Genomic DNA, 205441 nt, shown 5'->3' with positions numbered 1-205441 from the left:
TATACCCCTTCCCTTTCCTGACAGTCACCCAGCTACCTGTCTCCTGACTTTTAGTGGTGACTATCTCCCTGAAACTCCTGTAGATTGGTTTAGTCAAGTTGGAAAGAGTAGCTGCAGGAACAAATTCATTGCATGTTTTTGAGATAGTTTCCTCCAGCAATAGGTTCTATTCCTTGAGCCAAGCAGACAAAATTCTATCTTGAATCTGGTAATGGGTAATGAGGCAAGTTTAATAAATGACCTCTGAATTAAAGCTCCCTCCTGGGATGGGTTCATAGTGTCATAGAGTTTTAGATTCTGTTTGAGATGGAGAAACTATTTCACTTAAATAAAGGGAATTACGATGGAATGAGGATAGAATTGTCAGAAGTGGACCCGGCTGAGAGTTTGGTAGAAAGACAGGAGGCAAGCAGCGGCCAACGTTTTACTAGGTAATTCATGTCACTCAACAAAAAAAGTATCCCAGTAAAGCCGAAAGGTTTTAAGGGAGGGATGAACCAACCATACTGAACCAAGGAAGCTAAGGAGGTTTTAAAAACTGAAAGATAATCCATTGAAAGAGAGGCAAAAGTCAGCAGCAGACCCAAAGACTAGGATAAATTCAAATCTGGAAAAGGAGGACAAAAAAATATAATGAAGAGAAGGAAAATAAAATATGAGGGCAATCTATCAAGGAATATAAAAATAATGAACAGTAATTTCTTTAACTACATCAAAAGGAAGAGAGATCTCCAAGTGTATATGAGGCTGGGGAAATACTTACGGGGAACAAGGAAATGGCAGAGCAGGTAAACAGACATTTTGCATTGAGCATCCTGCTAATACTGAATAACGATAGGGAGGAATTAAATAACATTATGATCACTTGAGAGTTTGGATTAGGCAAACTTATGGGGCTCAAGGCTGATAAGTCCCGAAGCCTGGATGCTGGCATCCTAGAATCCTGCAAGAAGTGGCTGCTGAAATAGTGGATGTGTTAGTTATAAACTTCCAAAGATCTTTATGTTCTGAAGAAGTGCCAGAGGACTGAAAAACAGCCAAAGTCCCTGTTCAAAAAGGGAGGGAAGCAAAGCGTGGGTAACTATTGACAGTTTCGCCAAACAGGTATTGTTGGGAAAATGTTGGAACCAATTTTCAGAATTAGAGTCAGGTTTATTATCACTGACTTATATGACATGAAATTTGTTGTTTTGTGACAGCAGTACAGTGTAAAAACATAAACATTACTATAAATTATAAAATAAATAAGTAGTGCAAAAAAAAGAATAATGAGGTCATGTTCATAGGTTCATGGACTGTTCAGAAATGATGGTGAAGGGGAAGAAGGGGATTTCCAGAAGGGGTTTGACGTGCCTCACAAAAAGTGGTAACTCATGAAAAGAGGATTGGTGAACAGGCAGGAAGTAACATGTAGGGATGGGGGGGGGGGGTGGGTTCATTTTCAGACTGGCAACCTGTGGCCAGTTATGGAGCAACTCTGGTTACAATACGTATATACTAATGCCTTGGAGGAAGGAGGCAAATGTGCAGAGGATTAATAGATGCCACGGCAAGTAGTAGATGGCACGGCAAGTTGCGAGAAGGATACAAGTGGTTTACAGTGAGATATTGGTTGGTTAGGTGAGTGGGCAAAAAGTTGGCAAGGAGTTAATGTGGGAAATATGAAATTGTTTGCTTTGGAAGGAAGAACGAAAGAAGTATATAAATGGAGAAAAGTCACAGAAGCGATTTGTGCATCAAATACAGAAAGCAAGCAGAGTGCACCGGGTAATTGGGAGGCTGATGGAATGTTGGCCCTTATTTCATGGTGGTTGGAGGATAAAAATAAGGAAGGCACTGGTGAGACCACACCTTGAGTACTTTTGGTCCGTAATCTTAGGAAAGATATTATTTAATTGGATGTGGTCCAGAGAAAGTTCACTAGGTTGATGTGGTGTATGGAAGGAGTTGCCCTAATAAGATGAGATCTTTATTAGTCACATGTACATCGAAACACACAGTGAAATACATCTTTTGCTTAGTGATTTTGGGGAGCAGCCCACAAGTGTCGCCACGCTTCTGGCGCCAGCATAGCATGCCCATAACTTCCTAACCTGTACGTCTTTGGAATGTGGGAGGAAACCGGAGCACCCGGAGGAAACCCACGCAGACACGGGGAGAACGTACAAACTCCTTACAGGCAGTGGCCAGATTTGAACCTGGGTCGCTGGCGCTGTAAAGCATTGTGCTAACCACTACGCTATGTAGGGAATGGGCTGGATGGGACTCCAGTCGTTGGAGTTTAGAAGTACGAAAGGTGATCTTATTGAAACAAGAGGCTGGTGCTGAAATAGTGAAAGGGTGTTTTCTCTCCTGGGATTAATTCAGAACCAGAGGGCAAGGTCTCAATAAGGGGGCAGTCATTTATGAGAGAACTTCTTCTCAGAAAGTCTTAGGAACTTCTTGCAACAAAGCGCTGTGGGGCCACAGTTACTATGTGTATTTATGGCCGAGATATGTGAGGGAATCAAGGGTTACAGGGAGAGAATGAGGTAGACGAGGAATTGGAGATCAGCCATCATCCCACTGAATGGAGGAACCGGCTCTGAGGGCTCAACACTCCTGCTCACACTTCTTATGGTCTCATTTCCAGCATTTTGTTGGATTTTGCTTTGATGTTGATAAGCCAATTACAAAAGGAAGCTGAGAGGTTCATTATATCCCACTGTTGGATCTTGCTGTGCAGAGATTGCTGCCACCAGCTCACTGGTTTCCGGGGCAACGAATCCGCCCGTCGCCATCTTCCTTCCTGCCAGCCGGCGGCGCTCTGGAGCCGCGCCTGCGTAGTGGACGCGCGGCCTCGCAGAAGGCGGCGAGCGGCGGAGGTGCAGGTCCGGTGCGTTGTGAATCGGCGCCCATTTCACCCGCGGATTGTGCGGCGGATGCGTGCGCAGCCCGAGGGGTGGGAAGTAGTTCCGGCAGCCGCCATCTTGTGGCGAGGGGCAGCGGCGCCGCAGCGACCGGACAGTCCGCACCGAGCCGGCGGCCTGGGGAGCCGAGCGGCACCGGCGGCAGCCACAGCCACAGTCCGCACCGACCCCGCGGGCTGGGGGAGCCCAGCAGCTGCGGCACCGGCGGCAGCCACAGCCGCCCTGATTCCTACCCCACAGCCCCGACCGAGAGCGGGAGCAGCCGGCCCGCGGGATGGCAATGAAGCGGATTAACAAGGTCGGGGGGCCGGGGCGAGGGGACAGGCCTGGGGTGGGGGGGGGGCCGGGGCGAGGGGACAGGCCTGGGGTGGGGGGGGGCCGGGGCGAGGGGACAGGCCTGGGGTGGGGGGGGGGCCGGGGCGAGGGGACAGGCCTGGGGTGGGGGGGGGCCGGGGCGAGGGGACAGGCCTGGGGTGGGGGGTGGGGGGGGCGAGGGGACAGGCCTGGGGTGGGGGGTGGGGGGGGGGCCGGGGCGAGGGGACAGGCCTGGGGTGGGGGGTGGGGGGGGGGCCGGGGCGAGGGGACAGGCCTGGGGTGGGGGGGGGGCCGGGGCGAGGGGACAGGCCGGTGGGGGCCGGGGCGAGGGGACAGGCCTGGGGGGGGGGGGGGGGCCGGGGCGAGGGGACAGGGGGGGGGTGGGGGGGGGGCCGGGGCGAGGGGACAGGCCTGGGGTGGGGGGGGGGCCGGGGCGAGGGGACAGGCCTGGGGTGGGGGGGGGGGCCGGGGCGAGGGGACAGGCCTGGGGTGGGGGGGGGCCGGGGCGAGGGCACAGGCCTGGGGTGGGGGGTGGGGGGGGGCCGGGGCGAGGGGACAGACCTGGGGTGGTGGGGGGGGCCGGGGCGAGGGGACAGGCCTGGGGGGGCCGGGGCGAGGGCACAGGCCTGGGGGGGCCGGGATCGGGATGGTGGGGGGATGGGGAGCGGTGTCCTCTTTCTCCAGCCTCCCGTCCTCCTATCTCCTACCCCCACCCCACCCGTTCCCAAACCCTCTGCTCTCCCCCCCCTTCACCGCCCCGCTCCTAAACCCTCCACCCCCTTCCTAGTGTCTCCTTTCCAGTCCACATCATCATTCTGTTCTTCCTTTCTTTCCTCCTTGTGCCTGGTTCACATCTACACGTTCATTTTTTCTACCTCTCTTCTGCACCCCCCCCCCCACCCCCCCCGTTTTGTAAAATACTCTTTAAAAGTGGTAAGATTTCAAACATCTCCAGTGAACGTGCAGTTCCCTGAAAGGTCATGAAGCTGTGATACTTAACTTTGTCTCTCTGTCCACAGATGCTGCCTGAGTTGCAGTGTATTTCCAGCTTTTTCTCTTTCTTCCATATTTCTGATATCTGCAGCATTTTGTTCTTGGGAAAACCATATGTATGGCCAGCTTAAGGCAACATGTTATTACATTGGAGCCAATCAAAAAAAATCATTAAACTTCCTCTTGCATCAGAGCTGAAGTATAGGGTTCAGATGATATCTTGGTTTCAGGAACTTGCTCCTGTTTTTTTTTGTTGCTCAGTGTGAAGGATTAGATCAGGTGTTGAAACTGTATGTGTGTAAGGAGGGACCGGTGGAATGTGAAGATGGGTTCAGAACATTGACCATAACTTCACCCATGCTTCAGTTTGAGTGCTTGTACGTTTTGAGGTGGACAAGGTTGCTTACAATTTGGGTTGAAGATCTTGATATAGTCTGTCTTTTAGGTTTTCTAAAGATTGTATGCGATCTTAGTTTAAAATCTAATTTGTTTAAACTTGGAAATTTGAATTTTCTTCAGATTCTTGTGTATAAACCTTTGCAAACTGGTCACAGTTTGAAATTGTGTTTGATAATTGTGGAAGAGCAAGTTAAATAGTTTAATAATCAGTAATATGGAAATTAATTTTTGGATTATTTTGAAATTATGGCATTTTTATGATGCGAAAATATTCACAGTAAATTAGAAATAGAATCAATTTGTTTTCCCTTAATGAATTTTTCCTGTTTGATAAAATAGTTGAATAAAAACGTAGCAGAACCTATACGCCCAGTTTAATGTTGCAGAAGAACATGGCTGATATTTTACTACTTTGCCACTTTCTTGAACTAATCCCATGTCTCTGATCTCCCCTTAAATTTAAAAGAAATCATTTGAACTCTGGCTTGAGTATGCTCGGCAACTGAGCCACCACAGGCTTGGGGAGAGAATTCTGAAGGTATACTAACCTCTGGGTAAAGGAATTTCTTCTGATTTCAGTACTAAATAACCATCCTCTTTATTTTTAACGTGATCCTAACTATTGATCCCAATTAGAGGAAGTGTTATCGCTATGTATTCTAAGGTTGGTAGGGATTGTGTATGTTCCTCCGAGATCATCTAACGTTTACAAGGTATAGATTTTTTTTAGCTTCTCTGTGGTTTTCTGAACTTTTCTATCATCCCTTTAAGTATTTATAAGTAAAGAGCTATTATGGAATTTAAATAAACCTGCCTGGCTTTTCTAGAAGTATTCTAACTAAACAATTGAAGAGAATGAGGAAGTTGCATTTGTACAGTACAACAGGTGGCTTAAAAAAGGTGTAATAGTTGTTCAATACCACTGAAGCATAAGTATGTGGTCCTTTGAGGCTGCTGTGTTTTCCCAATATCCCTCAATTTTTTGAGACTTTCTTGTCTGTGCTCATGGCTGAGCATGCACAGACTTGTGGGATAGAGAATCCCCCTCTGGAGAAAGAAATCTGCCATCATTGCATGGTTAGGCCTGTGTGAACTGAGATTGGCAGCAATGGGCAGCATTTTGGCACAGCAGTTAGCAATGCTGCCTTGCTTTGATCCTGACAGGTGAATGCTGTCTGTGTAGAGTTTGTACGTGCTTCTCATTACTGTGTGCTGTAGGCTGCTCCAGTTTCCCCTCTCATCTCAAAGATATCTCAAAGATTAATTGGCTGTTGTAAATGAAGGCAGAAAAAATGAATCAAAGGAAGTTGATGGGCTTGCAAGAGAGAATAAGTAGCAGAGCTAAAAAGAGATAAATAAGGACGGGGGAATGGGGCGTGATTTGGATGAAAAAGTCAATGGGCTAATTAATAAGTTTCTAGAAGACGTACATTGGAGTTGTGAATAGTGAAGAAGGTTGTCAAAAGATACAGCAGGATGCAGATCAGTTGGAGATATGAGTGGAGAAATGGCAGATGGAGTTTAATCCAGACAAGTGAAGTATTGACCTTTAGAAGGTCAAATGTAAGGGGAAAATGTACAGTAAGTGGCAGGATCCTTGGGAGCATTGATGTACAGAGGGATTTTGGTCTACAAGTCATGGGGCAGAAGTGAGTGTAGTCGCTATTACTAAGGAGAAAGTGCTTGGGAAGCTGAAAGGTCTGAACGTGGATAAGTCACCTGGACTGGATGGACTACACCCCAGGGTTCTGAAAGAGGTAGCTGAAGAGATTATGGAGACATTCTTAGTGATCTTTCAAGAATCACTAGAGTCAGGAATGGTTCCGGGGACGGGTTACACCCGAACTTGAGGGGGGCCAATATCCTTGCGGCCAGGTTTGCTAGGCTGGTTCAGGAGGGTTTAAACTAGATTGCAAGAGGGAAGGGAACCAGAGGAGTAGATCAGAGAAAGATGGGGAAAAGTCAGATCTGACAGGTAGAGAGGCTTTGAGGAAGGAGAAGCAGAGTACAGGCTACAAAAGTAGTAAGGTGGATGGGCTAAAGTGCATTTACTTGAATGCGAGAAGCATCAGGAATAAGGGAGATGAACTGAGAGCTTGGATAAGTACATGGGACTATAATATTGTGGCTATTACAGAGACATGGCTGACATCTGGGCAGGAATGGATATTGAATATTCCTGGTTTTCAGTGTTTTAAAAGCGAATAGGGAGGGGGGGTGGTGATACTGGTCAGGGGCACAGTTACAGGTGCAGAAAGGGTAGATAATGTAGAAAGATCCTCTCTGGAGTCAATATGGGTGGAAGTTAGGAAGAAGAAAGGGGCAGTTACGCTCCTGGGAGTATTCTATAGGCCCCCCGGTAGCAGTAGGGATACTGAGGAGCAGATTGGGAGGCAGTTTTTGGAGAGATGCGAAAATATTATAATGGGAGATTTCAACTATCCAAATGTTGATTGGCACCTACTTAGTGCCAAGGTTTTGGGCGGGGCGCAGTTTAAGTGTGTCCAGGACGGATTCCGATGCAGTATGTTGACAGGCCGACTAGAGGGAATGCCATATTAGATCTAGTTTTAGATTATGAACTGGGTCAGGTGACAGATCTATTGGTGGGGAGCATTTGGGGGACAGTGACCATTGCTCCATAACCTTTAACATTGTCATGGGCAGGGATAGGAGCAAAGAGGACGGGAAGATATTTAATTGGGGGAAGGCGAATTATGAGGCTATAAGGTGAGAATTTGGGAGTGTAAATTGGGGTGACATTTTTGAAGGGAAATGTACTATGGAGATGTGGTCGCTGTTCAGGGATCTTTTGCAGGATGTTAGGGATAAATTTGTCCCAGTGAGGCAGAGAAGGAATAGTAGGGTGAAGGAACCGTGGGTGACGAAAGAGGTGGAACAACTAGTTAGGAAGAAGAGGGCAGCATACATAAGGTGTAAGCAGCAAGGATTGGACAGGGCTCGTGAGGAATATAGAGTAGCAAGGAAGGAACTTAAAGGGCTGAGGAGAGTGAGAAGGGGACATGAAAAGGCTTTGGCGAGTAGGGTTAAGGAGAATCCCAAGGCTTTTTTCTCGTACGTGAAGAGCAGAAGGATGGCTAGAGTAAAGGTAGGTCCAATTAAAGACAGAGGATGTGCCTGGAAGCTGTGGAAGTGGGTGAGGTTCTCAATACTTTTCCAGTATTCACCAAAGAGAGGGGTCTTGATGATGCTGAGGACAGTGAGGGTAATGTTCTAGAGTATGTAGATATTAGGAGAAAGGATGTGTTGGAGTTGTTAGAAAATATTAGGACAGATAAGTCCCCGGGGCCTGACGGAATATTCCCCAGGCTGCTTCGTGAAGCAAGGGAGGAGATTACTGAACTGTTGGTTAGGATCTTTGAGTCCTCGTCAATGGGGGTGGTACCAGAGGATTGGAGGGTGGCAAATGTTGTCCCCTTATTCAAAAAAGGTAGTAGGGATAGTCCAGGGAATTACAGACTGGTGAGCCTTACGTTTGTGGTGGGTAAGCTGTTGGAAAGGATTCTAAAAGATAGGATCTATGAGCATTTGGAGAAACATGGACTGATTAGGGACAGCTAGCATGGCTTTGTGAAGGGAAGATCTTGCCTCACGAGCCTGATAGGGTTCTTTGAGGAGGTGACCAGGAAGATTGATGAGGGTAGTGCAGTAGATGTGGTCTACATGGATTTTAGTAAGGTGTTTGATAAGGTTCCGCATGGTAGACTTCTTCAGAAGGTCAGAGGCCAGGGGATCTGGGGAAGCTTGGCCGTGTGGATTCAAAATTGGCTTGCCTGTAGAAAGCAGAGGGTTGTGGTGGAGGGAGTGCATTCGGATTGGAAGGCTGTGACTAGTGGTGTCCCGCAGGGATCGGTTCTGGGACCTCTACCTTTTGTAATATTTATTAATGACTTGGATGAGGGGGTGGAAGGCTGGGTTAGCAAGTTTGCAGATGACACAAAGATCGGTGGTGTTATGGATAGGATGCAGAGCTGGGCTGTCAAGTGGCAGATGGAGTTCAATCCAGAGAAGTGTGAGGTAGTACACTTTGGAAGGACAAACTCCAAGGCAAACTTTGGAAGGACAAGGTAAATGGCAGGATTCTGGGCAGTGTAGAGGAGCAGAGGGATCTGGGGGTTCATATTCACAGATCACTGAAAGTTGCCTCGCAGGTGGATAGGGTAGTTAAGAAAGCTTATGGGATGTTAGCTTTCATAAGTGGGGGAATCGAGTTGAAGAGCCGCCTAAGTGAGGATGCAGCTTTACAAAACTCTGGTTAGGCCACACTTAGAGTACTGTGTCCAGTTCTGGTCGCCTCATTATAGGAAGGATGTGGAGGCGTTGGAAAGGGTGCAGAGCAGATTTACCAGGATGCTGCCTGGATTAGACAGTATGGATTATGAGGAGAGACTAAGGGAGCTAGGGCTATTCTCATTGGAGAGGAGGAGGATGAGGGGAGACTTGATAGAGGTATACAGGATATGAAGAGGAATAGATAGTGGACAGCCAGTGCCTCTTTTCCAGGGTGCCAATGCTCAAAACAAGAGGACATGGCTTATTACCTTATTGGGTAGGAAGTTCAAGGGAGATGTCAGAGAGGTTTTTCAGAGAGTGGTTGGTGCATGGAATGCGCTGCCTGGGGTGGTGGTGGAGGCTGATACATTGGGCAAGTTCAAGAGATTGTTAGATAAGCATATGGAGGAATTTAAGATAGAGGGATATGTGGGAGGAAGGGGTTAGATAGTCTTAGGTATGGTTTGAAGGGTGGCACAACATGGTGGGCCGAAGGGCCTGTATTGTGCCGTATTCTATGGACTGCAAAATCGCAAATGTCACTCCACTCTTAAAGAAAGAAGGGAGGCAGAAGACAGGAAATTATAGGCCAGTTATCCTGACTTCACTGGTTGGTAAGAAATTAAGAATCCATTTATTAAGGATGAGGTTTTGGTGTACTTGGAAGCACATGATAAAATAGGCGAAAGTCAGCATGGTTTCCTTAAGGAGAGGTCTTGCCTGACAAATCTGTTGGAATTTTTTGAGGAAGTAACAGGCAAGATAGACAAAGGAGAGGCAGTGGATGTTGTCGTCTTGGATTTTAAGAGGGCCCTTGACAAGGTGCCGCACGTGAGGGTGCTATACAGGATAGGAGCCCATGGTGTTACAGGAAAGGTACTAGCGTGGATAGAAAATTGGCTGACTGGCAGAAGGCAAAGAATGGGAATAAAGGGGGCCTTTCTGATGAAGGGTCTCGGCCCAAAATGTCGACTGTTTATTTCCCTTCATAGATGCTGCCTGACCTGCTGAGTTTCTCTAGCACTTTTTGTGTATTGCCAGTGACTAGTGGTGTTCCCCAGAGGTCGGTGTTGGGTCTGCTACTTTTCGCGTTATGTTAATGATCTGGATGACAGAATTAATGGCTTTGTGGCCAAGTTTATGGATGATACAAAGATAGGTGGAGGGGCAGGTAGTGTTCAGGAAGCAGAGAGTCTGCAGAAGGACTTGGACAGGTTGGGAGAATGGGCAAAGAAGTGACAAGGAATACAGTGTAGAGAAGTGTATGGTCATGCACTTGGGTAGAAGGAATAAAAATGTAGACTATTTTTCTAAATGGGGAGAGAATTCAGAAATTGGAGGTGCAAAGGGACTTGGGAGTCCTAGTGCAGGATTCTCTAAAGGTTAACTTGCAGGTTGAATCGGTAGTAAGGAAGGCAAATGCAATGTTAGTATTCTTTTCAAGAGGACTAGAATATAAAAGCAAGGATGTAATGCTGAGGATTTGTAAGGCATTGGTCAGACCACATTTGGAGCATTGTGAGCAGTTTTGGGCCCCATATCTAAGGAAGGATGTGTTGGCATTGGAGAGGGTCCAGAGGCGGCTTATGAGAATGATCTTGGGGTAAAAGGGTTAACGTATGAGGAGCGTTTGATGGCTCTGGGCCTGTACTCGAGTTTAGAATGATGAGGAAGGATCTCATTGAAACATACAAAATATTGAAAAGCCTGGATAGAGTGGACGTGGCGGGAGTGTTTAGGACCAGAGGGCACAGCTTCAGAATAAAAGGACGTCCCTTTAGAACAGAGATGAGGAATTTCTTCAGCCAGAGGGAGGTGAATCTGTGGAATTCATTGCCACAGACAGCTGTGGAGGCCAAGTCATTGGGTATATATAAAGCGGAGGTTGATAGGTTCTTGATTAGTAAGGGTGTCAAAGGTTATGGGGAGAGGCAGGAGAATGGGGTTGAGAGGGAAAAATGAATCAGCCATGATCAAATGGTGGGGCAGACTCAATGGGCCAAATGGCCTGATTCTGCTCCTGTGTCTTGTGGTCAACTCCATTGCTCCCTGAAAGTGGCAACACAAGTAGGTAGGATGGTAACTGGCATACTTGCCTTCATTGGTTGGGGTGTTGAGTGTAAAAGTCAAGAAGTCATGTTGCGGCTGTATAAAACTTTGGTGAGGCCATGCAAGTATTTGACATTTCTGCCCTGGGAGAAAGATTCTATCTACCCTATCTATGTGCCTCATAATTTTATATACTTTATCAGGCTGTCCCTCGGCCTCTGACGCTCCAGAGAAAACAATCCAATTTGTTCAATCTCTTTGTAGCTAATATACTTCAATCCAGGCAGCATCCTGGTGAACCTCTTTGCACCCTATCCAAAGCTTCCACATCCTTCCTGTAATGTGGTGACCAGAACTGCACACAGTGCTACAAATGTGGCCTCACCAAGGTTTCATACAACTGCAACATGTGAGGATATGAAATGGAAGCTGAACTGGATTGGATTGGATTGGACTCCGAGGTGCAACCTATCACTGGTTATGTCTCAAAAGGAAGTTCAGGAGAGGGAGGGAGTTAGTGGCTGGAATCTACAATTTGTGTTACATACCACTGATGTTTAAGTAGTCCTCTGTTGAACCAACAGTATGAATACTTAGGCAGTGGGGAGGCTGAGAATAATAGAGCATTGCAATTGTACTTGTGCATGGTGATGGATTTGCATGTTTTTGTCCTCTTTGACTGTGGTTAGGACACTTCTGTGGTTATGACCTTGAAACTTGTAATCCAGAAGTTGACTTCAGACGACACGATAGAAGTATCAGAATTTCTGCAAAGTTGTAGAATCTGTTGCTGTTGCCCTTTCAGGTAGTGGTTTCCACATTGTAGAACTTTGAAATAAAAACCCCCCTGTCCCGAGGTGTGTGCAGCAAGATTAGACTTGTGTATATGTAGTTCCAGATCTCTTGGTTTTTGGAATTCCTTTAAACTTATGCCACTTCCAACTGCATCACCTCATGTTTCCACTGCAATACACTTTGATCTTCCTCATTTGCTCCCTTCCTTTTAGCTCTGCTACCATCCTATATTACTTACCAAGCATGATGACATACTTGTAGTATAACCAGGTGTGCATCTTTGATGTATATCAGAAAGAGTAGTAGTAAATGATGCCTGGGGGACAGCACTGACTACTTCCAATTTCAAAAACAACTTCACAAAATAACAATCTGCCAGTGAAGAGTTGGTTATCAATTTTTTAAAAAAACCATGAAACTGGCAGAACGTGTGTTCCATTAACTGCTTTGTACTGAGTAATTAATATCACCAGTTTGCAAGATGAATTTTTAATATTCTATCTTTGAAACTTTTGACAAGTAACATTGTCATGTTCAACTACTTTCACAGACTGCTTTTTAATTACTGAACTGTAACTGTTTTCATTCTTAAATCTAGGAGCTAAGTGATTTGGCTCGTGATCCTCCAGCACAGTGTTCTGCAGGCCCAGTTGGAGATGATAGTGAGTATTTTGAATGAACTGTATTTTAATTAAAAAAAATGGTTCTGACAATAGTGTTATTTGAAGTCAATTAAAAAAAAATTAGAAACTGCTGAATGGAAACATCTAGTGCTTCAGAGTGTGCCATGATTGTGTCAGGTATTTTTACACCTTTCATACGTGGCCTCGCTGTGAATCCCCACCATGTCCACCAGTGACAGGTGTGTGTAGTTCACATGAAGATGGCTACCAATCTTCACTGAAGAATAAAAAGCTTTTGCTCTTGGAGGTCTGCAGCATGTTTAGAAACTTTTCTGGTCTGGGTTTGCTGTTCAGTCAACACTTGGTGGAAAAGCCTTAGTCTGGATAGAATTTGGTTTGGTGATTTGATTGGTCAATGCTGACAGATGTACTTTCAAATCACTGGCTATTGTTCAGTGGTTTGGTCCCCAGCAATTACTAATCTAAAAGTATTTGCTTCAGTTTTCATCATTCAGAACAATTAGTGATGTATTGTTTGATTCTTTGTTAGATATAGGTCTTCCCCAGGTTACCAATGGTTTGCAGATTGGAAATGTGGTTGCCCAGCAATGTATTTAAATAAGTACACAAAATCCATCCATTCTGCTGGTCTCCCAAACACTTGTTCGTGTGTACAGGGAGTACACAAATTGGGCATTTGTAACTTGGGGAGGACCTGTAATGCTTTGGATTGTTGCAGATAAGATACCAATTAATGCCTTGGTTATCATCTTCCAAAATTCTACAGTTTCTCAGGTGGTTCCTGCAGATTGGAGTGTAACAAATATAACCACACTATTTAAGAAATGCAGGACAGAGAAAAGATGGTATACCTAACTTATCAGCTTAATATCAGTAGTTGGGAGAATGCAGGAATCAATGAAAGATGTAAGAATACCCAGAAAAGAATATTAGGATTGGACAACTGCTCTGTTGGAGTACTTTGAGGATGCCTCTACTGGAATAAAAAGAGGGAACTAATGGGTGTGGTATATTTAGGTTTTAAGAAGAGTTTTAATAAGATCCCATTGCAGGAGATTGGTCAACAAGATTAAAGTACAGTGAACTGGGGGGTGATGTACTGGCACGGATTGAGAATTGGTTGAAAGACAGAAAGCAAAGAACAGGAATAACTGTCTGTCGTAGGTTGGAGGATGTGACTGATGATGTACCACAGGAACCTGGCACGGCTCTGGAAAATGATGTTGAGGTAGAAGATCAGCCCTGATCCAGTCTTCACTTTCAGCACTGCTTTTGGGTTTCTGGATCTACCATTGAACTTGGCATCTAACACTGGAGTCTCCGTGCTCCCATTTAACAGAGCAGCTAATCAAGATGTGCAATTATTCCTAAGGTTACATATAACAGATTGTGTTTGGAATTTATAAGTGAGTTGTGGAAGAATTTTAATGCTGGACTTTTGAGGGTTGTTGTTGATTTAAGGTTGACAATCTCCCGAAGGCAAATTGATTTCAATCTTTGTGCTGATTTATACCTGAACTCCTGGCATTCAGTGTGATTGCAAAGTTAAACTAGTTTTCAGTTTAAGAAGGTGTCACACAGAGCAGGCCCTTTGAACCACTGTCTGTGCTGATCATGATGCCAATCCAAACTGATCCCATCTGGTCTATTTCCTTCCACTTCCTGCCTGTTCATGTGTGTGTCTAGATGCCTCTTAAACATTGCTGTATTATCTGCTTCCACTACTTCCCCTGGCAGTGCGTTCTCGGCACCCAGCACTCTTGTGTAACAAAAAATACTGGCCTCAAATCTCCCTCCTCCTCACCTTAAAGCTACGTCCTTTATAATTTGATGTTTCCACCCTATCTGTGCCCCTCATAAAATCATATACTTCTGTCAGCTCTCTTCGAGGGCCACGTCAATAGATGGTGGGTATTGGGTGGAACAGCCTCTGGAGCTGCTGCCTCGGTTCCGGAGACCCAAGTTCAGTCCTGACCTTGAGTGTTGTCTGTGTGGAGTTTGTACTGTCTCCCTGTTAATTTAGTGTTCAATGTGTGGGGAAATTGGAGCTCGATGTGATAGTGGAAACTAAATGCTCTGGGAAATGGCTGCAAAACTCCTCATCTGAAGAGAGCTTACAAAACTTCTGAAAGAGCTTGGCATTCTGTGAATACATTGGGCCTATGAAATGGCAGGTTTTGAACTTCTAAATTTGTGTTTTTGGAGAATGTGTTCTCAGGCAATTTGAGCGACATAATGGGAAGTATGGCTTTCTGAAAGTGGTTTATTATTTGAGTTACTGTACAGTTCTTTTTAACCATGCTGAAAATAGCCAAGTCCACCATACTTTCACCTGAAAATCTGAAAATGCTCAGGTCAGGGCAGCATCTATGGAGAGGGAAACTGAGTTAACATTTCAGGTTAAAGTATGCATTAGAATAATACATTGTTCTTTTAAGTGCTTTTTTTTGGGATTGATATGGGGTAGTCCCTGTTCCATCATTGAGTTTAAATGCTATTGTTTATAGAGGACTTCACCTTTCCAAATGTATGGAACAAATTCTACATGAGTAGAGTGTCTTAAACAATTGTCGATTTGATAAGGCAGGAAGTGCAAGTTTACTGTGGGTGGATGGCAATACAAATCCGATCAGCCCTGGCTTTACTAAATGGCAGAGCTCGAGGGGCTTGCTCCTAACTGATACGTTTTGTGTTATTGTAGATTGTTCAACATGTTGATGCACAGAAATCTCGTGTCTTGCTGCAGAATTATTTGCATGGCTCCTCAGAATTTCTTGGGTTACTTTAATATCATATCCGATAGAAGCTTTAGACGTGGTATATTTTTCCTTATTCTGTACCTGTGCTTCAGACCTTCAACAAAAATGCTCTCTCCTTTTCTAACATAATGCTTCTTGGTACATAAGATTACATCAAATTATTAAGGAAAGCAAAGGTATCTTGATGCTAGTGGTTCAGAACAAGTTACAGTTCATAAGTTCAGACTTGGGAAAGACTACCTGATGTACTTATGACACAGATCTTAGTTGATGATAGCTTCCTCTTTTTATACATGGATTTCACAGAACTATCACTTTGCATCAATGGTACATTGAGTTACATTTTGGAGATTTATTTGGATAATTGCAGCTTTAAAAATACGCAACTAGCATCACAGCTCTTTGTATTATTTTTGTTGAGCCAGCCTGGGCACTCAGTTCTGTTCTTTGTAATGCACTTACTACATTTTGCTCATTGGCATGAGTTTGCTGGATTGGGCTTGAAATTTGTTCCATTTTAAGGTTTCAGTCAAAGTTATCTGTCCAAATTCTAAATGGATTCCTGAATATTCCTGCATTCTAGCAATTGACTTTGTTAAACTTACTGATTCTTTTTTGTTGAGAGGTTATAAACCTGGTTCTTGTTGAGTTATCGGCCACCTTCCATTTGGAGAAGAATGAAAGCTTGGGTGCCCGGTTCCATGCACCTTGCAGTAATGTGTGGGATGCAGCTTGTCAGCATGATGTCAGATCAAAATAAAAGCAGAAAATCTGGAAGTGCTCAGTGGGTCAGGCAGCACTGTGGAAAGAGAAACTGTTCTAACATTTCAGGTCAAAGACTCTTGATCTCTTTCCACAAATGCTGCCTGATCTTCTGGGTGTTTCCAATGTTTTCTGCTTCTCAGTTTTCCATCGTTTGCAGATTTATTTTTGTCTGCCTTTGGGCTAAGCTTTGAATGTAGAATGTAATTGTATAAATGTATTAATTTGTTTTAGTTTATCTGTTTTGGATATGGAGCTATCAGCAGTCCATACTTTGTGTTCCATACTAATGATCAGTATTTCTTTCTTCTTAGCGTTTCACTGGCAAGCAACAATCATGGGACCTGTAAGTATTTGTTCAAACTCTGATATACAAATGTTTATTGTTTAAAGGATTGTAAAATTAATTTTATTTTGTTCTCTGTAGAATGACAGTCCATATCAGGGTGGAGTTTTTTTCTTGACAATTCACTTTCCTACAGACTATCCTTTTAAACCACCTAAGGTAAGTATAGCTGTTGTCATCTATTATGATTGATGGTCAAAGTGTTGTCATTCTTCTGTACTATTTGAGCATTCAGATTTAATTACTAAATAAAGATTTGGATGATTAATGGTTCTCCCAGTCACACTGCCAGGCAATAGGACATGGGATTTCCCCCTCCTGCTAGCTATCGACTCTCACCTGAATATCTCCCTTGTGCAGTTTGATATATTAGAATTAGTTGATGTGTTACTGTTTCCTTTAGAGAAGCTCTTGAGCTATAAAATTTAACTTTGAAGGTAGTATACCATCAAGTGATTTACATTTACCTTTTCAATTTATCCTACAGCGTTTCCTAGGTATAGTAAAACTCTGATAATCCAGCAGTCTTGGGACCTTGGTGGTGCTGGACTCAGTTTTTTCTGTCTATTGGATGTTATACCTATTACTACCCCAGTGCACTTTTAATATATGTTACATGGTACTATAATTTTTCCAGTGAACCTGTTGAGTTTAAGGAGGTGTGGGAAATATGGCCCTGCTGAGATTCTGGACAATTGGATATTGAATTATAGGAGTTTACTATTGTTAGGGTTGTAATCACTTTTTTAATGTGGGCAAAAACAGTCACTCTCAACAAAAGTAGTGATTGACTTATCTGTTGTGGAGCTGAGGCAAGTGTTTGTTTGGACACCAGAACCTCCCTCTGTTTTTCACTTAATTAGTAGTTAATTGCAGTTGATGGTTACTTGTTCAATTCTTCAGAACCATCTGATTAGCTCATATTTAAGAATTAACATTTTTAATTATATAGCAATTAAAATTTTCATGGAGAGCTGAATTAGTTTGTTTGGTGTTTGACCCTGACTAAAATACTTCAATTTTCACTTTTATAGTGAATCATTGTACACTTGGTTATTCCAAAAATTGTATGGGGTGAGATTAGCTTGTGTGCATTGTGGTGTACCTTAGTACCAGTTGAAAAATGTTCTGTGATTTTTGCTTTCAGGTTGCATTTACAACAAGAATTTATCACCCAAATATTAACAGTAATGGCAGCATCTGCCTTGATATTCTAAGATCACAGTGGTCCCCTGCATTAACTATTTCTAAAGGTACAGTGACATTTTAAGTTTTTTTTTGAAGTTCTTCATCTATTTTGCACATTCCAGACCAAATGAGTGTCTTCTCCTGATCCTAATGGATGTCAGGATTTAAAGTTGACCAATCAGCCAAGCCATTGGTTACATTTTATGCTTGAGTTCTTCGGATGTGGGTGTTCCTGCAAGGCCAGATTTTGTCAATCACTAATTTTCCTTGAAAGAACAGTGATGACCCTATGCCTTGAACTGTTCCAGTCCAATACTGTGGTTTTGATAGAAATCTATGCCTTATGGTTTTTGCTAAGCGAAATAGTGGCATGCAAAAGTTTGGGCACCCCGGTCAAAATTTCTGTTACTCTGAATAGCTAAACGAGTAAAAGGTGACCTGATTTCCAAAAGGCATAAAGTTAAAGATGACACATTTCTTTAATATTTTAAGCAAGATTACTTTTTTATTTCCATCTTTTACAGTTTCAAAATAACAAAAAGGAAACGGGCCCAAAGCAAAAGTTTTTTGATCTTTTGCAGTCAAACGGGGGTTTTGATTTGCCTTTCTAGCAATCCTATGAGCAGTTCTCTAGGAAAGGTTTCTTGGTCTTCCAGACCTCAACTTGACCTCCACTGTTCTTGTTAACTGCCATTTCTTAAGTGCATTACGAACTGAGGAAATGGCTACCTGAAAACGCTTTGCTATCTTCTTATAGCCTTCTCCTGCTTTGTGGGCATCATTTATTTTAATTTTCAGAGTGCTAGGCAGCTGCTTAGAGAAGCCCATGGCTGCTGATTGTTGGAACAAGGTTTGAGGAGTCAGGGTATTTATAAAGCTTTGAAATTTGCATCACCTGGCCTTTCCTAACGATGACTGTGAACAAGCCCTATCCTTAATAAGCTAATGAAGGTCTGAGACCTTGGTAAATGTTATCTGAGAGCTCAAATCTCTTGGGGTGCCCAAACTTTTGCATGCTGCTCCTTTATTCACTCTAAAATTGTACAAAACAAAAATAATATACTAATCTTGCTTAAAACATTGAAAAGAATGTTTCATCTTTAACTTTGATTTTTGGAGATCAGTTCCTCTTCTACTTACTTAACTATTCACAGTAACAGAAATTTTGACCAGGGGTGCCCAAACTTTTGCATGCCACTGTAAGTGCTTCCCAACTATTGTCTCAGCCTACCGTAATTTTATACAGCTCACCTAAGCCTTCCTTCAGCCTCTTCTGCTCCAGTGAAAACACGAGCTCATCTGATCTTTCCTCGCAGGGTGCTTGGCAATATTATCCTATATCTCCTCTGCCACCTCTGTTCTCCTGTAGTGTGGTGACCACAGTATGCTGCTGTGGTCTCATTGGTGTAGTGCCAGGCTCTTGCATAATCTCCCTGCTCCTGTGCTCCATGCCTCGGATGATAAAAGGACAGCACTCTATATGCCTTTTTAACCACCTTATTGATTTGTTCTGTTACCTTTAAAGATTTGTATATTTCAAAATCCCTTTGTTCCTCCATATCACTTTCTTTTTCAATCTTTTTATTAATTTCCAAATTAATACAGATTAATATATAACATCGATGATTGTACATGTAATACAAAGAGATCAAGAGAACAATCATGGCATAGATAATCATAAAGAATAATAAAATATAAAAACTTTAGATCTCACAATCTCTTAGTAGATGAATATAATATAAAAGAAAGGAAAGAAAAAGATTTATTGTGTATATAAAAGAAAGGAAAAAGAATCCCCAAATCAATAAAAAAAACCTGTAAATATAACACTCAATAAATTCCCTGTAATTATTCCCTTGCTTTGTTGCTTCAATCCCCTTATCTACCTTTCATGGAGTTGTGTTCTATGTGTAAAAGAAATAACACTTGCCCCTCAGATCCCCTTTAACTCAACTTAAATATATGCCCTCTTGGTTTAGAGACCTTTTGAAGGGGAAATGTTTCTCACTATATACCTCTCCCAGCCTTCTCTGCAGTAAAGGAAAGAAACCACGCACCTCCACCCTCTCCTCACAGGTGAAATGCTCCATTCCATAGAACATGTTACATTCCAGGCAACATTTGCTCTGCATCGCATCCAGTACAATAGCATCCTTCCTCTTAGTTTGGCGACCAGAACGGCGCACAGGACTCCAGCCATGGCCCAATTAATATTTTGTATAGATATACAATAACCTCCCCACTGTTATATTCTATGCCCTGGCTAATGAAGGCAAATTTCCTGTATGCTGCTTTAACCACCTTATCTCCCTGTGCTGTTGCCTTCGAGTCTTTTGACATTTGCACAGAGGTCCCTCAGTTCATCAATAATCCATGGAGCCGTATCATTTGTGATGTATATACCAGCCTTATTAGTGCTTCCAAAACTTAATCCTGAAAAATGAGAGGTGTAACGTACCATCTGTCATTTCTCTGCCCATCTCATCAAATCAGTATCATTCTATAGCCAAAGATTACCCTTCCCTCTATCCATAATACCTACATGTCAACTGTAGGAGATATGATTAGTAAGTTCACAATCCCATCCAGATATTTAACGTATATAACAAACAGCAAGGGTCCCAGCATCAACCCCTGTGATACGCCACTGATCATAGGATTCCAATCGCAAAAACAGCCTTTAACCATTGGCAAGCTAATTTCGGATCAAATTTGTTAAATTGCTTTGGATCCTATTGGCTTTTACCTTTTTGGGACCTTGTCAAGGGCCTTGCTAAAATCTATTTGGACCACACCAAACATACTACCCTCATTGAACCATTTAGTCACCTCCTCAAAACATTCAACCAAATTGGTCAGGCTCATCTGACCAAAGCCCTGCTGACCATCACTGAACAATTCCTGCTGCTCCAAGTACAGATTGATCCTGTCCCTTGGCATTTTGTCCATTAATTTCCCTACCTTTGTTTTCTGACTGGCCTGTAACTACCTGGCCTATACCTACTTCTCATCTTAATAAAGGTACCTTTGCTGCCCTATAGTTATCTGATACCAGTTCTGTGACTCGAGATGTGAAAATTTTTGTCAGTACCAGGAATCTGCTCCCTTGCCGATAATGTCACCCTGGAATACATCGGGCTCTAGGGATTTATCCATCTGATGCCTCCTTTTGGATAGTAATAGAATTTCATTGTCCTTCTTCCCGAGTTCTCCAACTACAAGGTCCTACTCCATAGTAAATCTATCATGATCAAAAGTCACAACAATAGCTCTCAGTCAGCACTAGAGTGTCATTGTAAATTTTTGTGCTCAATTCTACTTGGTAAGAATCTTACAGGAGATACTCAAGTAGTAATTTTAAATTTAGAGCTGTCAAGTTTGAGCACATTTTAATGTACAAAGTTCAAACAACCAATTAGCCAAGGAACATGTAATGTGGACAAATGATATCACTGGGCATTACAAAAATATACAGATGATAGGTTAATTGGCCACTGTAAATTGTCTGTAATGTGTACATGAATAGTAGAACCTGAAGGGGAATTCATGGGAATGTGAGGAGGATAAAATGGGTTAGGGTAGGAATAGTGTAAAAGTGTGTGGTGTTGCAGACCTCGGCTGAAGGGCCCATTTCTGTGCTGCGTGGTGTGTTTTCACCTGGTTTACTATGCCACAATCACGCAATGTTTACTTGTTCATTTGTAGCTATGGTGCCATTAATATATTTGATTTTCATGTAATTCAGTGCTGTCTCTTGTTTGTGAGGGGGTTTATATAAATATAACAAGTACTATGGCTGCTATAGCATTTGTCTTATTTCACTGATTTAGTGAAAAACACTAAATTTTCTTCAAGTTTTAACATGTTTGTAAGTGTTCGTCTCAGTTATCTTTAGTTTATTCTAATCTACACTAGCCTTCTGAATAATATCATGCAACTCTGTAGAGATTTTTCTTGCAAAACTGGTTAGATTTCATTGAGTAAGATAACTTCAAATCAGAACAAAATGAATCTTTGAGGAGTAAGATAAAGGATACTGGTTGAAGAACAAAACCTGAATTTCTTATTATATCTTTTTCAGTTCTATTGTCCATTTGTTCACTGTTATGTGATCCAAACCCCGATGATCCACTAGTGCCAGAGATTGCACGTATCTACAAAACAGATAGAGAAAAGTGAGTATCTTTAAATGGATAGTTGAATTTGTTTAAAAAATAAATTATTCATCGGATCCCATTTTTGGTGTTAAACTGTGTTACACAGAATCATAATATCCTTGAGATAGAGGAGGCAATTCAGTCCATTAAATCTGTTTAATGTTTTTGATGCTGAATATGTTAACTTCCATGGAATTTGATTGCATTAAATATTTTCTGTACTTGTAACCTCTAGGGATACATAATAATAAAAAACAATTTGTTGTGTATCACTAATTTGGGACTAAGATGCATTGAGTAATGATTTGTGTATATTATCTCTAAGATTGGTTTCAGTCAATTTCCTTAATCTCCAGTGAAGTATCCCAGTCTTGCAAAGCTTAGGGCTCTGATTAGCTTGGGTTCTGTAGCATTTTTTCCAGTTTATTCAGAAAACTGTGGTTTGGAGTTGTATACAAGTTGGACTGAGCAAGGGTGGCAGATTTCCTCCTTGGATGGTCTCGTTGTTACTAGATTTTTTAAAAACTCCAGATGTTTTTAATTATTTGAAATCTCCAGTGGGAACTTGGGTCACTGGAACAATGATCCAGAACTTACTTAGGCTATAGGAGCATGGTGGTTAGAAGCCAGAGGGACGGTGCTACTGAATAAGAAACGGGATTTTTTTTACTGTAGGGGAGTAGAACATTTTGCAGAACAGGCATGAAAGTGGAGTTGAGGCTAAGATCATATCAGCTTGATTTTTTTAAAAAATGACAGAACTGGCTTGACAGGCCACAGGTGCTGCTTCTAATATGCAGAGAATGGAGGGGTATGGACCATGTGCAGGCAGAAGGAATTGGGTGTCATTAGCTTAATCAGTTCGGCACAACATTGTGGTCTGAAGGGCTTGTTCCTGTGCTGTAATATTCTATGTTCTAATATGTGCTTGTGCTCTTGAGAGGTATATGATTGTAAGTACTGGTCAGTATAACTGGGGGAGTAAGATCTGTAAAATCGGATGCCATTAAATTACTTTGGTGCTACAGTACTTACTTTGATTAAATATCGACTAAATATTGTCAATACTTGTTCCATAATGCACCCAGAGTCCTACCATTCACTGTATAGGTCCTACCCTGGTTTGATCTCCCAAAATGCAATACATCACACTTATCTGGATTGAAAGCCATTTGCCAATCCTCAGCTCTCACACCTAGCTGATCAAGATTCCTCTCTAATTTTTCATAACCTTCTACACTGTCTACAACACCTATTTTTAGTATCATCTGCAAATGTAGTACATTCACGTACAAATTGTTTATATAAATTACAAACAATAAAAGTCCCAGCACTCACCCCTGTGGCACACCACTAGACATAGGCCAGTCTGAAAAACAACCCTTGACCATTGCCCTCTGCTTTCTGCCACTGAGCCAACTATGAATCCAATCTGCTGTCTCTCCCTGAAATCTGTTGATCTGTTTAAATGAATTCAATGATCGAGCCTCCACAGCTCTTCAACAATTGACCATCCCCCGTGACTTTGTCTTAGTCCTAAATTGCGTACACTTCTACTGAGACTTGAAGTCATAGGAAGCAGGCCCTTCAGCCCAACTGGTGCATGCTGAACAAGGTGCCTACCTAAGCTAGTCCCATTTGCATTTGGCCATATCCCTCTAAACTTTGCTATCTTTGTACCTGTGCAAATATCCTTTAAATGTTGTAATTTTATCTGCATCTGCTACATCATGTGGGAGCTGGTTTCATTTAACAATCACCCTCTGTATGGAGGTTGCCTTTCAGATTCCCTTTAAATCTTTTCCCTCTCACTTTAAACCTATGCCCCCTAGTTTTAGACTACCCTACCTTGTGACCTTTGTTTCTAGATCTCCCAGCTAGGAGAAAAGTCCTCCCTCCATCCAGCTTGCAGAGTCCTTTAATAATTAACAATCAAGGATTCACCTGTTACTTGGGGCTTGCTGTTGGAGAACTATGTCCGGCCTGGGAGTTGTGTATCTCTAATGTCAACTCTTCCCACCAAACCACCATCCCAAAATTACTGAGGTACGCAGATTGCCATTGAGTACAGGTACTTTGGAGATCATCCCCTCTGTTATATACCTTCCAGTTTTGGGTTGTACCTGTGAGCAGAGGATACTTTGCTTTTGTTGACTGTACAAGGGAAAGCACCTATTTTTAGTATCATCTACAAACTTAGTACATTCACATCCAAATTGCTTCGATTAATCAACATTTAGGATATAGCTCAATACTGAAGGCTTCCAGCTGTTGTTGATTGACACTACATGATCTTGATGTTGAGGTGTAAACAATTGATTCAGAGAATATTGGCTAAATCGAAGGACAAGTGTGCCCCTCAGGCAATCAGTGGTTAGCATTCTTAGTTGCAGCTGCACACAGGAACAAGACAAGGCTCCTGAGCCCCCTATTTCCCTATTTGGTGCACATGGCTTATCGCACTGAATAATGCAGACTTTGATAAATCTTGTGCTTAAGTTTTAATTTCAACTATAATTTGCTTTGGGTTGGGGAATGTAGATTTGAAAGGAGAGTTTGGCTACCAAGATAAATATCCATGCCAAAGCTTAGCTTAGCTGAGGTTCTCTTAAGAACCACGACATATTGAGAAATTGTTTTGAACTGTGAAGCTGGTTCTGGGTCAAGCCCCTTTATACTTCAGGGAATTAACGTAAACACTGCCTCTGGCTTCAGAATACTTTTAACGATAGTTCTTTGTGATATTCCCTCCAGAAAGTAGCTTGGTGCCAGACTCGTGCAGGTACATGTTTAGATGAGGTAGTTCAGATATGAATCTGCTTCCGCAGACTGTATTGGTTTAAATGGATGATATTGCATCATAAGATCCCAGTATCTTATAGTGAAGGTTTAATTTGAAATGACACACTGATCAAAAAAATACAAACTGCTGGAGGAACTCAGTGGGTCAGGCAGCGCCTGTAAAGGGAAATAGGCAATTTGGTGTCGACCCAAAACATTGACCATTCCTCTCCACAGATGCTGCCTGACCTCCTTAGTTTCTCCAGCGGTCTGTTTTTGCTGCTGATTCCAGCATCTGTAGTCTATTGTGTCTCCATAACACCAATCATTTCTGTTTGTGTGTATACTGAATGGCAAAAGAAACATTCAGCCTGGGAAATGATGCAGAGAAAAAGAACAGGACTGAGTCCTGGTACTGGAGAACCAGCTCGTGAGAAAAGATGAAAATTTTTCAGTCCCTTATTTTTAAACTTTTGAGCATCAAAGGGTATTTTGTCTGTTTTATTTTAAATCCAGCTGAACATGCAGATGGATGCTGTGTTTTATGGATGCTGCATTGGCTTACCTAGGCAAATTCTGTAGTGACTCATGGGGAAGCTATAAAACCAGCTAAGCCAAATGGAGTTTTGAGTTGATTGAATGCCTGATCAGATTAGATGGCTGTGAGTGGATTTTCTCAATTCATTGCTTAACTTTTTTAAGACAGAACAGATAAAGTGGCTTTAAGTTCAAAAAATGGTTTCATTTCTGGTGGTGAGATGGAAATGTTGACTCATTACTGAGATAATGTACTCGAACACATGCTGGAAACGCTCAGCAGGTCAGGCAGCATCTGTGGATGGAGAAACAGTTAACATTTCAGGTTGAAGAGGAAAAACAACTTATTTTTAAGTTGCAAAGGTGAGTGGAGAGATAGATAGACCAAAAGGAATATCTGTAAGGGTGGGGCCAGTGTTGGGAACAAGTCATGGTTGAGGGTTTGAGTGATAACAGAGACGTGTGTAAAATGTTGGACATGCCTAGTAGGTCAGGCTGTGCTAATGGAGAGAGAAAAACTAAGCTAGTTTCAAGATGATAGTGGAAATGACTAGTGACTAGTTCTGGTAAGGTGGAATTAGTGAAGCATCTGTGCAGTTATTGTGGGATAATGCTGGCAAATGGTTCCTGTTTAAAAAGGGATCCCTTTGTATTTTTGGCTGGTTTCTTGAATCTAGAGGTTCTCAAGCTCAAGTTAGACATTTAACTTTGTGAAAAGTCAGAACAAAATTTTACATTCAGTTGCATTGTTCAGAATCAGGTTTATTATCACTGACATATGTCATGGCATCAAGTAAATCTACTCCAGTTCATGTTAATGAGGCTCCTGCAACAGAGTTGGAATTTGTCATACTATGAAATAGTTGAAATGGGCTTTGCTAAGTTGCCTGATCATTTTTCAATGCAGTCAAAAACTTGTATTTGGCCCATCAAATCTGTGTGCCTTGTTATTTATAGTAATAGAAAACTAACCCCTTTGCCATACTCCTTTCCTGGGCACGTAAAATATGCCACAGTCTGCCTCTAATTTGTTATGGAAAGCAGGATATCCCTGTATACAATTTCCCCAGCATTTGTGTTTAGGCTTGCCTGGATACCCAACAGAAGGTCTAGTTATTGCTTCACAATTTAGTGGTCCACATGAAATTTGTTGTTACAAAAGCAAAAGACATATAGATTTTTGACTTCACCTCTTCTTCCCCCCCACCCCGACTTTTTACTCTTTTTATATATATCTTTTGTCTTTTCTCTGCCTTCTTGCACACGGGCAGCCAGAGGCAGTAGATCTGCCATTCAGTATTAATGGGTGTTTGGTTGCCTTATTGTTGTGGACAGCTTGGATGGTCATGGATGCATTCACAAGGAATGTTATCAAGGCTTAGGGTTGTATATGATGTTGTAGTTGTTACAGATCTGTATGTTGGTACTGAATTTGGATCTTGCACATCTTCTGAAGTAATGGATTACTGAAACATTTTTTGCACTAAGGGCTTTGGAATTTAAAGTACTTGTGGTAGATTTTGGATGTTGACATTACTGCCTTCCCAAGAATGATATAAAGCAACAGGGCTTTGGGGTGGAGGGTAATTCCTAGCCAGCTTACTGAAGATAAGTACTTGGGCATTCTGTACAGATCTGGTTAAATCCTTTTTATTTTTACATTAAATACTCCAGGTCTTAGAGTTATACAGCATAGAAACAGGCCCTTTGGCCCAACTCATCTAGGCCGACCAAGGTGTCTCTCTGAGCTAGTCCTATTTGCCTGCAATTGGCCCATATCCCTCTGAACCTTTCCTATCCATGTACCTGTCCAAATGTCTTTTAAACATTATAATTTTACCTTCCTCTACCATTTCCTCTGGCAGCTCATTCCACATACGTACCATCCTGTGTGTGCACGTTGGGGGATCACTCAGAATCTGCTTTATTATCACTGACATATGTTGTGAAATTTGTTGTTTTGTGGCAGCAGTACAGTGCAAGACACAAAAACATAATACTTGCTATAAGTTACAAAAATAAATAGTGCAAAAGAGGAATAATGAGGTAGTGTTCATGGACTGTTCAGAAACCTGATGGCGGAGGGGAAGAGGCTGTTCCTGAAACGTTGAGTGTGGGTCTTCGGGCTCCTGTATCTCCTCCCTGATGGTAATAGCGTAAAGAGGGCATGTCCCAGATGGTGAGGGTACTGAATGACGGATGCTGCTGCCTTGAGGCGCCGTCTCTTGAAGATGTCCTTGATGGTGGGGAGGCGTTGTGCCCATGATGGAGCTGGCTGAGTCTACAACCCTCTGCAGCCTTTTTCGATCCTGCACATTGGAGCCTCCATACCAGGTGGTGATGCAACCAATTTGCAAGAGTCTTTGGTGACACGCCAAATCTCCTCAAGCTCCTAATGAAGTAGAGCCGCTGGCGTGTCTTCTTCGTGATTGCATCAATGTGTTGGGCCCAAGATAGATCCTCTTGAGATTTTGATGCCCAGGAATTTGAAGCTGCTCACCCTTTCCACCGCTGACCCCTCAATGAGGACTGGTGTGTGTTCTCCTGACTTTCCCTTCCTGGTCCACGATCAATTCCTTGGTCTTGCTGACGTTGAGTGCAATGATGTTGTTGCAACACCACTCAACCAGCCGATCTATCCTCTCTTGTATGCCTCCTCATCGCTATCTTAGATTCAGCCAACAACAGTGGTGTCATCAGCAAATTTATAAATGGCGTTTGAGCTGTGCCTAGCCACACAGTCATGAGTGTAGAGAGAGCAGAGCAGTGGGCTAAGCACACATCCTTGAGGTGTGCCTGTGTTGATTGTCAGTGAGGAAGAGATGTTACTACCGATCCACACTGACTGTGGTCTCCCGATAAGGAAGTCAAGGATCCATTTGCAGAGGGAAGAACTTGCCTCTTAGGTCCTCTTTAAATCTTTCCACTCTCACAAACCTATGTCCTCTAATTTTAGACTCCCCTACCCTGGGGGAAATAGTCCCAGCCTATCCAGTCTGTCTTTATAATTCAATCCCTCCAGTCCTGACAGCATCTTTGTGAATCTTTTCTGCACGCTATCTGGCTTAATCACATCCATCTATGGTGACCAGAACTACACAATATTCCAGGTGTGCTCTCACCAACGTCTTGTACAGCTGCTTTATGACATCTTGACTCTTGTACTCAGTGCCCCATCCGATGAAGGCAAGCATGCCGTACACCTTCACTATCTTGTCTACCTGTGTTGCCACCTTCAAGGACTTATGTAATTGTAGAACACTTAGGGGTACAACACTCTCCAAGGCCCTGTCGTTCACTGTGTATGTCCTGCCCTAGTTTAACTTCCCAAAATGTATCACTTTGCACGTATGAGTTAAGTTCCAACTGCCATTCCTTTATCCATTTTCCTAGTTGACCTAGGTCCTGATGTAATGTTGGGTAACCTCCATTGTCCACTGTACCACCAATTTTGATGCCACCTGCAAAGTTACTATGCCATGTACATATTCATCTAAGTCTTTAATATGACGAATAACAGTGGACCTAGCGTTAACCATAGAACAATACAGACCCTTTGGCCCACCATGTTGTGCTGACCTTTAAACCACACCTAAGACTATCTAACCCCTTCCTCCCACATATCCCCCTATTTTAAATTCCTCCATATGCTTATCTAACAATCTCTTGAACTTGGCCAACGTATCAGCCTCCACCACCACCCCAGGCAGCGCATTCCATGCACCAACCACTCTCTGGGTGAAAACCTCCTTCTGATATCTCCCTTGAACTTCCCACCCATTACCTTAAAGCCACGTCCTCTTGTATTGGTGCCCTGGGAAAGAGGCGCTGGCTGTCCACTATCTATTCCTCTTAATATTGTCACGTACCAGCAACAAAAGAAACACACTGAGTCATGTATAAGTGTTTAAAAACTATTGATAATAAGAAAGAATAAAAGTTAGAATGTTAGAAGTAAAAATGTTAGATCTTAAACATTAACCCCAAAAACTAAACTCGAAGTGCGTGTGTGGCAAATTCCCAAACTCCGTCCAGGAATAGTTCTCAAAGTTCAGTTCAGCAAGCCATAAGGTGAAGTGTGAGCAAAGGCTTCTGCAAAACCACCGTTGACTGAAGAGGAAATGTAGAGAGAGAATAGAGAGGAATTACGAAATCCAAATGTTCCACAATGGAACCCATACGACACCTCAATCACTGATTATCTCCATCCCTTTGTTCTGATGAAGTATCTGCCACCCCGAAAGGCATTCGAGACGTGGCCGTCCACACAAATACCTGTTTCCTTCTACAGGTTAACGACAAAGTGGACTCCACTGGATTATTCCAAAAATCCATCTGTGGATTGTAGTCACAGACACAGTTATTGTTTTTCATCCATTGATACAGAGACCAGCAGGCTGGTATCTCTCTCCTCTCTCTCTTTTCTCTGACTGACTGCTCCAAAAACGTCATTGTGTCCTTATCTACTGTTGTCGTCATTACGCCCCACACACACACACACTACTGTGTTGTGTTTTAAAGGGACATTCACCAATAGTAACTTAATCCGTAACAATATTTCATATACCTCTATCATGTCTCCCCTCATCCTCCTTTTCTCCAATGAGTAAAGCCTTAGCTCCCTTAGTCTCTCCTCATAATCCATACTCTCCAATCCAGGCAGCATCCTGGTAAATCCTTCACCTTCCTATAATGAGGCAACCAGAACTGAACAGTACTCTAAGTGTGGTCTAACCAGAGTTTTGTAAAGCTGCATCATTACTTCGTGGCTCTTAAATTCGATCCCACGACTTATGAAAGCTAACATCCCATAAGCTTTCTTAACTACCCTATCCACCTGTGAGGCAACTTTCAGGGATCTGTGGATATGAACCCCCAGATCCCTCTGCTCCTCCACACTACTCAGAATCCTGCTATTAAACTTGTACTCCACCTTGGAGTTTATCCTTTCAAAGTGTACCACCTCACACTTCTCTGGATTGAACTCCATCTGCCACTTCTCAGCCCAGCTCTGCATCCTATCAATATCCCTCTGCAATCTTCGACAGCCCTCCACACTATCCACAGCACCACTGACCTTTGTGTCGTCTGCAAACTTGCTAACCCACCCTTCCACCCCCTCATCCGTCATTAATAAATATCACAAAAAGTAGAGGTCCCAGAACCGATCCTTGTGGGACACCACTGGTCACAGCCCTCCAATCTGAATGCACTCTCTCCACCACAACCCTCTGCTTTCTACAGGCAAACCAATTCTGAATCCACACGGCCAAGCCTCCCTGGATCCCTTGCCCTCTGACCTTCTGAAGAAACCTACCATGTGTAACCTTGTTAAACGCTTTAGTAAAATCCATGTAGACCACATCTACTGCACTACCCTCATCAATCTTCCTGGTCACCTTCTCAAAGAACCCTATCAGGCTTGTGAGACAAGATCTTCCCTTCACAAAGCCATGCTGGCTGTCCCTGATCAGACTATGATTCTCTAAATGCTCATAGATCCTATCTCTTAGAATCCTTTCCAACAGCTTGCCCACCACAAACGTAAGGCTCACCAGTCTGTAATTCCCTGGACTATCCCTACTACCTTGCGGCACACCACTAGTAACGGCCTCCGATCTGATAAACAACCCTCCGTCTCCTTCCACCAAACCAATTTCGTATTCAATTGGCTAGCTCACCTTGGATCCCACATGATCTAATCTTCCAGACCAGACTACCATGCAAGATCTTGTCAAGAAACTCGTTAAAGTCAGTGTAGACAATGTCTCTCTCACTGCCCTCATCACCTCTTCAAAACAAGATTCAAATTCGTGAGACACTATTTCACAAAGCCATGCTGACTATCCCTAATCCCTTACCTTTACAAATGCCGATAGGTCCTGTCTCTCAGAATCCCCTTGTAACAGGTGTCAAGGTACTCGGAGTTTTCAAGGGATGCTACTGTAAAATCTCTAGTAGAGTCTCTTGATTAGAAATTTCATCACAACCCTCCCATTATAATTGCAGATAAAAGAATTTGTATGGGATTTGTGCAGAAATAACACTAGAATCTGACCACAGGATGCACCCTCAATTTTCAGTGCTGCTTGAAAATGCTCCATTTTGCCTTTCTAAGCACACCACCATTTAAAAATAAGAACTTAAAACAATTATTCTTAATCAGCTTCGCAATTTCACTAACTTAAATTTTTGTAATATCTTCATTAGTGTTTTGTTTTAAAAGCCCTAATTTCAACAGTTTGTTCCTACAGATCTAAGAGGCTTGTGTTCTGTATATAGTGAATATGTGTGTTGGTGTGAACTATAGGGTGGACCTCCTCGTCCTGTGAGGGTTTGAGGTTTCTTTTATTTAAGAATGTTAGTTTCTCTAAGTGCTTAGGAAAATGGAATGTTTTATTTAGTAAAAACTACCTTTGTTAAATTTTAAATCTTGGGTTTGAGAAAGAACGTGATCATTGGGATGCTTGTGAATTGATGATCTTGCCCAAATCCTGATTATGTGGATATCTTGCCAGAAAGTTGTAAGTTTGAAAAGGTGGAGTGCTAAAATCTTGATGGGCAAAATGAAGGTGCTTCTGCAAGTTATTCCTGTACCCCTTGGTTGTCGAAAGAAACTCCAGACTTGAGAAATCAGAAAATTAAAACACAAAATGCTGGGAATGCTCAGCAGATTAGGCAGCATCTATGGAAAGAGAAGCACAGTTAATGTTTTAGGTCAAGGACCCTTTATGGATGTTCCTTTGTTCTATTTGGTTCTCCCACCATCTTCCCTGCAACTTAAAATTACCATTTTTATCTGTTTCCCAGTTCTAATGAAGGGTCTTAGACCTGAAATGTTAAATCTGTGTCTCTCTCCACAGATGCTACCTGACCTGCTGAGTCCAGCACTTCTTATCTCTCAGTCCATGAACACTAATTTATAGTAACATTAGTCTTTGCACTGTACTGCTACTGTAAAACAAATTTCACATCAGACAAGTCAGTGGTAATAAACCTGATTCTGATTATCGTCCTTTGCTCACCTTGCATGGTCATCCTAATTATTGGGTGAGAGAAGAGATTCTTGCTTTTAGCCGGAGGATCAGAATGTATTTGTGAAGAATGAGACTCTTATTCAACTTCTGATATTCACACATTCTGTATATTTTCTTGATCTATTATGTATAGGAGGCTTTACTGGGAAGTTCATAGTTTGACTTTGAATTTAACATCACCTTTCATACAGCAGAATGAGAGGGGAACTAAAAGGACTTATCACTTCTTTATAAAGACATTTGTATTCTGATTGCACATGAAACTGTTTAGATAAAATACTGCAAATTTACAAAATCTGAAATAAAACCAGTCAACTTTGGTAAAGCCTGGCAAGACAGGCAGCTTCAATACAGGGACAGACAGCTGTAATTTGTATTTTTATTTGTCTGAACTGTTGTATTGCCTGTTGTAGCTAGGTCGTGTAGCTTAGTATGAGCTAGTAGCTTCACACCTTAGTTTTTCATATTTCCTTTGGGGAAAATTGAAATCCCATAGTTCCAAAACCTTGAAACTTTGTAGGTTAATTTTTATATTTGTTGATCTTAATTGGTCTAACAAACTAGCAATGGAGTGTACAGAATGGTATGCAAAGCTCTGGGGTAAGGTGCTTGCAGCCATTCAAACTTGAGGCCCATGAATGGAAGACTTTCTGTGCTAAATTTTGCTGCATGATGTTGAGCTGACTGGAGAAGCGGAGAAAAGGGAGCAAGGACTGATTAGGCTTCCCTTGTTTTCTCCGCGTGTGTGTGTGTATATGTGAGAGAGATTTTTAGAGGCTTGTTGGTAAGGTGCATAATGAAGGTTAAATAGCATATACAGCACAGAAATAGGCCAACGTAGTTCAGTTAGTCCATACAATCATCTGTATGCAATTTGAGCCTCTCCCTATTGCTTCTTGTCTAATTCTTTCAGTGTTATCCTTCTGTTCCTTCCTCTGTCACGTTTCTCCTTAAATGTATTTCTGCTGTTCAACTACTCGCTGTAGGAGCCATTTCTACAATCTCTACCACTCTGAGTAAAGGTTTTTTGAATTCCTCATTTGATTCCTTGGTTACTGTCTCATTTTTATGGCTTTTTTTTTTGCTCTTCTACCAAGTGGAAACAACTTTTAGTATCAGCTCTATTGAAAGCTTGTGTAATATTAAGAGGAAGGAGACTTGGTCTATTCATCCATTTCAAACAGATATGCAGTCACAATCCTGGTACCATTCTTGTAAATCTCATTTGCACCTTACATTGGCCTAACAAATTTGATACTTCTAGAGCAATTGAATTAAAAATGAACCTTGATACCTGGTTTTCTTTTATTGCCTTACTAACCTTTCCCGCTACTATATATATATATATATTTGTTCTTTGGGACCCTGTTTAGATTCTTGCTTTCGAACTAACATGTGACCTTCCTGTTTTCCTACTAAAATGGAATACCTCACACTTGGCAGATAAAATTTATCCTGACAAATGTGAGTTAATTCACTTTGGGAGGTCAAATTCTGGTAGGACATAGAATAAATAGACGGGACCTTGGAATGTTGATGTACAGAGAGACCTTGGGGTTACACACACACCCTTACTTCCTGAAAGTGGCAACACGGGTGGATAGAGCAGTGTAAATGGTATTTGGTATGCTTGCTTTCATAGGCTGAGGCATTGAGTATAAGAGTTGGGACGTCATGTTGCATTTGTACAAAACACTGGTTAGACTGTGCGCTTAAGAGTACTGTGTACAGTTGTCCTCACACTACAGGAAGGATGTGGTAACAATAGAGTGCAAGAGATTTAGCGGAACAAAGACTGTTGCCTGGAATGGAGGGCTGTAGTTATAAGGAGAGATTGGATAGGCTGGGTTTGTTCTCACTGGAACGTAGAAGGCTGAGGGGTGACTTGCCAGAAGTTTATAAAATTATAAGGGGCTTAGATAAAAAGATAGGATAAAAAGCTGATTCTTTTTATCAGGGTAGGGGAGCCCAGAGCTGGAGATCATGGGCTTAAGGTGAGAGGGGAGAAATTTAAGAGACCTGAGGGGTAAGTTTTTCCCCACACAGAAGGTGGTGAATATCTGGAAGTGGTAGAGGTAGATACTATTGTGTTTAGAGGGCATTTGGTTGGGTACATGGATAAGAAAGGTTTATAGGGATATGAGCCCAATGCAGGCAAATGGGATCAGTGTAGATAGGCGTTATGGTTGCATGGACAAAGTGGTTTCTCTGCTGTATGGTTCTATGATTCTGTTGAAATTCATTTGCCGAAGTTTGATAAATGTGATAGAAATCGGCATCTGAGTGCCCAGATTTGCAAAAGTTGATTATGCAAAGCAAATTGATTTCCAGCGGTAGAGAGATCATTGAAACTAAAGGATCTGTACATGGGGTACTACAGTTAGGGAAGAGTTAGTTTGGTGATTGAAATGGAATTGTTGGGGCAATGATCATATTTTTTGAAATAAATTTGGGTAAACGTTCAAATGAGTAAGATGTCGTGGGTGAAGGGCATAGAGTTGTACGGAAAAAGGCCTTTGGCCCAGGCTGACCAAGATGCCTTGTCCAAGCTAGTCCCATTTGTCAGTGTTTGGCAGTGGAACGTTTGGAATTTTTTACCTTGTTTCCTAGCTGTGACGCTGCTGTTCTACAGATTACCCTGCTGACACAGGACATGGCTTTGAAGACATCTCGAATGTGTGGTAGATCAAAATTCTGTCATGAACTGAAATGTGAGATTACAACGTTGCAAATGAAAGCAGTGGGTGTGAGTTTTGAAATGGGATGGTGTATGGAATCTAATTGGTTCCCTCTGTTTGAGAGAGTAATTGTATGAATGGCAAAGTTAGTTTGTTTATCTATTTTGCTAACTTAAGTGAGGATCTGCTTTGAGTGAGTTAGGCACTCAGTTCAGTTTGGTTTCTGTGTGAATATTCCAAGTTAACTGTACAGTGTAGGCTGAGGGGTGACTTGCCAGAAGTTTATAAAATTATAAGGGGCCTAGATAAGAGCTTTAGGATTTTCTGTAATCTAGTGTTTTTTTTTGTGTGTGCTCCAGGGCTTGGAACAGTTAGGTGCAATACATTTGTCATTGGGATTTACTGTGGTTTACTTTGAAATGTAACATTTGCCTTTTGAACACTAGAATTTAACTCGCTGGTCTAAGTTGGTTGAAATTAGAGTGTTTTATACACTACAAAAAAGGCCTGGACTAAATTAGTTGCAGTTAGGGAAACATCCTCTCTATGTTCACCTTGTCAAGACCCCTCAGGATCCTTTGTTACAGTCAAGTCACTCGTCACTTCTAAACGCCAATAAATACAAGCCTGGCCTCGTCATCTCCATTACAGGAATAGTCTATAAATCTCTGAACTGCTTCCATTGAATTTGCACCATTAAGTCAGGAGACCACTATACACTACTTCAGGTATGCTCTCATCATTACCTTGTATAACTGTGGTATCATCTCTCTGCTTTTGTATATTAATAGACAGAGTTTGTTACTGGACAGAAAACGGGTAATAAACTGACCCTTCTTGTGTTGGCAGACTAGTGGGATATTGGAGGGAGTGATACTTCCCCATTTCACCATCAGTATCAATGTTTGTCAGAGGGGGCAACCACAGGTCACATTTTCAGGAGGAGCATGTAAAAAGGAAGCAAGGGGATACGAAAGAACTGAGTGGATGAGACCATGGCAGAATATAATGTGGGGGAAAATGTGAGATCATCCACCTTGCTTCACATAACAGAAAAGCAAAGCTTTTTTTAAAAATAATGACAGATTGTGTTGATATTGAGAGCTAGCTGTACCTGCATAAAGTCACTGAAAATCAACATGGATTTTCACCAAGTGATTAGGAAAGGCAACTGGTATTTTAGCTTTTATTACGAGAGGATTTGAGTACAGGAATAAGAAAGTCTTATTTCAATTATATATGACCTGGGTAAGCCCACACCTAGACTATTATATACAGGTTTCCTTTCCTTATCCAAGAAAGGATGAACTTGGCAGCGAGAGAGTTCAGTGAAGAATTAGTTAGAACCATAGAACACCACAGCACAGTAAACAGGCCATTCGGCCCTCTAGTCTGTGCCGAAACGGTATCCCGCTAGTCCCATTTACCTGCACCCAGTCCATAACCCTCCAGACCTCTCCTGTCCATGTATCTATCCAATTTATTCTTAACTCAAGAGTGAGCCCACATTTACTACCTCAGATGGCAGCTCATTCCACACTCCCACCACTGAGTGAAGAAGTTCCCCCTAAACCTTTCCCCTTTCACCCTAAAGCCATGTCCTCTCATACTTATCTCTCCTAATCTGTGGAAAGAGCCTACTCGCATTTACTGTCTATACCCCTCAATTTTGTAAACCTCTATCAAATCGCCCCTCGTTCTTCTGTGCTCCAAGGAATAAAGTCTTTCCCTGTAACTCAAGTCCTGAAGACCCGGCCACATTCTAGTAAATCTCCTCTGCACTCTTTCAATCTTACTGATATCCTTCCTATGGTTAGGTGACCAGAACTGCACACAATACTCCAAATTTGGCCTCACTAATGTCTTATACAACCTCACCATAACATCCTGACTCTTATACTCAATGTATTGATTTAAGAATGCCAGGATGCCAAATGCCTTCTTTACAACCCTGTCTACTTGTGATGCCACTTTCAGAGAATTATGTATCTGAACTCCCAGATCCCTTTGTTCCTCTGCACTCCTCAGTACCCTACCATTTACTGTGTATGTCCTACCTTGATTTGTCCTTCCACAATGCAACACCTCACACTTGTCTGCATTAAATTCCATCTGCAGTTTTCTGGCCCATTCTTCGTTGGTTCAGACCCCTCTGCAGGCTTTGAAAGCCTTCCTCACTGTCCACTACACCTCCAATCTTAGTATCATCAGCTAACTTGCTGATCCAATTTACCACATTATCATGTAGATCATTGATATAGACAACAATGGCCCCAGCACAGATCCCTGAGGCACACCACTAGTCACAGGCCTCCAGTCTGAGAAACAATCGTCCACTACCTCTGTCTTCTCCCACACAGCCAATTTCAAATCCAGTTTACAACCTTTCCATGGATACCTAGTGTCTGAACCTTCTGAACTAACCTCCCATGTGGGACCTTGTCAAAGGCCTTACTAAAGTTCATGTAGACAACCTCCACAACCTTCATCTACTTTCTTGGTAACCTCCTCAAAACACTACAAGATTCGTTAAACACGATTTACCATGCACAAAGCCATGCTGACTATCCCTAATCAGCCCTTGGCTATCCAAATACTTGTATATCTGATCTCTCAGAACACCTTCCAATAATATACCCACTACTGATGTCAGGCTCACTGGCCTGTAATTACCTGGTTTACTTTTAGATCCTTTTTTAAACAATGGAACTGCATGAGCTACACTCCAGTCCTCTAGCACTGCACCCGTGGCAAAAGACATTTTAAATATATCTGCCAGGGTCCCTGCAATTTCTACACTAGTCTCTCTCAAGGTCCGAGGAAATATCTTATCAGGCCCAGGGGATTTATCTACCTTTATTTGCTGTAAGGCAGCAAGCATCACCTCCTCTTTAATCTCTATATGTTCCATGACACTATTGCCTATTTCCCTTCCTTCCATATCCAGTATGCCAGTTTCCTGAGTAAATACTGATGCAAAAAAAAGCTATTTAAGATCTCCCCCATCTCCTGAGGCTCCACACATAGATGACCACTCTGATCTTCTAGGGGACCAATTTTGTCCCTTACTATCCTTTTACTCTTCATATACTTGTAGAAACCCTTCGGGTTTACCTTCACGTTATCTGCCAAAACAACCTCATGTCTTTGTCTTCCTTTTTTAGTATTTCCTTACTTTTTCTATACTCTTCAAGTACCTCATTTGTTCCTAGTTGCCTATACCTGCTATGTACCTCTTTTTCTTAACCAGATCACCAATATCCCTTAAACCAAGGTTCCCTTTGCTTGTTAACTTTGCCTTTAATCCTGGCAGGAACATGCAAACTATGCATTCTCAAAATTTCGCCTTTGAAGGCCTTCCACTTACTGAACGCATCCTTGCCAGAAAACAACTTATCCCGATCCTTTCTCATTTCCACAAAATTGGCCTTTCTCCAATTTAGAACCTCAACTTGAGGACCAGACCTGTCCTTATCCATAATTAACTTGAAACTAATGACATTATGGTCATTGGACCCAAAATGCTCACCTGCACATACTTCTGTCACCTGACCTGTCTGGTTCCCTAATAGGAGATCAAGTATTGCATTCTCTCTCGTTGGTACCTCTATATATTGATTTAGAATTCTTTCCTGAACACATTTGACAAATTCCAAGCCATCCAGCCCTTTCACAATGGGGGAGTCCCAGTCAATATGTGGAAAGTTAAAATCCCCTACTATTTCAACTTTGTTTCTTACATCAGTCTGCTATCTCACTCCAGATTTGTTCCTCCAATTCTCTGACTATTGGGCGGTCTATAATACAACCCTATTAGTGTGGCCATACCTTTCCTGTTCCTCAGCTCCATCCATATGGCCTCAGTAGACGAGCCCTCTGGGCTGTCCTGTCTACACACAGCTGTAATATTTTCCCTGACTAGTAATGCCACTTCTCCCCCTTTCATCCCTCCCCCCTCTATCATGTCTGAAACAACAGAACCCCGGAACATTAAGCTGCCAGTCCTGCCCTTCCTGCATCCAAGTCTCACTAATAACAATAATGTCATAATCCCACGTGCCAATCCACACCCGAAGCTCATCTGCCTTACCTACAATACTACTTGCATTGAAATAGATGCACCTGAGAACATTTCTATCACATACAAACCTTAGATTTCTGTCGATACCTGCAGTCCTCGCATGACCTTTTTCCTCCATCTCACTATCTGCTCTAACACTCTGGTTCCCCTCCCCCTCAAATCTAGTTTAAACCCCCCGGAGCAGCACTAGCAAACCTACCCGCAAGTATGTTAGTCCCCCTCCAGTTCAAGTGCAAACCGTCCTGTCGGAACAGGACCCACCTTCCCTGGGACAAAGCCCAATTGTCTAGAAACGTGAAGCCCTCCCTCCTGCACCAGTTCCTTAGCCACGTATTTAGCTACATGATCCTCCTATTTCTAGCCTCACTAGCTCGTGGCATGGGTAGCAATCCTGAGATTGCAACCTTGGAGGTCCTGTCCTTCAACTTTGCACCTAATTCTCTAAACTCTCTTTGCAGGACCTCCTCCTCTTTCCAATCCACATCATTGGTCCCTACATGGACCACAACATCTGGCTGCTCACCCTCCATTCCTGAGAATAGAGAACTTGATCCGAGATATCGTGGACCCTGGCCCCAGGGAGGCAACAGACCATCTGGGATTCTCGATCTCTCCCACAGAACCTCCTATCTGTCCCCCTAACTATCGAATCCCCTATCACTACTGCTCTCTTCTTTTCCCTCCTTCCTTTCTGAGCCAAGGGCCCTGTCTCGGTGCCAGAGACATGACCACTGCATCTTGTCCCTGGTAGGTCATCCCCACCAGCAGTATCCAAAACAGTATACTTATTGATGGGAATGGCCACAGGGGTGCTCTGCTCTTTCTGTCTATACTCCTTCCCTTTCCTGACAGTCACCCAGCTACCTGCCTCCTGACTTTTAGGGGTGACTATCTGAAACTTCTGTCTATTTCTGCCTCACGAATGATCGAGTTCGTCCAGCTCCAGTTCCCTAACTTAGTTTGTCAGGAGCTGCAGCTGGATGCACCTTTTACAGGTAGTCATCAGGGACAAATGTGTTGTCCCTGACTTCCCACATACTGCATACGGAGCACATGAATGCCCTAACTGCTGCCATCACTACCTACTCCTAAGTTAATTAAATTAAAGGAACTTACCGGCCTTACCTCTCTGGGAACAAGCTCTTCCTCGGCTTCTGCTCCTCAAAGCTCCACTCTTACCCTGGGTCGCTCACACACTGGCCGCTCCTCTTCTGTTACTCCTCCTTAAATTTGTCCCTGCCAATTACCTCAAGTACACACTGCCAATAATCAAGCACTCAACACTGTTTAACCCTTCAGTTGCCCTCCACTTATTAAGCTTCTGAAATGCACTCACCAGACCTGAAAGGGAACTGCTGCTCCAATGGCTGCCGGGCTCCTGTAAAAGAAAAAGCCCGCGAAACACACAAGCTTTTGAACTCGCCCGACCTGAAAGGGAACTGCTGCTCCAATGGCTGCTGGGCTCCTTCTGTAAAAAGCTGGATGGTGTTTTTTTTATGGGGGAAAGAGCAAGTGAATAAGCCTGTATCCTCCAGACCTTGGAAGAATGAGAGGTAATCTCACTGAGCCTTCCAAATTCCTGCTGGGCTCAACAGGCTGCTTGCAGGGAGGGCATTTCCCCAGCTGTGGGGGCCAGAGTCGATTTCAGTATAAGGGTTAGGCTGTTTTGAAGTGAAGGGGGGGAAATAATTTCCTTCCCTCAGAATGTGGGGAAAACTTTGGAATTTTCTACCTGCTGAATATGGGAGCTCAGTCATTGAGTTCATTCAAAATACAGGTTCATGGATTTCTTTATCTTAATTGAATGATGTAGGGATTGAGGTAATGGAACAGGGTTAGACAGCCTACTCCTAGTTATGCTTTCAATACCCTTGTGATTAATGGTCTTTTGTAGCTCTTATTACACGCATTATTCCCATAAAAGCCTTTTGCAAATGATACAGTAGAACATCGCGATCCCTCTGTGTCTGACCTCTGCAATCTCACACCATTTAGATAAAAGCTTTTAATTTTCTTGCCAATGTGAACAGTTTTATATTTTCTCAGGTTATACTTCATTTGCCAGGTTCTTACCCACTCAATTACCTATATCCCTTTGTAGCTGCCTTGTGTCCTGTTCACAACTTGCTTACATTTTAGTATTGGTTTATTATTGTCACTTGTACCGAGGTACAGTGAAAAGCTTGTCTTACAAACCGATCGTACAGGTCAATTCATTACACAGTGCAGTTACATTGAGTCAGTACAGAGTCCATTGATGTAGTACAGGTAAAAACAATAACAGTACAAAGTGTCACAGCTACGGAGAAAGTGCAGTGTAATAAGGTGCGAGGTCACAACAAGGTCATAGTCCATCTCATTGTGTAAGGGAACTGTTCAGTAGTCTTATCACAGTGGGGTAGAAGCTGTCCTTGAGTCTGGTGGTACGTGCCTTCAGGCTCCTGTATCTTCTACCCGATGGGAGGAGAGAAGAGAGAATGTCCCGGGTGGGTGGGGTCTTTGATTATGCTGGCTGCTTCACCAAGACAGAGTCCAAGGAGGGGAGGCTGGTGTCCATAAATGCGCTGGGCTGTGTCCACAACTCTGCAGTTTCTTGCGGTCCTGGACAGAACAGTTGCCGTACCAAGCCGTGATACATCCAGATAGGATGCTTTCTATGGTGCATCGGTAAAAGTTGGTGAGAGTCAAAGGGGACAAACCAAATTTCTTTAGCCTCCTGAGGAAGTAGAGGCACTGGTGATCTTTCTTGGCTGTGGCATCTACGTATTTGACCAGGACAGGCTGTTGGTGATGTTCATTCCCAGGAACTTGAAGCTCTCGACCTCAGCACCATTGATGTAGACAGGTGCATGTACACTGCCCCCTTTCCTGAAGTCAATGACCAGCTCTTTTGTTGACATTGAGGGCAAGGTTGTTGTCATGACACCATTAAAAATTGCCATCTGGCGTACCCTCTGCCTTTGGTCCAAGAATGCAGTGTTGTTTAAATATGGAAGTTAGTTGAGCAAGTACAGTTCTTCTGTGGACTGAACTGAAATTGTAATACAGGGATTCTCAGGTAAAACAAAATGCTGGAGGGACTCAGCGGGTCAGCCAGCATCTATTGGTGGTGGGCGGGGGGGGTGCGGGTGGGGAAGGGTAGTCGATGTTTCAGGTCGAGACCGCTCATCGAGACTGACACAGTCCTGATGAAGTGTCTCGACCCAAAACGTCGGCTGTCCATTTCCCTCCATAGATGCTACTTGACCTGCTGAGTTCCTCCAGCATTTTGTGTGTTACTCCAGATTTCAAGCATCTGCAGTCTTTGTGTCTCTATTCTCAGGTAAAATCGAAGCTTTTAGGTTAGAGGAGGTCTACCAAAATTCCAGGAATCGGGGTTGAATAAATTAGTGTTATCTTCATTTTCACTGTTGGAATGTATTTTCACATGTTACGACACAGCAGGTGGCAATTTGGCCCATCAAATCAATGCTGGCTCTCAGCAATCTCATTGGTCCCATACCCTAATTATTTCCCTGTAGCCTATTCTCTCACATGCCCATTAACTCCCCTATGATTCCACTACAGAGGTAATTTACAGCTGCCAATTAATTTGCCAAAGTGTTTAGGATGTGGGAGGAAACCAGAGCCCCCAGGAGAAACCCACGTGATCACAGGGAGCAAGTGCAAACTCCACACAGATGGCATCAGAGGTCAGGATCAACTGCTCTGCTCTCTCAGACATTGGGATTCTATGTTTTGATTTTTGAGGAGTGTCAGATTCAGGCACTACCATGGTTCATGGCCAAGATGGAGAAGTTTCTTGTTTAAGAAAGAATTGAGAAGGTCTTCCCATTGGTTGGACTTAAAGCTCTAATGAAGAGGCTTTGGGTCTGTGGATAGTAACAATATTTATTAAGAGTTAAATGATGAGGGGAGAATAGAGCCAATGTCTTGGGTTTGTTACTGGTAGCCTTGTAGAATTATTGTTGGCACATGGAGTAGGCAGCTGGCTGTAATAATAAAGCTTCATTGCTTTTGTCTAGAAATGCTGATCATTTGTTACTTTGAAAGGTAATTGTTCTTTTGTTTTTTTTATTGAAGTTTTTCTTCATTTTGATTTTGGAGACACATGTAGTGTTGTCTTAGTCACTTTTTGTCCATCCTGCATGAACGTGATCCAGACCTTGAGCTACAACTTGAGTCAGTAGCGGAGGATTAAGAATATTTCCTGAGTGTCCCGATTTTCCCAATGGTAGAATTCCACCTCCCCTCCTTCCCCCCCCCCCCCCCCCCCCCCCCCCAATACGTTGGTGTTTAAACATGTCTTATTGTCTTGATGTGCTTGTATTAATGGCCAATGTCAGAGATTTGTTGTCTTGGTGTGAGTAGTGTCTCAGTCTTCCATACAATTGCATCAAAATATAAAGTGATGCCTCTCTTTTTATCTGCAGGTACAACAAAACAGCCCGGGAATGGACTCACAAATATGCAATGTGAAACCTGATACCTTGGAGTTCAAATATCTTGCATCATAGCTGGAATAAACTTTTAAATTACTGATTTATGATTTTACTATTTGGCTGCCCCCTTGTAAGATCACATCTTTCATGCCCCTCTTCCCACCTCTTAATCCTTCCTGTCCCCTCCTTATCCCTCCTGCTCCACTCCCATTCACATGCTCTTGTAAGAAGGCAGTTTAGTACTTCGTGCTTGGAAAGACCGCTCTGGATTTCTAATGTAGTTTCATCAATCATCTGAAATTTTGATCTCCTTTATATATGGAGCATGTGTTAAGTGGCCAATACCTTCATAATAACTTGGTTATGATATTAAAACCATTCCGCGATGAAATGTGCTGATTTTTACCCGAAATTAAATGAGTCAACTTCATTCTTAAAAGATTGCTGCATTAATGGGACAGCATCTTTCATTTTCCCCGGATAAAATAGTATTTGAGTCTATTTACTTCATGCTCATAACTTTGTTATGAATGGTGGATTGGTTCAGAACGTTATAGCGTCGGCATTAATTAAAATATATGCTGTATTTTATGCATGTTAATAAAAGGAATGACAAGGTTTTCGTTGGTTTTACGCAGAATGGAAATGGAAGTTACTGTCTCTTAATCTTCCTCCCCAAGCGAACAAACTCAAATCATTTTGTAAATTTCATTTACAGTACTGCTTTTTTAAAAAAAAGTACAACTATCAGTTGATCTGTTTTCCACAATACTTTTACACGGCACTGAGTTATAGTTCTCATCTTTCGGTAGACCGATCAACTAATAGCTGGTATTCATTGGGTTTTTCTTTTAATAAAGTTGCATAAACCAATGTTTGAGCAGCCTGGATGAATGGAGTACGTACATAAAAGGTGCAGCATTTTGAAGTGATGATTTCTTCAGTTGGTAGCTTTTAAGGTTATTTATGAAAACAGGATGCAACCTCAAACTGCTTGTAATGGTGTATTGAAACAGTTTTGCCAAATAATTCAAGCTAGTGGTTTTAAATGCTTTAATGCTCAATCTTGGTTCTTGGAGCACTCTATATAGTGTTCATGTCTACATAGGGCTACAATGATTATTTTTAGTTGAAATTTTAAACAAAATTGTAGTTCCAGAAATTGTCAGCTGTAAGCTTAGAGTTTGGATTTGGGTTTAGGTTGAACGATGTATAACATGCAGACATCTGCTGCTATAAACTATTTTATCTACTTGCTTAAAGCTATATTGTGGGATTGTTGCTAATGTTTACGGTTAGTCTTGTTGAGAGACTGGCTCTTTATTGTTAAATAATGATTTGATTATTGGACGCCAGAAACTGTAACTTGAAATGAATTTGTCCCCATCTTAAATAGAATTGCTTACTTTTTCCACATTTGTGTTTACAATCTTTAAAAAAAATGGTTCATTTGTCTAAGGAAGAAGGAAGAAAATTATGAAAATCAGTATGTGCTTCAGTTTTCAATCTTTTCAGTGTGTAGATATTATTGGTAAGAATTTGCAACATGATTTTTATATAAACTGTAAATCTCAAGGCAGTAATTAAAATATTACTATAATAAAGTTACAGCAAGGGTTTCAAAACTATCTAGAATGTATTCTGGATTATAGCAAAATTAGATTTTACTTTCAAACATTTTAAATGTTTAGCCTTAAAATTTTCTGGAGTTTTAACTTGCATTTCCAATTTTATTTCTGTTCTGGTAGTTACTGTGCCTATGGTTTGATGTAAACTTAGTCCATAGTTCTTGTTTCAACATCATTTAATCTTGCACGAATGTTTGTAGATATTTTAATGTGGAGAAAACTTTGGAGGGGAGGCGGAATTGGAAAAGGTGACGGTAGTTTACTGGGTTTGCTGAAATAGCTGTGGTAAATATCCCAGTGCAAATCCAGAGATTTCTGCACCTTTTGTAATTTGCAGCTTCAGTATTCTACAATTCTATGCAATATCCAAGTCTGGTGAAAACTTCTGGTGATATCTTGGGCTTAAATTATCCGATTTGCTCTAATCAGACTAAACTGTTGTCAGATGCTGCTGGATTTTAATTACTTGAAGTCTGAGATACCTGCAGAACCCAGCTTCCTACTTTCACTGCTATGGTTTTTCTTGGTGCCAGCCATTTGCTTTGGGGGAATTATTTTTTCCCTGCCCTGCCCACTTCCATCAGAGTTTAGGAGACTTGTTCCAAATGTAACCTTTTCTGGTCCCAAACCACCAGAGCTGCAGTTATGGGAGCAAGGGTGGCTTCTGGTAATTTGGAAACTGGATCTTGGAGAGTATCTAGGTTGGACAGTGGCTCTGCTGATTTCTGGATCGTAGTTTGACTGATAGTTTTCTGTTTGACTTGACCACTTGCACCCACTTTTGGAAATCCATGTTTTGTGTGGGTGGGGAGGCAAGGTTTTCAGACTTGCCCTCAATCAGAGAATTTGATACTTAAATTTATATTTGTGTGTGCAGATGCTGTTCATGTTACAGATTGATGCAAAGCCCATAGAATTTGGATCATATCCTGTTAATATTGGTATTCATCCAAGAGATACAAAAAAAACATGACCTTAGACTTACTTGCATGCATTGTATGCTTGGATGATTTTACCAAGGTGTACTGCACACTTTTCTGGCAGCAATGGTTCAGCCACTGGTAGGGATATTGATTGGAGCCACTGTAGCCAAACTTCACAATTCTGACTATGATGACAGAAGCTAAGAAGGAACAGGGAAGGGTGATATTCAGCTACATAATGGCTCTGGTCTTTGCATATGTTATGTTACTTGGCCAAGGGTTATTTGGGTTGGAATGTCCATCCAGAAACCTGTAAAAAGATTCATCTGTTAATTGTGGAAACGTATCTCATCAATGTAAGGTTGTCAAGAATCCTTTAAGGTCTAGAGATTTTTTATATAGATAGCTCGGTTTGGATCAGGCCTTCGTTGAAAGACCCTGAGATGTGCATACTTGAATGCTGAAACACCGATCAGCCATCATCATTATAATTGGGCTACAGGATTGTAAATCCTCTGAAGACAAGACTGGACGTCTGCATCGGAATTAACCTGAATAAACCAGAGAACATTTGGAATGTAGATGTTAGATGTAACTTCCATTCACTCCCATCAGGACCAATATGTTACTGGCACCACAGTCGATGGGGTGGGGGGAGTGAAAACTGTTCTGCAGTTATGAACTGAAACACAGTATTGGGCCTGAAGTCTAATTAAGGGGAAGCTGCATTGAAAGTTGAACTATTTAAGACATACTTAAAACAAAAACCTGTGGGTGGGTGAGCGCTTGTCATTTTCAGAATACAATGGAAAATGCTCGTAATCCTACTGAATGAAGACCAACAGGGGCTAAACTGAGGCAGAGTGGCTTAGTTACACCCAAGTAGTCAAATCACTTATTAAACAGCATTATGATCGAACCTGTGAAGAAATCGTATACCAAGATAGTAAAAAAAAAAGTTAGCCATCAGCCAACCATAAATCTATTAACTCAACGTAAAGGAGAACTATTATATTGTGCCACAGCCTAAGGACCTTCAAAAGATTTATAAAAGTTGATTTTGAATTTCTATTACAAATGGAATCAGTTAAATCAGCTGTAACAGTTACTTTCTTTGTTTTAAATCTGCATTCTTCAGGTGACTTTCAAGAGTTTAATTTTTGGGATTAGAAGTGCTGGAAATACTCAAGTCAGCATCTGTGCTCATAATGGGTTTAACATTTGAGGTAAAGGTTCTGATTAAGGGTCTCACACAAGCAGTAACAGTTTCCAGTGTCTCCATTTTTTTGGGGATTAACTTTGAAGGTGGGTTATTTCATCAGAACTTTAGTGGAAAGTTACTGATCTGAAATGTTAACTCCATCAGTTCTTTTTCTTTTTAATCTCAGATTTACAGCATCTGCAGCATGTTTTCCTGATTTATCAGATTTGATGCAATAGACTGAAGCGGAAAAGCCTGGATACAGTTTTAAGGTTGAATTTTGTACTGGATCCTGCTAGATTTTAATAACTGCCTAATGTTGCAGGGTTTGTAACATGCTGGGATTTCTTGAACCATGGTGACACTTCAAGCCTCTCACCTTGCGCCCCCCCCCCCCCATTCTGTTTCATTGATTTTCTGATGCTCATTTTCAAGTAATCAAAACTTTGTCCAAGGGATTGAAACAATCATCTTTCTTGCTTGCTGCAGTCTAATTGTAATCTCCCTGTTCTGATCTACGGGCTACACCAGATTATTTGTAATCCTGGTGCCCTATTTGACCCAAGAACTTTAAATTTTAGTTTTTTTAGAAAAGCAAAATACTACAGTTGCTGTAAATCTGAAATAAATATGGGAGGTGCATGCAGGTGGTAGTTGGTAGATGAAACGGCATATACAAAAAGACCTCATCGATCTAAAACGCTTACACCTGTCATGTGCTACCTGACCACTTGCTGTTTTTATTATCCTAGATGCTCTTGCATCATACATCCCCACTCCCATCTGTACAGCCATCTGCCTCTGTCTCCATCCATTTACTGCTGAAATCTTTTATTACTTGCAGACTATTATTCCAATAGTTCTGGCTGCTATCTTCTAAATTTGTATTTCTCCCAAACACTGCAGTCTGCATCCTGCACCAAGCTCTGTTTCTCCACCTCTCTGAGATTGCACTGTGCTTCCTGCTGATTCACTGTGGCATGATTAAAATTCTTGCCCGAGTGTTCAGATCTCTCCACTACCTCATCCCTCTTTGGCCCTAATGTTTCCTGTGTTTATTTCTTCCAGCCCTCCACTGGCAACCATACATTCAGTTGCCTGAATCCTAAACATTAATATCAACATCACCTTCTCCCCCTTAAATCTCTGCATCTTCCCCTCTACTGCAAGTTCTGTGTATGTGACCGTTGAATTGTCCAGTGATGTACTTGGCAATGTTTTACAATTACAGGTTGCTACATCAGGTGTTAACAGATTGTAGAATTTCTATTTGTAAATCCTGCTGCCCTTTCTGTTTATGCATAAGATGGTGATGTGGAGTACTTTAGGTGTAATTTCTTTTTCAAAATACAAAGCTTAAATGATAGTTGAAGAATCCTTGTCAAAAATGTCATGTCACTTTTTTCAGGCAATTTTAATAGGTAATAAACTGGACTGATCCCATGCAGCAAAAACCTCTCTCAGCCATTTCAAACATGTTAGACCTGCCTTTTAAACAATGAGGTAATACAAGATTACATGAGCAAATCGTTTTGTACGATCGGTTTGTAAGACAAGCTTTTCACTGTACCTCGGTACAAGTGACAATAATAAACCAATAACCAAATTATTCAAGTAGAATCAGCAATTATTCCAAACCAAATAAATTGATGTGCTTATAACTTGCTGTTTTTGTACCCATCATGTTCCCTGGTTTCCATATAAAAGTAAAAATCATTACGCTGAAGATCTATTGTCCTTCAGTATAATCTATAAAGCAGGCCTGGCCTTGGTCTCATTAAGGATTATAGAATTTTATAGCAAATGTGGCCATTGAGTCCATCAAGACTATGCTGTCTCTGAAATTGAGCTGTTGAATTTGTCTGCTCCCTGTACCCTTAAGTGTTTCCTTGTAAAAAAAATACTTAGCAATTTCTTTGGGAATTACTAATGAACCTGTTTCCACTAGATCCTAGCTTTCTAAAGTATACTAAATGTATCTCCTTTTACCTTAAATATGGCTCCTTTCACAGTAGATCTCCAGTCTGAATTCCTTGGGTCCAAGTCATATTTGAAATAGATACCTGTGTAGTATTGACCTGTCAATCTTTAACGGTGATTTTATGTATTTCAATATAATTTTACAGGTGTGGAAAAACTGCTTTATGGAAATATAAAATATCTGAGTGATGTGATAAACTTTGGGCATCCTAAATTACATTCAAATTTTGAATGTTTTTGGACTTGAGATACCAACCTGTATTGTTCAAATTCATAAACACCCTTTTGCTTCTGACTTTAATGCATCAGCATATATGAGATAAATAAATTTATCAATATACATTTGTTTTAGAGAAATCAACGGAGAAACTAATTTTGTACATTTGTTTTGCAAAGTTATTTTGTATCGTAATAAAAACATGACAATCCGGTTCACATCCATTTTAGATTTCTATTCCATGGTAGTTCATAACGCACAATGGTTAGTATCGCTGAGGTAGATAGGTGATGCAGGGTGAAGTTCATCAAACAGCTGAGATGTGGTGTGTCTGCTGTCCATTATACAACACACGGCCTCGGCTGTGTACTGCCCCGCTGATTAACCTGCATTTCAAGGCCGTGGAGCTGACACACCGCGCCCGCTACCAGGAGTGTCAGTAACGTTGGACCAGGTCTGCCCACCGTGTGAGTGTGAAGCCCACGCCGGGAACCGAGACTGGAGCCTGGTGCGTGTCCCCGGGCCTGCGGGGCAGCTCCCGCTGCACAATGATGGACCGAGGGAGCGCCGCGCCACGGGTGGGGCGGGGAGGGAGCGCCGCGGGAGGAGCGGGGCGGTGCCGAGGGAGCGCCGCGGGAGGAGCGGGGCGGGGAGCCGAGGGAGCGCCGCGGGAGGAGCGGGGCGGTGCCGAGGGAGCGCCGCGGGAGGGGCGGGGAGCCGAGGGAGCGCCGCGGGAGGGAGCGCCGTGGCAGGGGAGGGGCGGGGAGCCGAGGGAGCGCCGCGGGAGGGGAGGGAGCGCTGCGGGAGGAGCGGGGTGGGGAGCCGAGGGAGCGCCGCGGCAGGGGCGGGGCGGTGCCGAGGGAGCGCCGCGGGAGGAGCGGGGCGGTGCCGAGGGAGCGCCGCGGGAGGAGCGGGGCGGTGCCGAGGGAGCGCCGCGGGAGGGGCGGGGAGCCGAGGGAGCGCCGCGGGAGGGGAGGGAGCGCTGCGGGAGGAGCGGGGTGGGGAGCCGAGGGAGCGCCGCGGGAGGAGCGGGGAGCCGAGGGAGCGCCGCGGCAGGGGCGGGGAGCCGAGGGAGCGCCGCGGGAGGGGCTGACGATCCCTCCAGTCAGTGACCCATGGGATCCTCCCGTGCCGCCCCTGCCGGGCTGTGACCCCGCGGGAGGCGGCGCGCAGGCGCGGGTGATGGCGCCGCCGGGCCTGGGGCGGGTGCCCGCGCTGCTGCTCGCCGCCGCCGCCGCCGGTCTGTGCGGCGGGACCGGCCCCGAGGCGCGCGCCCGGCTCAGCCTGGGCGGAGGCTGCTGGGAAGTCCGCAACGGTAACGGCAGCGTGCGCGCCCCCGCCACGGTTCCCGGGAACGTGCACAGCGCGCTGCTCGGCGCAGGCGGCATCCGGGTGAGGCCCCAAGGCCCGGGACCGGGTGGGCGGGGCAGGGGGGAGGGGGGGTGGGGTGAGGGTAGAGGGGGTGGGGATAGAGGAGGGGCTGGGGTGAGGGGTGGTGGAGGGGGTGGGGAGGAGGAGGTGCTGGGGGAGGGGGAGGGGAAGGTGGTGGGGGGAGATGAGGGGGTGGGGTGAGGGGTGGTGGAGGGGGTGGGGAGGAAGTGGGGGAGGGGGAGGGGAGGGGAAGGTGGTGGGGGGAGATGAGGGGTGGGGTGTGATGGGGGGAGGAGGAGGAAGCGGTGCTGGGGGGAGGGGAGGGGAAGGTGGTGGAGGAGATGAGGGGGTGGGGTGAGTGATAGGGGGAGGAGGAGGGGTTTGGAGGTGGTAGGGGTGAGGGATGTTGGGGTTGGGGTGTGTCTTCACTCTGCACCCTGGGCTGGGAAGTGACCGGTGGTGGGCGTGGAGAGTGACTGGGGTGGGGTTGAGGAGTGATCGGTGCTGGGGAAATGACCGATTCAGGGGGTTAGGGTGGAACTGGGGAGTGACTGAGGGTGGGTGTGGAGAATGACCAGTGCTGTGGGTTAGGGTGGGGAGTGACCAACAGGGACAGGTTTGTGACTAGTAGGGGAAGAGAGCTGCAGGGTTTTGAGACCAGGACTGAAGGCAGCTCTGTTTGGGCAGCGTGCCAGTAATGGTGCCTGAGGTGTGTCCCTGTGGATACCACTCATCTCTGAGTCACAAGTGCAATCTGCAGGATGTGACTTAGCAAATGTTACAGTTCTGGAGGCCATACCAGTGTATTTCAATCTAACGATGAAACAAAGATTTTCACTTGACCCTTTAAATAAATGCCTTCTGGTGCTCAACTCTCTGTACAGAGATCAGACTTGCATCCTTACTCTCCCTCCCAAAACCGTTCAGGTATAAGTGTACAGAATACTCCCCTCTTGCCTGGGTGTGTGCAGTTCCAGCAGTTCTCAAAATCTTGACCCCATCCTGGATAAAGAAACTGTTTGTTTGGCTTCTCATCTATTAAAAAACTTAATTCCATCCACCAGCAATACACAGTGGCTGGTGTGTATTAAATGCACTGCAAATCCTGACAGCAGTTTCCACACATGTGACCTCTGTCCCTCTGAAGGGCAAGGCAGCAGGCAAAAGGGTCACCACCTTTCCAAGCTGCACACCCCTGACTTGGAAGTATGTGGCTCTTTCATCGCCACTTGATTTAAATTTTGGGGAACCTTCCAACAGCACTGTGGGAGTTCCTTCACCAGAAGGACTTAAGCAGTTCAAGAAAGTATCTCTCCACCTTCTCAGGGGCAGTTAGGGATGGTGATAGATGCTGGCCTTAATGTCCAGAATGCTGGCTGTTATAACAGAATGTGCCTCAGTGGGTAGCACTCTTGCCATTGAAGCAGAACATTGGGGATATAAAAATATGAGATGTTGTCTTGTGTAGTACTGTGGGAGTGCTGCATTACCAGAGATTGTGTCTAATAGCATTGTGGGTATACAGCAATAGTTCAAGAAGGCAGCTCACCACCACCTTCTCAGGGCAAGTAGGGGTGGGCAATTAAATGCTGGCTCAGCCTGTGAAGTCCGCATCCCATGAATTAATAATAAAATGATAAAGCAATGGTTTGCTGAGGTAATCGTATAAGATCTTGTGACAGTTTTCAGAAGAATTTCATCAGGATGTCAGGAAGCTCTAAAGTACTTCACATTGAATCAAGTACTTTTGAAGTCTTGTCACAATCATGGTTTGGGGAGATGTAGTAGTTGACTTCAGATGATATTTAAGAGAGAATTAAAGGAATAAAGGCATGAAAGTGTTTGGATCATAAACAGAGCTGGAGTGAGCAATAAAAATGTAGCTGATTAACACCAACGCAACATCATGTCCTCCTCCTCCTCCTCCCCCCAACTCCCAACACAGAATCCCGCGTCAGAAGTTTCAGGCATTAGCCCATCAGATATCAGAATCAGATTTATTATCACTGATACATACCATGAAATTTGTTGTTTTCTGGCAGCAGTACAGTGCAAAGACAAACATTTATAAGTTACAAAATAAATATATAGTGTAGAAAAAAAATAATGAGGTAATGTTCATGGATCGTTTGGAAATCTGATGGCGGAGGGGAAGAAGCTGTTCCTGAATCGTTGAGTGTGGCTCTTCAGGCTCCTGTACCTCCTCCCTGATGGTAGTAACGAGAAGAGGGCAGGTCCCGGATGGTGAGGGTCCTTGGTGATGGATGCCGCCTTCTTGAGGCATCACCTCTTGAAGATGTCCTCGATAGTGGGGAGGGTTGTGCCTGTGATGGAGCTGGCTGCGTCTACAACCCTCTGCAGTCTCTTGTGATCCTGTGCATTGGAGGCTCCATATCAGGCTGTGATGCAACCAGTCAGAATGCTCTCCACCGTACATCTGTAGAAATTTGCAAAAGTCTTTGGTGACGTACCAAATCTCCTCAAGCTCCTAATGAAGTAGAGCCGCTGGCATAGAGTCATATAGTTGTATATCACAGAATCATGCCCTTCGGCCCATCACATCCATGTTGAACATTTTGACCACCTACACCAATCCCATTTGCCTGCTTTAGGACTGTATCCTTCCATGCTGTGCCTGTCTAAATGCTTCTTAAACACAGCAATTGTATCTGAAAATGTGGAACTCACTCCCACACAGAGTTGGTAATGAACTTAAGTGCAGGTGTATTTAAGGGAGAGTTGGATAGGCGCAGGAGAGAATGCTGAAATGAGTGAGATGAAAATAACAGGTGGGGAGGCTCATCTGGATCATGAACATTATTACAGGCCTGTGCCTGTGCTGTGCATTTTTACTGTCTTTGTTAAAACTGAGGCAACAAACAGTATGCTGGAAAAACTCAGTGGGTCGAGCAGCATGTGTGGGGGGGAAAGGAATTGTTGACATTTTGGGGTCGAAACCATCAGGACTGAAATGATTTTCCTGGGTTGTAGGAACGTTGGCAAAGCTGGCATTTAATAACCATTCCTAATTGAACTCAAGAAGGTGGCAGAGAGCTGCTGCCTCAAATCGCTGCAGTCCTTCTGGTGATGGTACTGCCACAGTTGCAGGGCAGGGGGAATTCCAGCACTTGCCCTTGAACTGAACGCTGTAGGTCTGGGGGATGCTGTCCTGCATTTATAGATAAATTTAAATGCAACTGGATTCTTTGAAGAATAATCAATAGGAGCTAAAAAAGAAAAGCCTTTTGTACGAATATTGCTCTTGTGTTTGAATTATAGGATCCTTACTACAGGTTTAACGATGAAGCCTACAGATGGATTGCTTTGGACAACTGGACCTACAGTCGGACTTTCACGCTTCCTCCCGACCTGAGGTCAGTGTGCTGTGGTTCCGGGGTAGGGCGAAAGAGCAAGTCCCGTCCGAGTGCGGGCGATAAGATGCCTTCTTGGGCTCATGATCCCACTGGGACCTTTCGTCCTAGATTTTAATGTTTTGTTTTATTTAAAGGCAAAAAACAGATGTTGTAAAACTAAAATAAAACCAGAGAATATCGAACATCCGTGAGTAGGGAAACAAAGTGAAGATTTTGATCAAAAACCCTTTATCAGAATTGGAAAAGGGAAAACAAGCATGTTTACAATTGCTGAGGGGGGAAGCGTGGTGAAAACAAAGGGAATGTCCGTTTGCGTTGGAGGCCAAGCATATCCAGGTGACACAGCGTCTTGGTGTTGTCCAGCCGGTCTGTCTCGAGGATTTTAAACAGAGTGAGATAAAAACATGATGAAACTGGGATCAAAATACTGCTCAAAGTCAGAAATAAATACGCAGCATATCAAGCAGCGTATGTGGAGAGAGAAAGACTGACGTAATTGATGACCTTGCATCAGAATTGGCCAGTTCTGACACAAACTTGAATTCATTGTTGAGTCCCGAGGGCTGCAGTGTCCCCTGGCAGAAGATGAGGTGCTGTTCCTCGAGCTTATGTTAGGCTTATTGAAGGAGGCCAAAGACGGGGAGGTCAGAGTGGGATGGAGAATTAAAGAAAGTGGCAGATTGAATGGATGAGTTCTGCCCAGGGGTCAGCCAGTTCATACTTGTGCTCCCCTCTTTAATGGAGAAACCATACTGAGCACTGAACTACATACACTAAATTCAGAGAAGTGTAAGTGAATTTTTAAAATCAAGGTGCTGGAAATCTGGGATAAAAGCCAGATGCTGAAAATGCTCAGCAGGTCAGGTAGCATCTGTGTAAAGAGAACCATTTCTGACCCGAAACATTAACTCTGTTTCTCATTCCGCAGGAGCTGCCTGACTTGCTGGTGAATTCAGAAGTTCATTCCTGCAAGGCATTATTTTGCAGTGGAGGATATGTACTGCCTCATCAGCCAACAGAAAGGATTGTCATAGGGAACTCTCTGATTTTTGCTAAGCACGGTTCTTCCAAAATTACACTTCCCTATTCTTAGACCGCTCTCAGGTGCTAGGTTTACAGCAAGAACCCCATGGCAGGAGATGAAAAGGAGGTCTCTCCAGAGCTTGGTGGCTGATTTAACCACCCATCCATTTTCTCCCACTCCATCCCCCTCCCCCATTGCTTACCCACCACCTTTCCCTCCTTTTCAGCTCCATGCTTCTTCACCCCCCCCCACCCCCCCACCCCACCCCCCCCACCCCCCCCCCCACCCCACCCCCCCCCCACCCCCCCCCACCCCACCCCCCCCCCACCCCCCCCCACCCCCCCCCACCCCACCCCCCCCCACCCCCCCCCACCCCCCCCCCACCCCACCCCCCCCCCACCCCCCCCCCCCCCCCCCACCCCCATCATTTGAATAATGTCTGGTCATCATTTACTTGTTTTAACAGGAAGTGGAAGAGAGTAAGTTTGGTCTGTGATGGGCTTGACACTGCTGCCTCAATCCTTATCAATAATGTCACAGTTGGAACATCCAGTAACATGTTTCGTAGATATGTGAGTGAACCCTTACAAAACTCATTTAACATCAACAGGCCAGACTTAGAATCTTTAGCTGGTAACATAAAAATATTTCCTCTTGCATTATAATTGTTGTATTAATTGTTAGAGTATTTGTGTAGATTCTTCACAACAAATCATGGCAGCTTGAGTTGATGTTGAGGAATCTTTGCTTCCTTCATCCAACCTGCCGTCAGGAAGAAATCTCTACAGTTTCTTCTTTAACCTGAAGTTATTTGGCATCAATAATTTGAAGAAAATTTTTTTATACAGTGTTGTCAAAAGTACTTCAAAAACCTTAAGACTGAACTGTTTGTAAATATGAAACCTTTACATTCATACATTATAACATCTTTGATTTTGGTTTATCCATCATTTTAGACCTTTGACTGTACTGATGTGGTCCAAGAACGAAACTACATTGAGGTGCGCTTTTTATCAGCAATTTCATATGCAGCACAGCAGAATGCTCGACACAGCAAGTACTCAGTGCCCCCCAACTGCCCTCCACCTCAGCAAAAAGGAGAATGTCACGTCAACTTCATCAGAAAGGTGATCCTGAGGCTCTGAGAATTGGCAGCATTTTGTCTTTTGTTTCTAGCTTTTGCTCTTCAAGATGTGTTATATGGAGATAAAGTATTCTCGGTCCATTTTTGTGTAATGAAATCTCTTTTATCCAGCTCCTGTTAGACTCCTACCTCCAATTCAAAGATATAAATAGGCATTTGCAGATTAAAAAATGTCTTGCTTATGCAAATTAAACATGGAGGAACTCAACAACAATCCATGTAATGTGGAAAGGGGGACTGAGAACCGCAAGACTAGCTCTAGAGATGGTGCTCTACGAGGAGAGGTTGAGTAGGGTAGGACTATATTTCCTGCAGGTTAGAAATCCCATTCATGCTCACCAGATTCTGAGGGGCATGCAGGCTGCAGGCGGTAAGGATGCTGTCCTTGACTGAGGAGTCTAGAACCAGGGGTCATAGTCTCACAGGAAGGGTAAGCCATTGTCAACTGAGATGAGGAGAAAACTCAGCTAGTTGTCCTGGAGGGCTGTGGAGGTTAAGTTATTGAGTTCATTCAAAACAGCAATTGGTAGATTTCTGGATGTTAAGGGATTCGTAGGATATGGGAATCGTGGTGGGGGATCTCCGCTGTGACCTTGTTGAATGGTGCAGCAGCTGAGGGGCTGAACTGGCCACTGCTCCTATTTCTTATGTCCTTGTGTAACTAAAACATTTGCTCATAACTTCTTCCTGCCTGCCAATTATTTTTTGCTGGGCTTGGCTAAAATGAAAGGGTTAGAATAATTTTAATGGTCTAGAAATTATAGCCTAGTAAACACAGAGTTGGAATTTCTACAGCAAGATTTCCGCTCTGCATTGTTGGCCCGGGTGGCATCTCGGTGTATCCACTTAAGTATTTGCCCTGTACCCTTCAGTTCAAATGATTTTGCACTGTGCCCTAAGCAACAAGCAGTCCAGATTGTTGCTCCAGATTCCAGCATCTGCAGTCTCTTGTGTCTCCACTGCATTGTGCCTCACTGGATGTTTGAGCTGATAATGGGGCTTGTCTTTTCTCTCCAACATCTAGTAGATGTTTTGACAGAAGAGAGAGCATGTTTCAGTTGGTACTGATGTGGTCACACTGAATCACTCTTAGGCATGCCTGAAATCATAAAGGTATAAAGGGGTATGTAAGTAAAGCAAGGGATTTGAACTAAGCAGACATCATGAAGACTGTTGTCTAAATTCTAAAGTCAGATTATTCTATTTAAACTATTTAAAAAGAAAGACTGTTTACTAAGCTAGAGATCTGCTACCAAAATATTGTGCTATTTATTTCTGGGGTGCAAGGTCAGCATTTAAATGTCCATGAAAAGATAGTGTGAGGCACTGCAGACCCAGCAAGAATTGATATTTACTGCTGAATTGATATGACTGAGTGGCTTCACAGCAGTGTTAAGGGTCAATTGTTTTTAATTATGTTAAACAAACCTAGTGGACTTCTTAAATTGTAACATGCAGCGTTAACTAACGTGAGGAACAGTTTGCTTTATTCGTGCAGAGCAGTGTGATTGGGGCAGTTGGAGCACGCCAAATGCTGCAGACCCCATGTGAACTGAGCCTTGAAACCTACAGCGTTTGCTTCCCAACCTTGAGCAATCCTTTCCCATCGCAGAGGTTTACTGGTTGGTGGCTCCTGAAGACAGTAGTGCTGGTGATTCTAGACTTATTTATAGAGGCAGAGCTGGAAGTTCTTGTAGGGGGTTGGGAAATTCTTTCACAGCTACGTAGAAAATCCCTATAAGCTTCCTGGAAAATATCAGAAGTATTTCTGTGGCAGGCAATATGATCTTGAATACGTGGCCTGAAGGCATGTTTAGAATGATTCTGTGTCATTGGTTTAATGTTGATGTTGGAGCTGACACAGGATGAGAGCCTCTGAGTGTAAATCAAAGAGTCTCCATTTATATGGCGTCTTGTCACTTCCCTCAAAAACATTCCAAAAAAATTCACATGTTGAAAGTTTCTGAAATGTGGCCACTATTATATCTGTGAACCCCACCAGCTTTTTACCATCACTTAGGGTAACACAGCACTTTTACTGCTCCGACCACTTTTGATGGTTGAGGAAGGTTTGACCAGTCCATCCTTCACACAGTTCCTTAGGATCTTCGTGTGGAAATGGTTTCAAAAGGTAGCATCCCTGACAAAGCAGCATGCCCTCATTACTGAACTGAATCGTCCACTTGGGTACATACTTGGGTTCAGTCGTGATCTCGTGGCTGCCGTCAGGCTCAGAAAGTGCAATCGCCTGGTGGCAACGAGTAGACCCTGCACCTGCTGCCTTGGCGGGCTGCCCCTACCCCCATGCCAACAACGTGCCAATCAGCAGTCTGAGCTTGCACAGTGGTTGGGAATGGACTGTACTAACTGAGTCTAAAACAGGTCCAGACTACTTCTCTTCCTGTAGTTCCTAACAGGAGTACAATATCACATTCTGTGATAACATAGTGTTGTCCAGAGAACTTGCTGAGCAGCCCAGGGAAGGCTACAGCATTTCATCCACATAAGCTGGTTTAAGTATAAAGCACCTCACATAATACATAATGTACTGACTGTACAAACATCTCCCACCATTCAGTAATCAAGGGACAAAAACATGCAGTCTGATTTTCACTTCCCATTTTACCAACAAATGTGTAAGAAGGTTAGAGTTTGAATGGCCTGAACCTGTGCTGTTAGCTGTGTAATGGACATACACTGTGTGAATGTGACTGGAGCAAGGAAATGCAGTGAGCAAATGCTGATGGTTTATATTGCATCTTTTTGCATCATTCTCAGGAACAGTGCTCTTTCAGCTGGGACTGGGGCCCGTCCTTTCCTACACAAGGCATTTGGAAAGATATACGGATTGAGGTGTACAACATCTGCCACTTGACATATCTCACAGCAACCTCTGTTTATGGTATGGGTATTGCCAATTTCTGAATGAGGAATGAAGCCAGTTTTTCCATTTGAGTTTAGTGTTTAAGCTATTCAGTTGTTCCAAATTGCTATGTAACAAAATAAGAATAAAGCCAGCGGCCCACCAAGGCATTAGACCTGACAGTGGCAAAGCCTGGCTGGTCTTGCAGAACCCAACACACAAACATCTGGAGATTGGCATCTAAACTGAGAGAGCTGTTCAATAGCCTGGTCAAGTAGTGCACGGTTGTGTTGTTTGTAACAATGTTCCAGACTCCTCCACCTTCATCCCTGGGACAACACAGGATTCTCCTCCCGTTTAATTGTTAATCATTATTCACAACTGGATGTGACAGGTCTGCAGAGCTTTGATTCAATTCAGTGGTAGTGTGATCTGTAACATGCTACGTGTTTAGCACCAATGTAGGACTAAGTTGCGCAGGTTCGCTCTTCATTGTGAGGTATGTCAGGTGCTGAATCTGTTACAGCCTGACTGAAACATTTAGGATCTTGAGGGGTCGTGACATGGTGGTTGGAGAGAGGGTGGGTCTTATTGTGGGAGAACCTACAACCAGGGTTCATCATTAAATGCTCATTTGGCAAAATTATTTCATTCACTAGTCTTTGAAACTTTTCCTCGTGGTGGTGGCAGCGGAGTCTTTCAAAGTCAAAGTCTAGTTTATTGTCATATGCACAGTAGATGTGTGCACAGGTGCAATGAAAAACGTACTTGCAGCATCATGGGCACATAGCGTCATATAAGCAGCATTCACAAGATAAACATAAATTATACACAATTTTTACAAGAAAGAACACAATTAGAACTAAAACAACAAAGTCCATTTTAGTGCAAAGTGATCATAGTGTGGCTATACTGAGGTAGTGATTAGGGTTGTCCCGGTTGGTTCGAGAACCGAAAGGTTAAAGGGAAGTAGCTGTTCCTGAACCTGGTGGTGTGGGACTTCAGGCTTCTGTACTTCGTGTCTGATCGTAGCTGGGGGAAGTTAAAATGTTGTTATGGTAGGTAATTGGTAAGCAAGAGGGTGAAAGGTTACCGGAGTAGACAAGAATACAAAGTTGAGGTTTTAGTCAGCTGAACCATGATTTTGTTAAATGGTGGATCTGGCTTAAGGGGCCAGCTCCTAACTTGTAAGTTTTACAATCCTCTTTGAACCAAGGTTGGACCTAGATTCCGGTACAATAGAAAAATGTCCAAGAACTGAATTACAAAAGGAGTCTTGTCATGAATAAATATTGTTGAATTATTACAAAAGGAGACGAATGCTCCGATGTAAAGAAATGTATCTGTTTACACCTGTAGATGAGGCAAGACAGAAGTGGTCCGTGGAAATAGAGAGTTTTTACGATGTTGTTTCCTCTAAGCCAGTTGAAGGTGAATTGACTGCCAACATTCCAACTCTACACACACATCAAACCTACAAAATACTTCTTGATAAGGGAGAAGGCAGCAGCAGTAAAGTCAGACTGAACATTAATCAGGTAAGATGTCTATTAACGGATGCATGATTTGGAAAAAATGAATCTTGTTAAATCACATCATTAACCTGTGAAGGAATGGTCATAGGGTGGTGGCAGCCAGTATATGGTCTGGTTCCACATCATACATGTTGCAACTGGGGCCCATTGTGGGCCATAACATGGTTCCATGGGGATCCTTTATTTGAAGCTGAGACTGTGACTGCCACACTTATCAACCGCAGAACCTATCTGGCTTTAGGATGGTGATTCTTTCCCTTTGTTCCTCTATATCAGAATCAGGTTTATTATCACTGACTTATACGATGTGAAAGGTGTTCTGCGGCAGCAGTACGGTGCAAAGACATAAGTATGACTACAAATTACAAAAATAAATAGTGCAAAAAAAAATAACAAGGTAGTGTTCATGGACCATGCAGAAAAAGATAAGATCTTTATTAGTCACATGTACATCGAAACACATGGTGAAATACATCTTTTGCATAGAGTGTTCTGGGGGCAGCCCGCAGGTGTCGCCACACTTCCAGCACCAACACAGCATGCCCACAACTTCCTAACCCGTACGTCTTTGGAATATGGGAGGAAACTGGAGCACCCGGAGGAAACCCATGCAGACACGGGGAGAGCGTACAACCTCCTTATAGACAGCGGCGGGAATTGAACCCCGGTCACTAGCGCTGTAATAGTGTTATGCTAATCGCTACACTGCCATGCCTACCCTGACGGCGGAGGGGTAGAAGCTGTTCTTAAATGACTGAGTGTGGTCTTCAGACTCCTGTACCTGCTCCCTGGTAGTAATGAGAAGAGGGCATGTTCCACATGGTGAGAGTCCTAAGTGATGGATGCCGCCTTCCTGAGGCACTGCCTCTTGAGGATGAAGATGTGGCCACTCTTTGAGCTGCAAGCTGATTGTCTGTCACTATGCTGCCTGTTTCAGTGATGGTTGTATCTCATACCTTCAAGTGCCAGGGTTACGGCTGTGATCTGGATTATTGAAGTCGTTCTATGGAGAGGATGTGTATACAGTCCGTGGCATTGTTTGTAATGTCTGTACAGCATATTGTGTTTTCACTGCCTGAGAAAGAGAGACTTGCCAGCATCACCAGCAGATTCTGTTCCACCTTGAATTCCTTGTATGTCAACAATTTCACAAGTTTTCTTTCTTGATGCTTGCGTTTTCACACTGGCTGTGGCATTATGGAAGTCGGGCTGCATAGCTAACAACAGTGCATCCCTTCCTGAGGAACTTAACGCATTCTATGTGCATTTTGAACAGAAGGGAAGTGGATTGTCACCACCCACCCTGACAGCCTCCAATGCAGCTGAACCTGTGATCACAGTGGAGGACGTAAGATCAGTCTTCCGGAGAGTGAACACGAGGAAAGCACCTGGACCAGATGGTGTCCCGGCCGCGTGCTCAGAACTTGTGCTGATCAGCTGGCAGAAGTATTTGCAGACATACTTAACCTCTCCCTGCTTCAAGCTCAGGTTCCCACCTGCTTTCAGAAGACCACTATCATCCCGGTACCGAAGAAAAGGAAGGTAACATGCCTCAATGACTACCGACCAGTGGCTCTGACATCCACCATCATGAAGTGCTTTGAGAGGTTGGTCATGGCATGCATCAACTCCAGCCTCCCAGGCAACCTTGACCCACTGCAATTCGCCTATCGCCGAAACAGGTCTACAGCGGATGCCATCTCCCTGGCCCTACACTCAGCTCTGGAGCATCTGGACAGTAAAGACACCTACGTTAGCCTATTGTTTATTGACTACAGCTCTGCCTTCAGTACAATAATCCCAAGCAAGTTTGTCACCATACTCCGAGACCTAGGACTCAACACCTCCCTCTGTAACTGGATCCTTGACTTTCTAACAAACAGACCGCAATCAGTGAGGGTAGGCAACAATACCTCCGGCACGATTATTCTCAACACTGCTGCCCCACAAGGCTGCGTCCTCAACCCTCTACTCCCTATACACTCATGACTGTGTGGCCAGATTCTGCTGTAACTCCATCCACAAGTTTGCAGATGATACCATTGTTGTAGGCCGTATCTCAAACAGCGATGAGTTAGAGTACAGGGAGGAGATAGAGAGCTTAGTGGAATGGTGTCACGACAACAACCTTTCCCTTGATGTCAACAAAACTAAAGAGCTGGTCATTGACTTCAGGAAAGGGGGTGGTGTACATGCACCTGTCTACATCAATGGTGCTGAGGTCGAGAGGGTTGAGTGCTTCAAGTTCCTGGGAGTGAACATCACCAACAGCCTGTCCTGGTCAAATCACGTAGATGCCATGGCCAAGAAAGCTCACCAGCGCCTCTACTTCCTCAGGAGGCTGAAGAAATTTGGTGTGTCCCCTATGACTCTCACCAGCTTTTACAGATGCACTGTAGAAAGCATCCTATCTGGATGTATCACGGCTTGGTACGGCAACTGCTTTGCCCAGGACCGCAAGAAGCTGCAGAGAGTTGTGGACACAGCCCAGTGCATCATGGACACCAGCCTCCCCTCCTTGGACTCTTGTCTTTACCTCTCACTGTCTTGGTGTAGCAGCCAGCATAATCAAAGACCCCACCCACCCGGGACATTCTCTCTTCTCTCCTCTTCCATCAGGTGGAAGATACAGGAGCCTGAGGGCACGTACCACCAGACTTAAGGATAGCTTCTATCCCACTGTGATAAGACTATTGAACGGTTCCCTTATACAATGAGATGGACTCTGATCTCACGATCTACCTTGTTGTGACCTTGCACCTTATTGCACTGCACTTTCTCTGTCGCTGTGACACTTTACTCTGTACTGTTATTGTTTTTATCTGTACTACATCAATGCACTCTGTACTGACTCAATGTAACTGCACTGTGTAATGAATTGACCTGTACGATCAGTATGCAAGACTTTTTTTTACTGTACCTCGGTACAAGTGACAATAGTAAACCAACACCAATACCAGTCATGAATAATCTGGACACGAGACACTGTAACTGGAGCATTCATTTCGAGCTGTGATGGGTCCAAAATTAGGAGCCGTTCACCTGGCAGGAGTGTGGTTCTGCTTCACAATCCAGTTCTCATGGGGCATCTAGTGATAGAGAAAGAGCCTGCCTTTGATCTGGGTGATCCTTTGGAGGGGTGCCACTGGGCTAGGATAGTAATAATCACAACAGTATAGGTTACTGATTTTTGAGATGATGTCAGACCTGAGTAATAACTTCTAATACTTTCTCCTTCACTACTCTTTCATATCAGAAGGACATATTGTGCATTTATTCTTAATAAAATGTTATAATTGCTGCTGAAAAATGCTTCCACTTCTGGGAGAATCCAGAAATATCAGGTGGACACAAATAAATCCAATGTGGAATTCAGGAGAAGCTCTGAATGTGGAATTCAGGAGAAGCTCTGAATGTGGAATTCAGGAGAAGCTCTGAATGCGAATTCAGGAGAAACTCTGAATGCGGAATTCAGGAGAAACTCTGAATGCGGAATTCAGGAGAAGCTCTGAATGCGGAATTCAGGTCAAGAAATGATTGAGGAGAACATCAGTAGAGTTTCATTTACGGGGAAGTTGGATAAACTATTGAGAGACAAAGGGAACACGAGCAAGGGTGGGAAGAGGCTCGTGTGGGGGCACAGAGACTACTCGAGCAGCTGGGGTGAATGCTCAGTTTCTCTGTCCGGATGAGGTAGGTCACAAACAAATTCCCAGCATGAATTCCCAGCTCAGGAAGCATTGTGTCCGGAGTGGTCAAACCAAATCCTGGCACTGTTCCTTCTTCTTGCTGGTGTTTACTTAACTCCAGTCATAGCGCTGGAATTATTGCTGTGATTCTGCGCATTAATCTGGATCAGGATGTGTGTCGATGTATGAATGATAACCTGCTCACTGACACTTCCTTTTCCAGAATGCTTCCATTGATCCTTGGTGGCCTCACGGTTATGGCAATCAGACTGGTTACAAAATGACTGTAACTGTCACTGTCGAAGGAGAACATCATATTGAAAAGTCCATTATGGTCAGTTAATATTATTTGAACATCTATTTTAAAATGTCTGCATGGTCTGTTGGGTGAGGTTTTGTGAAAGCATTTGATGAATATAATCTCTTCCTCTGGAGTGAAACCATTTTAAAGTACAATATTTTGATCATCAGTCGGTAATCTGTTTTTGACATTTTAATTTCATTTCCCATAAGAGGACAAGAAGTAATTCCCAAATCAAACTCCTGATTGTAACGCTGACTTCCCTCCACCAACAGTTGAAGTCTAACATGTAACCAAGGCATCAATCATTTGTCTTATGTTTTTGAGTGGTGAGTTTTGGTGACTATACTTAGGACTTTCAAGCTCAGAGAGTGTCCACCCCAGTTAGATACTCGACCATGTAGGTTTCTCTCAGCCTCATTGTCCAGCAGGTCTTGGCTCCAAGTTCTCATCCAGGTACCTTTTAAACATGATGTGGGCTTTTGCCTCCAGCACCCTTTCAAACTGCCTGTTCCATTATTCTTTAACTGTAATTTTTTTTCCTCAACTCCCCTCTAATTCTTCTACATATTAACTTAAATCTGCTAATCAATCTCTGCCCAATGAAACGTTAACATCCCTGCTTCTTAAATCTTCTTACGTCTGTGGTGGGCAAGCTGTTGGAAAGGATTCTTAGAAATAGGATCTATGGGCATTTAGAAAAACATGGACTGATTAGGGACAGCCAGCATGGATTTGTGAAGGGAAGATCATGTCTCACGAGCCTAATAGGGTTCTTTGAGGAGTTGACCAGGAAGATTGATGAGGGTAGTGCAGTAGATGTGGTCTACATGGATTTTAGTAAGGCGTTTGACAAGGCTTCACATGGTAGGCTTCTTCAGAAGGTCAGAGGACATGGGATCCAGGGAGGCTTGGCCGTGTGGTTTCAAAATTGGTTTGCCTGTAGAAAGCAAGAGGGTTGTGGTGGAAGGAATGCACTCAGATTGGAGGGCTGTGACTTGCGGTGTCCCACAAGGATCGGTTCTGGGACCTCTACATTTTGTGATATTTATTAATGACTCGGGTGAGGGGGTAGAAGGGTGGTTAGCAAGTTTGCAGATGAGACAAAGGTTGGTGGTGTTGTGGATAATGTGGAGGACTGTCGAAGATTGCAGAGGGATATTGATAGGATGCAGAGCTGGGCTGACAAGTGGCAGATGGAGTTCAATCCGGAGAAGTATGAGGTGGTACATTTTGGAAGGACAAACTCCAAGGCGGAGTACAAGGTTAATGGCAGGATTCTGGGTAGTGTAGAGGAGCAGAGGGATCTGGGGGTTCATATCCACAGATCACTGAAAGTTGCCTCACAGGTGGATAGGCTAGTTAAGAAAGCTTATGGGATGTTACCTTTCATAAATCGTGGGATTGAGTTTAAGAGCTGCGAGATAATGGTGCAGCTCTACACAACTCTGGTTAGACCACACTTGGAGCACTGTGTCCAGTTCTGGTCGCCTCATTATAGGAAGGATGTGGAAGCGTTGGAAAGGGTGCAGAGGAGATTTACCAGGATGCTGCCTGGTTTGGAGAGTATGGATTATGAGGAGACACTGAGGGAGCTAGGGCTTTACTCTTTGGAGAGAAGGAGGATGAGGGGAGACATGATAGAGGTATACAAACTATTAAGAGGAATAGATAGAGTGGACAGCCAGCGCCTCTTTCCCAGGGCACCAATGCTCAATACAAGTAATGGGTGGGAAGTTCAAGGGAGATATCAGAGGGAAGTTTTTTACCCAGAGAGTGGTTGGGGCATGGAATGCGCTGCCTGGGGCGGTGGTGGAGGCAGGTACATTGGTCAAATTCAAGAGATTGCTAGGTAAGCATATGGAGGAATTTAAAATAGGGGGATATGTGGGAGGAAGGAGTTAGATAGTCTTATGCGTGGTTTGAAGGTCGGCACAACATGTTGGGCCGAAGGGCCTGTATTGTGCTGTATTTTTCTATGGTTCTTTGTGAATCAGTGGACAGTACTCATGTTCCAGTGACATGACTGGGATTTGAATTCTAACAGTGGTGGAGGGTACAGTGGGACAGTCAGGGTTCAGACTTCCGTACCATGTAGGTATGCAAATAACTAGTTTGAAATCACATTGTTTATATTTTAATGCTATGTTTGCTGACTACTTTATTCCCTTTTTGAACCAGATGAGACCTTTTAATGTGTTTTCTCCAGGTATATTTCAGGACTGTGGAGCTGATGCAAGAACCTGTACCGGGATCTCCTGGATTAAGCTTTTATTTTAAAATAAACGGGCTCCCAATATTCATCAAAGGTTCAAACTGGATTCCTGCAGATGCTTTTTTGGACAGAGTGACACTTGATGTGTAAGTTTTGAAAATTTCAAGGTGGATGTTAACTGCAACACTGCTAATTTAAATAAAAACAGCAAATGTTGGAAAACTCAGCAGGTCAGGCAGCATCTGTGGAAAGAGAAAAACAGAGTTAACATTTCAGGTTGAAGGCCCTTCGTCAGAACTGGAAAAGAGAGAATACAAGTTAGCATCAAGCTGCAAGTATGTATGAGGACAAGGGGACTGTTTAAAGGTTTGAGGCCAGGGTTGCTTTAGGGATAAACTGTAAAAGGGGTCATCTGGTCGGTGGGTTAATGGAAGTCATTGGAGAAAGAAAGCATGTAAGAAAGAGGTTGGGCATGAAGTATAGACCTTTGTTTATTAAAGCTCTGAAATTATGTTGAGCCCTGAGGATGCAGCATGCACAGACAGAGGTAGAGTCCTGTTGGGCATGGGTCAGTAACCCAGCTCTGGGTGATATGAAGATTTGGGTTTTGGCATTCCAGCAAAAGGGTGGATTTCTAGAAGAGCCAATATTTTTAGTTTTTCAGTTTCAATACATATTTAAATAATTACTTTTCCATGTGTTCTTCTCATAAACCTACTTATTGTTGCCAAAGATGATATTCCTTTAATTGAAGTAACTGGAGTTCATTGCTGGTTAACCTCAGTGCTGTACTGGGATGTGTAGAGTTGGATCCTGGCAGGGTTCAGTCCCCTCATGGACGGCTCTTTAGGACACCTCCTTTCCCTTGAACCCGTTGCCAACAGAGAGCTTCTGTAAAGTCTCTGCCTTAGCCTTTATTCAGGAGATATCCACTCTCTCTTATTTGTTCCTGTTCCTCTGTTGCATGAGTTGGCATATTCTTCTTCCTAGGCAGGACCTCAAGAATTGAGGATGCCTTGTTTCCACTCCAGGTCTGCAAACTCCGAGTGAGCTGGTGAGACCAGTGTGGGATCTGCAGATGGTATCACAGATGGGCTAGGAGGTGCTTGATGGGTGGGTAGCCTCTGAGGTGGTGCACTTCTTCTGCAAATCAGATTGCAAAGAAGATTTTCGAGAATGTTGCCAGGACTTGAGGTCCTGAGTTCTAAGGAGAAGTTGGGCAGGCTACGACTTTATTCCTTGGAACATAGGAGACTGAGAGGTGACTTTATAGAGGCGTATAAAATCATGAGGGGCAGAGATAGGGTGAATGCACACAGTACTTTTCCCAGGGAAAGGGAACCAAAAGATTGAGTGCACAGGATCAAGGTGGGAGGGACCTGAGGGGCAACCTCTTCACACAGAGGGCAGTGTGTATGGAATGAGCTGCCAGAGAAAGTTGTTGAGATGGGTTCAATAACAACATTTAAAAGACACTTCAATAGGTATGTGTATAGGAAAGGTTTAGAGGGATACAGGGCAAACGCGGGCAAATGGGACTAGCTTAGGTCGGCGTGGACCAGTTGGGCGGAATGGCCTGTCTCTGTGCTATACAAGTCTATGGTTCTATGACTGTACGACTGGGAGCACCTTAGAACTTAGCAAAGCGGGACCAAGAAATTGACTAAAGAAGACAAGATAATGTATGAGGGCAGACTGGCAGGAAACACAAAATCAGACGTTAAGAGCTTCTACAGGGGTGTAAAAAGGAAAAGACCTGTGAGGCCATGTGTGAAGGTCCTTCACAGAGAGGGAAGAATTTATAAAGCGACGAAAGAAATGGCGGGGGAATAACGCAACAACTTTGTTCTTAATGAAGTAGGTACAACAAACATGTCAGAAATATTAGAGAACCAGAAGTCTACGGAGAATGAGGAAGGAAGTTATTAGTTAAAAAATAACACCAGAGAAGTTGGTGAGCTTGAAAGCAGATACATCCCAAGGCTCTGATGCTCCACGTCTCAGAGGAGGCTTTAGAGATGGTGAACGCTCTGGTTATCATCTTGCAAAGTTCTTTAGATGAAATGAAATGTGGAAAAATCTGAAGTTATCTACTTTGCACAAAATATAAAATCAGGGGTTTTTTTTGAATAGTGAGGGATTGGGTAGTGTTAATGTTCGCAGGGAGCTGGGTGTACTGGTGCACTGAAGGCCAACATGCAGGTGCAACAGGCAATTAGGAAGTAAAATTACACGAGGAAGGAAGTCTCACTGCAATTATACAGGGCTTTGGTGAGACTGCACTGGAATATTGTGGACGGGTTTAGTTGTCTTGCCTAAGAAAGGATGTACTTGCCGCAGAGGGAGTGTAGCGAGGAGTTACCAGACTGGCTCCAGGGACGGCAGGCTTGCCCTCAGAGGAGGGATTGAGAAGACCATACCTGTGTTCTGTAGGGCTTAGAAAGAAATGAGATTTCAATGTAACTTGCAAAATTCCTACAGGACGGGATGCAGGGAGGACAGTTCCCTAGAGTCGGGTGTCTAGAACCTGAAGCCACAGTCTTAAAGTGTGGGATAGTCACAGACGGGGAGAAAGTGCTTCAGTCGGGGGCTGTGAATCTCTGTTACAGAAGGGTGTGGAATCTCAGTCATTGTGTTCATTCAAAATAGTGATTGGTAGGTTTCTGGATATTAGTGGAATCAAGGGACACGGGAACAGTGCTGGGAAACCAGAAACTGAAAAAGCGGTATGGTAGCATAGTGGTTAGTGTAACACTATTACAGCACCAGTGACCTGGGTTCAATTCCTGCCACTGTCTGTAAGGAGTTTGTACATTCTCCCTGTGTCTGCTTGGGTCTCCTCCGGGTGCTCCAGTTTCCTCCCACATTCCAAAGACGTACGGGTCAGCAGGTTAACGTGGGTGTAATTGGGCAGCGCGGGCTTGTTGGGCCAGAAGGGCCTGTTACCGTGCTGTGGAAATAAAGTTTATAAAAAAGTGTTGAGGTAGAAGGCCATGGGTCCCATTGAATAGCAGAGCAGGCCCAGTCCTGTCCTGTTACAAAAATGTTCACAGTGTTGGCTCCAACATCAGAACAACATCAGAACCAGCTTTTGTAGATCTTATTTGGACACATTTTGCTCTTAACCAAGCAGGCTCAATGCCCTTTCTTGAAGAATGTCACATTTATATCCATCTACCCTGTCGAGCCCTAAAAGAATTTTGGATGTTTCAGTCAGGTTACCTCTTACTCTTCTAAGCGCTAGAGACCTGAGGCCTGGTCTCAGTCTCTCTCCTCAAACCCACCGCCCCCACCCCCACTGAGTGAATCTTCTCCGCACTCCAAAGATTCATCACCCTCTGAATGAAGGAGTTTCTCCCACTCACAGTCTGTTCCTTATTGTATGTCTGCGACCTTTGGTTCCAGACTCCTCAGCCAAAGGAAAATCTGCCCTGCATCCACCCTGTGGTGATTAAGAATTTTGTAAGTATAAGTGAGGTCATCTCCTATTCTCCTGAACCCTAGAAAATACAGGCTGGTCCAGTCTTTCTCTCCTCGTATCGCAAAGCTGCTACCCAGGAACCAGTCTGGTGAATCTTCGCAGCACTCCTTTCAGAGCCAGTGTATGGTTTTTTAGATAAGAAAATTGTACACAATTTTCCATGTACAGTCTCTCCAAGGCTCCATATAATTGTAGTACAATCTATTTCCTTCTGTACTTGTTATAACGGCCAGCATACCATTGGCGTTTCTAATTGCTGTCAGCAACTTCTGTACAAGGAAACCAACATTCTTTTGATTGTTTCTTTCAACTAGTTGATTCCATCGATGATTAACACATATTAAACTGTATAATTGAACGTTTCATTGGGATATTCCACTGATTTTTATAGATTAAGAAAGATTGAGAGAAAGAGCAGCTGTTGTCAAAGAATGTTTTATATTGTCTGACTTCCCTTAACAGATGCTGCCTGCCCTGCTGAGTTCCTCCAGCGCTCTGTGTGTTGCTCCAGGTTCCAGCATCTGCAGTCCCCTGTGTCTCTAATGTTTTATATTGCCTTCTTAACTTCAATTTCAGTTATTCCAAACCACAGCCAGTGATTGGTTGCTGCCGTTGTGAAATACTGATTTACAGGCCTTAACTTCTTGTCCACAAATAGAAACCAGATCAAGCATTCATTGCAGTTAACCTCCAGGGACTGATCTTTTGGAACAGGTGTTCTTCAAAGACTGACCCTTCAAAAATTGTCTTTGTAGTAGGACTTGCTGTGGGTGAGCACTGCTTACCGTGAACTTTACCTTAACAAAGTATTGACAGTGTCTAGCAGTTAATGCGAGGTTGGATACCATCGAACATAGAATAATACAGCACAGTACAGGCCCTTCAATGTTGTGCCGACATTTTATCCTGCTCTAAGATCTATCTAACCCTTCCTTCCCTCCATTTTTCTATCATTCTCGTGTCTTATCTGAGAGTCTCTTAAATGTCCCTAATGTATCTGGCCCCACAACCTCTGCCGGCAGTGCGTTCCACACACCCACCACTCTCTGTGTAAAAAAACTTACCCCTGACATCCCCCTTATACCTTCCTCCAATCACCTTAAAGTTATGTCCCCTCGTGTTAGCCATTGTCGCCCTGGGAAAAAGTCTCTGACTGTCCACTCGATCTATGCCTCTTATCATCTTGTACACCTCTATCAAGTCACCTCTCATCCTCCTTCTCTCCAAAGAGAAAAGCCCGAGCTCACTCAACCTATCCTCATAAGACATGCTCTGTTCCTCCACACTGCTAAGAGTCCTGCCATTAACCTTGCATTCTGCCTTCAAATTTGATCTTCCAAAGTGTATCACTTCACATTTTTCCAGATTGAACTCCATCTGCCACTTTAAAGAAAGCAAAACCAACATTTCAGTGCCTTCCCTGCACGGCAACTATAATCTTTTTTAGAGAAGGAAACCAAATTGTGCACACCAAGGCCCCTATGTAATTGTAGTGAGACACCTCTACTCTTGTACACAATGTAAATGTTAAGATTCATGGAGCAAAACAGCACAAAAACAGGCCCTTTGGTCCAACTCATCCATGCCGACTAAGGTGCCTACCTGAGCTGGTCCCATTTACCTGCATTTGGCCCATGTCACTCTAAACCTTTCCTATCCATGGACCTGCCCAAATGTTGTAACTGTCCCCACCTCTACCACTTCCCCTGGCAGCTCGTTCCACACACCCACCACCCTCTGTGTGGAAGAACTTGCCCCTCAGGTCTCCTTTAAATCTGTGCCCTCTAGTTTTAGACTCCCCTGCCCTGGGAAAAAAGACTATGACCACCCACCTTATCGATGCCCCTCATGATTTATACCCCTCTATAAGGTGAGACTTCCACCTCCTTTACTCCAGGTAAAACAGTCCCAGCCTGTCCAGCCTCTCCTTATAACTGAAGCCCTCCAGTCCCAGCAACATCCTGGTGAATTTTCTCTGCGCCTTCTCCAGCTGAATCATGTCCTTCCTACAGTACAGCGACCAGAGCTGAACACAGTGTAAGATCTACCTTCAGGAAGCGTGAATGGGAGTTACAGAATCACTATCATTTACTTATAGTATTGAAATGCAGGGAGGAACTTGGGAAAATTACAATCACCAGGGAAGAGGTACTGAGCAGTTTGTTGGAATTGTGAGCTGATGTCTGGAGCTGAGTGGTCCTAGGCTGGACATTGATGAATGGGTGCTGCTTGGTAACGTATTGACAACAGCTTCCATCGTTTTGCTGATGATTGAGGTAGGCTAATTGAATGGTAATTAGTTGGACTGGATTTGTTCTGCTTTTTGTGAATGGGACATGCCTGGGCAGTTTTCCACATTGCCAGTAACTGCACTGGAAGAGTTTGGCGAGAGGAGCAGCTAGTCCTGATTGCAGGGCTTCAGTACCACAGCTGGGATGTTGTCGAGTCCCAGAGCCTTTGCTGCATCCAGTGCTCTCAACCATTTATTGGTATCATGTGGTGTGAACTGAATTGGCTGAAACTGAACTTCTGTGAGGGTGGGGATCTCAGGAAGATGGAACATCCATTGCAGACTGAGCATGATTGTGAGTGCTTCAGCCTTGTTTCCCTCCTCCTCCTCCAGCTAGCTGTTTAATTCTCCACCACCAACCACAACCAGATGTGGTTGGAATGCAGAACCATAGAACACTACAGCACAGAAAACAGGCCATTCAGCCCTTCTAGTCTGTGCCGAAACGTTACTCCGCTAGTCCCATTTACCTGTACCCAGTCCATAACCCTCCAGACCTCTCCCGTCCATGTATCTATCCAATTTATTCTTGAAACTTAAGAGTGAGCTCACATTTACTACATCAGATGGCAGCCCATTCCACACTCCCACCACTCTCTGAGTGAAGAAGTTCCCCCTAATGTTCCCCCTAAACCTTTCCCCTTTCACCCTAAAGCCACGTCCCCTCGTGCAGAGCTTTGATCCATTGCTGTTTTTGCTGTTTAGCACAAATGTGGTCTTGTGTTGCAGCTTCACTGGGATGTTGAGTGGAACTTCTGAATGTTGAAACTGGGGAAGTGACTTTGTAATTCAGCTGCAGCAGTGATTAAACTGAGCGTGGGCCATCTGACAATGTGGTGTGGAATCATAACGGATTGGGTTTTCTCACACTTGCTGCTGTTTTGTGTTTGCGTTAGAAAAATGCAGATGCTTTGCATGTTGTCCTGATATGTGTTTGTCATTGATGGAGTCAACTAGTTCTTCGAAACTTTACTGCTCGACCGTGATTTGATGTGTGACCGAGACCTTAAGAAGTCCTAACGTTCTAAACTTTCAGATTATGCACAGTGACTGAAGTTAATGGTCTGTTTAGAGCCTAGTTTTTTATAGATTTGCATCAGGGATCTATTTATGCTGAGTTATTTAACACATCCTAATACTTCCTCGTTGTGTAATTAACAGATTGCGGAACTTGTTGCAGTCTACAGTTGATGCCAATATGAACACATTAAGGGTATGGGGAGGAGGTGTTTACGAACAAGATGAATTTTATGAACTGTGTGATGAATTGGGGATTATGGTAAGAAAGATACTGGCTTTGTTTATTTGACCAGACCAAGATGTTCAGAAAGTGCTTTCCACAATCCTGGAATCAAACAGCACAGAAGGACACTGTTCGGCCATACCTGTGCCAGCTCCTTGAAAGAGTTGCCAATTCGTTGTCCTCCCAATTCTTCCTCTCGCTCTGCAATTTATTATCCCTTCATTTTCTGAGAATCTCTTCATTTCCTTTTGAAAGGAATGGCTGAATCTGCTTCACCTCCCTTCCAGCAGGGATCCCAGGTCATCTCTCTCACTGCAGGGAAAGGTTTTTCCTCGTGTTATCCTTGATTCTTTTGCCAGTTCGTTTCAACCTGTGTCCCCTGGTTCTAAACCCTTCCACCTGTGGGAATAGTTTTTCTTTATTCACTTTGTCCAAGCCCTTTGTGAGTTTGAACATTTCTATCGAATCTGCTCTGAGCCTCTGTGCCATAGGGAGGACAGTACCAGCTTCTCCACTGTATCACATCACTGGGACCATTCTACTCAATCTTCTCTGCACCCCCAGGACCTTCCCACTGGCGACCAGAAGTACCCTGGTTGCAACCTCCCTAATGATGTGCAGAGGTTCAAGGAAATCTCCTTGCTTTTGCACGTTATCCATCCATTTATTAAGCTTTGGATCCTCTCTGACTTTTTAGATTATAGAACATAGAACAGTGCAGCACAGGAACAGACCCTTCGGCCCATCATGCCTGTGCCAACTATGATGCCAATTTAAACTGATCCCATCTGCCTGCATATGATCTATATCCCTCCATCCCCTGCCTGTTCCTGTGCCTGTCTAAATGCCTCTTAAACACACTATTGTATCTGCTTCCATCACCCCCCGCCTCCCCCGGCAGCACATTCCAGGCATCTATCACTCTGTGTAAAATAAAATTGCCTGGTAAATCTCTTTTAAACTTAGAACCATAGAACACTACAGCACAGAAAACAGGCCATTCAACCCTTCTAGTCTGTGCCGAAACGTTATTCCGCTAGTCCCATTGACCTGCACCCAATCCGTAACCCTCCAGACCTCTCCCGTCCACGTATCTATCCAATTTATTCCTAAGACTTAAGAGTTAGCCTGCACAGTGAAAAGCTTTTGTTTACATAGACTTTCCCTCTCAGCTTAAAGCTGTGCCGTTGAGTAATTGAATTGTATTCTCAACCTGCTCAGCTATCTACAAAGCCTTGTGCACTGCATTTTAGAAATGCCCCCTTAGTTTAAATTATCTCTCCTTCTTCCTACCAGAATGTATCACTGTGCACATCCTGGCATTAAATTTCATCTGCACATTGCATCAGGCTGTCCAAGTCCTCTTGAAGTATATCCTTCTCACTGTTCAACATGCTTATCACGCTCTTGTAAACTGCAAATTTTGGAATGGTAACTGGTCTTGGTTTATTATTGTCACATGTACCGAGACACAGTGAAAAGCTTTTGTTTACGTAGCATCCCAACAGATCATTCCATACATAATGGTTCTCTGTACCCTCAATTCCACATCATTTACGAGAATCAAGAACTACATTGGAGCTGGTCCAGGTCCTTGGAGAACATCAGTGAAACTGACTGTCCTGCCCTAACACTGTGTTGCTCCCAGCGCCAGTTTCCCATCCCAGCTCTCACTGCCCCAGTTATTACACCAGCTTCAGGTTTACTGATGAGCTTCCTCTGTGGCACTTTCCAAAGCAGGCTTTGAGATCAGATTAGGAATCAAATTCTTTTTTTAAGTTTTGGGACATTGTAACCTGTTGAAAGATGAACAAATGTGGATGGTTATTACTTGTTTTGACACAAACTTTGTTGTTCTTTAATTGATGCTTATGATATAACTTTGAGCTAGAGTCATTCCACCAACATTTGGACCAAGAGTGTTTTGAACCAAAATTAAAGACTGCATCTCCTCATCAGTGAATGGAGTTTCGTCCTTGTCCATTCCCTAATCCTTACGAGATACCCCTGACGTTCTGATTCTGAAACTTGTTACCTGAGCTGTGCTTGACCAGAGGCTAATGGATTGAGATTTAACCAATACTCTGCCTTTTTCTTCATGTTCTCATTTAGATTTGGCAAGATTTCATGTTTGCTTGTGCACTTTATCCAACCGACAAAAGTTTTGTTGATTCAGTCAAGGCAGAAGTTATTCACCAGGTGAGGGGAAGAAATTCTTCACTGTTCTAATTTAAATATTCTTTAAAAATGTGATGATTTTGTTGTATCACTTCATTTACTGCCAGATCTAATATTTGGAGAGGAAGCAAACCTTTCTACCTCAAATGTTGATAATATAACAAGCCCTTTACCATTTGCCTGGGTGCAGTGATCACATCACTGTTGTTGCAGGGCTGTCGCTGCTGGAATCAGCAGGACACTAGAGCAACAATCTGCTGGAGGAACTCAACGGGTTGAGCAGCATCTGTGGGAGGAAAGGAAATGTTGACATTTCGGGTCCAGTCCTGACGCAGAGCTTTGACCAGAAACATCGACAATTCCTTTCCTCCCACAGATGCTGCTCGACCCGCAGAGTTCCTCCAACGCATACTGTTGCTCCAGATCCCAGCATCTGCAGTCTCTTCTCTCTCCGTAGCAGGACACTACTGCCCCACTGAATCTGTACCGATTCTTTGTAGAGCAATTTCCATTCCCCTGCTCCCAGTCAGGTTAAGTTGCACTGCAGAGCTGTGCAAGGAAGCTCCAGGTTGAGGCACCACACAAAAATATTCCAGACATTGTCTTGGATGAGATGTTGAACGAAAGTCCTGCTGCCTCTCCCTGGTGCATGTGAAATATCCTAAACCATTATTCGTAGAAGAGGAGGGGAATTCTACCCAACTTCCCTGGACAGGACCCCAAAGGTCCATTCTTTGGGCCTTCATCCCTGGGCTTTCCTGTTTCTTGGCCCTTAGTGATCAATCTTCGACACATGGACAAGTAAAGGACATGCACTGACACTAATACACACTCGCGCATGTTCACGCAAGTGCGTAGGCATGGACACACACAGACGGAGACGTATGTGCGTATGTGCGCACATAAACACATCGATGATTTTGTGACCCTTTGTCCACCACTAAATTGGCAGCGATAGATGCTCAACAGATAATAAGGGTGAGCTGCAGGGAGGCGCTCGCCAGATATGAGGGTGAGCCGCAGGGAGGCGCTCCCCAGGTATGGGGTGAGCCGCAGGGAGGTGCTAACCAGATATGAGGGTGAGCCGCAGGGAGGCGCTCCCCAGGTATGGGGTGAGCCGCAGGGAGGTGCTAACCAGGTATGAGGGTGAGCCGCAGGGAGAGGCTCCCCAGGTATGAGGATGAGCCGCAGGGAGGCACATCCCAGGTATCAGGGTGCGCCGCAGGGAGAGGCTCCCCAGGTATCGGTGCGCCGCAGGCGGGCGCTCGCCAGGTATCAGGGTGAGCCGCAGGAAGGCGCTCGCCAGGTATGAGGGTGAGCCGCAGGGAGACACTCACCAGGTATGAGGGTGAGCCGCAGGGAGGCGCTCGCCAGGTATGAGGGTGAGCCGCAGGGAGGCACTCGCCAGGTATGAGGGTGAGCCGCAGGGAGGCGCTCGCCAGGTATGAGGGTGAGCCGCACGGAGGCGCTCGCCAGGTATGAGGGTGAGCCGCAGGGAGGCGCTCGCCAGGTATGAGGGTGAGCCGCAGGGAGAGGCTCGCCAGGTATCAATGTGAGCCGCAGGGAGGCGCTCGCCAGGTATCAGGTTGCATGGCAGGGAGGCGCTCGCCAGATATGAGGGTGAGCCGCAGGGAGGCGCTCGCCAGGTATCAGGGTGAGCCGCAGGGAGGCGCTCGCCAGGTATCAGGGTGAGCCGCAGGGAGGCGCTCGCCAGGTATCAGGGTGAGCCGCAGGGAGGCGCTCGCCAGGTATCAGGGTGTGCCGCAGGGAGGCGCTCGCCAGGTATGAGGGTGAGCCGCAGGGAGGCGCTCGCCAGGTATGTGAGCCGCAGGGAGGGGCTCGCCAGGTATGAGGGTGAGCCGCAGGGAGGCGCTCTCTTGGTATGAGGGTGAGCCGCAGGAAGAGGCGCTCGCCAGTGTGATGGTGAGCCGCAGGGAGGCGCTCGCCAGGTATCATGGTGCGCCGCAGGGAGGTGCTCCCCAGATATCAGGGTGAGCCGCAGCAAGGCGTTCCCCAGGTATGAGGCTGAGCCACAGGGAGGCGCTCCCCAAGTATCATAGTGCTGCACATGGGAGGCTCCCCAGGTATCAGGGTGCACCGCAGGGAGGCGCTCGCCAGGTATCAGGGTGAGCCGCAGGGTGGCGCTCCCCAGGTATCTGGGTGCGCCGCAGGGATGCGCTCCCCAGGTATCGGGGTGAGCCGCAGGGAGGCGCTCCCCAGACATCAGAGTGAGCCGCAGGGAGGCGCTCGCCGGGTATCTGGGTGAGCCGCAGGGAGGTGCTCGCCGGGTATCTGGGTGAGCCGCAGGGAGGCGCTCGCCGGGTATCTGGGTGAGCCGCAGGGAGGCGCTCGCCGGGTATCTGGGTGAGCCGCAGGGAGGCGCTCGCCGGACATCAGGGTGAGCCGCAGGGAGGCGCTCGCCGGACATCAGGGTGAGCCGCAGGGAGGCGCTCGCCGGACATCAGGGTGAGCCGCAGGGAGGCGCTCGCCGGACATCAGGGTGAGCCGCAGGGAGGCGCTCGCCAGGTATCACGGTGCGCCGCAGGGAGGTGCTCCCCAGATATCAGGGTGAGCCGCAGCAAGGCGTTCCCCAGGTATGAGGCTGAGCCACAGGGAGGCGCTCCCCAAGTATCATAGTGCTCCACATGGGAGGCTCCCCAGGTATCAGGGTGCGCCGCAGGGAGGCGCTCGCCAGGTATCAGGGTGAGCCGCAGGGTGGCGCTCCCCAGGTATCTGGGTGCACCGCAGGGATGCGCTCCCCAGGTATCGGGGTGAGCCGCAGGGAGGCGCTCCCTGGGTATCTGGGTGAGCCGCAGGGAGGCGCTACCCGGGTATCTGGGTGAGCCGCAGGGAGGCGCTCCCCGGGTATCAGGGTGAGCTGCAGCAACTTTCAGCCACAGCCTCTGCTGCTTCCATTTCACAGCCTCCTTAACTCTTGTCTTTTCACCTGCAGTTATTCCATTGCGCTTTTAGTCAGCCTCCTCCTCCTGTCCACCCATGGCCTTTCCTGCACCACCTTATTAACCCTCCTTCCCAGTGCTCAAACTTATCATTATTGCCCTTATTTCTGTGATCCCTGCATCCCTCCCCACCCCATAATCCTCGTTCCTCTGACTCTGGTCTTGAGTGCATTCCTCTTATCCTTCCCACTGATCTTGACTGCATACTGGGAATTCTTCCCTCAATCCTCTGCCTTCCTGCCTCCTCTCTACAGCCCCTTTTTCCTCACAGAAGGTTTGAGCTCATTCTTGACACCTACCTCCTGATTTATTTGATGTGCTACTCAGTTATTTTCTGTCGCCTCCATGAAGCTCTGCAACACTCTCTAAATGGAAGTTGTTTCCTGAGCTTTATATGTGTTGCCAGGGGAGTTGTCAGCTGATGAGTGAAAATAAATCTCACGCCGCCGTCCTGAGCAGACCCTATCTGCAGGGTCACAGGTCTGGAAATCACAGAGTGAGAGACTTCCAGTGCACACCGGTGATTATCCAGATTGTCAAAGAGTTTCAACAGGAACAGTATGTGAACTGAGGAATAAAGGGGTAGCACATGATGCAAGTGGCAGACGAGCCCTAACCTGAACGTGGCAGGTACAGACTGACACTGACCACAGCACAAGCTGAAGTTTGTGTTACACCCACAGTGGTGTCTGACCTCTGCTCGTGTTGCAATGTTTTTCTTCAACATGAGGTCCCCTTCTCCTTCCCCACTGTACCCCACCCCCACCTGCCTTCCAGCCAAACAGCTAAAAGCACCAAGGGAGAGTCTCCTGTTGGTTCAATGTTGTTGGTTTTCCCTCCACCCTTTCACATCTGTGTATCCGCTACAGTCGTAGTCCTGTAACACGGTTGGTTAGCAGTCTCCAGAAATACCTTTGGCTCAATTGGTTTAATTAAAGTTTAAAGCAAAAAGAAAATGTTGGAAGTACTCAGCAGGCTAGGCAGCATTGGTGGCGAGAGATTAAAGGATTTAATGTTTTAGGTCGATGATAAGACCATAAGGCATAGGGGCAGAATTAGGCCATTCAGCCCATCGAATCTGCTCCGCCATTCAATTATGGTTGATTTACTTTTCCCTCTCAACCCCATTCTCCTACCTTCTCCCTGTAACCTTTGATGCCCTTACTAATCAAGAACCTATCAACCTCCACTTTGAATATACCCAGTGGCCTCCACAGCCCTCTGTGGCAATGAATTCCACAGATTCACTGCCCTCTGGCTGAAGAAATTTCTCCTCATCTCTGTTCTAAAAGGACGTCCTTCTCTCCTGAGCCTGTGCCCTCTGGTCCGAGACTCTCCCACTACTGGAAACATCCTCTCACGTCCATTCTATCCAGGCCTTTCAATATTCAGTAGGTTTCAATGAGATCCTCCCTCATCCTTCTAAACTCCAGCGAGTACAGGCCCAGAGACATCAAACACTCCTCATACGTTAACCCTTTCATTCCCGGGATCATTCTCATAAACCTCCTCTGGACCCTCTCCAATGCCAGCACATCCTTCCTTAGATACAGGGCCCAAAACTGCTCACAATACTCCAGATGTGGTCTGACCAATGCCTTATAAAGCCTCAGCATTACATCCTTGCTTTTATATTCTAGTCCTCTTGAAATGAATGCTAACATTGCATTTGCCTTCCTTACTACTGGCTCAACCTGCAAGTTAACCTTTAGGGAATCCTGCACTAGGATCCCAAGTCCCTTTGCACCTCCAATTTCTGAATTCCCGTTTAGAAAAATAGTTCACGCCTTTTCTCCTTCTACCAAAGTGCGTGACCGCACACTTCCCTACGCTGTATTCCATCTGCCACTTCTTTGCCCATTTTCCCAACCTGTCCAAGTTCTTCTGCAGACTCCCTGCTTCCTCAACACCACCTGTCCCTTTCTGAAATTTCATGGACCTGCAGCATTAACTCTGTTGTTCTCCTGTCACAGCTGCTGCTTGACCAACCGAGTCTTTCCAACATTCTATTTCATTTCAGATTTCACGCATCTGCAGTTTTCTCTTTTGGATTTAAGAATGTGCTTTTTCATCTTTAGATCCGGCGATTAAAATCCCATCCCTCCATCATAATCTGGAGTGGAAATAATGAAAACGAGGCTGCACTTGCGTCAAACTGGTTCCACATTTCACCGTCAAACATGACACTGTACTTGGACGACTATGTACAACTGTATGTCAATACTGTTAGAGAAACAGTACTTCAGGTAAGAAATACATTTAGACGGCTACTGATTTATATGCTGGACATTGCCTGGCATCTGAGAATTGTAAAAAAAAACATATTTGTAGAAACATATTTTAGTTTTTATAATATGTCTGAAGTTCTGGAAATATGAAGGACTAGTTTCATCAGTATTTGTGTGTTTTACAATTAAGGAAACATCTTACTTTCTGGGTTATAGAATCTTTAGGCATGGGTATGAGGGTGGACTTATTGCATTAGCACTGAGAGCAGAAGGTGCATTCAGTGTTCGGCAGAACAGATGCAAGAGCAACTCCTCCAAACATTTTCCATCTATCGAGAGTGAACTGCCGCAGTCTATCCTCTAGTGCCTTCTTTCCAAACATTGCCTCCTGGTCAGTGTAGACTGTTAATGTTGTATCTTCCTGATCATCTCTAGTCTCCTGGTTCCTCGATGCTCCATTTAGTTGCATGGAGCTCCACACTTCCCATTTCATTCCTTATTTCACCTATGTTTGACGCTTAATTATGGTTTTTGGAATTTGTATTTTTCAAGTCTTGAAACACATTCACAAGTTAGCAGTGATGGTCTAAGGAGCAGGAGCAGGCTGTCACTTCCCTGATTATTTCTTTTACACCTCCAGTGCATGAAGCCAGGACAGAGAGGCTAAAAGCAGTCAGGATTCACAGTAAAATAAAATAAAAACAAGCGAGTTTGGCAACTTCAGAAAAAAGTAGTTTTACAGAATTAGTTGTGAAATTTGAAGAAGTTTGGGCACAGTTCCACTTTGATTTTGCAGCATGTCTGTGATTCTGTTCAGCTTTAAAAAGGTTTTACAGTAATATGTTTCACAGCTCTTGGGTGCCTGTTTACAAATGAAATTCTGGCTGGCTTTCCTTATATTATGAATTTTGCAAGGAATAGGTTGGGTGTATTTGCAGTTTATTTAATTTAACCACATATTATTTTGATAATGTGTGTGATAAAAGTTTGCATTTTAGAATGAGAGATGTAGTCAGCTCCTTTTAATAAGTTTTCTCATCAGTTCCTTGCTGGGCATTTGAATCAAAGGTAAATAAATTCCCGAGGGTGAATGAAATCGAAGAGTAGGGTGAACTGATTGTAGGGAGGGAGTTTGTGTGAGAACTAAACACCAGCATAGACCCAGTGCTCACAGAGTTATACAGCACACAAGTGTCCACACTGACCTTTTTGCCCAACTACTCTAATCCCATTTGCCCACATTAGGACCATATTGTCAGTGCCTTGCCTCTGAATCATAGTAATTGCATCTGATTCCACCATCGCCTCTGGCAGCACTTTCCAGATGCTAACTACTCTGTCAACTACTCTCCCCTTAAATCCCCTTCCAAAACTCCCTCCTCTCACCTTAAACCTGTGCCCTCTGTCTTTGATACCCCGAGCATAGGAAAAGATTCCGACTATCCACCCTATCTGTGTTTCACAACTCTTGAGTGCCTGTTTCTCATAATCCTATGTGCTTCTGTCAGGTCACCCCCTCAGCTTCCTTCGCTCCAGGGAAAACAAGCCCAATCTCTCCCCATAATTGAAGCCCTCCAGTCCAGGCAACATCCTGGTGAATCTCCCCTGCACCCTCTCCAGCATAATCACGTGCTTCCTACAGTGTGGTGACCAGAACCACACACTGCAAGTACAGCCTAACCATTTGTTTAGTAAAGTTGTAACATCTCTTAACTTCAATGCCCAACCTATGAAGGCAAACATGCCATGCACCTTCTTTACAGCCTACCTACCTGTGTGGCCACTGTCAGGGAACTATGGACTTGGACCTCTGTTCATCAGTGTTCTTAGTGCCTCACCATTCCCTAGTGTCCTACCCTTATCTAATTTCTCAAAACGCATCACCTTACACTCGTCGGGGTTAAATTCCACCTGTTGACGCTCTGCCCAGCTTTCCGTCTGATCTATATCCTGCTGTGGCCTGAGGCAACCTTCCTCACTAACCACAACACCACCAATGTTCGTGTCATCCCCAAACTTAGTGATCATACCTTCCTACATTCACGTCCAAGTCGTTAATATATATCACAAACAACACGGTCCCAGCACCGATCCCTGCGGCACACCACTGGTCACTGATTTCCCGTCAGAGAAGCATTCTTCACCACTGCCCTCTGCTTCCTAACACCAAGCCAGTGTTGGATCCCACGAATCAGCTCGCCTCGGATCCCCTGTGCTCAGCTGTAAAATTCTGTCAGTCCTTCCAATAAGTAAAGCAAACTGCACCATTAGTGTGTAGAAGGCACAAAGACAGGTGGAGTTGTGGACAGTGTAGAGGGCTGTCAAAGGATACAGCGGGATGTAGATCAGTTACAGATATCAGCAGAGAAACAGCAGCTAGAGTTTAATCTGAGCAAGTGTGAGCTATTGCACTTTGGAAGGTCTCATGTAGGGGGAAAGTATACAGTTAATGGCAGGACTTAATAGCATTGATGTACAGAGGGATCTTGGGGTCCAAGTCCGTAGCTCTCTGAAAGTGGCAACATAAGTAGATAGGGTGGTGAAGAAGGTGTACGGCGCACTTACCTTCCTCTGTTGGCGCATTGAGTATAAGAGTAAGGAAGTCATGTTGCACTTGGAGTATTGTGTGCAATTCTGGTTGCCTCATTACAGGAAGGATGTGAAAGGGTGCATACGAGGTTCACCAGAATGCTACCTGGATTAGAGGGTATGAGCTACAAGTGCGGCATAACCATTTGTTTGGTAAAGTTGTAACATCTCTTAACTTCAACGCCCCAACCTATGAAGGCAAACTTGGATTGTTTTCTCTGGAGTGTCAGAGGCTGAGAGGAAAACTGATAGAAGTTTATAAAATTATAAAATTAGAAATGTCTAGTACTAGAGGGTATAGATTTAAGGTGAGAGGGGAAAGTTTAAGGGAGATGTGTGGGGCAGACTTTTTTTTACACAGAGAGTGGTGGGTGCCTGGAACGGGCTGCCAGGGTTGGTGGTGGAGACAGATCTGATAGTGGTGTTTAAGGGGCTTTTAGACAGATACATGAATGTGCAGGGAGTGGAGGGATGTGGATCATGTGCAGGCAGAAGAGATTTAGTTTAATTTGGCATCTTGTTCAGCACAGATGTTGTGGGCCGAAGGGCCTGTTCCTGTGCTGTACTGTTTGATGTTCTGGTATTTTAAATGACTTCCGTGACTTTGGTAGCAGCATTGGGAAGCAGTGACTCATTCTAAATAAAAAAAATACCCGTGTAATAATGTGTTAATATCTCACACATTAGTTTGATAGATGGCAAACATCATATTAAACTGGAACCTGTGGTGGGGGTTGGTATCAAAGCAACGAAACCGACGTTCTTCAGGAAAGTAGTAGCACTAATCCAGTTACCTTACTGAATGCACAGAGTGCAGGCAAGCTTCATTAAACTCTGTTGAGTTTGCCATGTGTCTCCGATGCTATTCAGCTATATCAGTGTGGAGGGTTCACTGGTGCAGATTGCTTGATTTGAGCAATGTATACCTTGTGTTGTTTTCCACTCCTGATAATTAGGAAATGTTCCAAAAATAGACAGCATTTGCTATAGGCAAAACTTAAATAACAACAATGCTGTAACATCATTGGGTGCTTTGTGTCATTGGTGAGGTGACTGCATGGAATTATAAATAGATTTATGGGAAGAAATTAAACAGGAACTACGTCTCAATGTACCTATCACCTTTCTGAAAACTGAACAGGAGAAAGTATTTGCAGATTACTTCCCTGTGGCCACCTTTATCTGTAAAATGTTTGTTCTGATGGCCGATTTTAAAAAAAAGCTAGTGCTGTAAAGAGTCTTTAATTAATCCTCCACATGTTACTGGTTGCCCTCAGAGTCCATTTTCAAGTTATTATTATTGCTTTGTAGCAAAAAATGTAAAAAGCATTATTTTTGTTGTTAATTTAGTCCTATGCCATTAGTAAAAGGATTGTTTTCATGCTGGTTAATTAAGAAGTGAGTAATAACATGATCATTGTGTGTGGGTATAGTTTGGGTTGGTGTTAAACTTTTAAAAGAGTTTTTATAAATGGCAGATTATAAAGATGCACAGCCTTGTGTTGTTACAGGAGTGATGATGCTGTTTTATTGGAAGATGATGTCATCGATTCCCTCTAACCTCCATGAACGTTCTTGCACCCATGTGTCATTTCAAGTGACCCCAAGGCTCAGGCCTGCATTCTCTGTGGTGCTTGGCAACAGGACAACACCTTTCCTCCCAAGGCATCGGTAACTTCCTTGATGCTGAAAGACTGCTGACTGGTCAACTGGTGACCAGTCCCATTGGCCTGATGTGAAGAAATTCAGATAGTAGATAATTGGCCCCTCAGACTGTGACCTGTCTGGACCCAGTACATTGATCCGTTTGGTTAGTGGTGGGTTGCACTGCCCTGCTGATGAAGTTACTGAACTGGCATCCAAAGGTTGCAGACAGTAGTCTGGCAATTGGCAGCCATTTCATTGAAGGGCTGATGGAGCTACCCGCTCCCCCTCACCACTTCTTACCTTCCCGAGCCCGGTAATGAGGGCCCCACCCCATTACTTCTGCAAACGGTTCCTACTTCAACAACGTAACGTGCCTTGACCGGACACAGGGTCTCCTTAAAAGGTAAAGGGTGGTTCAGTAAGACAGGTAAACTGGTTTATTATCGTCACATGTACCGAGATACATGTGACAATACCATTCATACAGATCAATTCATTACAACAGTGCATTGAGGTAGTACAGGGGAAAACAATACAGAATGCAGAATAAAGTGTCACGGTTACAGAGAAAGTGCAGTGCAGGCAGACGATAAGGTGCAACGTCATAATGAGGTAGATTGTGAGGTCAAGAGTCCATCCTATAGAGGTCTTCTATACTGTAGCTCAGAACATCCCTGAACCTTTTCACAGCCTTCCAGAGAAACATGATCCTCTATGATAGGTTAAGTGAGCTCGGGCTTTTCTCTTTGGAGAGAAGGAGGATGAGAGGTGACTTGATAGAGGTGCACAAGATGATGAGGCATAGATCGAGTGGACAGTCAGAGACTTTTTCCCAGGGCGACAATGGCTAAAACGAGGGGACGTAATTTTAAGGTGATTGGAGGAAGGTATAAGGGGGATGTCAGGGGTAAGTTTTTTTACACAGAGTGGTGGGTGCGTGGAACGCACTGCTGGCAGAGGTTGTGGGGGCAGATACATTAGGGATGTTTAAGAGAGTCTTAGATAGCCACATGAATGATAGGGAAATGGAGGGCTATGTGGGAGGGAAGGGTTAGATAGATCTTCGAGCAGGATAAGATGTCAGCTGAAGGGTTGACATTGTGGCTGAAGGGCCTGTACTGTGCTGTAGTGTTCTATGTATGGAGGCCCTGGGTATAAGCAAGGTTCTGCTGATGTGTGATTTATACAAACATCTGCAGGAGATGTAAACAGATGTAAAAGCATGTAATGACGGTAATAGGTACCTTTGGCAGCATGTGATCTATCTGCTGCTCTGCATGTTTTAAATCTCTTATTGGGATTTTTCCAGTTGGGTTGGAGCAGGGTCAATGGGGCAAGCAAAGCTCTGGGAGCAGGAGGAAGACTTTCAGCCTCTCAGACCTATCCAGCAATAACTTGGACGTCAGCCAATCTGTATCCTCAGTCCATTTACCTACCTTTGCTCCCAGGTCCTTATGACCCTCACCTAACAAAGCCCCACAGTCACATTGTGACATTTTCATTTGACTGGGGGAAGAATCACTCAGTCTCTGCAATCTGGCTGCTTCTCCTCTCCAGCAGTGCTGTGGGGGTGAAAATATCCGACCATAAAACCAGAGAAGAATATTTAAAAGAGTTCTAGGTCCGCACACTCTGTAGAGCTTCGTGCTGTCCCCCTCAATACCTGGCTCTGATTTAAAGGCTCTGCCTCTTCTTGGGCTTCCTGTATCTGACAAAATAGTTTGTTTTCTCACTATGTCAGTTCCTTTGATCACCTTAAGTACCTTGTGTAAATCACCTCACGATGTTCTAATATCCACCGTGCTCACCACTAGATGTGTTTGCACTTCTAAGGACTTTTAATTTGGAGAATTAAAAGGGCATTTAGAGAAGCATAGGCTGATTAGGGACAGTCAGCATGGCTTTGTGAGGGGCAGGTCACGCCTCACAAGCCTGATTGAATTCTTTGAGGATATGACAAAGCACATTGATGAAGGTAGAGCAGTGGATGTGGTGTACATGGATTTTAGTAAGGCATTTGATAAGGTTCTTCATGGAAGGCTCATTCAGAAAGTCAGGAGGCATGGGATCCAGGGAAACTTGGCTGTGTGGATTCAGAATTGGCTCACCATTGAAGACAGAGGGTTGTGGTAGATGGAGCGCATTCTGCCTGGAGGGCGGTGACCAGCGGTGTTCCGCAGGAATCTGTTCTGGAACCCCTGCTCTTTGTGATTTTTATAAATGACTTGGATGAGGATGTGGAAGGGTGGGTTAGTAAGTTTGCAGATGATACAAAGGTTGGTGGTGTTGTGGATAGTGTGGAAGGTTGCTCTAGATTACAACAGGACATTGATAGGATGCAGAGCCTGGCTGAGAAGTGGCAGATGGAGTTCAACCCAGAAAAGTGTGAAGTGATACACTTTGGAAGATCGAATTTGAAGGCAGAATACAAGGTTAATGGCAGGACTCTTAGCAGTGTGGAGGAACAGAGGGATCTTGGGGTCCACATCCACAGATCACTCAAGGTTGCTGCGCAGGTCGATGGGGTTGTTAAGAAAGAAGGTATGTGGGGTGCTGGTCTTCATTAGTCGGGGTACTGAGTTCAAGGGCCGTGAGGTAATGTTGCAGCTCTATAAAACTCTGGTTAGACCACACTTGGAGCATTATGTTCAGTTCTGGTCGCCTCATTATAGGAAAGATGTGGAAGATTTAGAGAAGTGCAGAGGAGATTTACCAGGATGCTGCCTGGATTGGAGAGCATGTCTTATGAGGATAGGTTGAGTGAGCTAGGGCTTTTCTCTTTGGAGAGAAGAAGGATTAGAGGTGACTTGATAGAGGTGTACAAGATGATAAGAGGCATAGATCGAGTAGACATTCAGAGACTTTTTCCCAGGGCGACAATGGCTAACACGAGGATGCATAATTTTAATGTGATTGGAGGAAGGTATAGGGGGATGTCAGGGGTAAGTTTTTTTTACACAGAGAGTGATGGGTGTTTAGAACGCACTGCCGGCAGAGGTTGTGGGGGCAGATACATTAGGGACATGTAAGAGACTCTTAGATAGACACATGATTGACAGAGAAATGGGGGGCTCTGTGGGAGGGAAGGGTTAGATAGGTCTTAGAGCAGGATAAAATGTCGGCACAACATTGTGGGCCAAAGGGCCTGTTCTGTGCTGTATGTTCAACTTCACGTCAAGGCTTGATTCTTGAAGAATAAAGAAATGATTTGCTATTGGAAGTCAAAATAAGCCATTATTTTGAAATTGAAAAGAAAAATACAATGGATATGAAAATATAGCAGAAAACACTGGAAAATCTCAACAGGTCAGGAAGCATTTGTCTGAGAATTTCAGATAAAAGGTCACTGACTTGAAGCATTAACTTTGTTTTTGTCTGCACTGATGTCCACGACCTCCGAATATCACCAGCATTTCCTGTTTGCCTTTCAGTACTTTTATGATTAATACACTCTTGCTTAGTGTAATTGTTTGACTAACATTTGAAATCTGTTCTCAGGAGGATAGAAACCGCCCGTATATCACCTCGAGTCCCACCAATGGGAAGGAATCCATTCAGGAGCATTGGGTTGCCAAGAACCCATATGACGACCACTATGGTGATGTTCACTATTATAATTACTACAAAGACTGCTGGGACTGGACACATTTTCCAAAGCCAAGATTTGCATCTGAATATGGCTTCCAGTCTTGGCCCTCGTTCTCTACACTGGAGAGGGTTTGTACCATTACCTTGTCTGTAATGATAGCAGCTGGTAAATAGATCAGCTGCTCCAGTTGTCTAACAAAGTCATCTCATTAATTCAGTTCGTAGTGTGTTATTGTCATGCATGTGATATCTGATCTGATCGTGCATCTCCTGCTTGTTGTTTAAAGCATTCTTTAAGTCCCCAGGATGTTGAATATTGAAAATTTTCTGGATGGCTGCTGATCTGAACATTTCAAGGACTTAATCACTTGACAGGTTTCTCTGATAAAACCTTTTCTTTACAAATCTAAAATGACCTTTGAAGGTGAATGCCAGCAATTCAGTGTGAGATTTGTCCTGTTCCATACAGAAATAGTTCTTGAAGTTATCAGTTATCAGTTTTTCTGTGCGGAAGCAAGGAAATGTGTTGCAATGTAATGAGAATCTTGTGAAACAGCTGGGTGATTCATTCATTTACCTTCACACACACACAGCAATTTGTAATCAGGGTGATAGGGTCGTGCAACACAGGAACAGGCCCAGAGGATCATGTTCCGTCCTTGTTCACCTCTAATGTTTTGGCTGTTCTGACTCTCCTAAGATATGAAAATTAAAAATCTGCAGAGACTGGAAATCTGAAATAAAAACAGAAGATGCCGAAAACACTCAGCAGGTCAGGCAGCGAATATAGAAAGTGAAACATTTCAGGTCAAAGACCCTTAATCAGAATCTATAGTTGATGCTTCATTATGTAAGTGTTGCTCATGGCCAGATGTAGCAGCACATAGAACAATCTTTTGCTCAGTTTAGTAATTATTGGAATCATGGAAGTGGACGCTCACATTCACACAGTGAGCTGTTGTTCTGCTAAACGTTTCTCCACCTCTTCTGTTGACAGCAGCGTCACGACTGCTCCTGATGTCAGTCTGTGTACAAACACTCACACACTTAAATACCCAGGCACTAATGCTCACACATATATGTGCATTTACAAGTTTAGATCATCACACATGCTTGTGCTAACATATTTGCTTACACACACACACACACACACTCTTGAAATGCTTGCACATACACATGCTCAAAATCTTTAACATGCACACTTGCACAAACATATTCACCAGAATTGATGGGTGGTAATTAAATAAATTGTCTGATAAGATTGTTGCATTAGTTGTACCACTAACCCTGGCTAAGGTCAGCTAAATCAGGGCAGATTGAGGTCTGCAGCTGTGAATTTCCCACTCTGGTTCACAGTTTTGTTTGTCAGTTGGATCTCCCTGGGTGGTTTAACCTTCAAGTGAGTAACTGAAAAGCCAGCCCAGTTCTGATCTGTACTGCTCCCAATGAGCTGCTTGTAAACATAACTAATTTGAAAACTGCTATAAATCTTCCCTTTTATTTGAAAGAGTTTTCATATCTAAAGGAAAAAATGGCTTTGCTACAGATCATAATCCAAGATCTCCACTCTGTCTTCACTTTTAAGGAGGAGTTTGGGTGCATGGTGCATCAGAGAGGAAAGTCAAATGCTTCTGAAATATATTTTCTTGCTGACTAGGTTTCTTCTGCTGAAGACTGGAATTTCAATAGTTCCTTCGTTAATCACCGACAGCATCTAACTGCTGGCAACGAGGTACTGCTGAACCAAATCCAGCTTCACTTTAAACTTCCTCAGGCAAAGGATCCCCTGCAAAACTTCAGAAATACACTTTACCTTTCTCAGGTTAGACTAATGACTCTGGTGTATCAGAATAATTTAATGTTCGGAAACTCGTAAATACCAAAATTTTTTCTGTTATCAGGATTGCAGGTACATAATTGTAAATACATAATCCTGAGACTGGATTAGAAACATAAGGCAAAGTGAAGAAGCAAAAGTAGTTGGCTTATTGATGTTTAGCAGTGCACGAGGAGCTCAGTCACACAGTGAAAGGATTCTAAGGGATAGGACCTATGAACACCTAGAGAATCATGGACTGATTAGGGACAGCCAGCATGGCTTTGTGAAGGGAAGATCTTGCCTCACAAACCTGATAGGGTTCTTTGAGGAGGTGACCAGGAAGATTGATGAGGGCAGTGCGGTGGATGTGGTTTACATGGATTTTAGTAAGGCGTTTGATAAGTTTCCTCATGGTAGGCTTCTTCAGAAGGTCAGAGGCCAAGGGATCCAAGGAAGCTTGGCTGTGTGGATTAGGAATTGGCTTGCCTGTAGAAAGCAGAGGGTTGTGGTGGAAGGAGTGCCCTCGGATTGGAGGGCAGTGACTAGTGGTGTCCCGCAGGGATCGGTTCTGGGACCTCTACTTTTTGTGATATTTATAGATGACTTAGATGAGGGGGTAGAAGGCTGGGTTACTAAGTTTGCGGACAACACTAAGATAGGCGGTGTTGTGGATAGTGTGGAGGGCTGTCGGAGCTTACAGAGGGATATTGATAGGATGCAGAGCTGGGCTGACAAGTGGCAGATGGAGTTCAATCCGGAGAAGTGTGAGGTGGTACACTTTGGAAGGACAAACTCCAGGGCAGAGTACTGGGTAAATGGCAAGGTACTTGGCAGTGTGGAGGAGCAGAGGGATCTGGGGGTTCATATTCACAGTTCATTGAAAGTTGCCTCACAGGTGGAAAGAGCAGTTAAGAAGGCCAATGGGATGTTGGCTTTCATAAGTTGCGGGATTGAGTTTAAGAGCCGCGAGGTGATGATGCAGCTTTACAAAACTCTAGTTAGGCCACACTTAGAGTACTGTGTCCAGTTCTGGTCGCCTCATTATAGGAAGGATGTGGAGGCATTGGAGAGGGTGCAGAGGAGATTTACCAGGATGCTGCCTGGATTGGAGAGTATTGAATATGAGGAGAGGCTTAAGGTGCTAGGGCTTTATTCACTGGAAAGGAGGAGGATGAGAGGAGACATGATAGAGGTATATAAAATATTGAGAGGAATAGATAGAGTAGACAATCAACGCCTCCTTCCCAGGGCACCAATGCTCAAGACGAGAGGGCATGGCTTTAAGGTTATGGGTGGGAGGTTCAGGGGAGATGTCAGGGGGAGGTTTTTCACCTAGAGAGTGGTTGGTGCATGGAATGCACTGCCTGGGGTGTTGGTGGAGGCAGATAGATTGAACAGGTTCAAGAGTTTGTTGGATAGGCATATGGAGGAGTGTGGGATGGGGGGATATGCGGGAGGAGGGGGTTAGGTAGCGTGAGGGTGGTTTGATGGATGGCACAACATGGTGGGCCGAAGGGCCTGTTTTGTGCTGTATGGTTCTATGGAAAGTTAGGTCATGACATTCATCGGTTTGAGGAGCTAATCATATATTAAGAAAGAAAATGGTAAAAGTGAGAATACCAGGAGTTACTGGTGTTTTTCTCTGTAGCTTTGTAAGGATTAGAATGGTCATTGCAATTTCTTTGCTACTTTGGCCTCGTAAAGTTCCAGCAGATCATGAGTCTCAGTTCCTGGATGTCACCCATTCTTGGTAGACCTTGATGCATAATACCAGGCCATAAGAGGAGTGATCAGCAGAACCTTGGAAATCTGATACGTTCCTTGCACAGCTGCTAGTGCATGCTGATTAGCAAGTTATGAAGTGGGACTGCCCACGGTATAACGGAGCACACCAGCCAGATCATCATGTTCTGTAGGAATGTAAATTGTTTCCCTGTGCTGGATGAACAGAACCAAATGGTCTGAAGAAACTTAAATTTTGGTGGGTGTTGACTTTCTGTGGATTTCAATGGAAGCGATGTCACCGCTTTAAAACTTGCACTTTTATTTTGATCTTTTGAAAACTTTGATAAGTTTGGAGTGAGGGGGAAGTTTAGGGTAAAGATTAAGATTATTTGAACTAGTGACTAATTCTCTTTTGGTTTGACAACATTGATGTGATGTTTGCAGATCCTAAACGTGTCCTCCTTTGCAAACAGGTGATGCAAGCACAGTGTATAAAAGTGCAGACTGAATTCTATCGGCGGAGTCAGAGTGAAGTCATTGATGGGAAAGGTTTGACAATGGGTGCATTGTACTGGCAGCTCAATGACATCTGGCAAGCCCCCTCCTGGTCTTCCATTGGTACGAACCTTCCAATTATATGTGTAATCTTTGGGCCTTTGTAGCCACTGCTTGAGCTGTAACAGGTTAAAGCCCTGCTTGGGCTGTCAGCTGTTCTCTTACAAAGAAATAAGATGAATCTGTTGAAATGTCAACTTGGTACAGGTGGTCCGAAATATTAAACTGGGTGGATGTCCCAAGGTTGAATCAGTGAGTCCCACTTTGCCAGCACATTTCATCACCTCACACATCCAAATGTGTGTACAGACAGTGAATTACGTTTTAGAGTTATATTGGCAGCAGCCAATTGCACAGTAATGTGATAATGACCAGATATTCCATCTCAGTGGTGTTGCCTCGAGGTAGAGTATTGATGTTACAACAGGGAGGTCTCCCAGTAGTGAAATGTACAAGATCTTTATTTTCCATCTGTGATTAACAGGTCTCAGTATAACATTATATCAAAAATGCTGTGCCGTGCACTCTCAGTACTGTGTGTAGTGCCAGTGTAGATTTTTAAGGAAAACTCCCAAGTCTCTGGAGTGGGACTTTGAACCTTTTGACTCACCTGTGTTCCTGGACTGTTGGGAGTGCCCATCTGAGAATCACAGGCCTTTTGATTTTCATTTGTACATGTGCTGCTGTTTGTGAGATTCCTTCATTTCAGCACACACTCAGGTCCTTGAGCTACAGTCTAAACGTTCCTAAACAGAAACTACTGAAGCTACACATATATGTTGATAGGAACTTTTTGTAGATTAATGGGAACTGCATCTGTGATATAGTTTATTGATTTAAGCGATAATGTGAGGCCCAGTCCAAAAGATAACTTTGCACCACCTCAATTTGAGACTATTGAAATATAAATGCAATCTTAAAACAAAAGTAAGTTTGAGAAGTGATTTCTTTTTCAGTTTCAGATTTTGGAATTTAATTCTTGTAAACTAATTACAGCTTCCTGATAAGAGGAAATAATCCCACGGAATGAAGTAGGTATCTTTACTCTCTGAATATTTGAAAATAGTTCCTGGCTTTGGAATGTTGCAGTGCCAGTTGTAAAAGGACCTGTTTGCACTGCCTTCATCTTAGCTCAGCACATTAGTATATGCCGCTATAGGAACGCACACACCCTGGTGTCTGAGAGCAGTGAGGTACTGAGGATTTCCTCTCCTTCTCAGCCTGGAAAATTCCTAGCCTCGAGGTGACCTTTGTGATATAGGATAAATATAACGAATCAGTGAGCAGATGCAGACAGGAGTGTCGGGTGTAATGTGGCTCGACCCTGAGCAAGCATTCCTGTATTCTTCCCTGAAGTAATGTACAGAGGATCTGGGGGTCCAAGTCTACATCTCCCTGAAAGTGGCAACACAAGTGGCAACACGCTTGCCTTTGTCGCTAGGGGCACAGATCGTAAGAGCCAGGAAGTCATGTTGCAGCTGTATAAAACATTGAACACTACAATACAGTACAGGCCCGTCAGCCCACAGTGTTGTGCTGACATTTTATCCTGCTCTAATATCTATCTAACCCTTCCCTCCCACATAGCTCTCCATTTCTCTATCATTCATTTGGCTATCTAAGAGTCTCTTAAATATCCCTAATGTATCTGCCCCCACAACCTCTGCCAGCAGTGCGTTCCACGCACCCACCACTCTCTGTGTAAAAAACTTACCCCTGACATCCCCCCTATACCTTCCTCCAATCACCTTAAAATTATGCTCCCTTATGTTAGCCATTTTCGCCCTGGGAAAAAACTTTGGTAGGCCACACGGAATATTGTGTCCATTTCTGGTCACCACACTATAGGAATGATGTGGAGGCTTTGGAGAGGGTGCAGAAGAGGTTCACCAGGATGCTGCCTGGATTAGAGGGTATGAGCTATAAGGAGAGGTTGGACAAACTTGGATTGTTGTTCCTTGCCCAACCATTCATTGGCATTGTACTTGCCCAGCTTGTGTGGGGGATTTTAATACAACTTAGAACAGAACAGCACAGGACAGGCCATTCAGCCCACAATGTTGTGCTGATCCTGATGCCGATTTATACTAAGTGTCCTCCTCCTGTGTATCATCCATATCCCTCCATTCCCTTCATATTCATGTATCTTAAGAGCCTCTTAACTCCACCAAACTGCCTGCTTTCATGACTACCCCTCGTAACCCATTCCAGGCACCGACCAATCTCTGCATAAAAAAAAACTTGCCCCTCATGTCATCTTTAAATTCCTCCCCCCCCCCCACCAACCTTAAAAGCCTGTCCTCTGGTGTTTGACATTTCTACCCTGGGGACACTGTCTACCCTATCTCTGCCTCTCATAAGTTTAAAAACCTCTATCAGGCCTCTGGGGAGAACAACCCAAGTTTGTCCAACCTTTCCTTACAGCTCACACACAATACTCCAAGTGTGGTCTCACTAAATTTATCTTGGAGGGCCCCACCTCCCTAATCGCCACTGGGGTAGCGATGCTCTCTAAGGGAAATTTTTTGTTGGTTGTGGAGAGATCAGGGGAAGGAGAGTAGTTTTGAATTTAACATGCATTGCATTTGGGAGGCAGTGGTGCATGGATAGAGGCTCAGACAGCGACCTTCCCTTGAGGGGCAGGCTTATTACAGATCATTGTTATGACAGGATGAAGAGGTAAGTGTTAGCGAGTTTGTGGGAGCTTGCAATGTGCAAATAGTATTTTGCTACATTCCAACAGTGACATCACTTCAAGAGGTAGCCATTGGCTCTGAAGCACTTTGGCATGCCTGGGGTTAATAAAGAAATGTGGCCTTGTTTTAATTAGCTAGCAAGCAGTTCCTTTGTTGTTTCCAGATTCACACCTCACCAGATTGGCACTGGGCTGTGCTGACAGAGAGTAATCAGAAGTCAAAGTCAAAGTCGAGTTTGTTATCGTATGCACAAGTCCACGTGTGCACAGGTACAATGAAAAACTTACTTGCAGCAGCACCAGACACATAGCATCAGATAAGCAACATTCACAAGTAAAATGTAAATTGGACTTAAATTATACACAATTTTTACAAGAAAGAACACAATTAGAACAAAAAAAACAAAGTATTTTAGTGCAAAATAATCAAAGTGGTCATAGTGTTGCTAAGCTCTAGTGATTGGGGTTGTGCTGGTTGGTTCAAGAACTGAATTGTTGAAGGGAAGTAGCTGTTCCTGAACCTGGTGGTGTGGGACTTCAGGCTTCTGTACCTCCTGCCCCATAAACCTTGTGGGTTTATCTTTGTAATAGAACATAGAACATTACAGCACAGTGCAGGCCATTCGGCCCACGATGTTGTGCTGACATTTTATCCTGCTCTAAGATCTATCTAACCCTTCCCTCCCACATAGCCCTCCATTTCTCTATCATTCATGTGTCTAAGAGTTTCTTAAATGTCCCTAATGTATCTGCCCCCACAACCTCTGCCAGCAGTGTGTTCCACGCACCCACCACTCTCTGTGTAAAAAAAAAATGACCTTTGACGTTCCCCTTGTACCTTCCTCCAACCACCTTAAAATTATGCCCCCTCATGTTAGTCATTGTCGCCCTGGGAAAAAGTCTCTGACTGTCCACTTGATCTATGCCTCTTATCATCTTGTGCACCTCTATCAACTCACCTCTCATCCTCCTTCGTCTAAAGAAAAAAGCCCCAGCTTATTCAACCTATCCTCAAAAGACATGCTCTCCAATCCAGGCAGCAACCTGGTAAATTTGCTCTGCACACCCTATAAAGCTTCCACATCCTTCCTCTAATGAGGCGACCAGAACTGAACACAATACTCCAAGTGTGGTCTAAACAGAGTTTTATAGAGCTGCAACATCACCTCGCAGCTCTTGAATTCAATACCCCAACTAATGAAGGCCAACACACCATATGCCTTCTTAACAACCCTATCAACCTGCGCAGCAACCTTGAGGGATCTATGGATTTGGACCCCAAGATCCCTCTCTTCCTCCACACTGCTAAGAGTCCTGCCATTAACCTTGTATTCTGCCTTCAAATTCGATCTTCCAAAGCGTATCACTTCACACTTTTCCACGTTGAACTCCATCTGCCACTTCTTAGTGCAGTTCTTCATCCTATCAATGTCCTGTTGTAATCTACAGCAACCTTCTACACTATCCACAACACCACCCACCTTCATGTCATCTGCAAACCTACTAACCCACCCTTCCACATCCTCATCCAAGTCATTTATAAAAATCACAAAGAGCCCAGAACAGATACCTGCAGAACACCTCTGGTCACCGACCTCCAGTCAGAATATGCTCCATCTACAACCACCCTCTGTCTTCTATGGGTGAGCCAGTTCTGAATCCACATAGCCAAGTTTCCCTGGATCCCATGCCTCCTGACTTTCTGAATGAGCCTTCCATAAGTCAAATGCCTTACTAAAATTCACGTACACCACATCCACTGCTCTACTTTCCTCAATGTGTTTTGTCACATCCTCAAAGAATTCACTCAGGCTCGTGAGGCACGCCCTGCCCCTCACAAAGCCATGCTGACTGTCCCTAATCAGCCTATGCTTCTTCAAACACCCATAAATCCTGTCTCTAAGGATCTTCTCCAGTGATTTGCCCACCACTGAAGTAAGACTCACTTGTCTGTAATTCCCAGGGTTATCCCTACTCCCTTTCTCGAACAAAGGAACAACATTTGCCACACTCCAATCATCTGGTACTACTGCTGTGGCCAGTAAGAATGCAAAGATCATCACCAAAGGCACAGCAATCTTCCCTCGCTTCCCGTAAAACCTTGGATGTATGATATTCTTTTTGCTGGAATATCCCATGATTGTCATTAATGTTGAAGCTCCAATTTTTAGGGTGCAGTCAACACTGCCAAGCCAACACTGACCCTGTCATCTTTGGTTTTATGATAAGTGAAAACCCCACAAGGCTGAGGCAAAGGAGTGACAGCTGGTGAAATGGTGTTATGGCTAGGAATTTCCGACCTGCATCTGATTTTAATGTTTTTGAGAACTTCATTCTCATCAATCACCTTAGTACTGGACAGTTCAGAAATCTACCAGAAGGCACCTTATCAGGAATGATTTTTCTCCGCAGTGTAAAAGTCTGTTCTGCTGGCAGTTTGCAGTTCACGTCATATTGGTTATCTTTCCAAATGCACATTAAAATCTAGAGTTTCCAGCTTTGACAGAATCTGATCTCCAATAAAAATGTAAACTGTTCCAAAGGAACCCAGAGTGATGCGGGACCATTCCGGGAGGTTTGTACATTGAAGCTGTTGTCATTGCAATGAGACTTCCCACCAAGGCCCTGTCAATTCTCTCAGGTGAATGTAAAAGGTGCCATCTTACTGTTTTGAATTATTCCCAGTGTTACAGCCAATATTTGTCTGAAAACAGTAGATTATCTGGTCCTTGATACGTTACTGTTTGTGAGCATTTGTTGTCAACCTGATTGCCACATTTCCAACTACACCTCGATGGGCTGTGAATGTTCCAGCAGTTCCCAGGGTTGTGGAGGGTGCTATAGAAATATAAGTGTTTCTTCCTTTCAATGCCAGTCCCTATCCTGATAAAAGTCCAGTAGGATACCACCTCTACATTGCACTGCTAATCTAGTTAGGCTTGCTGAGTGTAGGTTAATGTTTATTTTGTATGCAATGTTAAATGTTAACCCAGTTAGATATGTTGCACTTGTCTTCAACTACCTTGAGTAAAATTGTCTTTGGTTTGGCTATTCTATCTCTCAGGCAAGTTTGACCATTTTAAAGTTATAAGTTTAGCTGGTATCTCTGAATCTTTGACAATGTTCTGCAGTATCGTGTAGTCACAGTTCTTAAAGGATTGAGGGTAGTAATTGCCTTCAAAAAGTATTTAGTTGACTCTAAAATCTTTTGGAATATTCTGAAAGAGGTGTGATAGGTGCTATACAAATGCAGGGTTTTACTTTTGCAGAGGGTTTGTTATAGTTTGACGCAATGTGGATTTTAATCCTGGATGCATTGTCCAGAATTGCCTTCACAATGTGAGCAGACAGTGTTTTATACATGTATGACGTCCTACGTGATCCATGTAGAGGCAGCGTGGGATTGTCTTCACGCGGAGAAATGGCGGGAGCCAGATGTGGCCTTCTCCTTGATATCAGAGAAGACCTTGTCCATTGAGAGGCTGTGGGAAATGCTGCTCTGATTCGGCTGCCTGTCCTTTCTGCATCCGCTCCATGATGGGATTCGAACCAACGAGTCCACCATGACCCAATCCCGGGGCTCCACGGCAGCCCCAATCCCGGGGGTCCACGGCAGCCCCAATCCCAGGGGGGTCCACGGCAGCCGCAATCCCAGGGGGGTCCACGGGCAGACCCAATCCCGGAGGTCCACCACAGCCCCAATCCTGGGGGTCCACCACAGCTCCAATCCCTGGGGTCCACCGCAGTCCCAATCCCGGGGGTCCACCATGACCCAATCCCGGGGGTCCACGGCAGTCCTAATCCTGGGGGTCCACCACAGCCCCAATCCCGGGGGTCCACCATGACTCAATCCCAGGGGACCGCCGCAGTCCCAATCCCGGGGGTCCACCATGACCCAATCCTGGGGGTCCATAGTAGTCCCAATCCCAGGGGTCCACCATGACCCAATCCTGGGGGTCCATGGCAGACCCAATCCCGGGGGTCCACCATGACCCAATCCCGGGGTCCACCGCAGACCCAATCCCGGGGGTCCACCATGACCCAATCCTGGGGGTCCATGGCAGTCCCAATCCTGGGGGTCTACAGCAGTCTCAATCCTGGGGGTCCACCATGACCTAATCCTGGGGGTCCATCGTAGTCCCAATCCCAGGGGTCCACCGCAGACCCAATCCCGGGGGTCCACCGCAGACCCAATCCCGGGGGTCCACCGCAGACCCAATCCCAGGGGTCCACCATGACCCAATCCCGGGGATCCACCGCAGACCCAATCCCGAGGGTCCACCATGACCCAATCCTGGGGGTCCATGGCAGTCCCAATCCCAGGGGTCCACCATGACCCAATCCCGGGGGTCCACCACAGTCCCAATCCCAATCCCGTGGGTCCACCCCAGACCCAATCCCGGGGGTCCACCATGACCCAATCCCTGGGGTCCACCGCAGACCCAATCCCGGGGGTCCACCATGACCCAATCCTGGGGCTCCATGGCAGTCCCAATCCTGGGGGTCTACAGCAGTCTCAATCCTGGGGGTCCACCATGACCTAATCCTGGGGGTCCATCATAGTCCCAATCCCAGGGGTCCACCACAGACCTAATCCCGGGGGTCCACCGCAGACCCAATCCCGGGGGTCCACCGCAGACGCCATCTGGGGGGTCCACCATGACCCAATCCCGGGGGTCCATCGTAGTCCCAATCCCGGGGGTCCACGGCAGACCTAGTCCTGGGGGCCCCACCGTAGACCCGATCCCAGTGATCCACCGCATACCCAATCCTGGGGGTCCATGGCAGACCTAGTCGTGGGGGTCCACCGCGGACCCGATCCCAGTGATCCACCGCATACCCAATCCCGGGGGTCCATGGCAGACCTAGGCATGGGGGTCCACCGCAGACCCAAAATGAAGAGCTGGGACTGGGAGTTAGCCTCAACAACTCCAGTTTTAGACAGTGGGGACACAGTGGACTAATGGCCTTGTGCTTTGAAAATCTCCTTAATTCCATGATTCTATGTTGGCTAAAAAAGAAAGTCTTAATGATAATTTTGTTAATCTTTATTCTTGCAAGCCATGATTTGAAAATAAACCAATAGAAATTAAGGTTATAGTTAAGGTTGGAGTGGCTGGTAGAACTGTACATTCGTTTCCTTCCCCAGAGTACGGTGGTAAATGGAAGATGCTTCACTACTTCGCACAGGATTTCTTTGCTCCTGTTTTGCCAGTAGCTTTCGAAGACCGTGGGACACTGATGATCTACGGAATTTCCGATCTATTGAAAGACCTTCAACTTGTTCTTCAGGTACATCCGAGACAGTTCCATTGGAGAGGCTCTGGTTCAGGTGAAGCCTCTGCTGGCCACCACTCTGCACAGTGATACCAGCAGAGTTTCTGACTTGCTCAATCTCTGGTTTGCCGGCGGAGGATTGTTTCTCCAAGTCTGTAACCAGTGGTGTGCTGCAGGGGTCAGTGCTGGGACCTTTGTTTTTTGTCGTATATAGAAAAACTTGGATGAAAACTTGGTGGAACGCACTGCCAGCAGAAGTGGTGGGGGCAGATACATTAGGGACATCTAAGAGACTCTTAGATAGACACATGAATGATAGGGAAATGGAGAGCTCTGTGGGAGGGAAGGGTTAGATAGATCTTAGAGCTGGATAAAATGTCAGCACAACATTGTGGGCCGAAGGACCTGTACTGTGCTGTGCTGTATGTTCTAAAATGTTGGTGGTTTGATCAGTAAGTTTGTTGATGACACGAAGCTGGTGGAGTTGTAGATAACGAAGAAGGTTGCTAAGGAAATAGAGGGACATGGGTCAGCTGGAAAGTTAGGCAGTGTGGTATCAAATGGAATTTAATCCAGACAAGTGTAAGGGAATGCACTTCAGGAGGTCAAATGCTGGCAGGACGTATCGAGTAAATGGCAGGGACCTCAGGAGTGTTGATGTATGGAGACACCTTTGGTGCAAGACCATAGCTCGCTGAAGCGTTGACACAGGTGGAGAGGGTAGTTAAAAAGGCATTTGGTATGCTTGCCTTTATAGGCCAAGGCATTGAGTATAAAAGTTGGGACATCATGCTGCAGCTGTGCAGAACACTGGTTAGACCACATTGTGTACAGTTCTGGTCACCACACTACAGGAAGGAGGTGGTAGCAATGGAGGGGGTGCAGACGAGATTCAGCAGGATATTGCCTGGGACGGAGGGCTGTGGTTATAGGTAGAGATTGGACAGGCTGGGTTTGTTCTCACTGGAGCACAGGAGACTGAGGGGTGACCTTATTGAGGTTTATAAAGTGATGGGGGCATAGATAGAGTTGATGAAATGCTTTTCCCAAGGTAGAGGGGTCTAAAACAAGAGGGTGAAGGTTTAAGGTGAGAGTGGAGAAATTTGTGGAGATCTGAGGGTCAGGTTTTTCCCATGGGGTGGTGGTGGTACACAACCAACTGCCAAGGCAGGTGCAGTTAGAGCATTCAAAGGGCATTTGGACAGGTACTTGGCTAGTAAGGGCACAGAGAGAAAGGGACCTGCTGCAGGCAGACGGAATGAGCGTGCATAGGCTCCGTAACTCTCCCTTCCAATCTGTGTGAGAAGGTCTGAGAAATTCCTCTGTGGGAAACAATGGTTCAAACTGAAACTGCTTCCGTCAGCTGAGGGTGAACCTCCCAAGCTGACGGGACAGTTTATCAAATCGGACATCGACTCTGATCAACCGTGGAATCAGATATCCAGTCGGTTAGTTTAAAAGTGCTCTCCCACTCAACAACTACGTACCTGCATCTCTATAGCCCCTTCTGTGACCTGGGCATACAAACCCGCATCACAGCCAGTGAGTTCACTGGGAAATTGGTGCATGCACAGCAAGATCCCGCAAACAGCATTGATGTTTTTTAATAAGACCATAAGACATAGGAGCAGAATTAGGCCATTCAGCCCATCGAGTCTGCTCTGCCATTCGATCATAGCTGATTTATCTTTCCCTCTCAACCCCAATGAATTCCACAGATTCACCACCCTCTGGCTGAAGAAATTCCTCTTCATCTCTGTTGGAAAGGTACATCCTTCTATTCTGAGGCTGTGCCCTCTGGTCCTGGACTCTCCCACTACTGGAAACATTCTCTCCACATCCACTCTACCCAGGCCTTTCAATATTTGGCAGGTTTCAATGAGATCCCCCCTCATCATTCTAAACTCCAGTGAGTACAGGCCCAGAGCCACCAAACACTCCTCATACGTTAACCCAAAACTGCTCACAATACTCCAAATATGGTCTGACCAATGCCTGATAAACCCTCAGCATTACATCCTTGCTTTTATATTCTAGTCCTCTTGAAATGAATGCTAACATTGCATTTGCCTTCCTTACTACAGACTCAACCTGCAAGTTAACCTTTACGGAATCCTGCACTAGGATCCCAACTCCCCTTGCACCTCCAATTTCTGAATTTGCTCCCTGTTTAGAAAATAGTCTGCACCTTTATTCCTTCTACCAAAGTGCATGACCATATACTTCCCTACGCTGTATTCCATCTGCCACTTCTTTGTCCATTCTCCCAACCTGTCCAAGTCCTTCTGCAGACTCTCTGCTTCCTCAACACTACCTGCCCCTCCACCTATCTTTGTATCATCCATAAACTTGGCCACAAAGCCATCAATTCCGTCATCCAGATCATTAACATATAACTTGAAAAGTAGTGGACCCAACACCGACCCCTGCGGAACATCACTAGTCACCGGCAGCCAACCACTAAAGGCTCCCTTTATTCCCACTCTGGCAGAAGGCAATCTTCTATCTATGCTAGTACCTTTCCTGTAACACCATGGGCTCCTATCTTGTTTAGCAGCATCACGTGTGGCACCTTGTCAAAGGCCTTCTGTAACTCCAAGTAGACAACGTCCACTGACTCTCCTTTGTCTATCCTGCCTGTTACTTCCTCAAAGAATTCCAACAGATTTGTCAGGCAAGATCTCCCCTTAAGGAAACCATGCTGACTTTGGCCTATTTTATCATGTGCTTCCAAGTATCCTGAGACCTCATCCTCAATAATGGACTCCCAACAGTTTACCAACAGTTTACCAACCACTGAAGTCAGGCTAACCGGCCGATAACTTCCTGTCTTTTGCCTCCTCCCTTCTAAACAGTGGAGTGACATCTGTGATTTTCCAGTCCTCCGGAACCATTCCTGAATCTAGTGATTCTTGAAAGATCACTAGTAATGCCTCCACAATCTCTTCAGCTACCTCTTTCAGACCCTGGGGTGTAGTTCATCCGGTCCAGGTGACTTATCCACTTTCAGACCTTTCAGTTTCCCAAGCACCTTCTCCTTAGTAATAGCGACGACTCTCACTTCTGTCCCGACTCTCTCGAATTTCTGGCACGTTGCTGGTGTCTTCCACGGTGAAGACTGACGCAAAATACTTATGCAGTTCATCCACCGTTTCTTTGTTCCCCATTACTGCCTCTCCAGCGTCATTTTCCAGCAGTCCGATGTCCACTCTTGCCTCTCTTTTACTCTCTATATAACTGAAAAAACTTTTGGTATCCTCTTTTATATTATTGGCTAGCTTACCTTCATATTTCATCTTTTCTCTCCTTATTGCTTTTTTAGTTGCCTTCTGTTGGTTTTTAAAAGCTTCGTAATCCTCTAACTTCCCACTAACTTTTACAATATTGCATGCCCTCTCTGCTTTTATGCTGTCTTTGACTTCCCTTGTCAGCCACGGTTGCCTCAACCTCCCTTTAGAATGCTGCTTCTTTGGGATGAACTGATCCTGCGTCTTCTGAATTATTCCCAGAAACTCCTGCCATTGCTGCTCTACCGTCATCCCTACTAGGGTCCTCTTCCCATCAACTTTGGCCAGCTTCTCTCTCATGCCTCTGTAGTTACCGTTACTTAACTGTAACAGCGATACATCCAGTTTTAACTTCTCCTTAATCACAGATGTCTGTGTTGATGTCATTGAGTGACACACATTGTCCCCCAAACACTGGAGGTAACTGTGTTCCCTGCGCCCCCCCCTCCCCACTGGGTGATGGGGAGGACGAGGTTACCTCGGCCCCTGTGTGCTGAATTCCTGCTGTGTTGTTTCATATCCCTGTAACAGTGTGCACTGCCTCGGGACAGAATGCGCAGCGTCCCCGTCCTGTCACCGGTCACTGAGGGACTTGCATGGGGTTCTGGATAGGTTTGTCCCATTGAGGCAGGGTAAGGATGGTAGAGTGAAGGAACCGTGGTTGACAAGAGACGTAGAATATCTCGTCAAGAGGAAGAAAGAAGCTTATCTAAGGTTTAGAAAGCATGGATCAGACAGGGCTCTGGAGAGTCACAAGGTAGCCATGAGGGAGCTTAAGAATGGACTTAGGAGAGCTAGAAGGGAGCATGAGAAGTCCTTGGCGAGTAGGATCAAGGAAAACCTCAAGGCGTTCTACACATATGTGAAGAATAGGAGGATGACTAGAGTGAGGGGAGGACCGATCAGGGATAAAAGAGGAAACGTGCCTGGAGTCGGAAGAGGTAGGGCAGGTCCTTAATGAATATTTGCTTCAGTATTCACCAGAGAGAGAGACCTTGACGTTTGTGAGGATGGTGTACAACAGGCTGATACGCTAGAGCATGTCAACGTGAGGAAAGAGGATGTGCTGGAACTTTTGAGAAACATTCGGATAGATAAGTCACTGGGGCCGGACGGGATATATCCAAGGTTATTACGGGAAGCGAGGGAAGAGGTTGCTGCGTCTTTGACGATGATATTTGCCAGTAGTGCCAGATGATTGGAGGGTGGCAAATGTTGTTCCTTTGTTCAAGAAAGGGAGTAGGGATAACCCTGGGAATTACAGACCAGTGAGTCTTACTTCAGTGGTGGGCAAATTACTGGAGAAGATTGTTAGAGACAGGATTTATGAGCATTTAGAGAAGCATAGGCTGATTAAGGACAGTCAGCATGGCTTTGTGAGGGGCAGGTCGTGCATCACGAGCCTGAGTGAATTCCTTGAGGATGTGACAAAGCACATTGATGAAGGTAGAGCAGTGGATGTGGTGTACATGGATTTTAGTAAGGTGTTTGATAAGGTTCCTTATGGAAGGCTCATTCAGAAAGTCAGGAGGTATGGGATCCAGGGAAACTTGGCTGTGTGGATTCAGAATTGGCTCGTTCACAGATGACAGAGGGTGGTGGTAGATGGAGCGTATTTTGCCTGATCAGTGACCAGTGGTGTTCCGTAGGGATCTGTTCTGGGACCCCTGTTTTTTGTGATTTTTTTAAATGACTTGGATGAGGATGTGGAAGGGTGGGTTAGTAAGTTTGCTGATGATCCAAAGGTTGGCGGTGTTGTGGATAGTGTAGAAGGTTGCTGTGGGTTACAACAGGATATTGATAGAATGCAGAGCTGGGCTGAGAAGTGGCAGATGGAGTTCAACCTGGAAAAGTGTGAAGTGATACATTTCGGGAGATCGAATTTGAAGGCAGAATACAAGGTTAATGGCAGGATTCTTAGCAGTGTGGAGGAACAGAGGGATCTTGGGGTCCACATCCATAGATCACTCAAGGTTGCTGCGCAGGTCGATAAGGTTGTTAAGAAAGAGGGTATGTGGGGTGCTGGCCTTCATTAGTTGGAGTATTGAGTTCAAGAGCCGTGAGGTGATGTTGCAGCTCTATCGAACTCTGGTTAGACCACACTTGGAGTATTGCGTGCAGTTCTGGTCACCTCATTATAGGAAGGATGTGTAAGCTTTAGAGAGGGTGCAGAGGAGATTTACCAGAATGCTGCCTGGATTGGAGAGCATGTCTTATGAGGATAGGTTGAGCGAGCTAGGGCTTTTCTCTTTGGAGAAAAGAAGGATTAGAGGTGACTTGATAAAGGTGTACAAGATGATAAGAGGCATAGATCGAGTGGACAGTCAGAGACTTTTTCCCAGGACAAAAGTAGCTAACACGAGGGGACATAATTTTAAGGTGATTGGAGGAAGATACAAGGGGGATGTCAGGGGTAAGTTTTTTTACACAAGAGTGGTGGGTACATAGAACACACTGCTGGCAGAGGTTGTGGGGGCAGATACATTAGGGACATGTAAGAGACTCTTAGATAGACACATGAGTGATAGAGAAATGGAGGGCTATGTGGGAGGGAAGGGTTAGATAGATCTTAGAGCAGGATAAAGTGTCGGCACAACATTGTGGGCCGATGGGCCTGTACTGTGCTATGGTGTTCTATGTTATTCTATGTTGATCCACAGCTGTAGCAGTGTGCACTGCCTCGGGACGGAATGCGCAGCGTCCCCACACTGAGTGTGTCATTGACTCAGTCAATCACTGATTATTAGCAAAGTCTATTTGTCTTTTTGAAGGTCACCTGAAGGGTATGTACTCTGTCTCTGGTCTCACTGGGTGGTGGAGCAGGAGACTCACTGATGTAATGTTCCTAAAATGGAATACCTTGCAGGAATGATTTTGTTTAATTCTTCATGTCTTTGTTGTGCAGGTTCGGCTGTACCAGTGGAGCCTCATGGAGCCGGCGTGTGTTTTCCACACTGAATCCTTTTCACTGAAGGCAAGGAGTGCAGCCCCGGTGTACAAGGAGGTGACCAGTGATCTGCTGAAACACTGTGGTTGCAGCCGAGTTCACTGTGTGGTGATCTTCTCCCTCGAGCTGAACAGCCAGCGGCTGGGACCCGCGAATTACTACCTGCTCTCATCGCTAAAGGATGCTCAGACGCTGAGGAAGCCCCAAATTAATGTGAGTAACAACATATCTCGTCACTCACTCACACATTTATCAGTCCCACTGCTGAATGATCAGCTGTGGAGGGCATCACCTGTCTCTATGGATTAGGATGACATGATTAGCTGGCAAGGATTTAGAAGATTTATCAATATGTAATTAGGGATTTTGTAAAACCTGTGAACAAACAGTTTCTGGTTCGTCTGCATCCTGACAAGAAAATTATTCTAAACATCCCTGAGGCAGGTGGATGGGATGAGAGCTTTGTATGAGGGAGGGAAGGCAGTTACCCACAGGATAAAGTTCTCCGCATGGAGGTGTCAAAGTTGCTCCTGGTCACTGATACAGTTTGTCCCGGTTACCGATACAGAGAACTTTGTACCTGTAGCCCAAGGTCTCTGTCCCACAACACTGCCCAGGGCTCTGCTCTGTAGCTGTAGGTCCTGCCCTGGATTAACTGCATGTCATAGTTCACACGTCCAAGTTAAATTCCATCTGCCGTTCCTTGCCAACTTCCTGCATTCATGTAGCCACACCTCAGCACTAAACTATACCAGGAGAGAGTGGGGTGTACCTAGGGGCAGTGGGTGTACCCGGGGGACGGTGGGTGTACTGGGGGACAGTGGGGTATTCCCGGCGGTCGGTGGGTGTACCCGGGGTCAGTGGGTGTACCCAGGGATGGTGGGTGTACCTGGGGTCAGTGGGTGTACCTGGGGGTCAGTGGGGTGTACCCAGGGATGGTGGGTGTACCTGGGGTCAGTGGGTGTACCTGGGGTCACTGGGTGTACCCGGGGATCGGTGGGGTGTACCCAGGGATGGTGGGTGTACCTGGGGTCAGTGGGTGTACCTGGGGGTCGGTGGGGTGTACCCAGGGATGGTGGGTGTACCTGGGGTCGTTGGGTGTACCCGGAGCATTGTGCATGTACACAGGGTGATGTTTGCCGTAATTACGTGGAGAATATTACATCAGTGAACAAGTCTCACATCAGGGTTGCGTTTCCCAGGCCACTGTCAGCCAGCGAGGGGACACTTACATGATCTCTCTGCGGACCACCAGTATTGCCCCCTACGTCTGGTTGGATGTCGGGAACGTCTCGGGGCGCTTCAGTGAGAATGGCTTCCTGATGTGGGAAGAGAACAAGCTGCTGACCTTCATCCCGTGGCGTTCCACCAACATCTCCGAACTGAGCCGCTCTCTGACCATCCACACCCTCCAGGACATATACTGACCCTTCTCCTCTGAAGGCAGATTGTCCGATCAGCTGAATGAACATCCCTGTCTGTGTGAGTAATGGTCACCACCCTCAGGACACTGCGGTTAACAGGCACAAATATCAGTTGAAATTGGTGAGTACTAGAGAGTGAAGGCCATCAACACCAAGGTGGCCTGTTGAAGTTTCATTCACAAACATGGTGTATTTAAACCAAAGACAAATCAGGAAGTCAGGACTGAAATTTTCAACTCAGGATCTTTTCATAATGTTAATAATTTGGATTTGACTCCTGCCGGAATAAAAAAAATGTGCCCTTCCTGCCAAGGAAGTGGTTGAATTTCCTTTTGGCAATATTATCAGCACTGTACTTCCCCGATGTAATTTTGTGCTCACTTTTGTCCCATTGATTAAAGCCCATTACAGAAATATTACTGATCTTTTTACAAATCTGTGCTTCAGTTGGAGATTTGTTCCTGTGTGGCCCCTCTGCATGGGTGAACTAATGCGACTCCAACGTCAACAGCTCTTACACCTCATGACCTTTCAGATTAAACTAATTGTTTAAAAGGCAATATATAATTTTAAAATATTGTGGAAGAATTTGTTTTCTTATATTAACATTGTTCTGCAAATCTGATTTGATCTCAAGGATGCACTGATTAAATTTATGTATATTGAGCATTACGGTGTATCGAAATCTTGCTTATTAAAATGTACCAAATGAATTGGGATGATGAAAGACTCAAGAGGCAGCAGCGGCTGGAATCTGGAGCAACAAACCATCTGCTGGAGGAACTCAGCGGGTCGAGCAGTGTCTGTGGGGGGGAAGGAATGGTTACCTTTTGGGTCGAAACCCTGCATCAGGGCCGAGCGGAACGGGGAGGTGGCCAGTGGAAGGGGGGGGAGGGGGGGCAAGACGGGCCAGATGTGATTGGTGAAGTTGAAGGCTGGTGGGCAGATTCTCAGTCCTGACCCGAAACATTGACATTTCCTTTCCCCCCCTCAGATGCTGCTCAACCCGCTGAGGACTGCACAGAGAGGAATGTCTTGAGTAATTCTAATTGTGTCACTGTGCCGGCACTTTCTGGTAATTCTGGGACAGGAGTTGGTTTCAGAGGAATAATGATATAAATAATATTCATCTGAAGCCAAGCCCTGCATAGCGCCACTAGGTAGGCTTCGTGGGCCGGGGGAAGTACCTGCTCCCCACTACCCAATGCACAGCCTCAGCGGGTACATTCCCTCCAGTGCTGGACCACTCAAGCTGGGATCTCAGGGGAAACCTCTGCATTTAAACAGTGAAGCTGGGGAGCTCTGGACGTGCTCCGTCACATTCCCTGTACCATATCATCTCCGACCATCACACTGTTCAGTGTTGTAGTCGAATAGAACATCGAACGATGGTGACCTTTTAGTGAGGTGAACAGGCGGGGAGTGGAGGGGTACACGTCCTGTACAGGAAGGTGGGATTAGTTAGATTGACGTGGTTGGCACAGGCATTGTGGGCCGAATGGCCTGTTCCTGTGCTGGACTATGAGAGTGGTAGAATTATAAAGGCCCTTCGGCCCAACTCTTTCCTACTGACTAGGGTGCCTTCCTGAGCCAGCCCATTTGTCTGCGTTTGGCCCACGTCCCTCTGAACCTTTCCTGTCCACGTACCTGTCCAAATGTCATACAAACATTGTAACTGTACCCACCTCGGCTACCTCCTCTGGCAGCTCGCTCCACACACCCACCACCCTTCTATCTTCTAACAAGGCAGACCACCTATCAGAGGTATTAACGCCTGTTCTGACCTGACACCTACATTAATGCCAGCAGCCAGAGCCAATGCCACAGGCACGAATGCACAGGCCAAGCTGGGCCAGGCTAGGCCATGGAGGTACTTGTGCTCGAACCAAGTCAGGAAGGAACTAATGCATCCTTCGTGCCAAGGTGGAGTCTCGGTCCCCAGGGTGATGGGTCATGAATTAGACTGAGTGTGATGGGGAGGTGGCCAAGCCCACAGGGAGGTCCCAGTGGGTTTGTGCAGTTCTCTGTGCACCCGGAGCCGGAATGTTGGTTGGGGAAATGGTTTTATCAACACTGATGCTGGAAATGCACAACAGATTGGAGCTCCGTGGAAGGATGAACACCCTTTGTCACAACAGAGAAAGGGAGAAACACGTCGGTTGTAAAGTGGCGAGGGGGTGGGTAGGTCTAAAGGGCTGTCTGTGATGGGGTGAGACCAGGTCAGTGGGCTAATGGGGGCAGTTGGAGGAGGATTATGCTGCTTTGTCTGTGTTATGAGTTGCTAATAGCAGGGCTGTAGATCAGCTGAGCCAACATCACTGATGGGTGGCTGGCAGCTTGGACGAGCTGAATGACCTAATGTTGGAGAGTTTGATATCGAGTGCTGAAGGGCAGAGTCTCCCCAAGAGGAAGGCCAGGTGTTGTACTGCTTGTGTCAGGCCTTGGGATAGAGGGTTAAAGTGTCAGGTAACAGGAGCTCAGGTCACCCCGCAGACTGAACACAGGTGCTCCGTGAAGGAGTCACTAAACCTGTGCTTGGTTCCCCAGTGCACAGGAAACCAGAGCGTGAACACCAAAAGCAGTTCACTGGATCAGGAGAAGCACAAGCGAATCACTGCTTCACCCAGGGAGACATTTTGGGTTCCTGGATGGTGGGAAGGGGGGACAGTCCGGGGACTCTGTCACATTGCAGACTGACCCCTGTAACTCTGAGCTTCAACGCTCTATCCCACCAGCCTCATTCACCCCATCTTTGCTGCTGCCATGAAGTTTGGGGAACAATCCCTCCCCTTTCAGTCACCATCCGAGACTCAGTGCTGACTCTGTAACCTCTGCTCCCGTTCCCAGACACCTGCTGACAGTGTTCGATTACAGTGCAGTGGTTTACAAGGACCACTGCAACATTCACTCTGTTCCAGAGCATTTCTTATAAACCTTAATTCTGTCATTGTTCATCACAACTGAAATCTTCTCTCCCAGTAACTCCCACTGCAACAACAGCAGGACAAAATGACGTTCCTACTTCACCTGTGACCTCCCCCAATGTTTATACAGATCCTGCTGCCTTGCAGTTTATTGCTGGCGCACTTAGTTTAAAGGCTGGATTCTGGTTTGCTTTCCAACCTTCCTCCCTCCAAATTTGCTTCGAGACTCAGCTGTAGCTCAGGGGTAGTCGTGGAATCAGGCACTTTGGTGGGGTTGGAGAGGCTTTTAGATCAACGTGACTGTGAAGGGAATGGAGGGATTTAGTATAAATTGGCCTCAAGATTGGCACAACATCGTGGGCCGAATGGCCTGTCTAGCGCTGGACTGTTCTACATTCTAAATCCTGATGTTCAATATCTGGCTTACTCATTAGTCTGGAATGTGAGCCAGTCTCCAGAGTGTAGCAGGAGCCAGAGACAGGGTCCGGAACACTAGGGGTCAGGAACGTGGGTGGGTGGGTGAGTGCAGTTGGGAGTTGGGATCCGAAGTATTGGTATCGGTTTATTATTGTCACTTGTACCCAGGTCCAGTGAAAAACTTGTCTTGCACACCAATCGTACAGGTCAATTCATTACACAGTGCGGTTACATTGGGTTAGTACAGAGTGCATTGATGTAGTACAGGTAAAAACACTAACAGTACAGAGTGTCACAGCTACAGAGAAAGTGCAGGGCAATAAGCTGCAAGGTCACAGATTCCTGCTCCCTCTAAACTCACCGAGTTCACTGGAAAATTTTTTATACTCCTGTGTAACCAGGTAAAGAATGTGAAATAAAAGTGTGTTTGTTTATTAATAGGAGTAAGGTGTGTTGGGAAAATCTGCTGTTCTGGCCCCAGCAATCCCAGGCATGCTGGATTATCGGAGTTTTATTCCCAGGAGTAGTTCCCTCCAGTGGAGTGGTAACCCTATTCACCACAGCGTGGCTCTGCAGGACTAGCACTTTTCTGTCTGGGCCGAGTTCTGATCATTTCTCTCCCAGTGGACACTGCTTATTTGAGCTAAACTGCAGCCTACAAAGTTACACAGCACAGAAACAACTGGTCCATGCTGACCAGGATTCCCAGCGAAGCTAGTCCCAATTGGCCCATATCCCTCTAAACCTTTCCCATCCATGTACCTGTCCAAGTGCCTTTTAAATGTTGTTAATGTACCTGCCTCACCCACTTCCTCTGGCAGCTCATTCCATATACTGACCACTCTCTGAGTGAAGAAGTTGCCCCTCAGGTCCCTATTAAATCTCTCCTCTCTCACCTTAAACCTGTGCCCTCTAGTTCTCGATTCCCCAACCCTGGGAAAAAGACTGTGTGCATCCACCCTATGCCCCTCATAATTTTATACCCGTCTATAAAATTACCCCTCATTCTCCTACACTCCAATGAAAGCAGTCCCAACATGCTCAACCTCTCTCCATATCTCAATCCCTTGAGTCCCAGCAACATCCTTATAAATCTCCTCCTCACTCTTTCCAGCTAAATGGCATCTTTCCTATAGCAAGGTGACCAAAACTGACCACAAAATTCCAAATGCAGCCTCACCAGCGTCCTGTACAACTGCAACATAACATCCCAACTTCTATACTCAGTGCCCTGACCGATGAAGGCCAGTGTGCCAAAACCCTTCTTCACCACCCTGTCTACCTGCAACGCCACTTTCAGGGAACCATGTACCTGTACCCCTAGGTCCCTCTGTTCTCCAACACTCCCCAGGGCCCTGCTGTTCACTGTGAAAACCCTAAACTCATTTGTCTTCAACACCTCGCATTTATCTGAAATGAACTCCATTTGCCGTTCCTCGGCCCATTTATCCAACTGATCAGGATCCCTCTGATGCCAAATGTTTGCCCATTCTCCTTATAACATTAGAACTAGCAGAAATAGACAGCTTAAGTCCTTGTGTCTGCTCCGCCATTCAATAAGATCATGGTCGCCACTTTCCTGAACTGACTCCATGTCATTCGATTCCCTTAATACTCAGAATCTATAATCTCCTCTCTGAATGCACTGTCCCTGATCCGCCCCAGCCCTCGGGCGATTCACCACCCTAGGGTAAAGAAATTTCTTCGTCTCAGCCCTGAATGGTTGACCACGTACTTTGGGACTGTGGCCCTGTTCCTGGCCTCCCCAGCCAGGGGAAAGGGCATTGCCAGCTCCACCTGTCGAGGCCCTGCTGTGAAAAGTTGGTAAGTTTCAATGAGGTCACCTTTTACTCTTCTAAACTCAACAGAGCCTGGGTCCAGTTTGTTCATCTGTCATACAACAGACCTGCCAACCCAGGAGATGCTCTGATGAACCTTCACTGCATCCCCTCTGTCACATGAGCCAGAGCCCGACACCCGTGGAGTGAGATGTCCCCAACACTTGCTCTCAAACCTCCCTTGCCACAAAGGCCAGCATATCGATGGCCTTACTGCTGGTTTGCTTTCAGTGATCAATGTACGAGGACGTGAATCACTGAGAGGGGTTCTGAAGGATCTTGGACCTGAAAAGTTAACTCAGTTTCTCTCTCCACAGATGCTGCCTGACCCACTGAATGTTTCTGGCATTTTGATTTTATTCAAAGATTTTAACATTCCTTAGATTTGTAGAATTAGTGCAGATCCCCAAATGAATTTCAAAGTGAAGACTCTTGTAGTCAATGATCCATTTTTAATTGTTTATTTAAAAAAAGCTTACAATTTCAAAGTAAGTATTTCAAGCAAAAATATAAATTTCGGAATACCAGCTGCCGGGACTATTTACAGGATCGGGTTGGAATGTGTAAACGATTAATGATGAGCTACCGCTACATGAACAATCCAGTTTTTTGTAAAAATGATTTGCAGTTTGGCTCATCGAGAATCCAAACCCCTTCCTCCCGCCCACCCCCAACACACACAACGGGTTGTCTTTGCAAAAATAACCAGCTCCCGGGAAGCGGAGGGAGGAGGAGCCCAGGGGTGAAGCTTTGTTTATCAGTCCTGAGACCTGCCTACAGCGCCCTTCACAGCCTCAGAACAGCGCCAGCTCTACAGCTAACGACATTTCTGAAACAGACACTGTCGTAATACAGGAACTACTGCAGCCAAAGTGTGCACAGCCAGATCCCACAAACAGCGCTGTGATACTAACCACATTGGCAGGATACTAGGAAAGTCTCCACTGATCTCTGCAACAGTGCCCCAGGAACCTGTACATCCACCTGGCAGACTGACACCTCATCCGCTGACAGTACTGCAGGGGTATGGTCGGGCTGTGGGATGAAGATCCGAGAACGTTGGCAGCCTCAGTTCTACTTTGACCTGAACATATTTTAAAATAAAAATAATAATAAGGCTGAGTGTGCTGGGTATATTCCATTAGGTTTGAGAACTTATTTAATTAATTTGAAGCACTGAACTGTCAGATATTTAAAACAATTAGGCCTTCTGGCATTAATCAAACTGCAGCCACAGTGATGGGCTGGGTATGTCTCTCATTCCAATAGGTTCAGGTGGAGATTAGCTTCGGTCACTGGTCTAGGCTCACATTTTGAAAGAAGCTTCGTTGGTGAAAGACTCTGAAGAGAAGTGGCTGAGTTTCCTAAATGAGGTCTCTACCCCGCTGTCGCACACACTGTCACACTGCTGGGACTTGGCTTCAACCTGGACGGCTGGGTGAAAAGAACGAGAGGTTTCAATTCTTTATTTTAAAATCGTGCATAAGGTCAACACCCCCATTGTTCTGCTCTGTTTAGCAGAATGTCATTAACGCTTGCACTAAGCTTGAAGCAGAAACGGGCTTATTTCAAACAAAACCTCAGTTTTATGCATCTTTTACATTCTAAAGTGTAACAACGTTATTGCTGAATTTTTATTCCTAAACTCATTAAATCTTTTGAAATACAAGTGTTTCTACTAGTGGTGACATCAGACAGAAAGTGTCAGGCACAGCAAACTATTCACTGTCTGGATGAAAGGGAAAGGATGTGTGCACAAGATTTATACGGCCTGTGACCAAAGCCCGGTTACTGAAGATGCCTCTCCTGTCTACCTCCTGTGTAAGGCAGGAAAAATCAGTACTAACCCTGCTGCAGGGAAGTTTAGCGTCTTTTCACAAACTAAACTAAAGGCAGACGGGAATTGTATGCTTTGAAATAAATAACGGGTCTTGCATGTTCCTAAATAACGTGGAGCTGGGAAGGAGTGGTGTTCGATAATTGTACCTTTACTCCCAGGAACTGGGTTTGAATCCAATCCAGCCTGAGAGAATAAAACGTCCTCTTTCTGCTTGTTGGATTCAAGCCAAGCCTGGTGATCTCACTGATGAGAAACACTCAGAAGGATGACTGGTAGCGGTGTGAGGTGGTGGTTGCCGTTACAAGGTTGACAGAGTCTGGGTTGCAGTGAAGGAAAGGAAGGTTTACTCTGATAATACCTGACTAATGTGATAAGGAGCTATGAATCAGCTGTGGAGTTTTCACAGTTCCTCCCCTGTACAAACAGGTTATTGTTGAACTGTGGCAGGGGAGGAGTGACTGGGGTCAGGTGGAGAACAGGAAGAAGTCAAAGGGATTACGGCTCAACAAGAGAATTTTTGGAGAAGCAGAAGTGTGTTGTAGGGAAATATTTCAGCACAGGGAAGACTCAATAAAGTTCTGTGCTAATTTACCAAACATTCAGTGTGGGTTTGTTAGACAGTTTACACACAGTAGACAATTAACCGCCAACATCGTCAGCAAACCTACTGAGAAAGCAAAAACCTGCAGATGCTGAAGATCTGAAATAAAACAATGGGTGACGTGCTCAGGGTAGAGAGGGGCAGAGTTGGCGTTTCAGGTCAGTGACGTTTGATGTCTGGTGACACCTTAGTTCCCTCTGGACCAGGACCCTAGAGATACACAGCCGGCACTGACCTCCTCCCCAGGATCCACAAGCAGGACTATCCAGTATCCTTGTTACACACCGCTGTCTCCTGCTAACATTTGCCCTCAGTCCCTTCCGACTCCCATTGGACACCTCTGCCAGGGACACTCACCACCACCACCATCCTGCACCAGGAGGCTGTGAGAGCCCCCACTTCTTCCTCAAACACAGCCCCAACCACTTCCCCTTCCTACACACCCGTACTTGGCTGAACTCATTCATCAACTTCTTTACCCGCACTCACCTCCTCCTGATCAAAGATCAGGACTTGCAGATCCATTTCAAGCTCGCAGACTCCCACAGTGGCCTTGACGACCCTCCCCCACCCTGCTTCCTGTACGGATCCATTCCCTTCTCCCAGTGTCTCCATCTCCGTCGTATCCGTGGAGACATTCCACATCAGAGCCTGCAGGGCAGGGGGCTTCATGGTTGACAGGCCCCCAACTATGTTCCAGCTGCCTCGTCCTCGCTCCCACCACCTGCGACAGGGAGAACGTTCCCCTGCCCCTCACGTTGCACCCACCGGCCCCTGTTCCACAAACTAAATTCTGACGGTTCAGTGAATTCCAGCATCAAACACACCTTGCTCTGCTCTGCCTGCACCCCCAACCCCCCGTCCGCCCGCACCCCCCGTCCGCCCGCACCCCCCGTCCGCCCGCACCCCCGTCCCCTCGCTCCCCCCGTCCGCCCGCACCCCCCGTCCGCCCGCACCCCCCGTCCCCTCACTCCCCCCGTCCCCTCACTCCCCCCGTCCGCCTACACTCCCCCCGTCCGCCCGCACCCCCCGTCCGCCCGCACCCCCCGTCCGCCCGCACCCCCCGTCCCCTCACTCCCCCCCGTCCCCTCACTCCCCCGTCCCCTCACTCCCCCCGTCCACCCACACCCCCCGTCCCCTACCTCCCCCCGTCCCCTCACTCCCCCCGTCCGCCCGCACCCCCCGTCCCCTCACTCCCCCCGTCCGCCCGCACCCCCCGTCCCCTCACTCCCCCCGTCCGCCCACACCCCCCGTCCCCTCACTCCCCCCGTCCCCTCACTCCCCCCGTCCGCCCACACCCCCCGTCCCCTCACTCCCCCCGTCCGCCCGCACCCCCCGTCCCCTCACTCCCCCCGTCCCCTCACTCCCCCTGTCCGCCCACACCCCCCGTCCCCTCACTCCCCCCGTCCGCCCACACCCCCCGTCCCCTCACTCCCCCCGTCCCCTCACTCCCCCCGTCCGCCCACACCCCCCGTCCCCTCACTCCCCCCGTCCGCCCGCACCCCCCGTCCGCCCGCACCCCCCGTCCCCTCACTCCCCCCGTCCCCTCACTCCCCCGTCCCCTCACTCCCCCCGTCCACCCACACCCCCGTCCCCTCACTCCCCCCGTCCCCTCACTCCCCCCGTCCCCTCACTCCCCCGTCCCCTCACTCCCCCCGTCCGCCCACACCCCCCGTCCCCTCACTCCCCCCGTCCCCTCACTCCCCCCGTCCGCCCACACCCCCCCGTCCCCTCACTCCCCCCGTCCGCCCGCACCCCCCGTCCCCTCACTCCCCCCGTCCCCTCACTCCCCCTGTCCGCCCACACCCCCCCGTCCCCTCACTCCCCCCGTCCGCCCACACCCCCCGTCCCCTCACTCCCCCCCGTCCCCTCACTCCCCCCGTCCGCCCCACACCCCCCGTCCCCTCACTCCCCCCGTCCGCCCGCACCCCCCGTCCGCCCGCACCCCCCGTCCCCTCACTCCCCCCGTCCCCTCACTCCCCCGTCCCCTCACTCCCCCCGTCCACCCACACCCCCGTCCCCTCACTCCCCCCGTCCCCTCACTCCCCCCGTCCCCTCACTCCCCCGTCCCCTCACTCCCCCCGTCCACCCACACCCCCGTCCCCTCACTCCCCCCGTCCCCACACTCCCCCCGTCCGCCCACACCCCCCGTCCCCTCACTCCCCCCGTCCGCCCGCACCCCCCGTCCCCTCACTCCCCCCGTCCCCTCACTCCCCCTGTCCGCCCACACCCCCCGTCCCCTCACTCCCCCCGTCCGCCCACACCCCCCGTCCCCTCACTCCCCCCGTCCGCCCGCACCCCCCGTCCCCTCACTCCCCCCGTCCCCTCGCTCCCCCCGTCCGCCCGCACCCCCCGTCCCCTCACTCCCCCCGTCCGCCCACACCCCCCGTCCCCTCACTCCCCCCGTCCGCCCACACCCCCCGTCCCCTCACTCCCCCCGTCCCCTCACTCCCCCCGTCCGCCCACACCCCCCGTCCCCTCACTCCCCCCGTCCGCCCACACCCCCCGTCCCCTCACTCCCCCCGTCCGCCCACACCCCCCGTCCCCTCACTCCCCCCGTCCGCCTACACTCGCACTCCCTGGTTCTTCTGTCCACCTGCACTCCCGCTCCCACTCCTTTCCCAAGGAATTCCAGAGCTGCCACATCTGTCCTTTCACCTCTTCCCTTCCACCTGCCACCCAAACACTCCTGCCAGGTGAAGCAATGACTCGCTGCATCTCCTGTCTCCTATACTTCACTCAGGAACGGCCATACCGGGGACAGAACGACCCAGCTTCCAGGCACCTTCCACATCGTCCCAACCAAGCTCAACATAAGGTCCAGGAACTGCACCGTCTGGGAACATCGCTGCCCTCAGGGTTCCACTGAATGCAACGGTTTCAGATGACCTGCCTCTGCAGTTCATATTGGAACTGGCCAGATGCTGCCTGACCTGCTGGGTATTTCCAACATTTTATTTCAGATTTGCAGCAACTGCAGTGTTGTATCTGACAGGGAACTGTTGGTTAACTTCCAGCCCACATTCCCATCCCCTCCCGTTTAACCCCCCCCTCAGCCAGCACACCACCACTCTGTTACTATCAGACATTCTCCCTGTTCTCTCCAACTTAAAACATCTTCAGTTCTAACTTGACCAGTTCTGATAAAACAACACACAAAGTGTTGGAGGAACTCAGTGGGTCAGGCAGCGTCTGTGGTGGGACATGGATTGTCGACGTTCCAAGTTGAGACCCTGCATCTGGACTGGTCTCTTAAATTCTGATGAACGTTAAATGTGTCTCTCCCCACAGACGCTGCCTGACCTGCTGAGTGTTTCCAGCATTTTCTGGTTTTAGTTCAGATTTCCAGCATCTGAATTTTCAAACCAAGTTAAAGGCTAGTCTTAAAATACATCAGTGTGGGTGACGTGTGTAACAAGGATGGTCAAGCTGCAGAAGAGGACTTGGAGATGCAGGCCTGGTCACAGAGCTGGGTGTAGAGGAGGAACGGGAGGTGGTTTACCAAGCGAGGTCAGTGCTTGGGGCCCGGGCAGCTAAAGACAGTCACAGGGGACACAGGACATTGGGGATGATAAACTGAAGATGAAGGGCAGAGGCAGTTGATGGGTTGGACTGGGTCACGGAGCTGGGGTGGGGAGGGATTTCTGATCCTCCTTCCATTGCTGCGATTAACTTTGGAATGTACGGGCAATATTCATTAGTCTCAACACAAACTGACTGTAATTTATCAGCAACGTTGGTGCATCTGACCCTCAGAGCTGTGTTTCACCGCACAGAGGGTAACTTCGAAGTGTGAAGAAACTTCTAAAGCACAAAGGGGGTTGATGAGGAAGGTCTGAGCTGGGCTTCAGCAGTGGGGTGGTGGGTGGTGGGTGGGGGGGGGGGTGCATTCAGAAGCCTCTGTCACACAGGTGGAGGTGTTTGCTTACCGTTCTGCTCAGCAGGGGATGATGAATTCAACTCTTCATTTACTTGTGTAGTTGCTGAGTTGGCCATTGCTTTAGCAAGTACGGCCACTGCTTCACTGTAGCCCATGGCCTTCAGGGATTCCAGAATCTCCAGCAGCGTCCCACCAGACACCTGCATTCACACAGCACGAGAAGGGTAAGCACTGTTTACAAAGCAGTAATCTCAACAACTGAAGGGAGAACTGACAACTGGGAATCTTCTCACTCAGCTTCCATGAGAAGGTTCCGTGAACAGTGTGTGTGTGTCAGGACAGTGTCTCAGCTGACTGCTCAGCAAGGTTGGGGTGTGGGACCACAGCCTGACCGAGGCACACTAACTGTCTGTGAACCGCTCCGAGGAATTCGGCAGGAGGGCCGGACAGGACCCTTCCCTGGGGTGGGCTGTCCCAACAACTGTGGCACCTAAACCCAGGGCCAGGCAGTTCAAGGGTGATTTCTGCCAGGGTGGTGGATCGGGGGTCCTGTCCCCGAGTAGCACTCGAGGCCAATGAATGAGCATTTCACTCTGAGATATCGGAACGTGGGTGAGACAAAAGTTAGGGCCCGGGGACCGAAGATGGTACAAATTAGCAGTGGACAGCAGAACCACTCAAGGGGCTGAATGGCCTCATGTTCCCTTTGGTTAAAATGGTGTCAGTGCCGAACACACTTGGCAGCTCCATCCCTTGCACCAGAGGTGTCCTGGCTCACACACAATGTCGACCTGGCGACAGCAAGTTAGAAGCGAGGAATGGGTTAATATTTTGAGCGGGTCAGGTTTACTTTGAGCAGTTGGATAAAACAACCTGGTCCCAACGGTACCCAGCGCAACCTCACCGTCAATCACATGGTGACCGCCCCGTGCTTCGCAACTGCGGATAGTGGTGGGTGCGGAGAGTGGATTCAGCTCACCTCATAGTTATCCAGCAAGGACTTGGCTGGGGAACAGCTGAGTTTAAAGGCATTAATCAGGATGCCAAGGCCCAGTTTCTGTGCCAGGGTCATCCAGTTCAGGCTGGGCTCCGTCACTTCCAGCAGTTTACACAACTCCAGCCTCGTTTCTTTGTCCAGTTGCCCTAGGTCCCCTGGTGGGCACAAACACGTCAGAAGTCAGCGTAAGGTCAGCTCCACATCACCCAGCAGAATATTCCAGAAGGTGCATTACAGATACGAATCTTTCTCGAGCTTCTATGCCTTGATGGAACACTGATGAAACACAAGATGAACTACGTCCCTACCCAAAACGTACCACATGCTACCTCCCCTCCCAACTCATCCAACACTGCCTGGTGAGCAGGGCGAATGGTGAGACTGGATCAGCTTTCGCACAAACTCCACCGTTCCAGTGTACTGATGTTCATCGTGTGGGAACGGGGAGATGGATCAGATTTCCTTCACCAGAAATGTATGAACAAGAACTGAGGGCTGAGGCATAGAAGCAAGGAGTGAATGGCTGCCTCAGGATGGGAGTTACTCGACGACTGATGGATGGGTGCTGGGGATTCAGCTCCTTCTGATCTGTCAATGATCAGTGAAGGATCCACACAGAACACTGATGATGTAAAACTTTCCTCCAAGGTCATGCAAGGGTTGAGGAGGGAGCAGGAACTGGCAGATGGACTACACGGTCAGAAAACGTGAAATTACTTCAGTGGTGGGCAAATTACTGGAGAAGATTCTTAGAGACAGGATTTCTGGGCATTTGGAGAAGCATAGGCTGATTAGGGACAGTCAGCATGGCTTTGTGAGGGGCAGGTCGTGCCTCATGAGCCTGAGCGAATTCTTTGAGGATGTGACAAAGCACATTGAGGAAGGTAGAGCAGTGGATGTGGTGTACATGGATTTTAGTAAGGTGTTTGATAGGGTTCCTCATGGAAGGTTCATTCAGAAAGTCAGGAGGCATGGGATCCAGGGACACTTGGCTGTGTGGATTCAGAATTGGCTCGCTCATAGAAGACAGAAGGTGGTGGTAGATGGAGCGTCTTCTACCTGGAGGTCGGTGACCAGTGGTGTTCCACAGGGATCTGTTCTGGGACCCCCTGCTCTTTGTGATTTTTATAAATGACTTGCATGAGGATGTGGAAGGGTGGGTTAGTAAGTTTGCTGATGACATGAAGGTTGGTGGTGTTGTGGATAGTGTAGAAGGTTGCTGTGGGTTACAACAGGATATTGATAGGATGCAGAGCTGGGCTGAGAAGTGGCAGATGGAGTTCAACCTGGAAAAGTGTGAAGTGATACACTTCAGGAGATCGAATTTGAAGGCAAAATACAAGGTTAATGGCAGGACTCTTAGCAGTTGGAGGAAGAGAGGGATCTTGGGGTCCACGTCCATAGATCCCTCAAGGTTGCCGCTCAGGTCGATAGGGTTGTTAAGGTGTATGGTGTGTTGGCCTTCATTAGTCGGGGTACTGAGTTCAAGAACTGCAAGGTAACGTTGCAGCTCTATAAAACTCTGGTTAGACCACACTTGGAGTATTGTGTTCAGTTCTGGTCAGCTCATTATAGGAAGGATGTGGAAGCTTTAGAGAGGGTGCAGAGGAGATTTACCAGGATGTTGCCTGGATTGGAGAGCACGTCTTATAAGGATAGGTTGAGCGAGCTAGGGCTTTTCTCTTTGGAGAGGAGGAGGATGAGAGGTAACTTGATAGAGGTGTACAAGATGATGAGGCATAGATCAAGTGGACAGTCAGAGACTTTTTCCCAGGGCGAAAATGGCTAACACGAGGGGGCATAATTTTAAGGTGATTGGAGGAAGGTACAAGGGGGATGTCAGAGGTAAGCTTTTTTTACACAGAGAGTGGTGGGTGCGTGGAACGCACTACCGGCAGAGGTTGTGGGGGCAGATACATTAGGGACATTTAAGAGACTCTTCTTAGATAGACACATGAATGACAGAGAAATGGAGGGCTATGTGGGAGGGAAGGGTTAGATAGATCTTAGAGCAGGATAAAATGTTGGCACAACATTGTGGGCCGAAGGGCCTGTACTGTGCTGTAGTGTTCCATGTTCTATTTACTTGGTAAGGAGAACAGAAAAACAAATTGATGTTTACAGATGTTTGGGGGTCCACATAAATAAACACACAGGAACAGGAAGCATTTATCAAGGTCAATGTTGAACTCTCGCAATGAAGACCAACAGTTAGCGAGAGACGGTCTTCAGCTTTCCTCACCTCTCCCACCATTCAGTGAGATAATGACTGATCTTTTACCTCCAAGGTCTTCCTGAACTGGTTCCACATCTCTCGATTCCTTTAAGATCCAAAAGCCTTTCCATCTCTGCGTGAGGATCCTCAGTGACCAAGTTCCCACAGCCTCTGAACATTCACACCCTCTGGTTGAAGAAATTTCCTCTCAGCTGAGTGCTGAGCAGCTGACCCCTGGTTCTGAGACTGTCAGTCTTGGTTCTAGACACCCCAGCCAGGGAAATGTCAACCTGGCCACTGCTCTATCAAGCCCCTTTAGAATTTCCGTATATTTCAGTGATATCACCTTTCATTCTTCTGAACAAGTTCTGCCTCGTCTTCTTAATGTGTCCTCATAGGACCAAGTCCATCCCATGAACAAACCAGTGACCCTTTGCTGCACCGTCTCTGCTGAGGTACCCCCTTCCCCAAACCCTTCAGCATTTGCAATAAGATACTGTTACTCTAGCAGTCAACTCCTCCTGTAATAATGGCCAACACACTGGTCTGCTACCTGCTAAACCTCGTTAACTTTCACAAACTTATCGAGCACGGTGGAACTAAAGGATTACCTTGTGGGAAAGGAGCCACAGATTGTGTTTTCGGTTGGTAAGGTTTGCCGTTTAGGATGTCATACACCTGGAAAAATTGATAAATCCGTTAGCAGGACACAATTCCTGACTCCCTGCACCTGGTAAAGGAACGAGGACGAGGAGGGGGATTACTTCAATCACTGCGAGCGGCTGTGATGTGGGACCAGGCCAGTGGGAACAGATTCGGTGGGAACATTCAGAGGGGTTGGATGGATTGTGGAAAGAGAAAAGATGCAGAATTGTGGGGCGGGGGGCAAGTAGGGAAGGTGGGGTAGAGCAGGGAGGGTGACGGCAGGGGAGCGGGGTGGAGGGGAGGGGTAGAGGGTGGATGAGTGGGGGGGGAGAGGGGAGGACTGCCTCTGAGTGCTTGGGGTGACCCGCAACTGTCAGAGACTCTGCCGGAGCTCAGGTCCCTCTGCTTCCTTTAGATATAGACTGAACCATCCGATCTCTCACCTCCTCTGTGGCTGCCATGTCAAGTGGGGTGGTGCCACGGAAGATTCCTTCGTCATCGGTGTCCTCGAGCCTCTCGTCACTTCTGTTGTCCAACGGCTCATGGTTCTCGATCTGAGGATCTGCCCCTGCACGTTCCACAAGAGACAGATCACTGAGCAGCACAGAGACCCCCTCACTGAGCAACCCCTGGTCCCCGCGACCCCCTCACTGAGCAATGTCCCCAGGTCCCTCACTGAACAACCCCTGGTCCCCGCGACCCCCTCACTGAACAATCCCTGGTCCCCGCAACCCCCTCACTGAGCAATGTCCCCAGGTCCCTCACTGAACAACCCCTGGTCCCTGCGACCCCCTCACTGAACAACCCCTGGTCCCCGCAACCCCCTCACTGAGCAATGTCCCCAGGTCCCTCACTGAACAACCCCTGGTCCCCGCGACCCCCTCACTGAGCAACCCCTGGTCCCCGCGACCCCCTCACTGAGCAATGTCCCCAGGTCCCTCACTGAACAACCCCTGGTCCCCGCGACCCCCTCACTGAACAACCCCTGGTCCCCGCAACCCCCTCACTGAGCAATGTCCCCAGGTCCCTCACTGAACAACCCCTGGTCCCCGCGACCCCCTCACTGAACAACCCCTGGTCCCCGCAACCCCCTCACTGAGCAATGTCCCCAGGTCCCTCACTGAACAACCCCTGGTCCCCGCGACCCCCTCACTGAGCAATGTCCCCGGGTCCCTCACTGAACAATCCCGCGACCCCCTCACTGAACAACATCCCCGGGTCCCTCACCGAACAACGTCCCCGGGTCCCTCACTGAACAACGTCCCCGGGTCCCCCCAACGCTCGGCTCTGTTACAAAGCGATTACTTTCTCAGGATTTCTAAGATAAAACAGTTTGCTGGGTCCGGGGTCAGTGGCCGCAGGAGACGGGGTGAAAGGTCGAGGAGGGAGGTGGCAGCAGCGTAAATGTCCAAAGGGGAAATGGACAGAGCGCCGTCCGACCCCTCAGTGACCCCAGACCCTCGGTTACCGACCCCTCACAGTGACCCCAGACCCTCGGTTACCGACCCCTCAGTGACCCCAGACCCTCGGTTACCGACCCCTCACAGTGACCCCAGACCCTCAGTTACCGACCCCTCAGTGACCCCAGACCCTCGGTTACCGACCCCTCACAGTGACCCCAGACCCTCGGTTACTGACCCCTCAGTGACCCCAGACCCTCGGTTACTGACCCCTCACAGTGACCCCAGACCCTCAGTTACCGACCCCTCAGTGACCCCAGACCCTAGGTTACCAACCCCTCACAGTGACCCCAGACCCTCGGTTATCGACCCCTCAGTGACGCCAGACCCTCGGTTACCGACCCCTCACAGTGACGCCAGACCCTCGGTTACCGACCCCTCAGTGACGCCAGACCCTCGGTTACCGACCCCTCACAGTGACCCCAGACCCTCGGTTATCGACCCCTCAGTGACGCCAGACCCTCGGTTACCGACCCCTCACAGTGACCCCAGACCCTCGGTTATCGACCCCTCAGTGACGCCAGACCCTCGGTTATCGACCCCTCAGTGACGCCAGACCCTAGGTTACTGACCCCTCACAGTGACCACAAGCCCTTGGCTACTTACCTGCTGCCATCAGTAAGGCACAGAGTTTGGTTGAGCCTCTCCCTGCAGCGATGTGAAGTGCAGTTGATCCATCAAACGTGACTGCATCGACTTCTGTACTTGCCTGAGAACCAAAGCACACACGTGATGTCAGCACTGCAACTTCACGGAGACCAACAACCCAGTCACGCCCAGCGCACTGGCTGTGGGAGCTTGCTGTGCACAAACCGGTCACTGTGTTTCCTACACCAGGGCTGTACCTATGGCTGTGAAGTGTTTTGGGAATCTTGAAATTGTGGAAGGGGCTATAGAAATGCAGTTCGTTCTGGAGCACCAGCAGTGTAGCTGCAAAAACACGGGCCGGGCTGGCAGCAGACGGGCTTCACCAGAGGCAGCAGCTGTGGGCAGGAAGCTGCAGCAAGGTTGGGAAGGTGAGGAATGATGAGGGACCGTCAGCATGGCTCCGCCTGTGGGAAATGGTGTCTCACGAATTTGACGGAGGTTTCCTGAAGACACGACCGAGAGGATCGACGAGGGCAGGCGGTAAATGTCGTCTGCAGATTCCAGCACGGCCTTTGGCAGGGTCCCCGTCGGAGACTGGTCCAGAAGGTGAGACCCCCTGGGATCCAGGGTGAGCCGGCCAATTGGATGCAGAGGAGGGTGGTGGAGGGAGACAGAGGGGGGTGGTGGAGGGAGACAGAGGGGGGTGGTGGAGGGAGACAGAGGGGGGTGGTGGAGGGGTGTTTCTCAGATTGGAGACCTGTGACCACAAGACGTGGGAGCAGAATTAGGCCATTCGGCCCATCGAGTCTGCTCCGCCGTTCGATCACGGCCGCATAACCTTTGATGCCCTCACTAATCAAGGACCTTTCAACCTCCGCTTTAAATATATCCAATGACTCGGCCTCCACAGCCGTCTGTGGCCATGAATTCCACAGATTCACCTCCCTCTGGCTGAAGAAATTCCTCCTCATCTCTCTTCGCAAGTGACGTCCTTCTATTCTGAGGCTGTGCCCTCTGGTCCTGGACTCTCCCACCACTGGAAACATCCTCTCACGTCCACTCTATCCAGGCCTTTCAATATTCGGCAAGTTTCAATGAGATCCCCCCTCATCCTTTTCCATGACCCCAGACCCCTCAGTGACCCCACACCCTCGTTACCAACCCCTCAGTGACCCCAGACCCTCGGTTACTGACCCCTCACAGCGACCCCACACCCTCAGTTACCGACCCCTCAGTGACCCCACACCCTCAGTTACCGACCCCTCAGTGACCCCACACCCTCGGTTACCGACCCCTCACAGTGACCCCACACTCTCGGTTACCGACCCCTCAGCGACCCCACACCCTCGGTTACCGACCCCTCAGCGACCCCACACCCTCGGTTACCGACCCCTCAGCGACCCCACACTCTCGGTTACCGACCCCTCAGCGACCCCACACCCTCGGTTACCGACCCCTCAGTGACCCCACACCCTCGTTACCGACCCCTCAGTGACCCCAGACCCTCGGTTACTGACCCCTCAGCGACCCCACACCATTGGTTACCGACCCCTCAGTCACCCCACACCCTCGGTTACCGACCCCTCACAGTGACCCCACACTCTCGGTTACCGACCCCTCAGCGACCCCACACCCTCGGTTACCGACCCCTCAGCGACCCCACACCCTCGGTTACCGACCCCTCAGTGACCCCACACCCTCGGTTACCGACCCCTCAGTGACCCCAGACCCTCGGTTACCGACCCCTCAGTGACCCCACACTCTCGGTTACCGACCCCTCAGCGACCCCACACCCTCGGTTACCGACCCCTCAGTGACCCCACACCCTCGTTACCGACCCCTCAGTGACCCCACACCCCCACAGTGCCATGAAGACAAAGCAGCAGAGCGAAGATGAAGCCATTGTTGGTTTGTCCCACGGAGCAGCAGAGGGCTGATGTGGCAGACACCACGATGGGTCCTCGGGCAAGGCTTCAGGGGGCAATGGGGACCCGAGAGCCATGTTTTCCTGCACAGTTCCAGGGCTGTTGGTGGCCCCTGTTAACCACAGAACAAGCAGCACTGCCCGCACTGCTCTCAGTGTTAGATTTGTCCACCCACTGGTAACGTGTCAAACAGGAGCAGCGACTTGCCCCGTGTCGGGTTAGTAATTATCCCTCAACCAGTGTAACCAAACCCGGTTATCTGGTCGTATCACGATGCTGTTTGTGGGTGCTTACTGTGCACAAAATGGCTATGACGTTCCCTGAAATATTTCCCTGCGTTGGCTGGCGAGCACTAAGGTGTTGGAAGGTGCTATACAAATGCAACTTCTTTATTCTGTTCCACTGCACTAACCTCAAGGAGGAGGCTTCCGGCCAGCGAGATGTTCTCCTGCTCAACTGCAAGATGCAGCGCGGTGCGTCCCGAGCGCTGTTCCGGAGTGTTCACATCTGCTCCAGCTGCCAGCAGCTGCCTCAGGGACGACAGGCTGTTGGCCAACACGGCTAGGTGAATGGCACTGAACCCTGCAGATAAGATAAGATCTCCTTATTAGTCACATGTACATCGAAACACACAGTGAAATGGATCTTTTGCGGAGTGTTCTGGGGGCAGCCCACAAGTGTCACCACGCTTCCAGCGCCAACATAGCACGCCCACAACTTCCTAACCCGTACAGAGCACCCGGAGGAAACCTACACAGACACGGGGAGAACGTACAAACTCCTCACAGGCAGCGGCCAGAATTGAACCCGGGTCGCTGGCGCTGTAATAGTGTTACACTAACCACTACGCTACCATGCAGGCATTACACACGGGCCAATCTCTCATCCTGATCTGGCACAGAATTCACGAACTATGGGCAGCAGTGACCCCTGCCCTCCAGGTCACCTCCCAGGCATGGACGGACACCTCAAGGCCTTGGAGAGCTCCCAGCAACAGTCTCTGCCGAGTCCCCCCACACCCCCTTCACCTGGTTTCACCCGTCACCCACCAGCCTCCCTCGTACTCCCAGCTACACACCGACCATCTTTCCTCGTCCCTCTCAGTTCTGACACGGGGTCTTGACCTGAAATGTCAACTGACACCTTTTGCCTCCAAAGATGCTGCTCAGCCCACCAAGTTCTTCACACAGAGGGCGGTGGATGTGTGGAACGAGCTGCCACAGGAAGTGGGAGAGGTGGGGACAGTTATAACGTAACGTTTGAAAGACATTTGGACAGGTACATGAGCAGGGAAGGTTTAGAGGGATATGGGCCCAACGTGGGCAAATGGGGTGAGCTCAGGTTGGCAGGGAAGAGAGTGGAAGCAGTTCATCCTCGACTCTGAGGGACTGCCCAACCAATCAATGCAGAACCACGCCTGGTGAAGTGTCTGCATTTGAAGGAGCCACTGACTCAACCTGCAGGAAAACTGATAACCAGTAACCCCCTGAACTGCCGTTCACGTGAGCAGGGGTTTGTGCTGCCTGCCCTCCGCTCAACTGAAACCACTCACTCAGGTGATTCCTTGCCACTGGTGATGAGATGCGTCTGCCAAACGCAGGCCACTGCCTCCTCCTCTAAACCGAATCTTTGTCACACAGTGTAACTGCCTTCTCTGTGGCAACCGCTGTAGAGGCTGGAATAATTGTTGATGTTTTCCTGTAGTGCCGGCCGCACATTAGGCAATGGTGGGCTCGGGAGTGAAGGCTCTCTCCAGAGAGGGATCTTACAATTAATTTGCGGCTTCAGTTTTAATGTGGCAGAAGAACAAGTTCAATGGAAGGAAGGGACGAGGCAGCAGTGCAGAAACATCTAACAAGTTGGAATATTGATACAGCGCACGAAACTTCAGACGTAAATTTCAACGGCAACATGGGTCCAGCAGCGACCCCCCTGACCTTGTATGGGTGGATGTGACTGCACTGGAGAGGGTGCAGAAAAGGTTCACCAGGTCACTCCTGTAATGCAGTGTCTCAGCTACAAGACATATTGGGTTTGATTTCCCTGGAGCAGAGGGGGCTGGGGGGAAATGGATAGAGATGTACAGAATTATGAGGGTGTAGCGACTCACCGTCTGGGCAGGCGAACCCGCTCAGCAAAAGGGTCGCGCGGCGTCGGAGCGACGAGGCCCAAGATGGTGGCGGGCCTTCGTCTTCCCCGAGCGACGGGGAGAACCCGCGCGGGAAAGACTTGATGACGTAGCGTATACGTTTGCCAGTTGCATTGGGCGGGAACGGTCTCCCTTAAAAGGCCCGCACAAGGCGGGAAAATAAACTATTTCTTGTTTGGCAATCCTTCGACTAGCATCTTGTTTTATTTTGCGGTAGCAACCACTACATTGGTGACCCCGACAGTCCAAATGGATTTTGGACCCGCACAATGGACGACAACGCAGCAGCCAACGCAGTGGCCCTCAAGCTGCCCACCTTTTGGACACTTCGTCCCAGCATCTGGTTTGACCAGGCCGAAGCGCAATTTCACCTTCGGCAGATCACCTCCGACTCCACGAAGTACTACCATGTGGACAGCTCTCTGGACCAGGAGACAGCCGCCCAGGTCAGAGACTTCATCCAGTCGCCTCTGGAGGAAGATAAGTATCCGGCTTTCAAAGACCTTCTGATTCGGACCTTCGGCCTCTCCCATCGGAAGCGCGCCGCCTGCCTGCTTCATCTGGACGGCCTGGGGGACAGATCCCCATCCGCCCTAATGAATGAGATGCTGGCATTGGCCGAGGGACACAAGCCATGCCTGATGTTCGAACAGGCCTTCCTCGAACAGCTCCCCGATGACATCCACCTGCTGTTAGCCGACGCCGACTTCAGCAACCCCCGTGAGGTAGCTGCCCGGGCAGATGTCCTGTGGAAGGCCAAACGCAAGAGCGGTTCGTCCGTCGGCCAAATCACCAGGCCACGAGCCCAACGCCCGCCTAGTCCAGTCCCAGCAACCGAGCAGCCACACCCAGGAACACAGACGACGACACAGGTGACCAGCTGTGTTTCTACCATCAGAGGTGGGGTGCAGAGGCCCGTCGATGCCGCCCACCCTGCAGGTTTCAGGGAAACGCCAGGGCCAGCTGCCGCTGATGGCTACGGCGGCTGGCCGCTGACAGAGCCTCCTATTCGTTCAGGACAAGAAATCTGGACGGCGTTTCCTCATTGATACTGGAGCAGAGGTCAGTATTTTGCCCCCACTGGCCGCGACACTCGTAACAGGCAACCAGGTCCTGTACTCATTGCTGCCAACGGCACAACGATACGGTCTTTCAGTACCCGTACGCTTCAATTACAATTCGGCAGCAGTCATCTTACCTGGACCTTTACCCTTGCCACTGTCGCCCGACCACTCCTAGGAGCCGATTTCCTTCGGGCCCACAACCTGTTAGTCGACTTGCGAGGGAAGCGGTTAGTCCACTCTAGCACTTACCCCTGGGAGAAATCAGCCTACCAGCCCCGCGCCTGGACTCCATTTCCCTTTCTGGCGACAATTTCACCAAGCTCCTAGCCGAATTTTGGCACCTTGGTTTACAAATTCTAGGCCCAAACACGGGGTACGACACCACGTCATTACTACAGGGCCACCCCTTGATGCCCGAGCACGACGATTACCTCCAGACAAGCTCCGCCTGGCAAAGGAAGAATTCCGTCACATGGAGGAGCTGGGGATTGTTCGCAGGTCAGACAGCTCCTGGGCCTCCCCCCTGCACATGGTCCCCAAAGCCACCGGAGGGTGGAGGCCCTGCGGCGACTACCGCAGGCTGAATGACGCCACCACCCCGAACCGCTATCCCATCCCTCACATCCAGGACTTTGTAGCAAACTTACACGGGGCCCACATCTTTTCCAAAGTGGACCTCGTTCGGGGATACCACCAAATCCTGGTCCATCCGGATGACGTCCCCAAAACTGCAATTATCACCCCATTCGGCCTGTTTGAATTCCTTCGAATGCCGTTCGGCCTTAAGAACGCTGCGCAGACCTTCCAGCGGCTGATGGACGCAGTAGGCCGAGACCGGGACTTCGTGTTCATTTACTTAGATGACATACTGATCCCCAGCCGTAACTGCCAAGAACACCTTTCCCACCTCCGCCAGCTGTATTCCCGTCTCCGCGATTTCGGCCTCACGATCAACCCGTCCAAGTGCCAATTCGGACTTGACTCTATCGATTTCCTCGGCCACAAAATCACCAGCGACAGGGCAGCACCCCTACCTGCCAGGGTAGACGCTATCCGCCATTTTGCCCGCCCCAACACGGTCAAAGGCCTACAGGAATTCCTTGGGATGGTCAGCTTCTACCATCGATTCATCCCTGCAGCAGCCCATATCATGCGCCCTCTGTCCTCGCTGCTGGCTGGTAAGGGCAAGGACATCACCTGGACTGATGAGACTGCGGCTGCCTTTGTTAAGGCCAAAGACGCCCTGGCAGATGCCACGATGCTTGTACACCCTAGGACTGACGTCCCGACTGCCCTCACGGTGGACGCGTCCAACACCGCGGTGGGTGGGGTACTGGAACAGCTAATCGAAGGCCGGTGGCAACCCTTGGCATTTTTCAGCAAGCACCTCAGACCACCCGAACTGAAATACAGCGCTTTTGATCGGGAACTTCTAGCGCTGTATCTGGCGGTCCGGCATTTCCGGTACTTTCTAGAAGGCAGGCCTTTCACCGCTTTCACCGATCATAAGCCTTTGTCCTTTGCCTTCTCCAAAGTCTCTGATCCCTGGTCAGCTCGTCAGCAAAGACATTTATCCTACATTTCCGAATTCACAACGGATATCCAACATGTCTCCAGAAAGGATAATGTCGTTGCTGATGCACTTTCCAGACCCACCATCCACAACCTGTCCTTGGGTGTCGACTACACGGCCCTAGCTGACGCACAGCAAGCCGACGACGAGCTGCCCAGCTACAGAACTGCAGTCTCGGGCCTGCAGCTCTGAGATTTCTTGGTTGGTCCAGGTCAGCAGACCCTACTTTGCGACATCGCGACAGGTCAGCCCCGCCCTATTGTCCCTGCAGCCTGGCGGAGACGCGTTTTTGACTCGGTACATGGGTTGGCGCACCCGTCCATCAGATCTACTGTCCGACTGGCTGCCAGCAAGTTTGTCTGGCATGGCCTGCGCAAACAGGTCAGTGAGTGGGCCAGGACTTGTCCGCACTGCCAGACATCGAAAATCCAACGACACACCGAAGTCCCGCCACAGCAGTTCGAGCCTACCCGTAGGATGTTTGACCACATACACGTCGACCTCGTGGGCCCTCTGCCGGTTTCAAGAGGAGCCCGGTACCTCCTTACCATCGTGGACCGGTTCACGAGGTGGCCAGAGGCAACCCCCCTGACTGACATCACGACTGATTCCTGCGCCTGGGCGCTGCTCACAACTTGGGTCTCATGCTTTGGTGTTCCGGCCCACATCACTTCAGACAGAGGCACCCAATTCACCTCCAGTCTCTGGTCTGCATTAGCGAACCTGCTAGGGACGCAGCTGCACACCACCATGGCCTCCCATCCTCAATCAAACGGGTTGGTGGAATGTTTTCACCGCCACCTGAAATCAGCCTTGATGGCCCGCCTGAAGGGTCCTAACTGGGTTGACGAGCTGCCTTGGGTCCTGCTCGGCATACGCACTGCCCCCAAAGAAGACCTCTGCGCTTCGTCAGCTGAGCTTGTGTACGGGGCGCCCCTGGTTGTCCCAGGGGATTTCATACCTGCCCTTCAAAGACCAAGGGGAACAACCCCCAGCAGTCCTACAAAGACTGCACGAGAAGCTCGGCAACTTGGCCCCGATTCCCACCTTGCGGCACAGTCAAGCCCCATCCTGCCAGCCCAAAGAACTACGAGACTGTAAGTTTGTTTTCGTTCGCAGGGGCACACCTCGGGCGCCGTTGCAATGACCATATGAGGGACCGTTCCGAGTCATCAGGAATAATGGATCCACCTTTATTTTAGACGTTGGAGGCAGGGAACAGGTTTTCACAACGGACCGCCTCAAACCAGCCCATTTAGATCTGCAACAACCGGTCGAGGTTTCAACGCCGCGACGCAGAGGCCGACCCCCTAAGCGGCGGCTGGCACAGCCCGTGGACCTTGGGGACTGTATCGCCGGTTCTGGGGGGGGTTGCGTAACAACTCACCGTCCAGGCAGGCGAACTGGCTCGGCAGTCGGGTCGCACGGCGTCGGAGCAACAAGGCCCAAGATGGCGGCGGGCCTCATCTTTCCCGAGTGACGGGGAGAACCCGCACGCGGGAAAGACTTGATGACGTAGCATATACGTCATTGCCGGTTGCATTGGGCGGGAACAGTCTCCCTTAAAAGGCCCGCGCAAGGCGGGAAAATAAACCAGTTCTTGTTCGGCAATCCTTCGACTAGCGTCTTGTTTTATTTCGCGGTAGCAACCGCTACAAGGGCTACAGATAGGGCAGAGAGTGGGAAACTTTTCTCCACGGTAAAGCACTAAACACTACAGTATAGCAACACCATGAACACTGATGACTTTGCAAGAAAAAGGACTGTTTTTGTTCTAATTATGTTTTCCTGTAAAAATTGTGTATAATTTCTGTTTTTCTTGTGAATGCTGCTTGTCAGATGCTATGTGCCTGTGAGTGCACACATGGACTTGTGCAGGTGACAATAAACTCGACTTTGACTTTGAAATCCAGAGGGCACAGCTTTAGGGCGAGGGGTTTAGAGAGGATCGGAGGGCAATTTCTTCGAGCTGGGAGCTGGCATCTCAAACTCACTGCCTGAGAGGGTGGTGGAGGCAGAACCCCTCCCAACATTTGACAGGTGTCTGGATGAGCACTTGAATCACTGAGGCAGAGGGGGCCATGGACCCAGTGCTGAGAAATGGGATTGGTGTAAATGGGCACAATGGACAGCATGGACATGTTGGGCCGAAGGGCCTCTCTTTACTGTAAGTCACTATGACAAGAATGCTTTAATGGTGCCTCAGCCGCTTGATGAGCTACTGAACACCAGGGTTCTTTCAACTGATACCGTTCAGCACAGTAGCTGCTGGTCACAAGTCTGACCACACGAGCCGCCCTTCCTCTGGTTCCTCACTCCTCTGTCCACGTGGGCGAGGTTCCCTGTGTCCAAGTGTGAGCTGGTGTCCTTAATTCAGGATGACCAGTGGAATTATTGGTGCTAGAACTGTCACATAGTGCAGCACTGTGCCCCAGGTGTGGTCTGAGGTACATTGGGCAACCCCGACAGCAGCTGCCTCCACAGACAACACCCCACCAAACACACAGCCCAATGTGGTGGTGCTTTCGAATTACAGCAAACTCCTGCTGCTCTAGAAAGTGAACTGAGCACCCCACTAGTTCCCAGAAATCCCGTCGGGAATCCCGAATTACCTTCCTTTTCTGGGTGAAGACCTCAAGTCCCACACCTTGCTGTGTGGCCAGATTCTGCTGTAACTTCATCTACAAGTTTGTAGATGACACCACCATAGTGGGCAGTGTCTCAGATAACGACGAGATGAAGGAGGCAGAGAGCCTGGTGACATGGTGTCATGACAACAAACTTTCCCTCAATGTCAGCAAAACAAAAGAGCTGGTCATTGACTTCAGGAAAGGGGGCAGTGCACAGCTTCAGGTCTCTGCCTCTTCTCCCCCCTCCCATCAGGCAGAAGATACAAAAGCCTGAAAGCACGTCCCACCAGGCCCAAGGACAGCTTCTATCCTGCTGTTATAAGACTATTGGATGGACCTCTTGTACGATAAAGATGAACTCCTGACCTCATAATCTGCCTTATTGTGGCCTGTGCACCTTACTGTCTGCCTGCACTGCACTTTCTCTTTAACTGTAACACTTTATTCTGCATTCTGTTATTGTTTTCCCTTGTACTACCTCAATGCACTGATGTGATGAAATGACCTGTCTGGATGGCATGTAAAACAAAGTTTTTCACTGTACCTCGGTACCTGTGACAATAATAAACCAATTTACCAAGTTGTGACAATAGTAAACCAACTGCCAGTGGTCAGAGGCCACCTATCCCGCTCCCAACCTCTCACTCAGTCCCCATACACACCTGCATTGTTCGGAAGGGGCAGGAGGTCCATTACAACTTTGTTCCTTTCTCCCAGCAGCACATTCAACATCTTCACATCTCCCTGCTCCGCAGCCAGGTGAAGGACAGAGTTACTGTGGCAGTCCAGGAGGCTGGGATCAGCTCCGGCCTGAAGCAACAGCTCCACCACCTCGGCCTGTCGGGTTATAACGGCCAAATGCAAAGGGGTCTGGAAACAGAAGCAGCAATTAGGCAGGGTTACAGTCCACCAGCAGGTCCCCACTGGGGCAGCTCTCTGCCTTACAGTCAGGGTGGCAATGGTGCAGTCCAGGGGTAGCTTTACCTCTGCACTAGACACATCAGTAAAATTACATTCCTGGGAACGGTACTGAACTCCCTCTGGCTACAGACCAACCTCACCCCAGCCCCAGGACATCACTGCAGTGTCCTGGGCCCAACCATCTGCAGCTGCTTCATCAGTGACCTTCCTTCCATCATGAGGTAAGAAGTGGGGATGTTCATGGACAATTCACAATGTTAATTCCATTTCCAGCTGCTCAGCAGATGAAACAGCCCGTGCCTGCAGGCAGCAAGACTGGACAACATTCAGGGGACGTTCATGCACACAAAGTGCCAGGCAATGACCGTCTCCAACAAGAGAGTTCCACCCACCTACCCTTGGCAGTCCCACCACTGAGACCTCAGCATCAACAGTCTGGTGGTCACTGTTGACTAGTCATGTGAACACTGTAAGTGCAGGTCAGAGGTTGGACATCTTCAGCCTGCAGGGAGTGACTCACTTCCTGACACCGGGAGGCCTTTCAATCATCTGCAATACACAAGTCAGGAGTGTGATGCAACACCCTTCTTTCTGGGTGAGTGCAGCACCAATAACACTCAAGAACACAGAACATTACAGCACAGTTCAGGCCCTTCGGCCCACGATGTTGTGCCGACATTTTATCCTGCTCTAAGATCTATCTAATCCTTCCCTCCCATATAGCCCTCCATTTCTCTATCATTCATGTGTCTACCTAAGAGTCTCTTACATGTCCCTAATGTATCTGCCCACACAACCTCTGCCGGCAGTGCGTTCCACGCACCCACCACACTCTGTGTAAAAAACTTACCCCTGACATCCCCCTTACACCTTCCTCCAATCACCTTAAAAGTATGTCCCCTCATGTTAACCATTGTTGCCCTGGGATAAAGTCTCTGACTGTCCACTCAATCTATGCCTCTTATCATCTTGTACACCTCTATCAAGTCACCTCTCATCCTCCTTCTCTCCAAAAGAACAGCCCCAGCTCACTCAACCTATCCTCATAAGACGTGCTCTCCAATCCAGGCAGCATCCTGGTAAATCTCCTCTGCACCCTCTCTAAAGCTTCCACATCCTTCCTATAATGAGGTGACCAGAACTGAACACAATACTCCGAGTGTGGTCTAACCCAGAGTTCTATAGAGCTGCAACATCACCTGGCAACTCTTGAACTCAATACCCTGACTAATGAAGGCCAACACACCATACACCTTCTTAACAACCCTATCAACCTGTGTGGCAACCCTGAGGGATCCATGGACCTGGACCCCAAGATCCCTCTCTTCCTCCACACTGCTAAAAATCCTGCCATTAACCTTGTATTCTGCCTTCAAATTCAATCTTCCAAAGTGTATCACTTCACACTTCCAGGTTGAACTCCATCTGCCACTTCTCAGCCCAGCTCTGCATCCTATCAATGTCCTGTTGTAACCCACAGCAACCTTCTACACTATCCACAACACCACCAACCTTTGTATCATCAGCAAACTTACAAACCCATCCTTCCACATCCTCATCCAAGTCATTTATAAAAATCACAAAGAGCAGGGGTCCCAGAACCCTGCGGAACACCACTGGTCACTGAAACTTTTAGAAGCTTGACCCCATCCACGACAGTGCAGGTGGTTTGACTGGTGTCTCACCCCCACCTCCCTAAACACACATTCATTAATGAATATCAGGCAACTAGAAACCTGAAATTAAACAAAAAATGCGGGAAAGACTTGGTTTAACGGGCAGCTTCTGTGGAGAGAGAAATGGTTAATGTTTCAGGTTGAAACCCCACCAGAGCTCATCTGTTCGAACATTTTCTGTTTTTATTCAACCTCCCTCCCTGCACCAGCCCACAGAGGCTGCGGTGGGCACCATCTCCAACACACCACGCAGTTACTCGCCCAGGCTACTCCGACAGCACCTCCCAACACCCCCCCACCTCTCCCATTAAGGGCAAGGGCAGCAGGGGAACACCACCACCCGCAGGTTCCCCTCCAAGTCACTCTCCATCCCAACTTCATCATCACTGGATCTGGATCCTGGAAGCCTCCCAACAATGGTGGCAGCTCCTTCACCATAAGTGCTGGGGCTCACCACCACGTCAAGGGCAGGGAGGGATGGACAATAGATGCTAGGTGTGCCAGCAAAGCCCCGATCCATTCAATAAATGCACGTTAAACTCAGATGTGTCGAGCACAATGCCACAACTGACTAATGACACAAGACAAGCTGGGACAGACAAGCAGACCAGGGTGGGATGGGGTGGGGAACTCTGTGGTGCCAGATCAATCCTTCAGTGGTGTTCACAGGGAGGTGGATGAGGGAAACGGGCACGGAGCAGACCTCGGGACTGCCCCCTAACGCACCACCATCTCCTCCGATGGGGTGGGAGTGGCCGGTGCAGTAAGATGCACGTCACGTGGGCTGGCACTGCACCAGTCTCGGAACAGGGATCAAGTTCCGTGGAAAGGGACAGGAAGACGTGGATGGACAACTTCTGGTGCAGTATAAAGCATTACATCAACTGCTTTATATCCAACCCTTGAAGGTGCCCTTGCACCTTATTGTCTGCCTGCACTGCACCTTCCCTGAAGCTGTGACACTTTACTCTGCATTCTGTATTGTTTTTACCCTGTACGGCCTCAACACACTGTGTAATGAATTGATCTGTATGAACAGTATGCAAACAAGTTTTTCACTGCACCTTGGTACAGATGACAATAATAAACCCATTCACCAATGTATCGCACCCACCAGTGGAGGAGGTGGGGACTGCCCACTGGGAAGTGTGGAGGGAGGGGAGGTTCTCAGTGTGGACAGGGAGTGACGTCTACCTGATACAGATCGTTCCTCATGTTGACGATGTCGTGCCCGGGGAGGCTGACGATAACCTGGAGAAGGTGTTGTACCACGACCGGCTGGAGGTGAATAATCGCAAGATGTAGGGCCCTGACGTTCAGAGAGAAAACAACTTAATTCCATCGGGTGAGCCGCTCAACACCACGGCTCTTCTGACAGAGCCATTTATGCCTCTCGGTAACTACCACCAGCCCTTTCTGCTCTGCTGCTTCTCCCACCTCTGGCCTCACGTTTCCTCACACATTCCGGCCTCTGTCATTGTGGTTAAAGAGCTCGTAAAACGGTGAAGCTGAGCAAACAGTTGCCTTGTCCCGTGAACCATCAGATCCCATGTGTGTGCTGACACAGGAACTGCACCGTCCACAGACCCCTTCCATTTCCTCCTGTTCCTACGAGATATCGGTGAACCCGTGCAAGGGCGGGGCCCACCCAACATGGGCACACCAACTGGGGGCCTGTCCCACGCGGGCACACCGACCGGGCGCCAAAGGGCCTGTTTCCATGCTGTATGACTCTGAATATAAACAAATCAGGAGGGTGTAAGGGGCCATGAAATGTCCTTGTGAGTAGGATTAAAGAGAATCCCAGGGCATTTTATGCGTACATTATAAACAAGAGGGTAACTAGGGAGAGGGTAGGACCACTCAAGGACAAAGGAGGGGATTTATGCCTGGAGCCAGAAGTGGGTGAGGTACTAAATGAGTACTTCATATCGGTATTCACCAAGGAGAAGCACGTGGAGGACAGCGAGATCAGGGAGGGGTGTGCTGATATTCTCGGGCATGTTGATATCAAAGAGGAGGAGGTGTTGGGCTCTTGAAGAGCAGCAAGGTGGATGTCCCCAGGGCCTGATGGGACCTGTCCCAGGTTAGTGAGAGAGGAGATTGTTGGGGCCTCGACAGAGATCTTTGCGTCCTCTCTAGCCACAGGCAAGATCCCAGAGGACTGGAGAGTAACCAATGTTGTTCCTCTGTTTAAAAAGGGAAACAGGGACAAACCAGGAAATTATAGGCCGGTGAGCCTTACGTCAGTGGTAGGGAAATTATTGGAGAAGATTCTTAGGGATAGGAGGTTGTCTTACAAAGTTGACTGAGTTTTTTTGAGGAGGTGATGAGGAGGATTGGTGGGGGCAGGGCAGTGGGTGCTGTACACATGGACTTCAGTAAAGCTCTCTACAAAGTTCCTCAAGGTAGGAAGATCCAGAAGATTAAGGCACATGGGATCAATGGGAACTTGGTAGACTGGATTCACAATTGGCTTGGCTTAACTGGAGCTCTGTGACCAATGGTGCACTGCAAGGGTCAGTGCCGGGACCTCTGTCGGCTGTGATGTATATAAACGATTTGGATGAAAATGTAGGTGGGATGATGAGTAAGTTTGGGAAGACACAAAAATTGGAGTTGTAGACAGTGAGGAAGGTTTCAGCGGGATGGAGACCAGTTGGAAATGTGGGCAGAGACATGAGAAATGGAGTTTAATCTGGACAAGTGTGAGGTGTTGCACTGATGCAAGGGGAAAGTACACAGTGAACGGCAGGATCATTGGGAACACTGGTGTAGGGAGGGACCTGGGGATGCAAGTCCACAGCTCCATAGAGGTGGCAACACAAGGAGATAGGGCGGTAAAGGAGGCATACGGCATGCTTGCCTTCATTGATCGGGGTATTGAGGATAAAATTTGCAGCTGTATAAAACTGGCCACATCTGGAGTATTGTGTGCCATTCTGGTCACCCCATTACAGGAAGGACGTGGAGGCTTTGCAGAAGGTGAAGAAGAGGTTCACCAGGACGCTGCCTGGATTAGAGGGTCTTAGCTATAAGGAGAGGTTGGACACACTTGGGTTGTTTTCTCTGGAGCGTCGGAGGCTGAGGGGAGACTGGATAGAGGTTTATAAAATTATGAGAGGCATTGATAGGGTAGACAGTCAGAATGTCTTCCCCAGGGTGGAAATGTCAACTACTAGAGAGTATAGCTTAAAGGGGGGGGGGGGGGGGGGGGCATTCAAAGAAGATTTATGAGGCAAGTTGTGTTTTTTTTAAAGAGAGAGAGAGAGAGAGAGCTGGGTGCCTGGAACGTCCTGCCAGGATAGGTGGTGGAAGCAGGCACATCAGCAGTGTTTCAGAGGTGCGTGAACAGCGGGGAATGGAGAGAAATGGACCATGTGGAGAGAGGTGGGATTAGTTAGATTGGCTTCATGGTCAGCACAGACATGGTGGGCCAAAGGGCCTGTCCCTGTGCTGCCCGACCTTAGAGTGGTGCAGTAGAGTTATACTGCAATAACTAGCATACAAAAATTAGCCATGAAATGCTGATTGAATCAAAACTCCAAATAATTATTGAGCCTCTTGGAATGGCAAGGACAGAGTCATACAGCCCGGAAACAGTTTCTTCGGCCCAACAGGTCCATGCCGACCGAGATGCCCATCTTAAGCTTGTCCCTCTTGCCTGTGTTTGACCATATCCCTCCCTCCATGTACCTGTCCAAATATCTTCTAAATGCTGTAATCGTAACCAGGAAGCAGAAAAAAGAAAATAGAACAACTTGTCAGAAATCAGAGCACGGAGGCCCTTTGGCCCACCCTGTCCATGCTAACCATCAAGTACCAATTTATACTAATCCCATTTACCAGCACTTGGTCTGTGCCTTGGTGAATCAAGTGCTTATGATGCTGTCCAGCGCATTAAAACATGGGCCTTAACCCCCCACGGTTTAATGCAGGGAACATTGCTGCTTCATGCTTTGGTAGTAACCTGAAGAGTAACTAGTCTAGTGATAAACTCGGTGACTGGAACTACCAACTACTGGTTATGTCCTGTTAAACTAAACCGTGCTTCATCGAAGGGGGTTCCCAAAACCATTCAGACTTTCCCTGAGGGAGATTTTACGGGGACTCTCACCGCCCTGATGTACAACCACGGACTTCAGATACAGAAGGAATGTGGTCAGTGCAGGAAAATGGCACTGAGCTGGTTCAGCCGGGATCATATCGATAGGCAGACGAGGGTCATGAGGTGGGGGAGAGGGTCATAGGGTGGGGATGGAGGTGAGGGTCACAGGGCGGGAGTGGGGGCGAAAGTCACGGGGCAGAAAGACCCCCTCCTCCCTCCCGTCTCCCATTTCTGGTCCTCAAACAACTTACGCGTCTCCATTCTGGTCCTGGGCAGCAGTGAGGTGGCGTTGTACAGCCAGCAACATCCTGGCGTCTCCAGACATCGAATAGTCCAGCAAGGCTCGAGCATGTCTCTCTGCCAGGTCCAGAGCTTTCTCCAGGAAGAACAGGTCTGGAAGCAAACATCAGATGGGTCACTTTCTGTAATGGTGACACAGCTCATCACCCGCCGACTCCCACAGAAAGTCGGACTCTGCTGGGGGTGCTGTCGGACACGGAGGAGATGGACCGAGGAGGTTAGACACAGTTAGGCAACAGTGAGAGCCAGGAGGAGAAGGGGAAGCTCTCCGCTCACTGGCGCTACCTTGATGTTTGTTTTCCATTCATTCACAGGGTGTGGGTGTTGTTGACCGTAGTTACCCTGGGGCGAGACTCCTTCACCCACTGCAGTGTGGGGGAGGTGCTCCCAGTGATATACCACCAAGTCAGGACAGTACATGACTGGAACAGCCACCTGCAGGTGGTGGTGTTCCCCTGCACTCTGCTCTTGTCCGTGGCTACAGAGGCCACAGGTTTGGGAGGAGCTGTCGGAGCATCCTGGGTGGGTAACTGCAGTGCACTGTCCTGATTGGTGTTGAGCTTCTTGTGTTGTTGGAGTCTGCCAGGGAAGTGGAGGGTGTTCTGTCACACTCCTGACTGGGACACTTCATTCTGAACTGTTACCGTTTTCCCCTCTACTACCTCAATGCACTGACGTGATGAAAAGATCTGTACGGACAGCATGCAAAGCAAAGTTTTTCACTGTACCTGAGTACGTGCGACAATAATAAACCAATTTATTATTTGGTTCGGCCGCATTTAGAGTATTGGGTGCAATTCTGGTCACCTCACTATAGGAAGGATGTTGAGGCTTTAGAGAGGGTGCAGAGGAGGTTTACTAGGACACTGCCTGGATTAGAGGGCATGTGCTATCAGGAGAGGCTGGACAAACTTGGGCTCTTTTCTCTGAGCGGTGGAGGCTGAGGGGTGATCTGTTGGAAGTGTATAAAATTATGAAGGACATAGATAGGGTGGACAAGCAATATCTTTTTCCCATTATTGAGTGATCCAATACCAGAGGGCATGCATTTAAGGTGAGGGGGGGGGGTAGGTTCAGAACAGACGTGAGGGGTACGTTTTTTACTCAAAGAGTGGTGGATGCCTGGAATGTGTTGCCTGATAGGGTGGTGAAGGCAAATTCATTGGGGGCTTTTAAGAGGGGCTTGGACGGGCACATGAATGAGAGGAAAATGGAGGATATGGGCATTCTGTAGGTAGGAGGGATTAGCTATGTCAGCACAACATTGTGGGCTGAAGGGCCTGTTCTGTTCTGTACTGATCTGTGTTCTATAATTTACCAATTTAGATGGTTAAAAGGCCTGGGGGTGTCAGGAGAGGAGTCACTCACTGCAGGATCCCCAGCTGCTGAGCTGCAGGCTGGGGTTGGGCAGGGGTATGGGGGGTGTGGGGCGGGTATCATGCCGACGATCGAGATGATCTTGTAGCCACTGGCCCTGGTCAGTGGTGGGCCCAGGTTGTTGATGGTGGGGGGCAGGAACAGCAGTGAATGGTAACAGGAGCTGATCAGACTCTCTCCTTTAGTGAACAAATTAAGCCAAGAACAAACTTCTAAATGAGAGCATGAGTTTGTTACCCAGAGAGAGGGACCTACTTGGGTCCTGAGGCTCCTGGTTCAGTGCCGTTGAGGTGGTTCCAGGCCGTGTGGTGAGTTGGTGCGGGTGTGTGGAGTTCTCCGCAGGGTGGGGGGATGTGGAGTTCTCTGCAAGGTCGGGTCCAGGCTCCACTGTGGCTGCAGACAAGAGAAACTCTTCAACGGCTGCAAACTCCAAGAGACAGGCAGGGTGTCCCGCCCAACATCAGCTCAACGCCCACCTAACACCCACTGTACCACCCAACCCCAGCCTGCCCCTCCCCTCCACAGCCTCAACCCACCTCCACCACCCCCCCCCCCCCAAAACAGCCTGGCTCCTCTTCCCCTCCCCCCAGGTCCACCCTCCTCGGCCAGGACCACAGTGACCAGTGAGAAGGCCTGGGAGGTGTGCTGCACATAGGACCTGGGCTACACATGGGGCCAGGCACTGGGCCTGGGACGTGTGCAACACATGGGGCCAGGCACTGGGCCTGGGACGTGTGCGACACATGGGGCCAGGCACTGGGCCTGGGACGTGTGCGACACATGGGGCCAGGCACTGGGCCTGGGACGTGTGCGACACATGGGGCCAGGCACTGGGCCTGGGACGTGTGCGACACATGGGGCCAGGCACTGGGCCTGGGATGTGTGCGACACATGGGGCCAGGCACTGGGCCTGGGGTGTCAGTCAGCCCGAGGTCCTAAACCCAGAGTGAGACCCAGGCCCAGGGAAGGCCAGAGTACGCTTGCCCAACACGGTGACCCACAGAGGCCCAGCCGTTCACTGATCCCAGCACGAGGACTGGTCCGAATCACCCCGTGAAACAGGCCAGAGTTTGAACAGCTCCACCAAGTCTCCCTCAACCTTCCCTGTAGTCAGCCCTGGAACCGAGATAATTCCAGTAAACCTTCTCCGCATTCTCCATGACAGTGACGGCCCTCCTACACTGTGGGCTCCGTGTTGGTCAGAACTCTCCCACTGTAGCTGGACCAGTTTAGGTGGGACCTCCCTTGTACTACACCGTCCCATCACACCCCACACACACCCACTGCAACACTGTCCCACCAAATCCATACACATCCTGCCCCACTCTGCATAGTCCTGGATAATCTATCCCTGGGTTATTGGTGACCTGGCAGTGTTACCATGCTTCATGCCAGGACTGGAGTTCGTGGTCCCTGGAGGGTAGGCATAATTTCCAAAGTTGGCATATCCTTGAAATCCTGTGAAGTAATTGGAGCCTATAAAAAAAACAGAGAATAATGAGCCACGACTACAGATGCGCTTACCCTCTCACGACCCACATGTACTTTGGAAACGTGGTCACTGACACACAGCAAGACCTCACAAACAACACTAAAGACCAGGAAATCTGATAGATATCCACCTTAGTTCAAACCGCTACATACAACCTTTAACATCCTGAAAGCAAATGGGTCCTGGGTTTCATCTAAAAGACCAGACTTCCTACAGTCCAGATATGAGCACACACCTGTCTGCACCTGACAACACGTGTCAGAGAGTCACACAGCATGGAAACAGGCCCTTCGGCCCAACCAGTCCATGCCGACCAAGGTCACGCCCACTGCAATCCTTTTGTGATGCTGAGGGATAATGTGAGCTAGTGGCAGGTTGACCACACCTTTCACCAGCTGGTTACCTTGAACAATGAGCCAACTCTTTACAACAAAGCCATACGAGCAATTTTATGATTTTTTCGGCACACATTAGCATCAAGGTTTCAATTCATTAAAATGAATTAACAGTAACGCTGGGCACAGTGGAGTTCTGGAGCAGTGCAGCACAAAGGAGGCTCTTTGGCCCAACTTGTCCATGCTGACCAATGTGCCCATCTACATAAGTCTGGGGTTAACAGAAGATACACGGCGACGACCGACTCTCTGTCCCACCTTTAAAGGTTTCTGTCCAAGGACCAGATTTGCTCCCCGTGTACGTCTGCCCCGGTCCGTCACATGAAAGAGCATCACCTTGCACTTCCCTCATGTACTCACCCCCACCAGCTCCACCCCCTCCTCCGTAAACTCCTCCACCTGACCCCGCTCCACCAAAGTGGTCGGAGAAATTCGGCAAAAGCTTCAGTCGTTTCCTCTGCACTTCCTCCTTATCTGTGGGGCAGGAAACACACGCTGTAGATCAACCGGCTACTGCACTGAGGCAGAGGCCCCACAACAACTCACTAAGCGCAAGCAACTGGTCGCGGGCAAGTGTCTCCACTCAGCTCGGTCACAGGAGGACGGATGCAGGGGGGGAGGAGGAGGGGATGGGGAAGAGAGTTGGGGAGGGGGAGAGGGGGAGAAGGGGGGAGGGGGGAAGGGGGGAGAGGGGGGGAGATGGGGGGAGAGAGGGGAGGGGGAGGGGGGCGAGGGGCTGCTGGCACAGCTGGATTGGTGGAGTGATGGAAAGTGTGATAGGTCATTGGGGAGAGCAGGGATCTTGGGTGGGGGGGGGGTTCAGGAGTGGAGGGGGCTGCAGAGCTGGGGAGAGGCGCAGAGGATGGAGGAGGCTGCACAGGAGGGATGGAGGGGCTGGAGGATGGGGAGGGGAGAGATGAACGACGGATCAGGAAATGGAGTGAGCCACCAGACTGACGATGAAGTGAGATTTTATTTCTGTCGGAGTTTTTCTTTCTCAGAAGCGGTTAAATGTTTAGATCCACGTCAACTAGGAAGATGTGGATCTAAGTACTCTGAGCATGTTGCTGAGGGCTGTGGTGAGGGTGCATGGGAGTTACCTTTAATCAGCGGGTAGTACGTGAAGGGTTTTGGTTCGCTTGTCTCGTTGTCGGATTTTCTGCGAAGTTGGACAAACACTGAGGCGGGTTTGGAAATGTCCACATCCCGGTACTTTGGAGTTTTAAACACGATCGCGAACTGTGTGGGAGAGGAATTATATTGCATTAATGGTTCCTTTACTAGATCCTAGGCAACAGGAGCACTCACCGTCAGCGCTGTCAGAGCCAATCGGCTGTGTCCGTCTCTCTGGGAACAACACCACCGATAGGTCTCAGTCACCGAGTTGTCACTGACTCAGGAAGCCCTTCCTGTTGTACCTGCTGGACGCAGGGATGGCAGGTTTCTGGATGAGCAGAGTGTTCGCTGGAGTTTAGAGACCTCACTGAACCCTCAGAGACTGGAAACAGGAGGGTATTTCCCATCTCTGGAACCAGGACTCACCACAAGGATACAGGGCAAGACTTAGACCGAGATGGAGAGAGATCCCTTCAGTCAGAGGTGAACCTGTAGAATTTTCTCTCACATCGGACAAAGATAGATCTCTGGACAGCACAGGGATACGTACTGGGAGAGGGGATCAGCCAGGAGGCAGAGAATCTCACAACACCCAAGTAGGCTGTGGGCCAGCAGCCGGTAAATAATCTCGGTATAAATCGGTCTTCTCCTGCTCCCTGTGCAATGTCTCTATGTCCCTTGTACAGTCCGAAGCTGGCACTGAGCCAGAGTTCAATGCTTCCTCGGTTAGCCCCCGTCCCAGCTCTTCAGGGGACAGAGTGAGACTGTACGGAGCAATAATCCGTGAGCTGATACTGGCTGGAACCTGTCACACACCAGCTCCGGAGCTGCTCTCAGGGAACGTGCTGACAACTGTCTAACTTGAAGGGCAGAGGAAGAAACTGCAATGTTCTCCCTCAATAACAGCAGACTAACTTCTCCAGAAAGTTGCAGAGTGAGAGTCAGTAACCAGTAAACTCTGAGAAGGAAACCAATCTCTGCCCCTCCCAGTAGTGCCGGCTCTGAGATTGATTGACAGGGAAATTACCCAATCACCTTCCAGTCCAGCTTCTCCATACACAAGGTGGAGGAGCGGGAAGAGGGCAGGTACAGTGATGGTCACACCACTCCTGCCTCCTGATGGCTGTGCTGGAAGGGAGACCACTGCCCTCCCCTTCCAAAACTTCCCTTTACTACTCGGAGGGGTGCAGGGGTATTTGGGAGGTTTCCCCTGACAGGACCACACATTGGACTCTGCTGTACAGGCTGTCCTGAGGGACACATCGAGACCAGCACCAACTGCCGCTGGACAACCATCAACTCAGTGAAGGAGGTCCTCTCTTCGGCCCCAAACTCACAGGTCCTCCCGGGCGAGGTGCTGTCCACAACCACGGGCTACACACCCGCTGGTCTAAGGACCAAGCCGCTTGCTGGGGGAAGTTCTGAAGCAAAGTGCAGCCACCACGAGGGTTCCACAGGTCCTCCTGTCGTCTACGGTGGTTGGGTTCTACATAACTGCCAGCTCCTGAGGTGCTAACTTTAAATCACTGGAATAATGAGACTTGTAATGAAAGTCTCGACATGAATATTCTGTATTAATTAATTTGAAATTCTTATGAATAAAGTATATTTTGAAATAAACTAAAACCCCCATTGATCAGGACTATGCCTGATCTTCTAATCCAGCACCGTTTCCCTGTCCTAACCCCATGCCCCTTGATAGCCAGAAATCTATCAATACCTTTGAACAAACACAGACCAAGCCTGCACACCACTCTGGGGGAGAGAGTTCCAAAGGGTCACTGCCTCTGAGTGAAGGAATTTCTTCACACCTCAGTCCTACCCTCTGTCCTGCCCACATTACACCCCACCCTCCGTTCTCCCCGCACTGTACCCCACCCTCCATGTTCTCGCCCACACCTGCTCCTTCCTCACTTTATACAGGTCAAACTGGAACTTGGACCGGCCTCTGGTGAAAGTTTAGGCTGTGACTGGTGATGTGTCCAGAAATAACCCAGAGAACTGGAGGAGGTGCTTAATCCATTGTCAGTTTCTGGGGGTTGTGGTGTGAGGATTTACACGGCTAACTCTCAATAGCCTCAGCAGGTGTGTGACAGATCAGTTCCCCCTGGATCTACGCCCAGAGGTAGAGAGCTGGAGCTCTCCACAGACGTGCTGCACTGCACCACCAGAGAGGATGAAACTCAGAAAGCTTTAGGCGTCAGGAGAGACCAGAGGGCCACCAACCTGGCGATGAACATCCGTCGGACCAAAGTTCCCGAATGCTTCCCAAATTCCTCCATTTTCATCCTCTTCATAGAAGCGAACTTGGATGTCGTCTGGATGGGGAGATGGTACAACAGAAGGCTCGGGGTAAGAACGTTTCCCATTGGTAGTTCGACAGCAAGAAGTGAAGACACTGGAGCGTTCTCCTGTGTATCATCCATGTTCCACCACATCCACGTGTCCATCTAAAAGCCTCTTCAACTCCACCAACCTGCCTGCTTCCACTACTACCCCTGGTGATGCATTCCAGGCACCGACCCCTCTCTGTTTATAAAAAACCTTACCCTCACATTGCCTTTAAACCTCCCCCCCCCCAACCTTAAAAGCACGTCCTCTGGCGTTTGACGTTTCTACCCTGGGCTGCGATAACACCGTGTGGTTTGCTGGGCCATTTCAGAGGAGCTGCCCACAACCCGGGGTGGGCAAGGAGGACATCTGTCCCCCGCTGAAGGGAATTCTGACATTGGTCCAGGTCTGGTCTGGTAAGAACCACTGGACAGGACAGGACTGGACCACTCCAGGGAAGGAGTGAAGGACCTTGGTCAGGGAACCGAGGGTTTCCAAGGATGGGAGCAGGACAAGGCACCAGTCCTGAGAGAGGCCGCAGGGCGTGGGACTGTCACCCGAGTACAGAGGTGACCGTCGACGGTCAGCCAATGCCCACATTCAGATCCACTCACATTCACTCCCTCTCTGTCATCCTGCTCCCTCTGGCTGCTCTTGAAACCCACTGAACACATCCTCTACTCTGGGAATGTAGGGGGACGAGGAGTGACCTTATAGAAGCGTCTAAAATTATGAGAGGCACAGAGAAGGTGGACGGTAACAGTCTTTTCCCCAGGGTAGGGGAGTCCAAAACTAGGGGGCAAAGGTTTAGGGTGAGGGGGGAAAGATTTAAAAGGGACCTGAGGGGCAACTGTTTCACGCAGAGGGTGGTGAGTGTAAGGAACGAGCTGCCAGAGGAAGTGGGTGAGGCAGGTCCAACAGTGTGATTTAAGAAGCTCTTGGATAGGTACATGGAGGGGTGGGACTTAGAGGGATATGGACCGAACACAGGAATTTGGGACTAGCTGGGTGGGCACCGTGGTCGGCATGGACTGGTTGGGCCGAAGGGCCTGTATCTGTGCTGTATTGGTCTATTGGTCATCCATTAGTATGATTTTTAATTCTTAAAAAAGGGTACAAAAAATCCTCATTAAAACTGGAATTTGGAAGGACATGTACCCCATGGTCACAGAAAGTGTGTAAAGAATTGGTGCACATAATGTCCAGTACTGGACAATGTGCATCGAGTTCCTGTGAGCTGCCAACTTTCCCGGATGTCGTCACTGGGGAAGCCCACAGAGGTCAGAGTCACTTCCTCAAATCCATCACCCCTCATCAAGCAGGAGCAAGACTGTCCCCCGAGAGAGACCCCAGAGAATAAACTCACCGCACACAGATTCAGAAGGAGCTGCACCAGAGCTTCAGATCCCCACGTCCAAACCAACAGCAACAACTGCCTTTATATAGCAGCAGCTTCTCCAGAGTAAAAGTCCCCGAGGTACTTTAGGAGTGAAACCTCAGGCAACATGGGACAGTGAGCTTCAGGAGCAACTGACAGGAAGCAGCTCAAAGAGTCAACAAAACGTGTCGGAAAAAAATGAAGGAGTTTGAGGGAGGCTATTCTGGAGATCGGGGGTCTGCTGAAGGCTCAGCTGCCAAGGGAGTGATTACACCGGGAGCAGCCTGCAGGCTTCAACTGAAGGCACGTTCCGATCTCGTCGTGGGCCGGGGGGGGGTGGGTCACAGAGACGGGGAGGGGTGTGGGGGCTGGAAGGCATCACAGAGACGGGGAGGGGTGTAGGGGATGGAGGGGGTCACAGAGACAGGGAGGGGTGTGGGGGCCGGGGGTGGGTCACAGAGACGGGGAGGGGTGTGGGGGCCGGAGGGGGTCACAGAGACAGGGAGGGGTGTAGGGGCTGGAGGGGGTCACAGAGACGGGGAGGGGTGTGGGGGCCGGAGGGGATCACAGAGACAGGGAGGGGTGTAGGGGCCGGAGGGGGTCACAGAGACGGGGAGGGGTGTAGGGGCCGGAGGGGGTCACAGAGACGGGGAGGGGTGTGGGGGCCAGAGGGGGTCACAGAGATGGGGAGGGGTGTAGGGGCCAGAGGGGGTCACAGAGATGGGGAGGAGTGTGGGGGATGGAGGGGGTCACAGAGACGGGGAGGGGTGGAGGGGCCGGAGGGGGTCACAGAGACGGAGAGGGGTGGAGGGGCCGGAGGGGGTCACAGAGACGGGGAGGAGTGTGGGGGATGGAGGGGGTCACAGAGACGGGGAGGGGTGTAGGGGCCAGAGGGGGAGACAGAGATGGGGAGGGGTGTGGGGGCCAGAGGGGGTTACAGAAACAGGGAGGGGTATAGCGGCCAGAGGGGGCAGTCACAGAGATGGGGAGGGGTGGAGCACATGCAGGGATCTGAAAGCCAGGATGAGAATTCTAATAATGAGCGTATTGTTGGTGGTCTGGGGTCAGGGAACACAGAGGGGGACAGGTGACACACTAGCAGGTGAGGGGTGAGAGGCAGGTGAGGGGTGAGAGGCAGGTGAGAGGTGAGGGGCAGGTGAGGGGTGAGGGGCAGGTGAGGGGTGAGAGGCAGGTGAGAGGTGAGAGGCAGGTGAGGGGTGAGGGGTGAGAGGCAGTTGAGGGGTGAGAGGCAGGTGAAGGGTGAGAGGCAGGTGAGGGGTGAGGGGCAGGTGAGAGGTGAGGGGCAGGTGAGGGGTGAGAGGTGAGAGGCAGGTGAGGGGTGAGAGGCAGGTGAGGGGTGAGGGGCAGGTGAGAGGTGAGAGGCAGGTGAGGGGTGAGGGGCAGGTGAGGGGTGAGGGGCAGGTGAGAGGTGAGAGGCAGGTGAGAGGTGAGAGGCAGGTGAGGGGTGAGAGGCAGGTGAGGGGTGAGGGGCAGGTGAGGGGTGAGGGGTGAGGGGCAGGTGAGGGGTGAGGGGTGAGCGGCAGGTGAGAGGTGAGGGGCAGGTGAGGGGTGAGGGGTGAGAGGCAGGTGAGGGGTGAGGGGCAGGTGAGAGGTGAGGGGCAGGTGAGAGGTGAGGGGCAGGTGAGGGGTGAGAGGCAGGTGAGGGGTGAGGGGCAGGTGAGGGGTGAGGGGCAGGTGAGAGGTGAGGGGCAGGTGAGAGGTGAGGGGCAGGTGAGGGGTGAGGGGCAGGTGAGAGGTGAGGGGCAGGTGAGAGGTGAGGGGCAGGTGAGGGGTGAGAGGCAGGGTTCTGTGGCTCTGATGTTAACCACAGCTGTAGGATACCTTCCTATCTCCAGTTGTCCCCCTGGTGCCATGTCCCCCGTAACCAGCCAGTTCACCAGTACTGGATGCTCACCACTGCACTGGTCTATGTCCGGTGCTGAAATAAACTCACCTTTCTGGACTTTGTCACAGAGCAGATAAACCTCATCCCCTCCAACAACGCACCCAGCTGTCCGATCCATCCGCACAATCCTCAGGTTCGATGCATTTGGTGCCTCTGAAATATTTAAGTTGAAGGTCAGCACTCCTTGAAGACATCACCATTCCAGTGGGTAACGTTCACACGGTACAAAACCCACACACTATTCCTGCCGCACGCAAAGTCCCAGGACAACCACAAAGTGTGGTCACCCTTGAAATGTAGCAGAATAGCCACTAACCTGTGCACAGCAAGCTCCCACAAACAGGAAGGTGGCACTGACTGTGAACCAGTTCTGGTGAAGTTGACTGGGGCATAAATGTTGACTAGAAACATTTGTAGCCCAGAGGAGCTTCCTGTGAAAGAACATAGAAGAGCACAGCACCGGACAGGCCATTCGGCCCACGATGTTGTGCTGATCAAAGCCTTCGTATCCTCGAGACAGCAGGAAGATGTTCAACATTCAGCAGAAAGTTCACAGAAACCCAGCACTGGGCTCGGTGTGAAGACTGGGGACTGAGAGCTCTGGGCTCAGTGTGAAGGCTGGGGACTGAGAGCTCTGGGCTCGGTGTGAAGGCTGGGGACTGAGAGCTCTGGGCTCGGTGTGAAGGCTGGGTATTCAGAGCAGTCCTGGCCTCCCTCAATGTTATTGTGACAGACCTTGATTTCCAGGGTCGATCCCGGCCTGACCTCAGGAGTTCCTTCTGTCCAGGAATCGGGTCTGGAACAGATGCACACCACGGCAGCCCACTGCCGTAGACTCCTATAGCAGGGACACGGTCCCTTCAGCCCAACTCGTCTATGCCGACCAAGATTCCCATCCAAGCCAGTCCCATTTGCCTGCATTTGGCCCGTATCCCTCTAAATCCTTCCCCTCCACGTACCCATCCAAGTGCCTCTTAACTGTTGTTAATGTACCTGCCTCACCCACTGCCTCTGGCAGCTCGTTCCACACACTCACCGCCCTCTGTGTGAAAAAGTTGCCCCTCAGGTCCCCTTTAAATCTTTCCCCTCTCATCTTAAACCTGTGTCCTCTAGTTTTTGGTTCCTTTTCCCTGGGAAAAAGACCGTGCATTCACTCCACCTCTACCCCTCATGATCTTACACAGCTCTATAAGGTCACCGCTCAATGTCCTACATTCCAATGAATGAAGTCCCAGCCTGTCCAATCTCTCCCTATAACACAGTCCCTCAAATCTTGGCAACATCCTCGTGAGACCTCCTCTGCACTCTTTCCAGTTTAATGATGTTTTTCCCATAACCCGGCAACCAGATCTGAACACACTCCTCCAAGTGCGGCCTCACTAACATGATGTCCCAACTTCTGCACTCAGTGCCATGACTGACGAAGGCCAGTGTGCTAAATGCCTTCTTCACTGCCCTGTCTATCTGTGCTGCCACTTTCAGGGAACCATATGTCTGTACTCCAAGGTCCCTCTGTTCTACAACACTCCCCAGGGCCCTGTTGCTCACTGTGAAAGGCCGACCTTGATTTGACTTCACAAAATGCAACACCTTGTACTTGTCCAAATTGAACTCCATTTGCCATTCCTCAGCCCACTGACGCAGCTGATCAAGATCCCCCTGTGATTCCTGACAACCTTATTCACCGTCAATGGCATTGCCTATTTCAGCGGCACCTGCAGTCCACATTGGTCCAGTCTGGTGTCAGTCCACAGCAGGGATCAAGAAATGAAAATCCTTTCATTCTCACAATCTCCTTTCATTTCCGTAAAGTTCTCTCCCTGGTACTGTAACGTCCTCTCCCTGTTACACACTCACCATCTGTAACGTCCTCTCCCCGTTACACACTCACCATCTGTAATGTCCTCTCCCCGTTACACACTCACCATCTGTAACATCCTCTCCCCGTTACACACACCATCTGTAACGTCCTCTCCCCGTTACACACTCACCATCTGTAATGTCCTCTCCCCGTTACACACTCACCATCTGTAATGTCCTCTCCCCGTTACACACTCACCATCTGTAACGTCCTCTCCCCGTTACACACACCATCTGTAACGTCCTCTCCCCGTTACACACTCACCATCTGTAACGTCCTCTCCCCGTTACACACTCACCATCTGTAACATCCTCTCCCTGTTACACACACCATCTGTAACGTCCTCTCCCCGTTACACACTCACCATCTGTAATATCCTCTCCCCGTTACACACCGTCTCTCAAACCCTCCTCTGCCATTTAACATCGGCGAGATTTTTGGGTCCCTACACTCTGACTAAGCTGTGCTGTTAACCCAGTGACTGCAGCAGCTGAGCTGATTGGGAATTACAACTGAGTAATGCAGGTTTCGTTTAAAAAAATGACAGTAAGTTTCCATCTGTGAGAAAAGAACACGCAACAGTTTTTGGTTTTGGCGAATTACCAGCCCCCGAATTGCCCAACCCCCTGCACAGTGACTCCCCACAGACACACCTGGAGAAACCCCAGTTACTAATCAATGTTCACAGTGCTCCATCCCCGCATCCCACCCCAGGGAACACGTCCCATCAGGATGGTCTAACACACAGTGTTATATTAAACTAAGTTCATCGTTTTGTGTCTCTGTGACCCCCTCCGGCCTCTACACCCTTCCCTCTCTCTGCAACCCCCTCTGGCCCCTGTATCCCTCCCTGTCTGTAACCCCCTCCCTCCCCTACACCTCTCCCTGTCTCTGTAACCCTCTCCGGCCTCTTGCAGAGTGCGGCACTGTTCGGTAGGCAGTAGCGGACAGCTGACCACCACCCTCTCAAGGGCCACAAACACTGGCATCCTGAGATCATTGTCACATCAGGGCAGCCCACCACTGCTCCCTGCTGACCACCACTGAACCCTGCTGACCACCACTGACTTCCGCTGCCCACTGACCACCACTGACCACTACTGCCCCCTGCTGACCACCACCACTGACCCCTGACCACCACTCACTCCTGCTGACCACCACTGACCCCGACCAGCACTGCCCCCCGACGACCACCTGCTGACCACCACTGGCCACTGATCAACATGGCCCTCTGCTGACCACCACTGCCCCCTGATGGCCACAACTGCCCACCACTGCCCCCTGCTGCCCACTGACCAACACTGCCCCCTGCTGCCCACTGACCAACACTGCCCCCTGCTGACCAATGCTGCCCTCTGCTGACCACCACTACCCCCTGATGACCACAACTGCCCACCACTGCCCCCTCTGACCACCGCTGTCCACTGACCACAACTGCCCCCGGCTGACCAATGCTGCCCTCTGCTGACCACCACTACCCCCTGATGACCACAACTGCCCACCACTGCCCCCTCTGACCACCGCTGTCCACTGACCACAACTGCCCCCGGCTGACCAATGCTGCCCTCTGCTGACCACCACTACCCCCTGATGACCACAACTGCCCACCACTGCCCCCTGCTGACCACCGCTGCCCACTGACCACAACCTCCCCCTGCTGACCAACACTGCCTTCTGCTGACCACCACTGCCCCCTACTGACCACCACTGCCCCCTGCTGACCACCACTGCCCCCCTGACCACCACTGCTCACTGCCCCCCACACTGACCACCATTGACAGATGTACTGTTGGAAGTATCCTGACTGGTTGCATCATGGCCTGGGAAGGCAATTCGAATGTGCAGGAACACAAGAAGCTGCAGAGAGTAGTGGACTCTGCCCAATACATCACGGGCACATCCCTCCCCACCATCGGGAGTATCTACAGGAGGCGCTGCCTCAAGGCGGCAACACCCATCATCAAAGATCCCCACCATCCGGGCTGTGCCATCTTCTCACAGCTCCCACCAGGCAGGAGGTACAGAAGCCTGAAGTCCCACACCACCAGGTTCAGGAACAGCTACTTCCCTTCAACCATTCGGTTCTTGAACCAACCGGCACAACCCTAATCATTACAGTTTAGCAAAACTGTGACCACTTTGATCACTGCACTAAAATGGACTTTGTTTTTTAAGAACATAGAACAGTACAGGCCCTTCGGCCCACGATGTTGTGCCAACCTATATAAACCTCCTCCATGATCAATCTCAGCCTTCCCTCCCACATAGCCCATAACCCTCCATTTTGCTTACATCCACGTGCCCATCTAAGAGTCCCAATTGTATCAGCCTCTACCACCACCCCCAGCAGTGTGTCTCAGGCACCCATCACTCTGTGCAAAACACCTACCTCTGACATCTCCCCTAAACTTTCCTCGTCTCACCTTAAAGAGATGTCCTCTGGTATTGGCCATTGCTGCCCTGGGGAAAGGTGCTGCCTGCCCACTCGATCTAAACCCCTCGTAATCTTGTACAGCTATATCAAGTCGCCTCTCATCCTGCATCACTCTTAAGAGAAAAGCCCTAGCTCACACAACCTTTCCTCATAAAACGTGTTTTCCAATCCAGGCAGCATCCTGTAAATCTCCTCTGCACCCTCTCTAAAGCTTCCACATCCTTCCTATAATGAGGCGACCAGAACTGAACACAATACTCCAAGTGTGGTCTAACCAGAGTTCTATAGAGCTGCAACATCACCTCGCGGATCTTGAACTCAATCCCCAACTAATGAAGGCCAACACACCATATGCCTTCTTAACCACCCTGTCAACTTGCGCGGCAACTTTGAGGGATCCATGGATGTGGACCCCAAGATCCCTCTGTTCCTCCACACTGCTCAGAATCCTGCCATTATCCTTGTATTCTGCCTTCATGTTCGATATCCCGAAGTGTATCACTTCACTTTTCCAGGTTGAGCTCCATCTGCCACTTCTCCGCCTAACTCTGCGTCCTGTCTATATCCTGTTGTAACCTAAAACAACCTTCTACACTATCCACAACACCACCAACCTTCGTGTCATCAGCAAACTTAGTGACCCACCCTTCCACATCCTCATGCAAGTCATTTATAAAAATCACAAAGAGCAGGGGTCCCAGAACAGATGCCTGTGGAACACCACTGGTCACTGACCTCCAGTCAGAATGTGCTCCATCTACAACCACCCTCTGTCTTCTGTGGGTGAGCCAATTCTGAATCCACACAGCCAAGTCTCCCTGTATCCCATGCCCCGTTGTGCTTTTGTTCTAATTGTGTTTGTTCTTGTAAAAATGGTGTACAATTTGTTTTTCTTGTGAATGTTGTGTCTCTGATGCTCTGTGCCTGTGATATTGCAACCTACAGCCCACCACCACCCATCCACTGCCCACACCACCCCCACTGCCCCTACAGACCACCACCACCCCCCCACTGCCCTCACCACCCCTACTGCGCCTACAGACCACCCCCACTGCCTCTACAACCCACCACTGCCCCCACCACCCCTGACCCTACAGCCCACCCCCAACTGCCCCTACAGACCACCACCACCCCCCACTGCCCTCACCACCCCCACTGCCCCTACAGACCACCCCCACTGCCCCTACAACCCACCACTGCCCCCCCACTGCCCTCACCACCCTGACCCTACAGCCCACCCCCCACTGCCCACACCACCCCCACTGCCCCTACAGACCACCACCACCCATCCACTGCCCACACCACCCCCACTGCCCCTACAGACCACCCCTACTGCCCCTACAGCCCACCACCACCCCCCCACTGCCCCTACAGACCACCCCCCCACTGCCCCTGCAACCCACCACTGCCGCCCCACTGCCCTCACCACCCCTGCCTCTACAGCCCACCACCCACTTCCCCCACTACCCCTACAGACCACCCCCCACTGCCCCCACTGCCCACACCATCCCCACTGCCCCTACAGACCACCCCTCACTGCCCCTACAGCCCACACCACCCCCTCCACTGCCCCTACAGACCACCATCACCTCCCAACTGCCCTCACCACCCCCACTGCCCCTACAGCCCACCACCACCCCCCCAACTGCCCCCTCCACCCCACTGACCACTGCCCCCAGTGGGAGCACAGCCGGATGCAGCACTGACTGCCCCCAGTCCCCAGAAGTCCGGGCCTGCTGCTAACCTGCGGCGGTGCCACAGTCTCCCGCCCCGGGGTCACTGACTCCCACCCCGGGGCAGTGCCCGGGATCACTGGGAGGTGTTCCCGGGGTCACAGTCTCCCGACCTGGGGCAGCGCCTGGGGTCACTGACTCCCGCCCCGGGGTCACTGACCCCCGCTCCAGAGCAGTGCCCAGGGTCACTGACTCCCACCCGGGGGTCACTGACTCCCGCCCCGGGGCAGTGCCCGATCCACTGGGAGGTGTCGCCGGGGTCACAGTCTCCCGGCCCAGGGCAGTGCTTGGGGTCACAGTGTCCCGGCCCGGGGCAGTGCCCGGGGTCACTGACTCCCAGCCCGGGGCAGTGCCCGGGGTCACTGACTCCCACCTCGCGGCAGTGCCCGGGGTCACTGGGAGGTGTCGCCGGGGTCACAGTGTCCCGGCCCGGGGCAGTGCCCGGGGTCACAGTGTCCTGACGGAGAGAGGTCAGCTGCCCACCCCCACACCCCCCCCCCCACCCCCGAGCTGAACTCACTGCTGTCGTAGATGGGGTCGGAGATGATGGGCTCCAGCTTGCGGGTGAAGCGGCAGCTGCTGTCGGGCAGTAGGGCGGTGAACATGAGGCGCACCACACTCAGGTCCATCTCCTTTGCCTGCTGCACGGACGCACTGTGGATCAGCTCCTTCTCCCGCTCTGTGGACAGGAACATGGGCACGTCACAGCCTCCCCGTCACTCGCTCGGCCCGTCACGCTTCTGCTATCCCTGTCACTGACCGCTCGGCCCGTCGGGGTGCTGCCTTCCCCCATCACTGACCTGTCAGCTCCATCTGGCCGTAGCCCTCACTGTGCCGGTGGTTGAGCTCAGGGTGGATCACCACACCGTTGTCGTAGCCCATCAGGTAGGCCTGGCTCATCCGCTGCTCCAGCGTGCTGGCCACGTTCTTCTTGGTCACGTGGAGGATGCCGAGGTTTGGGAATCTGCAGCGGGAACGGAGGCTGCTGGTCAACGCCGCGGCTGTGCGGGGTTTACAGGCAGAGTGCCAGCTACCGCCCTCCCCTGGACCACCACCCACCCACCCCTTTCCCCGGGATCCCCCTCCCCGGGATTCCCCTTCCCCGGGAACCCTCACCGTCGACTCCCTTCCCCTCCCCAGGACCACCCCCCACCACCCTTCCCCTCCCTGGGACCCCCCTCTCCGGGAACACCCCCCTCCCCCACCACCACCAACTCCCTTCCCCTCCCTCCCCAGTAATTCAGGTGATGAGACAACCGGTGTTTCCTGGGCCCCAAATGAAGCAGCGAGAAAACTAACACCAAGCCTGACAGGACGGGGGAGTTGGAGGAGACCTGTTGAGTTGTATCTAATGATGGGGCAGGCCCAACCGCGTCACTGCCTCCTGCCCTGGGCCCCGGACCTTCACCAGGACACGGAGAGGTTGTGGATGGGAGTTACCAGAACAGCGGGACTCAGGCTTTCAGCAGCCAGACCGACGACGGAGGGGAGATTTAATCCGAGATCCCTCAGGCCCACGACACAGTGAATCAGGAGAAATGGTTTCTGGGGACCAGACACGTGAGAGCAGGGGGTGGGCAGAGGGAGCCCCACCCTCACACTGTGCCTGAAAGGGGTAGCTTCAACAGTGGGGCGGGGGTCTGGGTAGATAGAGAGTGGGGGCGAGGGAGGGTGGTATGAGTGCGGGGGGAGTGGGAGTGGGAGCAGGGGGAGTGCGGGCGAGAGCGGGGGGAGTGGGGAGTGGGAGCGGGGGGAGTGCGGGCGAGAGCGGGGGGAGTGGGGAGTGGGAGCGGGGGGAGTGCGGGCGAGAGCGGGGGGAGGGGGGAGTGGGAGCGGGGGGAGTGCGGGCGAGAGCAGGGGGAGTGGGGAGTGGGAGCGGGGGGAGTGCGGGCGAGAGCGGGGGGAGTGGGGAGTGGGAGCGGGGGGAGTGCGGGCGAGAGCGGGGGGAGTGGGGAGTGGGAGCGGGGGGAGTGGGGAGTGGGAGCGGGGGGAGTGCGGGCGAGAGCGGGGGGAGTGGGAGTGGGAGCGGGGGGAGTGCGGGCGAGAGCGGGGGGAGTGGGGAGTGGGAGCAGGGGGAGTGCGGGCGAGAGCGGGGGGAGTGGGGAGTGGGAGCGGGGGGAGTGCGGGCAAGAGCGGGGGGAGTGGGGAGTGGGAGCGGGGGGAGTGCGGGCGAGAGCGGGGGGAGTGGGGAGTGGGAGCGGGGGGAGTGCGGGCAAGAGCGGGGGGAGTGGGAGTGGGAGCGGGGGGAGTGCGGGCGAGAGCGGGGGGAGTGGGGAGTGGGAGCGGGGGGAGTGGGGAGTGGGAGCGGGGGGAGTGCGGGCGAGAGCAGGGGGAGTGGGGAGTGGGAGCGGGGGGAGTGCGGGCGAGAGCAGGGGGAGTGGGGGGAGTGCGGGCGAGAGCGGGGGGAGTGGGGAGTGGGAGCGGGGGGAGTGCGGGCGAGAGCGGGGGGAGTGGGGAGTGGGAGCGGGGGGAGTGCGGGCAAGAGCGGGGGGAGTGGGAGTGGGAGCGGGGGGGAGTGCGGGCGAGAGCGGGGGGAGTGGGAGCAGGGGGAGTGCGGGCGAGAGCGGGGGGAGTAGGGAGTGGGAGCAGGGGGAGTGCGGGCGAGAGCGGGGGGAGTGGGGAGTGGGAGCGGGGGGAGTGGGGAGTGGGAGCGGGGGGAGTGCGGGCGAGAGCAGGGGGAGTGGGGAGTGGGAGCGGGGTGAGAGCAGGGGGAGAGTGGGGAGTGGGAGCGGGGGGAGTGCGGGCGAGAGCGGGGGGAGTAGGGGTGAGAGCGGGAGGAGGGCAGGAGGAGTGGGGGTGAGACCAAGGGGAGTGGGGGTGAGAATAGGGGTAGTGAGGGGGAGTGGGGGGAAGTGGGGCTGGTTGGAAAACTCCAAAGGGAATCAGCATAGTCAGGATGGGCCGAATGTCTCCTCCACCCCATCAGCTTCAGAGGCAGGAGGACTGGTGGCCCAGAGTGGGGTAAAGGGGGTGGGGAGGAGGGGGTGAGAAGGAGGACTGTGGAGGGGTGAGGGGGAGGGGAGGACAGGGGAGGGGTAAGGAAGGTGAGGAGGAGGGGAAGAGTCAGGAGGGGCTCGGTTACTGAGGACGGGTCCATCTGTGGGTTTTTTTCCTGGGGGTGAGGGGGGATGATGTAGGGGGTGGGGGTGAAGGGTGCGGAGGGTGTGGGGGGTGATGAAGGATTGTGTGGTGCAGGGGGAACCTCTGACCGTCCACCGTCCACACCCTCAGGGTAAGGAGGCATCCCGCAGCACCGGAGCGAGGACTCACGTGGATGTCATCTCCTTGGGGCCGATCTGGACCAGACAGATGCCCTTCTCGCACTGTTTGCCCACCAGGCTGTGTGCATGCAGGTGAACCACATCGCGGCCGGCGGTCACCAGCTGAACCACGATCTTGGCATGTCCCACGTAGTTACAGATCTGAACAGGAGGAGAGTCAGTGAACGTGGGCGCAGGGCTGGCGCAGGGCTGCCGGCATTGGTGCAGGGCGGGAAGCAGTGCAGGATGGGCGCAGGATGGACAGCGTGAGCGCAGGGCTGGCGGCATTGGCGCAGGGCGGGTGCAGGGTGGGCACAGGGCTGGCGGCATTGGCGTAGGGCGGGAAGCAGTGCAGGACGGGCACAGGATGGACAGCGTGAGTGCAGGGCTGGTGGCGTTGGTGCAGGGTGGGCAGCGTTGGCGCAAGGCGGGTGGTGTTGGCGCAGGGTAGGTTTAACATCTGAACATTTTATTAACCAACACCAGACTACTTGCCTTCCCTCTCTTTTTACAGCCACTCCCTGTTCCCCCATGTGACCCCTTGCATTCCCTACTGGGAACTGTAGTTCTTTATTATAATTACATAATAACACACAGGCCACCTCTGGGTGCCGGGTTATAGGCCGGGGGGGGGGGGGGGGGGGGGGGAGGGGCAACCTGCCAACCCCCCGGGTCTGGTTCCTGAACCTTAACCCCGACACGAGTTAAGATTTCTTTATTAGTCCCATGTACATCAAAACACACAGTGAAATGCATCTTCTGCGTAGAGTGTTCTGGGGGCAGCCCTCAAGTGTCGCCACATTTCCGGCGCCAACATAGCATGCCCACAACTTCCTAACCCCTACGTCTTTGGAATGTGGGAGGAAATCGGAGCACCCGGAGGAAACCCACATAGACATGGGGAGAACATACAAACTCCTTACAGACAGCGGCGGGAATTGAACCCGGGTCACTGGTGCTGTAATAGTGTTACGCTAACCGCCACACAAGGTTCCCACCTATTTTAGGCTGATCTCCAGGCAGTGACGTCACACCTTGTTCAACGTCACAGAGAAAACTCACAAACTGAAGGCCGTTTGGCCCATCGCCTCCGTGCTGGTTGAGAAGAGCTTCTCACTCTAATCCTTTCAGCCCTGAAGATCAAAACTCTTGGTACAAGGGCGGGGGTCCCTGCATCTTCCACCCACTCAGCAGTGAGCTCCAGAGCCCAGCTCCCACCCCCGGGGGAAGCAATGTCCCCCCCCAACCCCTCGACCAACCACTGCCCCGCCCACACTCTCCGTGAGGCTGAGGGAAGCTGCCGTGACGGAGGAGGTGGGTGTAACGGGCTCCTGTGCAACCTATCCGCGGGGCAGGGTTACATGGGGTAGCTCGACTCATTGGTCTGTCGGTTAATCCACTGTACAGCTGGGGCCGTTCTCACACATAGGATTCCCCACCCAAGGAAAAGCAGGGGTCTGTGCAGGATATCCAGAGGGATCTCACTGAGGGGATCCTGTGCTGTGCAGGCCGACGGTGCACACACTGCCCAGGGGTATGAGGAAGAATCACTGCCGTGTGTGGTGTCGTTTCACAGAGCAGAGCTCGCGGCTGGCCAAACGTGGCCAGAGGACGCTTCACCTTCTGTTGTGGGGTAGGTGGGACCGTTTAATGTCACCACCAGAAGTGGTGGGAGAAAGTTATCGTTAGCGAGCCTCACTGCTGCACACGGCTGTGCTGATAATTGTCCCCTACCCCCTTTAAAAATCACATCAGGGTAATTACAGAACCCAGTCAGCTTTTCATAACTTAGTTTAAGGAAGCCCCGCTCACAGAATGGGGACCTTCCCACATTTCACCAGAAACCACCCTGGGCTCCACCATGCCCAGCTGTGAGTTCTGCACTTCCTGAGTCACCTGCAGTTCCGGGAAGGCTCGGACTGGCTGCTCACAGTCACGTGGCCACATTACGTCACCTGGAAATAACAGGGAATTTCCCACTGACTACAATCCATTGCTCATGAAAATAGGACAGAAGTCAGCAGCCTGAGAAATGTTTGTTTCCAGCTAACTTCACCCACAGACCATGGAAAATGTTATCAGGAGCTGGGCTGTGAAACGATGGCAAGTACAGGAAGGGAACATTGCCTTCAGCAGAGAGGCAGCGATTCCAGTCCAGGACCCCTGGGCTTCACCCCCTGTGGCCACACTGAACCCTCCACTGAACACCCCACGTGAATCCACAGAGATAAAACCAGCAGCTGGATTCAAATTCACTCTGCCCAGTGACCGCCGGACCCCCAGAGAGGTGTAGCATACCCAGAGTTCACTGTCAGGAGAGGAAATCTGCCTTCCTTCCCCACTTTGACCTACACACAGCGACAGACTCTCACCATCTGCCTGACTTTTTCACTGCCCACGGAGACCAGGCAGTGGCTACTAAAAAAAGTCCTCTAGATGCTTTCCAGCGACTGTGCTGAGTCCCTCATTTTCCAGAGGAGACACCAGAGACCAGCAGCTGCTGGAACCCAGAGCATTCTGCTGAGGAACTCAGCGGTTCGAGCAGCATCCGTGGGGGAAGGAATCGTCGATGTTTCGGGTTTGAACCTCACATCGGGAGCGGGTGGGGTGGGGGGTGGTGGTGGGGAGATGGCCGGTAGAGAGGAGGGGAGGGGGCGGGGTGAGACAGGGGCCCGAGGTGACTGGTGGACTGGGGAGGGATGTGAGATGATAGGCAGGTAGTGCATGGAGGGGGTTGGGAGACAGTGGTGGGTGGGTGATTGATGGAGGAGAGAGAGGGGCAGCTGGACCAGGATGGGAGGGGAGTGTGAAGGTGGAGGACATATGAAGATATGTCACCATCTGCCCGTCACCTTACACCCCTCCTCAGTCCCGGACCCATCTCACCCCGCCCCCCTCCCCTCTCTACGGTCATCCCCACCCACCCCCACCACCCCCCACTCCTGTTGGAGAATTCGAAACGTCGACGATTCCTTCCCCCCACAGATGCTGCTTGACCCACTGAGTTCCTCCAACAGATTGTTTGTTGGCTGGTAGTGTAGCGGTTAGCGTAACACTTTACAGCACCAGTGACCCGGGTTCAATTCCGACCGCTGTCTGTAAGGAGTGTGTACGTTCTCCCCGTGTCTGCGTGGGTTTCCTCCGGGTGCTCCAGTTTCCTCCCACATTCCAAAGACGTACGGGTTAGGAAGTTGTGGGCATGCTATGTTGGCGCCGGAAGCGTGGCGACACTTGCGGGCTGCCCCCAGAACACTCTATGCAAAAGATACATTTCACTGTGTGTTTTGACGTACATGTGACTAATAAAGATCTTATCTCATCTTATCCCCTTGTTTTATGTTACAGCACAGTGGCAGACCCTTCGGTCCACCACGTGCATGCTGGCCAACAGTACCCATCCCCACCAAAACCATTTCCCAGCACTCGGCACTTCTACCCCCAGTCTATAATGTTGTGACAGTCTCCGGCTCACCACCCTTGGTGGGAGACTCACAGTCGACCCACCCAAAGGTCCACAAATCCCACCCTCACCCCCTCCTGCTTTGTATGCATCTGAAAACATCGCTCTCTTGGTATCATGGCCCCATCGACACCACACCAGCCAATCAGTGGCCACATCAAATTCATGCCATTGTTACAACCTGAAATTTGAAAACTGATTCAAATGTTTTCAGAAATGGAATTGTTTAAAAAAATCACAACACCAGACCCAGCATTGGCACCGATCTCTGAAGCCTTGCTCAGAGTTCCCCTCGACTACTCTACATATTACTTGGGGGAAGCGTGGAGAATCTGGGTGTTCAGTCACTGGAGTCCAGGGTTGTTCCGTGCAACAGTCCAGGCTAATCACCAACCATGGTCTACACCAACCCCGTTTACCAGCACTTGGTCTGTGGCCTTCTATCCCTTGACAATTCAAGACTGGATCACTCTTTCCTGAACTAGTGATTGTCTCGACATCTCTCTCTCTCTCTCTCTCTCTCTCTCTCTCTCTCTCTCTCTCTCTAAAAGATCCTGGGGGAGAGCAGGTGACTGAACTGACAAAGGACACTTTATTTCTAACAGAACTTACACTGTGTAAAGCAGCATTTCTTACACAGCTTTGCCTAATTCACCTTCAGTAACAAGGAGGAACCCATTGATGTGATGCATTTCAGCTTTCAGAAGGCCTTCGATAAGGCACGGCGCACGGGAGGTTATTAAACAAAATTAGAGTGTGGACTGATGATTGGTTAACTGACAGAAAAGTAAACATAGGAATGAATAGGTGATTTCCAGTTGGAAAGCTGTGCCCCAGAGATCAGTACTGGGTCATCGAGTTAACAACCTGTATCAGTGAATTGGACCAAGTGTAAACACATCCACTGTTCCTGATGGTACTAAACTAAATTGGGTGCCAGTGTGGATTGTGGGGAGGATGCAGAGGGGCTTCAGGGGATATCGACAGGCAAAGTGAAAGGGCGAGGACACCACACGTAAGATATAAGATCAGGTTTCTTTATTAGTCACATGTACATCGAAACACACAGTGAAATGCATCTTTTGCGTAGAGTGTTCTGGGGGCAGCCCGCAAGTGTCGCCACATTTCCGGCGCCAACATAGCATGCCCACAACTTCCTAACCAGTACATCTTTGGAATGTGGGAGGAAACCAGAGCACCCAGAGGAAACCCACGCAGACATGGGGAGAACGTACAAACTCCTTACAGACAGCGGCCGGAATTGAACCTTGGTCACTGGCGCTGTAATCATGTTATGCTAAACAGGCACAGAAGGAAATGGTCCTAACGAGGGCAAAGAGGATTCGTGTAGATGGGCAAGGTCAGCAACCAACCCCTGAAGCAAGCCAAGCCTCTTCCTGACAAAGACCACTTTTGTTCAGGACAGAGCTCAGGAGGAGGAAGTGGTGACCTCGACTCTCTTGGCATCACTGTGGGAGCGAGGGCGGCAGACCCATCACCCGAAATAATAAAACTAACACAAGCAAATCCCACCGCCTGTAAACCTGGATTGTCTGAACATCACCTTACTCCCCAGGTCTGGGTGGTCAACCGTGAGCTCCTGGCTTAAACTTCCTGGCAACATTCTTAAGCTCCAACTAATTTCCTCTTTCACACTTGTTTACCTTGTCAAGAAACATCCTAGCCCCAAAGAGCACATTTGCATTTGTGCTAAATTTAATTTTACTGTCAGATTATTCCACCCACCAGCTACCGACTCACTTTCTCAGCTGAGAAATATCCAGAAAAATAATCTGAAAAGTTCTTTAAATGTTGAGATAATATCATTGAGACAAATTTAAAAATATTAACAGATTCTGTTTGTCTTGGTGATTTTCCACCAATAAATTTGTAAACGTGAACTGCTGATTTATTCTAATCCTTTTGTATTAAAAACCGGGTCACTGGAACTAATGAGATGAGTTTCACAAGTCACTTAAGTTTCATGAGTGAGGATTAAAAACACTTTGCTGGTTTTAACATTCAAATACTGACCTTAACAGTGGGGTAGGTCTTCTTGTTTTTCTCACTGGAAGCCCCAGGTAATCCTCCGTGTGACGGACCTTCACATCCGTAGCGGAAACGGAATCCTCTCTGAAGAAACAGATCAATGGGGACATGAGCAGAACTCTGCAAGCCACATCTCAGAACAACTTTCTAACATCATTGGAAAAACTTCCGAGGGATGGGATGAATCTGCAATTGGAGGAGTGGAATTGATCAGGGATAGTGAGCATGGCTTTGCTGAAGGGAGGTCCTGTCTGACTTAAGATGCCTGAATTTTGAAAAGGTGACAAAGGTTGCAGTGCAGTTGATGTTGTCTACATGGACTTCAGCAAGGCCTTTGACAAGATAGGCTGGTCCAAAGGTTAACATCCAATGGGAGCCGAGGCAAGTTGGCAAACTGGAGCCAAAATTGAGACACAAGAAATTCTGCAGATGTTGGAATCTGGAGCAACACATGAAGTGCCAGAGGAACTCAGCGGGTCAGGCAGCATCCGTGGAGGGAAATAAACAGTCGACATTTTGGGCCGAGACCCTTCATCAGGACTGGGAAGGAAGAGGGCAGAAGCCAGAATAAGGAGGTGGGGGGAGGGGGAGGAGCACACGCAGTTAGGGGAGAGGTGAGACCAGGTGAGGGGGGGAAGGTAGGTGGGTGGGGGAGGGGGGAGAAGATGTAATAAGCTGAGAGGCGACGGGTAGAAGAGGCAAAGGGCTGAAGAAGAAGGAATCCGGTGGGAGAGGGCAGTGGACCATGGAGTAAAGGGGGGGAGGGAGGGGAGGGGGGGAGATGGGCAGGTCATCAAGGCAGGGGGAAGGGAGCCACAGGAATAAGGGAAGACAAAGGAGTGGGGGGGGGGGGGAGAAAAAGAAGAGGTGGGGTTACCGGAAGTTAGAGAAATGGATGTTGAGGCCGTCAGGTTGGAGACTCCCAAGGCGGAATACGAGGTGTCAGCTTGGGAATAGGAGACAGAGGGCATTGATAGAAGGTGGGTTTAGTGATTAGAAACCTATGAGCAGCAGTGTACCTCAGGATCGGAGCGGCGACTCTCAGTGTTTGTTGTACATCAATGATCTGGGTGTGAAGTAGGAGGTACGATTCGAAGACTGGTGGTGTTGTCAATAGGGAGGAGGGAAGAATGATATTGATCAGTTAGTGAGATGGGCAGGGGAATGGCGGATGGAATTTAAACGTGGACAACGTGAGGTGTTACGTTTAATAAGACAGGACTATACGGTGAATAGTGGGACCCCAGGGAGTACTGAGGAACAAAGGGGCCTTGATGTACAGGTCCAAAGATTCCTGAAGGCAGCAGCATAGACGGATGTACGGGATTCCCACCTTCAGTAGCTGGGGCGTAAGAGCAGGGAGGTTCAGGAACAACATGGCTGGAGTACAGTCTGCTCTGTCACACCGTAGCAAGGATGTGACTACCAGAGAGGGTGTAGAGGAGATTTACCAGTAACGTTGGCTGGGATGGAGCCTTGCAGTTAAGAGGGGAGACTGCAGAGGCTGGGATTTGATTACCCTGGAGCAGCGGAGAGGTGTACAGAACTGTGAGGGACATAGATAGGGCAGACAGTAGGGAAGGTCGAAGGGAAGGGGTAGACGTGGAGGGGACCCAAGGAGGAGATGGACATTGTCATCTGACAGAGGTTTCACTAGCTGCCCAGTTCTCTTTCTCAGCTCTCAGGTACCCAGCCAGGAGGGTCCTCTAGCCAGGAACCCAACCTTTAAACAAAGGGTCTTATCAACTTCCTGCCACCTTCTTGAGGTTTATGACTTGGATGAGGATGTGGAAGGGTGCACAGAGGTGTGGGAGTTTGCAGATAACATGAAGGTTGGACGTGTTGTGGATGGTGTAGGTCACAATGGGACATTGATAGGATGCAGAGCTGGGCAGAGAAGTGGCAGATGGAGTTCAATCTGGAAAAGTGTGAAGTGATACAGTTTGAAAGAACGAACTTGAAGGCGGAGTACGAGGTTAATGGCAGGATTCTGAGCAGTGTGGAGGAACAGTGGGATCTTGGGAGCCAAGTCCATAGATCCCTCAAGGTTGCCGCGCAAGTTGATAGGGTGGTTCAGAAGGCGTATGGCGTGTTGGACTTCATTAGCCAGGGGATTGAGTTCAAGAGCTGTGAGGTGATGTTGCAGCTCTATAACACTCTGGTTAGCTCACACTTGGAGCATTGTGTTCAGTTCTGGTCACATTATAGGAAGGATGTGGAAGCTTTAGAGAGGGTGCAGAGGAGATTTACCAGGATGCTGCCTGGACTAGAGAACATGTCTTATGAGGATAGGTTGAGTGAGCTAGGGCTTTTCTCCTTGGAGCGACGCAGGATGAGAGGTGACTTTATAGAGGTGTACAAGATTATGAGGGGCATAGATAGAGTGGACAGTCAGCACCTTTTCCCCAGGGCGGCAATGACCAATACCAGAGGACATCCGTTTAAGGTGAGTGGAGGAATGTTCAGGGGAGATATCAGAGGTAGGTTTTTACACAGAGAGTGGTGGGTGCCTGGAACACACTGCCGGGGGTGGTGGAAGCTGATTCAATGGGAAAGTTGAAGAGTCTTTTAGACAGGCACATGGATGTAAGAAAAATGGAGGGTTATGGGCTGTGTAGGAGGGAAGGGTTAGATTGATCAGTAAGTGTTTATATAGGTCAGCACAACATAGTGGGCTGAAGGGCCTGTACTGTGCTGTACTGTTCTATGTTCCATGATCTATGTCACACTAAGGTTGTGCGCTGGTGGCGGAACTGGAAGCATCTGTCTGAGGCAGCTCTTGGGACATCTTGTCCCAAACAGAGAATCCTGATGGAACTGAGACAGAGGTAGGGAGGGGACGGGGGAGGGGAGGAGGGGACGGGAAGGGGGGTGGGGGTAGGGAGGGCGGAGGTGGGGGAGAGTGAGGAGGGGATGGGGAGAGGAGGCAGGGTAGGGAGGGAGGAGGGGGGTAGATGGTGGGGGATGGGGGAGGGGTTGGGGGTAGGGAGGGAGGGAGGGGGTGGGGGCAGGGGGGAGGGTTGATAGGTGCTGTGTTAATGAGAAGCGAAAGCTGTAAAGGCATGAGATAAACATCTGGAGACATGGGCATGGACGGCACTGCTGACATTTTGTTACACGTTAACTTCCTTCCTACTGTGGATGTTTGTCAGAACTACAAGCCCAATGTCTCGAAAAGGCTGTCATTTACTGACACTGCAAAGCTAACATCAAGGACTTGTGGTTACCTTGTGGTTGTGAATGATCGAAGAGGGCTGGCTCAACTTTAAAAACGTGAGCAACTTCAAAAAAAATTGTTACCAAGAAGTTTGTGAATAACAACTGGTTCAGTTATCACTCTCCATCTCAGAACGGTGTCAGTGAGGCAGACTCAGCAGCCGTAAACACAGGCAGACGCAAACACAGGCAGACGCAGTGACAGCTTGGCTAGTGCCGGAGCAACAACTTACCCGCTCTTACGCGGTGAGATTGCAGCAACTGGGCATCCCTCCAGCATCAGTCAGAGAGCAGCCAGTTCTGGCAAAGATGAGGAAGGAGCCAGCAACTTGTCCTCTTTATATGAAGGCAGGAGGTTTGTTAATTGCTGCTGGTTCCTCTGATTCCCATAACCTGGATTCCCTCTTTGGACCAAGCCAGGGATTTTCCAACTGTGCCAACTTAGAAATATCCATCAAAGATTCACCTCCTGACCTCAGGATATTCCCGTGGATACAGTTCCTCGTGGTTGGATATCTAACAGCTGAGGCTAAGAGCAAGGTTCAGCTCATTAACTAAATGCTCCAGATGTGCGCCTGATCCCAGGCTCCCTCTGGCCAGATGTGCCGGACTGCTCCTTGCCCGATTCCCAGTCCTGAGAGGGAAGGACAACCGTGTCCCGTTGTCACACAGCCTGGTGGACACCGTGTCCCATTGTCACACAGCCTGGTGGACACCGCGTCCCGTTGTCACACAGCCTGGTGGATACCGCGTCCCGTTGTCACACAGCCTGGTGGACACCGTGTCTCGTTGTCACACAGCCTGGTGGACACCGCGTCTCGTTGTCCCTCTTGCTCCCTCGACACTTCAATAATCTTTCTCAAAGAAACATCTAAAGTCCCTGTACAATAGTTCATAGCCTAGAAGGCAGGATCACAGAACACAGGAAGAGACCATTCAGTCCATCGAGTGTGTGCTGACCCTCCCCTGCTCTCTTCCCACAACATTCTCCGTTCACGTGTTTCTACCACAGCTGCAACTTTTCCTCAGGTCACTTCATTTTCTCCTCCTTCATTGTACACCCGTGACCTCTCGACCCCTCCGCCAGTGGGAGCAACCGCCCACTGTCAAACTGGCGTAACAAGCAATCTGCAGGAGGAACAGTGGCTCTTTCCCCACAGATGCTGCCCAACCAGCTGAGTTCCTCCCGCAGATTGTGCGTTGCTCCAGATTCCAGCGTCTTTAGTCTCCCGTGTCGCTATCAAAGCAGCATGGGCAGCACAGGTATGATGGGCCGAAGGGCTTTTTCCTGTGCTCTATGTCCTACCCACTCTCTCCAGACCACCCAACATTTAACCTATTTCTATCTCCCCTTGGCCTTCTCTTCCCAAAGGAAAACAGACCAAGCCTCTCTAAACCATCCTGTAACTGCAGCCCCTCATCCCAGGAGTCCTTCCCATGAACCTTTTGCTGGACTCGCTTCAACATCTTCACATCGTTCCCAAAACAAGGTGCCAGAATTGAACATAATACTCCACATGAGGCAGGACCAGTGTTCTATCGAGGTTCAGCATGACTGCCCTGCTTTTGCACTCTGCGCCTCGACTGATAGCCCAGGATTGTCTTGGCTGCATTAATCACTTTCTCAACCGGCCCTGGCACTTTCACTTACGCACACCTGCCGTCAGCTCTCCTGCATTCTACGTTGCCTTTCCTCATTTGTTTTACCCAAATGCAGCAGCTCACATTCCTCTGCATTGAATTCCATCCGGCAGAGGTCTGCCTGTTTCACCCACAGACACCAGGTTTGATGCTCAGCTGTGCTGCTGTAATCCACCACAATCCTCCCGGGGTTCTAGTGAACCCAGTCCCCAAGGCTCAACGTCCCTCCCAACGGGAAGGCCCGGAGGTGGGCACGACTCCCGCTGGGACCAGATGTTATTCACAAACTTCCTGGGAATGATTTTTAACAAATGTCTCCACAGTTTTAAAGGTGAACCAGTCTGATATGATCATCATGGGACTGCACTGGGGGAGGGGGAGGGGGGACTGCACTGGGGGAGGGGGAGGTGGAGGGACGACCACACTGGGGGGGGAGGGGAGGGGGAGAGGGGGACCAAGGTGGGGAGGGGATTCCCACTGGGGGTAGGGGGGAATCTGTCACAAAGCTGTCCCCACCGGCAGAGCTCCTGCCCGCGGTGTGGGTGACCCGGGGACACCGCGCACCCACCGAGATCTCTCATACCTGTTTGGGCTGCTCGAGGATCTGCAGGTAAGGTCCATCGGCTGGAAGGAAAGAGACTCCAGTGATTACCGCAGCCCAACACACACTCACAGGAAGTACAGCTCACGCAGCAGACTGGAACTGGAGAACAGAACTGCCACTGGAAAACCCCTTTGCCAACAGGGGAAATCACTCAAAACAGCAAAATATACCGAATACTGGAAACGCTGGAAACAGTCAGCGGGTCCGATCCGGCAGCAGATCTCTGACTGGCAACACTCACTCCATCCCTCTCTCCATTCACCGCACCTGCTGAGTGTCCCCCACTGTTTCTGTGTTTCACTTTAATGAATGATTTGCTCCCTCAGGATGGAGACCACCAAACCATTTCTATGTGGAGCACGGTGTGAAAACAGCCCTCCAAAACAAGCTGCATTCCTCCTGATTACATTCCCGGAGGAAACTCTGACCCTGCGGGTGACAGTCTGCACAATGCACTTGTTCATCTGATTCCATTTGTATCACAGGCAACAGCTCCCACAACCCAGTGGAACAGAGTGCTTTCCAACTCAACTCCTGGCCTTTGTGGCACAGTTACACAGGGTCACAGTGTTGCCAGTCCACTTATCACCCTCAGTTTTGTCTGTGCTTTAGCTGAGGTCTGTGACGTGATGAGTTTAATTTACTGAGAGTTTACAGAGCAGTCACGGCTGATGGAATGTTTGGGATTGGGTGGTGGCATCGTCCACAATTACACCGCCCACCGCCCCTGTACCAGACACAGAGGCTCAAGAACTATCTGGGCTGGACAGCAGAGGAGTTGGAATCGGAATTGGTTTATTATTGTCATTTGTACCAAGCTGCATTGAAACACTTGTCTGGCCGACTGTCCGTAGGTCAAAGGCTAAAGAAGCAGAGAGAGACAGCAGAGATGGAGCAAATCCCGGGCTCCAGGCCCGGTGGCAGAGAGGTGAACCGGACATTGTGGGCACATGGAGAGGGGCGAGGGGGGAGGAGGGGCGCGAGGGGGAAGGGGAGGAGGAGGGGGATGAGGAGGGCAGAGGGGGTGACCCACCCCGTCACTGACCCACCCCACAAACTACAAAATCCACAACGTTCTGCGGTTTGGAGGTTCATTGTCCAACCCAAGCCCTCTCTCAGGAATGCCCAATCCCACCAGAACACCGATCAGCCTGGTGTCACGGAACGTAGGTCACCCAGTCATCCATCTGAAACCATCCAGCCAGTCCCACGGCACAGGAACAGGCCCTTCACCCCAACACCCCATGGTAACCCTCAAACGCTCATCCCATTTTCCAATGTTGGTCTGCAGCCTTTCCTGTGTTGCCGATTCAAGTGCCATCCAGATACTTGTCAAACGTTGTGAGAATCTCTGCATCAGGCTGTGAGTTCCAGATCCCAACCACCCTGCAGGAACACGCAGTTGAACTTGAGAGTAAACCTTCCCTCATACAATTCAGCACAGACAGTCCCATCGTGTCTCAGAGCTTTGTGGACTGAGTCACCACTCTGAACCTCAATCTAATTTTCCACAGTGGAAATATTTAGTGAAGTTTCAGTGAAACCTCAGACAGGAAGCAGCTGGGTGGACTTTGAACAAATCCAGGTCTTCGATTTGTCTGAAGGAGAAGATGAGAAAGTGAAAATTTCAGAAGTTTCCAAAACTCGTGCAGTTCCATGGACACGTGGACAGTGAGCGGCAAAGTCCAGACTCGGCAGAAAGTTAGTGCTGGAAATCTGATGGCAAGGAGGGAGGAAGGGAGGGAGGAAGGGATGGAGGAAGGGAGGGAGGGAGGGAGGAAGGGAGGGAGGAGGGGGTGAAGAGGCAGGCAGAGAGAGAGGGAGTGTGAGAGAGACAGATAGAGTAAAACAGAGAGTGAGAGAGAACAAGTGGCACAGGTTGAAGCCACGTTCACTAAAGCTCCTGGATGGTCAGAGGAGATGGAGAAATGGATTTTAAGGCTTCCACTGGGGAGGGGTGGGGGAGTCTGATGTCCTTTAATACTTGCTAACGCCTGACGTTGCACCATTGCCAGAGCACTGCTTCTCACTGAGTCGGACTGCGCCGAGACACTCACGTGTGTGGAGGGGTGAGTCTGTGGGACCACTGGCGGGGTTGAACATCACTCCGGGGAGATCCAATGCTGTGTAGTCATCGATGTTGTAGATCTGCACGGGGTAACGAGGACAAAGGAATTAACTGAGGGGAGCGGGAGCTGCCGTCACTTCCACCCGCACCCTAGGAGAGAAATCCTGGGATCACAGGCGAGGATAATGTCAAACAGCACCAAGCAAAGCAATGGTCACATCTGGATCCCCCCACCGTTCCCCACACCTGGATCTCGGTTCTTCCCCAAGAAGAAACGTCCTTTCCCTTGACATCAAGACCCCCCTCTCTCTTCTAAACCCCGGCCGGTCCAAGCCCAGCCCGGCCCGGCCCGGCCCAACTTTCATCAGACAACCCGCTCATTCCTGGCATTCATCGAGTAAACGGGAATTGCTTCCAACAACTTCCCCGCTTTTATTAAGTATGACCAGTCGGGAACACAGTCCAGACTTGGTTTCACCGAGCCCCGTCCAACTGAAGCTTCGCCCCTATTTGGTATTCAATTCCCCGTCTCCAAACATCCGTGTGGTTCCGAATTCCTCGCTGTCCTCACACACCGGCCGCTTGTGAAGCGCAGACACCAGCAGTCCCGCCCCTCCCTGCTCAGGTAACTGCCCCCGACACAAGGGAGAATTTCACATTTGCCACTCTTGGCCCACTCCCCACACCCCACTCCCCACCCACACCCCATACACACCCCACACCCACTCCCCACCCACCCCACACCCACTCCCCACCCACCCCACACCCACTTCCTCTCCCCACCCACCCACACCCACTTCCTGCGAGCCAGCCAATCATTGATCAATGCCAATGGTTACCTCCTAAATCCTGAGATGTTATTTTCCACAATAACTTTTCCTGAGGCCTCTGTATAACTGGAAACCTGCAGAGAGTTGTGGACACAGCCCAGCGCATCACGGAAACCAGCCTCCCCTCCTTGGACTCTGTCTTTCTCTCTCGCTGCCTTGGTGAAGCAGCCAGCATAATCAGAGACCCCACCCACCCGGGTCATTCTCTCTTCTCTCCTCTCCCATCGGGTAGAAGATACAGGGGCCTGAGGGCACGTACCACCAGACAAGGACAGCTTCTATCCCACAGTCATAAGACTATTGATCAGTTCCCTAGTACGATAAGATGGACTTTTGACCTCACAATCTCCCTTGTTGTGACTTTGCATCTTATTGTCTGCCTGCACTGCACTTTCTCTGTAACTGTGACACTTTACTCTGCATTCTGTTATTGCTTTACCTTGTACTACCTCAATGCACTGTGTAATGAATTGACCTGTATGATCGGTGTGCAAGACAAGTTTTTCACTGTACCTCAGTACAAGTGACAATAATAAACCAACACCGATACCAATAGCAATTCCACTTTGCACAAAGCCAAACACGAGTTCCCTTTCACAAAGCTACGTTGATAAACAAATTGGAAGAGAGCGGCTCAGGTAAATGTGTGGCCTCGAGAAAACAAGGCTGGCGGAATAATAACAGCAAAGAAAGAAATGGCAGATAGAACACAGAAACATAAAAAACCTACAGCACAGTTCAGGCCCTTCGGCCCACAAAGCTGTGCCGAACATGTCCCTACCCTAGAAATTACTAGGCTTACCCATAGCCCTCTATTTTCCTCAGCTCCACGTACCTGTCTAACAGTCTCTTGAAAGACTCTGTCGCATCTGCCTCCACCACCGTTTCTGGCAGCCCATTCCACACACTCACCACTCTGAGTAAAAAACTTACCCCTGACATCTCCTCTGTATCTACTCCCCAGCACCTTAAACCTATGTCCTCTTGTGGCCACCAATTCAGCCCTGGGGAAAAGCCTCTGACTATCTACCCGATCAATACCTCTCATCATCTTATACACCTCTATCAGGTCCCCCCCATCCTCCGTCGCTCCGAGGAGATAAGGCCGAGTTCCCTCAACCTGCTTTCATAAGGCATGCTCCACATTCCAGGCAGCATCCTTGTAAATCTCCTCTGCACCCTCTCTATGGCTTCCACATCCTTCCTGTAGTGAGGCGACCAGAACTGAGCACAGTCAAGTGGGCTCTGACCAGGGACCTATATAGCTGCAACAATACCTCCCGGCTCCTAAATTCAATTCCCCGATTGATGAAGGACAATACACCATATGCCTTCTTAACCACAGAGTCAACCTGAGCAGCCGGTTTGAGCGTCCTATGGACTTGGACCCCAAGATCCCTCTGATCCTCCACACTGCCAAGAGTCCTACCATTAAGACTATATTCCGCCAACATATTTGACCTACCAAAATGAACCACTTCATACTTATCTGGGTTGAACTGCATCTGCCACTTCTCAGCCCAACTCTGCATCCTATCTATGTCCCTCTGTAATCTCTGACTATCTGACTCCAAACTATCCACAACACCCCCAACCTTCGGGTCATCCGCAAACTTACTAACCCACCCCTCCAGTTCCTCATCCAGGTCATTTATAAGAATCACAAAGAGTAAGGGTCCCAGTACAGACCCCTGAGGTACACCACTGGTCACCGACCTCCACTCAGAATACGACCCTTCAACAACCACTCTTTGCCTTCTGTGGGCCAGCCAGTTCTGGATCCACACTGCAATGTCCCCTTGGATCCCATGTCTCCTCACCTTCTCCATAAGCCTCGCATGGGGTACCTTATCAAACGCCTTGCTGAAATCCATATACACTACATCTACTGCTCTCCCTTCATTGATGTGTTTAGTCACATCCTCAAAAAATTCAACAGGCTCGTAAGGCAGGACCTGCCCTTGACAAAGCCATGCTGACTATTCCTAATCATATTATACCTCTCCAAATGTTCATAAATCCTGCCTCTTGGGATCTTCTCCATCAGCTTACCAACCACTGAGGTGAGACTCACTGGTCTATAATTTCCTGGGCTATCCCTACTCCCCTTCTTGAATAAGGGAACAACATCCGCAACCCTCCAATCTTCTGGAGCCTCTCCCATCTCCATTGATGACGCAAAGATCATCTTCAGAGGCTCCGCAATCTCCTCCCTCGCCTGCCACAGTAACCTGGGATACATCTCATCCGGTCCTGGTGACTTATCTAACTTGATGCTTTCCAAAAGTTTCAGCACCACCTCTTTTCTAATATCTACATGCTCAAGCTTTTCAGGCCGCTGCAAGTCCCCACTACAATCTCCCAGATCTTTCTCCGGGGTGAATACTGACGTAAAGTATTCATTAAGTACCTCCGCTATTTCTTCTGGATCCATACACACTTTCCCACTGCTGCACTTGATGGGCCCTATCCTTTCGCATCTCATCCTCTTACTCTTCACATACTTGTAGAACGCCTTGGGGTTTTCCTTCATCCTGCCCGCCAAAGCCTTCTCATGTCCCCTTCTGGCTCTCCTAATCTCTTTCTTAAGTTCCTTCCTTTTAGCCTTGTACTCCTCCAGATCTCTAACATTACCTAGCTCTCTGTACCTTTTGTAAGCTTTTCTTTTCCTTTTGACTAGATTTATTGTAGCCTTTGTACACCATGGTTCCTGTATCCTCTCGTGACTCCCCTGTCTCATTGGAACATGTCTATGCAGAGCTCCACACAAATACCCCCTGAATATTTGCCACATTTCTTCCGTACTTTTCCCAGAGAACATCTGTTCCCAATTTAATCTTCCAATTTCCTGCCTGAGAGCCTCATAATTCCCTTTACTCCAAGTAAACACCTTTCTAGTCTGTCTGTTCCTATCCCTCTCCAGTGCTAACGTAAAGGAGATAGAATTATGATCACTGTCACCAAAATGTTCACCCACTGAGAGATCTGACACCTGACCAGGTTCATTTCCCAATATCAAATCAAGTACAGCCTCTCCTCTTGTAGGTCTATCTACATACTGTGTCAAGAACCCTTCCTGAACACACCTAACAAACTCCACCCCATCTAAACCCCTCACTGTCTGGAGATGCCAATTGATGTTTGGGAAATTAAAATCCCCCATCACAACAACTCTGTTATTCTCACACCTTTCTAGGATCTGCTTCCCTATCTGCTCCTCAATAACCCTGTCACTATTGGGCAGCCTATAAAAAACACCCAGCACCGTTATCGACCCCTTCCTGTTCCTAACCTCCACCCACAGAGACTCCGTCGACAATCCCTCCACAACGTCCACCTTTTCCACAGCCGTGACACTATCTCTGATCAACAGTGCCACTCCCCCACCTCTCTTGCCTCCCTCCCTGTCCTTCCTGAAACATCTAAAACCCGGCACTTGAATCAACCATTCCAGCCCCGGAGCCATCCAAGTCTCCGTAATGGCTACCACATCATAGCTCCAGGTATCGATCCAAGCTCTAAGCTCATCCGCCTTGTTCACAACACTCCTTGCATTAAAATAGACACATCTCAAGCCTGTCTGAACACGTCCCTTCTCTATCACCTGCCTATGGTACTTACTCCTAGCCTCCTCTATTTGAGAGCCAAACGCATCTTCCCCAGTCTCTCCAGTACGGATCCCACCCCCCAACAATTCTGTTGAATAAATTTTTTGCATCAGGACCTCACTGTGGAAGACATTGCTAAAATCCCATATGTATCAAATAATACGGTAAAACTTACAAAAAACCCAACTACAAGGGATAAAGTATTGGAGAAAGTAAATGGGGCTAAAGGCTCGTAAGTTGCCCAGACCTGATGGACTGCACACTTGGGATTTAAAGGAAGTGGCTGCAGAGGCAGTGGACCCTTTGGTTGAAATGTTTCAGAACTTGTCTAAGTGGAGGAAGGTATCAGAAGATTGGGAAACGGCCAGTGTCACCCCACCCCCCCACCAATTCAAAAAAGGAGAAAGGCCAATTAGTTTAACAGCCATTATTGGCAAGGTACTAGAGTCAATAATCAGAGGAAATGGCTCATCACTGAAGAAGGCTGGAGACAAGGACTGCAGATGCTGGAATCTGGATGAAAAACACGACGATGCTGGAGGAACTCAGCAGCCAGGCAGCGTCCATGAGGTCCCCCCTATACACTGGCCTTCCCCTTTTCTATCTTCAAGTCCGGAAGAAGGGTCCTGACCCGAAACGTTGACCGCCTGCTTTTCTCCATGGATGCTGCCTGGCCTGCTGAGTTCCTCCAGCATCATCGTGTTTTTCATTTAAGAAAGCTAATTAAATCTAGTCAACATGGTAAGGTAAATGTTGCTTGACAAATTTGCTCAAAGTCTTTGAGGATGTGACAGCAGGAGTTGATAGAGGGAGACCTGTGGATGTAGTGTATTTAGATTTCCAAAAGGCAGTTGACAAGATGCCACATAAGATGCTTTTGCATAAATTAAAAGCCAATGGAATCAGAGGTAGTTTGTTACAATGAATTGAAAACTGGCTGCCACATAGAAAGCAGACTTAGAACAAATGAGTTCTTCTCAGACTGGAAGGAGTGGAGTACCGTGAGATTAATTGCTCACCATTTACATGAATGACCTGTAGGAAGGAACAGCGTATAAAGCTTCCAAGTTGCCAGTGATACAAAAATAGGCGGAAGGGCATGTTGTGATAAGGATACTGTGATTCTGCAATGGGATAGGGCGAGAGTGAGTGAGTGGGTGAAAATCAGGCAAATGAAGTTTAATGGGGGAAGTGAGAGCTCAGACACTTTGGTAAGAGAAATCAAAAGGCAGATTATTATCTGAATGGAGAGTGATTGTATGTGAGTGAAGTACAGAGGGATTTAGGTGTTCTATTGCATGAATCACAAACAGCTAGCAGTGTTTAGTTAAGAAGGCAAACAGCATTTTGGCCTTCATTGCAAATGGGTTGGAATATAAAAAAATTGAGAGGTTTTGTTGCAATTGTACAGGGTGTTGGTGAGGCCTCACCTGGAATACTATGTACAGTTTGTACAGTTTTGGTCCCTTTACCCAAAAAAAAGATATTGTAGCATGGAGACTGTCCAAAGGAGAGTCACCAGGGTAATTCCTGGGATGAGGGGGTTGTCCTATCGGGAGAGGCTGGACAGCTTGTGTCTGTGTTCCTTGGAGTTTAGGGGTCATCTTATTCCAACATAGAAGATCCTAAGGGGACTTGACAGAGGGATTGAGGGATGTTTCACCAGGGGGAGAGTCTCAACCAAGGGGACATAACCACAAGATAAGGGACCGGTCATTTTAAACTGAGATGTGTAGAAATTTCTCCTCTCAGTGGTGAATCTCTGGAATTCTCTGCCCCTGAGGGGGTGGCAGTTGGTTCTTAGAAGTATTTAAAGAGGAGGTGGATAAATATTTGATAGATCAAGGAACAGAGGGGTGTGGGGAAATGGCACAGAAGAGGAGTTGAGGCCAGAATACATCAGCCAGGGTTGTGTTAAATGGAGGGGCAGACGACCGACTCCTGCTCCTGGTTTCTTGTGATTCCTGAATGTTTCTCAGAGTTCTGCTTTGACATCATTAATTAATCACTTCTAACGTTTCCCGAAGCCAGATGTTCAGCTAACTGGCCTGTAATTTCCTGTCTTCCCTCTCCTTCCTTTCTGAACAATGGAGCTACATTTATCATTTTCCAACCTTCCCCAAATCCTGGGAATTCTGAGAATTAAAACCAGTGCAACACCACTTCTCAGACCCTGGGATGAAGTCCAGCAGGACCCAGAGACTTACCAGCTGTGGCTCCAAAAATTCACTCAGCCCCATTGCCTCGGGAGTGTGAGTCTCCCTCCCTCCTCCCTCCCTCCCTCCAGTCCCTGATTTACAGCTCCTCCTGGGATGTTACTTGTATCCTCTATAGTGAAGACTCAGGGAAAATTCCTGTTTAATTCATCTGCCATCTCCTGGTTTTCCATCCCTCAGACCTGTTCTGTACAGATCAGCACTCACCTTGTTAACACTTCCCTATTTTATATATTGACCAGCACCTCCAACTCTGTGTTGTTCCAGCTCACTTTACTCTAATTTATTCTTCCTTATTAATCCATCAATCGTTCTTTAACATTCCTTGTAACCTTCTAACTTGTCACCTGTCTGAGAAATTAAGTTCGTTTTCTTGTTTGATGTAAAATGTGACTTTTCCAGGATGGTGGGACACTTCCTTGTATCTTTTCTTTTCTGTTACCCTGTGTAAGCTGCAAGATGCCTTTAAATCTCTGCCACTGAATCTCCACTGAATGACCCACAGTTCACTTTAGCTCGTTCTGCTTTCATGCCCTCACAATTTGAGGTCAAAATACTCATCCTGACCCATTCTCCTCTTCCTCAGACTGAGGGTAAAATTCAGTCACCTTTTACCACTCCTCTCTGGGAGGGCCTTCACTTTGAGGTAGGTAAAACCAGCTTTCTGCTGCTCTGAGAAACTATCCTAGAAACTTCCCCGTGTACGGGATTTCCCTCATCTAGTCACTGCTCCTTTTTGAGAAGCTCCTGTTATCTCTTCCTTTAGACTTGATCATACGGTGTGGTTACTGATGGGGGAGCGCATCCCACACTCACTGGCCTTTCCCCATTATTATTTCTTACCCACTCAACCACTTCCACACCAGGTTTCCTGGACTGTGGCCACCTCTCTCTATTGCTCAAAGACCAAGCTGGGTTGCAATCAGTAAATCACATTCATTGCATTTCAGACACCAAGGAGTGACCATCTCACAATCTGCTGGAGGAACTCAGCGGGTCGAGCAGCATCTGTGGGAGGAAAGGAATTGTTGATGTTTCTGGTTGAAAGCCTGCATCAGGACTGGACCCAAAACTGAACAATTCCTTTCCTCCCACAGATGCTGCTCGATCCACTGACTTCCTCCTGCAGATTATTTGTTGCTCCAGATTCCAGCATCTGTCAGATTCTCCTGTCTACATCAGTGGTACTGAGGTCGAGAGGATTGAGAGCTTCAAGTTCCTGGGAGTGAACATCACCAATAGCCTGTCCTGGTTCAACCACATAGACACCACAGCCAAGAAAGCTCACCAGCACCTCTACTTCCTCAGGAGGCTAAAGAAATTTGGCATGTCCCCTTTGACCCTCACCAATTTTTATCAATGCACCACAGAAAGCATCCTATCCAGATGCATCACGGCTTGGTATGGCAACTGCTCTGCCTGTGACCACAGGAAACTGCAGAGAGTTGTGGACACAGCTTAGCACATCATGGAAACCAGCCTCCCCTCCACGGACTCTGTCTACACTTCTCGCTGCCTCAGTAAAGCAGCCAACATAATCAAAGATTCCATCCACCCTGGACACTCTCTCTTCTCCCCCCTCCCATCGGGCAGAAGATATAAAAGTCTGAAAGCACGTACCACCAGGCTCAAGAACAGCTTCTATCCCGCTGTTATAAGACTACTGAACAGTTCCCTAGTACGATAAGATGGACTTTTGACCTCACAATCTACCTTGTTATGACCTTGCACCTTATTGTCTACCTGCACTGCACTTTCTCTGTAACTGGAACACTTTACTCTGTATTCTGTTATTGTTTTACCCTGTACTACCTCAATGCACTGTGTAATGAATTGATCTGTATGAACAGTATGCAAGACAAGTTTTTCACTGTACCTCGGTACAAGTGACAATAATAAACCAATACCAACTCCACCTCTGCAGCCTCCTGTGATGATCAGAGACCGGGTCTGACCCAGAGGAAAGCACCGGCTGCTTTGGCCCAGTCTCCACTTCCCACATCAGCTAACACTGGTGAGGCCATCAGTGACGGAACAGGGTTGTGTCTGTGTTGTATTCCCAAACCCACCAGGAGCTGTACTCGATGTGTTGCAGACAACCAGTGGGCTGGGAGACTCTAAACCATCACACCCTGACCTTGTGCCTTTGTAACCCACATGGACAGGCAAACTCCTCACAATCCATCCCTTCAGTAGCTGAATACATCAGTGAATGGAATCTCGCAGCACAGGAGGACATTCAGCCCATCGCCCGTGCTGCCTCTGAAGGAGCTCTCCAATCACCCCACTCCCCTGGGCATTCCTCTCCCAATTCCCTCTCTCTGTTAAATCTGCTCCCATCACCCTTCCAGCCAGCACGTCCCGGATCACAGCCCCTCACTGTGGAGAAATAATCCCCCCCCTCCAGTTCCCCTCTCTCTGCCCTCTGCTGCCCCTCTCTCCGCTGCCCCTCTCTCCGCTGCCCCTCTCTCCGCTGTCCCTCTCTCTGCCCTCCAGTGCCCCTCTGCTGCCCCTCTCTCCTTACTTCACTCCGCGAAACTGTTACTGAGACATCCTTTCAATATCTCAACTGGGAAGGAAGACGATGGAATTCCTGAAACGTGATTAATTCTAAAAACATCACACTGCAGGGTTTGTGAAGCTCCATTTAACGATGATCTCACTGAGGAAGGTAAATCAGTGAAAGGCCCCAGTTCATATTCTCAACATAATGAGGTTGTTGTTCCAGGCTGGAAATCTCCACTACTTACACTGGGTATTCGATAGTTACCCTCTTCTGCCATTATCGGCCTACAGAAGGAAGCAAAATAAGTCATAGTTAATACACAAAGAAATGACTTTAACGTGAGCAACAGAGCAGTGATCACCACAAGATCAGGTGATGGTTTAAAGCCGAGAACAGAACCCCTCACATACCCCTAAAATAAACTGAGAATTAACTACATTGTTGTAGCACCTTCTGACACCTCAGGACATCCCAAGGATGTTTCAGCTAATGATGGGTAGTCATTGCTGTAATGTAGAGGTAGGACGTGCAATACATGGTGCACAGCAAGATCCCACCAATGCCGGTCAGTGAACTGACCAGCGGTGTTAGTCAGCTGATGTACTCGCCCGGACACCAGAGGGAGATCAGACCTGGGGAACACCTCAGGAGGAGATGGGCCCCAACAGGCAGCTCCCCCTCAGCCCCTGCTCCATGAGGCACTGCCCACACCCTTTGCCCAACCCAATGCACTGAATGATTCCCAGAACTGCCAACGTGTCCCAGTCACAGGAAATACAAAGCTGGGCTCATCCACCCGGAACCCGTCCACCACCCCCCAGATCCCAGGCATGAATAAATAAAAGCAAAGCAGGGAAGTAACACTGCAGTAAACGTTAATACTGGAAAAGTCACAAGCTATTTTAATTTGCTGATTTATGGGCTAGAACTGGTGATGTACTGTGGTGGTGTTCCTCTGGTGTAGATGTGGGAGGGGCAGTACTGAGGAGGGTCGCACTGTGGGAGGGGCAGTACTGAGGAGGGTCACACTGTGGGAGGGGCAGTACTGAGGGAGGGGCACACTGTGGTAGTGGCAGTACTGAGTGTGCTCTCCGTTGGACTGCTGATTTATTGGTGAAGAATCTACAAGAGTGAGTTCGGAGTGTTTTTGGAAGTTGCGGGAGTGTGTGTCCTTCGTCTGGAGCGAGGGCTGAGGCGGCTTCTCTTCGAGAGAGGCTGTCCCTTCCTCTGCTGTTGGAGCTGATCTCCAAGCGCTGTGGGAGCGGCAGTGGCTGGCGTGTTGCCAGGGTTCGTTTCGAACTTTGAGGGAGCCGGACCTGGAGTTCATCTGGCCTATGTTATCGGCTGGCTTCCTCCCACTGGAGAACGGCCCAGGGCTCCTGGGTGAAGAGTTTCTCGGCGGCTCCTGGACTTTCGTGCAGCCGGGGAAATGTCGGGCTGGACTGCCGGCGGATGCTTCGCTGCGTGCGGGAGGGACGGCGCTGGAGTTCGGCTCACAGACTGCTTATCAGGAGACGTCTCCCACCTTCTTTTTCTCTGAACTGCTCTTTGTGGACCTAATTACTGTGGTGCTGAGTATCGGACAGGCAGTGTGTTTTGAATTTGTTACTGCGTAGGGACTTTTCATGGCTGCCTGTGCCTCGGACGTGACGCAGCCTCGGTCCTACGCAGCCATTGCTGCTCCTGGAGGCGTGGCTACTTGGAAGACGTCGCCCTTCAGACTGTTGACTTTGGACAATGCGGTGCACTGCACTGTGCCTCCGTCGATCGGACTGGGGGGTGGCCTACGGGCCATATCTGAGGTGGTGGGGGGCAGGGCAGGTGTTGTCGCGGTCACTAGAATGTTTGGTGGACTGGTATTTGTATTGCGATCTGAGAAGGAGGTGTCCTTGGCCTTGGGCAGGGGGCTGACGTCGGGGGAGGTCTTTAAGCCGGTGGAGCAGGTGGGGGCCCCCGTGCAGCGGGTCGTCCTTTCCGAGGTATTTCCCCATATCCCTAACGAGGTCCTCCTCCCTCACTTGCGGTCTCTGGGCGAGGTGCGGTCCAGCATCACTCCGATGCTGCTCAAGCCGTTCGTACCTGGCTTTGAGAACGTGTACTCCTTCAAGTGCTCGCTGTTGATGCAGCTGGCACGGGGAGGGGATGCTGAGGGGCGTTTCTGGATCACGTACGAGGGGCAGAACTACCGAGTGTTCTGGGCCACTGGCCGTCCGCAGTGCCATGTGTGCAAGGCATTTGGGCATGTCCATCAGCATTGTCCCAGCCGCCAGGCTGCTGGCTCTGCCTTGGCAGCACGGGGGGATACCACTGACGCTCCCACCTTGGCCCCTCCCCCCGCTGTCCCTCCTGTGCCGGTGGGGGAGGGGGGTGGGGGTGAGCGGGGTGCGGGCGGTGGGGAGGGGTGGGCGACTGTTCTGAGTCGGAGGGTGCGGCAGAAGCAGAAGCACCTCCAGGCCTCACCCCTGGAGGGGCAGGAGCCGGCGGTCTCCTCCGGTCCAGACCTGGGGTCCCTGTGGTCTCTGAGGTTCCACGGGTGCCGGGGGAGGCCGAGGGGGAGGATGAGGTGCCGGAGGCCGAGGTTCCCTCCGAGATGGAGGTCACCGTGCCTCCGCACCCCAGTGGGATGAAGCGGCGCCGGCACGTGTCCGAGGGGTCGGAGGGATCGGGGTTGCCTGAGAGGGGGGATTTGCCCCCGGTGAAGTCCGTGTGCTCGGCAGGCGACCCCCCCCCCCCCCCGGAGCTGGAGGGTGGCGCTGTGGGGGATGACTCGGCCTCTGTCGGGGTTGCGCCCCCCGAGTCGGTGGGTGATCTCACGATGCGAGCGCAGTTGGGGGGGGGACCCACCCTCAGTTGAGGCTGCGCGCTCAGGGTGCGCGCCCGCCAGGGAGGGGGTCGGCCCCACTGAGGGCCCCGCGGATCCGGGGTTGCCTGAGGGACGGGTGTCAGCCGGGGTGGTGGTCTCCCGGATCGTGGCAGCCATCGAGGTCAGAAGTCCCGAGAGGGTGCATTCTGCCCCCATGTCTGACGGGGGTCGGAGTGCCCCTGTGAGTGGGGAGGGTGGGGACCCTCCTGGTGCTGCTGGAGGTGGGGGAAGACTGGGGTGTGTCAGTGGATGTGGCCCTGTCGACTCGCGTCCTCCGTTCGAGCTCCGCGAGGGCCTGTAAGTCGCCCACCCTGGGGGCGGGATGTGCGGAGGAGAGCGGTGTCGATGTGCGAGGGTCCAGTCCTGCCCCACCTCGGGACCAGGGTCCGGGTGGGCCCCTGGACCTGGGGGTGGCAGGGTCTCCTCCTGTCGCTGATCCTGGGGTGGGGGGGGGGGGGTCGTCCCTGGGGCTGGATCATCCGAGGGGGTCGCTACCTGTTTTCAGGTGGGCATGTCGCCCGGTGGTGGCACCTGCCCGGAGGTAGACGAGAGCTTGGGGACTGGTGATGAGGACGAGGCTGACTCCAATGACGAGCTGGAGGACTACCTCGTCCCCAGTGCCGTGTAGCGGCCCGTCACCGTGGAGGGGACCCGGGAGTTCCTGGAGGACACCTGGAGGAAGCAGAACAAGGCCAAGCTGGCCGCTGCCCAGTGGGGGAATCTGCCTGGTGTCGTGCAGTTCATCCGGGGCATCCTGAACCAGGGGAAGGGATTGGGCCTGGACCGGCAGGAGAAGTGCTGGTTCGGAGATCTGAAGCTGCTCCTGGAGGCGGAGTGCAGGGTGCAGGGGTGCTCGGTGGGGAGCCCTGCTCCTTCCACCTGTAGCACCGGGGAGGGGAGTGTACTGTAGCTCTTATGACGGTCACCGTCGCCAGCCTGAACATCAATGGCGGCAGGGGGTCTCTCCGCAGGTTCCACCACCTCTCGGTCCTGTGGGACGGGAGGTACACGGTGAGCTTCCTGCAGGAGACCCACACCGTTCCGGGAGACGAGTCTGCCTGGCTCCTGGAGTGGTGCAGGGGGGGTCTACATGAGCCACCTCAGCTCCACTTCGAGCGCGGTGGCGATATTGTTGGCCCCGACCTTCCAGCCGGAAATATTACGGTTCAGGAACTGGTGCCGGGCCGTCTGCTTCATCTGGCCGTGCGCGTGGATGGCGTGCTGTTGCACTTGGTCAACGTGTACGCCCCCGAGCTCGGCCTGATGCAAGCGCGCTTTTCTCGGGAGGTATCCACTTTGGTGGGGTCTTTCGAAAGCGGCGAGTGCGTCATCCTTGGGGGCGAGTTCAACTGTACCCTTGAGGAGAGGGATCGCTCCGGGCCCCAATGCAGCCGTGCGTCCATGCGGCTGCTGCGGGACCTGGTTGGATCCTTTGGCCTAGTCGACGTCTGGCGGAACCTTCACCAAGACTCCCGCGTCTTCTCGCGGAGGTTTGGGGTGGGGGGGGGTGGTGGAGGTTCGCGGATCGATCGGCTTTATGTGTCCGGGGCACACGTATCCTGTGTGCTCATGCTGGTGGTGTGCTCGGACCACTGCCTGGTGTGGGTGGCGCTCAGTCCGGTGCCCGCGAGGGCGGGGTCCGCGTACTGGCACTTCAATAACCGGCTGCTGGGACTCGTTCCGCCTGTTTTGGACGGCTTGGCGGGAGGAGCTGAGGGGTTTCCCTTCCCTCAGGCTCTGGTGGGACGTGGGCAAGGCCCACGACCGGGTTTCCTGTCAGGAGTACGCGAGTGGGGCGACTAGGGGCGGGTGCCCGAGGTCGAACGGCTTGAGAGGGAGCTGCTTGACCTGGAGTCTCGGCTGGAGCCATCTGCCGAGGACTCGCCCCTTTGGCACAGGTACCAGGGGGTGAAGGAGGCGCTGCGGGGCCTACAGCTCGAGGGGTCCCGTGGCGCGTACGTGCGATCGTGGGTCCAGATGCTGCAGGATCTGGACCACGCCTTGCCCTTCTTCTACTCTCTGGAGCGTTGGCGGGGTGTCCGCAGGCGGCTCGTGGAGCTGCTGGCAGTGGACGGATCATCGGTCACGGATCAGGCGGGTATCATCCGGGAGGTCCGCGCTTTTTACGCGGCCCTGTTCTTACCTGATCCGTCCAGTGGGGATGCGTGCGCGACTCTGTGGGAGGGTCTGCCGCGAGTCAGCTCTGAGGCTGTCGAGCGGCTGGAGGCTCCCCTGAGTCTGGAGAAGCTGACCGATGCCCCAGACCAGCTGTGGTGGGGCAAGGCTCCGGGGCTGGACGGGCTGACGGTTGAGTTCCTCCGTGCTTTTTTGGGACATCCTGGGGGAGGACTACGCAAGGGTGCTGGGGGAGAGCCTGGTGACGGATGAGATGCCCCTCTTTTGGCGCAGGGCAGTCGTGGTCCTGCTGCCCAAGAAGGGGGATCTCCGCAGTCTGCGGAACTGGCGCCCGGTGTCTCTCCTCTGCATCGAGTACAAGGTGTTTGCCCGGGTGATGGCCAATTGTCTGGGCTCCGTGCTGGCCCAGGTGATCCACCCCGACCAGTTGTACATGGTCCCGGGCCGGTCCATCCAGGACAACGTCCACCTCGTCCGGGACCTGCTGTACCTGTGCTGGGAGGCCGGGGTGTCGGCCGCCTTCCTCTCCCTCGATCAGGAGAAGGCGTTCGACGGGGTGGATCACGGGTACCTGTTCGGGACTCTGCGCGCATTCAGGCTCGGGCCGCATTTTGTGGCCTGTGTCCGGCTGCTGTACACCGCGGCAGAGAGCCTCGTCAGGGTCAACGGGTCCTTGACGGCGCCCTTTCACTTCGGGAGGGGGGTGCGTCAGGGGCGCCCCATGTCGGGGCAGTTGTACTCGGTCTGCGTCGAGCCGTTCCTGTGCCTCCTTCGGAAGCGGCTGACGGGTCTGGTCCTGCACGAGCCGGCGACGGAGGTCATCCTCTCGGCTTACGCCGACGACGTCCTCCTCGCGGTCACCGACCCGACGGACCTGCGGAGGATGCGCGAGTGCCAGCGAGTCTACTCGGCCGCATCCTCCGCCAGGGTCAACTAGGCGGCGTTCGGGTCTGCTGGTGGGTCCGTGGCAGGCGGACTCCCTGCCGGAGGAGTTACGGCCCTTCGAGTGGAGCACCTCGCACCTCCTCTACCTTGGGGGTCTACCTGTCCCCGGCCGAGGGGCCCTGGCCGGCGAACTGGCAGGAGTTGGGGGCGAAAGTCTCCGCCCAGCTGGGACGCTGGGCAGGGCTGCTCCGGGCGATCTCGTACCAGGGCAGGGCGCTGGTGGCCTCCATGCTGTGGTACCGGCTGGCCACGCTGGTGCCGCCCAATGTCTTCGTCGCCACCACCCAGAGGAGGTTGACGGACTTCTTCTGGGGCGGCCAGAGGCACTGGGTCTCCGCGGTGGTCCTGGGTCTGCCGTCGGCGGAGGGGAGTCAGTTCGCTGGTGTGCGTGCGTACCCAGCTGGCGGCCATCCGCCTCCGGGCACTGCAGAGATACTTGTATACCGAGCGCCCCCCGCGGTGGCACGCGCTGGCCACCTTTTTCCTCCGCTGGGAATGCTGCCTCCAGGAGGGGGCGCATCTCCCGGCGGCGGGCATCGGCCGTGCTGCTCTGCGGGGGCTGCCCGGGTTCTACTGGGATCTGATGTGGGTGTGGGGCGCGGTGTCGTGCGGTAAGCACATGGCCACTCCCTCTCCAGTTGAGGTGGGTGCCGGGGGGGTCCCAGCCACGCCGGCCCCTGCCCTGCCAGAGTTGCTGGTGGGGCCCAGGGCTCGGCGTCTCTCGCGGGAGGCGGCTCGGCACAACCTGAACCGCCCGGTGGATACGCCAACGGTGCCGTTTCGTGAGGCGCTGAGGCGGTACTTGTACGGGCTGCTCCTGCACACCTTTCACTTCCTCGCCCTGGTCTGCAGGCCGGACACGCCATGGCAGTCCGTCTTGCCGGCGGGCGGTGGGGGGGGTCCCCGGTGGAGGTCTCTCCACGCGGGAGTCCTCCCGCTTTACATTGGGGACCTGGGGTGGAGGGTGTTGCACCAGGCTGTGACGTGCAGCCATTTCCTGAGTCGGTTCACTGATACTCGGCCAACCTGTCACTTCTGCGGCCAGGAGGAGACGGTGTACCACGTGTACATGGACTGTGAGAGGTTGCAGCCCCTCTTTGTGTATCTGCGGGGGCTGCTGCTTAAGTTCTGGCTGCACTTCAGGCCCGACGCTGTTTGTTTACGGGCACCCAGTTGCGGCATGGGGTGGGGCGCGCAGAAGATCTCCTGGTGGGTCTCCTGTTGGGCCTGGCCAAGCTGGCCATCCACAGGACACGGTGGGGGCGGCCGAGGTTTCCAGCCGGTCGGCCTGCCTGCCAGTCTTCGTGCGTGCGCGGGTGTCTTTGGAACGGAGCATGCTGTCTCCGTGGGCACCCTGGCTGAGTTTCCACACTCGGGGGCCCCTCAGGGGATCGAGTGTGTCGTGGACGACACCAATACGACTTTGATATGAAGTATTGAGTGTTGCGGTGGCGGGCGTAGTGATGTATGTGTGTTTTTCCGGGTGTCAGTTTACAGTAATCTCTGACGTTCTGTAGTTGACTAGATGATCCTTTCTGTATTAGATGTATACATTCAATATTTGTAGTCCTCTGTAGTGCTTTTAGCTAAATAAACGTCTTATACAAAAAAGTCACAACTGAGAGAGACGGAATTCCCCATCTCTGAGCAGGTTGAGTTGTCCCCTCCAACACTGGTCACCATTCCCTCATCCTGCGGAGCGGGACTGAGAGTGGATGTAATGAAACACCAGGGATCCCTGGAGTAACTTGTCCAAAGGCTCTGCATCATTGCCCTGCCTTCGAGAAGGTGTCTCAGCACCACCTTAGGGTGGGGTAGTACAGGCCCAGCCTCATCAGCAATGAGCACATCCCACAAAATGGATAACGAATTGGAAATAAAAAAAACTTTGTGGATAAAAAGTGAAAAGGTTTTGTTTGAAGGGGATGTGGAGATCCTCAGTGTGGGAAGGTGTCCGGAATGTTTTGTCGGACACATGTGGAGTTAGTGACATAGCATCACCAACCGATGTTGGGTGTTGACCCAGGTCTGAGGAGCAGGTGATGGTCTGGCCACCCCCCTGTGCTGTATCAGCACAAGGGCTTTTCACATTGCTCTTGGGAGTTTAATACAAAACTGCTGGTTCTCTATAAAACATGTCAGGTGTGCAGTTTTTAGCTGCCTCTGTACGTTCTAGGTGTGCTCTACAAGTGACACAAGGGAAGTGCATTTTGGCAGCTTTACTGGAACAGGGTAATATGTAGCAGCCGTCAGAAACTGTTTACACACACAGGGTTGTGTTTCTGTGGACACTCTCTCTCCCCCCCTCCCCACCTACCGATACACAAGAACAACAACACAAGAGCCACTCGGCCCCTCAAGCCTGCCCTGCCACTCAATATGATCATGCTAATCCATGCTGGCCTCAGCTCCTCTCCTCTCTTATACCCCTCTCTCTCTCAGCTCCTCTCTTATACTAGTTTCCCCATCAACCTCAATTCCTCGATCTTTCAAATATTTATCTACCCCCACCTTACATATATCCAATGACCCGACCTCTGACCTGCACCTCCCTCAGGGGCAGAGAATTCCAGAGATTCACCCCCCCGGGGAGAGAAGGTTCTACACACCCCAGGTTTCAATGTCTGGTCCTTACCCTACAGTTACTTCCCCTTGTCCGTGACTCTCCCACAGGTGGAAACACCCCAACATCTCCCGTCACCTCTCAGTCTTCTAAACTAGGAACACAGACCCCAACCCTGCTGGGTGTATCCAACATTTCCAGTTTGGTCCCTGCTCTGTCAGTGTTGGGCTATGGTTTGGGATCCGGCAGTATTGAAGTTATGGAATGCCAGTGTTGGGAAGGTTCCAGTGTGAGATGAGGGGGAGAGGGCTCCTGGTGCTGTGTTACTTTGGACAACCTGAGGGAAAAGTCCAGGGAAGATTTGCATTCCAAACCAGCTCTCACATCTCAGGAGATCCCAGTGAGGTCCTTGTGATGTGTATCTACGGCTGTAATGAATGTGGGCATCGTGTTGATAACAGAAACTGCAGGAGCCATTTCACCCACTGTGTCTGTTTAGGTACACCTCCATTACATCTGACATATAGCACACAAACAGGCCATTCAGCCCAACAATGGCCTGAAGTGGAGCCTGCCCTCCCTGGAACGCTCAATCCTCCTTAGTGAGGGGGTTGGAGACTGTGCCAATGCAAGCCATCATCTGCATTCTGCAACCTCCCAGCTCTGTCATGGGAGAAGATTCCCCTGGACAGGAGGTAAAACATTCAGAATGTGGTCAAAGCTTGCTTGTGGAAATGACCATCCCTACTGACTCCTGGGAATGTCTGGTTCCATGAGTGGTCAACGCGGAGAAGGAGCAGTGGGACTGAGAACCTCAAGTCTGGGCATCAGGTGCATACAGAGACATTGTGAAGCAGTGGGAAGACCTCATCTCCTCGGCAGTTACCCTCCCACCTCAGCACCTTCCTGCCCCACCTGTGGCAGGGTCCCCTCACCCTCAGGAAACCACAGACGTGGAGAGGAAGCAAATCACCTTCAGCTCCAAGGGAGTCTGCTGAGCAGTCATCCTCAGGCCCCCGATCAAATCCTGGCCGGTCCACAGGATCTAAATCCATGATTCAACCGATCCTTGTACCCCCTGCCCAAGGGAGGTCCCACCGGGACTGGACAGTAGGAGTACTGTCCCTTTAAGGGCAAAAGGGACAAAACTGCCAATTGCAGGCCGGTGAACCTCAAGGGGAATTCCCCTGGAGGGGGAATTACTGGAGAAGGTTCAGAAGGACGGGATTTACCTGCATTTATTAGGGATAGTCCAGCATGGCTTTGTGTCTCACAAATGTGATTTAGTTTTTTGCAGAGGTGGGGAGGGTGACTGATGGGAGCAGGGCAGGGGTGTTGTCCACATGGACTCAGTAGAGCTTTTTGACAAAGTCCCCCATGGGAGGCAGGTCCGGACGATTCAGGCACATGGTGATCCACAGTGAGTTGGTAGCTGGACACAACGTTAGCTTGGTCATAGTGGTGGAGGGTGTGTCTCTGGCTGGAGGTCTGTGACCAGTGGTGTTCCGCAGGGATCAGTGCTGGGACCTCTGTTGTTTGTGGTATTTGTAAGTGGTCTGGATGAAAATGTGGGTGGCCTGATTAGTAAGTTTGCAGATGACAAGAAAGTTAGTGGAAAATAGAACACAGATCCTCCAGCACAGGAACAGGCCCTTCGGCCACACAATGTCTGTACTGAACACCATGACAAATTAAACTAGTTCTCTCCTGCCTGTACATGACGCATTTCCCCTCATATTCGCGTGTCTGTCTCACAGCCTCTTAAACACCACTATGGTATCTGCCTCCACCCCCACCCCTGTCAGCCCGTTCCAAGCACCCACCGCTCTCTGTTTGTAAAACACTTACCCCGCTCACCTGGAGTGCATGCCCGCTAGTACCCTGGGAGGAAGTTCCTGTCTACCCTATCTCTGCCTCTCATAATTTTATAAACTTCTATCAGGTCTCCTCATCAGCCTCCAACACTCCAGAGAAAAGAACTCGTTTGTTCCAACCTCTCCTTATAGCTCATACCCTCTAATCCAGGCAGCATCCTGGTAAACCTCTTCTGCACCCCCTCCACAGTCCCCACATCCTTCCTGTAATGGGGTGACCAGAATTTCACATGATACTCAAAGTGCAGCCTAACCAAAGTTGTATATAGATGCAACATTACTTTTTTACTCTAATACTCAATGTCCCTGACCAATGAAGGCAAACGTGCTGTACGCCTTCTTCACCACCCTACCTACATGTGGCCACTTTCATTGAACTATGGACTTGGACCCCAAGATCCCTCTGTACCATTGATGCTGTTAAGGGTCCTGCCATTACTGTATACTTTTACCTTACATTTGACCTCCCAAAGTGCAACACCTCATACTTACTCAGATTAAACCTCCATCTGCCATTTCTCTGCCCATATCTGTAACTGATCTACATCCTGCTGTATCCTTCGACAGCCCTCTACACTGTCCACAACCCTCCAATCTCTGTGTCATCTGCGAACTTACTAACCCACCCGTCCACATTTTCATCAAGTCACTTCTATATACCACAAACAGCAGAGGGTCCCAGCACCGTGCGGGGGGACCGGTCACAGACCTCCAGCCAGAATAACACCCTCCACCACCACCCTCTGTCTTCTATTGGCAAGCCAATTCTAAATCCCAAAGTGGAGAATGCATAGTGAAGGTGGTCGTCAAATGATACAGCAGATTATAGATCAGTTGAAATTCTGGGCGGAGAAATGGCAGATGGAGTTTAATCTGGACAAGTGTGAGGTGTTGCACTTTGGAGGTCAAATCTAGGAGGGAAATTACCAGTAAGACAGATAAATCTCCGGGTCCTGACGGGATTTTCCCAGGCTGCTTCGAGAGGCAAGGAGAGGAGATTGTTGAAACCGCTGGTAAGGATCTTTGAGTCCTCGTTGTCCACGGGGATGGTGCCGGAGGATTGGAGGGTGGCGAATGTTGTCCCCCTTGTTCAAAAAAGGTAGTAGGGATAGTCCAGGGAATTACAGACCGGTGAGCCTTACATCTGTGGTGGGTAAGCTGTTAGAAAGGATTCTAAGGGATAGGATCTATGAACACCTGGAGAATCATGGACTGATTAGGGACAGCCAGCATGGCTTTGTGAAGGGAAGATCTTGCCTCAAGCCTGATAGAGTTCTTTGAGGAGGTGACGAGGAAGATTGATGAGGGTAGTGCGGTGGATGTGGTCTATATGGATTTTAGTAAGGCGTTTGATAAGGTTCCTCATGGTAGCTTTCTTTCAGAAGGTCAGAGGCCAAGGGATCCAGGGAAGCTTGGCTGTGTGGATTAGGAATTGGCTTGCCTGTAGAAAGCAGAGGGTTGTGGTGGAGGGAGTGCATTCGGATTGGAGGGCAGTGACTAGTGGTGTCCCACAGGGATCGGTTCTGGGACTTCTACTTTTTGTGATATTTATAGATGACTTAGATGAGGGGGGTGGAGGGCTGGGTTACTAAGTTTGCAGACGACACTAAGATCAGCGGTGTTGTGGATAGTGTGGAGGGCTGTCAGAGCTTACAGAGGGATATTGATAGGATGCAGAGCTGGGCTGACAAGGTGGCAGATGGAGTTCAATCCGGAGAAGTGTGAGGTGGTACACTTTGGAAGGACAAACTTCAGGCAGAGTACAGGGTAGATGGCAAGGTACTTGGCAGTGTGGAGGAGCAGAGGGATCTGGGGTTCATATTCACAGTTCACTGAAAGTTGCCTCACAGGTGGATAGAGCAGTTAAGATGGCCTACAGGATGTTAGCTTTCATAAATCGTGGGATTGAGTTAAGAGCCTCGAAGTGATGATGCAGCTTTACAAAACTCTAGTTAGACCACACAGAGTACTGTGTTCGGTTCTGGTCGCCGCATTATAGGAAGGATGTGGAGGCGTTGGAGAGGGTGCAGAGGAGATTTACCAGGTTGCTGCCTGGATTAGAGCGTATGGAATATGAGGAGAGGCTTAAGGTGCTAGGTCCTAGGAGGATGAGAGGAGACATGATAGAGGTATATAAAATATTGAGAGGAATAGATAGAGAGTCAGCGCCTCCTTTCCAGGGCACCAATGCTCAAGACAAGAGGGCATGGCTTTAAGGTTATGGGTGGGAGGTTCAAGGGAGATGTCAGGGGGAGGTTTTTCACCCAAAGAGTGGTTGGTGCATGGAATGCACTGCCTGGGGTGGTGGTGGAGGCAGATACATTGGACAGGTTCAAGAGTTTGTTGGATAGGCATATGGAGGAATGTGAGATAGAGGGATATGCAGGAGGAAAGGGTTAAATAGTGTGAGGGTGGTTTGATGGACAGCACAACATGGTGGGCCGAAGGGCCTGTTTTGTGCTGTATGGTTCTATGGTTCTAAATGGCAGGATCCTTGGGAGCACCGATGTACATTGGGATCTGGGGTGCAGGTCCACAGCTCCTGAAAGTGCCAGACAAGTAGATAAGGTGGTAAAGAAGGCGTACGGCATACTTAACTTCATCGGTTGGGGCATTGACTATAAAAGTCAGGAAGTCAGGTTAGAGCTGTATATAAACCTTTGGTCAGGCCACACTTGGAGCACTGTGTGCAGTTCTGATCGCCCCATTACAGGAGGGGTAAGGAGGCTTTGAAAAGATACAAGAACAGGCAGCGAATGGAGGGGTACAGACCACATGCATGTGGAATGGGATTAGTTGAGACTGGCACCGTGGTTGGTACTGACAATGTGGGCCGAAGGGCCTGTTCCCGTGCTGTACTGTTCTGTCCAGTATGATTCGGGACCGTTAAGGAATCGGTATTGTGTCAGAGGGAAGAAGCACTGATGTTGCAGAATTGTCACTAATTTCAGGGAAACTAGTAAAGTGACTGGAGTCAGTGTTACTTCACCTGCACTGGTCAACAGTGAATCATTTATGGCCCATTAGTGTTCACCAGGGTACATTGGGGGTACACAGAGATCATCCACACCGTAACTTAGCATCGCTGAGGGGGCCCAACACTGTAACTACAGCGTCACTGCGGGGGCCCCACACCGTAAATACAGCATCACCGCAAGGACCCCACACCGTAACTACAGCGTCACTGTGGGCGGCCCACACCATAACAACAGCATCACTGCGGGGTCCTCACAACGTAACTACAGTGTCACCACGGGGTCCCCACACTGTAACTACAGCATCACTGCAGGGGCCCCACACCATAAGTACAGCATCACTGCAGGGGCCCCACACCATAACTACAGCATCACTGCTGTGGCCTCACACTGTAATTACTGCATCACTACGGGGACCACACACCGTAACTACAGCATCACTGCTGTGGCCTCACACTGTAATTACTGCATCACTACGGGGACCACACACCGTAACTACAGCATCACTGCGGGGACCCCACACCGTAACTACAGTGTCACCGCAAGGGCCCCCACACTGTAACTACAGGTGTCACTGCAAGGGTCCCACACTGTAACTACAGCATCACCGCAGGGTCCCCACACTGTAACTACAGTGTCACTGCAGGGGCCCCACACCGTAACTACAGCATCACCACAGGTATCACGATGAGGTAGACTGAGAGATCAAGAGTTCATCTTTATCATATGAGGTCCATTCACCTGCTTTGCCACCGAGCCATTAATACCGATGCCAAACAACAGTGAACCCAGCACCGATCCTGCAGCTCACCACTGGTCACAGGGCCTCTGGTCTGAGGAACGACCCTCCACCACCTCCCTCTGACTGCTCCACCAAGCCAGTTTTGTGACCAGTTTGGTTAGTTCACCCTGGATCCCCTGTGATCGGACCTTCCAGACCAGCCTACCGTGCAGGATCTCGTCAAAGCTCCTGCGAAGGTCCACATAGACAACGTCTACCACCCTGCCCTTTTCAATCCTCCTGGTCACCTCTTCAAACAACGCATTTGATTTCACGAGACACCATTTCCACACACAGACACACGCTGACTCTCCTAATCAGTCCCGCCTTTCCGAATGCAGGTCGATCCTGTCTCTCAGGATCCCCTCCAGTAAGTTCCCACCACTGGTGTCAGGCTCTATGGCCTGTAGTTCCCCAGCTTGTCCTTGCAGTCCTAAATAAAGGCCAACATCAGCCCCCTCCTGTCTTCTGGTGCCTCATCTGTGGCCAAGGATGATGCCCACGTCTCCACGGGGGCCCCAGCCATGTCTTCCTTCCCTTCCTACAACGTCCTGGGTCAGGCCCCTGGGACTGATCCACCTTTATGCACCAACGCCTCTGCTTTTGTAACGTCGGTGTGTTTCCGCATGTCCTTCTCCCAGTAAAACCAATTGAGAAATATTCCTTTAACATCTCGCCCATCTCCTGTGGCTTCCGCACACAGACTGCCTCGCTGATCCTGAGGGTGGCCGCTTCTCTCAAAGTTCCCTTTTGCACTCAGTGTATTTAAAGAATCTCTGAGCTGTTTCATCAGAAATTCACAACCTCGCCCCCTCCTCGGGAAGGGGAGGAGACGTTGTATCATAAAGGGAGACATCCGACCCCAATGGGGGTCTCCCTGATCGTGTCACGGGCAACATCCTCACCCCGTCCTCCCAGGCCGAATAGCTTCCCCCTGGGCCCACAGGGCGGATTCTGTCGGTCGGGGGAACATGGTCTTCGTGTGTGACTACAACAGCAGCGCAGCCACGGTGAACATTCTCAGACCTGGCTGCCCGCATCTTCAAGCTGTGACCCTGCCCGTGTCCACAACAGCCCCGATCTCAGCACCCAACACCACCCTGCCCCACCCCCACTGGCGTCCTGTGGGGCAGCTAATGCACGGAACGATCCCACCCACAACCAGGTCACGCAGCTCCAACACGCAGACGCTGCCGGTCTAGAGGCCGAGCTCCAAGCCGTTGATTTGTTCGCTGAAGCAGATGGGAGAGGGGCCCCGACACCTAACGGGTGCCGGCTGTAGCGCCCTGCTGCTGCACAGTACCGGCCGACAGTGGAGAATATGCACTCAGTGAAGGGCGCATCACCATCGCCTTCCCTGCAGCAGCGCAGCCTGTCTGTCTGTGAAACCATCCAGAGCTCAAAGCGGCGGCTGCACTGTGCAGCAGTACTGCCCTCCGGTGAGACCTGGACCCCCGACATCAGACACCTGAAAGGCACTACAGACATGTCCACCAACAGTGTCTGCGAAATCCTCCTAATCCGCTGGGAGCGGCATCTGCTGCCAACCTCCCGGGCACCGAGTGAGAGACGGTCGGCTACGTTGGGCGGTTCAATGCCCGTCCGACACCGTCCTATCGGTGTCACAAGCTCTCGGGGAGAGTGTGCCGGTCAGAGGGGGAAGATTCCCTCACAGCTTCACAACATCTCCTTAAAGGACGCAACATTTCCGTGACTGTGGGAACCCATGGCCCGTGGCAGGGGAAGGAGCATTGGCCAACCCCGAGTGCCCACTCACTACACGCCTGCCCCGTCAGGCACCAGCCGTCCCCCCGGGCCGGAGTCTGCCTCAGGGCCCAGAGTGGGAGGGAACTTCCATCCCGAGGGTCGGCCCAAGAGGAACACGATCCACTGACGGGGGTGGGGTTCACAGTCCGGAGACACCTGTGGGTGGAGCCGTGGGTCCCTCACAGGGCGAGTGCGACCCCGGCATCATGTTCGTTACTTTGTGTCACCCCAGGGTATCACTTCACAGCGGCAACACTGTGACCGGTGCCGGCAACACTGTGACCGGTCCTGGCAACAATGTGACCGGTGTCGGCAACACTGTAACCGGTCCTGGCAACACTGTGACCGGTGCCGGCAACACTGTGACCGGTCCTGGCAACAATGTGACCGGTGCCGGCAACAATGTGACCGGTGCCGGCAACACTGTGACTGCTGAGCTGCCGGGACCTTCATAAATGGCTCCTCACTACAACAAACACTCAGTAGGAAAGTCCTGCATTTGTATAGCACCACCTCAACACATCCTGAAGTGGTTCGTGGGAAGTATAGTCGCGGTTGTACTGTAGGAAAGGTGGCAGCCGATGGGGGCTCAGCAAGATCCCACGGCAACGTGACGATGACGGAATGAGTTTGTTCAGTGAGTCCAGCCGAAGGGAAACTCTGTCCCAACCGGGAAACGCAGCGCATCCTTCAGTTCCAGAGTCCGGGCAGGGTAAGGCCAGAGATTATCCCCTCGCTAACTGCCCCCCCCCACCCCCGGGAAGGTGGGGGGAGCCGCCCTCTGGTGCAGGTGCTCCCACCTGCTGTTGGGGAGGGGTCTCCGGGTGAAGGATCCGTGACATAAATCGGGAAGGTGTGTGACCTGGAGGGGAACCTGCGGGTGGTGGTGTTCCCCTGTCTGTGGAGAGGTTTGGGGGGGGGGGGGGTTGGGTGGTGCTGCCGGAGTAGCCTGGGCGAGTAACTGCGGGGTGTGTTGGAGACGGTGTCCACGGCAGCCACTGTGGGCTGGTGCAGGGAGGGAGTGATTGGGGGGTGGGGTGTTGGGGTGGAGGGGCAAGATGGGGGGATTGGAGGAGGTGGGGGGATGGGGGGGAATGGGGAGTCAACGGATCCGGCTGCTTTGTCCTGGATGGCGTTGAGCTCCTGCAGAGCTGTTGGGGGCGCCCTCACCCAGACGGACAGGTGTCCCGTCACGTTCCCGACCTGTGCCTTGTAGATGGTGGGAAGGCCCCCGGAGGTGAGTCACCCACCACAGGATCCCGTCCCTGACCTGCTCCTGCAGCCGCGGGGGGGGGGGGGGGGGTCCGCTCCAGTGGAGCTTCTGATGAGTAGTGACCCCCAGCATGCTGACGGTGAGGGAACTGGACAATTTCCTGAGTGGGTGATCACACTCTGGGTGGGTAGAGGTGGTCACACCTGGCACTTCTGGTGTGAATGTTACCTGTCAGTGAGAGCCCGAGCCTGAGTGTTGTCACGTCTTGCTGCACACGGGCTGCACATGGTCTGCACACAGGCTGCACACGGGCGAGCTGCTTCATTTGCTGAGTTGCACAGGGGACTGAACGTTGTGCGATGGGCTGCGTTCTGACCCGTGCTGGCCAGGTCAGTGATGAAGCAGCAGAGGGCAGTCCAGGACTCGGCCTGAGAAACTCCAAACACCTGACCTACAACATCCACCCTCCCCGTGTGGGACAGCTCCACCACCGCAGTGGATTCACTTTGATGTCTGTTGACTTCACCAGGGCTCCCTGATGCTGCCTTGGTGTCAGGGAGGTCCACCCTGGTCCCTGGTCCAGGTTTGGACCCAGGCCATGATGGAACTGGGTGGTTCTGGCAAAACCCAGGCTGGGCAGCAGTGAGGAGGTGGGGGACGTGCTGCTGACGGCACAGATGTCATCCCCACACTGTGGGTTAGATCCAGTGGGGCACCTGTACCGGAGGCATGGCCAGTTCTGGAGAGCAGGTCCCCAGGACCACCGCTGGGACATCTCTGGTCCCGTGGCCTATCCAGAGGTCTCGGTGGTCCCCATGTCACAATGGGGGTGAGGGGAAGTGTTGGGAGATGGGTTTCTGTGCTGGAGAGGGGGTCCCAGGAGGGATCTGAGGTGGGTACCCCCCCTCGGTACCCCTGTCTGAATACAGTTATGAAGCTCCAGCCTCGTCTCCAGCTCCCACAGGCTGGGTACTGCCAGCACCGAGGACGGGATGTCCTGGGAACCTCCTGCACCTGCTGGTGGTTGGACTGTCCACCACCATTCACAGCCAGATGTGGCTGTCCTCCACCATTCGCAGCCAGATGTGAGACTATCCCCCATCATTCACAGCAGATGTGGGACTGTCCTTCACCATTCACAGCCAGATGTGGGACGATACAGCTTTGATCTGCTCCGTTACTGTGAGGCACCTCACTGTCTACCTGCGTCGTTCAGCACGCACACGGCCCTGTGTTTCAGCTGCACCTTTGGGTGTCCCTGGTGCTGCTCCCAGCATGCCCTTCTGCATCCATCGGTCCCCTGGTCTGACAGCACTGGCAGGGTGTGGGTACGGGCAGGGAGAGTACACCGGGCAGGGTGAGGGTACACTGGGCAGGGTGAGGGTACACTGGGCAGGGAGGGTACAGTGCCTCCCGGACATGGTGCCTCCTGGACAGCCAGTTCTGAGCTGCCGGGGCTGTTCCCAGTCCATCCCATTTACCGTGACTGTATGGCCACACAGCACGATGGAGAGTGTCCTCAGTGTGGGGATGGTGTGTCTGCACAGGGACAGCACGATGGTCACCTTTACCAGTACTCTCAGGGACAGGTGTACCTACCACAGGGACGCTGGTGAGGATGGGGCCGGTGGGTTTGTCCCTGGTGATGGTCACTCACTACCTGCCCCACACCCAATCTGGGACCTCCGTCCTCCTGGACACGGTCAGTGGTGGTGTTACTGACCCAGTGATGGACACTGTCCCCACCCAGGGGACATTCTGTGTCCTTGCTGCCCTCTGTTCAACAGGGGGAGCACCGACTCATCAGCTGAGGGAGGGTGGTGGGTGGGGACCAGGGGGGGCATTCCTTGCCAGAGGTGACCTGATACCAGGAGACTTCCCGGTGTCTGGAGTCAACATGGAGGTCCCCATGGGTTACTCCCTCCCACCCATACACCACTGAGCTACCACCGCTGGTAGGTGTGTCCTGTGGGTGTGACGGGGTGCCCAGGCATGTGATGGAGGAGTCCAACATGTTGTCTGTAAGGTCTGATTCCTGAGGGGATAGCTGCGTCCAGTTGTTGCTCGCTGAACCAACACCCGGGGTAAAGTACTGGCCCTCAGTGGGATAGCAGCCCACTCCCAGTGGCATTTTATGGTCAGCCAGGTGAGGTGGGTCTGGAGCTACAGGTGGGTCAGACCGGGAAAGGGCAACAAGGTCCCCTATAGAACACATGACAGTATAGCACAGGCCCTTCAGCCCACCACATGTTTTCTGACCACGATGCTAATCCATGCTATTCCCACCTGCCTTAACATGGTCTGAATCCCTCCATCCCCGCCAAAGTGAAGGACCACGCTAGGTCAGGCTGTTTCTGTGGAGACCAGCCCATCTTGCCTCTTCCAAACAGAAGTTAAATGCACACTGTCATCACCAGATTGTGGGTCTCAGTCTCTGGGCCAGTAGATCAGTAACTGGACCCTGCCCACCGCCGTATCTGGTTACCAGACAGGAACAGGAGGCCATTCAGCCCCTCAGCCTGCTTCCTCCCCGTAATCCCACACAACAAGCACATGTTCTCCCTGCTGAATATGTTCAGGGACCATGGGGAGGGAATTCCAACAAACTCCATCATCATTTTACACAAACAACCCCTCATTTCTGAACCTACACCCACTGGTTATTGATTCCCCCCCCCCCAACCCCCGGGGAGGAATTGGAATCAGACTTGTTATCACTGACATTTGACGTGAAATGTGTTGTTTTTCAGCAGCAGTACCGTGCAAGGCATAAAAATCTATAAATTACAAAATAAATAGCTCAAGAAAAAGGAATAACGAGGTAGTGTTCATGCGTTCATGGACCGTTCAGAAATCTGATGGCGGAGGGGAAGAAGCTGTTCCTGAATCATTGAGTGTGGGTCTTCAGGCTCCTGTACCTCCTCCCCAATGGTAGTAACGAGAAGAGGGCATATCCTGGGTGATGAGGGTCCTTGGTGATGGATGCCACCTTCCTGAGGCACCGCCTCTTGAAGAAGCATCCTGTCAGCATCTACCCTGTCCCCTTGGAACCTTTGTGGTTTAACCTCTGGTTGTTCCAAAGCCGGATGAGTTTAGGCTCTCCCTGCTCAACCTTCCTGCCTGGTATCCATGGGATCCAGCCCGGTATCCACGGGATCCTGCCCGGTATCCACGGGATCCAGCCCGGTATCCACGGGATCCTGCCTGGTATCCATGGGATCCAGCCAGTGAACCCTCCCAGAAAGGGCGACATGGCTTGGGTGGACACATCTCCCAAAGTATCTGAGGATTTGTTGTGATCAGCAGGAACAGCTGAGCCTGTAACGGGAGATGGAGAAAGGAGTCCTCCCCCACCACTCGGTGCCCAGACACAGAGACACCAGGCCCATCTCTGCCTCAGCACCAGCCGTTCCCCAGGCAGGACAATGATGTACACAAGACTGATGTGGTGACATGATGCGCTCACCCGGCCAACACCCAGCCCCTCCCACAGCCCCGGACCCCCCGGCCGTGGGAATTACCCCGAGGTTCCCTCAACCTCCACAGGACGGGACATCCCAACATCAACCAGGTTCCTGATGCAGTCTGTCGGTCACCCCCATCCGCCGTCAAGACCCCAACCCCGGTCACCCCCCGACCCTCCGTCAGGGTGACTCCCCGTGGTTACTGCCTGGGACCAGCTCAACACCCCCACCCCCCACCCCCTCCCAAACCTGGTGCCGAATCCCGGGACCGGCAGGGCGGCGTCCCCACCCCCACCCCCACCCCCACCCATCCCCTCCCTCCGCCGGCGGCCCCCGCGGGGTTTAACCCCTCCCTGCCCGGGACCCCAGTGTCTGAGACACACACCGAGCGGCGGAGGCTCGGCCCGATCCCGGCGCCCGGAGCGCCCAAACCCGGCCCGGTCGCAGGCGGGAGATCAGCGGCGGGGGGACCGCCCCCCCCCCCTCAGTCTCCGCCACCCTCCCCTCACTCACCGCGGGCTCTCCGGCGCTCGGGCTCCGGCTCCGGCTCGGGGACGGGACGGGACGGGGCGGCCGCTGTATCAGCGCTCCATGCGCGGCCGCTCGGCGCTTCCTCCCGGCCGGGAAATTCCCCGCCCCCCCCCAGCCGGAGCGCAGCCCCGCCCCGAGCAGGAAGTGCGGCCTCGGCCCGGATCAACCTCCCTCCGATCCCCCCCCCTCCCCAGGCTTCTCTCCCCGGACCCCCCCCCCCCCGGGCTCCTCTACCTCACCCCCCCCGGACCTCCCTTCTCCGGGCTCCTCTCCCCCCCACTCCCGGACCCCCCCCCCCTCCCTGGGCTCTACCCAACCCCCACCCCGGGCTCCTCTCCCCCCACTCCCGGACCCCCCCTCCCTGGGCTCCTCTACCCACCACCCACACTGAACCCCACCTCCCCAGGTTCCTCTCCCCCCACTCCCGGACTCCCCCCCCCCCCCCGGGTCCCCACACCAACCCACCCCACCCCAGACCCTCCCTCTCCGGGCTCCTATTTCCCCCCCCCCCCAGGTCCCCCCCACCCTGGACCC

General features: G+C 49.3%; 3 protein-coding genes across 4 annotated transcripts; 2 read left to right on the top strand and 1 right to left on the bottom strand.

The window, feature by feature from the left end:
• The first annotated feature begins 3058 nt into the window (after nt 1–3058).
• LOC127587481 (ubiquitin-conjugating enzyme E2 D3-like) lies at nt 3059–43805 on the top strand. Its single transcript, XM_052045840.1, has 7 exons — nt 3059–3207; nt 12352–12415; nt 16233–16264; nt 16346–16423; nt 17412–17517; nt 21534–21627; nt 43157–43805. The coding sequence occupies exons 1-7, from the start codon at nt 3184–3186 to the stop codon at nt 43200–43202; spliced, it is 444 nt and encodes a 147-aa protein (XP_051901800.1). The 5' UTR covers nt 3059–3183; the 3' UTR covers nt 43203–43805.
• A 6375-nt stretch (nt 43806–50180) lies between these two features.
• Nucleotides 50181–109248, top strand: manba (mannosidase, beta A, lysosomal). 2 transcript variants are annotated; one of them, XM_052045747.1, is made up of 17 exons: nt 50181–50506; nt 53765–53859; nt 55350–55455; nt 55840–56010; nt 58806–58929; nt 60250–60428; nt 64338–64448; nt 66625–66776; nt 73563–73680; nt 75757–75843; nt 80861–81028; nt 88745–88963; nt 90492–90656; nt 92852–92996; nt 100778–100920; nt 107098–107352; nt 108342–109247. In XM_052045747.1, exons 1-17 carry the CDS (start codon nt 50297–50299, stop codon nt 108564–108566), a joined length of 2673 nt encoding a protein of 890 aa, XP_051901707.1. In that variant the 5' UTR covers nt 50181–50296; the 3' UTR covers nt 108567–109247. The 2 variants fall into 2 exon arrangements, with proteins under 2 accessions (XP_051901707.1, XP_051901716.1); XM_052045756.1 differs by lacking the exon at nt 90492–90656 and having other exon boundaries at nt 108342–109248.
• Nucleotides 109249–114174: 4926 nt separating this feature from the next.
• On the bottom strand, nt 114175–205042 carry LOC127586907 (nuclear factor NF-kappa-B p105 subunit-like). Its single transcript, XM_052044938.1, has 24 exons — nt 204890–205042; nt 184040–184079; nt 174625–174715; nt 172547–172587; nt 167092–167190; nt 161608–161759; nt 159138–159301; nt 158858–159016; nt 152358–152462; nt 148921–149012; nt 146679–146817; nt 145939–146052; nt 145072–145167; nt 143947–144084; nt 142266–142407; nt 139101–139215; nt 135972–136179; nt 128306–128475; nt 125987–126089; nt 124364–124488; nt 123887–123953; nt 121043–121215; nt 120113–120263; nt 114175–115176 (listed from the first exon to the last, which is right to left on the bottom strand). The coding sequence occupies exons 2-24, from the start codon at nt 184070–184072 to the stop codon at nt 115049–115051; spliced, it is 2805 nt and encodes a 934-aa protein (XP_051900898.1). The 5' UTR covers nt 184073–184079; nt 204890–205042; the 3' UTR covers nt 114175–115048.
• Nucleotides 205043–205441: the final 399 nt, after the last annotated feature.

The sequence above is a fragment of the Pristis pectinata genome, chromosome 2 (genome assembly GCF_009764475.1).
Source record: "Pristis pectinata isolate sPriPec2 chromosome 2, sPriPec2.1.pri, whole genome shotgun sequence".
In the NCBI taxonomy this organism is placed as follows: domain Eukaryota; kingdom Metazoa; phylum Chordata; class Chondrichthyes; order Rhinopristiformes; family Pristidae; genus Pristis; species Pristis pectinata.
The sequence above is the reverse complement of the archived record's forward strand: the minus strand, read 5'-3'. Positions and strand labels throughout refer to the sequence as shown.

Excerpts from the sequence above, each read along its gene's own strand:
- LOC127587481 (XM_052045840.1), top strand. The coding sequence starts at position 3,184 with ATGGCAATGAAGCGGATTAACAAG. Across the intron at positions 3,208-12,351 it reads CAATGAAGCGGATTAACAAG|GAGCTAAGTGATTTGGCTCG; the intron begins GTCGGGGGGCCG and ends TCTTAAATCTAG. Across the intron at positions 17,518-21,533 it reads TGCATTAACTATTTCTAAAG|TTCTATTGTCCATTTGTTCA; the intron begins GTACAGTGACAT and ends TATCTTTTTCAG.
- manba (XM_052045747.1), top strand. The coding sequence starts at position 50,297 with ATGGCGCCGCCGGGCCTGGGGCGGGTGCCCGCGCTGCTGCTCGCCGCC. Across the intron at positions 75,844-80,860 it reads AGGCAGAAGTTATTCACCAG|ATCCGGCGATTAAAATCCCA; the intron begins GTGAGGGGAAGA and ends TTTCATCTTTAG. Across the intron at positions 88,964-90,491 it reads CGTTCTCTACACTGGAGAGG|GTTTCTTCTGCTGAAGACTG; the intron begins GTTTGTACCATT and ends CTTGCTGACTAG.
- LOC127586907 (XM_052044938.1), bottom strand. The coding sequence starts at position 184,072 with ATGGCAGAAGAGGGTAACTATCGAATACCCAGT. Across the intron at positions 174,716-184,039 it reads GTAACTATCGAATACCCAGT|ATCTACAACATCGATGACTA; the intron begins GTAAGTAGTGGA and ends TACCCCGTGCAG. Across the intron at positions 146,053-146,678 it reads GTACTACCCGCTGATTAAAG|ATAAGGAGGAAGTGCAGAGG; the intron begins GTAACTCCCATG and ends CCTGCCCCACAG.